This window comes from Stegodyphus dumicola, chromosome 3, assembly GCF_044657685.1.
Source record: "Stegodyphus dumicola isolate Sdum_Otavi_A_Nest chromosome 3, ASM4465768v1".
NCBI classification, from domain to species: domain Eukaryota; kingdom Metazoa; phylum Arthropoda; class Arachnida; order Araneae; family Eresidae; genus Stegodyphus; species Stegodyphus dumicola.
This window is the reverse complement of record NC_140770.1, coordinates 124,320,844-124,609,201: the sequence shown is the minus strand read 5'-3', so window position 1 is coordinate 124,609,201 and position 288,358 is coordinate 124,320,844. Positions and strand designations below refer to the sequence as shown.

Below are 288,358 nucleotides of genomic sequence, written 5' to 3'. Positions count from 1 at the left end.
ATCATCTCTGACTCTTAAAATTCCTCTCTCCTTTTTAAACACAGCAATGGCATCATTCATGCAAATATTCCGAGATCGGAGATATTTTTCGCCTCTTTCTTTTAAAAATTCTTTTCTTCATCTAAATTTTTTTGTTTTCCTCACATTTCGGTAGGTGTCTCTTAACTACTCCCCGTAGAAGGGAAGTATAATGAATATTTTTGACTTCGCCGAAAAACGAATGATTTTGACAAATGTGCAAACAGAAATCGGGGAAAGAGGAAGACACGTTATAAGGTATTTCTCCCGTCTTTTTGGCGTGCCTTCGTGGCGTGGTGGTCTGCACGCTGGGCGCGTATTCCAGAGGTCCGTGGTTCGATTCCCGGAGAAGGCATTGCTCATTTTTCACTTCTTTCTGCTTTCAAAAAATACCTAATGTCTCTGCACCTTTTCGAATCCCTAAGTCATGGGTGTTTGCAAGTTTACTGTGTCACTGAGGTTAAAAATACTGTCGAGCTAGAAGTCCTGCCGAGAGGTTTGAGTGTAATCGTGAGTTTCTCACTCAGCTCATGCTGTATTTCGTCGGTTCCTAGGTGCGCCCTGGGCTGCGTTCTCGTCGATAATACGGCTGATAAATGACCGATGGATTTAGGCCATTCCCTACGAATGCATAAATTTGTAAGCGTCTGGTCACTTGAAATGACAGCAATAGTATTCCCCCAAATATGTTACAGTTTAATGATACAGAAAGAAATAATTCATTTGCTTACATTTAAGTTTTCCCTCATTTTAAAATAGCTGCGGATTCGTCTTTGATTACGAGTACAGATTTCAGAAGTCATTAGATTGTAGATGTAGAGTCATTAGATGTCATTAGATGTAGAGTCATTAGATTTTTTTTTAATGCTGGAGAAGTGAAAAATGTGCAGTTTCTTCGCCAGGACTCGAACCCTGGACTTCTCGAATACTCTTCGAGTATGGTTCTAATAACACGAAGAAGGCATGCGAAAAGGAGGGAAAAAATCCTTATATGCTTCCCCTTTTAAAGGGCGTCTGAGGATTAGTGAGCCTAATAGCCAAATTCTGGTGGTGACGAATTTTCGTCCCCCACTTTTAAGTTTGGTTGCCACTGTAGAGTCATTAAGTTTTTTTATGAAGTGAAAACGTATGCCCTTCCCGGGGATTGAATCCTGGACATCTCAAATACGTGTTCAGTACGTTTCTAGTTACACCACGAAAGCATGCGAAAAGGACGGAGAAAATATCTTAAAACGTTTCTAAATTTGGAACATTCGTAATTTTTGTAGTTTAAATTATAGACGCTTTGGAGTTGTCTGGAAAAATTCTCTCTCCTCCTTTTTTTTCTTTAGATTTCAATCAAAAAAGTAATGAATAAAGAGATTGTTGACGAATATTTTGTTCATCATCGATTTTTAAACTATTTCATAGAAAGGTATCATAGAAATGCTGCACACGCACTGCTTGTTGATGACAACAATGCGGCTAATCAATTTTTTTCAAAATTCGATTTAGACTTTTTTTTTATTTAATGTTGAAATAATTTTTTACGCATATCTTCGTTCAACTAACAAACTAAAAATATCAGAAATTTACCGTTTGCCCGAGCGGATAGAGCAGGAAAAAAAAAAAAAAAAAAAAACACTTTCATGTGAAATCTGCATAAAGTCTTCAATATAATTTCTAATTTTTGCCAAATTTTCGAAATTCGCTCGATATTTGACGTCCATGATTTTAATATTTCAACATCTAAATTTGTGTTGGTTAAAAAGTTATGAAATATTCTGAGATTGTAAAATAAACTTTTCAGTCCACCAGCGGCCGACCCTGTAGTAGTTGAACACTGGTAATTCGGTTCAGGTTCCGAATCCCGGCGAACCGCCTGGCTATAGGCGTTTTCGTCGTTTTCGCCACGTGTATACAAACCAGTTTCTATTAGAAATTCCTCCACGATCCACTGCAGAATCCAAGATGCCTGTGAAAATGAAAATTTTGTATGTTGTCATTCGACTAAAATTCATGTGACCAAATACTATAAAGCCGTCGAAAAGCCTATTTCATTTTAATTTATTTTTGGAACTGGATCCATGCAAGATATACTTAAACGTTCAATCTTCTTTAAATACGCAGCATAATGCTACTTAATTTGAGCATGAAAGGAGAATGACATAATCAGTCAGTAAAGGTCTGAGAAATAATCTCTGAAAGTTTAATAAAAGTGAGAAATTAGTTTTTTGAGGACAAGCTTAAACTTTTCGCTTACACTACATTCTTTTTAGATTTCAAGAACGATGAAATGGAACTGACTGAAATTTAGATTTTTTTCTTTTTTTTTTTTTTTTAATCTGACGAACTGGAAATGGGCTAGCTTTAAATTTGAGGAAAATGATGTCTGCAGAAGCTAAGAAAATTTGAGGAGAAACAGCGAGAATTTAAATATACGAGTAGAATGCTGGACGAAGGAATTTCTGAAAGGTTCTTTGGCCGGACCGCTTCAGAAGGTAACAAAGAAAATTTTTCTTCTTTTTAAATAGACAAGGTTAGATTAGGTTATTTGGAAAAAAAAATTACTAATGCCCCATGGTACTATTAGGTTCAGTGTTTCTCCTTACTTGCTTTGGGAACATTAAATGACCTGACTCGGAACAGGGAGCTTACTAAAGCTAGTTCAATAAATGTGGGAAGTAGACAAGATACACAGGAAGGGTATACCAAACCCTTTATTTTTCTCTCTTTACAATGATTTCCGGACTTCGGAATACAGAGATCAACCACTTGTGGTCTGAACGTAAGAATATAAAAATATTAACTAAATTCTAACTAAACTAACTTTGGATTAATAAACAAGTGTCTACTTGAAGATTGGCCGTATATTAACAGAAAGGCCGTATGTAGTACAGAGAACTATTAACACTACAATACGTTTAAAATTATCAAGAGGATCAAACCTCTGGCCTTGAAGGCAACCAGCAACCGAGTAAAACTGCTATGGCAAGCGGCCTGCTCCTAACCACTCCTTCCTCTCTCTTGCTTGGCAAAAAGCCACAACTTAAGTACTTGGCGTTCGCAAGACAAATTTGCATAAATAAGTTAAAGCTTTTAATTCTGGCCGGAAGTAGAAAATAAGAAGTGATAGTAAAGATTTAAAATAAAATAAACGTTAGTAAAACTTAAGATCCTTACAGTACGTTAGGAACCATTACATACTGAACTGAGAATTGATCCAATTAGAACTTTTTACTGTCGCCTTGCTAAGAAATTCTACAATGACCAGAAATCTGTCAATAATCCTGCTATTAAAATATATGACTATGATATGTATGATCAATGGCTTATGGCCATTGATCACTACCAAAAGGCTTATGGCCATCCTCAGTAGCCCTGTTGATTAATTTTTTATTGAGTACCATGGTTTTCTATCTGTATAGTTTTTTCTGTATTGTTTGTATTTTATTTTTGTGTTTTTTACCTCATTTATCATAATTTTTGTGTACATATTCTTACAAATTTTGCACTTTTTTTTTTTTTTTTTTTTTTTTTTTGGTCACTAGTTTTCACACTGGCTCGACGGACTTCTTCAACTTTTCCAGATGGCATTTTCGCTTTGCTTATCGAATTTTGTACGTTTCTATTTGTTATAAGTAATTACCTTAATCTGACTAATCTCATTAATTATAAGATAAAAAAATCATGTATATATGTACATATTTATATATTACTACTAGTTATTGTTTTTGTAATTTGAAACAGCTTATTTTCGATTAGGGGTAGGGTCTATGACTCAGGCACCGCCACTCCGTTCCACACCGTCTTTATTTGAAAATGGCAAAGCCTCGAAAGTTATTTTCCCAAGAGAACGCTGAGGACGGTTTGAGGGAAACTGGCTCATATTCAGGTTACACATGGAAAACCACGAAAAACAATTATATGCAAACAGCCATGCTTTGGGTTCGATTGGGTTCGCGCCCAAAGCAGGTCGAACTATCAGCAATCGCCGGTCTTATCCGCTGGTGAAGCTGGTCGAGAGAAGACTAGATAGGGCTAAGGGAAAAAAGTTACACATTTACAAAAACATACTGTGTCCCATGCTCAGTTACTTCTGCCCTGTTTGGGCATCTTCTTGCAAAACCAATCAGAAGCAACTTCAGATTGTGCAGAATCGCATCTTAAGACAAACCGCCTGCTGCGCATAGCTTGTCAGAAATACTATAATCCATGAAAAATTGGGCATAGCAGAGTTTCGTACCTACTTCCATCACCTGGCTCACAATTTCCATTAGAATCTTAGGATCTCAAATAACAACATGATTCCTAACTACAATTATGATTACAGTTCTCGTAACTATGTGAAGCGGCCAGTGGCCATCTTAAATAATAACTTGTGAATAATTCATTACGTTTCTGTATTTTGTTTCTTTTTCTGCACCGTATAAATTTTATAACTTCTTTTATTTATCTATTTTATTGCTTCTGTATCAATAGATTGTCAATGTTGCTTAAAATTGTTCTACTTATTTGTGTAACTATGTGCTTTGATGTGTACACTGAAAAAAAAAAAAAAAAAAAAAAAAAAAAAAAAAAAACAGTTCTATATTTCCCGTTCTACTAGGTCGATTGGCGAAATTCAAATTGAGTTTTTTTATGTCTCGAAAGCGCGACTTGGTATATACATATTAGATTTCTATATAGCACCATTCTAACATAGATATTTTGACACAAAACCGGACTTTTACTGAAATGACATGCCAATTTTTTTCCATATTTCGATTCTACGACTCAAATGATGTCTAAATATTAAATTTTGTAAAATTTGGGGCGAAATTTACGGAAAAATTCAAAAATTTAGTTTGGCATATTTTTTTCAGTTTTCGCCGAGAAAACTTTACTTGGCGAACTTCTTAATTTATAGAAACCCATTTTCCTTTTCTTTCTTTTTTTTTTTTTTAAGCATAAAAAATGGGTGAATTATATTTCGATTAAGCCTGAATTTCGAATTCTGGAAGGAATCAATTACTTTTAATAAAAAGGACATATTAATAAGTATGTATCAAAATCAATTAACATTAAAGAGCTAAAGTTTTGAGAGCTAACTTTTTAAAAACTACTCGTGCGATTTTTACAAAACTTGGCAATTTGGCATAATTTGAGTCGAAGAATCAAAATAAGGAAAAAAGTTGGCATGCCATTTCAGAAAAAGTCGGAATTTGTGTGACGCATCCTTTATTAGAACAATGCTGTATATATATATATGTGTGTATCTAATACATATCGTAAGTCGCGCTTTCGAGACATAAAAAACGCAATTTGAATTTCGTCAATCGGCTCAGTAGAACGAGAAATATAGAACTGTCCCCCTCTTTTTTTTTTTTTTTTTCTGGGCAGTTTACTTTAACAATTTTTAGCAGTAAATTCATGTCATCAACTTATCGATACCTGTTAAATTTTATGCGCAAGACAATGTCCTTATATTTCATTAAATTCTCAAGTAAACTCATTATCATCAAAAATTATTCGAATGATATAATATTTTGTAATAATCAATCAGTTTCGATGGAGGTTGGATCTCCGGTATTCAAGTTCTCCGATGCTAACATCCACTGCTACACCTTGCTATATGACTAAGTATTTGGCTGTGACCACCTCAGTCACCTACACCAATCATTGTTTCCCTAAAATGACATTCTAAGGAACTAAATGAAACTCTTTCACCTGTTGCTTTCTTTGTATTTCAGTTTACATTGACATTTGTTGCAGTATAAAGATATCATCTCGGAAAATTCTCCCTCCTACTCCCCAACATACTTCTCTTTGTAAATTTCATCAGTATGGCTTTTTGGTCTTGCAGAAGGTGAAAATGCTCAAGGTGAAATTCTGCCAATGAATGACATTCTAGACTTAGTTCACAATTTTAGAATTTTTAGACTAATGCTCAGTGTACACAAAGGCATTTGCCTATTGTATTTGCTCCTGGCCAATGAATAACTTCCTCTTAGGTGCATACTCTTTCAGCCGAATTTTCAAATCGAAGTTAGAGTCAAGTGAAGAAGCAAGTACTTGGTAAGTTTTATCTTTTATTATTAAGTTTGCCTACTTCTTGATTTAATAATTTGGTTTCGTTTGCTTTCTCAACTCGTTAATAATTTGTTTATTATACACATTGTATGCATAAATGTATACAAAGGTAGAAATTAAATAGTAAATATTGTCTGATTATTTTCAGAGAATTTTAAGTTAAGGATTTTTACTTCCTTGTACGAAGTGAAGGAAGTATTGTAATCATGAAAAATTCCGGGTATTTTATTTCAATGAAAATATCCATTTTGACCGCTATCGAAAGCAATTTAACCATGTTTTTACGTGACATCCGTACATAAGGACAGAATAAAGACTCTTTTCCTCAAAACGAATTATAAACTGATTTAAAATAGATTTAGAAGATATTTTTTCGTGACGTTTGTGCGTACGTACGTATGTATGTATCTCGCATAACTCAAAAAGTAGTAGCCTCAGAACTTTGAAATTTTGCATATAGGCCTGCTATAATATGTAGTTGTGCATCTCTCTTTTTAGTTGCGATCAGCCGCATCAAAAAAGCACGGCATATATATATGTAAACTTAAAGCATCTAAAGTTAAAATTAAATTGGAATAAAAACAAGGCAATTCTTCAACAATATTTCTAATTGCAAATATGGAGAAGAGGTTTAACTCTGTATCTAAACAAATCAAAATTAAAATAAGAATTCATCAGTAGAATAAACCCGAAAAATAGAAATGCGACAAGGAAAAAAATGCCTTGTTTTGATACCAATTTAATTTACTTTTGTCCTGCTGCTATAGCGCAAGACTGGTTAAAATTTTTTAAAAAAATTTTTGACCTATTACTAAGTTTCTTTATATATGTCCCCAGTCTTTTACTCAGCCCAGTGAGCGCAGTTTTTTTTATTCTTATATGTTGGTAAATTGCGCATTTTTTACTCTAAAAGTGATTGAATTATGTTGTTCTTATTTTCCGGTTAAGGTTTTTATGCCTTTATTTAATCTGCAGGCAATATTTGTACAATTATCAACAATTTAAAAGTTGTTTAAGTGCAGCTAAGCATAATTTTTGTTTACCATAGCAGCCATATTTGTTTACATTTGACACTTAGCAGAATAGTGAATTCACTTTTTACAGCTTCAGTGTCTTTTTGCCGAGTAGGACCAAAGTTAAACTTTCATTTTTACACACCAAAAAATCTGCCTCGTTGCTTGCTGGCCGAATTGCTTGTTTTTGCGTAGAAACTTTAATTTTAATTGTAAACATTGTTTTTTTTAACTGTATTTAGCGTTTTATTTATTTTCTTCTTTATTTTTCAATTTTTAATGAAGATATTTTGAGGTTTGATGCATTTTTACCTTGTCGCGAACTGAGAACAGATTAATTGAATGAGAAATATATCTCTAACGAAATTTATGGCAATAAGTTTAAATAAAATGCAGCAAAAAAGAGTATAAGTTAATATTCCATACAAGGAAGTCATTTGGTGTACGCATCAAATTTTGTCTCTTCATAACCTTATCGTTAGATGGTACGTTCTCCCCAAATGTCAGTATGCATTTCATCCTTTTGGGATTTTGCGGCTTTTAAGGAAAATTAGCTTCCGAAGATTTCTACTTCTCCTGGAATTAGGAATTAATGAGGCTTTTAAAGTTGAATTGCCATGTGCCAAGTTTTGATATGTAACACTCAAAATGTTATGGATTTATAATACATAACTAACATTTAAGTATTGCTGTATATCTCATATATATACCACGTGTTATTCTAAAAAAATTTCGAAACTGATGAATTGAGAGTATGTAATCCTTAATAAAAACTTAAATAACTTCCTAGTACTAATTTATTTATTTCTAACACTTTAATTTAGTAATTTATAATTTAATAGGTTTATAGTAAATTTTACACGAAATAAAATTAACCATTTATGGATAATTACGCGTCTATCATGGCACTCACTATAATGTGACAGAACACTAATAATTAATTTAATTTCAAATAAAAGATTTATAAGCATTTAGAAGAACAGTTTACAGTTGCTGTTGGGAAAGGCTAGTAACACAGTCGGCATCTGCAAAATTAAAATTACTAATTGTAAATCTAGAAATTTAAAACTTTAGGTGCACTCTTTCGAAATTTTTTTGGATTATTATGTTACATTACTGTGCATTTATCGCTCAAGTGCCTTTGCTAGAGTGATCTTTGTCAGAAATAACTCTTTACTTTATTTTCTTCACGGAGGCACAAATGCACTTCTTTATAACATAAAACTTTTATTTCTTTACTAATATGTCTCGTTGATGTTATTTCGAATATCTTTAGTTCATCTACTTAATAATTTTGAACGTTTTTAGCATAATTTTAATCAGAAAAAGATGCTTGTATACTTCAGCATAGAATGAAATTTCCCTCTTTAAATACTTAGTTTTCATGTTTCCCTTCTTTATTACTTTTTAAATCTATTTGTGCTTTCGATTGCTAACAACATTTTATTAATAACGCAAAAAAAAAATATGAGTGTAAAATCATGTTATAAGCTCCATATTTAATGCTGAGAATGAAAATTTATATCGTAACTCACTACGGACCAAAAGTAACAAAAACCGTGGCGCCATCTATGTGGTATTATTGAAATTGTTTTCTGCCCCAAATTTTCTGTTTAATTAATTTATTTTTTCGCATTAAAACTTAATTTTAATCAGCTAGTAAGTTCAGGAAGGAAAATTTGAGTTGATAATGGATGGTAAAAAAGAGAGAAATACAATATGAAGAACGAATTTATGGGAAAAAGATATACAATATTTAAAAGTGGAATTGCAGAGAGACATAAGAATATGCCAAATTAATAACGCCAAATTTGTCATATTTTTTGTGCAGCTTTGCGTTCTTTAATCAGGGCCATTATCATTTTCATTATGAATGATGATTTATTTCATGTTCTTATATAAAATTAGTTTCTAAAAATACAAAAAATGCATTCGTTAATGTAATAAACAAATAAATAAATAAAAACTAAAATTTAAAAAAAAAAAAAAAATTAAAAAGGGTTAAATGATTTGTTTGAAAACAATTCACCCATGTTTTTTTCTACTTTATTTTCATTTATTTATTAATTGTTAATTTTTGTATTCTCAAGTTATCTCTTATTTAAATTGCAAATGGAAATTCTACAAAAAGTCCACAAATCAGAAATTAAAAAGAATTCTACAGTTTCCTAAAATATTTTATCTCATTCTTTAAGCTGAACTGAGAATTTAATAATTAAACTTTTCTTTAATTTGATGAATTATTTAAATACTTTAAATGAAAGTTATTTACATGAATCATGGGAGAAAATTAATTACTTCATTTTAAGGAACGTAATTAGGACTACATTAAATTTAGAAGTTTGAATTTTCTGCTTTTGGAGACTTATCAGTTTACAAGAGAGCAATTAACGTTTCTTCAGTACAGAATTAAAATATAAATGAAATAACAATTGCTTGGGCGTAACTCCTTAAGGGGAGTTTTAAGAAATTTAAAATTAAGCTTTTAGTTACTGAGTATTTTTAAGGTTCACAAAATTTTCGTTGTTGAGAGGTAGGAAAAATTAACATTACTGTAATATTAATAATATTTTTTCTATTTCTTTTTAAAAATTACATAATATTAAAATTGTTTTAAAGTAAAATTATTTAACATTTTTCTTCATAAAACATGAAAAAAATTATTAATGTTTATTATGTTAAATGTTTAAGAAAAAGGGATATTCCGATTTAACTACATATAATATTGGTGGTGGGACGAATTTAAATTTTCTCGAAGCATTCATATAAGAAAAAAAATGGAAAAGTGATTTAATATTAAATATTTTTATTTATTTATTTATTTATTTATTTATTTTTACTTTAAGCAAAATTTAAAACTCGCCATTAATAAAAAAATAATTTTAAGAATATAGTTTCAAAAAACAACAAAGTATAGGGTGTTTAAACATTTTTTCGGGTCGATTTCGGGTCGTTTAATTAATATTTACAATGCAAAATGTTCAATCTGATAGCTTTTTTTCTGGACAGTAAGTTTATATCGTGGTTTCATGATACAAAGTCTTTTTGAAAATTTCCAGTGGTATTTAATTCTGCTCAATCTTCCACTCCTTTTCAGAGTCCATTAATCGTGGTGGGTTAGCGCTGAGAAAAAGCGCTCTTCAAGACTTCTTACTGAAATTCCTTAGTTACTCATAAACTTCTTACTGAAACGCTCTTTGCATTGACAGAACCAAGGTTCTATAATTTTTTCTCTTCGTTTTCGATTATTAAAATGGAACTTTTTTTATTGCAGTCTTTCAGGTAAACCCATGCTTCATCAAGGGCTACCATGCATTTTCGTTTATCTCCTAAATAATTTTCATGCGGAGTTCTATAATTTTTTCTGATTTCAGCCATATGCCTCGGCAAAAGCATGCGAACATTACTTTTTTAAGTTGTAAATATTGCTTTATTATTTTTATTCATTATTGCTACAGACATGTTTAAAATTTTTTCAATTGATTTATGCTTCCGCGGAATTTCTTTTATTACCAATGATTTAATTTTAGAAGCATTGGAAACAGTATACATCTTTTTCACATATGCGTTTGAAATATTCTTTCTATGTAGAAGCAATGATTGACGGTTTTTCCCTTTCCAATTAATCATGTTGTTCATTTTGCAATTCGAAATTTTATGGCTTTCACATGCTCTTTTAAATTATGGAATTGCAAAATTTCTCTCCTGAAAAAAAAAAAAAAAAAAAAAAAAAAAAAAAAAAAACATGTTTTTTAGTCTACAACTTGTTGACATGAAATATTTTAAAGAAGAATAAATTTAAAAGCACAAGATGATATTTTTTATTTTAATAATGAGCTGTTGCAGACATCTTTATTCCAAAAAATTTCTTATTTTTAATTCTTTATTGAAATCGTTCTAAAAATGTGTAAACACCCTCTGTACTTATTGAAAAGATACGAATGAAATTTAAGAAGAAGTATATTATTAAGTTATTCGGCTTGATATTTATTTTCTCAATGCAATTTGACAACATATTTGAATAAAATATCTAATATTTAAAACTTTCTCCATCTCTTTAAATCAAAGCAAAAGGAAAGGATTATTTCAAGAATTACGATACATAATCGCAAAAGATGGGACGTCAAAATATCTCAAGAAAATTATAAGTGTGAGACGAGTCTACGAAATATTTAGTATTGGTTATCCAAGTTAAATGAACCACGTTGTTTTTGAATGAATACTTTACTGACGTCCTAGAAATGTTCATGATAAAACAACGTGATTATTGCAATTTAACTGACTTATACTATTAACAATGTCACTTCGAGGCAGCTCTGTGTCATACTTCATAAGGCACACGAGAGCTATCTGCCTAAAGGGAAGGTTGTCTTCGTGGAGGACTTTCTGTGGGAAACTGGTTCGTACACACGCGTTACGGACCAGCAGCCAGCCCATTCGTTTAATTAACTATTCTATATTTATTGTTTATCTATGTTAGCTCTTGAGTCAATGTCCGTCTCCTCTGCACTAGTTCGAAACATATAGAATAAAAATAGAATTGTTACTAAACAATAAGAATAGAATTGTTATTCAAATATTTATTATTATATTGAAAAAATAATCTCAGGTTTCAAGAGCTGTACTGAAATATTCAATTAATTGATTTTCGTTTGCACCTAATTAAAAAAAATGTTTTTAAAATTGTTTTCCGTTCAACGCAGATTTAGAATTTTGCTTTATTTAAAAATTATTAACATTAAATAATTTTCGTCCGCTTTTCTTTTATTTATAATTTTTTATCAAAGATTCGAGATTTTTTGTAGAATTTAGATTCGGATTTATAATTTTAGAAGTCCGAAAATTTAGGATTCGTTTTCACACCTAGAAAATCCCCACAAAATAAGTCATTTCTCTAAGAGAAAACTCTCTAATGGTCTATTTTCTAATTAAAATTCTGCATTTCTTCTGGTGCATAAATTAATATTTTATTCCTCAGAAATTTAAATGTAGTTGAAAATTTTGTTCCGTACCTTGTCGCGAATTAGTGTATTTTATTAATACTAAGCAAACAAAGGCTATATGCCTCTTATAGAAATACAGAGAAATCTTGCACCTTTATTTTTTAACCTTCAGCATCTAAGTAGAACTTTTATGTAGACCACTAGACCTCGAACTGGGTTCCGCGGAACCTTGAGGTTCCAACTAACTCGTATAAGGGTTCCAGAACTCAAAAGCAACATCTGAGGGAATTTTTTTATAATCCGCAAAAATAGACATTAAAAGTATAATTAAACAAATATATTTTATTTCCATAGTTGTTTTTTTTTTTTTTTGTAAAATAATATGAAGCAATTATGCTTTTAAGAATAAAATTGTGATTCTTTTGTACTTATTCTTCTGAGGATAGTAAGGTTAGCTGCCTGCCGGATCAGAAATTCCTTAATGTAGGACTTTCTAAAAGAAATTGCCTCATTTATCTGCTTTTAAAAATTTAATTTTAGAATTATTTCATTAAGAATTGTTAAATTTTTTATCATCTTAATTTTACGTTGCCCAAAATAGGGAAAGGTATGCTTCCAATGCCATGTTTTCAAAATACCCCTAAAATTGTTCTAAAGATTAACATCTTTAGCATTCTGATATAATAGACGGAGTTCGATTAGTCCCAGAATCTTCGAACTGTGCTGGCGTGCGACATAATTCTTCGCGGTCTAAAACATTACAGCTGGGGTAACTCAACAAGTTTGATTGCGTTCTTCACTTCACTTCATTACTCTGACGCTGGGGCAAGAGTTAGAAGCGAGGATTAAAACGCCAGGCCTCCTTTCCCCTTCCTAACTTTATCGTTTGCGGCTTCGCTTGGCTAAAGTAACAAAGCCTTCGATCTCCTAAGGACGTTACGGCCTTCTCAGTTTTCCCGCCATTGGAAAATTTATTCTCGAGTGCTGCGGCTTTCAAGCGATTAAATATTTATTGCCCGCTTAGCCGGGATTTATATTTTCTCCCGCTTTTCCAGTTAATTCTGGAAAGTTTCTCACCCTTCTCGCTTTCCAATGAGTGGGATAAAGGATTATGAATATTAAAACTTCTGCGCGGTGCTTAAAACGTAAATTGGTTGGTCCTTTCACAATGATCAAGGTGGTCAGCGAAGCAGTTTAGCTATTTGGCGACGGAGAAGAATCAGCTAGCAAATGCAAGATGAAAGAATTCGCCAATGGAATTACAATTTAGCACGATAAATAAATAAATTTGATGTGGACCGCACAGAACTGACTTCCTTGTACATACATACAAGGAAGTAAAAACAGCAGCCAGGTTTAACACAAAATTTGAAAAGGTTCTGGTTTACCTTTTCAAATAAGTTTAGTCTGTTTAATTCAGTTATTGATAGTCTAGGATTGTTTTGATTTTTTACTAAACAATTTTAGATGAGGAAGAAATGCACAATTTTATCATCGGAAAGAAATTTGAAATCATTTAATGATGGCACACGGAAAGGAATTAGCCCAAGTTGAAATTCAAAACTAAGTAAAATATAGTGTTTAACTTCTGTTGATTTTGTAGGAAAAATTTTGCATTTTTACGGGGCTGGTGACATCCTCTCTTTGTAAGGAACCAAATAAATTACGATTTCTTTTTTTTTTTCCGAAATTATTTCCATTACGAACGTGAAAGATTCTTTTTTTTTGGGGGGGGGGAATCCTCATTGTTTAAGCACTTGTTAATTCTTATACGCACTGTTTCGAGGTTAATTTCTTTAAAACGTTTTCTCTGATTTATATTTACTAGGCTGCTAATATCTTCGTCCTTTTCAGTTGTCGACCTGGAGAGTGAGCTAGTATCTTATTTATATAAATTATATTGATCTTTTAGATAGATTATTTCTTCTCCTTAAAGAAACAAAACCGTCCTAAACCCTCTCAAAATTTCGCAGAAGTTCCGCTTCCCTTGAATTATCTAATTCTCTGTGGAGGAATTTTTAAGTTACTGTTACCTGTTTATAGTAACTTCAATAAAGAAAGTTCACGAGTTGAATCCATTTGATAAGAGAGAAATGAATACGAAATGAGTTATTAGTGTTTAACCCTCGCTCATAAAATTTTACTGAAACACATTTACCTGTTTATAGTCTGTTCACAGTTCATAGTAACTTTAATAAAGGAGGTTCACCAGTTCAAGCCATTTAATAAGAGGGAAATGAATGCGAAATGAGCTATTAGTATTTTCCCTTGCTCATAAAATTTTACTGAAATATACTTTTTTAATTAATAGTTGGCTTTTTCAAGAAAGATTATAAAAATTTTAGTAATATATGCATTCTGATGTAGGTCAATGTACCTAGGCACTCTGGTGATACTCCATTTTACCTTGAGAACATGTGACAATAGCTCAAACAGTACGCATACCTTAAAAAAGCCGTTGGCACATATATTTGGAGGTCACTTATTCAACCCTTCTACAATCTTTCCCTCCCACTGGGCTAAGGGACGTGGAAAACGGATCTAACACTTAAATGAAAGAAGCAGTGTACAAAGGCAGCCCTTCTTGCACTTCAATCCTTAGTAGCGTGAACAAAGGCCTTATTTCACCCTATTTCTGTCTGCTAGTTGCCAAAGATTAAAGGTGACTTTACTGTCTTTCTCCCCTAGTCCACCTGTAGCCACCAAAATAGTTTCATAGAATACTGTGTATATTGAAGATATTTTCTCAATTTAATTATTTAATTGCAATAGGATTTTATCGGTAGTAAGGATCTCAAGGTTAAACTTATGTAGCTTAACAGGAAAGTTTTTCTTTCACGAGAGTTCCAAGCGACAAGTAGCAACTACAACTTGAAATAAATTTGAAATAATAGCCCTTCCCCCCCCCAAAAAAAAAAAACTTTAATATGAGAACTTCAGATTGCAATCTAGTATTTTGAAAGCTTACCAATAAAATTTTAAAAAGTTAAAACAAATATTTAAAGTGTTTAAAAGTTAGAAAATTGTAAGATAAAAAAGTTGCAATTTGATCTTGATATTCAGTTTTCAGTTTAACATTTGAAACAATTTTAAATTAAATAACCTATTATTTTATTAAATAATTAACCTATTAATTTAAGAATTAATCCACTAAGCATTTATCATCTGGAACACATAATTTTGTACTTTAAACGAGTTGTTTTCAACAACAGTGCCAAATCCTAGGGAAAAAGGACTCACTATGATATTATTCCGTCAAAAATTATCATCTCACTTATTTTTGGCGAAGATTTAATTATTTAAGATGTAGCTATGTATTTATTCACTGGATCATTTGCCCACAATACCTGCAACAAATATTTCTCATAGTTCTATTTTGCTAGGACACAAAGTCTGTGATCTGTAAGCATTAACATCTTAGAAAAATTTCTTTTCGGGCTCACAAGCTAGATTGTATTTATATAGCTAAATTCTATAATTAATAAGAAATTTTGTTTTTGCACGTGGTTCAGGTACACTGCGCAAAAAAAAATTAAAAAAAGAGACAGCTCTATATCTCTCGTTCTACTGAGACGATTGACGAAATTCAAATTGCATTTTTGATGTCTCGAAAGCGCGACTTAGGATTGTATTAGATATATATATATATATATATATATATAAAGCGTTGTTCTAATATATAAGTATTTTGACACAACATCGGACTTTTTCTGAAAGGACATGCCAGTTTTTTTTCCATATTTCGATTCGACGACTCAAATTATGCCAAACTGCCAGGTTTTGTAAAAATCGCACGAGTAATTTTTAGAAAATTAGCTCTCAAAATTTTAGCTCTTTAATGTTAATTTATTTTGGTATATACTTATTCATATGTCTTTTTTATTAAACGTAATTGATTCCTTCCAGAATTCTAAATTCAGTCTTAATCCAAATATAATTCACCCATTTTTTATGATTTATCTTTAAAATTTGTATTTTAAAATATTTTTTATAAATTTTTGGAAAAAAATATTTTAAAATATTTTTTATAAATTTTTCGAAAAAAATTTTGTATTATAACGTATAAAATGTTTTACATTTCTTAAAGTAGATAAATTTCTAAGACCTGCACAAAATTATATTTTTTTATTTAAAATTTTCTAAGATAGACATTAATTTACATATTGGCGCGTTTTGAAACTTAGCATATTTGTTATAAGCGATAATAACGCCAAATGTTGTTTACGCACTTTGTAAAAAATTATTCTAAAAGTATGAACAACAACTTCTTTTCCCGCTCGTCTGCAATGCAAAAAAGGAAAAGATAATTAGGTTTGCTATAAAAAAATAAGAAGTTTGCCCAATAAATTATTGTAGCCGCAAACTGAAAAAGAAGGGAAATGTTTGAACTTCTCTTTAAATTTTACAAAATTTAATATTTATTCATAATTTGAATCATAGAATCGAAATCTGAAAAAAAAATTGGCATGTCATTTCAGAAAAAGTCTGATTTTGTGTCAAAATACCTATGTTAGAGCAATGCTATATGTAAATCTAATATATATCCTAAGTCGCGGTATCGAGACATTAAAAACGCAATTTGAATTTCGTCAATAATCGGCCCAGTAGAACGAGAGATATAGAACTGTCCCACCTTTCTTTTCTTTTCTTTTTTTTTTTTTTTTTTTTTTTTTGCGCAGTATACCTATGATAACGTATGTCGAAATGAGCTTAATAATAATAAACAATAGTAACATTATATTGTTGTTATTAATCTCACTTGTCTGATAAAGGTCGGCACAAGCCCACAACATTAATCGTGGCAAGGAGTCATATGCGCCTGTCTTTGGCAAAATCTCGAGAGGTTTCCGAAGACCCCGGGTTCTAATTCCAGAAAAGGCATGGATGTAAATTGTAAAATAAAAAAAAAGGGCCACTACTTCTGGCGTTATTAATGTCAAAATCCTTCTAGTGCCCGCCATTAAAAATATATTATTCAGTTAATTAATTACAGTTTTTGTATTAAAACTTTATCCATGTTATTTTTCCTTGCATTTATTATTTGAAACGCATTTTGCGCAGACTTTTCTTTAAGCTACCATGTCGTGACAGGTGTTCTAACACTTCCCAACATGTGATTAACTCTATTATTTACGTTCCAGCTCTGCTCGAAGTGTCCGGCTCGATTACCATCAGATATCGACTCATTATCCATTAAATATTGTAAGATTAATATCACTATGTCTTTTTATTGGAATACAGGTTTCTTTTAAAGAAATAATATTTTGATAGTTGTAGTAGTTTATCCATGACTAGTTTTCATTTGTTATGTTCTTGCTGTAACAGTGTTCTTTGGAAATTGAATCATTCGTCTAGTTAGCCTAAATTAGTTAAAAAAGGGGGAGAATACGCGAAAAAATACGGTATTAAATTTGGTTAAGACACAAAGCTTCGTTAGCACTGCAGAAACTTATTTACATGCGGTAAGAAAATGCATTGCTATAGTTTTAATCTAATTATAAAGATCAAAATATATGACTCGAACATGTATTATAATTATTATTATTATGCATTGTTCTCAGAAAGAGATCATAAAAACCTTTGGCTAGTTTTAATGGTTTTATGAATTTAAAAGCATTATCCCATGCAAATTTGTTGTACACCTAACATGAACAATAAGGATCAATTTACATTTTCCATTGCCGGACTTTAAATATTCATCTATTATGCGTATAATTTTGAGAATGATTTTTCTCACATCAAGGTGCTTCGAATGGCGAAGATCATTTGAATCACTGTTATTTCTAAGCAGCCTTTAAAGAATTTCCATTTTCATATACGGTACTTTCCGAATATTCCGAATATTCGGAAAGTATTAAAATTTTAGAAATCATTTAAACCCAAAATAAAGGACCTTGCAAATGCAAGCTACTTTGACCATTCGGAAAATGGTAATGGTCAGAGCTCAAAGGACTTTAGATATTCTCTGCTTGATTTAATTTTGAATTATATGCAGAGCATGATTAATTTAAATGAAAATTTTAGAGTGCTCCATACCAATAAGTTTCAAAAGATAATGTAGAATTTCAGATGCAGAGTAAGGGACAACTGTAGAATATTTTAGCAGCTCCATTGATTAGCAATATTTCATGAGAGAAATAATTTACGGTTTACTGCGAAGGGTGAATTCATTTGGACGCATTTTGTTGCAGAACTGCTAACATATTATGTACAAAAATCGAGGGAATAATTTCTTTTAAGAAATTAAGAGAATTTTATTAACGAATAAAATAAATTCTCAAGTGATAAAAATGTACCAAAAGAAAAGACATAAAAAAATAAAATACTGAATGCATTTAGGAATATCGGCTGTTTTGTTAAACAAAATCCAAAAATCGCAATGTGGAGCAACACTCATCTTAAAATGTATTAAGTTTCTTGATAAACTAAGACCTTCCGTGTGCGAATTTTGAAAAATATATATGGATTTTATTATTTTTTCTCAAACATAACTCTTAACCCTTTAACTAAGAATTAAAAAAAATTAACCCATTTTCTAGCTAAGTGAACAAAATATGTCAAATAAATAAAGTGAATTTCGCATATGGGATTTTTTTTGGCAAAGGGCTTCAAGACAAAGGCTGGGACAGATTATGTCCCAGGCGTAGTCAATTGTGGGATACATATGTCCCACACGTAGCGATCGACTTATCATAAGCACATCTATTATTCTGGAAAACTTTATTATATGAAATAGATTTTACATCGTATAGTACAGAGTGAAGAATTCTTTGCATAACCCAACATTACACATTGGGCAACTTCCAACTATTAGAAGACGTTCAAGAGATTAAAAGTACTTAGCAGTAATTTTTAAACTTTTAGTGGGACGTATGTGTCCTGTTAGTAGACAAAGGGTTAAAATAGTTTTCGAAATATGTGAAACTCACACACTTTAGCGACGAGAAAAACGCAAAGATTATACAGTGTTACACGAGACTCGATCTCGTTTTGCGCTAACTCATATACAGAAGAGTAAAAACAAAGTGTTGATACTGATTGGAGAATTGGAAGATGCCAGAACCGCCCAAGCTGCATACTAACCCAAGCTGCATAAAAATAGTGACGTTTCAGGAACAACAGAATTTTGGGAGAAACATGTTGCAAATCGGATTGGCTGGAGTACGACAGAAAATCAAGATAATTGGCACCTGTGTTATTGAAACATATGTATTGAGTTCTCGATTTTGTGAGCTTGGCTTGCAAAATTTTGAGTTCTTAAATTGAAGTGGCGTTTAGAAAAGAAAAGCTAGAATATGCGTTCATTTTCATTTGTCTGAGATTGCAAAATAATCAATAAATTTAATTTCTTTTCTAGTTTAAACAACGACAAGCATTTGGTTCCGTAGAATTAATGCAGGTAAATTTCTCGCTACTGTTATCTGCTTCAAAACATTGACATACTCTTCACTGGAAAGTACGTTCTAAATGAAATTTTATCGTTTGGTGAAAAATGGCAATTTTTTATCCTCCAAGGAGACCCCCCCCCAAAAAAAAAGTGGGCAGGCCTGCCACCATAGAATAATATTGTTTTTGAAATTACGGTTTCATATTATCAATCTTTTATGTGATATAAGTAAAAAATGAATTTAAAATCTAAATTATGAAGTAATAATTCTAGGATTTTAATTTCAGCTATGTCTGGCCTAGAAAATTATGGCACCTGAATGATGTATCTCTTTCTTCCAAAATTTCTATTTTATATTTTAATTTATATATATTTTATTGATTTCAATCTTTAGATTGCAGTGATTACCACAAGAAAGATGAACTATTATTAATTTTTATGAGAAGAGGATTATTCGAATCCATGAAATAATAATCTATGGATTATCTAAAATTGCTTCATTCACAATTAACTCAAATAAGCGGATTCTGCTATAATGTAATTATATATACACATAAAAAAATCTCATTTGATCATAATTTATAACATTCATATCTTCAATTCTATCGACCTTAAAATTATTGAGTTTATTATCATGAGTTCTTCGAACTTTAGCATAATATACAGGATCTCCGAGAAAGAATTATGGGATTTCTTAAGGTCTGCGGAAAATAAGTGTTATTTAAACTCGATTGAAAGTATTTTTATTAAATTCGGCCTCTCAAAGAGATGACAAGTAAACTTATTGTTTCAATATATGCACTATTGCGGTACCGAATTTTCCATAGCCTGAATTTCAAGGATACTTTTTATAATTTTTTAACACGTTTGTACACATAAATACCTTTTAACATTTTCTTAGTTCCTTGATAGACCTTTAAAAAATTAAACATCTCCCCAAGATCTGGCATGTCAGTCTGATTTGAATTATTGCCACGGGTATCCTTATGAACACATGCAATATTTTTAACATCAGCATACGAAACACCAGTTTCATTCACACTATGAACATAGTTGTTATTTGCATTAATATTTACATGTGTACGTGATATATGGGGAATTTAGCACAGCCTCGAAAATTTGCCGCGTGGGCAGTTAATCAACAATTACAACACACTTCATCCCATCTAATTTTTTGAAGACCCTATTAATATATTCCCTGGAAATAGAAGATTCAACTGGTCTCTCTCATAATTCTCAGATCTCCAATATGTTTATGTTTATATGCTATATGCGGATTATCAGATCTTCGACTTCAGTAATTGTAGTGATTTACACAACCGTTTGAACAGAGCGAAGCGTCATCCACAATGATGCTACTTCCATATGCACGTATTATACATGTATAATTTTTTGACTGATGGATTAAATAAAAAACATTTTCAAACTATTTCACATGTATACATATACCTCATCCAAAATCACTCCATTTATTCTTGGAAGTCCTACCTAAGAGTTTCTTCATAATTTTTGTAAGTTGATTACTATTTTAGATAGTAACATAACTTAACGGAATCATTTCGATGCTCCTGATACCTCCAGTTTCTAGTTTCTGTTCCTCGAAATTAAATAATTTGATTTTCCACTGATCGAAAGACGAGTTTTCAGTTCTGCTTCTAATATCCCCCCTTTTTAATTCCTCGCTAAAAAGGCAACCCGATTACCATCTCCTTTTCGGTGGGTGGCTGGAGGGGGGGTTGCTAATTAACATTAATTACTGTTATTTCACTCTCCCGTATCAGATGTGAGAACTTGTGGAAAATAACACGACTTCACGCTGCAATTATCCGGGAAGAAGACCGCTTCATTTTTTACTCTGATTTCTTGCGGCGACCGAAGAATTGTTTGGTTCATTTTTGTTTAATTTTTTTTTTTTTTTTTTTTAACATCCTCCTCCAAAAGCGAGAGTAAGCGAGCATAGCGGACAAGTCGAACTCGAGCAGGCATTCTCTGAATTCTTGGGGTGAACCACAAATTGTGAAGCATCTTGCTGAAAAATTGAGAGAAAGTACAAAATTCGATTTAGAACTTATATATTATATACTAAGTACCATACTAGACAGAGCACAACAAAGCTTTTCATACAAAAGGATTTTACAAGCTTTAAGTGTTTCATAAAGCGAAGAAAAATACAAAAACTACGGAATTTAAGCGTGTAATATAGCCTGATATTATACAGGTATTATGCTGAAGGGAATGTAAGAAAATTAATTAATTGTACACATGAGGCTCAAACAAATTAATAAACTTTCGTTTGACATAAAAGCCAGACTTCTCATATTTCACACCGAGAAGCCATGGTGCATCGCTGTTATTTGGTGGAAGGTCTTGCCATATTATGCTTATTATTAAGGATGAAACTTTCAGAATCTTCGGATCCTGCTAATTGTGGAGAAAATTAGAGATTGGAAAGCTTGGATCTTCTCCTTTCTTTCGTCATTCAGATATTTCAAGATATTTTGGATATGTACGCCGTCTATACGGCTAAGGGAAGGGATGTCTTTGTGAAGGAAAGTAGTTTGGATTTCTGTTACACATGGGGAGAACCACGAAAATCAATAATGCAGCCAGTCCACGTTTCACATGAAGAGAACCACGAAAACCAATAATGTAGCCAGTCGTTCGTTCAGGTTGGAAACCGGGTCGTACGACAATCATTCAACGGTCTTAACCACTCGCCTGTTGGTGAGGGCCTCAAACCTTTGGAGTCCTAACTAAGCAACAAAAAAGTTAGTTAAAAACTATGGAGGATAAGTTTTATTGACGGCCAGGGGACATGTTCAAGAAAGAAAGAACGATGTGAATTTCTGAAAATTTCTTATTCGCACCATTATCTACCGCTGCCCTTGAAAGATTATTCATTACATCATGCAGAGTAAAAGTAAACGAAGTAAACTGAACCCAGAAAGAATTCGAACGGTAGTTTTTAAAATTGAAATCAGCAGAGTATTTTATGTTCATTAAGCAGTTATTATGATTTTGGTATTTACTCTAACTTCTCCTTTCCATATTCTTCACCAGAAAGCAAATTACTCTTAGCTTTGAGTGTATTTAAGCCGATGGTTTTGAATCGTTACGTACAGAGAGAGTTTCTGGCAATCGCCTTTTCTGCTAGTATATCTTAATAATTGATATTTCGGCTTTAGCATCTTTACTAGAAATGCTTTAAATGGCGCGTCGATAAAGTACTTTGTGCCAGTGCTTATTTTGTATTCTATTTTATGTGTGGTACGTCTGAATTTAATTGTTTGGTATTGTTAAGTATAGTGATTTATGACACTAACTGCTATACCGATGAGCCTTGCTTCGAATCCCAGAGAAGGCATGGATGTTTGTACACGTATAGTGTCCGTGCAGTATGGGGAGCACTCAAAATATCCGGCGAGCCTAAAGTCCTCTAGAGAGGTTGGTGGAAATGAAAAAGGGTGGAAGACCCTTGGTGCCCCTTCCCTGTGTATTCTCTCTCAAAATTGAGGCGGAAGCTTAACAGTTAGCTAGGTTCAGCAATATCTCAATAACCTATGGTGCTACAGAGGTACTGGTCTAGCTTCTACCTGTACCTGTTATTAGGTACAGTTAAATAGACACAAGTGGTGGTTCCATCTATAGCACGAACTGGGCTTTCACGTTCAATTTAAGATGAAAATATAAAAGGTTATTTTAAATCTTCTTAAGTATTTTGTAAGGGTTTAAAGACATAGCGATAATTTACTATCTTGTCTAGTAGGGACTGCAGAGCGTGTCTAGCAGGGTTTACAAATATTTACCAAAAGTTTCTGTTCTCTTAAATTATCTCCAAAAGTACTCTATCGCTTAGTATATTTCTAAAATTTAAAAATAAAAAAAGAGTTAAGATTATTCGCAGTATTTTGGAGAGACTGAAGCGTTTTTTTGTTTAGCGTTTATCTAAGTTAAACCTTGAAATTATCTCTTGTCTTTGTACTTATTTTGATTTAAGAACATTTGTAGAAAAATTCTGAAATCTTACTTTAGTAATTGTTGTTGAATTATGTTGAGAAAAAAACTTTAGTTATAGCGTATTTTCTCCCCTTCCACCTTCTGCATGCCTTCGGGGTGTAGAGCACATTCAGCGAGTATTCGAGATGACCAGGTTCGAGTACCGGCGAGGGCATTGCTCAATTTTCACGTCTCCAACATCAAGATAACCTAATGACTCTACGCAGGAACCATAAAATTTTATTATGTACTTCATTTATTAAATTTCAGTTATACTTTCTGAATAAATGTTGGAGTAATTTTAAATACTGAGTTCTTAAATTTATTTTTAATTAAACACAGATTTATAATTTTGCTTTCATTAAAATTTTTAATATTAAGTAGTTTTTTCCCCTTGTTCTTAATTTTATTATTTTTATATGAAATTTTTGAGAGAGTTGAAAACATTTTGAAGTTTGCATTTGAGAAATTTAAGATTCATCCTTTATGTAGTTATCTCTTCTGTTTATTAGGCATATATTACTGTGTATCCTTAAATGCATTGTTGTGCATTTTTATTAGTCTTTTATGTTCTACGAAATAATGCATTAATGCATTTTATTTCGAAATATAGTCAAACTTTAAATTGTCCGCTGGATAACAGTCCCTTTTTGATTTATGTAACTTATTCCGTTTACCTTTCAAGGAATAGAAACGCTTTTTCTTTTTGAGCATCCCACTTGTATGACATAACATTGACTGTAATGACAGCACAGTCAAAGCTGTTTAAACGGCCACCTAGATAGCATGTCACCTCACTTAATACGTCGATTTGTAAGTCTCAGAATATAAAACGGGAACTCTCTTATGACGTCGCTTTCGTTTTACTTTCATTATATTTTTATTTTTCTTGCAGCAAAACCTGTTTACATGATAGGTTTAAAAAAGATTATGACAAAAAGAAAAACCTGAATTCTTTTATTAACTCCTTTTCCAGTGTATTCTATGTAACTCAGGAGAATTTAAGTTTTAAAGGGGAAATCTCTTTCTCAAAAGAGACATCTTGGAGTTTCTGGCATCCAGACCGTTATAGTTTTCTCTGCTTGAAATGATATGTTTCAAACCATGACATTTTAGACACAGGTTTGGCTTTTTGGTGTGCTTTTTCTCAATATAGTAAGAAACAATTGATTTAGTTAATGTTTTTTAAACTTTGACATGTATTAAGATATGATAGAACTCGTTATTCAGTCTTTAACGATACCTGATAAGCAGGAGATATTTGAAGAGATTTTTCACATTTATTTTAAATTATTTCGATAAACACTCGTAAACATAACACTAAGGAAACCAGATACTTACGTAAGAGATACAAAAAGCCTCTTCATGCTTACTTGTTTCAGCAAAATATTTGTGCTCATAGAATTTAGAGATTTAGTGCAAGTTATTGTAAATAATGCGGGTGTTCATCAAAAGCAAAAAGGTAGATAATATGAAATGATCTTCGTACTTTGAGCAGGTACTGAAAACATCAACTAATCAATTGGTTTCTTTGCGAAAATTTCACTGCCTTCATGTCGGGTTGCGGACATTCACACTTGTATACGTTTCTGAACATGGATGCCATTCTCCATTGCAAGCTCTCAATTCAGATGCTTTTCTCCGTAGCGTTAGTTTCTAAAACTGAAAGTTTCTTTCTTCTTTTGATATGTGAATTGCTTTCTACGCTATCAAAATGAATCAGAAAGCCAGAGGTCAATAATGACAGCAACAAAAGCGAACTTTTTCACATTTAATTTTTTTTTTTTTTTTTTAAATAAAGCCACGAATTACAAGCTGCAAATGGAACTTCAGTTAAGCACATATGATTACATTAAAAAAATTACAATATGATTAGATGTTAGAAAAGTAATTTTGTTCGTTAAAGATGACGGACTGGGTTATATTCTTGTGAAATCCATAAAGACTTTGGTACTTGTGAAATAGCCGGACAATTAGAATAAGCACTGGTCTTAGCTATACCCCTCTATGATTCCCGCAAGCATTTGCGACCGTAGAAGCTATTCTTGTAGAAAATTATTATTACTTAGGATTCATGAGATTTTCAAGTTCTTTACGTTTTTTTATCCTGTTTGCTTTTGGGGGTAAGGGAGAGGAGCTATGGGAAGATGGGAATGGCTTCTTTTTTACTCCATCGTCAACTCAGACCAAAACGAAGCGTATATTGCATTGTACCATTTTTTCTTGCAAAACTTTTTCTACGCATCTTCGAGACAACGCTTGTTCGTCTTGAGTTAATTTTGACTACAGATTATCATGAATTGCTAGATTTTCCGAGAAAGGAAACAGAGGTAAACCAGTATTTCTAGACATATTATAATTGAGCTAAAAATGGTAGGTATATCATTTCTTGTCCAATAAAAGTGCAAATAAAGTGCCAGAATATTTATCTGGGAATATAATAAAAACAATAACGGAAAAAGTGTGAGAAATACGACCTGGAAATAATTTCGATAGAAGTTACATGCCTTCTTATTTAATACCGTTCACGTGGAATCAAGAAACAAGCTGCGAAGATTATATGGATTGAAGACAAGCTAATGTGATTCTGAAATACGATTGTCAAGAAATACTCATCGGAAAATAAAATTATTAATAATAATAATAATAAAAACCCGCACCAATTTGCTGCAACAAGATTTCATCCATTTGCTGACGTCAAACATAAATTTCATAGCGAAAATCCCCCCCCCCCAAAATCCCTTCATGCGTTCAGCGTTATCTTCCCTGCCTATGTCTAGAATACATTTTGCATTTAATTTGTACACGGTCCCTTGGAAAGTTTAAGCGAAATTGGCCGCGATGATGGCAATGGAAAAAAATAAAGCAGAATCGCGAAGTAAAATCGCCCGTTAAAAGTTAACATTTGCGTAAGAAGAAAACTCAAAGAACTCAAACTGTTGGTTCTTACTTTCATCATGGCGTTGAGACGCGGTATAATTAATGTTGATTAAGATAATTAACTTTTCAATGTCAGTCGCGGAACGTAATAATTAGTTCACCAGCTCTGTAATTATTTGGGCTAATTGCAGCACAGAAGGGTTCTTCCATCGAGTTGATTAGCAAGACACGAAATACTTAATTGTACACATCATTCTTTCAAATATTTTTTCTGAATCTACATTACCCGCCTTTTTTCTTTCTTTTTTACAACGGTGTATTTTACAGCATTTTTTTGCGTATTTAATCTTGTAAAATCACGCCCTTCTTGGCAGTGCTTGACCTGATGTTTAAATTTATAACTGTGTGGTGTAATTTTTGCCGTAAAATGAACTAAACTACTGTTTTAAGTCGCTAATTTTTAGTAATTTTTTTCCACGTAGGACAGGAAGTCAATAATTATGTTCCAGTTTTAAAAGAAAGTTAAGTTTTCGAAACTGTTTTTACGCTCGTGTAAACATCTAATGTTGGGATATTTTTTTTTTACCACTTTGCGTGTCACTTCGAATTTGCTTAAAAATAAATGTTCGCAGGATGAGTTAATAACAGACTAGTATTTAATAAAAAGTGTGTTTATAAGTAATTATTAAGAGGAGGAAAAAATGCAATTTGAAACGGAGTAAGGAGAAAAAGCGGCTGAAGTTTGCGGTAAATTCTTATGGCGAATTTTATTTATAAGCCTTCTATAAAATGAACGATTTGTTGTATAAAAAATGAAAAAAAAAATGTTTTCTTGTCTAGTAATTAATCTGTGTTTTAGATCTTTTGGTCAAAATATAATTTAAAATATTTTTAAAAATGTAGCTTTGCTTAAAAGTTTTAAATGTTCTCTTTAGGTTTAAACTTTTTCTCAGTATACACACTTCTCAATAATTTTGATAAAATATTTGGCATAAAAAGTCTTTAAAAAGTAATCTGCTTTGTCGTCAACTTACTAAACTTAGGATAAATCACAAAATTCGGTTAAACTCGCTTTCTCTCTCAAAAAGTCTTGAATAACTTTTTTATACATATCTCTTTTTTAAGGGTTATACAAGCGACAATAATTTTAGAAAAAAAATATAGCCCCGTAAAAGCTAAATTAAATGAAAATAAAGCATATAATGAATTCTCGCTTAGCTATAATCGATAGTAATCAAATAATAACTATTATTTTATTATAGCAATTTTAAGGATACCACAATTAAAGTAATCCATGAAGAATTAGCACAATTTGTTTCTACTAGGAAATAGACAAATGCAATATTTTTTAATGAATGTACTATTGTCGTAAAATATAGAAAAGAGCCTTAAGTTTAGAATAGATTTAGATAGAACTGAACTTTAGAACAGATTGATCTGCGTGGAGGTGTAGTAAATAACAGTACAATATACTTTTCATTTATCTAACGATCTGCATTCTTTAGAGTTCGGGTGCTTTAAAAAATAACGTAGATAAAAATAGATGCTTGAGGAATCTGTTATTTATAACCATTCTTATGATTGTTTTGCAACAACTGCCAGTGTAGTATTTCTCGAAACTGTTATTTAAACTTGTTACTTCTTACTTTAACTGTTCTTATTATATTAGAAAAGCTAATAAAAATAAAAGGCGACTTGAAGAAAATTGTTACAATCGTACTTCATTTATTTCTAAAAAAATTGAGCAAGTTGTGTAAAAATTTTAAATGGCCTCTTTTAATGACACATAAAATTTTTTTCTGTTTATTCTGAAAATTTTATCCGTTTCTGTGGTGATCAGACGCAAGCCCCTCTTTTTTCAGGAGCAAATGTCTCTTCATTCGCAAAATCGAGAGCAGCGGCAACAATTTTTTATGTAAAATTGTATGGCCAAGCAAAGCGAAAATGAGCATAGGAAGGAACTATGCATTGGTGTGGTGTATTTAATTATGGCAAAGCACACGAGGGCTATCTGTCTAAAGGAAGGAATGCCTTAGTGGAGGACTTTCTAAAGGAAACTGGCTCGTATACACGTTACACACGGGGAAAACCACGAAAACGCTCATGCCGCCAGCCCGTTCTCGGGATTCGAACCTCGGACCGAACTACCAGTGTTCAGCGAATTCACCGCTCGGCCGCTGGTGGACCAGAACGAAGTTTGAAGTAAAGGAGTTAAACATGCCAATTTTTAAGACATTAAAAAAGACAATTTCCGCAATATTGCTGATTGTAATGGCATAAAAATTCGTTAAAAAAGTTTTCATAGAGTATACTACGAATTACTACGAATCTTTCGTAGAGTAAGACTAATATTTGGCAAAATGTAATTTTTTTTAAACTAAAGACCCTTTTAAAATATATATTAAAATTAAATTAAGAATTTAGAAGCATTTTCGGTTCGTTATCTCCCAATTATCTACAATTAAAAATGGGAAAATATGTTTTGATGTAATTTTTAGTTGGAATTAGATAGATGTGTGCATTTAGAAAACTGGATTGAGCTTATTAGACGTTATTAGACGTATTATTAGACGTCTGCATGTAAGTATTAGACGTTTACATAGAAGTCATGGAAATATCTATCTACAGCCAGATCATTAGCCAGGATTTGAACTCGGATCTAACTATTACTATTCAATGGTCGTTGGTGGTCTTTTCTTGAAAGATATTGCTGTCAATAGTTCATAAACCTTCAAGGCTGGAAGGAAGATTTTGTTCTTCTTTAGAATATTCAAGCTTCATATCCAAAAGTAATGGAATATATTTTCGTTCAAAATAAGGTATAAGGTCTTTAAAATTTTTCTGTACTAATTTTGAATTGAATTAGTACTGAGTGAAACTCGAAGACCGAGTAGCTCGATTTATAAGGTATTTCTCCCACCTTCATAGTGTAGTGCACGCTGGGCGCGTATTCAAAAGGTCCGTGGTTCGATTCCCGGAGAGGGCATTGCTCATTTTTATCTTTCCTGCTTCCAAAATACCTAATGTCTCTACAGTGGCTTCCGAAATAAAAGGGTGGTGGATGATGATTCTCCACACCCAGGATTTGGCGATTGGGTCCCCTAAAACACCAGTCGCCCTTTAAAAGGGGAAGTATATAAGGTATGTGTCCCGCTTTCTTAGCATGCCTTCGTAGTGTAGAGGTTAGCACGCTGGGCGCGTATTCCAGAGGTCCGTGGCTCGATTTCCAGCGAGGGCTTTGCTCATTTTTCATCTTTCCTGCTTCCAAAATACCTAAAGTCTCTACAGAGTAAGCCTGATTGATGCATTGAACTTGAATTCTTTGACAGCAGTACATAATTTAGCTTTACGAACTAATTCATTCCAAATAATAATTCGTAAAATGGCAAAGTGTAATTGTTATTTCAGATTTTGCTTCCGTGATATATTGACATATCACCAATACCTTTTTAGAGTATCGCTTTGTGTTAAATGAAAGAATAAACTAACTTCAGTTCTTTTTTTGTTACATGTAATTTTTATTTTCAAAATATGAATTCATAATTTCCACCATTTAAAAAGTGGGAACTCGTATAAAAGTGTATGTTTATATTTGAGATATGCTTTATTTTGCACTGAAACATTTTGAGAAAATCGCTCATTTGGAAAGTTGCCAGATCCTTAAATGTTATCTTGCCCTATTTAAACTTTACCAGCCAGCTGGTATAGTGATTAATGACGCTACCTGCCAAACCGGTGGATTTTGAATTCAAAAGTTATGGAAGTTGTAAGCGTACTGTCTCTGTGCGGCAAGGTGGCACTCAAAATACACAGTGAGCCGAAAGTTCTCTCAAGAGGTTGATGTAGGGGAAAAGGGGGGAGACACTCGGATTGTCCTCCAGGATATTTTCTTTCAAAATTGGGGCAAAATTGCACAGTTAGTTCGTTGAGACTGCACCTGTAAGACCAATGGTAAATCTCTGGTCTCTTTACCATTTTTATCTACTTAAAACGGAACAACAACTACAATATGAAGAAAATTTGATATGGATACCCCTTTCTTGCACGGCTTATTAAATTATAGACAATTTTTGTTGCACTTCATTTAAACGCTTTACCTCGAATTATTCTAACTCGATTAACCAATTCCTCAAAGTAAGCTGAAAAGTATATCAAAAATTGCAAATTTAATTTGAAGTTGCCATAACATGAATATTTTCGTCATTTAAAACACTCCTGTAAGTGGAAGTATATGACTAGTACCAACGACTGCGGAAATAAAAGCTGGGTAAGAACTTTTAAGCTGAGTAAGGGCAGTGCCACTGGCGACTTTCCTATGCACCTAATGTTATTTTTTTCTTATAGCGAACCTCCATGCATACGAAAATCGGGTATGAAGAAATGTAGGAACATCTTCAATTAAAACACCTTTTACACTTTTTCCAGAGTTTCTTGAAATTTTAACGAAAAAATTACTAATCTTTAAAAACATCCACATTTAGGATAATTAGGATCCGCATTCCATTTACATTCTTCATTCTATCGATAAATAAAACACCTTTTTGCTATTTTTTCTTTTAACAGTTATTTGCAATTTTCGACGTGTTATAAACAAAGACTACGCTTGACATCTAAGCGAGGCAGGTGTGACATCCAACACAGGGACACGATGATAAGATCCTTAGAATACCATATAATGTAGAGGATCAAGTAATTCAAACGCTGGGAGAAATAGTAACGAGGCTGGTTAGCGATAGCTGCAAAAAAGCTCAAGGGGTGTTGGAAGACAAAAATCTTCAAACAAATTATGATTTGGAATTTTTGCATTTCCAAATTCTCTACACTTTTAGTTTTCTAAAAATATCATTTTTTAATCTCTATGAAAATTAGAACTGTAAAAAAAAAATCAAGTTTTAATTTACCACCGAATGCTTCAAAGAGCCATTCAACCATTGAACCAAACAGCCATTGAACCAAAAAGGCTGAATGGCTTCTTTGTTTCCGTTCAGATTCTTTATCTGAGTTGCCAGACAGAGTTCTATTCAATATTTAAGCAATGATAGAAATTTTGAAATTTTCGCTGTTTGTGTACGTAGGAAGCAGTGAATGTTATGCCCTTGAAACTTTTCAGTCAATTCTTTTAGAGAATGAACAATGTTGATCTTTATCGGTTTGCTTTATTTGTTTGAGAAATAATACTCTCAAATTTCTATCCTTCGTATAGGATTTGGTTTCCTTAGATCTTTTGCAAGACATAAGATATTCTTCATAAAGCTTATTAAATCTTTATGTCCAACCATACATATCTTGAGGTAAATGATTGCGTTATGACTGGACAGTGGGTAAGAAATTTTGCATGTGGCGAAATTTTCTTTCTTTTCATGCTTTCCAGAAGAGCAGATAACTCACATAATCTTCGACGAAACACTGTGCAGTCCATTTTCCGTATGCCAAAAATTCGTCCGCATGGCAAACTGTAAATATAAAGCTTCTGCACTAAAGAAGGGAAATTATTGGAAAAGTACAAAGTGGGTGCATCCAAATCGACACCTGGTAGAATTGCATTTTATCCAAATCTACAGTTAGTACCATATGAAACAAAAAATCAATCATTATAATTTTTGCTCGTGGAAAAAATTTTGATATGGGGAAGAAGTTGAGAAAAGTTGAGCAAAAACATATTAAAAAGCATTTCTGAAAGGGTCTGCCATTCACAAGCTAGGAAAATGCTTCAAATAATAGGCAAGGAATCTATCACATACTTTGGAGAGATAATCATTTCAGTTAAATCTTAATAAGGTTTTTAAATTAGATTTATTATTCACTTCTTTTCGTAGATGTGATAGTGTTAAGCAGTTTTAGTTTATTTTTTTCATCATTCAAGTTTTATTTTACACGTTTTGGAGAGATAATCCATTTTTTATCGGATCGAATATAGCGAACCAAACTTCTGGCTTCTATAGCGCGGCATATAAAGTCCCAAGTATTTCTATATAAGTTTAAGAATAAACATATTTCCTTTTAGTTGGAAATTTTATAATTGATACAATTCTGCTTATTGACTAAATTAGGACGGTAGTTATTAAGGAAAGAACTTATATATAATTTAATTATAGTGATTAAAAAGACAACCTTTTTAAATATGCTAATTTATGAATATAAAATAAATGTTACCTTATGAAACTACTAGCAGTTCACTGTATCCAGAATGTATTACAAGTTGAGGTAGAAAATTCGCCTGTATAGTTAATTCCTTAGCAAATTTATGATGGTAGCAAAAAAATAGGTTTTACAGGGATGACTGTAGATTCGAAAACGAGATCTGAAATCGAATTCATTGCAAAGTTTTTAAGCGAATCCAGAAAATGCTTTTAATTTATACGTGAAGTATTTTAAGACGAACCAAATTTTATATTCTTGAAAGAAGTAATTTTTATCTCGTTTATCATTTGTTTGCATGTAAAGTTTTATGTTTATTAACCAATTATCTCATTATTTTTTGTCTTTACTCTCACTTCTACTTTCGTCGGCTCCCAACAGGACGCATACTATATTTAAAGAGAGAATTCTTAAGGGTAGTCGGAACCCTCTATACCGAATATTTTAAATTGTCAGTTTTCGATATACCTTTTCTGAAAATCTGGTTGAGATACACGTTTGAAAAGTCTTGTGTAGTTAAAGTGCACCTATCTGATTATACTGAAACGAGCTTACATTTTTTTTTATATAAATAACTTTTTTTTAGCTTTTATGTTCGTTTTGTGCGATTGTATGATCTGAACTCATTACCAAATGTTTATTAAGGTTGTTATTTTCCGTTAACTTTTTTTTTTGGGTTATGTTTTGGGGCTTGGCCTGTCCCCTCATAGCCATATGGCAGGTTCCGCCTGCTACGTGGGCTGGGGCCAGTGATTAGAACTAACTAAATAACTGAAATGAGCTTTTGTATTGAATTAGGCATTGTAATATTTAGCTTTTTTGTCACTCTTAGATTATCACTAAAAGCTCATTTCAGTAAATATTAGGAAACATACTAAATAAGCCATTAAAAATTTACATACCTGTGAGCTGTAGTTCTGAGAAAAGGTACATCGAGTATAAAAAAATCCCATTTGGAGAAAAATGATTTTTTTTGTAAAAATCCTCATTAATCAAAGCATTCGATGGTAAATTAAAACTAGATTTTTTTAACAGTTCTAATTTTCATAGAGATTAAAAAATGGTATTTTGAGAAAACTAAAAGTGTAGAGAATTTGAAAATGCAAAAATTCCAAATCGTAATTTTTTTGAAAATTTTTGGCTTCCAACACACGCCGAGTCTTTTTGCAGCTATCGCTAACCAGTCACATTACTATTTCTCCCAGCGTCTGAATGACTTGAACTGGGTTAAACCTAGCTAACCCTAATTGCTCGCGTAATTTGAATGCCTTAACAAAAATTTGTAAGCGTTGTTTATGATATTCACGCAAGCTACGGAGCTTAGCTTCTACTGTTACACATAATGTGCAGTCTTAGGCATAATAAAAAGGCTTATTTAAAAAGTTTCTTTTGTTTTGGAGGTTTTAGTGTTTTCTGAGAATGCAAAGATGGAACGATAAGTGGCTTAAATATCTCTACGAATTCAGAGATAAAACATTTAAAGTAAAAAGACGCATGCACAAACATAATGTGGTTGAGGAGATTAATAGGAAAAACAAATTTTTTCCATACTCAGCTCTCTTCCTCAACACAGAATTGTTTATAGCGTTCAAGGTGGCCGTATGTTATACTCTTGGCTATCCGTATACCGATTGGTCAAAGACACTTCGTATAGAATTCTCTACCCATAGAATTGCTAGAACTTCCGCTTGGAGTTGATGGATGCATTAGTGTATTATAAAACTCTCGTTAAGTATGAATCCACATCGTCCTTAGGTTACTATTTTCAAATTCCTATTATTTAGCTCACACTCTCCCTATATGTTGTTCGAATCTTCAATCGCTAATAAAATACTTTTCAATCATCCACTCAAGTTCAAATACATTTTTTTAAACTTGTAGTGGATGACATTTGCTGTTAATACAGTTTTTTTCACATATTTAAAATTTTTAATTAATTTTTTTTGTATTTAAAATTTTTTTGTTGATTTAAGTCGGAATTGACTTTAAAACATTTTTTTATTTAATTAATTATTAATTAATTAATTTTCAGTCGTTAATAAAATACTTTTCATTCATCCACTCAAGTTCAAATATATTTTTTTAAACTTGTAGTGGATGACATTTGATATTAATACATTTTTTTCACATATTAAAATATTTTAAAATTAAAAATTGTAATTTTAATTTGTTTTAATTAAAAAATTTAAACTTTTTTGCATTTTAAAAATTTTTCTTTGTTGCCTTAAGTAGGAATTGACTTAAAAATGTTTTTTATATTACTTGTTTAAATGTGTATTCGTATTGACTTTTGTCAAAAACACGCAAAACATTTAGCACAACATCCATATAAAACTGCGTATAGTGCAAAAATATCAGTGCCAAAACACTTATTATTTTCGATGCCCTAGAGAGGAAGAAAATGCTTCATTTGACACCTCAGTCTCTATATTTGCCTGCGATAGGATATAAAACATGCGATGTAATGCGATTGACGAACTAATTAAAATATCTTCGAATAAAATATAACTCAGAAAACGATTACAACTAACGCAAACAAGAAGCATAATCGTTATTGATCTAATTTTTTATTTTCCAGTTTCAACAGTTCCATCATTTCTAACGCTGCAACCGGCAGCTACGGAGACACCCGCGCAGATGAGTGAGCCTCCATTAGAAGCCAAAATCCTATAGCTCTGAATCAATCCATTCTGCTGTTCTACAGAACGTAAAAGTTTAATGTTACCTAAATTAATTACCCTCGGGCTCCAGGTCTTTCTATTTCAGTCTTAATGGCTTTCTTAACTATATTTCTTCCTAAGCTTTTAATCTTGATCCCAGAAATTATTTCTCCGAACCCTTTAATTTATGCTCCCCTACCCTACGGGTGTTTTTTCCTTCTCTTCTTCCTTAAGAACTGTTATTTCAGTTTTTCTTTTCTTTTCCCTCCTTTTTTTAATAGGAGGCATGTGAATATGCTAAATAGAATAGGAATAAAGTGTTCAAATGAGGGAAAAAATAACTCCTTTCTCACTCGCTCGTAGGGATAGGAATTGTTCCCAAGGGGGTCTTATGGAAAACCGGAAGAAACAGGCATGTAAATTGCAGTGCTTGAGTATATAGCATAAAATTCTTAGATAATTTTTTCCTTCGGATTAGATGGGGAGAATAGTATTTATGAAGTTACCATTGACTTAACATTATTCATAAAAATTCGAGTTAAACGGGAAATTATTGTTTATGATGGATGCATCATTGCAGAATCATTGACCTGTTAAAAATTGCTCTATTGTAAAAAGTAGTGGCTTTAATTTTGAAACATAATAACAATTTGAAACGTTATAACAATTTGAAATATTTATCATTCTGCGACGTCATAGTTTAACACAGCATAATTTAATTTCATAAAGTTCATTATGCGTATTACAATTTTAAATTGAGCACCTTTACCTAATGGTCAAATTAATGCAATAAAGGCAAATAATTCCGTTTTTGTGATGATAGTATTTTTAGAACTAGTAGCCACTATAGAAAAGCGGAAAATAAAGTACATCTGCAGTAAACTACATCAAATGTACACCATGGTGGCTTTATATCAGTTAATTAAAGAAAATATTAGGAACTGTCGTGTTTCCCCGTGAGATCTCAAGCTGCAAACGATCAGCAGGTCTAGCTAGTGAGTAGAAGATTCATGGTTCGATTTCCGGGGAACGCACAAATTTTTTTCTGTGTTACTTACTTCCAAAAAATGTAATAATAAACCCACAGCTACATATTCGGCAAAAACTTCTGCGCGTATCTACATGTCATACTTATTAATTTAAAAGCGTCCTAAAATCTTGTATTATACTATCATTTTATGTTGTTTAAATCAACTAAAATACTAGAATTACTTAAATAAACAGCAAACTTTATTTTACTTTATTAATAACAAGATCTGACCTTGTGTTTAGCTCACAGCTAAATGCTTAATTTAATTACGCAAACGCATATTTATGGCCTTTTTCATTCCGTTTCAACAGGGTTTTCTTTAATTTACTTTATAGAATTTTAATGTAAAATATATAAAAAAAGGAAATTTTGGGCAGCTTAAGAAATGTTTTTGTTCTGCAATTATTAATAAATTTTACATAATTAATGAATTTTATCGCAATTATATAAATAGTGTACGTTTAATATATTCACATTAGAATTACACAAATCAATAAATTTCAGCGATAGATTTTACAATTTAATGAAAACTAAAATTTTTATCGTGATTTCCTGCAGATGTTGAGATTTCTAAAATATTCTTTTCACCAATCTTCGGAAATATTTTTTGCTGTATCTCTTCACATTTAAATTTGAAATTTATCCCTTTCGTATCATACTATTTAATCTTATTAGCCATTATTCTTTGCTAATGGATGTGAATGGACTTAATTCACAATTCTTCCAAATCTCGTAGCTGTTAATGCGAATAAGATTTTGGAGCTAAAGGCTTATTAATGGCCCAACCGTGACCCAGACTGTAACCGTGACACATAATCAGCGGGTCTTCCTCATTTGCTTTTCCATTGAATTCGAGAACACTTACACACGCCACCTACGGAAACGTAACTTTTGGGAATAATTACGGGCCCTTAATGACGCGGGCCACAGGCCGAATGACCGGGCCATTAGTGCATTGCCACCCCCAAAGTGTCAGCATAATTTCATTTGGCTTTTCCTCGGAATATGAGTCTGGTTAAAAGTCTGAACGAATGACGATTTCTGATGTTTTAAAGCATTGCTGCTATAGAAGGTAGAGAAAGGATTAGCGTTTTGTCTTTTGTAGCGTTTAAAGGGCACTTAGCATTTACCATTGTTTAATATATCATATTTAATCGCGTAATTCACACACTTCAATACCTAATATCAAAAGAAAATGCTTGTCCACAAATATTTCATGGATTAATGTACTGTATATTTACAAACGATGGGAATATTTTGGATATGTTATTAAACAAAGACAAGTATCAGGCTCATATATGTGATGTCTGAGGAAAACCTTCATGAGTATAATTTAATCACACCCCCTCGCAAACATACAATATATTTAAAAATGCGTAAAACGATAAATATTTGCAGGTTAATCTACATACTTTACATGGTTCTATTTTACGGTTTTTTGATGTTACATGGAAAAGATAGAAAAGTATATACCAAAGAACTTAATGTGGAATATCATATTGGCGTCGAAAATGTGTATGAAAAATTTTAAGAAGATCGGATAGATAGAAGTGAATCAAAGATTAATTTCAGAATGGGGAAATCAATCAACCAAACAGAAATACTAGGTAATAAAATCGTGTAAAAGGTAAATAAAACTGTAAAAAAGTAATTAACAATAATAGTACAAAATAATGATAACTATGTAGTAAATAAGTTCAGCAATGCTGAAAGGCCTGATTTAATGTTAGATAAGAACTGCTAAGTGGTGGTAAGTAAATTTGAATACTTTCAGTAAATATTTCCATTGAAGTGCAAGAAACCTACACATATTCAAAATTAAGTGAACTTTCACATTTGGTCAATTAATGTATAGATCATAATGAAATTTGATATGAACATAGGTTTATAGAATCTGAAACAAATATAGAGTACAACTGTCATTAGTACACATGATCAAGAGTGATACTCATTGCGGCAACAAAGTCAGTGAGTACATGTAGTAGATGGTCTCACTCCAGCAGCAACTCTATGTTTTGGACCTGGTAGGTTTCTGGAAAGAGAAAGGCCAACTGCAATTGCATTTCCAACATCATCCCAGATTTGCTGCAACGTGTTTTTACCTGGAGTTTTGCTAGCCAATCCATCTGGTTAATGTTAATAATCAGTCTGGTCATCTTCACTTTTCAGAAAATCATCCATTTCATAAGCTCTAGGTGCACAAGTATTGCCGTTGGTAAAATCTAGGCCAAGTGCACATGTGCTTTAGTCCTTCCTGTGCCAATGAGCGTTACGCACGATGATGCCTGTGTACCATGACTGCTGAATGATAAATTTGTTTGTATTATATCATCCTATATCGGTATTAAATTTCATTAAAATCTCTTCAATTAGTTTGCAAGGTTATTATTTTATGTCCACCAGTTATTATGATTTTAATTGTTTTAACTTCAACTTTCCGTGTTCTTCACCAGAATGCAAATTAGTTGTGTGTATTTAAGCTGATATATATATATATATATATTTTTTTTTTTTTGATTTGAAAAAGAGAGAGAGAATGTTTCTACCATTTCGGCGCTACGTGGCTAGTTGCTGCCAGCTCTTAATAGTCGGTTTTGCGATACTTGAATTTTGAAGCGCCAGTAAAATTACTGAGCCAGCTTCTAGCTTAATATTTAATAGTCTATTGTTTGGCTAGTGTTCAACGTTCAATAGAAACTGACTACTCTCTTTATTTGAATCATTATGAGTTGCGGTTACTGCAGCCCAAGAGCGTGCCCCTTATGTTTCAAGTTCTGTTGAAATAAAAAGGTTGTTTATAATCTTATTAAAACTTTTATCTTTGACATAGCGAACTCACTTACGTCTGTTAAGATGATATGAAGGTGCAACAAGCCCCATTTCACAGAGGATTATATGACTGAAGTAGCATTACCACGTCAAGTGGAAGTTCTTGAGATAATCGACCAAGTGTGAAACGTTTTATAATTTTTAGTGCTAGAATAAGTTAAAATGGTTACGATAGCTAATAAGTTATACAGTAAGGATAATGAGTGTTATTGCTGCGATACTGATACTGAATTAAGTGTTGAAGGTAATAATAATAATAATAATGTAATAATATAAAAATAATGGAAAATAATTTTAACAGAATAATGCCGAATAATAATAATAATGTAAAATTATAAAAATAATGAAAAATAATTTTAACAGAATAATGCCGAATAATAATAATCGTACATAATATTTATATCTGCTATGTTTATTATATATGTTATATTTTATGCTATGTTATATTTATATCTGCTATGTTTATCAGCAGTAGTAATAATATAGAAGAAAATAACTTTTGTAATAAATACATTTGAATCTTTTTATAACTCTCTTAAATTTAAAATACCGAAATTTCATAACACGAATTTTAATATTTAAGTATATGGCATCGCAATTAGCTTTAGATATGCATGCTTTAAACTACTTGATTCGTCATTAAAAATTTTAAAAACTAAAAAAAAAAAAAAAAAAAAAAAAAAAAAAAAAAAAAAAAAATGAAAAGAAAAAAGTCTCAATTTAATCTCGCTTTTTGATGGCGTGGATATATTTCATGCATAAAAATTGATTAAAACTAGAAGATTACTTTGGCGTTACTAAGACGTCATTTCGCAATTACTTTTAAACAGCAATTAAAAATATCTGTGAGATTTCGTTACTTCAGTAACATCTAATTTCACATCGGTGTTAGAACCATCGACTAAAAGATACAAGGAGAGAGGAACAAAAATAAAAATAAAAGTCACCGATGATTTGCAACTCGTTAAAGAAACAAGAAAGGAAAAGGCCAATCAATTAACATGGATCACTCAAACTTCCCCCGTTAATTGTGGTTCATTAATTGTTTATTAAAAACTTGCAAAGTGCTTTTAATCACGCCATCCCTATCCAATGTTTCGACTCTAAGCTTGTAGGGAGAAAAATGAATAAAAAACCTTTCTCAGAGTAATATTCCCTAACGAAGTTAAAAGTCTTTATCCGCAATGCTACATTGGTTCTGGCATGTTTTTTACCACTCGCATATGTATTGCCACAATTTATTTTGTAATTCTTTTTCCTTTCTCCTTTTTTTTCGCGTCTTGGAGCGGTTTTTCGCTAATTACTTAACACCGTAAGGAGTTACATGGCAGGGAAAAGAACACAAAGGTCTTTTGGTTTTTTCCATTTCGAGGTAAACTGCTCCAAGTCATAAGTTATTCTGAGTTGTAGAAATAAGTATGATTCATTTAAATGTGAATAATATATTTGAGGTTTAACATTAAAAACAGAGACTAAATTTAACAGTGCCTGTGAATTAACTGGCTAGCAACTAAAAGTAACCTTTTGCTTTGCTTAATAATTCAAGATTTTGTTTAAATGTTTTAGATACTAAAATATGGTTGCTGATTTACGAAGATCATCAATATTTGAGTGACCAAAATAGCGAAAAACTATCCTTTTAGTACAGGACAAAGGGACTAAACAATGCTGACTACGGAGATATACATTGATTATAACCTAAATATGATATATTAGCAATTAGAAATTCTGTCACGTGTTTAAAATACGTCTTTTTCCAGATAGACAGATACAAAATTTTTATCATACCAGACAAGGAAAAAACAAGCAAAATACACACGCTAGTTTTAAATAATTGAATTAATTAATAATTCATTAATTAATTTTTAATATTTTTAATTGAACTAAGCAAGTAATATTTAATGCAGAGAGCAATTGTTTAAATAAAAATCCTAAACTTTATATTCATGTTTAAATAAAAATTCTAAATTTCATTATTCATTTCAAATTCTTACATCCATGATAAATATACTACATGGGCTAACTATTTATATTTAAAAATGGGTTAATTAAACTGTATCGTCATTAAGGCTTTTGAAGCAGGAGACATGAAAAATGAGCAATGCCTTCGCTGGGACTCGCACCCTGGACCTCTCGCATGCGCGCTGAGTGTGCTAGTGTTACACCACGAAAGCATGCTGGAAGGAGGGAGAATATACCTTAAAAACAAATGCTAAGTTTAAAACTCAATTATTTTGTAAAAGATAAGCTTATTTTTTTGTTTTGTAATTTTTAAATCTCAAGTGTTATTCTGCAACTACATGTTTGGATGTATGCATACTATACATCTAAATGTGTATTCGGATGCATAGTACACATTTATGTAAAATCAATCTGATTGCAAAATTTTTGATAGTGATTATGAAGTATACAAGTCAGAAATCAAAATTTTACACTTTAAAATTTAAACAATATGGAAAATGTTGATACTAGCGTGTTACTAGATTTTATGAAGTATCAAAAGTTAGTAACAGAAAAAAATCCTTAAGCATTACATTCTAGCAACATTTTGGATACGTGAAACGGATAATACGCAGCTGATATACAATGCTATGTTAATGTACTATACATAAATAATATAAAATTTCATTGTTAAATTTTACGTAACAAAAGCATTACTTTTTCTAAATAATAAGGTATTCCGTACACCGGACTGTAAAGTTACAGTCTATGTTTACCATCCTTTCTCTTGTACCTGTACTAGTGGCGTCGCAATCAATCATTTTCTGAATTATTGAGAATTTTAAGTAATCAACAAAAAATGACCGCTATGTATGTACTACATATTCCTTGCTCGCATATTCACCTTATATGACACAATCCATGTTTACAGATGCGAGAAATTCTGTGTAAGACGACCAGGTATGATGACGTATGATTTTGGTTTTCAGTGAAGAAGATTGCCTTCCAGAAGTGATGTTCAATACAGATGCTTGTTTATGTTTTAAGAAATGTTGCTTTCTTCTGAGGTTTCTGTTTTATGGACTTGATCACTACCAGAACTTTCATTTCAAACTTTTGCCTATACTTTTCCCTAAACGTATGTACTTCTTGACTGCGTACGAATATACATGCGCGTATGAATGAATCTGTGCGTGTTCTCGGAGTGTAAGTGATCAGCACGTTCATCTAGCAGCTGGAAGATCCATGTGGATCGAATTAGAGGTACAAATTAGATTTTTCCCCTCTCTTGCTCCGAAAATCCCGACATTCTAAAACCTGAACGATGTCACTTAAAATCTTAGTGTAAACTATCAAAATGTGCTCCGTAGATACACCGTGCGTGCTAATGTTGCAGAGAAAGAACTGTTGTTCAGTTCAGTCTATGTATGTTTGTAATATATCACATAGATCCAAAAGAATACATATTTTTCTTTTCTGTTTGAATTCTATGGTATACTGAAGCGCAAGGTTTTAATATAAATGTTCATTATCTTCAGAAAAAAAAAGGCGCTAGTTTTATCAAAATTTTCAAAGATTATTCATTGTTATGGCCTTATCTATCGACACAAAACGAAATAAGAGAATTTTACCAGATACTCTTCTCTCCCAACATTACTGTCTCCTATTTCAAGGTCTTTTCACCTTCCTTTACTTACGCCATTACCGAAAACAGCTCTTATTTTCTCTACTTAATTTCCGACTGTAGTTCCAAGTCCGTCTTCATACATGAAGCAAAAGATATTAACCGGAAATAAAGTGGAAGAAAAAACAATTAGAGGATTCAGCCACATCTGCCTCCCGGTTACCGTTACCTTGGTTAAGAGGCAAATCGGGTTTAAGAAGAAAATGACCCTGAAGGACGTATTCTGAAGTAACAGTAAATTAAATTTTAAAGTATTTTGAAGTATCAGTACATTACATGCGAAAGTTCTAGCCGCTTTTTTGAGCATTCTAAACTTTGAGCACTCTGAATCGCTGAACGCTGATATAAGTGTCTTTACACTCTAATTTTTAGTATCAAGTGCCTATAATGTACTTGAAATTTTTTATAATTGTCCTTCAGTTTTTATTCGAATTTTTAATTAGCGACCATAAATAATAGAACGTCTGTTATACATACTTACTTTTTTTAGTCTTCTAGTTGATGAGTAACAGCTGTGCATATTAATGTACATGAAGGTTAGGTTAAGCGATTAAGGCAAAACGCATACGGCCTTCATGCCGAAGGAAGAGATGCTTTTATGGAGGAATTTTAAGGAAAACTAGCTCTTATTTGCGCTTCACTTGGGCAAAATGGACAAGAATAAGAATATTGTGATGCGACTGATCCAGTGAAGCACTGCACAGAATTTCCGTGTTAACTTCACAAAACATTTTCATGCCGTTATTACTTGGAAGGTTATGTGTACTAGAATATGACTTTTTCATAGCGACTAATTTTTATTAATTTATATCCGAAAATGTTCTGACTAAAAATATGTCATTCTGTGCCTTTTAGCTACATAGCACGCCCTTTATTGATTATTTTCAATATAACTTTGCAATTACGCCGCCAGAAATATATATTGGTGATTTAGAATCTAAACTCGTTTGAACTTAAAAATGGTTCAGCAAGTATCAGATTGAAAATGTACCAGTTTTGTAATAATTATATTTTCTGAAATTCATTTCGTTCTCTAATTTGGATTACTCTTCCAATATAAATAGGCTAATGCTTTTAAGAAGTAAATTTGAAGAAATGAAAATTTCTTCTTTTTTATTTTATTTATTTCTTTTTATTATCTTAACACTGATAATGTTCTTTGCGGTCTTCCAAACGTCATTTCCAAAATTTTTTGTGTGTTACGTTTAATTTTTTGTGTGTTACGTTACATTATATAACACAACAATGCATTTATTATCTACACGCCTTGGCAAATGTTACCAATTCACAAAATATGATATTGCACTATACTTGTATCTGTTATAAGTCATAAGGAACAATTGCCTTAATAGTCGGCGATATCTGTTGGTTTATTTTCATTACAATAATCTGCCTAAAAACAAAGAATATGAAGGGAATTCGCAATTCTTTGCCTAAAATTGACTGCTTGTTATTGAGGCTTTATCTGTAGACCGCCAATCCACTCACATGTCACCATAATGATCATCGGAGCTTTTAAATTTAATTTCGGCATTCGAAATGTCGTTAGATGAGGAGTTAGAAAATTTACGAACTTTTGTTTGGGTTACGTTATGTTACCAAGAATTTATAAATCACGTGACTTATCAACTGCTGTGTAAGTGAGGAATATTCCACGCGGTCTCGCAAGTAATCCAAATGTTGTCATTTAGCAAAGAAAATGCCTTTCATTTATTTTTGAAATTCAAATACATGCTTATATTTTACAAACTGAACAATTTAAAAGCAATAAATACATTTTTCAATAATTTAAGTTTGTAGTTTTTTAAACATTGTAAAAAGTAAACATAATTTAAAGTATATTTAATTTATAATATGTGTAATAATTTTTATAATAATTTTATTAGAAATATATTTTATTAATTAAAATACTTGCAGCAGTATTTTAATTAATAAAATATATTTCTAACATTCTATATTTTCTAACACCTTATATAATTAGTCTGTAGAAAAACATCGTTCCATTTGTCAATTAAATGTATTGCAAATCATTTTCTTCTTTCGATATGTTAATTAGGTTCTAATTTTGATTAAAATGTTGCTCGAGACGACTTACTCCTATTTACCTCTAAAAAATCTTACTATGAACGTGGCGTTAATTTCCACTGGGAAGAACTTATGGTTATAATCACTTTTCACCCATCTGGTGCCAGCGCATTTCTTGCACTGTTTTGTTCTTCCTACAGAGCCCCTTTACCTACAGCCGTAAGGGTGAAAAAAAAAAAAAAAGAAAAAAAAAAAAAAAACCTGCACAAGGAAACAAAACAATATTTCGTCTGAGTACAAAAAAAGTGGAGAAAAACCCATCTTTAGCTTTTATTACCGTCTTATTTGCTTTTGGCCTGTTAACCACCATTAATAGCTTTCCTTTAACTTCGGAGATATTTTTTTGCTGTTTTTTTGCCTCATTCTCGTTGTTGTTTCTTCCGAAGCGAGATTCGGTTTGGGGATGGGGGGTTCGTAGAAGAACGACAGGTGCAGCGAATTTGCGACTGCAATTAACTTTAACCGCTATTGCTGTATAGAATAATCTTATTGTTTTTACTTTTTTTCTTCTTTCCGCTTCTGCAGAAATTTTATTATTTTAGGTTGAGGTAGCTCTTATTTCTTATATATATATATATATATATATATATATATTTGTCTTGTTTACTATGAAAAACAATATCGGCAATGTAGAGAGGGTAATTTTTTTTCCTTTTTCACTGAGTTGCGTTTACACGTGGTGTTTAATTAGATATTAGTGCTTTCGAATTGTTTTATGAGTTTTAAAACAACGGCTTTCCCGTACGGTAAGGCAAAATGTTAGAAAACGATTTTCATTAAAGTTGAAAAAAAAATTTTTTTTTCAAACGAACAGAGAAAAAAAAGATCACTGATAATTTTAAGTTTTTCTACAGTGTAATGATGATGACTTGTGTAGTAACAGTTTTGAGATATTATTTATTTTAGTGAAAAAAAAAATTCACTAAGCGTTGATGCAAAATTTTCATAAACAACTTTTTTCCCTTTTAACTTTCACCTAAGCATTGTCATAAGAAATATGTGTGTAGGGAAGGAGGGAGGAGGAACTAAAGTGGAGAGTATGCATTTTTTCCATTTGACTTCATATTACTTAAAAAAACTAATGATTACCAATACAAGGCTTAACTGCTATATTTCTAAAAGTTTAGCCGTAAAGAAATTGCGTAGGAAATTAATTTTCCCTCCCTTTCCTCTCCCTGCTATCTTACAGTTGACAAGCCATTAGTCAGATGAGCTAGAGGTCCCAAGTTCAAATCCAAACAAGGGAATAATGTATATTTTTTACGATGCAGTACTCCAAGCTAAAACATCTTGTCTAAATTAAAAACAATAGACCTGCTTTGTCACCCCGATAGTAAATTACAGATCATTGGAACAGAAGTACGTAAAGACAGTTTCCGATTATCCGGAGAATTTATTGGATTGGGGAATAACCGGCTTTGTTAAAAAGATATTTTTTATTTTATTGCGGAACGATGGAAAAATTGCTATCCCGGAATATAGGTATAAAGCAAAATTCTAACAACAGTGGGATTTTATAGTTCTTCGGGGGGGGTGGGTTGATTTTATCTAGAATGTTACCTAGTTTAAGTAATCGGGAATAGTAAAATTCATAGTCATATGCTAAAAATAAATTGCTCAATTTTTAAAACTTAATCAAGTGCCCAGCCATTAATCTATTTCACATTAACTCATATTGAAATACGAAATATCAAGTTACGAGTCGAATGTACATATCGTATAAAGAAGAATGTTGTAATCAGAAGCAGAAACCCTGTGAAAAGTTCACCCATGTACCCTTAAGGAAAAAAGAATTGTTCACCCTTGAGGAAGAAGATGTACAGTAATAGAAAACAAAGAAAACGAGAAAGAAAGTGCGCATGCGATTCAGCAAGGAAAAGAAATTTGAATGCTGATTGATTTAATTTACGAAACCAAATGAACTTATTCTCCAGATTAAGCTGTGTGAAATTACAGTTAAATTGTGAATAACATTTTTCTGTTAATTCTAATGTATTTTGTCTCCTGCACTTTTTTAATGACTTTTGAATTAACTATGATTATGAGGATGTCATCTTTAGTATCATCCCCGTTAATTGGGAATCAACTGTAGGCATGTAGTCAAGTGGCCTGGGTTGGCTTGTTTTATTTCATTATTAACCTGTATTATCACTTGATTATGATCAGCTATTTTAATTGTGATATCTTAGCTAAATTAGTCTTCCTTGAAAACTAGAATACTAAAGAACTGTGTAGCGACTATTCGCTGATTTTCTGATGAAGTACGAAGTCAAAAGAAGGGTTAAATTTACTATTTATTCCAACTTAAACTATAGGAACAGATGGTGCCTTCTCGGGCTTACAGTAAGCCTCTACTTTGGCTTTAAATCAAGATAGAAAATATGAAACTAATTTAATGCTAATTAAAATAAACCAGCCGAAGCTGCACTGAATAACTAACAGAAATGCCCTTATTTATGATCACCGGCGTAGCAAGCGTGTAACAATGCGGCCAAATAATAGTAAGGTTAGGCTAGCAGCAACAACGTGGCCGCAAGGCAGAATACGTTTTATTACGCTCTTGTAGTGAAGTGACCCAGACTACAGTTTAAATACTCATTTTTACCTCATTTACATATAACGTAATTCTAAAAATTCAATCTGGCAGGGAAACGTAGGGAAGAAATGAGAAGATAAAGGAAAGGATTGTTCCAAAATAAAAGTGATTATTAGAAAATTAAAATGAATCCTACATAATTATGGGAAAGAGCACGATGGTTATTTGCCTAAGAAGGATGCCTTCGAGGAAGATTTTCTAAAAGAAACATGCTCATATTCAGGTTACACAAAGGAAAAACACCTCAGCCAATTCGTCCGCCAGGATCTGAAGCCAGATCGATGTTCAGTGGTTTAGTCCAAGGTCATTAAACAAAGAAGGTTAGGCTCTTCCCAGGGCTGACGTCACTTACTTACAGATGTGGGAGAAACAAGACACGAAGGTAGTAGTTGCTTTTCAGCAGACTCAAAGTGACAGGTGTCAAGAAAGAGCAAACCTTGTAGCATAGTAATGTTGGTTTTATCTACTGTGCTATTAGTAGGTCGAAATGAACTAGCGAAAGCAGATTGACAAGTATATGAAATATGTTTAAATAGAAATTGGTGGTCGAAAAGATAAGTTGGTTTTTTTTTTTTTTCTGGCCTCTATTCCAATTGCTTTTAAGTGTGTAAGAAGGTATCTTTTTTAAGTAATCACCTTCTAAATAACTAATCCCCAAACCTATATCCGTAATGTTCTATAATACTTTACGTAAGTCGAATTTGTAAATTACTTAAGTATAATTTTGCAAGAAACTGCAATGTTTATTACACGCATGTATGAATATATGCATGTAAATTACTTACACCATATTATTTTACAGCTGGAACATCATGAAACACTATTTTCCCGAATACCGAAGATAGGAAAAATATCCAAAAGTATATGAAAGCAAACTAGAATATCACTTCTCAAATAAAAATATTGCGACAGCAAATTTGGCTGTTTAGTGGGTGAATCTTTAGATGTGGACGATTGTAAAGAGAAATTCTGTTCTCTAGCTACTTCTGTCCCTCTTGATCTTAAAGCAGTCTTAAAGTTTAAGTCTTAAAGCAGTTGGAATCGTTCGAATATTATCTTAATATTGGTGTAAGAGGAATTTCGCAAACATGTCTGGAACAAATCGTGCCGTCACGCACTTTGTTTTGGTAGATATCCTTGTAGCTAAACATACTGGAATGCATACGACTACTAACATTCTTGAATCACTCGATATTCGAATGCTGACCTTCTTGTTCTTATGCAAAGATCTAGCCTTCCCCTGAAAAATCAGAAAATTAAATGGAATCCGCTTCTGTATCAAATTCTCGATCCTTTGACACACCAATTTCTCCATCTCTGAAATCAGGCCCAGATTTTCCTCGGAAATGATTGTGCCTTTTAGCGTTATCGCACCTCTCTTGCTTTTAGCAATGCAAATTTTGTCCTTCATTATAGTGATCAGAGTCGAAATAGATCGATTTGTAACTGCAGCTGTTGCTGATATAATTTTGCTATTATCATAACATATGAAGTTTCAGCTTTTCTTGTAAAGTGATTGCAGTTTTTTAGATTTACTCGTATTACAAGTGCATTCTGTTTGCTTTCTGAATCAGTAATCAGTTTCAATCTTAAATAAACAATGAACACTAACATGCGGTAAACAAGTGACTAAACTAATCGCTCGAATGTTGTCAGAATGCAAAATGTACAGTTTAGGGGGAACGAAGGAATTGCTTACAGAGTCCTTATTTCTTACAACCAGATTTTAGATTGAACGTTACGACCTTTGCGTAACGTTGAATTTACGTAAGTTGTAGAGCTACGGAAGTTCAAAATCACTTAGATGTCCAGTCGTTCTGTCTAGGATTTGTTAGCAATTTGCTGTCTCCGAAGGGAGAAAATATTAACTTTGAATACAAAAAACTAATGCACTTAATATTTACTAACTAAACGTTTAATAAAATATACAATCTACAGATGACAGCAAAATTGAATTACAACTTAACAGCTTTATTATTAGCAAGGAATAGAATACATTGATAGAAGATCAATCTCTCAGTTTAAAAACTTGCAGATTCTTTGAAAGAGACGTGTAATGTTTAATTAAAAAGCTTTTACTGATAATTAACTTTTTAGTTAATAAATTAAAGTAATTTAGTACTCAATTGGGGTTAAAATTACAAAATCTATTAACTTGCTGCATCCTAAAGCCTGTTGTGCTTAGTTACTAAGTTAAGACCGGCTGATCTGAATTATGGCAAAGTGCGCAAGGGTTATCTGCGTATTGCGTTATTTCTAAGGGAAATTGACTCACATTCAAGCTACACATAAAAAATATAGGAAAACGTTTTTGCATCCAGCCAATTCACCAGGTTTCGAGCTTGGTCGAACTATCACTTTTCAGATGTCTTACCCACTCCGCCTGTGCAGGCTGCAAAAAAATTTTATGCATTTAGGCAGAAGACAGAAGACCATCAATAGAGCAGCCGCACCGCCATTACAACTTTCAGCAATCGATGCTCCATAGATGGATACCATCTACTATCTGCTGCACCAAGCCAAGGAGGTGGCTCGGTGGTCAGCGGACATTTATTGAGAAATGTTTTCACAAATTTGTAGTGTTCCTCACGTTGTAATTCTAAGTTAATGTTGGAAGTGAAGAATCTTAAAAACTGATAAGCGAATAATCGCTCAAGTTCGGGTGACAAGAAACAACAAGATAGAAGGGTAACTAACCCTTTATTATTCTAATAAGATTTAACAAGAGAGAGAGAGAGTGGTCAAAAAGGCGGACGCGTGTAAATCAGAAACTCTGGTTCTCTCTCACTCTGTAAGTAACTTCGTGGTTTAAATACCACTCCTCCTTATTAAATATTCAGCAAGATTCCAAAACTACGTTCTGGGTGGAAGTAGTAAGTTGAAGTTAAGAATCTGACAGGAAAGGAACTTTGACTTAAAATTTAACTGTTAATAAAATTAACATAATCCTTACAACCCTACTAAAAATGCCCCATAGAAACCAGTAAAACTTTTTATGGGTACCCATAAGATTTTATGGGTTTTTATTGACTTTTACTGGTTTTTGTTGGTCTTTGTGGGTTTTTTTTACTGGTTTCAAAATGACCCATAGAAACCAGTAAAACTTTCTACTGGTACCTATAGAATTTTTGATGGTCTCTATTGACTTTTACTGGTTTCTATTGATCTCTGTGGGTTTTTCTTACTGGTATCAATTGACACCCATACAACCAACATTCAATGGCAGAACTTTGTACTGGTTTGTATAGGTTTATATTGATATTTACTGGTTTTCTTACTGGTATCAATATAATAATAAATCTTCTGTTGGTTTATATGGGTTTATGCTATTTTTTTATCTGACGTTAATATACTTGTAAACAATAAAATTAACAGAATGAAAATATGATCTCTTTAAGACCACCAGAGTAACCTGGAAACGCAGGTGGTCGTTTTAGAGAGGGTTTTTACTAAATATGCTTATTTACTAAATATGCTTATTTATTTGATTAAAATTTTTTTTTCGGAAACAATAACAGTAATCATATACACCACACACAACCAGGTCTCTCCAAGGCGACCAGCCGCAAATAAAAATTCATCTTTGCAAGTGGTCGCCTTAGAGAGGTGATGCTCAATACCAATAGATACTCACGTTCTCAGAGATACGTTTATCTTTTAGAGGTGGTCGTCTTAGGAAGATTGCATCTACGGAATGAATCTCTCTAAGGCGACCAGACACTCTTGCAGAATTTTCTTTGTGGATGGTCGCCTTACAGAGGGAATATTCAATACCAAAGTATACTTATGTTTTCAGAAATACTGGTCTCTTTCAGAGGCGGTCGTCTTAGGGAGGTGTTTTTTGCTACGAGTTGGTTCTCTGAATACACACACATAAGCACTTACATTTCTGATATTACAAATAAACACCGGTATCAACCAACATCTCTTTAACGCGAACAAGTTCATTCAGAATCGCAAAACTTTTCTCCCTGTTAACGCTGACGTGAAAAAAAAAATTCGCCCTCCCTCCCCCACTCTCAGAAGTTTCCCAAACAAGCAATATGGCGCCGCTCTATTTATTGTTGTGCGATGGTGGTGTTATTTTCTTCGTGGTTGTAGTAATGCAATATATTATTTACTAGGATTTACTGTATTACAAATTTTACTATGTTTTACTGTTTAGAAATTAGTAATAAATAATAAAATACCAGCACTGACTATGAATATACAACTAAAGCCATGCACGTGTAATCGTGTTTAATGTTTGAGAGAACGTTGCTGATAACTGACTAGTTGTGAAATGGAGATTCTGTGCGTGAAATTGATTTTCCATCTTTACTTTTAACCTGAAAAACAATGTGCTTGAAGACTGAAAAGTGATAATTTCAGGCTTGATAATTTTTTTCAGTGTGCAGATGCAGAAATGTAGTTTTTGCATTCTACTGAAACTGTATTTTGGAAAATTTATTTTTTTGATTACAGTTTAGAAATACTTTTTTAAAGCTTGTTCATGTAGATGCTTTATCATTTGAATATTATGTACTAATAAATTTGAGCATACCGTACTTAAAAATGATCTTGCATGATTCAATTTTTCAACTAATGTGATGTGGCCGAGCAAAAAGAATGTTTTTTTATGTTTTAAAAAATGTACTAATTATATTTCGCGAGCAAAAAAAGTAAGTTTTATTAATGAAATAAACATTGAAATATTTAATGTGTTTATTACTTACTGAATGGGGTAGACAAGACATACAAGCTTAAGGAATCTTTTTTCCACTACTAAAATTATGTGAAAATTTAGATGATCATAGTAGCTTACATTGTTTTTTCTTTTTGGTCTATTTTTCTTTACAAGTATGAGACTAAAACCACATTTTTACATTAAATATTTTGTGCTATTTTGTTAAAACACATATAATCATTTTTATGCATACTTTAATTTTCATTATTATTAGTTTGATGAAGAAAATTTCAAATGTGTTTTTCATAAATTGCTTTTGAAATAGAAATAGATTTGTGAATAAGATTTATGTAATATTAAATGTACTAGTCTTGGGAGTATAAAAAGTGAATTATTTATTTGAAAAAATTACATTAAGTTGAAACCTCATATAGTGGTTATTTTCTTAAATGACCACCTCTGATAATGGCACATTTGTCAGGACAATAATTAAATAATAGAACTTAAAAAATCATTCATAGTTTTGTCAGGCTACAGGAAACTGGCATTATCTCGAATTGTGGAGTTGATTGTTTTAGGAACGTTTTGCTGTATAATCAATTGACTTCGGTGTAGTAATTTTTACGTGGGTATGAATTTTGCAGAAGTAATTGAACGTTTTTACGAGACATTTAAAACCAAAGCTTTTCGGATCATGAGTCTTATAAGGGCGCTGTTATAGCATTGCTTTCAAATATAGTTAGAGTAATATTTAAACATTTTTTTCGGAAGCACTTCCACAGGGAATCCGGTTGTTCTCTGCGGATGAAAAACCCATATAAATAAATCTTCTGTACAGCCTTATACAAATGCAGTTAAAATTACTGTCATTACAATTAAGCGAATATAGCTACATTTGTTTACAAAAAGTTATTGCTAAATACTGCACTATATCAATTTCATTTGGCATTGTAATTTCAGAAAATGCTCAGCATGAGGTATTTTTATATTATATAATCTACTGTCAAAAACAATAGCTACCTTTTCAGTACTTTAAATTTTACTATTGAGAATTTTTATGGTTCAAAATAATATTTCTATAGATTATTTCAAGTATTCTTTCTACAATAGAAATCTAAATAACTTGCACCTAAAACACTGACTCAAATTTATTCCAATAATGCATCGCTTTAATTAAATTTATGTTCCTTTGAGATGATATATGAAAAACCTTGTGTAATAATAAATTATTAATATATATAGGTAAATGGTATTTTTATATATTTTTTCGGGTAAAGTGCAGAATCGCCCACTTATTTATTTGGCACTTTGTACAAAAGTAAAAGGAATTGGATTTTTGTCAATTTTCTTTTGACTTTTTAAGTGAAAATAGGTCGATGTGTACATGAATAAAGTCAAAGGAGTGCACAATGGCATTTTTGTGCAATTCTGGGATGTTTTTTTAAGTGAAAATATGTCGATGTGTACATGGATACCGAGTATGTGCAATTCTTAAAAACACTCCAAGCAGTGGGCGATTCTACACTTTCCCCATTTTTCTATAGGAATTTAGTTTCATTAAATTAGTTATTTAGTATAATTATGTGTATATGAGTATATTCACACTTATTCGCATAGATGGAATTTTTACAGTACGAAAGTTGATCTTTTTTACATCAAGAACTATATATACTATAAATATACATTATGTTATAGATTTTATTTATATAAAATCTGTGGAAGATTATATAGCACTAAAAGTGAGATACGGAATAAAACATTATACGCTATGAGATATTTTCTTAATTCCCGAACTGTGCGTTAAGAATTGGTATTTGTTGAAACTTGTAAATTTTTTAAAATTCATTTTGTTACAATATAATTTATTGTATTTTGAGTTCTATTAAGTTTATTATATGTTATCTTCATGTTTCATTTATTTTTTGAGAGATACAGGTAACATTCAAAGTATTGTAATAAGGGGTCGACACAGTGTTTGTATATTATTATTTCTTCACTACATTATATTCTTGGATTCATCCTTTCTTCCACGCAAAACATCTATGTGTATGCATGTCATAATAAGCTGCAGGGTGTTACTATCATTGGTAAGCGAGCTTTAAGGGGATAGCAAGTATGCTAAATTTGAACTCTATGTTAAGTTTCTAATTTGCAAGTCCCGTATTCTTTTTGCTTGCTTGTTAATAATGTTTCTCTTCCTGAAAATTTGGGTTTCTTCTAGTTTTGTTTTTTAATTTGGTTTAGTTCATTGTAGGTAACTTAAAATTTAAGCAGATGCTAGAAAGTACCATCCTTTGGCAATACATTTCTCATTAGGTATCAAATTGTTAAACAAGCTGATGTGATTAAATACAATTGTTTAATTTCCCAATTAAAGAACTGAAATACAAATATATGCAGTGAGGTACAGTACTATATGTATATATTTATAATGAAATGAATAATATATATACAGTCAAAGTAATGATTCGCAACCATCAAATGAAATGATATTATATATATATGTAATGGATTCTGTAGTCGTATACAAGCAGCTGAATCCGTAATGAACAGCAAGAATTTTGATGGCTTAGAGATGTTGAAACTCTAATCCACAATGAATAAGAAATTGGGCAGTTGAGGTAGATTTAATTCAACTTTTCTTTCAGCAAATATGTTGCAGCCACAAACAAGTTGGCACATTATTTATGCCTATTCCAAAAATTAACTTTTTTGATAAATGTGTAGTAAGAAACAAGGAGCAGACAGACTGCAATCCAGCTAATACAAAGCGTAAAAAGCAAATGCGTTATGTTAAGGATGAAATCTTAATTAAGACCGAGTTAATTTTGGTTTTCGATGCATTTTTACTCGTATTTGATAGTTAATACTGCTATAAAATTACAATTGGCTGTTTGAGTTTTAGTTTCTTTTACAACATCAAATTATGTAAGAGTCATATGACATGAATTAATCTCGAAATGATGCAGTGCAGAAAGAAACTGTTTTTAGAATAGAGAAGGAAAATTAATTTTACGCTGCTAATTTAATCTTTTGCATATTCCTTATTTTTCTTACATATATACATGTACATATATCATTCGATGGTTGTGAATCATGACTTTTTATTCATTTTATCTTTCTATTCATTTTATTTTCAGAATTATATAAAGGTAGTTTAAAATTTTGTAATATGTTTATAGATATTGACGTGCATTAAGGACAGGCTCGTAGGCTTCTAGATATTTTAAAATTTTTATTTATTCGCATTGAGTTTTATTTAAAATTACTTTACATGCTTTCTCCGCAATTTAGTTCTGTTCAGTGCTAATTATGTACTTCTGCTGGTTTATGTTTTTATGGAAATTTGATTTACAGTTCTATTTTTGTGTATTGTTTTTTATAGGGATTCTGTATATGGATACCCGTTCTATGCACGATTCTATGTATGGATACTCCACTATAGTATAATGCTATTGGTTCTGTTTATGGGTTTTGTGCAGCGATTTTTCCAAGAGGTACCTTTATTGGTCTGTGGATTTTTGTGTAGTGGTTTTTACAGGATTTGGCATATGGGTGCCTGTACATGCTTTTGTTTACTGGTTTTTACAAGGCATAGACCTATGGAATATCCATTTTTTTATGGAAATTTGGCCAATGGATATGCATATAAAGTTTTGATTTTTGGCTATGGGTTTTTACTGGGATTTTGTTTATAGTGCCTACAGTTCTACAGGTTTCTATAGAGATTTGGCCTACTCGTATCCGTACAGTCGTACAGGTTTCTGTTTACAGGTATTTTTACGGGTATTTGGCCTACAGGTACCTATACAGCTGTGCAGGTTTCTTTCTATGGGTTTTTACGGGTATTCGGCCTATGGGTACCCGTATAATCGTACGGGTTTCTTTTTATGGATTTTTACGGGAATTTGGCCTACGGGTACCCGTACAAACGTACGGGTTTCTTTATATGGGTTTTTACGGGGATTTGGCCTACGGGTACCCGTACAACCGTACGGGTTTCTTTCTATGGGTTTTTACGGGGATTTGGCCTACGGGTACCCGTACAGTTGTACGGGTTTCTGTCTATGGGTTTTTACGGGGATTTGGCCTACGGGTACCCGCAGAGCTGTACGGGTACCCGTAGGCCAATTCCCCGTAAAAAAATTTTATGGGTTTCTACGGGGCATTTTTAGCAGGGAAGTTTTTACATGAATAACCATTTACAGTTTTACATTAGAGAATATGTACAAAGAAACATGTATATAACTACAACAGTAATACAAGTTTGAGATGTGTACATATAGAGTTAAAAATTATACAGCTAAATGTAGTTAAAAATGTAAGAATGTAGACATCAAAAAAATTTAAATATATAAAAATGAACCAATGAAATCAGGATGAAACTTAGAATTTTGAAAAATAATGCCTAGAATTAATTATAAATAGAGAATTAGAAAAAGTTTAAATAGATATAATAATGAAACAAAGTGTCTTTGGTTCTTTAAAAAGAAGTCTAAGAGTTCGTATAAAGTTCATACGAACGAAAGTACACGTATAAATGGGAATTTGAAGGTAAGTCTATAGAAGTAATATGAATAGTTCATATGTCCTTAAGAACAGGATTAAAAGTTTGAAAATCCCAGTGGCCAAAACATGTAGAAATCATAAAAATTAAAAATTTAAAGTATCAGAAATGTTCAAGATCCTTTACCTCTTTGCGGCACAGTGTGTCCCGTCTGGACACACCTAAAAATTTCCTTCTGTACGCACAGAAAAATTGAATGAGAAAGGATTTATAGGATACTCTGAACCTTCTTTATTTATAGTAGATGGCAGCTCAACACAAACCAGTCCGTATACTTTAGCCATGTTTAGTTTTTTAAGACCCTCATTTCTCAAAGAAATCTTCCAGATTTTTTTAGGGTATGAAAGGAATTGTTTGGAAAGAAATTTCTATGTTATTATTTTAGCTGTATGCTAATCTCCTTATTCCATATAAGTTAAAATTTTTACCTTGAAATCTTGCCTAAAATCAAACGGCGAACCGTAGGTGTGCCTAGACCGGGCTCACCGATAATCTACGACATCTGAGAGTCTGTATTCTTTGTTTCTCCGCATCTCATCGGTCAGTTCATTGACAACAATGCTCATTTCAGCACTCTTTTCGAAGCTCTATTCAATCAGTGTGCCACTTTGGGCGCACCCACAGAATTAAAACGATAAGCGCTATCTTCACACAACATTTTATTTGTGTACTCCTCTAGGCCTAATTAGACTGCCTACTTTTTTTAAAATCAAAACTCCGTCTTTAAAAGGTAGCGTGCCGGAAAGGGTTAAGGATTTTTTTTTATAGTCCTTGATGAATGTTGTTCCATGCAAATGATGATCATGTAGGAGATATTCTATCGTAGAGAAAGGTACATCCATAAAAAGTCGTAGGAAATAGAAGATGTTAGTATAGGAAGGCATTCCATAAGGATTGATTGAGAATAACGAAGATGTGTACAAATAACAGTAAGATTTTCATACTTATTAGAATTTACCTGGTAGCTTGCACTATGTCCTTTTTGTGGAGGTTGACCATTCTTTAGAATAAACTTTCCTTGGGAAGGCCTTCCTTTAGAATTTGAGAAAGAGAAATTATGAAGACATATTTAAGAGGAAATAAGATTTTCACAATTGATTGAAAATGTATTTAGGCAGTAAGTTGAGTTAGAAATCAAGCGAGAAAAATCAGATTATTTAGATTAACCCACAAAACACTTCAGGATTTTTTCTTTAAGTGCAGCTGCTTTTGTAGAGGTCTTTATAAGAGAACCTAGTTATTTATCGCAATAATAATAAGATTCAATAAAGACGCAGTTATGGATTTAATTAACTGGATCGCTTGAATATGAGACTTGCAACAAATATTTCTTACAAATCATAGCACTTTCCGTACAAATCATAACACGAAATCCGGTTAGGGAAAACAACAAACACCTTTAAGAAGTATTTAAAAATTGTTTCATCATCGCGTCTCCTGTAAAACCGGTCTCTCGTCACGCAGAAGTCGATCAACATACACTTTTTCCCTCACACAACTCGTATATTCCCGGTATTTTGTATTCCTGCCCAAAATCGATTCCGCTGAATGTTTCGACTGAAATGAAGAGGCACTCTCATAAATCGCCTCTGTTTATATTCCTTTAACCTCCCGCGTGTCCGCGTGGAATTTGGGAGATCAATTAAGCGCTCGAAAAGTGGCAACATTCATCATCTTCGTACAATTAAGCGCCGTCGGCCGGATAGTGTTGCCGATAATAATTAGGCTCTTTTGGGCAATTGACAGAATTAAATGACTCGTAAATGACTTCGAATGCGCTTCCATTATTACCGGGCGTCTGGTTTCGACTTCGGCGCGCTGGGCACAAAGCCTTGAATGGAGAGACGTCTCTCCATTCGGGGCTTTTCGTATATACTTATACATAAATTGACCTGCTCCGAAGATGAAGAGAGAAACGCGTTTATAAATTATAAAACTATTACAGCGCTTAGTTATATTGCCAAGAGGTGAGACAAAATTAATATGTGGTAATAATCTCCATACGGTCTGTCGCATTATACTGAGACTGAAAGCTGTTCTTATAAGAAAAATATCAGTGTTTATATTATATTAGCGGAAGTACCCAATGCCAGTTAAGTTAGATTGAGGGTAATGTATCTATGAACAGAGAGAACGATACCGCTGTAATCCTTCTCGAATAACGATGCAAAAAGTACGATTCATAGTAATACATTTTTCAGTCTGATACGATATAGAACCCACATAAAAAATTTCGATAAAAATAAGCTAATTCTCTCTCATTATATCAGCCACAATGGCACGCAGCTTTTAATAATTTCTAATCAAATGGTCGTAGAAGCTCAAGTTCCATCCAATATTTCACCTGTATTCAATTTTAGTCGAGTAAATGTGGCAAAAAATTTATCATAATGGATCAGAGATCAATAACGCGAACAAACAAACAAACACACAAATAGATATTCTTCCTTATATGTTTAGGTTTTGTAAAACTTAGAAATTATTGATTAACAAACTCTACGATTTGAAGGCGAGCAGCAGCAACACTTTTCGAAATAAAGCATTTTTATCTCCAACATGCGAGACTGTTGCCATTTGGAAAAATGAGAGCGAAAATTAACGTTTTCGGAGTTTTTAATTAATATCTCGACTAAATAAAGTCTTACGCAGTCGAAATGACTACCCACGAGTTTTCGGAATCGGGAATAATGTATTTAATGTCTGGCGATGCTATTTTTATATCATCGTAGTACTTAGAAATTTTTATTACCAAACTCTACGATTTGAAAGCGAGCAGAGGCAACAGCTATCGAAATAAAGCAGATTTTCATCTCCAGCTTGCGATACTGTTGCCACTCGGGAAAATAAGGGAGAAGGTTTTAATTAATGTTTCTGATTTTAGCTAGTTTGTTTTGAAGAGAAAAGTGGACATCGACCGTTTCTAGGACCCAGAAAAAAATCGTACAAAGTTTGGCGACGATAGCTATAGTAGTGACTGCGTTATTAGAAGACAAACATACAGACTTGCTTCTTTATATATATAGATTGTTGCGGGCGTATGAGTTCGTAAATGGATTGAATGCACACAGAACTGTTGATTGATAAAATTTATTTTCCCCAAGAAACACTTTAACATTTCTGGCATTTTCCGGAAAAGGGCTCGTACAATTCTTCTCAGTAGGATAGAGCACAATCAGTAGGTACCACTTCAAATTAAGAACGATAAATTCAACGCAATGAAAAGTGCATCTAAAGTGCACTAAAGCTCGCAAGGAGATCTCTTTCGATACTCAGAAGTCGACTCTGAAATAAAGCTGAAAACTGATGCTATTCCCGGTTTTAGATAGTTTTCCCAAAAATTTCCAGTACCAGTTATAAATTATAAATTTCTATTAATTCTTTAAATCTATTTATTATAAATTTCCAGTTATAGTCATAAGGGGACCGGACCAAAACATCGCCAAATAATCGCCAAGTTTGGCGATATCTGGCAATTTGAACCGATAACCATTTATCCCAGTTCTAAATGGACCTTGTATAACTCATTTTGTTTCTAAAACTGAAATTAGCAAAAAACTAGCTAACTCTCTAATTATTTACCTCATTCTGCCAAACCTATGGATATGTTAAATTTCTTCTTATGGAACGGGCTTTGTAGGGAAATGGCAGTACTCAGGAACAAATTCCACTCAGTGTCCGATTAAAATTAGATGCAAATTCATCAATTCGTAAAATTTGCAAAAACCTCTGGTTCCATCGAGTGTCATGATTAAGGTTAGAACCAGTCACAACTTTATAATGCTATGTTTAAACTATTCTTCTAAGCATTTTCAAGCTCCAAAGCTTCTTAAGCTTCAAAGCTTAACCTATAAGGTATTGATCCCACTTCCCTAGCGTGCCTTCGTGGTGTAACGGTAGCACGCTGGGCCGGTATCCAGAGGTCCGTGGTTCGATTCCCGGCGAAGGCGGTTGCATATTTTTCATCTTTTCTGCTTCCAATTATCCTAATGACTCTACAAACCTAACAGTGCTTTAGCAAGAATTACTTCCTAAATGCCGGCGAATGATCGCTTTTTCCTTACAGTCAACTTATATATAAGCATGGAATTAAAGCTCGTCATACTTCATTTATCCACTCCTATTGCGTTACAACCAAAGGGAGATTTTGCATCATTACTTATGGACAGTGGCTTGTAATACTTTAGGGCAGTTGTCTGAAAATTTACGGTTATCAAAATAAATTCTCTGAAACAAGACATCTGGTTTGGCAACAGAAACTGATGTGGCCCTTGAGCAATACTAAATTCAACGAACTGAACTGGCGTTAGCACTTAAGAATAGCAAGGTGGTTTTTTTGTTCAATAAAGCACAAAATTCTTCCCCAAAATTATAATGTTCAAATAAAGAGATAGTGCAGTTAGACAATACCCACATTACCAATGGTTAAATAATGGGTGTCCGCTGCACTACAACCTGAACCTGAACCTGTTCAATAAAGCATGAATTACAGTTAACTATCGCTAGATTTTAAGTTCTCTTGCGCGTGCTTTAACTCGCTCAACCTTCATCTGTGCGAGCAAATGAGGTATGAATCAGAAAAAAGTTGGGACATTGCCTTAAATTAAGCTTAACTGTTAGTAAAACTTAAAATGATTATCAAAAATAAAAGCCAAAAACTAAAGCTGTGTAGCATGAGATCCACGGAACATAAAATGGCAAATACTAGGGATAAAAGTTTGAACCTCACGAATTTTGAAGCAAGACTAGATAATTCAAATTTTCTTGCTTTTTTTCATTATTCGAATCTTTAGAACCCTTAACAGTTTTTAAGTTAAAACAATCAAAGCTTTCAATTCAAAATATTAGCCAGATTTTGTACTGTTGTCATAGAATAACTAAATCTCTTTGTCTTTAAAGTATAATTAAAGAAAAGCTTACAAATTAAATATAAACGAATCTCCATCAAACAGATTCTGCACTTTCACACTCAGATTCTATCAAGCAGATATTTGCCATTAATGGGCAGGTTCCGAATAACGGAAGTGCATTGGCCCGCTAACGAAGCGTTTGACTGTACATCAGTTTTCAGTTAATTTGCCTGAACTCTACGTAACTTACAGCTTAATATTTTTCATAGGTCTACTATAGCAATTAATATCTTAAAAGTCATACATTTTCTTAAGGAAATCATAATGATTTTTTGAGGAACTCTACAGAAGCGATAATTTACCGCAGTTATTTTCTGCACTGCCATTCTTCCTATTATTTACTTTTCGAATGGTATAGATATTAAAAAAGTTTTTCAGGCTTCGAATCTCGGGGAAAGCATGTATGTTTGTATAGTGTCCATGCGGCATGGGGCACTTTAAATATGCGGCGAGTCGAAAGTCCTTTCGAGAGGTTGCTGGTAAGAGAAGAGGAGGGTACTGGGAGCCCTTAGAACCGTCGCCCTCGGAGTGTTGTTCATCTAATTGGGAGACGGAACTGAGTAAAGTCATGATGTCATCTGTATGGTGCTCAAGATTGTTGCCATTGGCAGGCGCAATCTTGCACTCCTTGCCACGATAAGTTTCGTGGGCTTGTTCTGATGTTATTGCCAGACGTCAGACAAATGCGATAAGTCACACACACACGCGCGCAAATACACATTACAAGAGCACACATGGGAGAATACCATAATTTTTTACATTCTTTCTCACTTATTGAGCTCCTAGGCAGAAGCAAAGTATCCAGTTGACCAAATCTAGGTAGTAACGAATTACGATCCACCACAATTTAGTCTGATTCCACTCTACAGACAATTAGACATACTGGCCACGCACCATGAAAATTCAATGGCGCCCTCGCCGGGATTTTAATCGCAGATCTTGCAGATATGCTAATTGTTTACACCATGAAAGCATCCACGGGCGAAAATGATGATTCCTTCTAAGAGTACGCTCCATGTCTTAAATAAACACATCAGTAGTTTATCAAGTTGATCATACTTCTCAAGTAGTCTGAATGTTCTTATTATTATTACTGTTTGAAGGAATCTGAATTATTTATTACTGTTATTTTTTGAGTAGTCATTCTTGCTCTGTTTAGATTTGTGTGCTTGTTATTTGAATGAGGTTGTTGGAAGTATGGACCTAATGCGGATATCTTGAATAAGTGCTAACAAATAAGATTAAAGTGCATCTTGTCCGCGGAAATTACTTCGAGATGCAATCCACCAAACAAAGCTTAATGTAATATACTTTGTAATTCATTACGCAGTGTTGGTAAAAAGATAATGTACTTGTAATCGATGAATTTTATAAGAAAAAAAAAGCAAGACCATTATCTATGGTTTTAGGAAATCTGATCCTTTCTTTCTTTTTTTCTTTCTTTCTTGTCTTTGATTCGCACCAGCTGCCTGCGTTCGCAGCGCTTATTGATAAATTTACTTTCATTTCAAACATTAAGTACAAATCTATCTCTAATTTTCGAAAATAACGCTTCCACATTTTCTGAATGGAGCATTAATTCGAACTCCTTAACGATAGGAAAGGTAGTAAGTACTTGGTGAGGCAACAAGAGTAAAAGAGATTCGAACCCCGCCCACAAAGCATTCCGCCTAATTGGAAAAGCATCTCGTGATTACAGCACTACACTTCCATCGAATGGTTCTCCTCTATCTCTTACTTATAACGAGAGATATTTAGTATATTTACCTTTTCCTGATAGAAGTATTGGCGTAAATTTCCGCCGCTATTCAAATCTCGGTGGGTTAATTCGTTCCACTTTTATCGAAGCTTCTATTTTTGCTTGACCAGAAGAATGGTTCGTGGTAATTCGATTCGAAAAGGAGTTTTTTTTCATGTTGTTGTCATTTGTGGCATTAATTTGCTCAAGCGCTGAGGAGTTTTGCAATGGCCACTGGCTATTGTAATTTCCCCGATTTCATTAATTCGGGAGAGAATGGATCTGCCGAGCGTGTGCATTTGTTGGTTTATTATGTCGTTAATAATCTTCTCCGGTTTCCAGAAAACATTCATTTTCCCCCACCTCAACAACCCCCTCGTCGCATTTAGCTCCTTTGTTAAGAGGTGGGAAAAGGTGCCTTCACGGTATTCTAATTTTGATGGTTTGCTCTTTTAGTATGAGAACTGCTGCTACTTTTGGCGAATTATCTCCTCTGTTGAAATCTTTGGAAATGGTTCACATATTCAAATTTGAAATATAAATATAATAGTTGTAATCACAGCTGACTAAGATACTTCAAGGATTTAGGTACTCGAGTCCTGCGGTATTTCTTGGAGTAAAATTTAGTTGCCAGCTAGCCTCTGAGATAAAGCATCAACACTGCATTTTTAAGGAATAAAACATAAATCTTCCAGTTTTATTCTTATTAGCTAGCTACTTTGTAGAGACATTAGGTATTTCTTTTGGAAGCAGGAGTCGGGAAAAATGAGCAACGCCTTCGCCGGGAATCGAACCACGGACCTTTGGAATACGCGCCCAGCATGCAGACCACTACACCACGAAGGCACACTAAGAAGGCGGGAGAAATACCTTATAATAAGGAAAAATTTTATATTACGATACTGTGAATTTATCATCCAGCAGTTCTCAACCTTTTGACTAACGCGTACCATCTAAACAAAAGTTGAAAACCTTTAGTACCATCACTACAAAGTACTACTACCACCACCACCACTCTTGAGCAAAGCGATCGCGAAAATTTACGAGTGTTAAAGAAAAACTCAAACAGGATGTTGGGTTTTAATTTTTGAATGTAATACTTAAAAATATCTTGCTTTTTTTGCGTACCACCTCTTGCGTACACCGGTTGAGAACCCTTGATCTACGCGATCTGCAAGAACTGCAGTTGAGAGTTCTTTACTTTATCCTCTACGCGGTCTGACAAGCTTTCCAAAGTGCTGTTATTAGAGTTACTTAATATCTTTAGTTTAGCTTAATAAGGTATTTTCTCCCTCTACTGTATGACTTCGGGGTGTAACGGTAGCACACTAGGCGTGTATTCGAGAGGTTTTCGGTAAGAGTCCCAGCGAAGGTATTGCATAATTTTCACGTCTTTTGCTTCAGAAAAAAACGTCATGACTGCATCCTTAATATTCTAATAAACTGTTTGCATCCTTAACATTCTTAAGCGCTTAGAGAAAATTTAATACTTTGAGAGACGAATTTTTAGAATTTCTAAGACAAGAGAGCAAGACAAGAGGTACAAGACTAAAAAGCACTTATACATCTTCTGAGGCACTACAACCTACTGCTGGCGAAGGCCGTTTGAATCAGTCCATGCCATATGGACCTATTCATGGCAATATTCCTCCAGTCTAATACAAATGTTTATAATACAAATGTTTTAATACATTTATAGCCTATTTAATTAAGTCTAATATATTAATTAAATCTAATACAAATGCTTAATTAAATTTAATACATTAATTAAGTCTTAAATGTTTATTTTATTTTGAGTAATTATCTAGCAGATATGATTTAAAATAAATACATAATTATATACAACTGAATTTATATATAAACAAAAAATTACAAATGATGTTCTTAAAGCATATGATTACTTGAAAAGCAAATTTATTTTTAAATATTCATGGTCCTTTTTAAAAAATATTAGTTTTTCTGCTCCTTTATACTGCTATTTATGGAAGAAATGGTTCCTGTATTAGATTATTAAAATCGCATTTAAAAGATACAACCTCTGAATCTCGATCAATTGGATTTGCAATAGGAATTTATTCATCGAGACATTCATGGAAATGTTAAAGTTGTGAAAAATTTGCTAATGCACCTAAGAAAAAAATATTCCTTCCCTTTCCCGAAGAAAACAATTTGCTCAGAAATGCCAATAATTATATCAATAATTCATTTCAAAATTAAACAGCACTTAATTTACTGATCTATAATTTAAAAATTCCTGTGTTGATTTAAAAAAAATCATTTCGTAATTTAGAAATGCACTGAATTCAGTAAACTATATTTATTTTAATGTCTTTTTAATAAGCTCAATGTTATAATTACTTCCGGATTGTTTGTAAGCATTGAAAAAATATTTTCTTATTGTAGTATATAAATAAAAAGTGACGTTCCAGGTCTAGTTTTAACAATATATATATATATATTTAGTTTATAAGGTATTTCTCACGCCTTCTTAGCAAACCTTTGTGGTGTAGTGGTCAGCATGCTCGACGTGAATTCGAGAGGTCCGTCGTTCGAGTCCCGGAGAGCGCATTTTACATGTCTACTGCTTTACAAAAAAACCTAATATCTCTAAAGGTTTAACGTTTACGTTTGTTTCGCGGGAAAGGTACGAAAATAGTGTCAAATTATTGCCAATTTTGGAAGTGGCTGTTTTTATTTAATAATAATATTTTATAAAAATAATTTCTAACTATAAATTCGTGATATTTTCTTTCAAGAAGCATTTGTTAGTTCTTTGTTTTCGAAACAAACAATTTCAAGAAAAGGCTAAATAGCGATTTATATCGATAAATATTTAAATTTATTATTTAAACAGCGATTTATATCATAGAGAAAATAACTTGCCATTCACAGAGCGAAATCTGTTAATTTGAAAAAATGGACTGAATTTATGTTGAAGAAGGAGTGGTTATAGAATGAGATTCTGAAGGATACAAAGAAATATATGAAAGCAATATAACATTTCTAAAGTAAACAGAATCTTGAAACTTGCCATGAAAAAAATAATTCTCGGAAAGTTCAACAAATGTGTTTTTTAACTCCTTCGCTATTATTTATAAAGTAACATCCGTACTGGTTCGTAGAAATCAGTGGTGCAAAACGAAACAGAATTACAATAAAGACTTATTTTTACAGTAATATGTTTTAATATTTGCTTAAAATATAAAAGAGGTAAACATAATCAAAGCATTTAACATTTTGCAATATTATATCGAATTTAAAACTGAGTTAAAGAAGCTTAAGATTTATTGAAAATACTACGAAGATTTTGACGAATCCTTTGACAATCGCTAAGTCAGTACTACATTGCGAATTGATACGTTTTTATACAATTTGACACCTAATTGCATGTGTTCACTTATAGTGACTTCCTTCCCTACAATATCCTATATACAAACTTGAGTCTAAAGATTATTTATTTAAGATGTATATAAAGGAGACAATACATAATATAGCAAATCAGAATCAATAAAATTTTTACCTTTGATCCAGAATCAATAAAAGCCTTTAAATTGAGTTCATCCAACATGAGAATAATTTTACTGCGAGATAAAGTATGAATTAATTACGGCATAATTTGACTATGAGTTTATGTTCATTTCCATTACTTAATATTTTCGTATCATCTTTATGTTCGTTTCTTATGCATGAAAATAGTTTGTAATCAATCGTTTTTTTACAAAAAACTTATACCTCGAACAACATAGGGTGACTATATGTGCCAATGAAAATATCCATTTTGATCGCTATCGAATGCAATTTAACGACGCTTTTGTGTGACATCTCTACGTAAGGATAGAATAAAAGACGCTTTTTCTCCAAATGAGTTATAAAATAGATTTATAATGGATTAAGACGATATTTTCTCGTGGCTTCTGTGTGTACTTACGTACTACTTACGTATGTATGTACCTCGCATAACTCAAAAACCAGTAACTTCAGAAAGTTGAAATTTTGTATAAAGGACTGCTATAACATACAGTTGTGCTCTTCCCTTTGTGGTTGCAGTCGGCCGCACCAAAACTATGTAAATATATATATATTTATAGTATATATATATATATATATATACATATATATCCAAATGAATATATATATATACATATATATCCAAATGAATATATATATATATATATATACATATATATCCAAATGAATATATATATATATATATATATATATATATATATATATATATATATATCCAATCTCTTCCTCTCTTTCTCTATATATACCCACTCTGTTACTGGGTCAGTAAGTTTTGTGGAAACTCTAATTTTAATTGTAAAAGTTTTAAAATTGTTTTTAACTGTATTTGGTGTTTTATGTTTTTCTATATCGTTCAAGTTTTAATGAAAATGTTTTGAGTTTTTATATGTTTTTTCCTTGCCGCGAAGTGAAAACTGAATTAATTGAATGAGACATATATCTCTAATGAAACTCGAGGAAATAAGTTTAAATGAAATGCAGGAAAAGATGTATGTAATTTAATATTCCGTACAAGGAAGTCATGTAGTCAGCTTTTTTTCCATAATCCTTTTAAATTTGTTAGTGACCTTCAAACTGATCATATACTACCTATATTATATTATAAATCTAAGCTAATTATTTAGTTATGTAAATATGTGTTATTTCTTTAAAAGTCAAAAAACCATTTTTTCTTTTTCTTTTTTTTTTTTTTAGAACTGCTTGGGAAATCCACGAAAAGAAACCAGTCTTAGTTTGCAATCAAAGCAATAAAGCATTTCAAGGTATTTATAAGTGTTTATAAATTCCACCTTATGTACGATTTGGTTGAAGTATATATTTGTGCTTTAAAAATTTCCAGAAAAAATAATCAGATTTTGGAAAGCAAATAGTCTTCCTTCATTATTATTCTAATAAACTGTTTTGGTCCCGCTTTTTTTCTGTCAAACAATCTTTTTTCGTGTAATATATGTTTAAAATAGTTACTTACATATGTTTAAAATAGTTACTTACAGGCAGAAGTTAAAAATTTTTTAGAATATAAAATAATGCTTTTCTTTTACTCATCTGAATACATAAATTACTATATACAGTTTAATGAAACGTCAATGTTTTGTTTTCTTGGTTCAGGAGATTTAGGCAATACCTGTAGATTTTTTCTTCTAATCGTTTAAAATGTTTCATTTCACGTTTGTATTAAATATATAGAAAATTTAAATTTATCAACATACTTTAATTCTTCATTGATATTTTACTTAAAAACTCCTCCACGAAGGCAACTCTCCCCTTAGGCAGATAGCCCACGAGGCTTTGCCCTAACCACATAAACCAAAAAAAACCCCAAAACATTGACATTTCATTAAAATGTATGTAGTAATTTATGTATTCAGATGAGCAAAAGAAAAGCATTATTTTATTATAAAATTAATTATAAACATTTTAAGGTTAACGTCTCTTGATCATATTATATATGGATGAAGCCAATGACAACTTCATGCGATCAGCCTAATCATGTGCTGCCAAAGTGAATCCCGAATTAAAATACCGAATAAAGCGAATATGATAGGTGTTAGAATGCTTTCCCCTTCTGGGTAAGCAAAGCTAATTAGGGCTATCTGCCTAACGAGGATGATGTCTGCCTAGAAAATGTCTGAGAGAAACTGGCTCATTCATACTGCGCATAAGTCACGAAAACACTTATGCAGCTAACCCATCCGCTGGGATTTTAACCCAGGTCAAACCAGTATTCAATCTTCAGATCTACTTGGTCGTTAGGCGGTCCTAACAAAAGCAGCTAGCAACATTTCACAGCTAAATAACTAGAAATATTCTGCAGGCTCATCGACTTAGTCTTTTGTTTATTAGTCTGACGCTTAAAGATGTTTTGACGAAGACCTTTTATGCTTTTTATTTTTATCTTTTTATCAACATTTTGTGATTTAGAATCCTTTCCTGAAAGACTTTCTAAAGCATACTCCTTCTTATTTATATCAAAACCCCCAAGAATTACTAAAGCACTCATGCAACATGCAAAAATTTAAACTTTTAATTTTATTAATAAATTTTTAATTTACTTTAATTACTAAAAATTTTAACAACAAACAATTTTTAGAGCTTTCAACCGTCTGGGTGATGATTTTCCGTTAAGATTTAGCATTACGATTTGAAGAACATTTTTGCCTTCTCAAATATGAGGAATTATTAAATAAAACTGTATATGCTGATAATATATATTTTAAAATTTAAATTTGATTTTTCTTGCTTTCAGTTATTTTATGAAATTATATTTTCATATAATCTAGGAGCTGAGATATAATAATTAATTTCTGTTATTTTGTTGATATATATTCTGGGCATTAATTGGCTCTAGTGATTTAGGGCGAGGCAACCCTTTTCAGTTCTCAATTTCGCCAACTGGCTCCATAACACCAGCACTTGGCACCAACGCCACAGTGATCTGGACTCTTAATGAAGGGAGGGTCGTGTTGGGAGGGTATAAGATCCGTCTGCTTTTTCCCAGGCGTCCAATAAAACGCCTTGATTAATGCATCCGGAGACAAAACCCTCATTGTTCCGCCATTTGTCCTGAGCGGATAAATTTATCCGCCATGATTCCATCCGCTTTTCGTAATTTAAAGTGCACCTCCCCCCTCTCTCCTATTCTCATTCGGAATTTCATCGCGAGTTTTAATCGAGTTATGCCGAAGATTTGTTTTGATTCGCCTCATCAATTAGGCGTTATGACTAATCAGACAACTTGCGATGAATTAGAAGAATTGGAAAAGGGAACGAAGGTTGTATAAACTGAGTTTTTTGGTAACTAGATGTATTTTGCCATCCATGTTTCAAAGGAACTGAGTCTCTTCCAGTTTCCGGATTTCTTGCAGCTTCGCTTCTAAGAAAATTTACTGGATACAGACAGAAAGCAAAAACAAGTACTGCTTTTCATGAGTAAGAAATGATGCAACTAAAACATCATAGCCATCAAAACTTTTTCTTATAGCATGAGAAGTGATGGGATTCAAACATCTATACAGTTTGTACTGGTTTACAGGTTTCATTTCTGACTTGAGATCTGTTTCCAAAGTATATCAAACCAGAAAATTTGAAAAAAATAATAAAAGGATTGATAGCCTAAATATTTTGAAAATTTTCAGTAATTATATATTCTGTCATAGTCGTAAAATATGCACATTTACCATTCCTACTATTTCATTGCTTACCGTGATGTTTGCAGAGATAGTATATTAATAAAACTTTGCCTTCTTAATGTTAGTTAATATGTACAATACAGAGATGATCGAATTTCATGTCAGCCGGAATTACATGTCCTCGCAGTAGAGTTGAGCTGCAAATAGTTATTCCAAGTGCCACTAATAAGTGTTTCTATCATTTTAAAAGCAGTAAAACAGTGTTTTTAAATGTTTCAAGCAAGTTGTCAATTATACTGTATTTTATAATTAATGTGATTATTTAGAAAAAAATATAAACTAATAGTTCTTGCTGTTCTTGAGCAGTATTCGTAGTATTTACTTTAACTACGTGTTATATAGTTTTGTGAAGGGAAAATTCTGAATACATATTTGTATTCAACGATAAAATTGCTCTCTGCTTTGTATGATAGTTTGAATTACGTCGCAAACAAAATATAAAAATTTGTCCCTCATTAAATTAGATTACATTCTTCTCTTTAGAGCTGGTTCTAAACCACCACTAATCTCACATTTTAAGTAGATTCAACTCCAACAAAACATTTCGATTATGATGTCTTTGAAATGAATTTTTTACCCTAAATATAGAATTAGCTTAAAGTGTCTTATACTGCCCTTCTTGTGAATTCCAATTTTATTTATGTTCCGGAAAATGTTTTATCTCACTTTTAGTACTGAAAAAAAGAATGCAGTGAATTTTCACGCAGATTTCAAGTTGTTAGGGACTTATTTAAAAAATACCTTTTACCAGTATAAATCGTCTTCTAGATTAAAACACTTTACACACTTAGAGTTATTTAAATTTTACTGTTCAAAGTTCAGTTGCAATTAGAGTTTTCTTAACTTTTCTATTTTCTGTTCCATTATGCGCTACCTTGATAAAAGAGATAATTATTTTAAGGAGGCACAAAAGCTGCAGGCATAAAAAAGAAAACATAAATTGTATAATAAGCTTTTTTTAAATACATAATTAATCAAAATTAAAAAAATCTTTACAGATAAAAGTTCATAAAATACGTTCATTAAATAAACATGTCCAGTAGCAAAATGGACACTATTTTGTCAGCTGTATTTGATCTTTTATTGTCTTTGTCTCCGGTTGTTACAGTTCCCTCAGAGTATTCTCACAGCATTTCAAATTTTTACTTCATTATTACCTATAGAAATGAAACGAGATAATAAATAAACAAATTATAGCTTTTAAAGATTCAACAACTTTTATTGTTGCTGCATAAGTCTTTAAAATGTTTTTCGTTTTGCCTATTGTTTTAAACTATCCTTTTCAATATAATTATCACTTATTAAAAATTATCCGTTTCAGTTTCTCTTACCCCCAGAATATTTCAATATATTTATCAGTTTCGTACATTTAACTGATAACTGAGAAATCTTACATTATTTCGAAATTTTTAAAATTATATTAAAACTAGTACCATACGAAATCATCAACTTCGTAGTGATATTAGAATAATAAGTGGCTCTGAATATTGTATCGAATTAGGATTATTATTAACTGTAAATACACCACATTGTAATTGGGATTATGATTTACATATAATCTGGGTTATTATTGCTGATCATATACAACTGCAGGTCTTAAACTGGAAATAAGATTAATGCATTTCTCAGTTTAAATCAAAAGCTGAAATGATTTATCTTAACGAAAAATCCACATCGAACTCCAAAATAGAACAAAAGCTAAGTTACATACGTCTCTAACAATTGCCCGAGTTTGTTGAATGAAATAGTTGAATAGCTGTTAATTTATTACTGCAATATGCAAGAGCGGAAGTTATCTGCTAAGGGGGAGAAGTCCTCCCTGAAGGCCTCACTTTCCACCTCCCTTAAGCAAAACTGGGTCACATGCAGACTATACATGGGGCAAAACCACGAAAATTTCTATATATCTAGGCCGTTCGATAGGATTTAAGCCCAGATAGAACTATCAGTATTCAGAGGTCTTACTGGTTGGCCTTTATCTAGTAAGCTAGAACTCCTTGAAGGGAACTCGTTGCGCTAACTAAAACTCCTTAAAGGAAGTTAGATACTCTAAGAAACACTGAAAGCGAAATACCCGCATTATTTGGTAAATGATTGGGGTGAAACGCTTCAGGTACTTGCAGTCGGACTGATGCCTTTAAGGAAGATTTTTCTGAGGAAAATTAGCTTGTGCTGTATATGGCAAAAATCAAGAAAACTATAAGCAAGCAGTCCATTTTCAGAAATCTAATTCCTATTAAACGAATATTATTCCGCTTTTCATTCTCTTAGCCACCTATACAGCCTTATTTTTTCCAGAATATAGTGTGCACAATGTAAATACAGTCGACGCTTGCTATAACGACCGTTCATTATAGCACTCCGTTATAAGGACGTTTGAAAAACGTTCCTAAAAGATGAGAGTATATTAAATCTACTTTCTTTATAGAAACAACCCGTTATAACGTCTTTTATTCTTCAGAGTGGGAGAAATTGTTATAAAGAGTGTCAACAGCATATCTAATACACAGGAAAATAAAATATCATTTTATTAGGTTGGACACAGATAACACCAATCAAAGTTTTATTAAAATTGACAGAAACCAAATTTAAAATCATTCGAAGTAGGCTGTTTTAAATCATAACACAAGTTTTAACGAATATAATATTTTTGTTGTTACACCAGTAAGAAAATCTAGCTTAAAGTCTAATTTTGGACGGTACAATAGAAACTAATGGCAATCCGTATTTGGTAAAGAATTAACACCAAAGTTTACATCAAGAAACAGAAGCCAAGAAAGCATCCATCTGAACTAAGACTCGTTAACACTTCGTAAGATGTAAGAAAACTTTCCCCAACTCTTTAACAACGGCAATTAAAAACTAGCCTTCGCGCGAGCAAATAACTCATTATTCCAAAAAGAGAGCAAAATGTATCCCCCTTGCTAGAATCTAATTATTCAACTTATGAATGTAAACTTCGGACTAAAAACCTTCATTAAAAGCAAAGGCCTTTAATCAAATAGAGGAGGAAAGTTTGCCCGTTGAAGAAGTGTTTTGTTAAATCCATCTAAAAGGACTGCCATCTTAAGGGCTGTGTTACGCTAAGTAATGTTTGAAGATAAAGTGATATAAGGAAGATTCCCACATTTGAGATTTGTGCCTAAAATTTGTAGTCTATTATAATTTAATATTTAATAAATAGTCATAAATTTTGCTAGAATTTTAAAGTACTCTAAAATAAAGTTTCTACTTTTATGATTTATTAATTTAATCTTTTCTTATCAGGAATTAAAAGAAATTAAAATAACTTATTTCTAATTTTTTTTCGCATTTTATGTAATATCAATTCGTAAAGTTTTCTTAAATTTTATAAAAATTCATGAAACGAATGAAACATTTTAAATTAACATCAGTATTTTCTAACAATAAAATACTCAAAACGTGCATTATAATCGATATTTTATATATGATGCTAATTCCAGCTGAAAAGATTCCAACTGATTTCAACTTTAATCCATTTCAACAAACAAAAATTCAATTGAAATGAAAAAGTAAGATTAAGATAAGTAACATCGAAGTCAAGAAATGAAATGAAAGACAGAAATAAAATAAATAGTATTTGAAAAACAATAAACTAATTGGAACTAAGAGCTAAAGTAAACGATTTAAATGAATAAGTAAAATAAATAACGAATAATAAAGAAATAAACTAAGTATACCTAAAATAAATAAAAGGGGAAATAATTTAAATCAAGAACTAAAATAAGTATCTTAAATAAATAAAAAGGAAAATAACTGAAATCAAGAAATAATATAAACAGTTATTGGGATCAAGAAATAAAATCAAATAAAAGTTGAAAGTACATATTAGTCTGAAAAATCGAAGCATCGTCTTGTCTCATATTTCATCTCTATAATTTTATGTATTTAATAATTTTATAATTCTAATATCTTATTTTCTGTATGTGTAATATATTTCTGTGTGTGTAATATAAATATAACCAGCTTCTTTGGCCGCTAGCCTACATATGCATCATTATGATTAACGAAACGAACGAATAGGTATAATTTTACGCAGGATATTTAAGTATAAGCATGCAATTTCTAAATACATGAATTTTTTCTAAGGTGACCACTTTCAGACGATTTTAATCTATTCAGAAGGCGGTCGGCTTAAAGAATGTTTATATGCTTAGAAACACTGGCCACTTTCAGAAGTGGTTAACTTAGGGAGGTGCTAGTGGATTCAATACATTTCATCAAGGTGAATTTCGATATGTGAAATGATGTAGTAACTTGTTACACATTGTTTATTTTACCGCTGATTTCATGTCAGGATTGCTGTTAAAGCAAGCATTTATTTTATTTTTATAAAATTTGTAATATGTACTTTATTCTCTAGAATCATAATAAACATATTATTAATAATTAATTTAATTCAAGTAGTTAAATAAAGGCTTAAAACATTTTCATTTACAGCGTTTAGTATTTAGTTAAAAACGTTTTCTCTAACGTATGACTTGTTCCACTTTTCCTACGTATGTTCTAAATGCATATAAAGAACTATCGTTCAAATGCTAAAATGAATTTCTTCCACCACGGTGTTGGTCAGGTACACATTACATTTCACGCTACGATAGGCTCCAACTTTCGTAATTTTTATGTCAATGAAGTCGATGTGTACCCCCTTAATTTAATTTTTTTAGAGCTCATTCTCAACCGCTAATGAATCACAGAAATTATGAATTGTGTGGTTTTCTCTGGATGAGCATTTCAGTAAAGTTTGTTTGTGTAACACCTAAAGCTAATATCCGACTTTCAGTCCAGTAACTTTTTAAGACGCGCACTTCTGCTTTTTAATGCATGTTAGTTAGATGACGAAGATTCAGCAAATTATCATTAGCGATACTAGAGCTGTAATACCTAGAATATGGTGACGTTTACTGTGTTAGATCTATAGGCACTTTTATATGTGAGTCTTTCCTGCGCATTTAAATTTTTTTTTTAGGTTTTACGTGTTATTTAGACTCTAATTTTGATTTTCCATAAAGAAGTTGTGAAATATTTCAATATAAAAGTTTAGTAGAGACAACATCCCTTGTGACTTTACAGGGTTCAATGTGATTAATTTTTTTAAACACACTTATTAAAACTCCCTTGATCCGAAAAATTATTGTCTTCAACTTCTAACTAAACTTTACTAATACTGCACGTAAAACTTAACTAAAAACTATTAAAATTACGCTTTGCAGTGCAACCAAAACAAACACTCCACAATCCACACTCCTACTTGCAAGATTCAATAATGCAAATATTTAAATAGGTGTGACTTACAACTAACTGGGTGGCCTTTTTATCTTGTAAGATTCTAGCTAAAATTAACTCTACTTTGCTCGCTATATCTTTACTTGAACTGTGAAACGACTTGATGTCTTCTCTCTAAGTTGAAACTGTATCAGTGATAAGACGTAAGAAGGGTGAAAAGACCCTTTTATTCTACTCAAGAAGTTGAAACTGTATCAATGATAAGACATCTAAATTGAAACTGCTGTATCAATGATAAGACGTAAGAAGGGTGAAAAGACCCTTTTATTTTACTCTAGAAGGAATTTACAGACGACACTCCTGGTGCTTAAAGACGGAGCCAAGACTTTTGGCTGCAACTCAAAATAAAAATATAAAATTAATAATTAAGATAAACAGCCGAAGCTACACAAAGGTAATTAACGCGAGTTAACTCTTAGTCCGACCATTGACGTAGACAAATCGACATATTCCCGGCGGTGAAAAATCAAGCTTAAGTCGTATGTAACGTATATATGAGCCAGTTTCCTTAGAAAGTCCTTCACGAAGGCATCCCTGCTCTTAGGCAGATAGCTGTAGTATGCTTTGGCATAATATATTAAACCAAACCAAGCTTAAATAAAACTTGGCCGAACGGTAAAACACGCTCTGTCTGAAGTAACACAGTCACCAGCTTAAATAGTATCTTTCTACCCTACTTTATATATCACGCGAAACTGAAATATCATTCTGGTTGGAAATGGAAATGAGGGAAGATAAAAAAGGTAAGTAACTGAACAAAACTGGATAGTTTAAAAGTAAAATAACATTCCTTACAATCTCATACTAAATGTCTATGCCAGAGTGCTCCAGGGAGGGTATTCCTTCTGAATCCAACCTCTCCATTTTAAATTCAAATGAATTTGAATTTTGGGGAATCGTAACTAAAAAATAGAAGAAGAGGAAAGAATCAATATAAAAAATTCTAGCTAAAACAAATTCTTGAGATTATTATTAATAAAAATTGTGACAACTAAGACAGAGGATGTAAACTTTGAAACAGCATTTTCTAAATTTTAATTTTGTATTAAGTGCACACAGTTTATTTATAAAATTGCTCTTTGCGTCCCGATTTTTAGATATTAAGTGAGTTTGGCGAGCAATATTATTTAAAAAAAGTTGTTCTAGAATAAAGCGGGTAACAAGAAAATAATTATTATTGAACAAGAAAATAAATATTTTTGCATAACATTTTCAGTGGAATATGACAGTTTGAAAATGTATCTATATCTGTACGAAATTTTTACTTATCTGTCATCAAAAGATATGGTTTGCATACGAATACCGTGATATGCGAAGTTTATAATAATGCGTTTTGCTTCAACGTTATTGAAATAAATAATATTTGGAGTAAAAAATAAAGTAAATAATAATTGAAATCAAGAAATAAAATAAACGTTAACAGATGTAAAACACAAGATGAATAATAAGTGAAATCAAGAATTAAATAGCATTTGAGTTTCAGAAATAGTTTATAACTGAAAGCATTAAATGAAATAAAGAATAATTGAAATTAAAATATTAAAAAAATCTACTAAATTAAAAAAAGCTTTCAGATTTTACATTACGGCCAAAGGGGCGTCTTTTAATGTTTTGTGCGTTAGTTTTATTTATAATATATTATGTCTTTCGCACGTAAACCATAAAATTTAGTTCAACAACAATACCGCAAAATATTTTAAAATGAGCATATCTTCAGAATTTCTGATACACAGTCTCGCGCTGGAGATAAAAATGTTTCCCCCCCGTATAGTGCCTCCATAAAAAGGTTTCCCCTCTTCATAGAGTGTTGCCAATGCTCGCTCTTAAATTGTTTAGTTTATAAACCAAAAATTCTTTAAAGTTTTACGAAATATGAAATAGATAATAAAACAAATTCCAAATTTGGGCTTCCAGATGCCTATATTCGGGTGCAAACGTACGTTATTAAAAACTGGATGACTCTCGGTCTCGTTGATTTGACACAAAGCGAGAAACATACATACATTTATGCAGGTTCTTCATTATTTAATTCCTTTAAATAGAAAAATACATGACTCTAATATTTGGTGGCAACAATTTGAAAAGTGATACATCCTTTTAAAGTTTTCAACGCAAAATGTCAAAACGAAAATAATAGTCCTTCAGGGCAATTATTATATTAGCTCCTTTGGACTAATAAGTTTAGATATAACTTACTTCTCTATTTTGGTTACATATAGATTTAAGGTTAATTTCGCTAATCTTGCCCAGAATTAACAAGCATATCCATCGCAATGACAATCTATTCCGCTAATTTAATAAAAGTCTTATAGAAATGCATCTTATAAAATCTATTAGATATATGTTATCTAAAAAATAATAAATGCTAAGATAAATAATCTAAAAAATCTCAGATTTTTTTTATCGTGTTATCATTATTAAGTAACAGAAGGAGTTAATAAGAAGATGAAAGAAATTTTAGAAGGCGTAGACAATCAAAAACGTTCGGGAACCTCTCTCATCAGATTTTCAGGAATTTCCGTTTATTAATCAAAACTTTTCTCAAATCTAATTTGGTAGCGATTAATTTCTATCTTAATCTCGAGAAACAGTAATAGCTTCGGGGCAAAGTACGTCAAACAACAATCCCTTACAGTATAGCAGACTCTTAAGTTATAATAATTCCTAACCTTTTCTTTACGTTCCCTACCTTATACCTTATAAGTGACTTTTTGTGTACGAAGTCAGAAATGATAAGATACAACAAAAACTAAAAAATTGCTTATCACGGAATTTTATTAAAAGTTTTAGATTATGTGCTCAACCTCAAGATATAAATCAGGCATTCAGGTTCCTGTTTACTGTTGAGTTAATTATACAATTGTTTTAGGTTACCAAAACATGGAATTATAATTACTATCGTAAATATTACTTTCATTTGTTCATATTGTATCATCATTTTCATTGGTCTATGAAAGTTTTCTTCTAGTTGATTTCTTTTATATCATTTTAGATGATCGAACCGTATGAAAAAAAGGTAGTAGGTGACTTCGTTTTAGTATAAAAAAGGAACATCTTTTTAGAACCTCTAACACCTCCAATGTCAAGTGAGTCGGAAATATCTGAGTAAGTACAATTTTGCATAATTTTTTATATCGCCATTTACTCTAGATTTCTAAAGATCTCATTAAATAACCACGCCAGGAAGATTTAAATTATTATTCAGATAAATAAAAACACATTTATGACAAACAAACAACCAAAAGCAGCCTAAGGAGAGCTAGAGAGATGCAAAGATGAAGCGAAATTTCCCCCCGAACATGCAAGAACCACCAAAATCACTCACAAAACAAAGTCTAATCCAAAAATAAAATAGGAGACTACTTACTGGCTTTTATGTACAGTGTTGCTCAAGGAGGAGGGTAATCATTTCTGGAAGCTTCGAGAAAAATCACTCCGAGTTTTTTGAAACTGCATTTTCCAGAAACTTTCAGAACATCGTAAAGTTAGCAATAAAAATTTTCATCAAAGTCGGATAGCACGATTTTTCTTATATCTCACACGCTGATTCTAATTGAGCTACCTATACATTTCTGTTGCACTGGATAACAGCTCCCTCAAGACTTCTTGAAACTTTTTGAATATTGATTGCCTGTAATGAGATCTCGTGATCCTTTCCTTTAGTTGGTCGGTTAACATACGTGAAACAAGCTCCAAATGGATTTCGCTATCGTCATTTGCAGCTAAAAGCCTGCTGTTTGAATTAGTTATGGGTTGATGTGTTTTAGGTAAAATTCACTATATAACGTCTGTAAGGTACCAGCTTTACAATTCAAATATCAGTTGACTATTAATTAAAAGGTCCACAAAATAATCCATGAAATACGCAATGAAACATAAAACGTGGGTATAAATTCAAAATTAAATAAAATAAACAACAAACAAACATAAAATTACTTTATACATTTTAATAACTAAATAAATAACTAAAAGTAAAGAATAATGAAACAGAAAGGCAAGAAAAACTTAAAGAAATGAAAGTATTTACAAGCAGTAATAATATAGAAATTAATCTCGAAGCCTTTTCGTATGATACCAAAAACTTTAAAATTACCTGTTTACAATTACGTGACATATCCTTTTACGTTTTTTAATTAATTTTAGTCTTCTGAATTAAAAGAAATTTAGATAGATTGCCAAAATACTTCTTTTCCTAGTTTACCTAGTATTACTTGGTATAATTTGACTTTATTTTGATAAACTTGTTTTATTTAATTCGAATGCATTTTATTTGATACATTTAATGTAAAAAATCCTATTTAAAGAGATACGTTAATTAGTGACTTATTTTTTTGCATTAAATAATTTTAAATATTCAACATTTTGATAATTTCGTGATAACGTCTAAACTTCTAATGCTTATCTGCTTTTAAAGCATTAAATTAAAAGTAAACCAAACACGAAAGGTATAGATAAATTAAAAAACTAATTATCTTATAAGGTATTTTCTCCCTCTTTTCCGCATGCTCGGCGCGTATTCGAGAGGTCCAGGTTCGAGTCCCGGCGAGGGTATTGCTCATTTTTCACGTCTCCTGCTTCATAAAAAGACTCTACAATGGCGCCCGAACTAAAAAAAAAAAAGGTGGTGGATGATGATTCTTCACCAAGAATTGGCGATTAGGTTCCACTAATCCCTAAGGCCCCATATCACACGTGCATTTGTTTCAAACGAACAATTGTTTCGGACAATTTTTCTGCCTGGTTTACGACTGAAAGAAAGACGCGCGATTTTTTCCTTTGTTTTGAAAAAAATTGCAAGTTGTTCCTTTTCAACCAATCAGCTATCAGCTTGTATGTAATGAAGAACCAATTTCCCCTTTACATGCTAACCCCAAGGTGATCAGTGGTGATTGGCTGTTGTGGCAAAGCAGAAAAATTGTTCCAAACAGTTGTTCTTCAGAAACAAACGGATATGTGATAGCAGCCTAAGTTGCCCTTTAAAAGGTGATGCCTTCGTGGTGCAACGGTAGTACACTCGGCGCTTATTCAAGAGTTCCGAGTTCGAGTCCCGGCGAAGGCATTGCTCATTTTTCACCTCTCTAGCGTCTAAAAAAGCTAACGTCTCTACAACCTCAAGCTTCCGGTTTAAATAGCTTATAAATAAAATTGCATTAAAATATTTTGCAATGCGGTTATTAAATGATTATTAAAAATTACGCTTAAAGAAACCAAGAATAGTTTTTCAATTATGAACTTAAAACAATAATTTCAATAATACTTCGGAATGTGAATAAATGACACAAATTTCTTATTGTAAACACTTGTATAACTGTAATGCGTTTTTTCAACGTAGAAAATAAGATCTGAATCTAATCTGAAAGATATGTCTCTCATCTCTAGGGATGAATCCGCTCAAGCTGAGGAGGTTCTAGATGGCGCTAAATGCTCTAAAAATTTAGAGCCTGGATCATCCAAGGAAGGAATACCGAGGTAGTTAGATTTTAGTTAATTTCTCTTTCTTTTCTTTCTTTTTTTATCGAATTAGGTAACTAGATTTTAAGTAATTTCTTTTTGCTTTCTTTTAGAAATAAAATAACTAGATTTTAACTGATATTTTTCTTTTTGAGCTAGGATGATGAGATTTTAACTAACTTCTTTTTTTCTCCACCCTCCCAACAAATGCAACCTAATTTCTTTTTTCCCCTTTGTTTTTCTATTTTGAAAATACCGTATAAGGTATTTCTCCCGCCTTCTTGGCATGCCATCGGGGTGTGGTGGTCTGCCCGAGAGGTTCGCGGTTTTATTCCCGGCGAAGGGGTTACTCATTTTTCAATCTCTCTTGCTTCCAATTAACCTAATGTCTCTACAACTGTAACTAGATTTTTAACTCCCTTTTTTTCCGAGTTCGGGCAATTAGACTAACTAATTATTTTCTCGAAACTTAGTGCAACTGTATTTTAAGTATTTTCTTCATTTTTTCTTTGCTTTTGAGCAAATTAGCTAGATTTTAAACTAATTTCTTTATATTTCTTAAAATGTTTGTAGTCAATCTAGGGCAATTATTTTTTTAACTAATATCACTTTCATTTCTTTTTCGTTTTTTTATATTAGGACAATTAAATTTTAACTAACTTCTTTTATTCTTTCCTTTTGGAGCTGTGAACTGGGTAATCAGGCTTTAAAAAATTTTCCTTTTCTTTTCTTAACCCTTTCGCTCTAGGGTAACTAGGTTTTAAATAACTTTTCTTCCTTCTATTCTTTTCTTTTCGAACTAGAATACTAGATTTTACCTATTCCCTATTTTTTCCCCGGAATATGGTAACAGTATTCCAGGAAAGTTCTTTCTTCTTAATTTTTCTCGGAATTAAGTAACTAGATTTCAACTAATTTCTTTTTTTCTAAATATGGAAATTAAATATTCCTAACTTTTTCTAAAATGAAGTAACTAGATTTTGTCTAATTTCTTTTCTCTTACTTACCCCACCAATTTTTAACATGCCCTTGGATTATTTTACGTCGCCTTTTTAAAATGATGTCTTAAAAATTTAATTAAAGACTAATTTAATTTTTCTAATTAAATATTAACATTCCGATTTTTGCAACACTGGAAATTCTATTTTATGAATTATCACTGATGGATTTTTTTTTTTTTTTTTTTTTTTTTTTTTTTTTTTTTTACTACAGGGATGATAATAAAGGCAATAAGAAAGATCAGGCGGAGGGCCAGACATCCTCTGAGGAGTCCAGCTCTTTATGGTAATTTTTATTGCATTTGTTAAATATTGAATTTTAATACTTAAAATGATATTAATCAAAATATGTTATATTAGTTTAATTTATATGTACAATGCGAAAAAAATGGGACAGTTCTATATCTCCCGTTCTACTGGGCCAATTGACAAAATTCAACTAGCGTTTTTCATGTCTCGAAAGCGCGACTTAGGATATGTATTAGCTTTATATAAAGCCATTGTTATAATATAGGTATTTGACACAAAATCAGACAAAATCTAAAACGACATGCCAGTTTTTTTTCCATATTTCGGTTCTACGACTCAAATTATGCCAAACTGCCAAGTTTTGTAAAAATCGCAGGTTTTAAAAAATTAGCTCTCAAAATTTTAGCTCCTCAATGTTAATTGAATTTCGTACATATTTATTAATAACTCTTTTTTATTAAACTTATTTGATTCTTCCTTACACATTTCGAAATTTAGGTTCATTCTAAATAAAATTCTCCCCTTTTTTATAATTTATTTTTAAAGTTTGTATTTTAAAATAATTTTTATAAATTTTTCGAAAACAAACTGAATTATAACATACACAATTTTTAACATAATCTTAAAGTAGATGTATTTCCAGTCACATCTGCAAAAAATTAGATTTTTTTCCAGAATGTTTCTAAGATATACACGAATTTACACATTGGAGCGTTTTGAAACTTGGAATTACCCTAAAATCGTTGTTTTGCTAAAAATGTTCGAATTTTTTAATTTTTTAAATTTATTCATTTTATATGCCACACATTTAGGCTTCCAAAAATGTTTTATCGTTTTTACGTTAACTAGAAGTAAAGTGATAGTATAAAAAATTAACCGGAAGTGAAGTTTCGGATGCCGGAAGTTGGCATTTAAAGGGACATAAAAATGTAAAAAATAAGTTTAAACAGCTATTTCCTAATTATTAAGCAATATAAAAGCTACAAAAGCAACATGAATGAATGTTTTAATAATCTTTTGTGAACTAAAGAAACTTTTGCTCAACTGAAAACATTGCTTTTAGGTGCGCATATTGCTGTATTAGTAATTAATCGAGGAGATTTAGGACTTAACCTGTTTTCAGGTATCTATAAATAGAAATTAATCCCATTATGTTTGAAAGATACATAGGAATAGACAAACAGCGAATTCAGAAATCGAAACGCCAATCTCTACAAGTAACAAAGTTATCCAGAAAAAAGCTAACCGAAAGTCAGAATTAGTTAAAGATGAAGCAAAAGAGGGCCTAACGTACAAATATGGCGAGTTTTAAAGGTCTAAAATGGCTACAAAAGTTTTTGTGCTGTATTAAAATTTTTAAATGCATTTTCTGAGAAACTGTGTTTTTCGTTACTTTTGATTGCGATTACATTCATTTCTCAAAATGTATTTAGAAAATTGAAATGAAATTTTGCCAAAATATTTCATTCATTTTACCTGGGTTATGTAGCAAAATCTGACCTCTTTGTATTTATTTATTGATTTTATTGACAGTATTTTGAAGATTTGAAGAGGATTTTTTTTTTTGTTTTTATTTTGAGTTTTGTAGCAAGTTCGGAATATTTCAAAACCTTTTATCAGTATAGCAAATCTTTTGCTATAGAACACAGGTAAGTATGGTATTTATATACTGTGTAAAGATTATTGAAGTATATTTATTAGATTTTATTATAGGAAATGTGGCTTAAATGAAAATTTTCACTAAAACTTTTCTAAATATTGCCTATATTTAAAAAGAGTTAATGAAAATTTCTGAAAAATCCCTTTTAAATTCATATTTTCATATCCCATCTTACTCAAAAAACGCGTGTGTTTAATTAAAATTTTATGTATTTCAAAAAAAGTGCTTCGTATGTAGACACGTACGAAGTAACTTTGTAAGTATGAACGATGACTTTTTTCCCGCTCGTCTGCATTTTAAAAAAGGAAAGAAAAATAGGTTGCGATAAATTAAGAAGTTTGCCAAGTGAATTATTTTTGGGGCAAACTGAAAAAAAAATGCGCCAAGGTAAATTTTGGAATTTCTCCGTAAATGTCTCACAAAATTTTACAAAATTTAATATTTAGGCATAATTTGAGTCGTAGAATCAAAATATGGAAAAAATTGGCATGTCATTTCAGAAAAAGTCCGATTTTGTGTCAAAATACCTATATCAGAACAATGCTATATATAAATCTAATATATATTTTAAGTCGCATTTCAAATCAGCGCTTCATTCCTTTTGATTTTGTAAGAGAAATACACAGAGTACTTATCGAGTTATTGAACTGATAAAATCGAAATCTGAAAGCAAACAACATTCTTCCTAGTTTTCGTTATTAAATATATACTACGCTTGGAACTTTCATTCAGGTGTTTCATTCCTTCGTAGAACTCATCTTTCAGACTATTGTTGGTAAAGGTATTTTGAATCTTACTGAATAAGGGAGATTTTGTGGAGATGTAATACTTTTCTTTGCTTGATGAGAATGGAATTTTGTAACGGTACTTTGTCGCGATGAAAAAACTATTTATTCGATTGACAGTTTTCAGGTCTAACGAGTTGATTACCTACAGAAAGTCTGTCCATTTTGTATTTGGAAAAATATGGAATTCATTTTTTGTCACTCAGGAACAAAGTCCTTGTAAATTATTACTTTCCGATCCAAATTGCCCACTAATGTTCTTTGCTTGACGTTTCTGAAATCAAAGTTTCTGTAGTCGCCGTGAACATTCTCAAACCAAAGCAATTAGTGATTGTTTTGTTTCAATATTATAGCAGATCACCAAGTTTCAACCCTAGTGTTGAAAAAAAATTTCTTAAAAAAATATGGATTAATTCACGTTTTAGAGCAAAACTTTTATTATTATTTCTTGTTCTATCTATGACAGCAGATGCTTACTGTATTCAAGCAAACGATTAACAGCTTAGAAAATTCTTTCCGTAAGATTTTATGAAAAGAAAATTATACGTCTATCGTTAGGAAAATTTGCTCTAATTTATTTAATATCTAGCTGGGGTACCCGGCTTCGTTCAGGGAGTTGATATGAGATTGTGTGGTAGATGGAATAAGAAGATAAACTTTAAAATATAAGAGGTAAAATTTTTTTATTGATAACATATTCTAACTATTTAGAATACTTGTTTATCAACAACATTTTTCATTTAGCTATCCTATATATGCAGAAAGTTTTCGAATTTCCTACTCAAGAGAGTACTACGTATAAGCTGACCGTGAGTAAAGCAGAAGTCTTTGAGGTTGATGCCGCAATGTTTTAAAGTTTGTCCTTGCGCTTTGTTAAGTGTAAAACTATGTGCTAATTTGATTGGAAATTGCAGTCTTTTAAATTGAAAATGGCTGTAGTTATCAGTGGTATTCTGGGGATAAATACTATGCGTTCTTTGTCCTTTCCAGTCACAAGATCGGCTTCGATGATGTTATTCGATAGCTGTTTAATGAGCATCCTTATTCCATTACATAGTTTTGGTGAGTTGAAATTTCTGAGTATATCATCGGAGATCCAATATTGAGTCGAAGGCTGTATGATGTCACTTCGGATTGGTATAGTTGTGAAGAATGTTCGTTTCAGTAGTGGCTATGTTGCAGAAATCACTGTTGAGTTCAATGAGGCTGTCGTGGGGCCAGTAGAAGATGTGCCTTCGCCAATTGTAAAAGTTTTAGAGAAATATGTGCTGTTATTTCGTCTTACGATAGTTCCTTTCTCATATTTTTTGGTTAATCCTAGTATTTGTATGTGTGACGTCAAGTCTTGTAATGTTCTGTCCATGGCTTCGAGTGACGTTTTATGTGCCATTTTGCATTCGTACCAGAAGATAATTTTAGATTGTTTTAAAAGTTCACCCCCTCCACATGCTCTTGAAATTTTACATACCAGGAATTGTTCTTCGGTTATGTTCAAGGGTGGTTGTAAGGCGGAATGGGTAGTTCGTCCTCCTTCCATAAATATGGTGACAATGCCGGTTGATGCCAGTGCAAGTGCGATGTGTTGTTTATCACGTATTTCTACCAGCACTAGATTTATTAGAAACGTTTTTTCTGGTGCCGCCTGGTGCGTCCAAGTAAATAATTCAGCCAGTATTGCTATTGTCTGGTCCTTGATAACGTTGTAAATTCTTTTTGGATTGTCATTGAGGAGTGATTTGTTGGGAGCAATGTACTGAAGTGGTTCGTTGATGTTGTAGCTTTTTTTATTTGTAATTTTGATGTTTAGCACACTGAAAGCATTCTGTAATGGTGCTGGGATCCCAAGTTATACTAAGGTAATTTTTTTTTTATTGTTAAGCATTTATCATTTTGGCGAATGAGTGTTTCATTGAAGATGTCGTCGTTGAATTTGATGGCCAGTTTTGGATGAACTTGTCGGATTTGGTATAGTATGTCATCGCTTGTCGGATTTGGTATAGCATGTCATCGCTTGTGGAATTAGGGATCCGCTTGTATGTCATCGCTCATACTCTCTTTGAAGGAGTCCATAGCTATTTTGGATTCAATGGGTTACATGTTGTTAGAATTATGGCGAATGAGTATTTGATTTTTTTCAGCTGAGGCTGTGATTGAGGCTTCGTGTAGTGTTTATTCCCAGTGGTTGCCGTTTTCTAGTAGTCCTAAGCGTTGGCATGCTACTGTGTACGTCTGGCATAGGTAATCGTCACAAATGTTGAGATCTGTGAAACTTGTTGGTCCCCGTATTTTGTGTAGCAGCATCCTGAGATGAAAACATTCGCGATTTCACGGATACTGTGTACTCATACTTCACTGTTTGGTTTTATTCACTCACTGCACTTCACTGATAAGAAACTGATGTTCGAACCCACGACGGATCTTGATTTATGCACCTCTACCAATTGATTGCCACACCCATACAAAAAAGGCTTTGAATGGTCCACAATATTCCAGAACATTCCACAACATTCGAGAGATTTTTGGAATGTTCCACAATGATCAGAGATGTTCCCGAACGTTCCAGACTATTCCCTAACATTCTAGAATGTTCCGGGATGTTTTGGATTGTTGTGGAATGCTCTTAAATGTTCTGGACGGTTCTAGAAATTTTTAGAGGGCGAAATTTCCAGCCCTTAATTTTCATAAGCACGCCTTTCAGGTAGAAACGGGAATCTTCTTCATGGATGGGGCATAGAGAGCTATCACACCATATTATTGCCTTGATCGTACCGGGACTCCTTTCTAAGGTTTAGCGGCACGCACATTGTACACTTACTTTTATAATACATATTGATTAGTTCTAAAACTTCGACGCGTTGCATATGAAAAGAATATAAAATGTTATATATTTTTGCCAAATTAACGATGCTTTCGGTAACTTCTGTTTTCTTCTTAGCAGGCCTTATTTGAACGACTTGGTTACATATTTTAATCCAATGAACTTATTATCGTTGGAAGAGGAAACTCCGACAGTAGAGAAAGAAGAGGACAGCTGGACTTCCTATTTTAATCCGTTGAATTTGTTACATTCATCGGAGAATCCACCAACTATTGAAGAAAAGAAAGAGGAGAAGTTGAATCCACCGACAGTTGAAAAAAAAGACGACAGCTGGGCTTCCTATTTTAATCCTATGAATATTTTATATTCATCGGAGAATCCACCAACAGTCAAAGAAAAGAAAGATGAGCAGAAGTGATGTAAGAAGCTTTAGTAGGTATGATATTACTTTAATTATTCTTACTTATATTAAATAAGTTTTTGAAATGAAAAAAGTTTCCATTTAATTATGCATTTTCTATCTTTAATTAGAGATCTATCGTTTCTTGTTTCTTGCTCAGCGGGTTGCTGACACTGAACAGGTATTTGATTTCATATGTCCATGTAACTTAAGGTGAATCTGTATCTTAGGTGATTAGATGGTAAATACATTAGATGTAGTTTTGTTAATGCAATGATCGTTGCTTTTATAAAAAGAATTTTACTATATGCTCAATAACGTTTTGCCCTGAAATGCAGTTCATTTCAGTAATCACACAGATTCTGAATAAAAAACAGGAAAATAACATTGATTCTTAGCCACAACTTTTCTGTTCTGTGCCTCCCCTTCAGAAAAAAAAAGAAATATAACCCTTTTCTGTTTGAATATCAGCAGATACTATTGTTATGCAAAGTACCGACAAAAAGAAACTTTTTTGCTAACTTGATTCTAAAGTGCTCAGCTTAATTCCACGTTAAGTTTAGGCAAAAAAGCACTTTTAAACTCAAGGTTACTGTACCTCAAGGTTTTCTCTTGTATGACGTCACTGACGTTTACTCTGCTACAAAGAACTTCTTCCTTACTCCTTCTGCGTTTTCGTTATGTAAGTAAGTAACGTAAGTGCTGGAAAGAGCCTAAACGTGTTTCACTTCTGACCTTGTTTAGATAGATTTTTGAATATAACTCTTATCTCTTTCAAGGGCGGTCTGACATAGGTCCCTCATCTTCTGAAGCAAAAATGTTTTGCAAAGGTGGGAGGAGCAAACAGCCATATTTATTTTGCTATTAGAGAAGAGAGACCTATATCTGGTTGTCCTTGAATTTGATAAGTTTTATTAAAAATATAAGTCAAACTAAATTTGCGTTTTTGTCTAATTTTAACTTTTACTTCGACACATTTTTCTTCCAATTATAGCATTAGATATTTCATAATATTCATGGCTTTTTATATAGTTAAGCACAAACAACATCAATGCTTTCTTCTAACTTCGAGAACATTTCTGCTCAAAAGATGCATAGACGCAATTAAATTCGTGCAATATTATCATGAAAATTCCATGCTTATAGTAGCTGCGTGCATAAGAGATAAAGCTAGTTGCGCAACTTCACAAAATTAATGCACGATGACGGAAGCCATAACGCTCTTACCTCTTTTTGTTTTACCAATATAGAAACAAGAGATGGGAGCCTCGTACCGAACTACCAGTGTTCAATGACCTTACCGCTCGGCCGCTGGTGAGCGCGTTAGTTGACACATGAATGGAACATTGTTATCGCAATGAAAACTTTCTATTATATCTTCATTTACTACCATTTCTCCCCATTTCTTAGATTCCATTAATTGGAAAACTTCGCTTTTTATTTGTAGTATCTGAAAAACCTTCAAATTCGTGGTTATCGTCATAAAGCTTAGCTAGCTTCTGCTTATGCACTATTGGCGATATGTCATGAGATTAGAGCCTAAAGACACATCGTTTAGCTAAATTTTATCTTGCTTGTATCGCGCGCTGACGAAGTTATGGCTGAATTATATTTTTAGTTATTTATTATACTTGTAATTATTTCCCGCACATAATTAAGGATTATCTGAGTCTCGAATAAATAAATTCGGACAAGGCTTATCCAGGGCATTTCGCAGCCCGGTGCAGTCTCTGCGAGTCCGAAATTCTGTTGCCTCATTAAATTCTAAAAATCTGCGTCCCAGGATTTTGATATCTCTTAATTTTGTTGCTCAGCGTTTCTCTAAGTCTAAAAAATTTGCCTTCCTAAATTTTGCCGCCAAGTGCGGCCGCACCAGCTTTGGCACCGGCCCCTTGGCTTAATTGAATAGCTAATTAGCTATTCTCAATTGTAACAGCCCTAAATATATGTCGACTTTTGGCTTATGAGTATCATTTACAGAATCTATTTGGAATCGTCCAGATTTCGAACCGGTACTCTTTTATTAGGTTAGATGTCTTTCTTTGGGCATATTAATGTATAAACAATCAATTACCTTCAATAACTAGTTAATATATAATATATGTACTTAAGGGTATTTCATGCAAAGCTATTTCATGGGTTCTAAAGCGTTATCGCCTTTGATGATTTATATAGTATTTCCACATATATTTCAAACATTAACTCGAATTTCCAGCAACAGGTGATATTTCGAGTGAGTAATTCGATTCAGAATAATAATTTATGAGCCATGTAGTAATATTTTTTATTGTAATTTACATTATAAAATCGAAGAGAGCATCATTAAAATATTTTAACTAGTTTTTTAAATGCGCTATTTCATACTTTGATAAAAACAGTAAAGCTGGATTTGATGTGAAATTAAATAAAATAAAGATAATTATATTTTCGAAACTAACGGAATGTTGGAGAAAAGTATCAGTAATCTGTTTAAAAATACTTCTTTTCTTAATTTAATATACGTGACTGTTATAACTTAATTTAAAATCAAACAATTGTCTAAGAAATCTCTAGATTTATAAAATCAGATTACCTCCTTTCTTTAACGCTCCAAATGAACTAATAAAAGATTAAAAAATGTTTATAAAATAATCTGCTAAGTTATTATCACTGAAAACAACATCTCAAATTTACATACAAATCTGTTAGAAAAAATGCAATTTTAAAGCCTTAATACGAGTTTTACCACTTATAAAAGTGAAATATTCAAATCCCTATAGTTTTTAGTCTCTTCATTTGTGCAAAGGAACTGCTATTTTTGGAAACATACATGCATGTTTCAGAATTTAGTCATAATTTGCCGCACAAAATCAACTAATCTGTAGCATTATTTAATTAAACTGTGGCACACTTTGCTTAAAAAGCAGGAAATGTCAAAAGAGATCTAAAAGATTCGAGGAAAAATATGCTCAACAGGTAAATAAGACGACCAATTAGTCAAAACTCGACCGACCAATTAGTTTAAAGATGAGTCGACTAATTACCGTTCCGAAACTTAGCTGCTGGAATCCGCTGAGGCTCCATCTCATGGAAGAAAAGTTTCCGCTCAAGTACTGACACTGATAACGCAAACAATCAATTTAGATACATTTTTTTTAAGTCGCACTAAAGAGCATTTAATTAGAGAACATTTCCTTGAATCTCGAGTTGGAAAGAGACACAAGAATTAAAACGAAACGTTAGGCTTTTCAGGCCAACATTAGGCCTATATCTTGAAACTTAACACAATTATACGCGTATATTTTTGCTTATTTAATTATTTATAGTTAGATGCTGAAGTTTCAGAATTAAAAAGGCACCTATTATGCGTTGCTAATTCAATAACGCATGAGTGTTTAAAAGTCTTATATATCATAAAAGGCTTCTAATATATTTCTTTGACTTGACATAAATTTGTTCTTTGGAAAACGAACATTCATCTCGAAAGCTTTATATCCCCAGGTGAATCAATTGTAGCTACATTTCTGTTGCACAAATTTTATTATTGATAACTGAGTTTTCATATTAATAATTCTAAGTAAGCTAATAGAAATAAATAAAAATCAGAGGGTCTTGTTCTAAGCGGTAGAAATATTTATTAAAAATTCACAGGTTAAGACAGTTTGATTAAATATTGTGTATTTCCAGAGTTATCTATCTTAATCTTTATTTCACTTTTGTTATTATTAAAAGTAATAAATTTATAATTTTTTAAATTTAATGAATTGTTCATTAATCTATGAATGATGTTTTTTTTATAGGTTGGCCGTACAGTAAAATATCAACAGTCAATTTTAATTTTAATTTTTGGAAGCTATTGTTTCATGTTTTAATTCCGTGCTACTTTTGTACCACATATGAGGTAAATATTTTTTGTATGCTTTGAAGCATTTTAAAATGTATTTTTAAAGAAATATTTGGATTTTTTATAGGCTAGCCTACATGAGTATAACATTTTGAAAATAAAGTTTTTTTTAATTATTTGTCTTTCATTTGAGTATGTTTGTTTTTCCATGATGCAACATAATTTTTAATATATTGCATAATAATAACATATTTTTTACCACATATTCGGATATTAGATAAAAATTATGCTGTTAATGCTAATAAAACTTTTTTAGGTAGCTTGCGCATTGAGAAGAAAACAGTAAATCTGTATAGTTTTACATTTTCTTCCCTTTTATCAACTAAATCAATTTAACTAAAATTTGTCAAATGTTCAAAAGTATTTTATGTTCACCTGAAAATTTGCATTAAGTTATAATTAAGGAGATTAAAGAAACATAGCACTCTTTTGAAAGTAATGATTGTACAATTTGTCTGATCCTTAATTATAATTTATTGTGTCTAACTGATAGTTATTATATATTTATTTCAAATATTATAATAACTTATGATAGAAAGCACATTGCATATTTTTCACTTTAAAAAATAACCTAATGATTCTTTAAGTGGCTCCCGAACTAAAAGGTGGTGGACGATAATTCCCCACCAAAAGGTTGGCATTTGGGTTTCCTAATCCCCAGTTGCCCTTTAAAAGAGGGAGTATATCAAGGATTTTTCTCCTTCCTTTCCGTATGGCTTCATGGTGCAATGGGGGCACATTCGAGAGATCTAGGCTCGAGTCCGGACACTACTTATTGTTCATATCTCTTGCTTAAAAAAAAAAAAAAAAAAACCTAATGACTTTACAACCTAAAATGACATATCATTATGTCTTTTAAAGATTGAGAAAGGGTGTAAAACAACCGACGGATTTTAAATTAGGAATAAATTAAATTAAGTTACCCGAAAGACTGCACAGAGACAAAACGCTCAAGTTGGCTCTGACCAAAGCCAGCGTGGCAAGCCTAATCGCGAGAATAACGCAACGCCGCAAAGTACTGTTCAATCATTTAAAATCCTGGCCTTCAGCAGGTGCAACACGCTCTGAGTCTAGCATCTGGAACCTTCCTTTAAATACTATATCCTTTCTACCTCATTTGAATACACGTGAACTAGAAATTTACTTTCTTGCAGAAAATGGAAGCAAGAAAGACAGTAAAGCAATTTAACACAAGTGGTTAGTAAAGCTAAACGAAAACTTAATAAATCGTACGTTAAAAGTAAATTGCTCAGTCTTTAAAATAAATCACGTGCGCGGTACACCTTCACCATAAATTACATAAATCATGAATTACACCTTGTATCTCCCACTGATTCTTATTGAAATGAGGAAGTAATGTAAACAAAAACTAGCAGCATGTTTACCATCAACTAAGAGATGTAGATAGGCAGAGAAGGAAATAGAATGAAAGAAAAAATATGCATACGTACTCTTGGGAGAACTTTGATTACTAATTTATTCATTTACGTAGCCAAACAAACTTATTCTCCAGACTGAACTGCTTCACGATATAAGTAGCTTATTAACAGCATTTCTTCTGTTAATTACATTATGGGTTATATAGGTTATTCATCTCCCACCTTTTTAACTTCCTTCAGGTAAAATGTGATTTTGAATCAAAACCGCCGCCATCGTACTCGGTATTACCGCCGATAGGCAGGATTCGACAGAACTTGTGCTAGCAACTTTTTTCTATTAATGGAAGTAAAGTACAGTACAACTCCAATTATCAGAGCTTCGACTATCCGAATCGCTTTCAGAATTTTTCAGAATCAATTGAAGAAGAGAAGAAAAAGGAAAAAGGAGCTCAAGAAAATTTTAAATGATGAACTTATTGAAAGTGTGAGAGAAGTCGAGAAAAAAGATGACATTGGTGTCGAAGTTCAAGCAGACACGAGACCATAAGCTTCTGAAGCGTTTGCCGGCCTTGAAATTGCGCTGAAGTGGATGGAGCGTCAGCCCGAGTGTGACTACATGCAATTTCTCATTGTCGAGCGGACGCGCGACTTGGCTATTCGGATAAGTGGAATTCTACTGTATTCAGTTATAATCTAAGTACTTTCTAAAGAAAAGACTTTTGATTTTTTAGATTCGAAATACAATTAATTCTTAACCGCCCACTGAACTAGTTGATTTCAATTTTCTGTGACAGTTGCCATTTTGGAAATGTGAAGTTCAGTGCCAAAGTTTACTTATGCTACCAGAAATACTAGTTGCTCTCAGATGTAGTAATTTAAGAGGTGATTATCCTGAAAGGATTCAACTGTAATTATTACTGACAAGTACGAGTATTTATTCAGTAATAAGTATTGTAAGTATCATTTAGTTACTGAGAAAATTGTATATTTATGTTTCCTTTCCATAAGTTCTAGTACTCATTCGCAACATTTGCATGATTGATTTTGAGTATCGATTTAAGACTACCATAACTAGAACGAATTTAAAATTTGTTGATTTTGTCGATTACTTCATAAATGCAAGCAGGTTTTAATTAGCTAGTATTCATGCCTTGAAAAGGAAGGGACTTCATTACATTTAATCGCCTGTAAAACAGAAATAATATATTCAATGGGTTGTAAAGTGGTACTGTATACTAATTTGAACATTTAATTTAAGCAATTTTAATCACATTACAATGTGAAAATTTAAAATGAAACTCAACTCAAATACATTATAATAATCTAAAACTTTACAGTGATTTTTGCTGTGACCAGTATCCGTTGCATCCCTATTTTAATTCCGAGGCTCTTTTCATTAAAGATAATATTTGTTTTTATTATAATAAGAATTTTATAGTTATGGTAAGCTTTTCCATTTCAAATAAAATGAAAGATATTGCGTAATTTAAATGCAAGTAAAGCAGGTAGAAGTGACATAGCTATTAAAAGAAAGCTTTATCCAATAAAAGTTAATTAAAAAAATTACAGTCAGTTCCTTAAAATTAGAAAAATTTGATTCAAATACATGGTAATATTTACAGGATGAGACGCGATATTTAGAGAAAACAATATTAGTCAATTTTAAGTGTCACATAAAGCCTCAAATTTTCACTCTTCTATAAAACATGAAAATTTTTACATGGTATTGATTTGAGGAAACGGAAAATTTTGATGCCTTCAAATTTTTAATAAACTTCTAAACTTCTTCCGCTCTTATTTTTCTGAGTTACCATTTCTCAAGAATGGATAATTTATTGTTAAATAGTTACACAATAATGCTCTCGTATTCGAGAAAATTACATTCTAAGATTTACCACGAATAATATGGGGACACTGAGTGAAATAGAATACTCATGTAACATACATAAATACGAATCAGTTTATTTCATAAATTGCACAAGTAAGACATTATACACATCAAATAAAGGAAAACATTAAGCAAAGTAAAAATACGATATCCTGTATGATGTAAAAAAACGACAAGAAAATATATTTGGTTGGAATTTTATCAAATAAATATTAATAAACAAATATATTTGGCTAGAATTTTATCAAATAAAATTAATTAACTAATATCTATTTTTTGAATTTTATTTTAAAATTGCAGGGTCTTACATAGTTTTCTAACAGTGAATTTTTAGTTGGAACTCAGATTTTTTCAGTTTCAGAGTTTATGCAAAATAGTAATAAAGTATTATTTAAGCTAAGGTTTGAGCTAATTCAGTCACGGCGTGTTCTGCCTGTCGGCCATGTTGTTAGTTGCTACATGATAGCCTCGCGTTTTACGTGCCTGTTAGTCTACGCCAGAGATTTTAGTTAGGAACCAATTAGACGTTAGCAGCTCTTCAGCTTAGGCTGATTATTATACTTAGTTTTAGTTACTTTTATGTTTTCTATTTTTAAGCCGTAAGTATTGGCTTCCTGTACGCCCAAGTCTGCGAACATATTTGAGTTAAAATAAAAGGTATTTAAACATTTTTTCGGAGCTGCTACTTACACAACAGAAATTAGAGAATAGTCGATTCCCAGTTCTACTAGGTTCTAGCAGTCAGATAACTTTAACTTAGCTAGAACACTACAAACATATTAATAAAAGGGATTATTTCAGAAATAAAACAAACCTTTTAACTTTCTTTATAAACACAACAAAACAATCGTTTTTCAATGGATACCTTCACATGGAGGTATCGACGGTAACGACAAGGCAGACTTGCTAGCCAAGAGAGGAACACTATAAGATAGCAAACCACATCAGAGTCATCCAGAGTCACTTAAAAAGCATATTTTTGAGAAATTAATGGATAATCTTAAATCTGGCCAGGCAGCAAAAGCAACAGCGAAATCCTGGGCTAACATTCAAGACACATGGAAAAAGTTTTGTCAAAAACCCCGTAAAGAGGCTGTGCCAAACTTCAGACGGCAAACAGGTCACTATTGCATGGCACACCATCTTAATAAAATTGGCATCCTTCCATCTGGTATATGCCAAATTTGAAATTCGGGCATCATGAATGAATGACATCTTCTTATATGTCCCGAACTAGATAAAGAATTGTCTGAATTTCCAATAAAGCTATATGTAACAACATATTAGTAATAAAAGGTGGTATCATTATTAATCTTTTATCACTAAATATTAGAAAGTCGAAATGAATTCAAAGTAATTATTTACATAATTTAAAAAATTATTATTGACAACTTGTACTCCTAATTTAGAATTTCATGTGTTTATACTTAAATATGTCTATTTCGAAATATAAGTTTAACCAATTTGCCAGTTTTGAAAACGGTTGGTATACTTGTTGTCTGTACCGGTTTAAATTCTAGGCTTGATTGCTCTCTTATGCAAAGCATCTATAAATGCATCTATAAATGATTATGAATAAAAGGAAACCTTAATCTTATAGCTTACTTTTGTTTTCTGTTTAAATCTTCAAACACGCGAAACTTCACAGAAACTTTCCTTTTCCAAACTTGAATTAGTTGCAATAAACAGCTAATCTTCTTCTAAATGAAGCTAAGGACTTTTTCTTCTCCCCGTAATAAAACCTCATTTTGTCACGCACAATAGGTAAGATAATAATAATACTACATCGAAAAGAAAGAAACTAGATTATTTTTTTAGGGACATACTAAAGAAATAAACTTAGCACAAAGCTGCTATTAACGGTGCTAATTTGCTTTCTTGCACAAGTTTGTACATCGTCTAAGAGAAAAAAAATAACTGTGCGTTTGCAGATTGTGTTTAATTTCAGAGTGCAAGGTATTTGGTAAGTATGGTCGCGTGCTACACGCTATGACACTTTTTTTGTATTCACTGAAAAAAATGCCCGAGAAAACTTTTCAAACTACTTTGTTAATGTAGAGAGAAAACTTAATGAGTGTGTCGCGTTTTTGCAGCGTGATTGCAAGAACTTTTTGTGTATAAAATTACATTCATTATATTTCTTTTATTTGCTTTGTCTAGATACAGATTTCATTGACTCTAGCTGTTTTGCTAAGCAACGTTTTAAACATTCGTTTAGTAATATATTACAATTTTCCACAGTGGCTCAAATTAAAATTTAAACAAGGGACAGTCAACCTGGTCCCTGCCGTTCATTAGTGGGTTATTTAATCTTTTACGGCGGGCGGTGGACGGTTTTGTCCGATAATGATCAAGGAAGATGGAAGCATGCATGGGTGTATAGATGTATACTCACCCCTCAAAGTTTAGTTCTCTACTTGACCATTCCCTTCGTACAGTGCTCTCCTCTTTCCATATATTTATACTGCTTTGTTATTTGTTAATGAATTTACTGTCTAAAGGTTAAATATTGTAAACTATAGTATAAATAAATGCATAAATTTAACTATATATTTTTTACTGAGCCTCCACCGTTGCTATCACCCATCCGTTTGTTTCGGAACAACTATTTAGGACAATTTTTCTGCTTTGCCACAACAGCCAGTCACCTCACATCACTTTGGGGGTTAACACAGGGGAAACTAGTTCTCCATTACGAATAAGCTGATAGCTGATTGGTTGAAAACGAACAACTTGTAATTTTTTTCGAAAGGAAAGAAAAATCTGTCTTTCAATAGCAAACCAGGAAGAAAAATTGTCCGAAACAGTTGTTCGTGTGAAACAAATGCGTGTATGATATGGACCTAAGAAACGCCTTTGCAATTGCGCTATATATGCCGTAAACGGGTGGGCGGTGTAGAAAGTTTACTGCCTACAAAGTAGGTGGTAGGTATAAAAAAGTTTAATACCTCTAATTTAAACTACCAGAATAATAACTGCAGTGCAAACCTCATTATCCGAGGTAATGTGGACCAATTTGATTGTAACCAACCATCTTACAATATACATACTTCTGGCAAACTTGAAAGTAATACTGACTAATTTATTGTGATGTTTCATAGAAGATTAAATTAAGAATACTTCAATGATCAAGCTCAATAATACTTAATTTGTCAGATTTGGTTTCCTAAACCTGGCAACACTACTGCAGTGATGAGAGTTGAAAAGTACAATTGTGTTGTTCGGAGAAAGTTTTGGTTTTGTGAAATATGTATAATGCGAATAACCACTTTATTTGTAAAAACCTTTCTACGTACGAGTTTGGGAAGGGGAGTAGTGTGTCAGCGTTAATGTTTTCAAGAGTTAGTTAAAATGTTATGTCAAACGTTTGAGGAATGGAACTGAGATTCATAAAATGTTGACAGAAAATGTATGTAAAATTTACGATGCAGCGATGAGAAGCATTTAAATGGGTTAAACATTTCCAAGAGGGAAGAGAGGCACAGCTGATGATATGAGAGTTGAAATGCTTTCAGTTGCGCTTGTCGACGGAGACACAGCTAGTATCTTTTATTGTATACATCAGGATTAATGACTGTCTGTTAGAATGATTCGCGAAGAGTCGAATTCACGACTATTCACGCGATTTTAGTCGAGAAATTGCGAACGAATATTTGAGTTATGAGCAAAAACTGAAATGGAAGAAGTATTGTCTTGAATAGCCAAGCTAAGGTTTATTTAGTAATTTTCTCTTTCCTCGCTGCGTATCTTTGAAGTATAATCGGAAGCACGTAAGACTGGTAATCTAAGTTATGAACTTCAAATCCCAGCAAGTGCATAGCTATTTTCCCTTCTTTCCTGCTTTGATAATCTCAATAGATTCTATAAATGATGCCCGATTAAAACTGTGGGGAACTGTAAATCGTCACCACGTGAATTTGGTTAGCTCATTTCCCCCAACAGCCGCTCCTTCAAGTGCGGAAAAATTGTAAGACAGTGTGCGTTTATGGTGTATCTGAAATCATCACGTCCAATCGGTGTATTACTATAAATTAAAATTTTACCCGATCCGGAAAAAACCAATCTGAGTTCGACTAGCAATCGGGAAGTCCGAATCCAAGCAAGGGCATTGCTGATTTTTCATGTTTCCTACTCCCAAATAAATGACTCCATATCTTGAAGAATGATTATGGGTGATGACTCTTTAATTTGAAAACGCGATTTCACATTGAAGTTGGAAAGAAAAGTGTGGAAGATGACATGACCGAGAACATAAAGTTTTAAAAGAAGCAGACCTCAAAGAAAGAAATTATAACCACTATTGAGATGACTGAGGCATTCAATTTATGCGAGCAACTAGGAGGGGAATCACCAAGAGATCAGAGTTTTCTTTTACTTAACTTACGAAAACATATCGATCCAGTTCATACAGTGTCCGCGACTTTTCTCTAAAACTGTAAGGAACTCTGAAGTTCATTCTCTGCAGTTCTTTTGATCGTTGCTATTTCTTTCTGCGGAACCATCCTTTCTTCCCATCACATACAATTCTTTTCTGTTCAAAACTGTCGCATAACCTTACGATTTTTACAAGAGAAAAGTATCAAATTCTATCCTTAATCGGTTTTTCACTTCACGCATATTCTCATTTCTTCAGTAATACCTTAAAATTCGTCTACGTTACCGGGAAAAAATGTTGGGAATTTTACCATTACATGTGCACTAATATCTATTACCTATGGAACTAAGAGAATGGCTACACGCTTTCACGTACTTCAACATAGGCACTGAAATATCAGAGTTAAAACGTCCATTCAAGTTCTCTACAAGAACTTCTTTGTTATCTAAAAAGCGTAGAACTTATTTTAGGACGCTCTACATTTACCTTGTACCCTCACTGTTGAAATTGTTTTAGCAGAATTCTCTCTATTACATTTCCAAATTTTATAACTAAATATATTTATCTTAGATAAATATGGAAAGAAATGTAATCTATAGCTATCTTTATAGAACACTGTACATAACCAGGATGATAAAACATTAAAACAAAGAAAAATATTATTTCAAATTTTTTTCTGCTGTGAACAATTTCAGTATAAAATATTACGTTATAGAGATTTTAAGTAATTGAAAACAGCTTTTAAGAATTATTTTATATCCAGTTTGTTAAGCATAAGTAAGCTTAATGCTGTGGAAAAAAACCTTCTTAAGATTAAGGAGCCAGAACTAAGTCTCATACACGAAATGGGCGCGAACAAACCTGTTAAAACCGTGACAGGGTTTTCACCTCTCATGATTTCAATATAGGGAACGTCGGTCGGCGGGAATAATTTTGTAGCCATACACTGTTTCCGTTTATAGCCTGACATAACTTCGTGAAGGGTGGGAATTCGACCAAGATGTTACGGTTTTTAATCACAGCTGTCGCGAGCTACCGGCGCGAATCCTCTTTAAAACGCAGGACAGAGTTTTCTTGCCCGCTATCCGCAGTCATCAAGTCTGCCAGGGCGCTCCTAAACTGTTAATTGCGGCGCATAAACTTGTTTAATTATCTTCGTCTGCAGTCCGCTTCATTGACGTCAGGAAACACAGATTGGAAGTTTTCGTGAAGAGATTCCCTACGCGAAGGAAACTTTACCGATAGATTTTTCCCTACGCTGCCGCTGCTAGTTAATGGATTGTTTGGCTTGCGCCGCAATTAATTGTCATTTACAATACGTTTTGGTAATCAAGTGATCAGTTTTTATTAAATTCGAGATTATAGAAGGGGTAAATTAATCTCGTGCTCACTCAGCTGTACCGAACTTTTAATTGGTAAGGTAATCCCACTTTCTGAGGAGAGTAATACTGTTTTAAAAGTTTAGAATTCTTGAAGAGCAGCTGCATCGTTGTTGCATTTCTTCATTAGTTGCCAAAATAAGTTTTCTCACATTAAAGCTGCAGATTAAAACGACGACTTTTTAACCGTAAAATACTATTTAAAATAAAACTGGTTTAGCTTTGCTATTATAGGCACACCTCAAAATTCAGTTGTGATTCTAATTCAGTCTATCATAGCAAAGTGAACATTATTATAAAACGAATCTCAGGATATTTTTACAGATGACTCAGATTTTGAAGTTAAAAACTGTTCTTTCACGCTGTTGATTTGTTATTAGATGTCACGTTGTAGCCTCCTTGGCATTCTATTAATTAGGAAGAGTAGTTAGGTGAAGGTCTACCACTTTTGGTGGAAATTTCATACTTTAATTTCGATAAAATAAGAATGATGTACTATTTTCGGTTAATTATATCGTCTACAATGAATAAACAAACTATCCGATTAACTGCTAGTATTGCGTTAGCCAATCTGAGGGATATTAAAAGGTACAAAATTTTTCTTAAAAGGTATTTAATAAGATCTGAATTGAAGCCGTAATTTGTGGGCATATTTTACATGTACGTATCTATATGAACACATAATCAGAGCAAACTGCTAATATAATATTTGGTTTATCACAATTAATGTTCGTAATTTATATTTTTACTACATACTGCTTACCGGGTTGTCAGACGTATATATTTTGCCAGTTACAGATTAAAAGGAAAAGTTAATTTCCAAAAACACATGACAATAGAATATATAATATTATATGGTATATGAAACATGGAATGATATATTTAATTATAGTAATGGTATAGGGTATATGAAAATATAGAATGGAATATAACTTGAAATAATAGAATGAAAATATAGAATGGAATATTTAAGTTCATACGAAATATGAAATTATTCACAAACATTGTTTCGTGTAATATTTAATCAAGCACTTTAGTATTCTTAATTAAAGAAGTGTGAATACAAAGTGAAGTATGAATATTTCAAATAAATTGTTACTTAGGAATTCAAGAAATATGGTTTAAAATAGCTCGCCTTTTTGGCGTATATTATAGTAAAAGGTATAAATTCAATATTTTAAAAAAATGCAATGATTTAAATCTAATGGTAGTATGCCTATCTGACAATACAGCTTTCTGATTGTATCATATACCATTATTCAGTGACAGTGGATACTTTATATCTAGAAGCGTCTGCATATTTTTGGCTTTCCAGTGAACGTAAAATTTACGCAACGTATATTATAGTCTGTAATACAATAAAATAATATAAATTAAGGATACAGCATTGCGAATCTTCAAACCTTAAGAATCTTGTAAACGATTTGGTTCGGAATCATATTTCTTCATGCCTTTTTTCATCAGTTGAATCTTCTTATTCTCTTAAGATTATTGAATTGATCTCTTATTATTGAATCTTCTTAAGCTAAGAACCCGTTAAACATCTTAACTCAAACCTTTGAAATGATAAATTTCATTGGCGTCCAATCGAAGTATGCAGTAAGGTAAAAAAAGACTATTATTGTCGGTTTTGTGCAAACCACATGAGCTTAACTTTCTAGAACAATTCTGCATTCATGTCTAGGATTATAGCTTATCTATATTAACTCTTGAAATAAATCTTTTCTCTCTGTGCTTCCTTTGATAAAAAAAGTTCGGTAAAAATGCAAAAAAGAATTTTTTGTCAAATCATACAGAAAAAAAAATGAAACTGAAGGTTTAAGAGCTTTAATCATATTCATTTAATCAGTTCATTTGTCTTTTTTTAAATGTAGGGATATTTTTATAAATTATAGTCTTAAATTGATTTTTCTGCAAACATATTAATCAAGACAAATTATGGTCTTAAATTTGTTTTTCCAGCTTTTTAAAAATTTTTTTAAATAGAAATTTCTTCCTTTCTTCTTAATTTTGCATGAAAAGTTTAAAATTTTCTGTAACCTATCAGGATTCTGTTCCGAGAAAATTTAGGATTCGTCTCATCTTTACAACAAAGTTTATTTCCCTTTCTTTTCATTATGTATTCACTAGAAAAGCCCTTTTAATTTCCTTCAAAAACATATTTCTTGCATTCATTGTCCCGCTGACTGTTTGATGCCAATGGCATTGTTTTTGTCTTCCTGTGTTTAGACAAAGTATTTCATTTAAAGAATAAACGTTCCTAACTTTTCATTTAAAATGAGAAGTGTGCGTTACTTCATTTTTTCAGAGGGCAATTGTCAATTAATTCTCCGTTTGAAATTCTCCATTGAAGAAAAGTCATTATTATATAGACGAAACTTGCAATACTTTCATCAGGCTATTAGCGGAGATGAATATACTCTCTACAGAAGATATGTATATAAAGAGGCGTCATCCGAGACAGCGTAATTCGTGATGTAATGCAAATGGAGTTAAAGCCTCCTTTCTGTTTGATCTTCCTCGAAAAGAGATTTCAGTCATGCAGTAATACCTCATTTGCTAGATTTCGCACTGTCTGACCCCTTTGTTCTGTCTTTCCAAGATGCTTATACGGGTTAAACATTTTCAAACACTTGAACTCATCCAAAACAAAGTGATACCCAGGGAATAATAGATATTAAAAGCCGAATTCCCGAAGCTTCCAGGAAGAAAATCCAGGAAAATATCCAGAAAAATATCCAGGAAATATAATCCAGGAAAAATATTCAGGAATTATGAATCCAGGAAAAATATCCAGGAATTATGACAATAACTTTGACATATAAAATTGCACAACTAATTAAATTTAATATTTCTTTCAGTATGTCATATAATGTGAATGATATTTAAAGAATTTTGCAAAGGTAAAAGTATTGAAGAAGAAGAAGATCTAATCGAGAATAGCAGCTTTAATGACACTCATTATCAGGCCTCGACTACCGGCTTCTGGTAGATGGTAGATGCCAGGTACCTTACCTCTGGTAGACACCAGGTACCTTCGTCACCTGTAATTTGGCATTCACTTTATTGCAAACGCAAAAATAGGTGATGCGTTTGGTGTCTGCTTTTTGTGCGGCTATTTTCGAATACAGCTAAATGATTTATCAATCCTTAAAGACCTCACAGTACGTTAGGTAGAAATTTGGATCTGTAGCTGAAGAATTTTCTTGCCTAGTGTTTCAATAGAGAGATTTCTTGCCTAGTGTTCAATTCAAGAGATTTTGGAATATATTTCAAAGTGCGAAGAATGAAAGACTGAACTTCTTCGGTCAGTTGCAGGTGCATACATATTCATCTTTTACGTTGAAATGATAAATTTTCTTCCCGTTGAAAACGTTGGAAACATCCTTAGAGTCACGTTGGAACATCCACGTTGGAAACATTCTTAGAGTATTATAAGACGCAAATTCTATCGTTGGTAAAAAAAATTCGTGAATTTACTGAAACAAGGAAATGACGTTTTTCAAAAAAGAAAAAAGGAAACGAAAAATATAGTCTAATAGGATAGACAAAATACATTGATCAGTAAATGCACACAAAGTGTTTTTCATCTAACACTAGCATTAGTTAATGTTTAATCATTATATCTCTACTTTCTGTCCACAGTATGAAGTATCCATAGATTTAGGGATATAGTAATTTTATTGAGGAATTACTTGCGATCTAAAACGCGTTTCAATAATTTTTCCCTCAGGCGAAAATTTAGAGAAATATGGCTTTCATTACATAAAATGAGGTCCATCAGGGGCAAAGTGATTAAAGGAACGTTCTTGAGACCCCTATCCACCTTGGTTAAACCACAATGGATAGAAATTTTTAAGACTGAACTGAAGTGATTATTAATTTTTAATCATTCATATTTTAAACGGGAAAAAATTAAACTTGAGTTAAAAAAGAAATTTTTATCATCTTGATTATTGCCTTGATTTTTATGCAATATTAAATGCTATTAATCTTAGTAATTTTCATATAAAAATTGAATTTAGAAGTAATCAGAACTGAGACTACCCATTATTTTTATGACCAATCTATTGCTGCCTTGACATTTTTTTCATTGTGTTTTTAAATAGCCGGACACATATAACTTAAAATTTCCTTGAAAATGGCCTGAACGAATCGGTCATTCAGTAGTTTCATCACCGCCGTTCAGGGTGCAACACAAGGGAGGATGGAATCACAGAATAAAAAGCTGTGCTTCAGTACTGATGATGAGCACTCAGGGAGATGCATCCGGGGGTCTCCCACCCCTCTTTTCCTATCAGCAACATTTTGAGTGGACTTTCGGCTTGTCAGTATTTTAAGTGCTCCCATGCCGCACAGAAGTTCTACACTTAGAAACATCCATGCCTTCTCCAGGAGCCGAAACCGTAACCAAGGTTATGGCAGCCGGTTTCTCTATTATCAGGATAACAGGGCGGCCGGTTTATTGCAATGGAATGAAAATTGAAAGAAATTTAATATATTTTAAACACAGATTCGAAGAAATCATCAGTAACTTTGAAAAGTCTATATAATTTTGTTAGGTGGTATGCTTAACTAAAACTTTAACTGTCAATCAAAAGTAAAATAAGCGTTTTACATGTACTGTAATATTATTGGTTGTTGTGACTACTCTTCCTGATCTCTATATAATATAGATCAAATCCACGAATTACAGTGAAAAGGTAGAGGGTTTTGTGTCAGTCGTTATCGAGGATCTCCAGCTGTGTGTAAGGGACAGTAAGAGTTTCTTCAGAACACTTCAGAGTATGGATCCAAGGATATCCTATCCTTCTTTCCCTGTCACCGAACTCTTAAAGGGAATTTTGGCTTGATAGTATTTTAAGTGGCCCCTTTCACACACAAAGAAGTTATAAATTTACAAGCATCAGTGCTTTCTCTGAGATTCGAATCCGAACGCAACTGATTTAGCGCCCGGTATTGCTAATGGCGACAACACTGGACTATCTCTCATAATATAAAAGGCATTCAATATTTGGCATTAAATTATACACATATTACGCCAACTTATTTCATTAGAAAACTACAAAAATAGATATAAATATACAAATATTCACAAAAGTAGTAAAACCATGAGATGGCTATCAGTCTGTGGCAATATTCCATTTACGAGGATGAATCAAGATTTTACATAGTTCCTTATAAAGGAGTCGTGAACCTAGAATTTATTCTCAATTGTTCCCAAATTTTGGAAACTTTCCTTCGAATCCAAAATGATAAGTTATAAGCCAGTTTAAAAAGAAAACGCCCGATCTGTTAATTACCGAACAGTGTAACGACATCGAAGTTGAAAGTTTCTCAAAACACTTTACAACTTCCGAGTTCTGAGTCCAGATGTGCGAATTATTTACGGAAGACTCTTCACAATTCATCCCCGAGTTTCTGTCCCACTTCAAATCTCAGTAGATTATGGTTAAAAGCTCCTCTACTCTGATTCTAATTGGAAGACCATCTCATTCTTTAAAGAGGACTTAACAATAGCTGTCGTAAATTTCGTCGTTGCGCCGGAGTCTGAAAATATTATCACATCGGGAGCCTCCAAGTGCCAGCAGATGATGGTGATGATTCTGTTTGGGAACCCTCACCCCCTTCTTCCTTTTAACATCCCTCCCCCCTTCAATTGTTGAAACAACAGTCTTTTTATGCTTCGCCTCTCCACCCCCTTATTAGTTGCTTTACTGCAGGTCACAGTTGGGCCTGATAGCCTCGTTAGCAGCTTTATGGCGTCTATAGGAAAAATAAATGCTTCACCATCCTCGGGGAGGCAAGGCAGAGACATTTCCTCCATTTTTGTCTCTTCGTCAATTTCCAATGGGAAAAGTCCAAAACGCTCATAACTTTTTAACTATAATAGAAGCCACACGACAAAGAATATTTTTTTTTCATTTGATACTAAAATCAAGGACGGCTGTACATGTAAAGGGAATTTTGCAATGTAATGAAATATAAATAGTTAAATATTACTAAAATATTTTAAAAATGGGATGCTGTTAAAATAAAGAGAGTTAAGAGTAGATGATTTTATTGCTAACCGGAAAATAATAACACGTCTTCGAGGTATTTAAAAAAAATCCCATTTTTATATAATTAAAAGTATTTAGAAGGTAAGCGTTTATTTGCCTTCATTTTGATTTTATGCAACCAATTGAAGAGAAATCTATACACAAACAGAAATTTTGACTAATTCTTAAATGAATTACCACATTTTTTCAGTACTTCAGTGTTTTCCCAAACTGTTTGACATCATTGCAGATAGATGTAATTTTTGGTGGTACGCATGCTCGCATTTCCTGTGGGTAAGGAAGAGCCGAATTAAGAATTTTAGGAGCCCTCAGCACTTAAAAGGTTCTGAGATTTTGATACGTTTATTAATTATTCCTTTTCTCCACACCTTCTTTCCAGATCTTGGTTTTGCCGCACCATACGTTTCGTGGTAAAACTGGCAATGGAAAATTTTTTCTGCTCTCCTCTTTCCCTAAACCCTAATCACCTTTTTATTGTGCCCTCTTCTTTGAAGCCCTAAGAATTATTTTGCTTACTGATAAATACGGATGTGGGGCGAGTGAGGAAAAGAAAGTAATATAAATGAAAAATAATATTGATGAAATATGAACATGATAATTAACGGTTAGTTAATAATTATTAATAAATGATTAAAATAATTAGTAATTATAGGAAAGACTGAAAATGGCTTTTCCTTTTTCACAATTTTAGCTTTTCTTCGCTGATGAGAAACATTTAAAAAGACAAAACTGAATAATTATTATGTGTCTTCCGTGTAGAATATGATATTGTTAATCAACTATATATAAATATATAAGGTATAGGACCTTTTTTGCTTCTCACCGCGTGCTTTTGTTGTGTAACGGTCTGGCTAGCAATCGGGATGTCAGGGGTTTGAATTCCGGAGAAGGTGTTGTTGATTCTTCAGTAGTGTACAAACTAGAACTCAATGAATGAAAATTCGTCACTTCCAGTATTTCGCGACTAGGTTCCTTCCTTCTTAGTGGCCCTTTAGGTGGCGAAGAATTGAAGGTTTTATTTTCCCTTCTTGTCTTCTTCCTTCGTGGTGTATTGGGGAAGTACGTCAGGTAACGGGTGGTCCTAAGTTTGAGTTTTCGGGACGGCATCGTTGATTTTTCCTATTTCTGGGCTTTTGAAAAATATAATAAACTCTAGAGAGGTTAAAGTTAATTACCTATTATCAATAACCTAAGTTTACCCCGCTTCGAACGAATTCTCGGCTTCTCTGTTATCTAGAATAAAAACGAACAAAGACTCTAAGTTAAGTGGAAAAGCCGGAGAGATGAAAAATGAGCAAACGCCTTCGCCGGGAATCGAACCGAGGACCTCTGGAATACGCGCCCAGCGTGCAGACCACCACACCACGAAGGCATGGAGAAATACCTTATAAACGTAACTCTAAGATCTGTAGGTGCTACGCTGCTACTTGCTGCTTGTGTACACTACTTGAGTGGTCAGAAAAACAAATACTTAAATCATAATAAATAGCTTAAATAATCGGTTCCATCTATCAGCGGATTCTAGTTCTAAGCGCTACCAAATACAAGAAGTCACTCACCAAAATCAAATTGGCGAACAGAGGGGTGACTCACGAAAACAAATGTTTTCTAGTACGTTGCCCAAACTCTTTCCTTAAATTTTAATTTCTTCCGCTATTTAAACTTGATTTAATTTGCATTCTGTTGAAAGTTGACGAAAGACAAAAATCTAATTTACAAAAAAGAATTAATATACACACACAAAGAAAAGGGGGAAAAGAGAAAAAGAAAAAGAGGAAACAAAAAAGAATGAAAATATGTAACCTTGGTAAAAAAAAGTTACAAATATATTTCAATGATGTAAAAACTTCAATCTTATGGAAAAAAAAAAAAGATTATATATCAACAGATCAAGAGCTATTTTATCCTTTCATCAAAGATACTTTCTCGCAGACAAAAATTGGAACCCCCCCCCTCGATTTACGTATTTCAGTACATATCTGTTTTGATTTAATAAACAGTATTTAAAATTAAATTCGAAATATTGGGCAAAAGGAAGGCAGTAATATTTAGCAGAATACTCGCACTGCTATTTCATTAATAGGATCTCTGGTATAATATATCATCATCTGGATTATGTCGATTGCCCGTTATGTGGTTGAGACTGTAAGGAATTACAGCATTCTCGCATGAATACGTTCGTAATTTAAGAGTTAGCGCATCCAGCTGGCAAGAGGAAGATCCCTGATTCGAATACCTGCAAAGGGGTGGTTGATTTAGTCCAAGTTCAGAAAAGCTTAACAGTTTTTACGAAGCAAATGCTATTTTTACCAAACGGTACGAAAATATTTTAAAATTTTTAACACAATTTTAAGTAAAAGTTTGAATTTAATCTATATAATAACATATTTCTGTATTATATATATTCTTTATTACATCTTAATGTATATTATACATATCTGTATTATATAGTCTTTATTACATCTTAATCTATATTATGTATATTAGTGATGGCAACAGATAAACATGGTTTAAAATTTTATCTATTTGTTTACTATAAAATCTTCAAAATAAAATCTGAATGAATCTTTACAATGAAATCTTCAGAAATTAGATACTTTCTAAAGTATCTGTGGTTTCTCAAGTGTGATCAGCCTCAATGAAAGATAATTAAGCAATAATAATCTCACACCGATTGCATGTTTTTTATATTATTTTAGTTGTATTTAGAGGTATTATTTTTTTAATATTTTAATCGTCTTTATCGCATTGTCGAAAATTTATCCTTTTAAAAACTTATTAAATATGGAAAACTTACCATACTGGCAATATAAAGGAAACGTTTGGACTGGCACATTCAGCTAGCAGTTATATATTTCGGAGTCTGAATCCTAGCAAGTGGCACCGCTGATTTTTCAAACTATTTTTACTATGTGGAGATCAACATTTTCTATAGTGGCGCTCGAATTAAAAACAAATAAGTGATAACTCTTTGGATTTGATTGACTGGCTTTAATGCCATATGGTTTCGCCCTTTAAATGGGGAAGAGTATAAGTATTTACTGCATTCTTTTGTGTGCACTCTCGTAGTGGTGTAAGTGGTTAGCATGTCCAACCAGAAAATAGAACATCTATGGCCCGAATCCTGGCGAAGGCATAACTGATTTTTACTTTTCCATCTCTAAAAACAAAAACTAATGATTCTATATAGGTTAAGAAAAAGTCTTCTTTTAACATAGAGATATTAGTTTAAATATCCAAAACATTTGTTAAAAGGAATATATTATTATAATCCCCCAAAAAATATAATTGAAAACTTAAGCTGGTAGAAATAAATCACACTGAGTTACAATTCAAAACTATTTTGGTAAGTGCAGGATGCTTAGATTAGGCTATTTGATTGTGGCAAAGAGCCAGCTGCTTAAGAGGAAGGACTCCTTCGGGGAGAACGTTCTAAGAGAAATCGGCTCGCACTTAACGTTATACATGTGGAAAACCACGAAAGGCAATCTCTAATCAATATCTATGTTTACAAATAACGTGACTATGAAATAACATGAAAGCATACATAACTTACCACTTTCAGATACAAAATATATTACAAAGTCTTACCTAACACTAGATGTTGGGTGTTAAGATATACTGTAAGTCTTAGGATATGCTGAAGTCTAAAGTAAGTTTCACAACAGCTACCAGAGGGAAGAAACAAAAGATATTACAAAACATGAATTAAAACTTAGTTCAGTTTGTAGAGAGATTAGGAATTTTTTAGAAGCAGGAAAGATGAAAATTGAGTAATGCCTTCGCCAGGAATTGAACCACGGACGTGTGGAATAGGCGCCCAGCGGGCAGACCACCACATCACAAAGGCGCGCTAAGAAGGTGGAAGCTTCTTAGAGTGCTTAGCTGCTTATATACCCCCTTTTAAAGAGCGACTGGGGTTTTTATGGGACATAATCGCCAAATCCTGGTGGCGAAGAATCGTCATCCATCACCTTTTTTAGTTCCGTCCGGGCGCCACTGTAAAGACATTAGGCATTTTTTGGAAGCAGGAAAGATGAAAATTCAGCAACGCGTTCACCAGGAATCGAACCATGGACCTCTGGAATACGTGCCCAGGGTGCAGACCACCACACCACGAAGGCGAAAGAAATACCTTATAAGTTTGCAAATTTTAGAACACTTTTTTTTTCAACAACGAAAAAGTTACAAAAATTTATCATCGTCGTTTTGAGATACTCTGTGACCTTAATTTCGCAACCTTTCTAATCATTTCTTTCCAGTTAGTTTTATAGATCACGTCTAACTTGGTGTTTATTATTTTTTGCTTATTTATTTTATTTCGTCAGCGTGAATGACGTATTCCCCACAAATGGTACAGAACATCTTTGCATCTTGAATAAGGCGTACTTTTATTTTTGTCTTATCAGTGCTGTAGTAGATAAAGTTATCTCAGGTTCAATATTGTAAACTTTCTCATAATTTAAGTATATACTCAAACATGATTCTGTTTTTAAGAATGTTATGTCCAAAATGATGTCCAGATTTAAAATAACAAATAAAAGTCCTTTGATATTCTAATTTTTTTTTGATAAATATTATAGCTGCTTTGTTTAAAAAAAATCTAAAAGCATCATGGAGAAATAACCTTCAAAATTCAATGAAATGTTTTTTTCTCAATCAGAAAGAGCAAAAAAACTTCAAGAACTAAACATTGAAAAATAAAATTTTTAAAGGAAATTTATTATGTAAAAGCCTTATTTTTCTCAAGTTAAAATAGCAGGTAATTTTTAATGTATGAGCTCTAAAATTTGCAATAATAATAATAATTCTGAAAATAAAAAGAAAACTGGAATTTGATGAAACGAATTTCCTGTGTTTAAAAAACTAATTATTAAAAGCTGTTTATTGAACATATTCGGAGGTAGAACATTTGTTTTCTTCGATAGAAAGGTCCTAATCTTATCAGTGTTATGTTACGTCTATAAGGTATTTCTCCCACTTTCTTGGCATGCCTTCGTGGTGTGGTGGTCTGCACGCTGGGTGCGTATTCCAGAGGTCCGCGGTTCGATTCCCGGGAAAGGCGTTGCAAAATTTTCATTTTTCCTGCTTCCAAAAAATACCTAATGTCTATGGTAAGGTTTTACAGTCGCAAGTCATATATATTACGGGCTTTACATCACTAAACCAGGAGCAAAACAAAGGACATTGAAACCCTTTAGAATAAAAACTTCGAGGCCATTCATCCTCAAGATATGCTTCAGAACCATGGTAAGGACTGCTGCCTCTAATTTGCTAAAATGTCCTAATTCCATTTGTAATGAAAACACATGTTACATTCGTAAATGAAAAGGGGGTGTTACGAACTTGAATTGCTCATTTTAAATTTACAGACTATAAATCAGGATTGACAACAATAATCCTCAAGAATACTGTTATGAAGTCATATTTCGTAAAGGAAACATACAGAGTATTTCAAAATTAAATAAACTTATTGAATAGTAACTGACTAGTTAAAATAAACTAAGTGATGGGAAACACAGAAATAAACAGTTTTTTTTTAAATAAAATGTACGGTAGCACATTGGCCATTGGCGGTTTAATTCTGAAACGAGAGCACAGCGCTACGGCGGGAGAATCAAAGCTGTTCATGCTGATGATAGAATCTGCCAGGTAGAAACTGCACATTGGCTGTCTAAGTGGATATCAGCAGCGTGGAAATGACGGAAATAAGAACCTTCATATACACAGCAATTTCTTCTCGGAAATCTGTTGATTTCTCTTAATGCTTGTAGTACGTGTCTTCCGTTTAGTTCTAGATGAAGCAGATGCTAGTATTCAACCAATGAAACCGCTTCTGACAAAATAAAACTGAAAGCCAAATCACGTTGTCACCTGTATTCAGTCAAATAATACTGTTCAATAAAAGAAAAATAATTCAAAAAAGTACAAGAAATTAAAACAAAGACTTGATCTTAAAGCATGTTCTTAGCAAGAATGATAATTAGTTAAATTGATTAGTATTTATTCATATAAAATTATTGCAAAAACAAAAGCTAATGATAAACAGCTGATTCCTTGTAACCGGTTGATGATTTATTTAATAAAATGTCCATTCTCAGCTTGGTTATTGTGAACGATTCATCATTGTTCTACAATTTTAAATAACATGATCTTGTAGTTAGATATATGACAGAAAACATAGTTGGAAAAGTCCGAGTCTTAGCATGGAAATGCCAAACAAATGTCATTAGTTTCCTGAAGGTTATTTAAGATAAATTCCAAATTAGCTTAATTTAAAATTATGCGTAATTTTATTTAGATATTTTTCGGAACGCTTGCAGATATATTTATTAAAAATTTTCTTTATTTAAAATAAAAAGGATGGAAGATGATAATATTTTCGTTTAAAGAAACAATTCACTTTTCAGATAAATATTTTTGTCGGAAAGGTTTTGCCTTTTTTATGCCCGAAAACTTAGCAAATAAAGTGAATGTCTGGATAAAAGAAAAACAAATATTCTAAAGTTTTATATTTAAAAATGAAATCATAAGAAAAACAACTAAACAAAAACATGGCGACTAACAAGCACAATGAAATATAACAAACTAACTACTAACAAACACAGTGACCTATAACAAACTAAACTACTAACAAACACAGCGTAATGTTCAATATAGGCAGATTCTGTGTTACTACAAACTGAATTTAACTCTCACAGGAAAAAAAAAATCATTTCATTCATTTCTGTAATTATTTTTCTTATTTTTTATATTATTCTATATAGTATTTTTCCATACTTTTCGCATGCCTTCGAGGTGTAACTGGAAGCACACTTGACGCGTATTTGGGAAGTTCAAATTCTCACGACGTTATTGAGAATTTCTTCAGTTTCCTCCCATCGAAAAAAATCTAATGATTCTACATATTTATCAACTTAATTATTTCAAAAACTGCCAAATAAGTTATGAAACTTTATAGAGTATAAAATGCATATTTTATTCTCTTTTAATGCCTCAATTCATTGCAAATTCTCTTTATTTTTTATTTCTCTCTCAATTAAGCCTCTTTCCAGTTCATTACTCGGATTTAACTTTATAAATTAACTTTATAAATGTGTAATAAACTGAAAGTTTTATTACACATTCCTATCCCTTCCATAAATCTGGTATCTTTATTCTTTATTTAAAGTTAAATTTAGAATAACAATAATAGTTCATCAGTTAAAGCAAACGCCGCTTCATGCGCTCCCTGGTAATCTCATCATTCGAATATTGTTATCGAATTGCCGAAGATCCGAAGTATTCGAAAGTATAAAAATACATCACTTATTGTAATCAATAATTCGGTTAACCTTATCAAAGTATTATTGAATATTTTTTAAACGAAAGTCAAGTTAACAAAATAAGGGATAAAGTCTCCAAATAAAGTTAAAATAAATTACAGAAATTATTGCCAATAGTTAGAAAAATATCGCTAGGTAAGTGTAAGGAATTACGTCACCAAACAGCTTGTTTACAATTTCAGTAAACCATTTAAAATCAAGTAAAAATAGCAACCTTAAATTGGCTTGGATTTTGAATCGTTCTATCGATTTTGAGGACGATTAGTCACAGGTCCCTCTTCTTCAAGATAAAAAAAATTCTTCAGAACATTAACTGCTAATTCTTAGAAAGAAAACAAAATCCTTTGAAAACATCTACTAAGTCACCGCTAAAGCTGCCTTTTTGCCTATTTTTAAATTTTCATTTATATGTTTTCTTCCAATGAGTGAAGAATGCCCTCTAAGTATTAAGATTAAAAGCATCGGTCAAATAATTTACAAAAATATTATGAACAGTAATAAATGAACTATTGCATTAAAGAGAGTATGAATAGTTCTTAAACACATTTTTGCGTTTTTTTAACACAACTTCGTAATAAAAGTACTTATCTTTGTTGCTGCATTTATATAAATTAGTTGACATTCATTGCTCTTTTGAAGGATATCTTTCTCACCGTTAAATGTTATCAAAATAGCCGTAAAGAAACATAATCACATTTAGCAGCGCCTACTGTAACTAATGCATCCAAAACTGGCTTATGTCTCCATATTTTTCTAAGACTTACATAAATATTCCCTAATGAAAACGATTATAAGTGTCTTAATTTCAGCCTTTAATACTGTTTCGCATGAATTCTAATAGAACTTAATAAAATTAATGGATTAGAATTGCAAAATTAAAAGTAAATAAAAACATAGTAAGGAAACTAAAATTAAATCAATTGCAATGAAAAAGAAACCAACAAAAATAAGAGTGTAATTTTATTATGCATAATAAAAATTATTCCACCTATGGTTTTTAATTTTAAAAGATCAAGAAAAATTTTGTTTTAATATGGTAACTAGGTTTAACTTTTTACAGTGGTTTTAACAGTTTGTTCTTCTAAACTTTAACAGAATAATTCAATTTATTTCAGAAATTTCATTGACAATTTACTAAGCAACTATTAGAGATTTATGAAAAGCGTTCAATTACATACATTTGCCTTCATAATCATAATCAGTAACGATTTGAAGTTTTTTATGCCAATATGCTGTATATTCTAATTCCTCTAAAATAGATCAGAACTTTATGCTATATAAAATAACGTTTAAGATTACGCCTTCTCATTTTAAGGAAAGATTCATAATGCTATAAAAAACTGCATTTAATAAAAGTGGAGATTCAAATTAAAATTAATAACTGCAAATAGAAACATTGCATTATAATTTCAATAACATCCACGGAGTTTTTTTAGTTTTCTGCTATTTTATGCTTATTATTATTAGGATTAATAGGGCTAAGTTCAAAAATAATTCCTTGACAAATGTTTAGCAATAAGCAATATGTTTAAAGGAATAAGTTAAAGCAATATAATTTTAAAACAGTACTGAAGACTTCGTAAAAATATAACTAAACTACCGTGACAATTATTACTAGATAAAACGCTGACTGTAATCTCTTTAGTAAACTAGTAATATTCCAGCGTAGGTTAAAAATGGCGCCCAGAGGAGCCCTGCACATTCTTTGGCTTTAAATAAATGCCTGCTTCGAGAGTAGAGTGTGACGTCACCCAACATGGCGGCTCTCGCAATAACGTTAATTAATGGGCTTCCTCGCGCGCCTTGTCTTTACGTACCTTTGGAAGTCTTAAAATCCGGTAATTATCCGGACGCTTTTAATGGGTTCTGCCGTATATGGGGTGTCCGGGTGATGTTTATGAGAATATCGGGAATACCCGGATGTCTATTTATTTTGGTTATTGTTATTTCGTGAATGTGGTTGAAGGGTTCGGAACATGTCAAACTGTGAAAGCACATGATGTTGTCTGACTTTCAAACGGAAATCTATGCTGCCGTCCACAATAATAAAACGCACGGTTTTTTAAAAATTACAAAACAGTGAACTCGTTTACAATGGCATTTTGTTTATGATGACAACAATGTGCAGGAAAACCGTGATAAAAAAGTTCTTTCTTTCTTGCTTTTTATTAAAATATGATTGCCTTGATTTAAATAAAGTTTTTTTTAAACTTTAGCTGACTTTTTAAATAAATTTTTTGACAGGTAGTTTAAATCCGTACTAATTATTAATTCATTTCACTAACGGTCTTGCTAGAAGTAAATATTATTATCAAAAATTACATTAAATGTATCGTTTTACTCATATCGAAAGATTTTGTTTTGTTCCTTCTAAAGTTAAAATCATTTTCAGAATTAAATAAATTTTTTTTCAGTGCTTTTGCAGAAGTAGTATCAACAAGTTCAAGTCACTTTATCACTTGCCCATTTTCAGAAAGTTTTACAGCAATAAAGGTAACGAAATCAAAATGCAAAACGAATATCATATAACTTCCGTGTACGTCCTATTAAATTATACATATTTTTTGCTGCTCTTCATTTAAATTTTTTTCTTAGAATTATTCTAACTTAATTAACCGATTTCTCAAGGCAGGTTGAAAATGATATCAAAAATTGCAAAATTTGAAATTAAATATCCCGATCAGTTTTTGTTGTACTGGAGTAAAAGTTATAATTTCGTTTTTTTACCACAATGAGTATAAAATATTCCCAAACATAAGTACAGGAACCGGGAGACCATATTAAAAAGTTAGAGTTAGTTATTTGTCGAAACTTAATTTTTGTTTTAAATTTGGCATCGTCAAAATAAGAATACTTTCATTACTTAAAACACATCTGTAACTGGAAGTGTGTGAGTATGATCAACGATTGTGAAAATAAAGGCCGGGTAAGATAAGATAACATTTTGGGCATTCCACATCCCCTTACCCTTAACAACACTGCTTGTCCAACCCAACCGCCAAGCTAGGCCCTGGATTCATTCCCTGTCCTCGTATCTTGGAAAGGGCTTTCGGTGGCACTGATAGGGCACAACTAGATGTTATAGCAGCCCCATATATAAAATTTTAATGTTCTACTGCTAATCGTTTCTGAATTTTGCAAGACGCATATATACCTACATACGTACGTACAGACTGCAGGGAAAAAACCATTTTGAATCCACTTTAAATTCATTTAACAATCCTTTTTGGAAAAAACGGTCCTTTATTCTGTCGGTAGGTACATACTTTGCAAAAAAAACAAAAGAAAAACAAAACAAAAATAAATAAGAGAAATGTCAAAGTGGATATTTGGTTTGAATTGTGACACCCGAAATGTCCCAAAAATGATTATACTTCCTTTACGTCGTAAAACGGAAAGAAATTCTGAAAACATCTACGTTGAATTTTCTCGTCAGTGAATAAGCAGTGCCGAGTAATCAAATAATTTCCAGAAATGTTTTGATGAAGAGTTCATTAAGTATTGCTTTAAAAATTTTATAAGCAGTTCATAAACAAATTTTTGCGTTTTCCTAGTTACAATTCTGAAAGTACTTGGGTATATGTTTCTTGTTTTCTTTTTAATTTCTTCTTTCTTTCTCTCTCTCTCTCTCTTTCTCTTTTTTAGTCCAAAGGGAGAATTTGCCCAGAAGGACTATTAATTGCGTTTTGGCATTTTGCATTGATTTATTTTCTGCGTTGTTTCACTTTTCAAATTGTTTCCACCAAATATTATTATCGCCGTGTATTATATTTAAAGAAATTAAATAATGAAGAGTGTACCCAAATGATGTATATTTCTCGCATTGTTATAAAACGAGGGTATCTGGAGCCATGCAATTTGGAATGACGTAACCCTACTGCGAATATGGGCATCTGAAAGCCCAAATTTGAAATTTGGAATTTGCTTTATTATTGATTTCCTATTTTGTAAAACATTAACGAATTTGTGATTAACAAACTCAATGATTTCAAAGAGGTCAAGGGCAACTATGTACGAAAAAAGAGCTCCAACACGCGGGACTGTGTATCGGAAATTCTAAAAATATGCTAATTTTAAAATTATTTTGCAATATTGCTCTTGAACTGAATTTTATGGTTTAAGTGTGAAGAACGTGATGTTTAATAAATAAAGGTAACGCACAAAATGTTAAAAAACGCCCCTTTGAACGTAATTTAAAATCTGAAACCTTTCAGATTTATTTATTTTGTAGAAGAAGAAACCAAGATGGATTATGTATTTAAACTAAAAGTATGAGAGCAGCAGTACGTGGAGCTTTAAATATAGGCTTTGCGGCATATGTTATATTGTAACACAAAAACAAACTTTACAGTGAATGTTTCCATATTTGAGTGATAAAGATTCAAACGAACGTAAAAATTGCAGTTTTTCTCAGTAATATCTTCAATGTATTTCTGCATACGTAGGATATTTCACATGAAGTTTTCCTTTGAAATTATTTTTGATGCAGTGCGTAATAAAATTTTAAACAGCTAGGGTATTTTTATGCTGTTTCACATTTCTTACCGCTACACTATTGAATATTAGTTTTGCTCAGCAAAGGAAAGTATTTGGAATGAAGAGTATTTTTTTTTTTTTTTTTCATTAGAAATAAATAATTAAAAATTCAAAGTTTCTGCTATCTTTCAATTAACGCTCCATCATGTATATCAATTAAAGCACTTACTATACAATTAAAAAAAGCATGGCTTTAACTACAGTAGTTAACTACAGTTATTTTAATATGAAATGTCCAGCAGTAGTTGAATGAATAAAGATCGCTTAGTCCAAGTACTTCGCGGAATTCATATCAAGACGAAGGAGTTGGCTATATCGATGATTTCGTAGTTTTAGACACATCACTCTCGTATATTTTGCTTTAATCAATTAACTAACCTAACTCCATATATGCAGTATATTCTGTATAAATTAAATAAGGTCCCTGGTCTATTAATGTAGCTGATATTTCAATATATAATATTGAAAGATATAAAAATTGTAAAAGTGTTCATATTGATATCTAATTCAATCAAAAGTTAACACATAATTATAGGTACAGTTTGTTTTTATTTACATTTTATAGCCATCTAGTAATTTTATAAAGGAAAGGTTAGGGGAATGTAATACTGATCCACTGATCGAGTAGGTCGCTGCCGTTTTGGGAACGGAGTTTGCTAGCGTAGAGCTTTCGTGTGTCACATCCTCTAAATGCTTACAATAGTCCAAATTTCCCTGCTACATTAAAAAGAGACAAATTTAAATACGGTACCTAAATGTTCTGTGGCTGTTAATGTATATGTTATTCATTAACATGTTATTATTAAATTCTGAAAAGACTATTATTTAATTTCTTTGCAGAAATTGCTATTAAATTTCCTGTTCTTAATTGCCAGCTGGTGGATTTCTTTTTCCAGAATATTGCACTATAAATTTCATATATTTAATTTACAGATGCTCAATTTTACTAATATTTAAAGCTATTTTATTATTGCATTATTATTTTATTATGCAATTGTTGCATCTCTTCTCTCATGAAGGCTTCCTCAAAGTAAGCGGTTAGCATGTTCAGCTGACAGATTCAAGATCCATGACTCCGATTCCTCCTTTCTAGATGTATACATGTTTTTCACTCCGAAAAGTACTAATAGTCAATGCGGTGGCGGCCGACCTGTAAAAATGTGAAAGGAATGATACCTCATCACCACTTGGATTTGGTCGACTAGGTCTTTTGCCTCTCCCTTATCACCCTTGAAGTGAAGGTGAGTGTAAGGAATTCTTATATTCTTTCTCGTGTACTCTCGCGACTTAAATGGTTACCAGATGCAGATAGCAAAGGGAAGATCCACAGTCCAAAAGCACATAGAAAATTTCTAATTTTTCAAGCTTTTACAACATATATAATAATCCCTACGCTATTCATTAGGATCACCAATGCAGTTAATATTAAGAATTGAAGTAATAGTTAGAGCTAATAATGAGGTCAATATTAGTGCAGTAATAATTAGGACTATTAATACAATAATAATTATACAGTAATTATTGCTATTGAACTGTAATAATTAGGATTATTAACACAGTTAATATTAGAACTACTAATACAGTAATAATTATACACTAATTAATATAGTATTAATGACTGTCAAAAAATAATAATTTGGACTATTACTAGAATAAATAATTCTCAGTAATGAATGGAGTAATGATTACTATTACTGCAGTGATTATTACTCAGTAATGGAGTAATGATTACTATTACTACAGAAGTAATTATTAATAAATAGTAATTACTAAGATTTTTAGCACAGTTAATTTTAATATAATAATACTAATACAGATAGTTAGGACCATTACACTATAATAAGTAGACTATTAATTATCTCAAATGAAAAGGAGATTCAGCACATCTCTCGTTTTAAATTAATAATAGAGAGAAAACTAGGTTTATAATACATCATGCGTCAGCTAAATAATACGTCAAGCGTTTAACCAAGTTATGAAACAAAGAAAAATTTATTGAAAGAAATTGAATTGCCAGCGAACTAAAAATGTCTATGACCCTTTCCCCCCTTTCTTTCTTTTCTCTTTTTCTTTCTTTTTTTTAGCCAAAAAGGACGTTAGCCCGAATGGGCTATTAGTCTCGAAACGGGATTTAGTAGTGTATCACTTTAATGTTTGAAACACTTTTCAGATTGTTGCCACGAAATATTATCGTCTTGCATTACTTTTAAAGAAATTAAACAACGAAAAATCTCCATGAATGCATGTAAGTTCCTCGCAATTTGAAAAAAATGACGGTAATTAGGGACATCAAATTTTGAATAAAGTAGTCCTTCACCCGATCATGTGATGTGGAAACCCTAATTTTGAATTTCGAATTTTACATTTCCTATTTTTAAAACTTTAATGAATTTTTAACAAATTTAACGATTTGAAAGCGAGCCATACTAAGAAAACTGTTTATTAATATGAATGATAAACTGAGAAAAGACTGAAAAATAGAAAAATGTATGCCAACAACTAACCACTGCATCAGAAATTAAAAAACATTCTGCTTTTTTTTTTTTAAAAAAAAAGATATTTTGTAATTTTGCTTTTAATTTGTATATGGCGAAGTATGCATACTACAAAGAAAATGATACCTAAATAATAAAGCTAAAAAGACAAAAAGAAATGGGTTAGCAGGAGTGAGTGCAACAGCAGACTGGTGGACTGCGAGCTCAGCGACTGTGTAGAAAACCTTAACCTTCTGGGCGACCGTTAAAATTTGAGCCTATTCAGATTCATTATTATTAATATTATTTTACATAGTATAAATACGTACCTAATTTCCATACGCACATAGAAATTAAAATTTAACTTGTTCGTTGTATTGCTTGCCTCAGTTCATTGGGGTGGAATGGAATTAAATTTGGGTTAGCTCAAAATCTGCCTGTTTAATGGAATTTTCCTTATTTAAACTCTGAATAGTTTGAAAGATACTTTCAAAAATCAGCATCGTATAATTGTTTATAATATTTGGATTTCGTCATGAAGGTGGTTGATAAGTTAGTTGATACTGAATAACTGATGAACTGTGCGTGTTTCCTAACTTGTCTCCTGCAACCGAGTATAACCAGGCTAAAGTTCCTCTGGCGAAACTCGCCGCATCGTATGAATTACGTACCTTACAACAGATGGCGCTCTTTGACAACGAGTATTGCCACTCTGGGCATAAATTCTCGGGTCTCTGTACAGCGTTATATTAGCATGATAGGGTCGCCATTCTTAGAGGGTGTTTCCACGCCGAGGCACCAAGCTACAATAAAACGGGGGGGGGGAAGGAAGCACCACCTAGCGGAGGTGGAGGTATGGAGGAGGACGAAGTAATGGGCCGTTAGAAAGGAACAGCTTGACTACATTGCGGCGGTTACGGTTCTGTAGAGAGTAGCTGCAAGGGCTTCGTTGACTAAGAGCGATGATAAGTCACTGCATGCTATTCCATACCGTAAGAAATATTTTCTGAAAGTGATACATGTATGTGTATCATAACGGATGCATGATAGTACTTGTTGTGAAAGGTATTATTAAAAATAACTATCACATCTTTTAATCAAAATGTTTAAAAGCATTTGATAACAGTGAAGAATAGTCGATGTATTTGCAAATTATTATTCAGAAGTTTTCTTCTGAATTTTATTTTCTGTTTTTTGTTTTTTCCAACAGAATTCTTTGCTTTGCTTAAAAATATATTGTGAGCCCACCTGAAAGTCCAACTTGGTTGTATAATCATAAAATTCTATTTAAACAGAATTCTAAAAAAATGGAGAGAAAAGCTGTTGTAATTCTGATGGGATATTTTTCCATAGAGTTAGATATCACAATCGAATTATTATTAGTAAAAATAATACAGGATTATTAGTAAATATTCTCGAATACTTTTGATGATCTTGATGCTGCATACAAAGAAGCATATTAATTTTCTTGGAGTAAATAATATTTATCCCGAGAAAAGAAAAAGTCGAAAATATTTAGCTAAATACCACCAAAGGCTTTATAAAAAGACATATTCTGCTAATTAAAGATGCAAATGAATTCAGAGACCAATCACGAGCTAATAAAATTAAGAATTTCACTTTTTAATAAATAAAGAAGACATGTAATATTTCACGTTAAAATTTTTTTCTGTTAATTCTTCTAATGAACATATTCACAATCCCTGGTGTAAAGCTACTGCAATTTATCGAAACGATTTATTGAGAAGATTATTTTCAATTCTTTATCTGATTTTCCACTATACTTTCTTTTAACTTGCTCCTCTCTATTTCTTGTTATAGCTGTTGATATTTTTCATGAAAATTTGAGCAAAACTTCCGCAGTTTAATTTTCAGTAAGCGGAATTTATATTTATCTTTCAGCTCTCACATATATGTGCTTGTGTTTCGGCAAACATAATAACTTTTTAGTCCAAAGGGGCTATTTGCTCTGAAAGGCTATTAATTTCGTTTTGGCATTTTGCGTTGAAATCTATAAACGGCGAATCATTTTTTAAATTGTTGCCACCAAATATTAGAACCCTGTATTATATTAAAGAAATTAAATAGTGAAGAATATGCATGAATGTATGTATGTTTCTCGCATTGTGATAAAACAACGGTACCCAGAGCCATCAAAATTTGAATAACGTAATCTTCCATAGAATATGGACATGTGGAAGCCCTAATTTGAATTTGAAATTTGTTTTATTATCGATTTGATATTTTGTAACACTTCAACGAATTTTTGATTAACAAACTCGACGATTTCAAAGCAAGCAGTGGCAACACTCTAAGGAAAAAAACAAATTTTTATCTCCAACGCGCGATACTCTGTATCGTAAATTCTAAAGATATGCTCATTTTAAAATTATTTTGCGATATTGCTGTTGAACTGAAATTTATGTTTTGAGCACATAGAACACGATATTTAATAAATAAAAGTAACACACAAAACGTTAAAACAACGCACCTTTTGACGTAATTTAAAATCTGAAACCTTTCAGATTTTTTCCTTTAAATTTAAGATAGCTACGAAAGTCGTAAAAGAATTCCACAAAATATAAATCTCAGGAAAAGAAAAAAAGAGGAGGTATCCCCAAAAGTGAAGCCGGTGAAAACGAAAGAACACCGCATCACACTTATAAGTATTTTTTTCAGAAGTCATTTTATAAAATCATTTGTGATAGCTGAAATTTATTGCATATTCCTTTTTTTCTAGATTTATGAAGTTTGTTATTTCCCGGCATTTTATACTTCCCTGTTCCGGTCGTATATCGATCTCTTTCTATAAATCAATCAGGAAAGTAGTAGATGGCCTTCAGATTGTGTGACGTAGGAAGATAATTAGCGTATATTCGCCAGTATGAAGAGAGAGAGAGAGAGATCGTCAGCTTAGACGATGGGAACATTTCCAAAAACCTTGGACGTCGGCAGATAGTAAAGACAATCAGGATATATCTGAAGAGGTTTTGGAGCAGGAGAGATGTCTTTTTTTGTACCTAAAATGTTTGTAAAATCTTTTAGCATTTTTGTTTTATTCCTTTTCATTTATGTCGTCATTTTTTTTTTCTGAGATGGGGTAGGAATGTAAATAAAGGGCAGCTCACATATGTGCGTACGGTGCCAGAAAGCTCTCCAAAATATAAAGCCAAGTTTTCTTTCAATCTATCAATTTGATTTTTCGTACCTTTGAACTAAATGTATTAGAAGTACGATCTGCGTTTCTGTTTTGGGTAACTCGTTCCTATTATATTTTTAGGTTAAAGATATATTTCTTCCCACGTCTGAGGTGCCTGAGATTCACTGGGAGTTTATCAAGGAATTTGTATAATAGGATGACCTATAAATATGTGTGTAGCTTTCTTCCCGAAAGCTTGGGCTCTCCTCAAACTGCAAAATGAAGCGGAAAAATTGGGTAGAGATGTCATGTATCACGATGCAGACGTCATTACCTACTCATCGATTGACAGAAATGATCCTCCTTTGAGAAATTTTCTTAGAGAATATACAGATAAATTAGAGGAGAGATAATTAAAACCTTAAGATAATATAATAGGACAGATAATTAAACAGATAATTAAAAACCTGGTAAGAATCCTATTGCCTTCAACCTGAAGAATTCCTTATTCGATTTTAATGTGTATCACTCTTTACTTTCCAAAAGGAGAAAAAAGCTTGCTGATGTAACCCTTTACGTTAATAGTATGTTTTTTCACACGATTTCTTCCGCCTTTTCTCAGGAGGTTCTAAGCGTACCAGACTGCGACTAGGTAAACCTCATGAAAAGTGAGAGTATTTTCTCTGAATTTCAGAAACTCTCATTCACCGAATTTTGAAGTCATTAAAAGTTTGGTATGCAGTCAGGACTAAACACAATTCATCGAAAGCGGATAAAAAAACCTCTACACAGTCCATCCAGGAAGCGAAGCGGCGAAAAAATGTCAACAGACCAGAGACAAAAATTTATAAATTCTTGTTGGACAAAAGAATTACTCGGGAAGATTTTACAACATTGCCGTACGGTTTCTGAAAACCCTTTTCTAAGAAAAGGAATATATTTTAGAATATGAAGGACTTAAAAATATTTTTCTGAATAAGACAGTGAAATTCTAACATTTTGTATGAAAACGACTGTGAAATTGTAACATATTGTACGAAAAAAACGGTGAATTTGTATGTACAGAATAATGCTTTTTTACGCATTAAAAAGTGCCTACAAATTTTCTTTCATTCAGCAAATATAAATAGTTTAATAAATAAAAGTTTGAATGCAAAAGTAGCAGACTTGTATGTTCTAAGAAAAATAGATATATAATATTTTTTTAAACATTATTTCATCTGTTAGCTTAAAAGAATGAAATGATCAGCCATTATTTTTATTTATATCCCGTCCTTACCAATTTTATTACTATTTCAGCCACAGATTCTAAGATGATTTTCTTTTAGGTTTAGCATATATAGTTTTTACATTTATGTATAGTGGTGGCCAAAATTGTGGACACATTTGGAAATTTTTATTTTTTTTTAACTTTGTATGCTTATAGAAAACGTTACGTTTCACAAAATGCAAACTTGTATAGATCATTTTAAAGAGAATTTAATACCGAATTCAATACAAAACACAAAATTTAATTATTTGCAATACAAAAAAGTTAAACGATAATAGTTATCGATATACATTAGATAGAGATGATTGCAGTGAGTTATCAGTATTTAGTAGGGTACCCTTTATTTTTGATTACAGCTTCACATCGACGTTTCATTGAGCTGACAAGAGTTTTAAGCTCTTCTTTCGTTATTACATAATGCCAGGAAACAATAATAGGCTCAATTAGTTCTCTTTTATTTGATGGGCGCCTCATTCGAACAAGAGTTTTCAAACGGTGCCACAAATTTTCGATAGGATTGAGGTCAGGACTGTTTCCTGGCCATGACAACAATTCAATGCTCTTTGTACGAAACCACTCTTTCGATATTTGGGCCGTGTGGCAAGGAACTGAATACTGCTGAAAAATAAACGAAGCATCGCTGGAAAAGGGACCTCTGATGGAAGGTAGAAGTTTTGGTTCTAGAATAGTGTCAATGTATTTTCTGGCATTCAGTGTCCCATCGATGACATGGAGGCGACCAATACCATCTGCTCACATGCATGACCAAATCATAACACTAACTAGGTTCTTCACAGTTGCTTGAATGCAGTCAGGATGTAGCTCTTCTCCTATTCTACGTCTTACATATTTTCGCCCATCACTACCGAATGACGATATCTTAGTTTCATCACTCCATATAACTTGTGACCACTGATCATCAGTCCAATTAATGTGTTCCTTTGCCCATTGTACTCTTTTTTTTCATTGCTGAAAATTAAGATAAGGCTTTTTTCGTGGAATTCTACCTCTCAGACCAACATCTGTTAATCTTCTCCTGGTTGTTCTTGAACTGACAGAAACACCAGCATCATTAAGATCACTTCTGATGGCCGCTGATGACATTTTTCTATCTTTGAGACATAGTCTTTTTATTCTTCTGTCATCAATAGATGTGGTGCACCTTTTTCGGCCTTTTCCTTCTTTGTTTTTTATTGAATTTGTCTCCTGATATCGTAAACAAAACTTTCGGACTCCAGTTGTAGTCACTGAACCACCCACCTGTCTTGCAATTTCAGCATAGGAAAGACCATGTTCTCGTAATACAATAATATTACATCTCTTTCTAAGTGTCCAATTTACTCTTTTATTGGATGTCATTGCTTCTTGACTAAATATTAAAAATTTTTACAAAAATCCTTACATGTAATTGCAGTGTATAAGAAACAGGTCCTCCTTCTACAGAACAAAGAAAAATAATGAATTGTTTCAAGTGTAAACATGATGTCAGCTTCTAGTGGCATTTACTAACATTTGATTGGTTCTCAGAACAAGAACAGTGATTGGCCAGGAAAGTTAGACATTACAAACCACTTCATAACTGTGTTTTTTTTATTTATATTAAATTACATATAACTTTTTTGTATTGCAAATAATTGAATTTTGTGTTTTGTATTGAATTCAGTAATAAATTCTCTTTAAAGTGATATGTACAAGTTTGCATTTTGCGAAGCGTAATATTTTCTATAAGCATACAAAGTTCAAAAACATAAAAATTTCCAAAAGTGTCCACAATTTTGGCCACCACTGTATATTTATTAAATATTTTTTTTCATAAAGTCTAGAGGAAAGTTGTTAATATTCAGTATATTTATAAACTGTTCAAAGACAAACTGTCTTTGAATTCTATTTCTCAATAGAAAGTTTATCAGTTGAAAAATGTCATCGGAGCCAGAAAACACATTACTGTCCAAAAGCTGTTCTTTATTCTGTGTCCAGCAGATCTGATACTCTTTAAACAATTTTTGTGTACCGTTCTTCTCTGTTTCATGGGAACTTTTTGCATAATTTCCTTTTTTGCATTTTTCTCAGAAAGCTGTTCAGGAGCTTATTCTTCAGAAGTAGCAACACGATGAAAAGTTACATACTTTTCCTGAGACTATAAGGTATTTCTCTCGCCTTCTTAACGAGCTCTCGTGGTGTAGTGGTCTGCACGCTCAGCGTGTAGAGAGGTCAACAGTTCGGGTCCCGGCGAAGGCGTTCTTGCCTGCTTCCAAAAAATCCTAATGTCTCTACAAACTTGGATGTACAGTTTGGAGTTTTCTTTATCGTCCAGTTTCGTTTTAAAAATAGGTTGAACTTGAGTATCGGAATCACTAAAATGTTTCTCCTCAAAATGCTACTCATGATCCAGGGTACCACGGCAAATTTTTTACTCTGTCCGTGGACAAGGGATGATAAGACTCTTACTGTTGCATTATAAGATATTTTCTCCTCCATTTCCACATGTCTTCGTGGTGTAACGGTAGCACCCTCGACGCGTATTCGAGAGGTTTTGGTTGTGAGTCCCGGCGAGGGTACTGGAAATTTCTTAAATTTCCTGACATCAAAAGAAAAAAAATTAAATGACTCCGCTCCGAAGTAAAAGGCGGTGGACGATAATTTGTCACCCCCAGGATTTTGCGACTAAGTCCCCTAATCCCAAGTCGCTCTTCAAAAGGGGAGTATATATGATATTTTTTCCCTCTTTTCCGCATGCCTTAGTGGTGTAACATCAGCGCACTCGGCGTATATTCGAGAGGTCCAAGTTCGAGTCCCGGCGAAGGCAGTGAACATTTTTCCGTCTCTAGCTTCAAAATAACCTAATGACTCTATAGTAAGAATCACGAAAGATTTAAATCACTCAAATATTCCTCTTCAAAATGCTACACATGATTCAGGGGTACCAAAAACATTTCTTACTGTGTTTCATGGACAAAGGATGACAAGAAACGTACTGCTGTAGAAACCAGGAAGGGTAAGGAACTATCACCTCTTTGAAGCAAAACGCATTTTTTCTTAAAAACAGATGCATTTTTATCAGTTAAGGTTTCCTTACAGTTCCTTTAGAAGGGGCAAGATGATTTTTGACACTCCTTATGATGAGTATGTTTCTTTTTAGAAGATTTGGAACACGTTCACAAACTGATCTGATGAGATAATTCCCGCATTTTTTTTCAGTACAGTTGCTTTTATCCGATTTTTTTCTAATAGTTTTAGATTATTCACATCCTTCTGATGGGACATTCTAAATACAAATGAGTTCTTCATTCTGCTGCACACTTTCTTTTACATAGGTGGCAAATCAAACCGCTTTGTTTAAAGCACAGAACTTAAATCCATTACAGTGAATGGAATATTTCTTTTCACATCATCCTTTCACAAGAAACATTTCATTTTTAAATTTAATATCTGAGGTCTGTCCAAATTTATAACGTCTCTAAATAATAGATATTCTAAAAATAGTTTTTTTCAAACCCTTTCACGTATATGACAGAGTAAATGGATGAAAAGCACCGCAAAATAAACTGAAAATGAGTGTAAGGTAAATACATTCTCATTCCATCTCATACTGAGGATTTCTTCATACCAAGGCAAAACGCTTTTATTGAGGGAGTGATAATTTTTTTCCAAGCTGAGGAGGTAAAAATAACCAGAAACTTTGATATCCTTCTTACACAGAGAAAAGACTAATTTTTTAACAACATAACAATGAGGCATCAAATGAAAGTCATCGAAATCGATAAGCAGATGGGAGAAGGCATGTTAACGACTCGACTCTTCAAACGTAAAGGTAAAATAGTGTTTATCCCCAGAAAAGATGCCAGAGCAAAGGAGAAACGTTTCGCTTGATTCAGGTAAATCAACTAGTAACTGAAAGGAGTTAAAGTAGCATCCTGAAAATTTTCCTGAAATGCGTTTACTTTTCCAGGGAACATTTATATAGCTAAATGTATAATTTGACTTTTATCTCTAGGAATTTTGTATAAGAAAATGTAATAAGAATTTAAATGAATATTTCTCACCTTCTTTGCCTTGGTGAAAAACATTTTGTATTATAACAAGTAATATAAAAAAATTAATATAAAAAAACAAGTAATATAAAAAAGTCAATTCCTACTTAGGTCAACAAAGAAAACTTTTATTTTAGTTACTTTTTATTAACATTATAAAAACATTTTCGTTTCCAATTTATAAAACTGATGGGGTCTATAATTTCTCATTGCATCCATCTCTAGTAATGCTTCATTATCGCACGGGACCTTTCGAGTGAGTTTCGAGCAATAATAATTAATTTTTCCATTTAATGATTTCACACTACTCAAGGCGACATATGCTTACCTGCTGCGAACAGTTTTCGTACTAGATATATTTCTGCATAATCTAAAGTGCTACTTTGCATCTTATGTACAAAGCAAGGGACATTTTAAAGGGTTATATTTTAAACATATATTATTATCACGTTAACATAGAAATATGGGGAGAATTTTCGCTACATTAATGGGATATTACATCTGCTTCATCCAACTCTATAAAAGTACAATTCTTTAATTCCATACACTTTAAAAATATTTAGAACTCTGTCTTACTGTTGCCACTTATTTTTGTTAAATATTACAATACCATTTATTAAAGTCATGTACTATTATTTATAAGTTGACATAACATTAATTTTTACAGCACCTGAGAATTCCTAATAAACTGTCATTATAGGCAAGTCTTATATTTAAAAACACATATCTTTAGTTCCGATAAACAGGAATAAATAAGTAGGAATTGATTTTAATATGTACAAAACCTGTATTAACATCAAGTGTCATCCATTACAAGTTTAAAAAATGTATTTGAACTTGAGTGGAATAATAAAAAGTATTTTATTAACGATTGAAAATTTGTACAAGATATAGGTAGAATGTGAGCTAATAGTAGGAATTCAAAAATGACTGAAAGTTTGCAGTGACGAATTCCTTTGTTAATCTTTGCTTAAAATAAGTATCGCTTGCTAGCATTGCTCATTTTTCATCTCTCCTGCTTTAAAAAATAACCTAATGTCTTTATACATTATAAAAAAACAGTCTCCTATTTAAAACAATCATAATTATTTCTTTATCATCCCACTTCTTTCTGTTACTCAAAAACATCTACAAGTTTCCATTACAAGCTATTTTATTTCCTGTTAAAATAAGTTTTATTTAGTTTAAAATAGATATGGTTCCAAATTTTAATTATTGAAGTTTTTATAATATTCACTTTATCAAAGTTTAAGCACATTATATGAACAATGAGTAAAATTTCGCATTAAAAAGCATAATATTTTTCATTTATAGCGTAAAACAAAATTTATCTATTTATCTTAACTCTTCTTGTAAAAATATTTAAGACTTCCTCATTTGGTAGATTATATGCATTTATAGCATTCCGCATCCAATCTATCAACACTAATTAATGAGTTTAATTAATAAGCTCATTTTTCTATAAAGGATAATTTTTAAAATTTTTAATCTTTCGATTTTTATTTCATTCGACGGATACCACTAAAACTAAAGCTTTTTTACCATTGATTTATAATTTGTTATTATTATGTTCCACCTGTTAAACGGCATTTATTATGTTTCGTCTATTAAAGTTGTTATGTTTTGTATTATTTATTATGCTTTCGTCTATCAAATGACTTGTTTCTCTAAAACGAGGGACCAATTTCAATCTTCTTCGGATGGTGTAGAGTTTTTCTGCAAAATCAATGTTAACATGTTGTTGAATTTCGGTTAATTTTAAATGTTAAATTAATCTGATTCGTCTCATAGCTCAGAGTCAAACATGAAAAGAAAATTAAATTACCTTCACGAAACGCTGTAAGGTACAAAGCTTGCAGATGCATTATTTCTTCCTCTAACTTGAACGAAAGGACACAGAATTCGAATTGTTTAAGAATATCTTTGGATGCATTATTGATTCCTTCTCGATTTCACATCAACATGTGTGAAATTTGCCTTATTCTTTGTACTGAATAACTCATTCTTTGCTAATTTATCAGCATATTATCCTTTGCATAACACAATCTGTTTCCTCTTTCAAAACATTACAAAAGCAAAAGTAGTCATCATCTCTCCTTAATAACTTTACACCCACTGCCGAAGTTTTGTACGGCTTCAATTCGACTCCTCAGATAAGCACTTATTAAAGGATGAAAATTCATATTTTTGTTTTGCGCCTCTCCAATTATTAGCCAACACCTACAAACTCATATGGAGGCGCTGAATATGGTTCTCTAATTTAATAAGCAAGCTAAAGCCTCAAAAATGCAATTCCCTGAATGAGCGGCTTGGGAATTCTCAGAATTATGCGCAGGAATATATTTTTCCTAGGAGAAGCATTTGTTTATCATTTTCCAATCAACAGGTAAGTGAGACTTTAATCCAACTTCCTTTTTAACTAATCCCATTTAACTTGGCATAAATGAAAGAACTTTTTTTAAAATTTAGCTTTCTGTTTGTGTTATTCCTCCCTTCATTAGGACCGACAATGATATGTTATCAACAGCAGAAGATGCGGAGCTCGCATTGTTTGTGACGTTCTTTTGCAAGGAGAGTTGTCTTTCTTTAATTACGTTCACTTATGCCGGCAAGTAAATTACCACGTTCTACTTTGTAATTATTAAAATTAACGAAAAAGTAAAAATGTTAGGAAGCGAGAGGTAATTAAGCATTATCAAAAGCACAGCAACACCTTTTACGGTTTTCGGAAAATTCTCTTTTATATTTATTCCCTTTTCACTCACGAACGGCGGAAGAACGAATTTCTGTTCTCTTCTTTGCCGAAGCAGGGAAAAAACAACTCCACTCCCTTCTCAGTTGATATCAGACGATAATCGAATTGTTTCTGAATTTTGGGGGATTACTCAGATCAGCTGCCAGGCTATAATCTGATTAACGCCCTGGTTCCCGTAAGACAACGAAAACAAAGCATGCACGCGGCGGAAACCGGATTTTGCTCTTCTTCCCCCCTTATTGCGTTTAAAAATTCTCCCCCCCCCCCTCCGTGCCACTTTTCATGTTTTCTTACACTTACACCGAGGTTTTGCTCCAATGGGAATAAATTAGTTTGTCAACGCGCAAGCAAAGCGTTAATTCATAGACGCTTCTGTTAATTGCTTGCTGTCTGCTTTAGGAAGTTGGCTGCTGACTGCCTTTACAGAGGATAGCTAGGAGTTTAACTCTGTTAAGAACTTCAAAAAGTTTACGCTTTCTCCTCGGAAAGGATACAGAAAAGAAAAGAGTTACGAGCGCGCGAGAGAAATTTCTCTTCGAAAATTCGACGCACAATCAAGTTTTAACGAAACTGAAAAATTGCCTTTGGTTCGACCCAACTCGAAGCTACTTGCCTCCAAGACTGTGAAGGGAAGAGACTTCAGCAAGAGCTAATTTTAATTTCAAGCTTTAATTTCTCTCTTTGATGTTGCGAAACAGTAAAAGCAGCAAAAAACAATTGAATTTTGAATTTCACCAGTTAAAAGAGTTGAGATGTAGAATCCTGAACACTAGTATGCAGGCAAATTAAAATTTTATGCTACTCTTGTAATGAGACAGCAATTTTGAAACAAATGAAAGGCAGCCATTTTTGTTTCAGAACTCCATCTACATATACCAAATACCGGCGCAATGACGAATAGCAATCTGATGCTATAGTAAAAAGTGGAAACTTGTTTTTGTAAATTTTCAGATTATACTTGTCTTTAATGAATAATATAGAACAAATTCTTATTTTAAAGAATTTATATTACAGCTGAGTTTCCGTGTAATTTCCCTAAAAGTTGTCAGAGTGTGCAAATTTCATATATTATTATCCAAAATGGAATTACAAGGAAGAATTTTGGAAAACATCAACTTTTTATAAATCCATTCAACATCCAAAAAAAATTTTTTTTTCCCAATGGCGAGCACTTGCCTCTGTCATCCACTCCTAAGGCCACTCCTAAGGCCATTTACATCCATGCCTTCTCTGGGATTCGAACATGTGCCCTTCGGTATCGCAGTTAGGCTTCCCTAATCATTATACCTTCTGGACGGCACATCCAAAAAAATTGATGCTTGATAGCTTTGCCTTTTTTGCACTGATGTAAAAAAGTATTTGCATATTTGGAACTTTCAATATTAGTTAGAAAGTACCAAACGGAGCTTTCTGTGAATTTTTCATGAATTTTAACTGGCGTGTTACACTACTTGTTATATCATAGATTTACGCTATGAATGTTTACAAAGCCATAAAAGGACAAATCATTGTATATGAACTGTCACTGACAAAACAACTGGCGTGATATGTGATCATCATGGATTGACTTGCTAGTAAAACAACAAATTTTCTTTAAATTAATTAGCTTGGGCATTAAATTCTGTATAATTAACACCCATTCTTTTAGGATCGTGAAAGAATCATGAGTCTGTTAGCTCCAGTAGACTTACTCATGCGCTGCACATCATATCTAAAGACATTTTATACATATACAATGCAAATGAGATTCAGTTGAGCAATTCATTTAAAGATACTTACGTTTTTTACGTCAACCATTTTCAGTAAAAAAAAAAAAAAAAATATCGCCAAGCAGTGCGACGGAGCGCCAATAAGAATTACGCGTTATGTCGCAACACCCATAAAATCTTCGCTTTTGTTTTATGTAACCATGACCTTCATTAAGCTAATTTACCTTTTGTAAAAAAGGTTGCAATTTTGATCTTATGTCTCTTTTGCTTTCTTTATTTTTTATTAGGGATTAAAATTTGAGGCCTCACTTCTACATGAGAACAAACGCAGAAGTGTTTTCAGAATTACGGGACTGGTTTTACTGGTAAGCATACTCAGAACAATAAGAAACACCGTACAACCGCGCAGTATCACTCGGATTTCTATTTAAGCGAATTTATGTGATGCCAAGTTCATAAAAAAGATGATTATTTTTTTGTTACTTTAAATGCCGTTAAGGAATCCTGGCCGTTGGAATTATGGACTGAAATTTTAATGATTATTTGTTTGTCTAATAGTCTTAAAGCTTGATAACTCATGCTTATTATTTAAGATTCTTTATGTGCTGTATCCATCTGAAAGCGCTATTTTTTTTAAATATGTTATTATTTTTTGGAATAATAAATTTAATCTTTTTGAATAATATATTTTTTCATGGTTTTGGATACGTCCACTTAATTTACATATGCTTTATGAATTTAAATGATATCGTAAATTAGTTCGCAACAATAATAATTATATAAATTTTTTTTACGTTTCAAATTTCTTAATTAAATTTTAATTGAATATGAGCTTTTCCTTGCAGCAACGACGCAAAAGAATTATTTAAATTTAATTTAACTTAACTATATTCTTGTGAAACAATTTTGTTGAAACTTTGCGCGGATTCTGTAAATTTAAACATTTTTTTTCGTTTTGGGTTTTAAATTGAACATGTGATCCTTGGAGACGGTATATGGGAACTTTTCTTATTATAAATAATTATGAATTATTAATCGCATTAATATATATATATATATTGATACAATTTTGTGTGTGATTATGTTGAAGTTTATAAAAAATAAAGGAATTTTAATAACGAATCTATTGTTTGAATAACAAACCCGAAAATTTTCGCGAATTCTCTTTCTACAACGGCCTATTAGCGGCACCGTAAAGTCACTGAACACTGGTAGTTCGGTCCAACTTTCGAATCCCGGCGAACGGGCTGTCTGCACGTGTGCTTTCGGGATTTTCCGCATGTATATTCAGTATCTTCTGGATGCATACATGAATAATGAGGGCGCAGCCCGCTCAAAACCGCTGAACACTGGTAGTTCGGTCTAACTTTCGAATCCTGGCGAGCAGGCAGGTTACACGGGTGTTTTTGTGATTTTCCACATCTGTATCATGTATGCAGTGTCTTCTAGATGCATAAATGAATAAAGCGGGCGCGGCCTGCGCAAGAAAGCTGAACACTGGTAGTTCGCTCCAACATACGAGTCCCGGCGAGCAGGCTGTTGCATGGGTGTTTTCATGATTTTCCGCATGTGTATCTTGTATACAGTGTCTTCTGGATACATATGTGCATAAAGCGGGCGAAGACCGCGCAAAACCGATGAACACTGGTAGTTCGGTCCAACTTTCGAATCCCGGCGAGCAGGCAGGCTACACGGGTGTTTTTGTGATTTTACGCATGTGTATCGTATATGCAATGTCTTCTGCATGCATAAGTGAATAAAGCGGGCGCAGCCCGCGCAAGAAAGCTGAAAACAGGTAGTTCGGTTCAACTTACAAGTCCCGGCGAGCAGGCTAGCTGCATGTGTGTTTTCGTGATTTTCCGCGTGTGTATGGTGTATGTAGTATTTTGTGCATGCATACGTGTATAAAGCGGGCGCGGCCCGCACAAGACCGCTGAACACTGGTAGTTCGGTCCAACTTTCGAATACCCGCGAAAGGGCTGGCTGCATGGGTGTTTTCGTGATTCTCCGCAAGAGTATCGTAGAGTATCTTCTGGATGCATATGTCAATCAAGCAGGGGGAGCCCGCGCAAAACCGCTGAACACTGGTAGTTCTGTCCTACTTTTCAATACCGGCGAAATTTAACACGGGAACTCTAATACACACACACCAATAAGGAAAGCCGGCTTCAGCCCGCTCAGCTGGCGGGCCTTACACTTCGTACAAGGCCCCCATTAGCGGCTGAGCTGTAAAATCTCTGAAGACTGGTAGTTCGGTCCAACTTTCGAATCTCGGCGAAAAGGCTCGCTGCATGGGTGTTTTCGTGATTTTCCGCACGTGTAACGTGTATGCAAGATCTTATGGACGCATTTGGGAAGTAAGCGGGCGCAGCCCGGGTAAAATCGGTGAACACTGGTATTTCGGTCCAACTTTCGAATACCGGCGAAATTTAACACGAGAACTCTTTGACACACGAGCGATATATAGCGGGCTTCAGCCCGCTCAGCTGGCGGGCTTGCCCGCTAGTAATTTATATCTGTTGACTATCTAACTAATCAAAGAGCGTAATCTGATTATTTTGATAAATGAAAAGTATTTCACCGGAACAATTAAATTTTCAGAAGACTTCACCAACTCTCATGTTCGACAGGAAAATACGTAAGTACCTATTTAAATAGTGTCTTCACTTTAAATACATTTGTCTGGCAGATGTCATTGAGCTAGATCAAGCACTGCCATTTTGAGGGATGCAATATGCCGTCTCTATTGTAAATAGCGATTAACATACTACACTGGATTATCTGGAAACAAGTTTAAAGGCAGCTGATTCAAATCTATCTCTTGCTCACCAAAATCCTTACCCGGCCTGTAATGTAACTATCTGTCGTAGACATAGAGTTAAAAAAATAGTTTAAAAGACTTAAAGATTCATCTTTTCGTTTTATTAAATTTGATAAAACTTGATTGAGAAGTTTAATTTCATATATGTATATTTCATATAATATTTGACTAATTTTGAATTGAGATGTTGGCTAATAAATGAATTAGATTAATTCAAGGTTGATTTTTTCCTCCTTAAATGTCCTTCGATGGTGTTTTTGTGTGCTTTACCAGTGTCTTTATTTATAAGTTTGTTGCATTTGGTATGCCAAAAATTTTCACGCAAGCCAATTATAAATTTTTTAAATCTAAATGAATTCTATTCTCCATTTTGAAAAAAAAATAAATATATTGATCAATATTTTTAGAATAATCCGCTCAAAGGCTCACCGCATAATCTTTTAACATCCAAAATATTTTTGTGAACGATATTTGGTTTTTAGTTACGACAAATACAAACATTTTACTGTTCAATTTGTGTACGGTCCCTTAATACGAATCCCGAATTTAACATCAAGTATCTCGGTCATTTTCTGTCGTATGGGAATCCCACTTTTTGTGCATGTGTTTTATATATATGTATAAGAAAAAGGTAAGCAGACATACAAGGTCAAACCTTTCTCTTTCCAAAGCTTGAGACAGACAGACGTATTTACTTAGTGGTGTGACTTTACTCAAGGCTATCTTGATGGGCCCTCAGGATGGTTTTTCTTTACTCATAGAAACGGGAGAAACTAGAACTCTTGCTTTGGAGCCGGACATTGACGTCATTGGGTCTAGAAATGCTAACGTGTAGTAGAGTAATCTTGATAACGAGTAAAAGATGTTCTTAAACAGACCGAGGGAATAAAGGAAGGTAAATATTTTTGGGGACACGATGTATATTCCAAAGCATACCTTTAAGATAAGAGTGTTCTTAGTATGGACTAAAAATTTTTTTTGAGAATTTTATTTTTATAAAATTTAACTTTTTGATGAAGATAATGTTATTAAGTACCCGTCTTATGATATTTTTAGTTGATTTTATTATGGGTTTTCTTTTATTCTCTTCTTTGTTACATTTTCTATTATACGGAAGTTTAGTGACAGACAGGAGAAAATATGTATTATCTCTGAGTTCAAAATGAGAATTTATAATAGAAGCATGCTGTTATATATTTATCCGAATCCAATGCCTCCTTGTTATAACTTAGCAAGGGATAAATGAAGAATTTTCTTCTGTCAAGAAGTAAAGAGATACTATATATATTTCTGCGTATTTACTTTTCTTAAATTTTCGATGCATTCAGAACATGCATATTTTAAATAACAAAGCAGTAGTTATTTATAAGTCGAGATGCTTTTTCGCCTGCTTATGGTGAATAAGTTTATCTCAGTATTATTTGTCTTTCGAATTGAGGACAAATGTGTAATTCAGACTATCATAATTCTTAAATTTTGTGCTGAAAATTCCATTTTTATTCATCTGGAAGAAAATACTAATCCCAAAACAACAATTTCCTACTTTTGGTCAATCAGTGCAATAAACGCATACTTTTTGCCATCCATTTGGAGTTAAAATTATATAATTAATTCAAACTAAATCCAAGAAGCTCTCTGATTATGGAGAATTTGACTTATAGTTTTCGCCCTTAGGTTTTTGAGTTTTTCGGCCTTACGAAAAGGTTTTTGAGATTCCCAAGTAAAGATAATTTATAATTGATTAGTTAATATTGGGAGAACTGGTGTCTTCTGTGTAGGTAAGCAAACTCTCACAGCGTTAAGCCGTTCTTTCACACAGTATCGTTGTTGCTGTTGTCAGCTTCTTTGTTTAAATAATCAGTTAAAACCAGTCTTTTAACTGATTATTTAATGTGTGTGTGTGTGTGATTATGGCAAAGCCTCGAGGGCTATCTGCCTAAGAGGAGGGATGCCTTCGTGGAGGACTTTCTAAGGGAAACTGGCTCGTATACACGTTACACATGGGGAAAACCACGAAAACGCCCATGCAGCCAGCCCGTTCGCGGGATTCGAACCTCGGACCGAACTACCAGTGTTCAGCGACTTTACCGCTCGGCCGCTGGTGGGCCCTGATTATTTAAACAAATAAGTTTACTTATTAATACTGTCTGTTGTTGTTGCTTATGCTCACTTGTCTGACGTAGTCAGCCAAATCCACAAAATTCCTCATGGCAAGAAGTGCTAGATTACACCTGCCGTTGGCTACAGCCTTGAGCATCATTCAGGTGACAGTGCGATTTAGCTTATTTTCGCCCCAAATTTGTTGGAGAGCTCCCGGGGGGACGGATCCAAGGATCTCCTACCCCTCTACCCTTACACCAAATTGCACGAGAGGACTTTCGGCTCGCCGCATGTTTGGAGTGCCGCCATGCCGCACCGAAACTATACATTTACAATCAATCATCCCTGCCTTCTTCGGGATTCGAACCCGTGCCCTTTGTCACGGCAGTCAGCAACGCTATCCACTATACCGGTTGGGCGCCATAAATACTTTCCTGTTTTACTTTATGAATGGCAACTGTAGCATTGATTTAAATAATGTATATCGTCAAGGTCGAATCCTACGGGTATCATTTTAAAGTAGAAATGTGATAAAACAGCTGTATTAGCATTATAAGTTCATGCGCTCGGAACTCAGTCTTGGCAGTTGTTAGGCAAAACATCTGTTTTGACAACAACAACTGACAAGACTGAGATGTTAAAGGAATATAACTTTCTCTATACCGGAATTTCTCTTGAATGGGACAAGTCTCATCCCGAATAAAGGAAAGAAATGTCAATTACAAACCAAATTATGCATCTAGAAGGAAACTAGGGCATTAAATGCATCTGCGTAGAGCAAGCAAAATCTTTATGGTTGAATCATTTGAATCGTAATATTAAGTAGAAATTAGTCGAAACTGATTACTGGCTTCAGTCATTATTTCACTAAACTTTCAATAAGGACATTGTTCCTTAAACAAACAATGATGTAGAGTCATTATGTTATTTTGATGCCTGAGACACGAAAAATGAACAAATGCCCTCGTCGGGACTCGAACCTGGACCTCTCGAATATACGCGTCGAGTGTGCTACCGTTACACCACAAAGGTATGAAGAAATACCTTATAGTGTTATCTGTAATAATCTCTAATGATGCGAAAATTCTAGTGGGTTTTAAGTCATTTTATGAAATTTGTATCTCCATATGGTATGTTAAATGTTTTTGACAGAAAATAACCAGTGGCCAACGATGTCGACGACAGCTATGTTACTTCATTTAGAATTTAAGTAGATTTAAAATCAGCATTATCTCACAGAAATTTTAACTACCAATCACAACTATTTGGATATATAGGCATGATAAATTTTGTTGCTCTTCCAGATATTGTGCTTTCTTACATGATTCTATGTCGAATTATGAAAATCTGTATGCAATAATGACTGCACCATATAACCTCAAGTAAAGTGATAATTCCCTGATGGTACATTGGTAAAGTAAAAACTCATGGGATTCTTTTTATAACAGTATTCACTTTATTGTGGTGGAATGTAAGTAAACCTGACAGTTATAGTTAATGACGATAAAATACATTAAGAAACCTTTTTTACCTTATAAGGTATTTCTCCCACTTTCCTAGCGTCCTTCGTGGTGTAGTGGTTCTGCGCGCTGGGCCGGTGTTCCAGAGGTCCGTGGTTCGGTTCCGGCGAAGGCGGTTGCTGTTTTTCATCTTTCCTACTTCCAAAAATATGCTCAATGTCTCTACAACCTACTCGAGTGAATAATTGCGAATTTAAATAAAATTTGAGTGAGACAGAAATAATGTGAGAAATGAGTGAAATTTAAATGATATGAATGTGTACGTATCCAAATGATCAGAAGGTTGTTGATGCGTGTTCCTTGATCTATTGCACCAAGATATTTTACTGTACATTTATTTACAATTTATTCACAAGTCGTATGCCACCTGGCATGTTTACAAGCGTTATGCCTCCTGGCATGTACATGATAGACATATTCTGCCACTTGGCATGTGAATTGATACATCATACTAGTTTTCTGCCACCTGACAGATACGATGCAATTACCTCAATTAGCGGTAATACGCCCGACATTTTGGCGTGTCCGCTTCCCTTACGTTCTGTAACGCAACTAACTCTTTGTGCGGTGCGCCCTCTGGGCACAAATCACCGCAATCAGCGAGAAGGTCAAAACAGAATGTATGCATTCTTACATATTTTATTTCTAAAATTTCCCTTTCATTATTCTGTACAATGTTTTTAGTTCCTAACATAATTCGACTGCGTGTGATCCAAGATTTTATTTTCAATGACAAATTGCTTAGAATGTTATGATGTATTTTTAACTTGTTAGATTATATAACTAAAACCGTGTATTTTAAAAAGTTTTTTAATGCATTTTATTTTACACGTTTTTAGTCTCTAGAATGCGGAAAGGTAAAGAATAAAAAATAACTCTTTCTGAATTTCGAAAATTGTTCGTTCCAATTAGCTTAGCAATGACGTACGCGAGTTTGATTTTTATTCAAAGTCTTCTGATCTATTTAATAATTTTAAAATTCTGTTTGATTTAAAAATCCAATCTCTATCACTTTATTATAAAAATTATATACGTACAAGCAATCGAAAACTAAATGAAAATTAGAATAATACGTGAAAATGCCAAAAATTCAGCAATATACTTTAAGAACTCTGAAAAAATTTCACTCAGAAGATTATTTTTCGACATATATGATGTGACAAAGAACAAAATTATTCTTTGTTTATTAGTTTGATCATGAACAAGGATAAAAATAAAACTAAACTCTAAATAAAAAGAAAATCCCTCAATTTTTTAAAAAATATTCTTAATTAACACTGAAGTATCATCGCTGCAAATAAGAACGGTGTGAAAAATTTCAAGAAAAATGAATCAGTAGAAGAACGTCAAACTTAATTTTCAGATTTAAAATAAAAAATAAAAGAAAAAAGAAAATCTTAAAGGTTTCAGATTTTAAATTACGTCTAAAGGGACTTATTCTTAACATTTTGGGTGTTACTTTTATTTATTAAATACCAAGTTCTTCGCACTTAAACCATAAAATTCAGTTCAAGAGCAATATCGCAAAATAATTTTAAATTGAGCATATCTTTAGAATTTCCGATACACAGTCTTCTGCGCTGGAGATAAAAATGTTTTTTTGTACAACGTTGCCATTGCTCGCTTTGAAATCCTTGAGTTTGTTAATCAAACATTCGTTAAGTTTTACAAAATATGAAATCGATAATAAAAAAAATCTCAAATTTCAAATTTGGGCTTCCGCATGCCCATATTCTATGGAAGATTACGTTATTCAAAGTTTGATGGCTCTAGGTACCGTTGTTTTATCCCAATTCTTCACTATTTAATTTCTTTAATTATAATACAAGGCGATAATATTTGGTGGCAACAGTTTGAAAAGGGAAATGGACATTCAGAATAATTCGACGCAAAATAGCAAAACGAAAACAACAGTCCCTCAGGGACAAAGCCGCTTTCGACTGATAAACAAAGAAACGAAGTTAAATAAAACCATTTAAATCTTAATGATTACAGAGAAAATCTCATGCGGTGCTTGTAATCGTCAATTTCACCAGTCATTAGAAATCGTTGTCTCTTTGCCTTTATTTTTGGTTCGAAATCTGCACCAAAAATGACAATAATACTCTCTCACGGGTAATCCGATGGCTGCTCTTCATTGATATCCACGTTTCCCTTTTTCCCTTTGAAGAGGGCGAGGGAGGGGGAGTATGGCTTAATTTTTTTCCCTCTCGCTTCCGTCGCCAAATGTGTTAATGTCCTTGTCACGGCTCTAATCCCTCTCCATTGACTCAACTGAAGACAAATGGTGAGTCTTTCTTTTATGAAAGGACAAGATAACCCCTCAGTCGATTCTAAAAAAAAGTGGAGTCCGTGAAATAATAAAGAACTAACCTGGGTATTCATTCTTTACAAAACGTTAATCTGATAGAGAGGGGCAATCGTTAATCTTGGGGGTTTTTCCTAATGGGCATGATGCTTTTCACTATACTTCCGGTTATGCAAAGTATTTCCGCTCAGTTCCGAGTGCTTTCGATTAATAAAAAAATAGTGTTGAATTATTTATAGGAAAGATATAATGATCTAATGCCAAGATATGATAGAAAAACATATTTAAACGTTTTTAAGGATTTTTCCTGTATGCTTAAGTAAATACTTGTTATGGAAAGAAAAATATCCATCTCGAAGCAAAAAAAAATATGACACTTATTTTTAGTTTGGTAAAACGTCATTTTAAAGCTTCATAAAATCATTTGTAAAGATAATATTTTCATCAAAACCAGTGTATATGTCATTAGGATTTTTTCTTGTTTTTTCATGTACATTACTTAATAGGGTTTGATGGCTAAAGTGTGCCGCAAGAATATATTTTCCGACATTCTTTTCTGATTTTTACACGGAAAAGAACATCAAGAATCGAATAGTCTAAAGCTTCATATTTTTGTCATAAAATCCGACTATAAATCATGATTATTAAATGAATAATACAACTAAACAAGAGACATTTGACGAGCAAGCGAAACTAGCATAAAAAATATGCGGATTAATTATTGCCACTTCTATTACGTTTAATATATATTCCTACGAGTAAAATAACCATAGCCAATGCTTATTGCCATTTTTTGAAAATTTTGAATTCATTTTTCCCAATTTTTTAAAGAGCATCTCTAAAATCTTCATAACTGATATTTATGCCTCAAGAAGCCTATCTGCTGCCTTCTAGATGTAAAGTAAATAAAAAAAAAGGAATTTCTGGTCTATAAATCTAATTAAGTATCAAATTCTAACACACTTTCATGTATAATGATAGAAACGTAGGGATTTGCATTATCTGGATGATGTTTTGTTTTATTTTTCTACAAAATATGAAAATACGTGTTAGCAATTAATTAGTTCTCTTATTAAAAACACATTCCGTCAACATTAATTGTTAAATACTTGCTTTATTCAGAAACATTACCGTCAACATTACTGCCCAAAAAACATTACAGTTCAAATTATTATCGTTCTGAAAAAAAAAAAAAAACTGTTGTTGCCAATCGGGAAAATACATTTTAAATAAAATTAATACGTTGCGTTTACATTCGGGCATCCTGACTTAGTTACGACCTCGGAACATTAAGAACTTATATTTAAAAAAATTAAATCTGTAATATTAATGTATATAGTTCGAAAGTCTTTAGCTGTCATATAGATTCACCGTCGTTTTCTATTCTTTTTCCGTGTCCTAGTTTTAGTAATATGCGGCGTGTTGTTATCGTTATCCCCAGTAACACTAATGTCATCACCATCATCATCGTCTTCTTCTGATTCAGCTTGACACTGCCATGACTTTAATTGGCTCACATGAGCTGTCGTACTAAAGAAATGTCCTTTCACCTTCTCTTCTAATTGAGTCACTCTATAGGTATCACTTGGTAAAACTTCTGTAACTACTAAAGGTCCTCGATACTTTTGTTGTGTTTTGGTTGATTCTCCAGTTGATTTAGGTACTCTTCTCATAACTACTATTTCTCCTCGTTCGAATGTTAAAGAATTTCTTTTCTTCTTGTCATAATTTGCTTTCATTTTCATCTGCATATCTTCAATTCTCTTTCTAGCTTCATTCTGTAAGATTACTGGATTCTCCCATTCATTTGCGTCTTCCTCTGTAATCATCGTCATCAATCCGTCGTTAAATTTTGGTGAATAACCGTGAAGCATTTCGAAAGGAGTTTTATTTGTAGTCTTATTTATCATATTGTTTAGATATCTTTCGCATTCCTTAATCTTTTTGTCCCAGTCTCTCTGATTCGGATTTTCCATAATCGTTTTAATCGTAGCCAAAATTGTTCGATTTGCTCTTTCCACCATTCCATTACCACTTGGATGTTGAGTTGAATTGAGTTTATGACTGATTCCATTATTTTGACAGTACTTTCGAAATTCCTTCGCTGTGAAACATGTTCCTCTATCACTGATAATTTTTTCTGGTAACCCAAAATCATCTACAAAACTCTTCAATGCAACTAACACATACTTGGTTGCAGTACTTTTCATAAGATATAAGCGTGTAAATCTCGTAAAATTATCAATTATTACAAATAATTCTGTATTTCCTCTTGAACTTTTTACGAATGGTCCTAAATGATCTATATGTATAATTGCAAAAGGTCTTCTACCAGGTTTAATTGGATGCAGTACTCCTTGTTTCCTGATCAACTGGCGATCGGCTCAATGCATCTACGTGACTCATTTTTTTACCTTGTCTGTGATTTATTTCAAGATTGTATTCCTGGATCAGATTACTCCACCTTACTATCTGAGGATTTGAAGTTTTCTTCGCGTTTAAATAAACTAAAGTCTGTAATTACCGTAAATCGGATCCCAATTAAAAATTGTCGAAGTCGTGTCAAAGTCCAAACTATAGCCATTAATTCTAATTTGCTTGAATGATAATTCTTTTCTGTTTCTGTTGTTCTTTTACTTACACAATAAACTAAATGCCACTTTCTATCTTCACCTTTGTGCAACAGCATTCCTGCCAGCCCTTTGTTGCTCGCGTCTGTGTGCACTTCAGTCTCTGTTTCCGGATTATATAATGCTAGTATTGGTTCATTAGTTAAATGATCCTTTAAAGTACTGAATGCTTCTTGCTGATCTTCGTTCCAACGAAATGTTTCATCCTTCCTCGTCAGTCTCGTTAGCGGCTCAGCTTTCTCTGCGTATTTCGGTACAAACCTTCTAAAGAAACTTGTAAGACCTAAAAATTGTTTAAATTCATGTTCATTGGTTGGTTTAGGAAAGTTTAATATGGCTCGTACTTTTCTTGGTCCAGGTAGCATACCATTTGATTTTATTAGAAATCCCAAATACTCAACTTCATCTTTTCCAAATTCGCATTTTGTCAGTTTCAATGTCAGCATTGCTTCTCTCAATCTATCAAACACTTTCCTAAGTTTTTCCATCATTTCTTCCCAAGATTTAGCCAGAATTAATATGTCGTCCAAATAGCACAAAACTTCTTTATTAAGCAATGGACCTAAAACTTGATTCATAAGTCTCTGAAATTCTGCCGGTGCATTAGCTAACCCAAAGATCATACGTTCAAATTGACCAGTATCATCTGGAGTGATGAAAGCTGTTTTCAGTTTCGCTTCTTCAGTTAAAGGAATCTGCAAATATCCATGAGCTAAGTCCAATGTAGTGAAAACTTTACACTCACTAAGACATTCAAGAAGATCATCTATCCTAGGGAGTGGAAATTTATCTTTAACAGTTTGCGAATTCAACTTTCTATAATCTATCACTAATCGTAATTCACCTGTTTTTTTCTTTACGAGTAAAACTGGACTAGCATACGGAGATCTTGTTTCAGTAACAATTCCATGTTTCTTCCATTCATTTATTATCTTCTTTATGGAAGCACGCTCTTCGGCATTGGTTTTATACGACTTCATGCAAATAGGCTTACTCCCTTCAATTTCTTTAATATCAATTTTTGTTAAGTTTGTACACCCTAATTCCTCCATATTTAATGCAAAACAATCTCGATACTCATTTATCAAATGTAAAACTTCCTCTTTTCTCTCTGGCGTAATATTGTTATTAACCTTAATTTCTTCTAAAGTAATCGGTCTCTTAAACTTCTTAATTTCATTTATTATCAGTATTTCCTTTTGACTTGAATTTTCAGTTTTCTGATCTGAACTTGGTTCAACTAATTCTGCTACTTCCGCTAGACCCATACATTGATTCTCTTTCAAAATTAATTTTCGATCGCTGTAGTTAGTGACTGGTATCACTGTTTCTCCCTCTATTACTTCCAATAATGAGCCTAACTCATCTTCCGATCCACTTATTAAAACATAACCGTTATTTATTTCATCAGTTTTAACTTTCACGAAATTAACCGTATTACTTTCGATTTGAGTTTCTTAGGAAGCCTTCAGTTTAATTCGCGGAGTGTTGCTATCATTTTGCAACTGTGAAAATGGGCAGTCATTAGCGTAGCGTATGTGCAAGGTATTACCTATCTTGGCGTATGCAATATGTGGTAAATCAATCCATGTTCGACCAACTAATAAGTCGCATGGTTGCGTTTCATCTCCTACAATGAGAACTGTAATGTCCTTTCCTTCCACATTATCAATCTCTAAGTTAACAGTTACTTTTCCCAATGTTCTAGTGGCTGGTTTATTCTGGTTCCCAAAGCCAAACAATTCCTCCACATCAGGTTTTATAAAAAGATTCCGTCTCTTAGCCGCAGACTGTTTCAATAAACACGAACTAGAACCCGTATCTATGATTGCAGTAATTTCTTCTCCATTATTGATGCGAGTATACTTTAAATATACAGCTGGTGAAACACCTGAATTCTGGTCCACGGATAAATTATTTTTAACATTTGTCAAGTCTGGATTCTTAGACGTACACTTTTTTAAAGTATGACCCTTTTCATTACATTTCCTGCAAATAATTTCTTTTTTAGGTTGAGGACAATCCGTCGCTATATGTCCATAATCATTACAATTGAAGCATTTCGGCTCACCCTTTTCATTGCGGATGCCAGAATTATATTCCCTTTTCCTTTCGTTTGTTTTATAAAACTTATCTCTCAGATTGTATTTATTATCAAAACTGTTTTTAAAACCCACTTTGAAATTACCCTCTGTCTGCATGGAATCGTTAACATTTCTTTGACTTGAATACTGATTATAGGATCCTTCATTAAATTTAGAACCAGATTTGGGCTTAGAATTATGCCTAAAAGTTTTATTTTCTACTTGAAGTACTTTTATCCCTGCCCGAATATTTTCATATTCATCTAGTTTTTCAGCCAACTCTTTAGGATTAATGAATTTAGACCAATCATCAATGAAATGGTCTCGGATAGCAGCGGGACCCTCTTCTTTAATTGATCAGTAATAATAAGTTGTTTTAAAGTCAAAATCTGTTACATTTAATCCAGCAAGCCACTCTTCAAAGTAATTTTTTAATTCAAACGTGAAGTCCTTCCACGTATTACGCAACGTTTTAATATGATCAACGAACTTTTGCCGAAACTGTTCAGGGCTTAACTTAAATTTTCTCAGTAGCAGTTGTTTAACGTGCTTATAGTCGTTAGCTTTTTCTTCTGATTCACGAGCAATTAATTGAGTTATTTCATAAGGCAATAGACCCAACAGCTGAGAAACCCAGTTTTGTTCTTCTAACGCAATACGTCATGCCTGTCTCTCAAATAAAACTAAATAAAAACTTATATCACCTTCATTCAAATCATACTTATGCATTAATTTACTCATATCACAAATATTACTTCTACTAACATTAGAAGGAACAGAATCATTTACATAAGTACTTCTGATTTCCGCTTCTATTTTCAATTTTTCAAGTTCAAAAGTTCTTTGCTTATCTCTTTCTATAATTTCCATTTCAAATGCTCTTTGCTTATCTTTTTCTTCCATTTCAAATGCTCTTTGCTTATCTTTTTCTTCCATTTCAAATGCTCTTTGCTTATCTTTTTCTAAAATTTCTAATTTTTCCCTGTCTAAACGATCATTTATAATTCTATCTAGCATTTGTTTAGTAAAGTCTTCATTATAATTCTTACTATTCAAAATCATATCTCTTAAGCCTACAATTTTAATATCAGAAGGGACATCTACATCAAGTTCCAAAGCAAGTTCTTTTAAGTAACATTTCTTGCCCCTTGCCAAATAAACCCTCTTAGACTTCAATTTTCAAATAATAATACAATAATTATACTTAAGTTCTTTCCGTTTAATACTTAGACATAACACATAAAGTTTATAAATTCACGTACCTTTCTACATTCAGTTTTGGCGAGCTTCCACATTCAGCTTAGGCTTAGCGTACGTTAAGGCAATACGTTGTTAAATCTAGATAATAATTCTAGTTTATCCCACTTCTGAAATGTTAGCAATTAATTAGTTCGGTAAAAGCGCAGAATAGGCTGCATCAAGTTCAGTATGAGGAGCTGCGTGACGTCATTAAATGGGTGGGACTAAGCTTATGACGTCACAATGTAGTCTCGCACTTACACTACGTGTACTTTCTATTTTCTCTTAAAAATAACAATAATAAATTGTTTATTATTGTAAATTAATATCAAATTCTTTACTTTTAATTTACATTTATAACATTTAAGTTTAGGCGTTACTGATAATAAGTATAATAAATCGTTTATAAAATTACCATGATACAGTGAGCGAATTCTACCAATTATTAAAACGATAAACAACGTCGCAGTGTCTAATAGTTGTAGAGCTTCAATATTAAATTATTATTTTTTTTATTAATTTTTTTTATTTATACAAATAAACTATTTTTTTAATTTAAATTCATATTGTGGAACATTTCAATTTTATCATTTTTACAAATTACCTTCTTGCTACGTAACGACATAATTCCTTACATACCAATAATTAGACAATTTTCATTATTTCTAAAAATTTTAAACTTTACGTTAATAAAAAAAGAATATGTTTTATTGCATATGAACATCATTACACAGCTTTCATATCAGTTTCTAAAATTCCTAAATCACGCTATATTCTGTGCAGGCATGCTAGAATTCTACGCATTAATAAATAAAAAAATCTAATTTCTCAGAATGAAAGAAAATAATATAATAAAATAAATACTACAAACTTGGAACACTAAGCAATGCTTCACATACGCACACACACACATATTATTTGCAATTACGATACCAAACACTACGTATTAAAATATGAGGTAAACGTTACTTCAAGCGTTAAAGTTTACAGTTTTGCTACTGTTGAGTCGATCGTCGGACTATCCATATATATCGTAAATCGGAAAGCGTTATAAACATATCAAAATAAAAAAAAAAATTAAAAATACAATTTAAATGAAAAATTATGTCTTAAATATAATTCACAATTAAAACAACAATACAAATTTAAAATACACAAACGATATGTTAAACATTGCACATAAATAAAGTCACATTACTCCTCGACATCACGCACAACCTCGTTTTCCCTTTTACACAACGATCAGTATTCGCTCGAAAAACATTAAAGAATTCCACAAACTCGGTGTCCTTGTGCTCATTTATCTATTTTCACTTAAAGAAAAATCAGACAATTGCTCAAACTCGGCATTGCGCACCACATTGGCTTTGCCCATGTGCACATCGATCTATTTTCACTTAAAAAAACATTCCAGAGTTGCACAAACTCGGCATTGCGCACCACATTGGATTTGCCCATGTGCACATCGACCTATTTGCACTTAAAAAAACATCCCAGAATTGCACAAACACGGCATCGCGCACCACATTGGCTTTGCCCATGTGCACATCGATCTATTTTCACTTAAAAAAACATCCCAGAATTGCACAAACTCGGCATTGCGCACCACATTGGCTTTTCCCATGTGCACATCGATCTATTTTCACTTAAAAAAACATCCCAGAGTTGCACAAACTCGGCATTGCGCATCACATTTGATTTGCCCATGTGCACATCGACCTATTTGCACTTAAAAAAAATCCCAGAATTGCACAAACTCGGCATCGCGCACAAACTCGGCATTGCGCACCACATTGGCTTTTCCCATATGCACATCGATCTATTTTCACTTAAAAAACATCCCAGAGTTGCACAAACTCGGCATTGCGCACCACATTGGCTTTTCCCATGTGCACATCGATCTATTTTCACTTAAAAAAACATCACAGAGTTGCACAAACTCGGCATTGCGCACCACATTGGCTTTTCCCATATGCACATCGATCTATTTTCACTTAAAAAACATCCCAGAGTTGCACAAACTCGGCATTGCGCACCACATTGGCTTTTCCCATGTGCACATCGATCTATTTTCACTTAAAAAAACATCACAGAGTTGCACAAACTCGGCATTGCGCACCACATTGGATTTGCCCATGTGCACATCGACCTCTTTTCACTTAAAAAAACATCCCAGAATTGCACAAACTCGGCATCGCGCACCACATTGGCTTTACCCATGTGCACATCCATCTATTTTCACTTAAAAAAACATCCCAGAATTGCACAAACTCGGCATCGCGCACAAACTCGGCATTGCGCACCACATTGGCTTTTCCCATGTGCACATCGATCTATTTTCACTTAAAAAAACATCCCAGAGTTGCACAAACTCGGCATTGCGCACCACATTGGATTTGCCCATGTGCACATCGACCTATTTTCACTTTAAAAAAATCCCAGAATTGCACAAACTCGGCATCGCGCACCACATTGGCTTTGCCCATGTGCACATCGATCTATTTTCACTTAAAAAACATCCCAGAATTGCACAAACTCGGCATTGCGCACCACATTGGCTTTTCCCATGTGCACATCGATCTATTTTCACTTAAAAAAACATCACAGAGTTGCACAAACTCGGCATTGCGCACCACATTGGATTTGCCCATGTGCACATCGACCTATTTTCACTTAAGAAACATCCCAGAATTGCACAAACTCGGCATTGCGCATCACATTGGCTTTGCCCATGTGCACATCGATCTATTTTCACTTAAAAAAACATCCCAGAGTTGCACAAACTCTGCATTGCGCACCACATGGCTTTGCCCATGTGCACATCGATCTATTTTCACTTAAAAAAACATCCCAGAATTGCACAAACTCGGCATAGCGCACCACATTGGCTTTGCCCATGTGCACATCAACCTATTTTCACTTAAAAAAACATCCCAGAATTGCACAAACTCGGCATTGCGCACCACATTTCTGGATCTTTAAAACTCAAGCTATGATTGACTTTCAGGTGTGCATACCCTTCGAACTCGAGACAGTCGTACGCTTTCCAACAATCGGATATAATAATCGATCCTGGTAGAACATTCTCTTTAATGATTTCCAGCAATGTTTCGGCACCTCTGTTTTCAACAACTCTAAAGACGCATTTATCTGTTCCTCTCTCAACCAAACCAAAAACCCATTTTCCTTCGACTCTTTTCCCTCTATGATACTTTTGCTTGCCAAACTTGCTTTCGTCGATTTCGACAATGACACCTTCTCCACCCAACTTAACATTCTCCTTCAAACATAACTCCATGCATACTTCTCTACAAAAACTTTTCCAATCTGTCACCGTATTTTTAGCAATACGTAATTCCGTTCGTATAAAATCATTCCCGCACTTACCCAACCACATATAGGTAACTCGCAAAACATCACACATGCTCAATTTACTCTTCGCAAACCAGGAGTTCTTTCGAATTGATCTTGAAATTCGATGCCTACATTCGCCTCCAGTAACTCTGCACATCCACTCAAAACCGTCTATACGGTTTTTTCGCTCTACTAGTTTCATATTTGTTCCACAAATCGGGCACTTATACGATATTGCAATCAAACTTTCTCCATACACCACTCAATAACACATTTTTTATCTCTTCGCTCCAACTGATAAAAGAAATCCAGATTCAAATACTCATCCATTCTGCAGTAAGCACCGAATTAAACACACTCATGAATAATCAAAACATTCTTTAAGCAAAAGAATTCTTTTCTGTATTTTCAGAAGTTACGGTTATAATTTTTAATTCATGCATTCAATATTTTCAATCGTTTGCTAATGATCGTTTTCAATCGTTTGGTATCTTAATAATACATTTGTGAGAGATAATTCGTTGCGCTAAATGCTAACAATACCACACAACACACAAAAGTAGATTTACAATTTAAAAAATCTCGCACAGAACATTATAAACCTACTATTTCAACTCAGTTAAAATATAATATAAGTTTTCTTTAAATACGAAGCTATAGCATACTTATAACTTGTTTTGAAGAAGAGGCGTAACCAATATTACGTCATAAAAAGGCGTGTCCAAGCATAAGAGAAGTAAACACAGCATCGACTGATGCAGCCTATTCTGCGATTTAGCCAATTAGTTCTTTTATTAAAAACACATTCCGTCAGCTTTATTGTTAAATACTTGCTTTATTCAGAAACATTACCGTCAACATTACTGCTCAAAAAACATTATAGTTCAAATTATTATCGTTCTGAAAAAAACTGTTGTTGCCAATCGGGAAAATACATTTTAAATAAAATTAATACGTTGCGTTTACATACGTTAGCAATATAATCCTTTATTGTCAATTATGGTATTGGTACTTAAGATCTGCTCAGTTAAAGAAGCAACAACTAACTTTGGATTTGTCTTATAACTAGTGTTGCCATTAGTCCAAAGCAATGAAATGGGATGTTTAGGTGCTCAATAAAAAAATATGAAAAATTTTGGCAGGTGAAGGTTTATTTTACCCTAATAAAAATCAATAAAATGTAAGCAATCTAATAAAATGAACAAACACGTAGAATAATTAAAAAAGATGCAAAGCGAAGCATTTTTAATGCAGTCATATTTTGAGTTGTCCAGTCATAAATTAAATTGATTTTGCTTCCTTAATTATATCCTTTACTTCTTTCATATAATTATAAAATTGGGCGAAAGTCATTTTAAAATTATAGTGACAAATCAAAATTTGCTTCATTTGTCTTCATTGACAACTTATTTCTCTTTTCCGACCATTGAATTGACACCAGGCAAAATATTCCCTCCACATCTGTATTGCTGGCTAGAAAGGCAGTACGTATTCGTATAGCTTTATTAAACACGGCTTCTCATCAATATATACTGTTGTATTCTAAGGGTTCGTGGATTTCGAGTAACTAATGTAATACTTGATGAAGAATCAAACTCCAATTTATTCGCCAGTAAACATTATTACACAGTACAATTCCAACGACACGTTTACACTTGTCAAAAACTGCAATAAAGACGCTGAAACAATCAGCAGCACAGCCTTCAGGCTAGAGAGGTGAAGACAGCTTCACGGTAAAGCATTAAAGTAGAGCTTTCAACTCGGTCGATCGTTTTCAAGCTAATCCCTGAACTGAAGACACTGCTACTCTCTGAGCTCAAGATGCTGTTACAGTGCAACTTTCTCCGCGGACAGGCAGAGTATAAAAAAGATTATATATATATATATATATATATATATATATCTTTAACCTACCTTCGAGAATGTTCCCGAGAGAACCGCTAAGAATGCATTCTAGAATGTTCTTGCTCCGTCTATGTCATATCGCCAATTATTTTCTCCAAATATCGCCAAATGTTTCAACCCTGCCACTTCCTGGCAACCTTAACCCCGCTTTGCGGGGAAGCTATCTTACCGCAGCTGGGCATTTCGCAAACATACTTTGCATCTACAAAACACCTTAGTCATTTCTCTTTCATAATCAGGGCCTACCAGCGGCCGAACGGTTAAGTCACTGAACACTAGTAGTTCGATCCGAGGTTCGAATCCCGCGAGCGGGCTGGCTGTATGGTCGTTTTCGTGGTTTCCAACATGTGTAATGTTCATACGAGCTAGTTTTCCTTAGAAAGTCCTCCACGAAGACATCCCTCAGGTAGATAGCCCTCGAATGCTTTTCCATAATCAAATAAACCAAATCAAACCAAAATCTTCCGTGCTATGCAGATTTGGTTTATTATTGCTCTACGTGTAATCTTTTGGATATATAGACTAATTGAACACATTCTCAATGTTGCTATTGTAGAGTTTTAATATAGGATTCAATCAATAGGATCTGAATAGTCGTGCTGTCGCCGTTCGCTGCCTGTCTCACGCAGAGATTAGGGAGACAACGACACAGAAATAGGAAAAATAGTAATACGTTAGGTTAGGTACAAAAGCAGAATCCACTTATTATTGAGGCAAAGGCCCCTTACACTATTTAAAAAAATTAACATCTGCTTTCTGAGGCTGTGATACTTCTTTGGCGAAATGAAGCAACTCCAATGATGGAACACAGCAATAACTTTTATTTAACACTAAAAAAAATGGCGACATACAAACAAGAAAAGAAAACATATTCTATCATTTAAAAAAAAATTACATTCTTCGTGCGAGAGTCGCACGAGGCACTCGAGTCTAGTTTCAAATATTGCCATTCACAAATACCTTAATGTTCATCTATTTAAATTATTTAAACTACAAGATTTTAATATTATTTAAAGCTGTTACAAGACCCACGGTACCGTTCTGTTGCCGAGGTGCCGTTCTGTTGTCTGTCACTGTTATTTGCTGCAGCCGACATCGCAAGCTCTGTATCAGTTGTAACGTTTTATCTTAGGAATTGAGCAGGTGGGGGATTGAAATAGTTGGCCTATATTATACATTAAACATTTTATAAACGCAGCAGTTATAGCTGGGGTACATTGCATTGTTGCTTAAGGAATATATTAGCCTGCTTGGACTGGTGGGGCATTGCATTCAACTGAAATGATTGCATTTTCATGCACTACTTGTGACTGCTTTATGTCCTGCTACATGTTGTTAGCGGCGCTTACTGCTTTCTTGTGTAATTGAACCAGAAAATATTGCATCTTTGCTTAATTGTATTGTTTCGGTGTTACTGAAGCAGTTTGTTTTGGCGCCTAATTTGCGCTGCATACTCTTGCTTTCTGGCAGCTAGAAAATCAATAACCTTGTCACCTTTCTCCACATGCACAGAGGGATGGGGCGATCTTGAGGTATCCTAGCCCTTCAGGAGATCATCATCTTGATGACACGGGTGTCACGATCCTGGAGCCCCAGTGATCTATCCTCTTTTCCGTCTCCTCTTCTCTCAGCCGAAACTTTTTCTTTGCCTTCTCCCTTGTGTTTTTCCTCTTTTGAAGTTGGGGCTCGTCACAAGGAACTGGAACAACCCTTGTCTCTAGTTTTCGACTGGTGAGAAAACTACCCACGTGTTTGCTGTGCGTGGAGACCCGTGTCGCTGGAAAGGAGGGTCCTGGTAGTTGAGGGGCAAGGTACTGTCCCCAACACACTGCTTTGGCCTCTGCTTCAGCTAAAGGGAGGCACTTTGTCATCCTTAGGGGTGTCAATCGACTGGTCACTAGTCCTTGTCTTAGTGGCTTGGGGATAAGCTCTCGGGAGTACCTGCTTTCGGAAAAGCTGGTACTGTGAGGCTTCAGTTTGCGTATAGGTCTGGCTAGCCTTAACACAGGAATCTCTGTTCCCTTGTTGGGCTCGGTGGTGCGTGGGGCAGTCGGACCCGAATTTTTATTTCTTTCAAATATGGCAAATTCTAATATATACTTAATAAAAGACTTTGAGGTCGGGCAAGTAGTTCCAAGCACTAATTCTTTTGATAAGTTGACTGTTAAAAAAGTATGTAGCGATGCAGATGTGAGCAATCTTAACTATAGTCCACGTTTCCTTGTAGTCTCAAGCTCTTCTGACGAAATGCAAAAGATATCTCCATTCGTAATTAACAAGTATATTCATTCTTCCAAAGGTGAACCAAGAAACATAAATCGTCTTCGGTCTAGAGATTTGCTTATCGAGACAACTGCGGCCATACAGTCTGCCTCCCTTTTTCGAGTACCCAAGCTCGGGCAAAGTGATGTAACCGTATCAGCACATAAAACACTTAACTTTTGTAGAGGCGTAATCTCGGAAGTCGACCTTCTGTTTGTTTTCGAGCTAGCCGATCAAAAGGTGCGTGTGCTGCCAGGCGGATCAAGATGCGTAAAGTAGGTCAGTTGATAAATACAAAACATGTGATCTTGATTTTCAAGTTGCCTGACCTGCCTAAGATTATTAAGGCTGGATACCCCAGTTTCCCTGTACGCCCATATATTCCAAACCCGATGTGAAGTTTCCGGTGCCAGCGTTTTCGTCACACTAAGATTTCCTCCAGTGGAAAACTCCCCCCCCTCCACATGTGCACGTAGCTCACTAGTTGGCCACGATAGTGACATATGTACTGCTGCCCCACTATGCATAAATTGCAAGAGTGAACATGCAGCTTTCTCACGCTCATGCCCCAAATGGAAAAGTTCAGAGTGGAGTGTAGGTTCTCAGCTTTCTTGTTAGATATTTGTATTATTGCTTCGTTGATTGCCTGCACTATGCTTCTGTTGGGTGTGAATCCAAACTGCATATTGCTAATACAATTTAATTTTTTTCATGTGTTAATATAATTTGATTTTTTCATGTGACGCGAGGGCTATTTCAAAAACTTTCCCGAAATGCAGGGAGAAAGCTTATTGGCCTATAAGAGCTCGGATTAGACAGATCCTAACATTTCCTGTTGAATCGAACTATATTATCCTTAAGCTGGAGGAGAAAATAGCATTTTATAGGTATTTGTTTATTAGTACCGGGATAAGTGAAGGAAAGTGCTAGTTTATTATTTTTATTATTACATTATGTATCCCGTCTGGGTCTGGAGCTTTTTTGCTTGGGAGATTATTAATAATATTTATCATTTTGAATTTTTAAAGGGACAATAACCTTGTGCTTAAGGTGACCTAGTATTTTTCTTCTGAGTTTTTGCTTTGTTGTATTACTTTCTTTATCGTCCTGCATTGTTGTATTACTTTCTTCATCGTACTTTAAGAATACCGCTTCCGTAAATTTTCCTTTTGCAGTTGATGTGGCGTCCGTTAATCCTGAAGTATGTGAAATTGACTAGGGAATTATTATTTGAGATGTTTTGAAAACTTTGTTCATGCAGATTTTGTAGATTGGGTCATAGGGGTCTTTTCTATTTGGAAAATGTTTTACAGCAGTTTATTTTTGTTCACCTAATTTCTTTTTAATACTATTCATTTGACGTAAGTAATATATGCTGCTGTTTTTGCTTGCTTCATTTTTCCGTTGAGTGCTCTGATTTTATTGCGTTCACATTGCAGTATAATTGTTCCCCAGTTTGCTTTCTTGATATCACTTGCTCTTTTAATTTGAAAGAAATCTTCACACTGGGTTTGAATTGTTTTGGTGAGTTTCGTTATTAAGCTTTGTTGGTAGAATCTTTGAATTCACTTATTATCAAAGATGTTTGAGTGGAGATTATGGTGGTGGTGGTGTATTTAATTATGGCAAAGCACACCGCTGGTGGGCCTGAGAGGAGATTATGTTTAAAAATCTTTTGATCCTGTTATTTACAATTTTAAAACACTTTGTTATTATTGCTAAGATCTGGGAGTCAAATTGATATGAAATTTATTTATGATCTAAAATCATTACATCCTGTATGACCGTCCAGTTAATTATCGGGTGGGCCAGAGCGTTATTTGCAAGCGTCAGGTAGGACCATTCTTTTCCAGAAACTGTTTCGAATGTCGGAAGAGGAACAATCTTCGTTTATTAATGCTAGGTTGTAACTGCTGATGAAATTTTACATTGATGACTGTTGATGAAATCTATTCCCCCTTGATTAATACGGGAGTATCCTCATATTTGGTTATGAGCGTTGAAATCGCCTCCAAAGGTATGGAGGGAATTGGGGAGTCTCTTGATGACGTTACCTAGTTGGTTAAGGTTTGAAGACATTTTTTTTTTCTGCTGGAGAACTATTGAAGGAAATGATAAGCAGTCTTCCTTTGGGGTGTTCAAGTCCATTGTCACTATATCGTTTGAGGTAAATATAGTTGACGGTGACCAGTTCTTGTTATAGCACATGATAGCTGCACCTATTTGGTTTTCGTTTTCGCCATGGCATTGAATTAGATTCCAGCTTAACGGCATGGCGCTGACCTTACGTCTTACGCAATATGGCTCCTGTACGATATAGTGAGGTTCTGCCAAGAAGAGTTCGAGTTTTGTCAATGACTCTTGGGAATTCTGCAAATTAATTTGGAGACTCAGGATTTTAGGGGCATTGCTTCATTTTAATAGTGGGTTTGAAAGGAGAGGGTTCATTATTATTTGCTGACTCGTTACTTTTGCTTCCTTAGTTGGATGCATCATAATCCGTTCCATCTTTGATTTTCTACATTTCGTGATACTGTATCAGCAGTTAAATGAAAATGCAGCTTGATCTGTGCTGAAATCACTGTCATTCACATTATTGAAATGTTTGCAATTGATGGAGGATAGACACTCTACAATGCAATCTTTAATATCATGCTGTCCCCCACAGAAAGCAATGTACTGTCTAGGTGGGCAGTCTGGTACAGAATGGTTGACAGAAGTCTTAACACGTAAAGCACCTTTTAGCCCCGTATGGGACTGAGCAATGAAATATGCTAGTCCCCTATATATGGGAGGTACGGAAATTCTATATATACAGAGAGACAGAAAAATCGGGCTTATCCAATTAATTAAAATGATTAAAATTTGAATGGCAATATCATGTCAAATTGCAATAGTCTGGAAACTGGTTACGCAAGATACTGATCAGAATATCTTATGTTTCACTTAATACTAGCCAAGTCACGTGGATGTTTAATGCATTGTAAAGTAACAGTTCGCAAAATTATTGCAAAAATTATTCCTCAGTCAGATGGAAATTTAGAAGGAATTTTTTAAATATCACACATCCTTATTTGATTTATTATATTTAAATTATTCGTTTTTATAGCTGAAAATTTTACAACAAATTTACTTTGAAAACAGGCTTGTAGAAAGAGATTGCCTACACGATTGAAAATCGTTCCACTTTATGGAAATGATTTCCTACTCAGTGTCGTAGCTGGGGAGGGAGACATCTGCCACCGGGTGCAGCATCCAGGGGCTGGCAAATTGAAACGAAATTTCAATACGAAACTGCTTTCTTTTCTTAGCAAACAGGAGGGTCTCCGGGAGATGACCTTAACTACAAGTCTGTTTCTGCTTGAATTTTATCGTTTCCATTCTGAGATAAAGATCTCGTATTTTCAGTGTAATAATCTGCGATAATTTTGGACTGGTTGTAATGCAGAATAAGAGATTTACTTTGGAAATGGCTACTAAAATTGATAGATGGATCGAAGGTTGCGTAAATACACTTTCCAAGGTAAAATATGCATATCAACAAATTATAAAGCTATATAAAAATGAAGTTAGAGGTTATTGCATTTCAAAGAAAGATATTTTTAATATAATAAATTTAAGAAAGAAAAATGCCCGTACGAAATATCTTCTTCAATGTAAAAAAACGCTCTCAACGGGATTCGTGATAACTGCAAGATTCTGTTACAACGGTAAATTAAATTTCAAAGCAGCCTCAAGTAAAGCTAAAATTAATTAACGGTAACATTCACAGCTTTATAATTTGTAATATAGTTTAGAACCATTTCTTGAAGATGAAATTCCGAGTTTATATGGAAGAGACATCAATAAAATTGAGCTTCCTACGCGCAAAGTCCCAGTCACACGTCCAAGTCAACTGCCATGTACATATTTATCAAAGAAAGAATTAGAAGCAGGAATAAATGTATTCCCTTTTAATAAAATCATCTAATGTTGCAAAATAATCTAATGCTTCTCGTATGTGTTTTTTCACTTTTTGTTTGCTAAACCAGCATCCAAGATCATTGATCGGACCTGGAAAAAGACCCAAAAATAGTGGGATAAAAAAGTTGACATGACGGTGCTAAGAAAATGTTTATCTTAATGGAAAATTCGAGCTCAATCTATAACTAAGAACCAAAGTTATCAGACAGAAATAAATTGCCGCAAGAAATACGTCCTTTATTCATAAAAATCAGTTATCGTTCTCATAAATTGAAAACTCCCTTCTGTACAGAAATCACGAAAATAAGGCCCATCTTTATTCTTTTAAATTTGTGCGGCTTCATTACGTTCCTCTTTTTAAATCGATACAAAACTCAGAATATCTTAAACTTTGCATACAGCCTACTCAGAAAAGATAGCTGCAGCTTTTTGAGAGAATGTTTACACAATTTTAGAGCGATTTCGGAGTTGTTTAATTTATGTTTAAAATGCAATGAGTAGTTTTTTAATGTTCAATCTGAGAGCTTTTTTTTCTGGACTATAAGTCTGCATTGTGATTTCCATGATAGAAGAGCTTTCCGCAACATTCGCAAAAGTATTTATTTCCATTCCATTACTTTCCATCAATCGTGATGGTTTTGCGCTTAGAAAGGACTCTTTTAAAGAAGAAACAGCGCTTTTTCAGTGATAGGTAAAAGCATTCTGTTGACGTAAATTTTAATTCTCCGAGTGAATTTCAAGTGTTATGCATTGCTACATAAGCTCCGAGTCCATGGGCATTCATCGATACATGTAAAGAAGAAAGGTCTACGTGTTTGGTTGCCCTCTAACAACTCAGTCACTACTATAGCTGTCATCACCAAGTCGAGGTCCACATTTTTCCAAAAAATGTAGCTAAAGTCAGAGATATTAATTGAAAATTCGAAAGAATGATAATTTTCGCCCTCATTTTTCCGAGTGGCAACAGATGAAAATCTGCTTTATTTGTTGTTTCCACTGCTTTCTTTCAAATCCTAGAGTTTGTTAATAAAAAATTTCTGAGCTTCCCAAAGAAATAAAAATAGCATTGCCAAACATTACACACATTATACCCGATTCCAAAAATTCGTGGGAAGCCGTTTCGATACATCGAACGACTTTAATCAGCCAAGATATTAGCTGAAAACTCTGAAAGCGCTAATTTTCGCACTCATTTTTCCGAGTGGCAACAGTCTCGCGCGTTGGAGATAAAAATGCTTTATTTCGAAAAGTGTTCCTACTACTCGCTTTCAAATCGTAGAGTTTGTTAATGAAAAATTTGTGAGTTTTACAAAATCTAAACATATAAGGAAGAATATCTATTTGTGTGTTTGTTTGTTCGCGTTATTGATTTCTGATCCATTATGATGAATTTTTTGCCACATTTAATGGACTAAAATTGAATATAGGTGAAATATTGGATGGAAATTGAGCTTTTACGGCCATTTGATTAGAAATTATTAAAAGCTGCGTGTCATTGTGGCTGATATAATAGAGAGAATTAGCTTATTTTTCCATCGAAATTTTTTATGTGGGTTCGATATTGCATCAGACTGAAAAATGTATGACTGTGAATCGTACTTTTTGCATCGTTATTAGAGACGGATTACAGCGGTATTGTTTTTTCTTTTGTTAGCTGCATTCAACTCTCAAACTAACTTAACTGGCATCGGGTTACTTCCGCTAGTTTTATGTATTTGCCTGTAAAAGGAAATGAAGCAGTGCTTTACTTTAACAGAACTCTTTTACATTACGGTCTTTAGTAGAGCTCTGCGCCACCTCAATGCTCCATTTCCGCACAGATATTCTAGCGCAAAATCAAAATCTACTTATTTCAGTTTTCTCTATATTTTTGACAGATGCTTTTGAGTCATCCTGTACATGTATGCGTAAACATATGCAAAATAGTAATAAGTACAGATAAAATAAATAATATCAAAGGTTAAATAAAAATGCAGCAAACTGAGGACTTTGAAATATACGATACAGACAGAGAGGAATTTTAAAGTTAATTTATTGTGGAAAGATGCTTCACATAACAATTATATCATCACAATATAAATAACATTCATTTTGTGAGACTTTTCATATAGTGATTGCTGATTAAATTTGTAGAATAGAAAAGTGCAGAGATAAGAATTTGTATTAAATCTTGAAGAAGAGTTTTCAATGAAAAATCATAAGAATCAAATTATGTCGAACAACACAGCCTAGTGATCCCTGTATCAGCAATTCACTTTAATTAATAACATTCTCCATGCATCCATAAAATTGACCACATTTTTCTCTTCAAATGTAATTCAACATTTCAGACTGAAACACTTTGTATGTCTAAACTATTTTTTCGTCACTTAAAAATTAATAATTACTAGAAATGTGTCTGATATTATAAGAAAATGTATAAGGTAAAAACTAGCTCTAAATAGTTTTTTTAGAATCAAAAGAAATTAAGTATTCAAAATTTCAGTATCAAATATGAAGTAAAATTGTGGGGAACTGTATTCTAATAGTGACTCTAACTTAACACCATATTATTATTCTGCTAGCCAAGGTAGTGTTACCCGTTAAGTTACATAAACTTCAATCAGATATGGTTATTGCCTGGTTGAAAACGAAACTCGGATCTGGACCTTGATGACGAGATTCGTAGATTCGTTTGGTTGGGTTTAGTTGACTACAGCAAAGCGCACTGTGGCTATCTGCCTAAGGGGGGAGGGATAACTTCACAGGATTTCCTAAGCGGAACTGACTCGTATACACTTTACCCATGGGGAAAACCACGAAAATAACACTGAAGCCAGACGAAGTCTGAGCTACCAGTGTTTAGCGATTTTATCACTCGGCCGCTGGTGGACCTAACGATTCGTAGAAGAAAGCGCTTTAAATCTCGACATACGACTGGGTACGCTTTCCGCTGCTGAAGCAACCCCCTATTCCTCTTTTTTTATTTTTTCCTTGGTACCATTACAATTTCTTGGCCACAATGCAAAATTCGAGGCCACCTTGAGGTTTAATTTTAATTTCCCTAGGAAGTTTCCATTCATAAGAAAATTTTGAAATTTTTCGAAGGAAATTATTTTTTTCAGCACACAATATATTTGAAATCCCACGATCCCTAATCGTAAATTTAAAGTACATGTCATGCTGAAAATAAATCATAAGAGTGTCTTCTAAAAACTTGAAGCGTCATTAAAGTAGTTTTGTGTTTGCGAGTAATGATGTACTCGATCCAACCTAAATATGCCACGAAGTTTGGAAATGATTCATTTCACTTAAATCCAGTGTTAACAAAAACTTTGAAAAAGTCTCGAATAACTTATATTTCCGACTCTCTTTTCGTAAAATGATCCAAAAATAAAAACATTACCCAGAATCATTGTCTTCAATATTTCAACCCTTATCTAAAGCTCCAAATAAAAACAGGGCTTACGCACATGGCTTTCTGAAGTACCGCATCAATTTCCAATGAAAACGTCACCAAACTTTCATCCACCTATGAGATATGCTAATAGCAATAAAGCCTTTTGTTACAAAACAATGCCTGGGGATGACTAGAAGACTGGACCCACATGCTTCCCCAGCTCCTCACTTCCGACACCCCCCGTGGAACACAGTGATTCAATATAATTTCACTTTAAATGCCTGAAGTCTTTTTCATTAGAAGAACCATTTGTTTTGGCGCCATAATCCGTTCGCTTTATTTATGCCTAAATCCGAAGTGTCACATTTAGGCTTCGATGAGTTCTCGGTCATAATCTTCTGTAAATAAATGGTAGTTATTTTTCAGTTTTAAGAGCAAAAACCAGCGAATTAAAAATGCTGTATGCTTTACGTTATATTTCTCTTATAAAATACGGTCGATGAAAGGTTTATCGCGGAAAAGGGTTGTGGTATTTGTTTGTTGGCACGTTCAGAAAAACTGCAAAGGTAATCTTCGTTTCTAGGTGATAACTTATTTCTAAGTATTCCATTTCAATTCTGTAACTTATATTTTTTTTGTATGTTCATAACTCGATGATCTCATTTTGTCATTAGTGTCATAACAACAATAAGAAATGTTTGCTTTTATCAAATGCGTGCTATCCGAAAGTATTAATATTTCGCTCTTTTTCCGTAATAATGTTTTTTCAGCGAAAAGAAATTTCTTTTGTTAAGTGATTTAAACCATAAATCAGGCTTTTTCGAATGCTATTTAAACGTTTTTTACCTCGAAGTTGTGCTTTTAGATTTGCATTTGAAAAGGAAATGTTTTATGTGTTGTGCGGGATTTGGAATGTTAAGAAAAGAATAAATGGTATTAGCTAATCGCGTGACGATTTTTTCTTCACTTTATCCTTTGGTTTGGTTTCATGGAAAAATCAATATTTAGAAACATTATATGTGTTTGTTTAAGTACGTGTTAAGATTTTTCGTTTTGTTTTAAAATTTCAGGTAAACATTTTGAAATTTTCGTATAAGTATTTATGATTATTATTCATTGCTTTAAAAATAATTGTCTAATAATATAAAATAACATAAATGCTGAAAGTAATAGAAATGTTCTTTATTATTCCAAAAAAGCGTTAGCCTGAAGTGGCCATTAGTTTTGAAATGGGATTTTGCGTCGTCCACTATAAACGGCGATTACTTTTCAAATTGTTGCCAGCAAATATTATCGCACTGCATTATTTTTAAATCAATTATATGAAGTATGCTGTATTATATATGCATATTATATGAAGTATATGTATGTTCTTTGTATTGCAAAAAAATGACAGTACCTAAGGAAAACAAATTTTGAGTGACGTAGTTCTCCATCCGAACATGTGCACCTGAAAGCCCAAATTTTGAATTTCAAATTTTATTTTTCATATTTCGTAAAACTTTAATTAATTTTTGATTAACAAACTCAAAGATTTGAAAGCGACCATCGGCAACGCTGTACAGAATGAAACATTCTTATCTCCAGCGCGCGAGACTGTCTATCGGGATTTCTAAAGACATGCTGCTTTTAAATATTTTATGATTTTGCTGTTAAATTGAATTGTATATGGGTTAAGGGCGAAGAACGTGATATTTATCGTATTTGCCGGCGTATAAGACGCACTTTGTAAAACGGGGTGCCTCTTATACGTCGATACGTATTGCAGTCGATACGTCGTTTGTGAATGGGTCAAAGCTTCATGGGATGCTGTGAAAACAGAGCCAGTGGTTAAATGAGTTAAGAAGTGTGGCATTAGTAATGCACCGGATGGGTACAGTGGACAATTTGTTGTATGAGGACTCAGAAGAGGTATAGAGATAGGGGATATAGAGATAGGGGGTTAGAGAGTTAGGGAGTTAGACACGGGTTTACTTTTAGGGGAGGTTTGAGGATCCCTTAAAAAAACGCAGTTGCCTCTTTAAAAGGAGGGTATATAAGGTATTTCTTCCTCTTTCTTAGCATGCCTTCGTGGTGTAGTGGTCAGCACGCTCATCGCGATTTCGAGAGGTCCGGGTTCCAGTCCCGGCGAAGGCGTTGCTTATTTTTCATCTCTCTTGCTTCCAAAAACTCCTAATGTCTCTACAAAGTAAAGTAATTAAAATCTATGACATCTTTCAGAGAACCACGAACTTATTTAACTAAGTTGGTCCCTGTCAAGACCATCAAGCGAGCTATCGCCTATTAAAAAGCAACTACAAACTGAGAAGAAAGCTTAAATAAATCTCTTTATTTAAAGCGTTGAAATTTACAAATGCACGAATCGGGCTTACAGAGCAATCTCCGCAGCTTTCGGGATTCATTAATAATTCAATCAATAAAATTTGAGTCAAAACTGAAAATACTTTAATTCTAGAGATTTATATACAAAATCCTATCAGACGTTGGATCAACCTAATCTAAATGAGAGAACAACTCAGATAGCAAAATGTTAGGCAAAGATCAGAAAGCAAAGATAGATTGGAATTAGGGTCGTTAACTAGAACAGAAAGATTTTTTTAATGTGAAATAGCTCTAGAAATCTAATTCACCAATGGAAGATGTTTCTTGAATAATTTTGGCTGCGGAAAAATTGAAAGTGTGATTTTCGGACCAACAATGCTGGGCAGCAGAAGACTTCTGTGTTTCCTTTTTTCTAACAAATGCCTGATGTTCCTTAACGCGAAATTTTAAGGCTCTCTTAGTTTGGCCAATGTAAATTAAACCACACTGGCAGGAATTCTGTAAATATCCCAGGAATTCATATCCGGAATAGGGTCCTTGAGTATAGCCCTCGGAATTTTATTGATAGGAGAATAAACGACCCGAAAGTTAAATTTCTGTAATATACGTGCAATTTCATAGCTAATTGATGGAAAGAAATGAATGACAACAGAATTCTTATAATCTCCTAAAACAAGAGCGTGTTTTGGTGCGTTGACCTAAGAACGTTTTGACTGCTTTATTAATAATGTTGTGTAAAAAGCCCCTGTCAATAGCTACTGCTTTTAAATAATTTAGTTCTTCATAAAGAGACAATTTGGAGAAGCAAACTTGAAGTGCACGGAAAACATAGAAATAAAATGAAGCTAACTTTTGTTTAGTCGGATGACACGATTTGAAGTGTGGTGGAAGGCAAACCGATGAAGGTTCAGTTCAAGTTGAATGTGTTAGTTAGTTACAACTAACTAACACATTCAACTAGAACTGGACGATACATTTTTTGAGCTCCGGTGAGGGATCAATTGATTCCACATCTTTCCAGGCTTCCAGGCTCTAAAATAACATAAATATAAATATAATAGCATCCGAACCAAAACTGTGTTAGATGATAATTCTTCACAGCTGAAAGCAATTACGTATTTCATTGCTCCATTCATGTTCTTATGATATAAGTGGGTAGCATGTTCAGCCAGCAAGTAAAATATTCGTGTTAATCCCAGAGAGGATGCAGAGTATTCTTCTTCATTTTTATGAAAATTAACAGTCTGTATGACAAATAAAAATTTGGTAAAATATCAATTATGTCATTTTTCAGCACATTTAAAAAACCTAACAGTAGCATCTCTGTGTTAAAATTAAGGTAAATTATAGGTTACAAAATCCCTAATTCCTTTAAATGATGTGTTCGAAAGCAAAAAACAGAGGTATAGCTCCCCAGTTTTCAACTATTACTCTTGCCAACAAGATTTACTATATATTTGCAATATCCTAAAATTTTCTCGCAATTTTTATGTATTTTTTTAATGCTTTGCACCGAGAAAACTTGACGTCTCAAATCGCTTGATGTTTCTTGTTGAAAACTCAGATAGTTTTATTAGTGGAAGATTTAAAGCATGCTGCCACTTACGGGTGAGTGGAGATACGTCTGAAAACATTTTGCTCCAGTTCTGCAATGAGCATCAAGTGTCTTGGCGACTCATCTGGCATGTATTACCAACAAATAAGACTGAGGCCTTTTGTCGTCACTAAAAGGTATCAGATTCTTCTGATATCTTAAAAAATCTCTCAAATTTTGCTTTTGGTTGTTTGGCACCTTTGGAAATCCTTTTGTCTTTTAACCACTGTATTTATTTCCTTCTAATGGCAGGTGGTCTGCAGCTCATATTGATAAACATGTTAGTAACAGATTTAAAAGCTCAGATTATGTTTTGGCTTAGCTGGTTAATCAGCTGAGGTCGAGCAATATTCATTTGCCTTGAGAAGTCATTAAATAGTATGGAAAAAGAAAACGGAAGAATTGTGGTAGGAAGAGTAACTTAGGAGTATTTTGTCGTCTTAAGACAAGCAGCCAATAGCGGGCATCCAAATCAAAGGAATTCTATACCTAACTGCATACTGCATTTATGTAATATATACTGCCCTAGTTAAGTAACAGCATGTTTTTTATGTCTAATTTGAGAATGAAGCAACATAGAAACAAGAAATTTAGAGGACATATTCAGTAAACTGTTCTTTAATGAATGAAACATAGAATGCTTCTAAAATTCAACAAAAACATGAATTACAATAAAATATTGCTCTCTTGGCAGAGAAATCCAGTCTTGGAGAAACAGTATATCACAGGTTTTTAGGAAAAATGGGTGGCAACATTGAAAAAATGGGGTTTTGATAAAGAATGTGTTCAATCTTAGCTGCAATACATTCGTGGCAGCGACGTTCCAGGCTGTCAATTAAGTTTTTGGTCATGAAATGGGAAGAAACGACCCCACAACCAAGTAAACATTGTTCAAGCTCATCTAACGACCTTGGAGGAAGACTTAAGGCAGTAACTTGCCTTCCAATGTAGTCCTAAAGATGTTCTATCGTATTCAGATCTGGGAATTGAGCTGACCGCTCCATACCGTGACCTCAGCAACCCGAGCTCGGTGCGGTTGCGCATTGTCGTCCATCAGAAGAAATCCAGGACCAATAGCAGCAGCATATGAGCGGACATATTGAGCAAGGATCCCGTTTCGATGTCTCACACCGGTCAAAGTTTCTCCATGAAACACATGCAGGTCAGTGTGACCACTGAGAGAGATCCCAGCCCAAACTATTACTCCACCACGTCTGTAACTGTGTCTTTCCACAATGTGGGATTCATTGTATTCGGTGCGTTGTTTCCTCCAGATCAGCTGACTACCTAAATCACTCTCCAATGTGAACCTGAACTCGTCTGTGAAGAGAACAGACGCCCTTTGTTGAATGGTGCAGGAAACATGTTCTCTTGCCCAAGATAAACGGGCACCTCTATGTCCTCGGGTCAAGGGGACACAAACAACTGGTTGTCTTGCATACAGACCTGATTGTGCAGGCGTCTGCGCTCTGTAGTAGCTAAGATTCTTGTTTCTGTTGCCATTAAATGATCTCTATGAGCTGAGGCAAAGTAAAGTTATTCCTCCTTCAAGCCAAAAGAGCTAAATAACGGTCTCCCGCAGGTGTTGTAACTCTAGGTTTGCCTGAAACATGTATTGGAGATAAAAAATCCTCGGATTCAAACTACTTCCATGGTCGGCTTACCACCCTATGAGAGACATTGAGACGTCTAGCAGCATCAGCTTGTGACATCCCCATTTTCATCCATCCGATCAGCCGCCACGTCAGCGAATAGGATACTGGATATTGTCGACGAAATTATATATTGTGGATACTGGATATTGTCGACGAAATTATATATTGTGGATACTGGATATTGTCGACGAAATTATATATTGTGGATACTGGATATTGTCGATATTGTCGACGAAATAAGTACCACAGAGACACGGAAGAATGTAAAAGACCCTTTATTTAAATAAAGTTTAACAGTCGGCACCAACTCGTGCTTACAAAAGCCAATAGCTTTGGCTTAAATCAAATGATAATGGATGAACTAAAATTAATGACATAAAGTATAGCCTAAAACCTTCCCAATTTAACTAGAGCGCAAGCTGGCTCTGACCGAAGTCGGCATAAACAGGTCTAATGGCAAGAATAACTCAGCGTCGCAGAACACTAATCGAGAGAAATCAGTGTTAGCAACGTGCCCTCAAACAGGCAGAACACGCTCTGGTTTTACACAGCTAAACCTTCCTTTAAGTGCTCTCTAATTTCTACCTCTTTCGAATATTGTGCGAGCTGTGAATTTACATGCTGGCAGGAAAATGGAAACAAGATTGACAGAAAAAGATATTAACATAAAATAATAGGCTCTCTGGTTTTAGGTTAGAAGGACCAAGTTTTAGGTTAGAAAACAAAACGCATCTGTATTTATCTAATTAAATCTGTTTTACTACAATCTGTTACAGTTTGGCTAGCTTTTACAAAAACATTAGAATCAATAGCAGATTCTAAAAAAAAAAGGGCACTGTGGATTCTAAGTAATGAACTATGGTTATTCAGGATTTCAGATCTCAATATCTTAGTGACATACCAATTATAGTGCTGAGATTTTTCAGTAACTGTGGACTGTTATGAATCCGAATTTTTAATGGTGTGGTCTGTTATAATTCTATGATTCTACAGACCCATAAGCTTAGAAGATTGTACTACAGACCTGGAAGCTACCAAGAGAATGATCTCCTGCTTAAAAAATAAAGAGTCTTACAAACAAATTTCATCTCAAGGGCTAAATTTAATGAAAACCTAGCTTTTCGTTAAACTCATCCAACCAAAAATAAGCAATATTTAACCTCACACTAGCGTAACTGAAATCTGAGTAAACTTATGAATTAGACGAATTGTTTTTAAGGAAGCCAAGAAGAAGAAAGAAGACAGTATGAGATCTTGAAACTTAACTATGAGAAATAAAACGTAATTGTCACTTGTAAAAGAGCTACTAGTAGGAATCATGATCATTAAGTAAATATACGTTTTAATGTTACATAAATAGACAGATAACGTTTTTTAATAATCTTATTTTTGCATAAAAGCTTGGGGGTCTTTTCAACATTATTTCCTCTGCCCAACCGGGATAATGATTAGTCACTCTGAAGGCTCGGGTTCGAATCCAGGAGAAAGCATGGATGTTTGTAAATGTATAGCATCTGTGAAGTATGAGGGCACTCAAAATATGCGGCCAGTCGAAAGTCCTCTCGAGAGGATAGTGGTAGAGAAAGAAGGATGGGAGACCCTCGGGAGGTTCTCCTCCAATACTGTAACAGAGCTTAAGAGGGACTGCCCCCTGTATAGTGCTCAAGACTCTAACCAACAGCAGATGCAATCTTGCCTCTTTTGTAAGATTAATTTCGTGGGCTTGCTCTGTTATTGTCTGACATCAGACAAGCGGAATTAGTCACAACAAGGACAATGTAATTTCCACCTATATTAAGGCACTAATCATATCTTACAACCAGTTTTGGGATTGCATCTTCATAAAAATCGGTCACCTGATTTGAAAATCATTTTTGGTACCCAACGTAGCACAATTTCTGATAGTTTAAACCTTCTACAAGATGTGTCAGGGAAACTAGCTTGTTCTTGCCGAAGATAGCTCGAACTTGTTTAATGATACTTAACTTCAGTAAGTGGACTGTAATATTAACAATAACAATTTTATTTTAACAAAAACAACATTATTGAATACTAGCACACGCATGTGCTTATAGTTACCTATGTAACTTAGCTAAAGAGCGAGCAACCATATGCTCTTACATCAAGTCAGAAATCATTCATACTAATAAAGCAAAAACGAAATAACTTTAGGGTTACACTAAATCCAAACTCTGCTTGGCGTAAAACAATGCTGCCAAGCAATACTCTTTCAGACACCGAACATAGCTTATTTTAAAAATGAAGAACACAAATAGTATAAGCGATATAAGTTTAAGTTTTTCCAAGTTATAGACAGACACTTAAAGTTTTTTTTTTCCTACGGTTTAAAATTAATTTCAATATATATTTTGTAAAGTCTTCGATATAGTTGTAATGACATTTTTAGTTGCTTCTTTACGGAATTACAATGGCAGCAACAAAAAAAGATAAATTTCCGCATGTTACTCGTTTTATACTTTTCGAATTGCGCACTTGTTCGCAATTCCTGTTCATTTACCTTGAAACTTTGATCATTTGCATGTTCGATCAAGATGTTTTTACATACCAAATGTTTTCACAATCGCAAAAGTTCTTCTTGGTACTTCGATGTTTTTGCAAAAGAATTGTACATATAAATATATTTATATACGTTTGGTGCGGCCGATTGCAACCAAACTACTAGGTGCACATCTACATGTTATAGCAGTCCTATATACAAAATTTCACCGTTCTGAGGCTACTCGTTTTTGAGTTATGCGAGAAACATACGTACGTACGTACATAGGTATACGTACAAACAACTCGAGAAATTCTCTTCAGAATTCATTTTAAAACAGTTTTAAAATTTTTTTTTTGGAGGAAAAGAGTCTTTTATTCTGTCTTTACGTATAGATGTAACGCAAAAACATCGTTAAATTGCGTTCGATAGCGGTCAAAACGAATATTTTCGTTGAAATATGCTGCCTGAAAATTTTCGCGATTACAACACTTCCTTTTTACTTCGTGCAAGGAAGTAAAAAATCTGATGTGTACACCACATGACTTCCTTGTTACGTAATATTAAATTATACGCATTTTTCCTTGCATTTCATTTAAACTTATTGGATTGAATTAAATCTACTTCGCCGACAGCTCATAAACCACAATAGAATAAATGCATTCTTTAAAATTCCCTCTATTTGTTTACCATAGCGACACTCTGGCGCTAGGTTCACTTAACAGCATTATATTTCGTTCATATTATAACTCAGAATGCACAAAATTGATATCATTTAAAGAATTATCTAATCGTTGCCACATGTTCTATTCAAATACTATAATAAAGCTAGAACGATGTATAAAAGAAATTAAGATACCAAAACAAAAAAGAAACAGTTTTTCACAGACGATTGAGTATTTCTTATTAAATTAATTCAGTTCTCTCTTCACAACATACATAAAAATACATAAAAACTCAAAATGTCTGTATTAAAAATTATGAAGTAAATCTTAAACACTTATTTCCTCGAAACAGTTCCAGACAGGATTAAGCATGATTTAATTCGCAATAATAAATGAAGGCGTTTATCTTTGTTGTTGCGAAGCTAAGTTTCTCTAGATTGGCAACAAATCCACTATCCTGCTGTTTCAAATGTAAACAAGCAATGGCCGCCATCAAAAAAATTATTAGGCTTAGCGGCACTTAAACGACTTTAAAATTGTTGATAATTCTAAAACTATTGCCTACAGATTTACTAAAGGCATAAAAACCTTAACCGGAAGATAAGAACAACATAATTCAATCATTTTTAGAGGAAAAAATGTACAATTTACAAACATATAAGAGTAAAGAAACTGAGATCACTGAGCCGGGTAATAGAGTGGATATATATATAAATATATTTATATACGTTTGGTGCGACCGATTGCAACCAAAATACGAGGTGCACATCTACATGTTATAGCAGTTCTATATACAAAATTTCAACGTTCTGAGGCTACTCGTTTTTGGGTTATGCGAGATACGTACGTACATACGTTTGTACAAACGCCACGAAAAATTCTCTTCAGAATTCATTTTAAAGCAGGTTTATAATTTTTTGGAGGAAAAGAGTATTTTATTCTTTCCTTACGTACAGATATCACGCAAAAACATCGTTAAATTGCATTCGATAGTGGTCAAAATGGATATTTTCGTTGAAATATGCTGCTTGAAACTTTTCGCGATTACAATACTTCCTTTTTACTTCGTACAAGGAAGTAGAGAGCATTTTTGGTCTCCAGAGCGCATGATTCTCTATCGAAAATTCTAAAGATATGCTGTTTTTAAATGTTTTGTGATATTGATGTTGAATTGATTTTTATGTGGCGTAAGCCTCAAGAAATGGTATTTAATAAATGAAATAAATACACAAGATATTAATAATAAAAAGGCGAAAAAGTGTTTTGTAAAACTATTTTAGCGAGAAAACTGAACATTGATATGATAAACCGAGAAAAGTCTGAAAGGGAAAAAACAAAAGAAAAAAAAAAAAAAACCCTAGAAAAATATACGCCCACTGCACCGGGTATTCTGAACATATGATACTATGTTGCTTTTAAAATTTTAATTTTGCTGTTGAATTGTATATGGCGTAGGTGCGAAGAAAATGGTCTTTAATAATAAAGCTAAAAAGACAAAAAAAAAAAAAAAAAAGAAAGAAAGAAAGAAAAAAGGAAAAAAAAAAAGAAAAGAAAAAAGAGTTAGGAATGAGTGTAATAGCAGACTGTAAGATTAGCGAGAGCGTAAAAAAACGAAACAAACCTCTTTGAGCAAAAAACGTTTGAAAGACCTTTTTTTTCTATTTTTTATTTTCTGTGTGCTAATAATTTTGAAGGAAAGAAGCCTACTATTAATGTTTAGCTTAAAAATTTCTGCAGGTACTACACAAAAATTTCCATTCCAAGATCAGATTGTTATATCCAAAAAAAATTATGTTTCTATTTTAAATACCTTATTCCATTATAACTTAAACTTAACTGACTCACTGTGGTGCCAGATAAATTAACAAAAAAAATCAAAATCAGATAATTCACATTCAAAAACTATTTCATAATATTCATATATCATTTCGACATTCTTATAAATATTCGTATATCGTATCTATCAATCAATCGTATAGTGGTATAGTACAATTTAACTTTTAGGTTTGCGTTGTGAGTAACCTATGTAAAGGGAAAATCAATAACTCCATATTCAAGTAAACTCCATGTTTCTTAAAAGCCCCCCGGCTCAAACAAATGGAGGGACATGACAGACCACAGAAACTACTCTAAATTAAACAAATGAAACATAAAATACATATCAAACACATTTATTAATTTCTAGAATATTCAAACATATGATAACTAGGTAAACTAATCAGTCCCCTACAAATTAACCTTAAGATGTAAATTAACATATATATTATTTTAAATCTTATACTCATGTTAGGTGTACTAATTTTTTTTAACATTACATAACTCACAATTTAGGCGGTTGTACCGTATATTAATATAGTATCATTACTCGGTTGCAATTTAAATACAAAAGACAGAAAAAAAATTCACTCACAGGGTGAAGTTCATACATTCAACTCCTATGCCATCATCGACTGATTAATATGGAGTGCTGATAGTTCAACAGATCGTCCTACTCATTGCGTTGACCATTCGAAGAGATCGAGAATGCCATCATCGACGGATTAATACGGAGTTTTAGAGAGTTCAACAGATCGTCCAGCGTCCAAAGTTTACTCGAGCACCACATTATTCCTGCTGTCCTTTATTCACAAAATCATCGTTAATGGAGGCAGACAGTTCTTGCGAATTTTAAAGATGACTTGGTTGCAACACCATTGAAGCTGTCCTTACAATAAATAAATTCCAGAGCATGGAATGATGAAAACAAAATCGACGCAGCTGGAACAGGCAGAATAAACAGCAATGCACACCTTAGAAGGGTCCTACACGAGTCTCTTTCATTCTGGAAGCCCCGAAACTCACCATAAGCGTAGAGCACCTTTGGAACAAAATCTAATTAGGAAGTCAAAGCCGGTAAAAACAGGAATACCGCATCAGGATGTCAGAATCACCAAGAGAATCTGCCGAACAATTCTTGGGATAAGAGAAATCGAAATTCTTCTGCTGAGCTCTATGCCTTATACCAACGCAAATTCTCGCCAGCTAAAAGCCGAGAGAAAAATCATACCCTCTGCCGGCTGTTCACGCGGCTCGCGAGAAGCAAAACCCGAAGGGTCAAGCTCCCACTTTTTCTCCTCTTACTCTTCTTGTAAATCAGAATCCGAATGAACTCTAGCCTGGTGCAAGCACCCAGGAAAACTCGATTTCTCCGCCTCTGTGAGTTCATAGGCTTTCAAAAAAATCATAAAATTATATCTTACCAATCTCGGAATTTTATTTTATCTAAATTGAGAAAATGACACACCCATGACGAATCAAACACCAGAAAATCTGACAATGCAATCCGAAAAACATCTGCACTTATAACGTGAGAAAAAAAATAGACCCCCCAACTAACAAGTGAAACTAAGCTTTTACGAAAATCCAATTACCAGCCACCCCCACTGTCTTGAAGTAATAAAACTGCAAACTTACAAAGCGACAAGAAAACAACTTCCGTTTCACACGCATGAGCTAAAAGGGCGACATTGTTAGTGAAAAGGCCATAAACCAGATGTGTGTCCTCGCAACCGTCTCTCGCCTTTGTTACAATTCCCACTTAAGAACAACGAGTTAAATAAAACCTTAAGAGCTTAAGAATACTTTTTTTTCCAGATTAAAATACACATGAATACAAATAAAAATATTAGAATAATAATGACTTAAAACACATATTAATAATTTAAATTCGCTACATAACAAGATTGAGCATTCTTAGAGATCTTAGGATTATAATTGAAGCTTCGAAATGTTAGACTGTATAACGTTTTCAGATTACAACGTAATTTTTCAAAATTTGTTTTATGATTATGCAGTTAAGTCATGAAAAAAAAAAGTTTTAAGCAAATTCATCAGATCACAATCCTAACCCAGTAAAATATCTTATAAAGCATCGTTATTACAGTGTCTTTAATTTTTAGTTTCATATTATTTGCTATAAATCTGAGAATAATTAAAATGAAAAAAAAAATCTGAAAGCTTTCAAATTTTACATGAGACTTTTTTTAACATTTTCTACGTTACCTTTATTTATTAAATATCATGTTGTTTGCACTAAACCATAAACTTCAGTTCAACAGCAATATCGCAAAGTAATTTTAAAGTGAGCATAGCTTTAGAATTTCCGCGCATTTTCACAGTCTCCCGCGTTGGAGATAAACATGTTTTTTAGGACAGTGTTGCCATTCCTCGCTTTGAAATCGTTGAGTTTCTTAATCAAAAATTCTTTAAGGTCTGATAAAATATGAAATAGATAATAAAATAAATTTAAATTCCGAATTAGGGCTTCCAGATGCCCATATTCCCTGGAGGATTACGTTATTCAAAATTTGATGGCTCTAGGTACCGTTGTTTTATCACAATGCCGGAAACATACATACATTTATGTGTATTCTTCATTATTTTATTTCTTTAAATAAAATACAGAACTGTAATAGTTGGTGGCAACAGTTTAAAAAGTGATTCAACGCAGAGAAGCAAAATGCCAAAACGAAATTAATAGCCCTTCTGGGCTAACGCCCTTTGGGATAAAAAAAAGGTGTAAGTACATTTGTTCTAACATTTTTGAGTTTAAAATTTCTTTTTAATTGTGCTCGAATAATATTCGGTTGAAAATATTTTCAATGTGGAACTAATTTTGTAACAGAATTAAATAATCTTTAAGCAATCTTTTTCTTAATTTTTGTCAGTAGAATAAAAATATGAAGTAGTTTTTACTAAATCATCCTTTTTTCCCCTCCCCCTCCTCTTTCCTAAATTGCTGGTTCGGTAAGTTATCTAAAATCGACCTTTTCTCAGAAAAGGAAGCCACATTTTTTTTAGTACATTCGTACACATACATCTTACATCTAAACAATTTAGCACACTCCACTGACGGTCATATCAAACAGATTATTCCTGTTGCTTTACATTTGATCGAAATTTATCGCAAATGGAAAAAAAAAAGAAAAAAAAAAAAACTTATTTCAATTTAGTAAGCCCAACAGGTAACCAGATATACATTTTTTACAACTTCTTTAAGAAAGAATACATGAAAACGAAAAGTTGAAATATTATCCAAACTGTTGCCACACTTTTAATGGAAAAGGCAAATAAAGTTATGAAATAGGGCAAACGATTACGTTTTACCCTTCCACTGTATAAATATATGGAGTCTGCCCTTGTATGTCCGTCTTTTATGTCTGAGATTGAAAATATATAACACAGGTGTTGCGAAATTGCTCCATATGTAAATTACTATAATAAATAAGCAAATAAATTAAATTTCTTGATTATAATGTAATATTCGAAGTTTTCTCATTTTTCACTTCGTAGTGGCAACAGCTTCGGGCAAAATTATTGATTTGTATCCATGCTGGAGAAAACTTACCCTACGAACATTTATTTAATGAAAACGCAAAACCTGTGTCATTACATTCGTTGATAGAAAAAAATAAATAAATAAATAATAGTGGGGAGTAAAAAGTCTATCTACAGCCAGGGAAAAAAGTGATGGTCTATCTTGATCACGTGATTAGTTTAATCTCGGAAGAAATGTTAAGAGTTGATCTCGAACTTTGATTGAGCAAATCTCCCACTTTAATTGCAATATTTCTGCTTCAGTGAATTCGCTCATTTCCAGAGCTGAAGATTTCCAGAGCTTGTTTGCATAACTGCAACCACCCAAAAAAAAAAAAAAAAAAAAAAGTACAGAGTATGAAAAAAAATCCTCTCCCTGGGGTTTCTATTCGACTCATCCTTCCCTACCGTTCGGGGAAAGGAGCCTTAGGGTATATTATTCTTGATCACCACATTTAGGAATTAAGTTGTTTAAAAATGAAGTATTCTGCGTGCTGAGCGAAATTCAATTTCTGAAATATTAAGCCTGGTTCTGCCATCTAGTGATCAAAGTGTAAACTACCACCTAATATTATTATAATTTTCTTCATACACACCAGTTCCATACATACACTAGTTAAGCTGTGTCAAAAAAAAAAGGGAGGGGGGTAGGAAAAAGAAAGAAATAGTTTAAAAATGCGTAAATGAAATTAGGAAATGCTTCTCAAATATTTAAACTTGATGTTTCGTATTTTTATAATACCTGAGATTTTATTTTCGGGCTAAAAATAAATTAATAAATGGTCACATGTTGTTAATAATGTTTATTTCTTCATTTGATGTAAATAAAATGCTCTATTGATTTTTATTTGGCATTTATAAATTTAATACATTAAAATTTTTAGCTCAAAGTAGCTTAGAAGAGCTATTAATCTTGTTTTGGCTTTTTGCGTTGGTTCACTATAAAACTCTGAATCACTTTTCAAATTGTTACCACCAAATATTAGAGCCCTGCATTATATTTAAAGAATTAAATAATGAAGAATCTGCATGAATGTATATATGTTTCTTGCACTGTCAAAAAACAACGGTACCTAGAGTCACCAAATTTTGAATAACGTAGGCCTCCACTCTAGCACAGGCATCTGGAAGCCTAAATTTGGAATTTGGAATTTGTTTTATTATTTGCATCTTCAAGCCCAGATGTTTTATGCAGGAGGTTTCGTTTTTTGCGATATTGCTATTGTATTGAATTTTATGGTTTAAGCGCGAAAAATGTGATGTTTGCTAAATACACGTAACACACAAAACGTTAAAAATATCCCTTTGGGCAACATATAAAACCTGAAAGCTTTGAGATTTTACTTTTTTATTACTCTTTGTTTTTATTTGTTTCTTTTTCCACTGACTGCATTTTAGATGATAGTTATAAACTAAATATATAAAGGAAATAGTTTTCAAATGTCTTTTGTGAGAATTTTATTAGCCCAAAGGGCGTTAGCCCAGAAGGGCTATTAATTTCGTTTTGGCATTTTGCGTTGATTCTCTTTTCAAAGTGTTGCCACTAAACAAGACAGTCCTGTATTATATTTAAAGAAATTAAATAATGAAGAATCTGCATAAATGTATGTATGTTTCTCGTGTTGTGATAAAACGACGGTACTTAGAGCCATCAAATTTTGAATAACGTAATCCTCCACCGAGTATAGGCATCTTTAAGCCCTAATTTGCAATTTGAAATTTATTTTATTATCTATTTCATATTTCCTCAGTCATTTAAGAATTTTTGATCGACAAGCTCCGATTTCAAAGCGAGCAATGGCAACACTGTACGAAAAAAAATTTTTTTTTAAATCTTTTTATCTCTAGCGCCCGAGACTGTGTATCGGAAATTCTGAAGTTATGCTCATTTTAAAATTATTTTGCGGTATTAGGGTTGAACCGAATTTTATGTTTTAAGTGCGAAGAACATATTTAATAAATAAAGGTAACATATAAAACGTTAAAAAAACGACCCATTGGGCGTAATGTAAAATCTGAATGCTTTCAAATTTATTTATTTTTTTCTTTTATTTTTTTTTTTTTTTTTTTTTGTATGAAATTTATTTTCTAATTTTTACTAACGTTATTTTAAATTTTGGAGAATATCTGTTTAGAATTAAAAAAATTAAAGGGAAATGAGACGTAGGTGCAAGTTATTTTTTAATAAAATAAACAGGTATAGCCTATCGTATGTAATTACTCTTTCGAGCAGTGGTCTCAAACTAGCGGTCCCCGAAGCAATTTTATGCGACCCGCTAATCCACTAATACAATTTAAATGCGCATTTGCTATAAATAAAATGACAGAAGTTTACAGATGAATAAGTTTATAGAAACGATAACTTAGATAGTAAACTTTATGCGCGACAAGGCTAAATCATCGAGTTTGTTGTATTCCTTTGAGAAAAAGAAATTAAGAAATTATTCAGCATAATGAAGCGAGATAGTTACGGCTAGGATATGTAGATATACATATAGCGTGCATTCCAAAGAGCACAAGGCTTACAAAATGTAGCATATCAACTTTAAATAATACAAAGAAATAAAAATATACGATTTTAAAATGAAATATAAATTTAAATACGAAGAAATTAAAGTTAGGCCGAAGGCAGGAAAATAAAGTCATGAAATTTCGGGGCGAGTTAATTGTAGTTAATTTCAGTTTACATTTCAACGAATTTCTTGCAGTTAAACAAATTGCAACCAAAAGGTAAATAGAAAACTCTTTTCTGAACGTCAAAATCACATAGCACAAACTGGAAGACGCCAGCTTAAATATTTCAAGGTAAGTATTAAGCTTTCCATACCCAAAAACAAAAATTACGCAACTTTAAAACTGAGCAAAAATGTCCTTATTTTTCAGTCTTTCAAAGATAGTTTGACACCTTTTTTGCAATACCTCTCTTACCAGAAATGATACAATCAAAATTTTATTGTTCAATCCTTTTAGCCTTGAATATTTTTTTTAAAGTACAGTTTTGGAATATTTACATCAACATTAATGTCTTTTCTAGCTCCATTATTGGCAAACCAATCAGCTCTCTCCTTTCCATGTGTACTTGCGTGCCCATGAACAAATGCAAAAAGCTCTGTATCCTTCTTCGATCGATATCTGAGCGACTGTTATATATTAACAATAATATCATGATATAATAAGGTAATTTTATATCATGATATCTCTAGGGAAGAGATAATCAGCGCAGAATAAGAAGCTGGAAACTTGCCTATCCTGGTTAAGTATCCACTTAAGTATAAAACTAATACAGAGAAATTCAGAAATGTAAACTAGTACATTTATTTCTAGTACGAAAAGAGTAGTGCTCAGTGGAAGAGCTATATTAACACAATTTTTGATTTAATAAATAAAATCAAAATTTTTGTAACACAAATAAATAGAACCACCTATTAAGTTATGTAATGATACATAGATAACGCATTTAGCACTTCTTGTTGACTTAACCGGACATTAAAATATTCTGAAGAAAGAGCTGCAAGGAAATAATAAACTTCCAATTAACATGTACTAAAATTTTTTAATTGCAGCTATGGGTAACGCAAGCTATGCGCAGTCAAAATATTTAGCCCATTTCTTGCATTTTAAGTTCTATATTATTATTTCAAATGTAAACTCTATGCGATGAAAATAGCATTATTATGACAAGTAGCTGAAGAAAGATATATTGATTTTATTTATTTGTAGTTTAATTCTTCTCAATCGCCAAATCCTGGACTTTAAACAAAATGCATCAAAATGTAAATTTGCGGTCAAGGAACTTCGTTATTACTTAGGCTATAAAATATCTCACAAAGGAATTCAGACACAGGATTCGAAAAAAATTGCAAAAAAAAACTTACCCCCCCCCCAACCAAATACAGCAAAAGCGTTGTTCTCATTTTGGGGCTTCTGTTCCAATTATAGGACTTTTATCAAATACTCTACACAGGTAGTTGAACCGCTCCTAAAATTAAAAAGAAAGGAAGCCGGGGATTTATTTGTTCGGACGAAGCTAACAGTGTTCGAAAACTTAATACAGCGTTAATTCAAGCTCCAATTAAAAAATTTCTTGAATGCGATGGGAACTTAAAAATTTTCACAGATTCTTCAGATTATGCGATTGGCGTCGTGCTGATACAAAACAGATCGCCTGTAGCTTATTCCAATAAGAATCTGAATTCTCAGAGAAAAATGAAAACTAAACTCAGAGAAATTACACAGCAACGGAAAGAGAAACATTAGCAGTTTTTTTTTTTTTTTTAAATAATGCAGAAATTTCTCGTGTATTTTGGGAAAGTACCTATTAAAAGGCACTCAGATCATGCCACCATGGGTCTTTTGGATTCCGAAAGAATGCATAGCCAAAACTTATCAGATGGGCCTTTAAACCACAAGAATACAACTTAATATCTAAGCATACTCCAGAGAAATAGAACGTCGGGGGCGATGCTCTGTTGAGAATAAAATTAGATGAAGAGGGGAAACGAACTTAAATGTGCAATTTTAACTTCAAAGATTTTCAATACTCGCGAGAATATCATTTCTGAATTACAAACAAACCCGTAATTTAAAAACATTTATGCTTGTTTAAAGGATCTTGATGTACACCAAGATTTAGAGGCTGTCAGAAATAGAGGCGTAAATTATGAGATTATTGGCAAGCTTTTGTTTTACGCTAAAGCTACAAACAAATATAACGAATAAAGACCGGTTGTCCCAACTAGTTTAAGGTTGAGCATTTTGCTGGAATTGCATGATTTCCCAATTTCAGGTCATCTCGGCATAAGAAAAAAGGCACAGCCAGTTCAAGAGGTTGTTTATTTCCCACAGCTACAAAAACTTGTTACGCAGTGTGTGAGGTCTTGCCATGTTTGCTAATTAGTTAGCAATTTTAATTATAGGGTCGGGTATCTAAGCATAAAAGTAACTCTTTTGAATGAATTAATGGGAATTCACTTATTAGGCCCATACCCACGTCGTGAGATTCATAAAAATATATACTTATTCATTATCGTGGATCATTTTTTAAAGTGGACAGATATAGTTTCCCTCGAAACAGACTCCTCTAAAACTGGCTCAGATTCTTTTTTTAATAAATTTATTTTGAAGCAGGGAGTCCAAAGTAATTTCGGACATTGGCAAACAGTTTATTAGTCAAATTATTGAGGATTTATGGGCATGGTTTGGCGTACGATATTTAAGGATTTTCCTTATAAGCCGCAGTCGAATATAGCAGAATGGGTAAATGAAAACATAGTTGAGATTATTCGTAGTTATGTAACGAATTATCGTCAGCTCTGGGAAAGCTGTATCAATGAACTTGCATTTGCTTTGAGGGCAGCTAAATATTTTACTACTGGGAAAACTCCCCCTAAGAGAATTTGTCATTTATATAAGGATAAAAAATGGAGAAAATAGGGTTGCTAATGTAGATCAAATAAAGCGATATTATACACACGATGATATGGCAGTCTTTAAGAACATTTTGCGAGAATCACCTTTAGAAAGAAATGTGTGGGCCAGTTGAAAAAAATTGTAGAAGTTCGGCCGAATCTGAGAATGGAAGTCTAGAAAGGAAACAAGGGGGCCGCAGATCGTGGTGGAGGGGGGGGAACCAGGTTCGATACATCAAAAGAAAGCGAGTTGATGCAGAAAAGAAAGAGTAGATCGAGGAGTAGCAAATATTCAAGAAAGAAAAGGAAAGTACACTAACCCACCAAATTAACGATGGAGAAACAGCATCAGCCGAGGAGTCAATGAACGAGATTGCCAAGAAAGGATAGCAGCGGCATACCTTTAAAGCAACTTTCTAGCCAGAAAGCGGTCAATGGAAGAGGAACCATCGCAGAGGCGAAAATTTTACAAGTATCAGAGGACAGTTCCAATTAACAAACCGAAAAGTTTGTATGAAAAACAAAGAATTTCGACGACGAATTCAGAGAAGAAGCCGGGTACTCCTGAGCACACGGACGAAGTTCACAAGATTCTGGGAAATTGAAAATTTCTAAAAGCGTGCGGAAGGCGAACAGAGGTCTCGTAGGCTAGTGAGAATCCACCAAGCTGTTTCATACCCCTCCTGCATCGACTTCATGGTCAAATGGATGAGCGCCTACTATCAAAGCAAAAGATAATTGAAATTTTATGTCTCCAAGTATTCACTTTTTAGTTCATGTCTAAAGCGCCACATGCTGTTTATCTTAAGTTTTTGCCTCAGGCGAGGAATGTCAGGTTTGTTATACATCACAAAGCGTTTAATTTAATTTTACATATATCGCAATGATTTAAATTTAGTATAAAAATAAGGTTTCTGATTTTAGTCTAAGCGACTGTTTTGAGGAAGTTTGGCGTATTTGTAGAATAATTTTCAGCTACTTCTATACATGCTGATGTAAAATGCAAAGTGAGTAATGTTTTTCAATATAAATGAATTGTAAATGTTTCATGAAGTATATATAATAAATTAGTTTTGTAATTGTAAAGGTTTCTGATGAATTATGCGTCAAACGCAGAGCAATTTCTTGCGTACTTGTAAAATTTGAATTCTTGATGTATACATGAAAGGTTTAAGTGCAAGCCTAGCAAGTTAAGATAAAATAAGTTAAAGCTATCGGTACGAATGCTAAAATGAAAAGGTAGTCTCTCCTGTCAGAAGTAAAGTGAAATAAACTATTTAGTTAGCACATTAGTAATAGTTTGGAAATTTAAAGTGTGTGTGTGGGGGGGGGGGAGTCGGTCACTGGTTGTGGGAGTGACTGTCAGGTCTGTGTTGAGTGGCTTCAGGTAGCGTATCTGACTACTTATAATGATTGGGTAAGGTTGCATAGTTGCGTACTCCATCTGCATTTTAAACTCAAACATATTTATTATTATTACTAGAACTCTTTATATACACAAACACACACACACACATATATATATAATTTATAGATAGCATAGATAGATATTACATGAATTATAGTCCTCGTAATGTGAGGAGACTCTTAACGAATTTCTCTCTAGTAAGAGCTCAAGAGCATCGTAGGTCTCTTGTAGGTATTTTTCGGAAGCAGGCAAGATGAAAAATTAGCAATGCCTTCGCCGGAAATCGAACCACGGACCCCTCAATTACGCGCTGAGCTTGTAGATCACCACACCACGAAGGCATGCGAAGAAGGCTGGAGAAATACCTTATATACTCCCCCTTTTAAAGGGCGACTGGGGTTTTTAGGGGACCCAGTCGCCAAATCCTGGGCGAGGACAATCATCATCCAACACCCTTTTAGTTCGGGCGCCACTGTAGAGACATTAGGTATTTTTGGAAGCATGTAAGATGAAAAATTAGCAACTCCTTCACCGAGAGTCGAACTGCGGACCTCTCAATTAAGCACTGAGCGTGCAAACCACCACACCATTAAGGCTCGCTAAGAAGGCGGGAGAAATACTTTATACTCTCTAGTCGAGCGTTCTCTTCATGTTACTCCGATGGCGAAAATCTTCAGACTGAATTAGCCACGCCTTCTTAATTTTACAGTAGCATTTTACATCCTCTGATTCGTTATATCTAAAACGATGTCAAAAGAAAAATCAGATCACCCCTCCTGAAATCGAGAGGCTTTTACGACAGACACGGTGCAGAATGTTAAAATCTCCTGACACTAGGCATGAAGTTATGACTCTGCCATGTTAAAAACACACATCGTGTGACACATCGAAAAGTCAGGGAGCCCTGAATTGCAGGGACCGCACACACGATCCACTTATCTTTGTGTGATCCGCCGAAAGTGTTCTTTGAGGTTTAGTGTGTCTAAATTATTTAATATGTAGAATTTAGGTCAGGTGGTGTCGTTGAAATATTTTTACAATACCACACACTCTTACTTTCCAGTACAAGGAAAAGAATTAAATGCTAGAAAGAATGCACAGAGTGAAAGTTTTCCATGTAATGTAAATGCGAAAGAACCTTTTGAAAGTGAAATATAGTGTCAATTGTGGGAATTGTGTAAGCTTTATCGCTAAATTATTTTTCCTTCCATATACCTGGAAGAACAGCAGTTTTATTTTAGAATATGTGGAGCTGTTTATGAAATTATATCCTGTGGATTTCAATAATTTAAATTTTACTTAGTTCGTAAAATATTGATTGTAATAACTTGGCTCATTTTTAGGTAACATTATTCTTAAAGTTTAGAATAAGTCTTTAAAGACCTTCTTTGTGATTACTTAAATTCTGGTGTGAAAAACTGTACGGTTATTACTATTATTTATAACTTTTGAATTTTGGGCAATGGTTTCTTTTACACTATAATGCGAGGCTCCATACAGTGTTGTCTGTACGATAGTATCTTGCTAAGCATTCAATTGCAGTAATAAATCCCCCCCCCGCCAATATTCTCCCGACTGATTGCCAACTGATTTTTTCCTTTTCCCGAAGCTTAAAGAGGCCACGAAAGGACAGAGATTTGAAAATGTCTTGGATATTAAATTAAATATGATGCGTTTTTTAGGAACGTTTAGTTCCAACACCTATAAAAAGCGTTCCGATAACTGGAAAACGTTGGAAACGTTGGAAAAATTGTACAGGCTCCTCTGGTGATTATTACGAAGGAGATAAATTCATTTGAATGTTAATAACCTTTTCAATATTAATACGAAATTGTCTGGTTACTTTATGGGCGCATTTCGTATAATTAAGGGACTGGTGGAGCATATTGTTACGAGATGTCCAGGTGCGATAAGATCCCGGAAAGTAGGTTTAGGGTGCCAGAAAGTGGAAAGGGTAGGCAAAGTTGAGATATTTGGCGAGAAATCGCCTATTTGGCGACAAAATTGGCTATATGCCATTGACGGATGATGAACTTTCTGGAACGAATTCTTACTGGTTTAGCCCAGAATGTTCTCGAACGCAAGCCAAAAGTTATATAAACCCTGCTGGTACGCAAAGAGTTAGTGTCTCGTCGAGTGAGTTGATAGTCAATGAGTGCCTAGTCGAGTCAGCTAAGAATGAGTGAGCGAGTGTCTCGTAGTCTAGTGTCGAGTTGGTCATCGAGTGCATCGAGAGAGTCTCTTAAGGTATAGCGAATTAGTACATCGTCGAGTTTTCATCTTAGGATGTGTTGAGCTCCGAAAACGACCGAACTATAAACACGTCGGGAGCTGTACTCTGGTGTATCGTCTAGTGCATCACGAGTTGCAGCGTGGAGAGTCTCTATAATACGTAGAGTTCCGAGAATGACCGAGCAAAATCGGGAACTGTACTCTGTTACTTTGCCGTGAAGCTGTCTTCACCGTTATAGCGTGAAGGCTGTGTCACTTATGCGTGTTTATAATAGTTCTTCGACAACCCTAAATGTGTCATTGGAGCTGTCTTGAATAATACTGGCTAATGAATTGTGTTTCGATACTTCATTAAGTGTCGTTGTTGTTTTTCACTGCAAATCCACGAACCCGTACGTAAGAAGAGAAAACGCAACAATATAAAAATTGTAATTTTTACAAAACCAATTTTCAATTTAAAAATGCTCAAACATGACTATTTACGTCATTAAAAACATTTTTCGATTGCTAATATATATTTTCGATCAACGATTGCGGTAACAAAGACTGGGTAAAGACCCTTATTTGAGGCGGCATATATTATACCTTGCAGCTACTGAACGATAATCATGTATTGTATTTCGCATTTTTAAGCCAAGGGAAAATACTTCTATTTTGATTTTAGTAACATTCTTAGTAAAAATTTGGAATACGAAAGCAGAATATAATCAATAAGTAAAATAATTAAATGAACTTCAAAGTGAAGAGTTCCTAAAAATATAGTTTGATATTGTCCATAATTTATCACATTTTCTTTTCATATCGTATCTTATTTAGTTATTTTCCTGTAGTCAGTAAAATAAGTAAGTTAAATAAAATGAAACCCGCGGCGTACTGTAGGTATTTCTGCACTTCTTGTACAAAATAGTGATAATTTTTGCGCTCCTCTAAGCATTAAAAGTTGTTATCGAAACGAAAAAAAAAAAAAAAAAAAAGAAAAGAAAAGAAAAGAGAAAAAAAAAAAAATATAAACTGCAAAAGAATGTATTACGTCTTTTCTTCATAAACACTTTCTTAATTTTTTTTTAAGTACTTTGGGCTTTTTATTTTTCTTATTCACGAGATTTCTTTATGATATCTTGTTGACAGTTCATTCTGCATACTTTTCTTGCATTTTTCGCTCTTGCCGCTTCAACAATATTGTGCTATTTTGGCACATTATTGTTTGCCAGTATTATTTCAGAAACTTATCGTGGAAATATTACCTGTTAACTGTACACAGAACTAATTAAGCTTAGATTTATGTCGAAACAAGAAACATGACAAGTCAGCAATGCCCTAGTTGCTAGCCTGACGTGCTTCCAGTTATTTTACGATGGCACGCCATAAAGAAGGAGGAAATTTCTTATAAGTTTACTCAATAATTGAGAGCTCGAGTAATTTCTAGTTAAGGATTAATTTCTAGTTAAGGATGAGACGTGTATGATTCGATATGACCTGATTAATATCGGTGCGCCCACTAGCGGCCGAGCGGTAAAATCGCTGAACCCTGGTAGTTCGGTCCGAGGTTCGAAACCCGCGAACGGGCTGGCTGCATGGGCGTTTTCGTGGTTTTCCCCATGTGTAACGTGTATAAGAGCCAGTTTCCCTTAGAAAGTCCTCCACGAAGGCATCTCTTCCCTTAGGCATATACTCCTAGTGTGCTTTGCCATATTCTCAATACACACACACACACACACCATAATATTGGTGCTTTCTTTACTTAAGAGAGACCGACCAGAGGCCAATGGAAAAGTCGCTGAACACTGGTAGTTCCAACCTGGATTCGATTCTGCATGAGCGTTTTCGTGTTTTTCCCCATGTGTAACGTGTATTCGAGCCAGTTTTTCTTTAGAAAGTCCTCCACGAAGGCATTCGTTCCATTCGGCGGATAGCCCCAGTGTACTTTGCCGTAATCTCAATGAACCAATTCTACTTAACATAGCAGAGAACTCATTATACAAATAGGAAATATTTCAATCTATAATTTTTTATGCTTGAAATTAACTATTAATGTTTTATATTTTTCAATGGTTTAAATGATTTAAAGATATTTATCTGTTTGATATCTGATTTCAGATTTCTTTATTGGTCCCGCTCTTTTTCTAAAGAAATATAAAAGAGAATTTCCATCTGAAAAAGAAAGGTTAAAAAAAATAGAAATTAATCAGAAAGCGACGCCTAATAAGTGAAGAAAAACAAATTTCATTTTGCAAATGACATGATTTCAGATCTTAAAATAAAAACTAGATTGAAATCGTGGCAGTAATTTCACTTAAAATATATCTCCAAACTCCTAATTTTCTTAAAGTGATTCTAAGACAAAGTGGCATAATTAGAAACAATATGTCTTGCCTAAAAGAAAATATAGCAGTTGATAATTAAATTTGTTTAGTATTTTGTTTTCTGAATGACACCATTTTAATCAAGCTAAACGTCAAATTCTACACAAACAACTGGGGACAAAAAGCAAATAAAAAAAGAGTGATGCAGTTTCGATTTTGCGACCCCGCTTATTCTAAGTGAAAAAACGTGCCAAAGTGTAAAAGGGAATACAATTTATTACCAAATTTATTCCTTGCTCATTTTTCTTGTTTTTTGCAGCACACATGCTTCTTTTTTTTTAATAGCAAGTTCAGATTAGTGGGAAAAAAAGTCCCACCCTTGTCTTTTCTGCTTTTTAGTGTCTTCGTGTTGTCATAAATAACACTTAACTCCTTCACTTGTCAAGTAAATGTCACAAATTATGCTAGACGCCATCTTTTATTCCGAAACAGACGATTTTCCTAATTGTTGACTCGGCAACTCTTGTTGTTCTTCGAAAGAAAAATTATGGTACTTTTGCCCTTTTCTTATACAGCTTACGTATTAAATTTTTTTTTTACAAATTTTATTTTCACAAAATGTGCGTTTGGGCTCTTACGACATAAAATGGTGGAAATTATGCAACGCTTCCTGTTGCTTCTAGAAATTTATGAGACTTGTCAAACTGAAGTGAAGAATTTTCTGTTATTGTATTGATTCTGTAAAAGGAAAAGAATTACACAGAACTAGAAAACATAATATGTTTTAATTTCTTTTGTTCCAGGCAGTAGCAGATAATCTCTAGAAATTCTTAAACGGTCGCTACTTTAAATAAATTATAAAGCTATATAACTGATTTCTCGAGTTTTGCATCCAACAAACGAATTGAATTGGGTTGAGATAGTATCTGATATCAGCTTTAGTTACTCATAGTTTTTGTATTTCAATCTCTAATTAAATGTGGTTAAAGAAGAAATCTGTCTAAATACACATGCATAATAAGAGAAAAACAAAAAACAGAATTAGGAAAATCTGAGGTTATTAAGAATATTGTAATAATTTAATTTTTATTAAATATATAATAAATATCTTAGTTGTTACATTACAAAACTGCTGCAAAATAAAATGGAAAAAGCTCGTTCTAAACATACATCTTTTGTCAGATAAGTTCTAGGACAAAGGTCGTTAAAAAAAAAAAAGAAAATTGCATTTACCAGGTGATGATCCTAGCTGCTATCAAAGTAATCTCCTTGACTATCTATACAGAACTGCCAAAGTTTCTGGAGGTCTTGTAAGCAAGCAGAGAAATTTTCAACTGCGATGCTTGCAAGCTCATTAGCCACAGCCCGTTGGATGTCTGCAATAATCTTAATAAAGCTTTTCTTTCAGTCACATTTTCACTCACGTAAACAAGAAAAAATCACAATAATCTTTGACACAAATAATCTTTGACTCAAGAATCTTTGACTGGCTCTATCCAATAGTTTAGCAGAAATTCTTCATCTTACCTCTTCCTGTTCATCTGTTAGTGAGTGAGGGATTATTCTTGCATTAAATACCCATAAATCTTCACGTAAAATTTTATGACAAACATAAAGATTCAAATTCCGTTCCTCAGATATCATATCCACAGTTACACGACGGTCTTCTTGCAATAACTGCCTTACACGCTCTACGTTTGCATTGGTATGTGCTATAGACGGGCGACTAGCTCTGGAATCGTCTGGCACTGAATCTCTGCCTTCAAGAAACCTTTTGTACCACTCAAAAGCACGACTTCTTGAAAAGGCCTCACCTGCATATGCTTGCTTAATCATGTTCCACATTTCACTAGGTGTTTTCCCAAGCTTAAAGCAGAACTTAATGTTCACTCTTTGCTTACAATCAGCTCCATTGTGTCAACGAATGCGACAACAATCCGAACAGTGTATTGCTAAGCACAGCCTTACCAACTAGAAAGTTTGCGTGGAAACATAGGCAAGGTCATGTCAAGTAAGAATGATACCGGGTAACATAAGAACAACATTTGTTGTTTTTAAATACTGCAAACTCATAAATAAAAAAAACTTGTCCTGGCAAAGGATGTATTAAGGTATCACAGAGTTGTTAGGTGTAAAATGCATGCAGTTAAGAATATATTTTATTACATACACTGATGGTACAGTTATTAGTCCAAAGGGACAATTTGCCCTGAATGACTATTAATTTTGTTTTGGCATTTTGCGTTGATTCACTGTAAATGTCGGTTCACTTTTCAAATTGTTGCCACTAAATATTATCGTCCCGTGTTATATTTAAAAAAAAAATTAAATAATGAAGAATCTCCATAAATGTATGTGTGTTTCTCACATTGGGATAAAAGAACGGTACCTAGACCCATAAAATTTTAAAATAGCGTAATCTTCTACCGAATATGGTCATCAGGAAACCCAAATTTGGAATTTGAAATTTGTTTTATTATCGCTTTCATATTTTGTAACACTTTAACGAATTTTTCATTACCAAACTCAACGATTTCAAAGAGAGCAATGACAACAATGTATATATGTATATATATATACGTAAAATTTAGACTGCGTATCGGAAATTCTAAAGCTTTGCTCCTTTTAAAATTTTTTTTCGATATTGCTGTTGAATTAAATTAAGAAATGTCCCTTTGTGCATAAAGTAAAATCTGAAAGCTTTCAGACTTTTTTTTATAAATTTTATTAGTAATTGCAGCCAGTAAGTGTATCATTAAAATGTATTGACTGCATAATTGATTATGAATTATGTGCATTGTTTTAGAACCCTAAATTATTTATTTATATAAAATGAATGTATTTATAAGAATATATATTATTCTGAAGTTCCGGCAAGTGCCGCCTCTACATCGTTGCAGGTAATGAGAATCAGGTGCGATAATAAGTAATGATATGTAAGTCAAAAATATTTAATTAAATTTTTTTTTGGCGCGCGACGAATTTTGATAACACAACATAAGCTTTTAAACAGAGATTACCATCCTTTTTTGAAACAGGCGTGAGATAGAAGGAAAAAAGATATTGCTTGCAAAAATAACTCCATTCTTGAAGCGAAGAAAAAACGAATTCCTACGGTGATCGCATTGTGACTTCAAAGTGTTCTACTTCAAAGTGTGACTTTTATGAAAGCATAAAATACCGACATTGATTGATGCAAGCATATTTATTTAAAACTGCAGTGCTTAACATATTCCGAAATTTAATAAGATACATGAGTTTGGTGATCTTTGCACATTTCAGCAATATTAGGTCAAATAAATGATAATGCCTCTCGCTTCTCCACTTCTAAATTTCTCTCGCGTTTCTTTGTTTCATTAATCGTTGTTAAAAATCTTGCCTCGTAAAGGTATGATGTGAAAAATAATAATTTGTTTATTGCTTTTTTGCTGGATCCGTTTATTCAGAATTTTTAAGGAATATTTTCAGTTAACTTCAGTTTTAATCTGCGATTTGAAAACAGAAATATGAGTTCTTCATTCAGAATGAAACTGGAGAAACAAACGGATTTCTTATCCAATAAAATTATGCAATATTTAGCAATGGAAAATTTTTCAAAATTTCTTTCAATTATTGTTAAATGTTCGACTATAAAAGAAATTTGTAGGGTTATACCGATGCAGGAATGTGAAATATGTGCAATGCTTACGAGATTCAAAATCCAGATTTTCGTTTGCATTTGCACAGAAGGCAGCATTTCTGTGTTTCTTTCTTTTATGTAGCCATTCCATAGTAATTTTTTTTCATTGCACATAATTCCCAATGTAAGAAAGAATATTTTCATTGTTTTTTTTGCACACTTAAATTTTCAGTATTGAAGTTCTAGAGACATTAGGTATTTTTTTGAAGCAAGAGAGATTGAAAAATGAGCAACTCCTTCGCCAGGAATCAAACCGCGGACCTCTGGAATACGCGCCCTATGTGCAGACCACCCCTACACGAAGGCATGCCAAGAAGGCAAGAGAAATACCTTATAAAGTAAGAAAAAAAATAAGAACAGGTCAAAGTATTGCAACAATTATCATTTTTCAGATATTTTCCAAAAGTTTCGTGTTTTTGTTTCAGAAACAAATCCACAGTCATCTTTTACTTAAAATACATAGTTTAAAAAACCTGTCCACGTGAAAGCAATCTCACTTCTACATGAACAAGCAAACGTTCGTGGTCTGCTTCTGTAGATGAAAAAAGTTTGTTTGTGTTGCTTTTCTTGGATTGCATTTTAATAAAATCAGTCGTGGAAACTATACTTGAAACTATAGTTTCTAAGACATTATTTCTTTGACAAGTACAGTACTTCTCGGGGCAAAAACCAGTGATGAAATATTATGTTTAGATTCACTGTTTTCGCTTAAGACAACCAATCTTTTGACTGATCCGTCCCAGATGCTGCTCCGTCGATACAAATATCAAAACATCGACTCTCTATGGATTTGGATACGAGAATTTTTCTAGCTTAAACACCAAACTTTTAGCTCTGCTGCTTTAATACCCGTTAAATGATTGCGTACACAAGCTCAGTGGTATGTTCGAATGACGAAATAGATAGAGATACTGAGGAGCTTGTCTCGGTTACATAAATTCCATGATACTTTTAACATATTAAAATACGAAGCTATCACTTCAAATGATTATGACCAGTTGTACACTCCAAAAGTTCTTTTAAGCATAAAAATTGAATTATTATCATTTATTCATAAATAAACTGCACAGAATCTAACAGAAACCACTCAGTCTAGTATATGAGGTTATATTTTATAGCATTTAGATGTGTATTAAGTGTAAGAAATATCACATATATAACCAGACGCATTTTCGAATTAAAATCACAAGCAAATATGATTTTACATTGCATTGATTTCTTCTTTGCAATGATTTTTAGTTGCATGCTTGATTTGTTTTGCGAAGTGGCTTCACGGAACATCAATGCTCTGTAGACCACGAATTGAGAACCACTGTGGTTGAGCAGTGTTTTCGTTGCCTGTTTGGAAAGTGATAACCGTTCTTTCAAAGGAACGTGTACGTAATAGTGAGGAATAGTGAGTTATTAATGCAAAAAGGAAGAATGTTTTTATGTATATAACTAATGGTGTCACCATGTCTACCGACGTGTCTGTCTATCCCATAAAACTGATAACTGAGAGAAAAGTGTTTATTCAGGCCACAACATTCCATCCTCATTGAACAGCTATCCGGTATTATTTAGGAATTGTTATAGATCCTTTAATTTGGAATTGATCAATATTCAAATTATAAGGATAGCTCCAATTGGTTACAGCCGGATGAAACATCGCGGACGAAAACGTCGCGGAGAAAACAACGCAAGGCAAGAACGTCGTGCTACAAAACATCGTGGGAGAAAACATCGCAACGAGAAAACATCGCAGCTCTAAAACATCGTGGTACAAAACATCGTCGTCGAAAATAAAGCGGTTCAAAAACTTCGCAGTTTAAAAACATCGTCGTCGAAAATATCGTGGTAAAAAATAAAGTATCTACAAATCATCGCATGACGATAACATCGCAGACATGCTTCTTTCAGGCTTTAATAACTGTAAATGGATATTCCCATATTGATTTGTGATCGCAAGATGGAAAGAAGGATAATTTTTACTTTCATACTTTTTATTAACTAATAAATGTTTGCTGAGAAAATAAGAATGAAACTTGAGCATAGAAAATTAATGCAACTTATAGCACTTAACAGAATTTTAAACCGACATAGTTAACTAACAAAGGCCATTAATAAATCATTTTTATAAAGTTTTTACTGGTAATTTTTCATGAAAAGTATAATCTATAATTTGCATTTAATTTTTTATGCTTAAGTTTCCTTCTTACTTTTTCAGCAAACATTTATTAGTTAATAAAATATGTGAAAATAAAAATTATCCTTCTTTACATACTGCGCTCACAAATCATTATGGGAATATCCATTTACAATAATTAAAACCTGAAAAAAGCATGTCTGCGAAGTTATCGTCATGCGATGATTTGTAGATACTTTATTTTTTACCACGATATTTTCGATGACGATGTTTTTAAACTGCGAAGTTTTTGAACCGCTTTATTTTCGACGACGATGTTTTGTAGCACGATGTTTTAGAACTGCGATGTTTTCTCTTTGCGATGTTTTCTCCCACGATGTTTTGTAGCACGACGTTTTCGCCTTGCGTTGTTTTCTCCGCGACGTTTTCGTCCGCGATGTTTTTTCCGCGATGTTATCGGCGGACACCCTCCAATTAACCGGAAGCATGGCTAAAAATCCTCGTAATTTGCTTTGACAATTGAGCAATAATTCGACAAAATTCTATGATAAATCTAATGAGATTGGCCGCATCTTATTCTACATGTAATGATTCAGGGGTAAATAAGTTTACTAAATCAATACTCAATCCAGTTCCAAATAAATTTACTAAATCGAACTATCACAAACAAAATCTGATCACACTTCATTAAATACAAATCAAAGAAAAATCCTTTTCATACTGCTGCCACGTATCGCCCATTTAATTAAATGCCCTTCTTTCTCGATTTTTGCGAAGCTATTCAGCGATAGAGAAAAGTGTTTATTCAGGCCACAACATTCCATCCTCATTGAACAGCTATCCGGTATTATTTGGGACTGAAGCCGGCTTACACTAGTGACGGCTCGGATCCGCCCTTCCATCTGATGCTTAGTCCATGCGTATCAGAAAAGTTCTCTGAAAGCTATTTCTGTTTCTCCTAGATAATATAGTTATATGATCATACTCTATAGTGTATTGTAAATTAAATAGACACTCAGTAGTAAGGTAAACACATATTCATTTCTTAGATCTCTCGCCTCTCTGAATCATTACTCTTGTCAATAAATTTACCAGTAAAAATTTGATGACCGGGCGCGCGCTCGTAGGCATGAACAATCTCCTTAAAGCTGATTAAGGTCCACTTCTCTAGAGTGTTGTTTTCATCCTTCAGTTAAAACTAATTGTTCTAATTTGAAGTTAGATTCTATTTTGAGCGGGTCTGCAAATGCTTGAAGCATTCCACACTTGGGTTCCAGAAGTTAGCTCTAAGCTTCTGAATTAAGGTCCATCTAGAAAAACAAGGACAAAGAATCTACAGTATCGTTGGATGCAGGTATCGACAAAAGTGGAGCTCTTATTAGGAAATGTCCAGCAGTTGAAGGCTGAAGATTTGCTAGATCACCAAAAAGTGGTGATAATGAACTAGGCTTCAAGCAAGCTCCTATTTGTGTAATCTCTCCATATTGTTACGGATTTGATATTTAAATAGCTAATGTTAGTTGAATTATAAATTAAATTGTTTTATTCCCCGCGCAGTGCAGCGCGTGAGGAATATTAAAGGAAAGCTAAGCCGGAAAATTAAAAATACAAGAGCACGTCCATTTAACATTTAATAAATAAATATCTCTTTTTGATTTCGAGAAAGTGCTAGAAAATTCCCGCGCATTTCAGAAGCTTATACAAGCGGCATGACAACCTCTCAGTTCGATTTTTAGTTAGTTTGTTGTTGTTTTAAGAGCTTGTTAAGAAAACTTCTCTTGTTGATTGTAGCGAATTCGAGGATTAGTTTTCCTTAGCTGTTTTGAATTAACTTCTGTTGGACGTTTGAGTAGTTAAAAGATATTTACTGTGAGATATTGTAATACTGCAAGAATATTTGAGGATTTTTGTTGTGATAATAGAAAATTTTTGTTCATTTTTCATCGGACTTGTGCATTCAGTTCATAACGAACCCGTACGCATGTAACAATTTTTGGTGTCAGGAGTGGGGTTTGAATGCCAATTACTAGAGCGATTGAAGAACAGTTAAGGCAATTCATGGCAGCCTTTGCTGCATTTAAAGAAGAGATGAAAGACTATGTTAAAGAAGAAATGAATCCGTTAAAGCGGAGACGAAAGCAGTTAACGAAAAGATGGAAGCCGGTCAGGAAAAGATGGAAGAAACCGTTAAAAAGGTGATGGAAGCCATTGAAGAAAAGATTGAAGCAGTTCAAGAGGAAACGAAAAGAGAAATAACCTGCGTAATAGAAAATAAATTCGAGGCTATGGAAGACAGAATAGGAGCTGTCAAAAATAAAGTCGGACAAATTGAAGAAAAGGTTTCTTCGGTCAAAGATCAAATAGAAGAGAGAGTATCGGCTGTGGAGCAACGAGTCGAAGGAAGAGTTTTGGCCGTCCAGCAACAAATCGAACAACAAATTGAGGAAAGGGTTTCTGCTGCTGTAGCCAAAGAAGTTGATGATTTAAAAAAATTAGTAGCGACGGCAGGGAGCAATCCGGAGGGTTTTAAATTTCTACCCATGCCTGCTCGTCCCTCTCTGAAGCTATCGACATATGATGGAAAGACCTCCTGTCAAGTGTATAAGACACAATTTTCTATAGTTGCAGATGCGAACGGATGGGATTTCCAAGCTAAGGCCTGCCATCTTGCCGCTTCTCTGAGAGCACACGCAGCAGATATCCTGCAGACTCTTCCCGAAAACCAGAGATTAGACTTTGAAGCTCTTTCCGGCGCGTTGGAACTGCGCTTCGGGGAGAAGTGTTTAAAAACTACAGCAGGCTTCAATTAAAATCCCGTCAACAGAAGCACATCGAAACACTCCAGGAACTCGCCACCAATGTTGAAAGGCTGTCCCATCTCGCTTTTTCGGAGTGCCCGATGGAAACAAGGGAAATCCTGTCCCTGCAATATTTCATCGACGGTATCCGGGATCCCGAAATACAGAAAGCTCTGCGAATGGCGGATGTGAAGGACATAAAAGGCGCTCTGTTGTACTCCGTGAAGTTCGAGGCAGCGCAGCAAGCAACTTGTAGAGATCGCTACTAGTCAGAGATGCGCGAGTTCACGAGCCAGTGGATCAATTGATGGCTCGCCTGGATGATTTAGCCAGAGAAGTCAATGCTTTGATACGGAGTAGGAGTGAGAACAAAGTGGCTCTAAGGTGTTGGAAATCTGGGTTTGAAGGGCATATACAACGGCATTACAGAACACCCCAGAGCACGGATATTAAAACGGATGATATAATAAGTCCAGTGAATGCCTTGAGACGGAATATTGGTGAGAAGAAACCAAACCTAAAGTGCTAGAACTGCGGCGTTGAAGGCCACACACGAAGGAACTGCAGAACACCCCCAGAGCACGGAAAATAAGAGAGGCGGGTTAAACAGGCAATTAAATGCCATGGGACGGAAAAGGATTGACAAGAAACCAAAGTACTGGAACTGTGGAGCTGAAGGCCATGTGCCAAGGAACTGCAGAACACCCCAAAGCACGGAAATAGAGACCATTTCTCAGCAACGACTCAGGAAACAAATCAATGACCATATCGAGGAGTGGATGTTGCCGGATAATGAAAAACCCTGTTTTAAAGCGCTCAAGATTTCTAGAGTGAGTGGCAGCAGTAACGGTCTGTCCATCAATGGGCATATCGATGGAGTTCCTTGCAATATGATCATTGACACAGGAGCTAATGTCACCATCATTCGAAAAGATTTAGCTCAACAATTTAAGGACCAACTCATCTGGACGCCATCCTGTGTTACCCTCCAGACTGCGGCATGTGATAAAATCGACATAGCTGGGAAATTAAACGTGAGCATCACATTTGGAAGTGCCGCTTACCTTCACACGGCTTATGTGGCGGATATTACAGATCCATGCATGCTCGGATTGGACTTTTTAAGGAAATACAATTTTTCTTTAGACTTCAAAAACAACAAACTGCTTTCAACATCTGAGGATATGACTATCCATCCTCAGAGGGATCCTCACCTGGAAATGGCGACGCCTTGGGCGAAAGACCAAGCTCAGGAAGCTGCCGAAATTATAGTAGGATAGAAAAGAAACGCATGACTACCAGCTATTCTCCATCACAGATGCTCTTTGGTCGTGACTTTCGTCTGCCTTGTAATCTCTTGTTTGGTCGTCCTCCGTCTGAGGAATATATTCAAGTTCTCCAGGCCCGGTTTGAAGTTATGCACAATTTTGCACGAGAGCGAGTCAACTTGGCGACGAAGAAGATGAAGACCCGATACGACACAAGAGCTACTGAACACCAATTCCACGAAGGAAACAAGGTGTGGTTGTGGAATCCGACTCGACGGAAGAGGCTCTGTCCGAAATGCAGTCGCCTTGGGATGGTCCGTATACAGTCCTAAACAGGCTGAATGACTTCGTGGTTCGGATCCGTAAGTCTTCGAACTCTAAATCCTAAGTCGTTCATTACGACAGGTTAGCTCATTACTAAGGCCATAGTACGTAATGGAAATAATTGTAAATAGTGTATGAACATGGTCCTTTTTGTTTCTAAATGTGTATTTGATTTAATTTGCATTTAGTATTTGATTTGTTTAAGTTAGTTATTGCATTTATTGTTCATTTTGTTTGTTATTGTAATGTAATATTTATTAGTGCATTTATCCCTTACATGTAAGTTTGGCTTCCTGTCCAGGGATTGTACTCCCCGGGACGTGCAGTCCTTGGGAAGGGGGCAGTGTTACGAATTTGGTATTTAAATAGCTAATGTTAGTTGAATTATAAATTAAATTGTTTTATTCCCCGCGCAGAGCAGCGCGTGATGAATATTAAAGGAAAACTAAGCCGGAAAATTAAAAATACAAGAGCATGTGCATTTAACATTTAACAAATAAATATCCCTTTTTGATTTCGAGAAAGTGCTAGAAAATTCTCGCGCATTTAAAAAGCTTATATAAGCGGCGTGAAAACCTCTCAGTTCGATTATTAGTTAGTTTGTTGTTGTTTTAAGAGTTTTTTAGAAAACTGCTCTTGTCGATTGTATCGAATACGCGGGTTAGTTTTCTTTAGCTGTTTTGAATTAACTTCTGTTGAACGTTTGAATAGTTAAAAGATATTTACTGTGAGACATTGTAATACTGAAAGAATATCTGAGGATTTTTGTTTTGATAATAATAAAGTTTTGTTCATTTTTCATCGGACTTGTGCATTCAATTCATAATGAACCCATACGTACGCAACAATATAATAAAGGAAGAGTCTGCTTGTCTGCGCGTGTGTGTGTCTTTCGTTCGTGCTGCGCGTAAGCTTATAGACCCAGGACTACGAAATTTGGTGCATAGATGCATCTAGACAAGAGCCAGTACACCTCGAAGGGAGTTTTCCAAAATTTTAATGAGTTTTCTTTTTAATTTTATGTTTTTTTTTTTTGATGAAATCGCACCAAATCGATAATTCAACAGCAACAATGCCTCGCAGCCATTGTTACCTGATATATCACTGTTGCCATTGTTGCTGATATCAGCACTGTTGCCACTTGGATGAATGAGGGTGATAATTCTGTGCAATTTTTAAACTTAATGTTTCTCTTGGGTCTTGTCTTCTCTCGACGCTTGTAGAGAGAAGGCCATTGGAAGTTGGTTAATTTATTTATTAAGATAATTCATATTTTGTATTAAGGGATATTGCTTATTTCATTGTAATTTTTTTATATGTAATATATTTTTATTGAATTCTTTTTTCATAAAGTTGTTCTGCACGGTAAAATTCTGTTGCAGATTTTAAATTTAATGTTTGGTGTTCCATTTAGGCATCTTCCCGGTACATTTAAAAGCTAGACGAAGGCACTTAATTACTAGGCCCTGATATTCCTCCTTAAGATTATCAATTGTTACACATGCACAGTACCTTAATAATATAGATAAATAGTCGATAGTGTTCGGCGACAATGGCATTGAAAAGTTTTGGGGATTGAGAAGTGATATGCTTTCATACAACATCCTATGTCCTTTAAACTTACTTTCCATCTATGAAATGGTGTTATCCATTATAAAATTAAGAACAGTAACTTCAAATTGTTTGGTAGGAAAACTAAAAGTATAGTCGGACTAATCTTCGTCATCCATTTGTTTCCCTTTTCGTTATCTTCTAGTAGGTAGTTCCGGTCGCGTAACTAGAACTCTAGGGCACCTATGAAAAAAAAATTCTTGTCCCCCCCAGTAAATTTACAATACTAATCCCCCCCGAAAAAATCGAGGTTTCCAGAAGCCAATATTTTGATAAAAGTTTTTATTAGATCAGGTTGAACAGTTAAAAATTTGATATGGAGACACATGACATTTTTGCATGTACACTTTTTTAGTTGCATTTCATTTAAAGTTATTGCCTCGAATAATTTTAACTTAATTACCCGATCCTCAAGGTAAGTTGAAAATGAAATCAAAAATTTCAAATTATGAATTACATATCCCGGCCAGTTTTTGTCGTACGGGAGGCAAACTTCTTCTAACTTATTTTTCATAACAAGTACAAAATTTTCCCATGTATAAGTATAGGAACCGGTAGACTAAATGAAAAATTAAATTTCATTATTTGTCGAAAATTATGTTTCTTTAAATTTGACATAGCCAAAACATTTTCACCTTTAAAACACTTCTATAATGGGAAGATATGACGATTGTGAAACTAATAGTCGTATATGGGAAAATAATGGTTTACCAACGATTGTGAAAATAAAAGCCGGGTAAGGGAGTCGATATATACGTATACGTACACTGGCAATTGCAATAGAAAAGGGAAGTTCATAAATGGATATTATAGCAGCCCCATGTGCAAAATTTCAAAGCTCTACGGCTAATCGTTTTTGGTAATACGATGCATGTATATACATATATTTGCATACATACGTACGTACATGCGAACATACGAATGCCTAGAAAAAATCCCTTTCACAATCCCTTTTGGAAAAACGAGTCCTTTATTCTGTCTGCACGTACAGATGTCCCCGTCTCTCCCCCCCCGCCAAAAAAAGAAAAAAAAAATGGATTCGGTTTGGTTTATGCAATTATGGCAAAGTCTCGATGGCTATTTTCCTAGGGAGCCTTCGAGGAGTTCTTTCTAAGGGAAACTGGCTCGTATGCACGTTACACATGGAGAAAATCTACGAAGGCCCATGCAGCCGTGCCGTTCGGGGGATTCGAGTCTCGACCGAACTACCAGCGTTCAGCGACTTTACCGCTCGGCCGCTGGTGGACCCTAGATGGTTTCGGGAATGGTCAAAATGGATATTTCCATTAAAATATGATAACCGAAGTTTTTCGAAATTACGATTACTTTGTGCGCAATATTCGTACAAAGAAATAAAAAAGAGAATTTTTGATTTCATCCAAAAGCTTTGTTTTCAAGCAAATACTACTTAAACAATCAATTAACTCATTTTATGTTGCAGAATTCAAATACTTAACAGCGCTTGAGAGCATTTTTATAACGTCTTTTACAGATTTTTCCCATATTTGACCAATACAGTTATTTGCTTACAACTTGCGATATGATGAAAACTTCTCTCGCGCTTTTTTTTTTTTTTTTTTTTCTTCCATTATGGGTAATGTTTGCCAGTCCTGTATTCTTGTCGACTACATCTCTGCTTATTTGAAATTAACCAACATGGTTCGCAATAATCTTTGTTGAGTTCAAGTGAATAACAAAGCAAAATCTGTTTCTAAAACGGACTTATTAATCATTGTATAATGAGCAGAAGAAAAAGATCTGTTGTCTTTGTTTTAGTGAGAATCGGCATCTTTTGGTTTACAAATGCGGAAATTTAAAATAAAACCTTTCTTTGTAAAAATTTCTGAATAATGACCAAAATCGGATGGATACTTTTCATATTTTACATCTCTAAAAGAGGTTGGAATATTGTCTGACATTTCATCACTGTTTATGACTGTAGCTGAAATATTTTTTGATAGTTCACTTTCTACAGTGATTTCAGTCGAAATATTTTTGGTACTTTTTTAATTCTTAAAACTATATTCGAACAGTCTGATGCCCCATTTAAATGTTCGCAATTTTCTGCTGGCTGTTCCTGTGAGCTCAAAGTTGATGCCTGATATTCTTCTTGACTAGAATTTTCAATTCGTAAATACTGATCAACACTTTTGATTTTCTTCATTGCCCATTCACGATCATCGCATAATTCTTTTTTCTTCTTTCTTTTTTGCGCCCTATTTAAAGCTTCCTACTCCATTTTATAAGATTTTTTGATGTTCTAGTTTATAGTAAATAAAAAGGCATATGAATAAAGTAAATCATTTAATAAATTAAGAAGAAAAGTTTGCAGAGCATTAGGATTTTTTTGGAAGCAGAAGAGATGAATAATTAGCAAACGCCTTCGTCGGGAATCGAACCACGGACCTCTGAAATACCGGCTCAGTGTGCAGAACCACTACACCATGAAGGCACACTAGGAAGGCGGGAGAAATACTTTATATACTCCCGCTTTTAAAGGGTGACTGGAGTTTTTAGGTGACCCAATCGCGAAATCCTGGGAGAGAAGAAATCCTCATCGAACACCCTTTTAGTTCGGGGCCACTGTAGAGACATTAGGTTTTTTTGGAAGCAGGAAAGATGATAAATTAGCAAACGTCTTCGCCGGGAATCGAACCACGGTCCTCTGGAATACCGGCCCAGTGTGCACAAGCACTACACCACGAAGACACGCTAGGATGGCCGGAGAAAATACCTTATAGTTTAATAATATCATTCAGCATTTTATGCCCACCTTAAAAGAGTGTATTCTGTATCGTTTCTTAAAATTATAAGCAATTTATTTCACATTTTTCTTTACTTTCATTTCTAATCTAAACATTAGTATAAATAATTTGTTTACCCTTAATATTCCATTACCTATCATCTGTGAGAGCTAAAATTAAGGCAGTCTTATCAATACAGTAAATTCCCACCAAGTGCCCAAATGATTGGCCACTGAACAGTAGTAGTTCATGCTAGGTACGAAACCGAGATAATGGTCTAATTACAAAAGCATTTTTGTTGTTTTTTCTATGTAAATAAATACGAATTACTTTCTTTCAGAGACCATTCTTTCCACTAGGCAGACAGCACTCTCTCCCTTTGACATAATCGACTTATGAACAAACAGTATGTCAACTTCCCAAGACTATAAAGAAAACACTATCTAGACTAGAAATCCCTCTTTTCATCTTTCACAACTTGTAAAAAATGTAAATGAAAAATTTAACGGAAATTTAGCAAGCCATAAATTAGAAGTGAATTAAAGTACACTTCATGTTTTTGTTTAAATCAATGCACAAATAATTTTGCTTCGTAAAACAAAATATTGTTGCGTGCGTACGGGTTCGTTATGAAGTGAATGCACAAGTCCGATGAAAAATGAACAAAACTTTTTATTATCACAACAAAAATGCTTAAATTTTTTCAAATTATCATGCAGTATTACAATATCTCACAGTAGATATCTTTTAACTACTCAAATGTACAATAGAACGTAATTCAAAACAGCTAAAGAACGCTAATCCGCGAATTCGCTATAATCAACAACAGCAGTTTTCTAAACAACAACAAACTAAGCAACTACTACGAACTGAGATGTTTTCCTCCTTTTATAGGATTTTAAAAATCACGCGCTAGAATTTTCCAGTACTTTCTCGAAATCAAAAAGAGATATTTATTTATTTAATGCACGCGCTCTTGTATTTTCAATTTTCCGGCTTAGCTTTCTTTTAATACTCGTCACGCGCTGCACTGCGCGAGAAATAAAACCATTTAATTTATAATTCAACTAACATTAGCTTTTTAAATACCAAATTCGTAACACTGCCCCCTTCCCAAGGACTGCACGTCCCGGGCAGTACAATCCCTGGACAGGAAGCTAAACTTACAACTGTGGCATAAACATTACATTACAATATCAAACAACATGAACAATAAATGCAATAACTAACTTAAACAAATCAAATGCTATCAAATACTAAATACAAAACAAATACTAAATACAAATCAAATACTAAGTGCAAATGAAATACTAAATACAAATCAAATCAAATACACATTTAAAAACAAAAAGGACCATGGTCTGATACTATTTACAATTATTTACATTATGTACTATGGCCATAGTAATAAGCTAACCTGTCGTAAGAGTTCGAAGACTCACGGATCCGAACCACGACGTCATTCGTGTTCAGCACTGTATATGGACCATCCGAAGGTGACTGTAATTTAGGACTCAGTCCTTTTCGTTGAATTGGGTTCCACAACCACACCTTGTCTCCTTTGTTGGATCTCTGTCTAGTAGCTCTTGTGTCGCATCTGGTCTTCATTTTCTCCGTCGCCAAGTTGACTCGCTTTCGTGCAGAACGGTGCATCCCCTCAAACCGGGCCTGGCCATCTTGGATGTGTTCCTCAGGCGATGAAGGCGCATCCGTAGGGCGACTAAACAGGCGGTCACGAGGCAGACGAAGGTCTCGACCGAAGAGCTTCTGGGATGGAGAATAGCTGGTAGTCTTGAGTTTCTTTTCGACCCTGGTATGATTTCGGCAGCTTCCCGAGCTCGATCTTTCGGACAAGGCGTCGACATTTCCAGGCGAGGATCCCTTTTGAGGATGGATAGTCATGCCATCAGATGCTGAAAGCAGCTTATTGTTTTTGAAATCTAAGGAAAAATTGTATTTCCTTAAAAAGTCCAATCCGAATATGCATGGATCTGTAATATCCGCCACATATGCCGTGTGATGGTAGGCGGCACTTCCAAACGTGATGTTTACGTTTAACTTCCCAGTTATGTCGATCTTGTCACCAGACGCAGTCTGAAGGGTAACACAGGATGGCGTCCAAATAAGTTTATCTTTAAACTGTTCAGCTAAATCTTTCCTAATGATGGTAACATTAGTTCCTGTGTCAATGATCATATTGCAGGGAACTCCATCGATATTCCCATTAATGGACAGTCCGTTACTGTTGCCACTCACTGTATAAATTTTAAGCGCTTTAAAACAAGGTTTTTCATTATCTGGCAACCTCCGTTCCTCGATATGGTCACTAATTTGTTTACTGCTTCGTTGCTGGGAAATGGTCTTATTTTCCGTACTTCGGGGTGTTCTGCAGTTTCTTCGTATGTGGCCTTCAACTCCGCAGTTCCAGCACTTTAGAACTACTTTCTTTTCACATCTGTTCCGTCTCAAGCCACTGACTTGTCTGGTAAAATCATCTGCTTTATATTTCGTACCCTGGGGTGTTGTGCAATTCCGTCTTAGGTGACCTTCACTACCACATCTCCAACACCTTAGAGCCACTTTCTTCTCGCTCCTACTCCGTATCAAAGCGTCCACTTGTGTGGCTAAATCATCTAAACGAGCCATCAGTTGATCCACTGGCTCATGGACTCGCACAGCTCTAACTGGGTAGCGATCTCTATTAGTTGCTTCCTGGGCTGCCTCGAACTTCATGGCGTACACTAAAGCGCTTTTCAAATCTTTAACATCCGCCATTCGCAGTGCTTTCTGTATTTCAGTATCTCGGATGCCGTCGATAAAGTATTGCAAGAACAGGATTTCCCTTGTTTCTGTCGGGCATTCCGAAAAGGCGAGATGGGACAGCCTTTCAACATCCGCGGCGAGCTCCTGAAGTGTTTCGGTAGGCTTCTGTTGACGAGATTTTAATTGGAGCCTGCTGTAGTCTTTTAAACACTTCTCCCCAAAGCGCAACTCCAAGGCGCCGGACAGAGCTTCGAAATCTAACCTTTTGTTTTCGGTAAGCGTCTGCAGGATAATCGCTGCGTCTGCTCTCAGAGAAGCGGTGAGATGACAGGCCTTAGCTTGGGAATCCCATCCATTCGCATCCGCCACGATAGAAAACTGGGTCTTATACACTTGCCAGGATGTCTTCCCATCGTATGTGGATAGCTTCAGAGATGGACGAGCAGGCATCGGTAAGAATTTAAAATCATCACTCTTACTCCCAGCCGTCGCTACGAATTTCTTTAAAGTTTCCAGTTCTTTGGCAACCGCAGAAACCTGGTCATCAATTTGTTGTTCGATTTGTTTCTGAACGGAACAAACTCTATCTTCTATTTCTTCTTTAACAGAAGAAACATTTTCCTCAATTTGTCCCACTTTATTCTCAACCACATCTATTCTGCCTTCCATAGCATCGAATTTGGTTTCTATTATGCAGGCAATTTCTCTTTTCATTTCGCATTGACTTTCTTCAATCTTGACTTGAACAGCTTTTATTTCTTCTTTAACAGATTCCTTAACAACTTTTATTTCGTCTTTAAAAGTTAATTGACCAGGTTGAATGGCCTTCATTTCTTCCTTAACGGATTCTTGGCTCAATTTCATTTGTTCCTGTGCCGTTTTCATTTCTTCCTTAAGGGATTCCTGGCCCAATTTCATTTCTTCCTGTCCCGCTTCAATCTTTTCCTGTACGGAGTTTTGACCAGCATCCATTTTCTCCTTAATTTCTTCTTTAAAAGATGATTGGCCAGCTTCCATCTTTTCTTGGAATGCAGCAAAAGCAGTAATGAGCTGTCTCAATTGTTCTTCCATCCCTCTTGTTATTGGCATTCAAATCCCACTTCTGACACCAAAAATTGTTGCGTACGTACGGCTTCGTTATGAAGTGAATGCACAAGTCCGATGAAAAATGAACAAAACTTTTTATTATCACAACAAAATTGCTTAAATGTTTTCAAATTATCATGCAGTATTACAATATCTCACAGTAGTTATCTTTTAACTACTCAAATGTACAATAGAACGTAATTCAAAACAGCTAAAGAACGCTAATCCGCGAATTCGCTATAATCAACAACAGCAGTTTTCTAAACAACAACAAACTAAGCAACTACTACGAATTGAGATGTTTTCCTCCTTTTATAGGATTTTAAAAATCACGCGCTAGAATTTTCCAGTACTTTCTCGAAATCAAAAAGAGATATTTATTTATTTAATGCACGCGCTCTTGTATTTTCAATTTTCCGGCTTAGCTTTCTTTTAATACTCGTCACGCGCTGCACTGCGCGAGAAATAAAACCATTTAATTTATAATTCAACTAACATTAGCTTTTTAAATACCAAATTCGTAACACTGCCCCCTTCCCAAGGACTGCACGTCCCGGGCAGTACAATCCCTGGACAGGAAGCTAAACTTACAACTGTGGCATAAACATTACATTACAATATCAAACAACATGAACAATAAATGCAATAACTAACTTAAACAAATCAAATGCTATCAAATACTAAATACAAAACAAATACTAAATACAAATCAAATACTAAGTGCAAATGAAATACTAAATACAAATCAAATCAAATACACATTTAAAAACAAAAAGGACCATGGTCTGATACTATTTACAATTATTTACATTATGTACTATGGCCATAGTAATAAGCTAACCTGTCGTAAGAGTTCGAAGACTCACGGATCCGAACCACGACGTCATTCGTGTTCAGCACTGTATATGGACCATCCGAAGGTGACTGTAATTTAGGACTCAGTCCTTTTCGTTGAATTGGATTCCACAACCACACCTTGTCTCCTTTGTTGGATCTCTGTCTAGTAGCTCTTGTGTCGCATCTGGTCTTCATTTTCTCCGTCGCCAAGTTGACTCGCTTTCGTGCAGAACGGTGCATCCCCTCAAACCGGGCCTGGCCATCTTGGATGTGTTCCTCAGGCGATGAAGGCGCATCCGTAGGGCGACTAAACAGGCGGTCACAAGGCAGACGAAGGTCTCGACCGAAGAGCTTCTGGGATGGAGAATAGCTGGTAGTCTTGAGTTTCTTTTCGACCCTGGTATGATTTCGGCAGCTTCCCGAGCTCGATCTTTCGGACAAGGCGTCGACATTTCCAGGCGAGGATCCCTTTTGAGGATGGATAGTCATGCCATCAGATGCTGAAAGCAGCTTATTGTTTTTGAAATCTAAGGAAAAATTGTATTTCCTTAAAAAGTCCAATCCGAATATGCATGGATCTGTAATATCCGCCACATATGCCGTGTGATGGTAGGCGGCACTTCCAAACGTGATGTTTACGTTTAACTTCCCAGTTATGTCGATCTTGTCACCAGACGCAGTCTGAAGGGTAACACAGGATGGCGTCCGAATAAGTTTATCTTTAAACTGTTCAGCTAAATCTTTCCTAATGATGGTAACATTAGCTCCTGTGTCAATGATCATATTGCAAGGAACTCCATCGATATTCCCATTAATGGACAGTCCGTTACTGTTGCCACTCACTGTATAAATTTTAAGCGCTTTAAAACAAGGTTTTTCATTATCTGGCAACCTCCGTTCCTCGATATGGTCACTAATTTGTTTACTGCTTCGTTGCTGGGAAATGGTCTTATTTTCCGTACCTCGGGATGTTGTGCAATTCCGTCTTAGGTGACCTTCACTACCACATCTCCAACACCTTAGAGCCACTTTCTTCTCGCTCCTACTCCGTATCAAAGAGTCCACTTGTCTGGCTAAATCATCTAAACGAGCCATCAGTTGATCCACTGGCTCATGGACTCGCACAGCTCTAACTGGGTAGCGGTCTCTATTAGTTGCTTCCTGGGCTGCCTCGAACTTCATGGCGTACACTAAAGCGGTTTTCAAATCTTTAACATCCGCCATTCGCAGTGCTTTCTGTATTTCAGTATCTCGGATGCCGTCGATAAAGTATTGCAAGGACAGGATTTCCCTTGTTTCTGTCGGGCATTCCGAAAAGGCGAGATGGGACAGCCTTTCAACATCCGCGGCGAGCTCCTGAAGTGTTTCGGTAGGCTTCTGTTGACGAGATTTTAATTGGAGCCTGCTGTAGTCTTTTAAACACTTCTCCCCAAAGCGCAACTCCAAGGCACCGGACAGAGCTTCGAAATCTAACCTTTTGCTTTCGGTAAGCGTCTGCAGGATAATCGCTCTCAGAGAAGCGGTGAGATGACAGGCCTTAGCTTGGGAATCCCATCCATTCGCATCCGCCACGATAGAAAACTGGGTCTTATACACTTGCCAGGATGTCTTCCCATCATATGTGGATAGCTTCAGAGATGGACGAGCAGGCATCGGTAAGAATTTAAAATCATCACTCTTACTCCCAGCCGTCGCTACGAATTTCTTTAAAGTTTCCAGTTCTTTGGCAACCGCAGAAACCTGGTCATCAATTTGTTGTTCGATTTGTTTCTGAACGGAACAAACTCTATCTTCTATTTCTTCTTTAACAGAAGAAACATTTTCCTCAATTTGTCCCACTTTATTCTCAACCACATCTATTCTGCCTTCCATAGCATCGAATTTGGTTTCTATTATGCAGGCAATTTCTCTTTTCATTTCGCATTGACTTTCTTCAATCTTGACTTGAACAGCTTTTATTTCTTCTTTAACAGATTCCTTAACAACTTTTATTTCGTCTTTAAAAGTTAATTGACCAGTTTGAATGGCCTTCATTTCTTCCTTAACGGATTCTTGGCTGAATTTCATTTGTTCCTGTGCCGTTTTCATTTCTTCCTTAAGGGATTCCTGGCCCAATTTCATTTCTTCCTGTCCCGCTTCAATCTTTTCCTGTACGGATTTTTGACCAGCATCCATTTTCTCCTTAATTTCTTCTTTAAAAGATGATTGGCCAGCTTCCATCTTTTCTTGGAACGCAGCAAAAGCAGTAATGAGCTGTCTCAATTGTTCTTCCATCCCTCTTGTTATTGGCATTCAAATCGCACTTCTGACACCAAAAATTGTTGCGTGCGTACGGCTTCGTTATGAAGTGAATGCACAAGTCCGATGAAAAATGAACAAAACTTTTTATTATCACAACAAAAATGCTTAAATGTTTTCAAATTATCATGCAGTATTACAATATCTCACAGTAGTTATCTTTTAACTACTCAAATGTACAATAGAACGTAATTCAAAACAGCTAAAGAACGCTAATCCGCGAATTCGCTATAATCAACAACAGCAGTTTTCTAAACAACAACAAACTAAGCAACTACTACGAACTGAGATGTATTCCTCCTTTTATAGGATTTTAAAAATCACGCGCTAGAATTTTCCAGTACTTTCTCGAAATCAAAAAGAGATATTTATTTATTTAAAGCACGCGCTCTTGTATTTTCAATTTTCCGGCTTAGCTTTCTTTTAATATTCGTCACGCGCTGCACTGCGCGAGAAATAAAACCATTTAATTTATAATTGAACTAACATTAGCTTTTTAAATACCAAATTCGTAACACTATGATGTTACAAACAAACTGATGAAATGTTCTCCAGAAATGCCTAACTATACTGCAATAAATTTTGTACTGCTGTTCTTAACTTTTGCTAGAAACATTTTAATCTATCAGTTATTGGTTTAGAGAAGAAATAATAATATAAATTTAATACATAATTTATATTATTTTTTCGATTTAGGTAAGTCCTAGAGTTCTTTTATATTAATTAACTAGTTATTTTTTTATTTAAACCTTAGATCTTTGCTGTCATTTTTTTTCTTTCCGTTTCCATGCCAGAATGCAAATTAGCTCGCATGTGTTTAAGATGAGGTCTTTAGATTATAAGACAGAGGCGTAGCTAAGGTTTTAAGCGCCCGGAAACACCTACGGATTTTGCGCCCCTTTCTGTGTTCCAAGAATGGAAAACATTTCATTCTGAAATGTGTATCATTAATTTGGCGCCCCTTGGATGCTGCGCCCGGGGACGGATGTCCCCCCTTACGCCACCCTAGCTACGCCACTGGACAGAGTGTACTCTGGCTCTCGAAGTCACATTACTAGGTTGTTAGATTACATAAGATTTGGTGTCTTCGGCCTTTCATGGTAATCGTCGATACTGAATCTCCACACCATTTCATTTTTTAATTTTCTTACACTTTGATGCTGAGGAAAGCTTTAATGCATGAAAGTGCTTTCAGAATAATAAAAAAAAAATAATAATTTATATACATAACATTTGTGCGGATAAACTTTATAATGTACAATACATTGAAGTAAAATAAAAAAAAAATTAAATATTTTTTTGTTTCATTAAGATTTCATTAGCATAAAATTATGCACACGAACACTAGTAATGAAATTAATGCCCGTCAGAGTTATAAACTATTTCACTCTGCCAAACGAGAAAAAGTGAAAAACTGTGAAAGAAATAGGAAACGTGAATAGAAAGCAAGGAAGAGGAGAGATGATTTTAACTTTTTTTAACTTTTATTCGAGTAAACCATTATCATAAGATTTATGTAAATAAATTAATTGCATAACCAAGCTTTAAAGCAATAATTGGTGTAGTGCGCAAGAAAAGTAGTAATTCTTACCCTCAACCAACTCACACTTTTTGTATTTACGAGAAAATTTGACATGTGGCTACAATATAAAAGCGTTTCCTAAAAGTGGGAATTCTAGTGGACTTCAAAAGTCATTCATTTTTGCCGTCTTTGTCACATGCTGGCTTCAAAAACTTAAGGACTTCTGCTCACAATAAACCGGAGAAACTGCCTGTTCCCACGTATCACTTGAAACCTCTTCCGCTATTGCTGTTACTTATGCTCAGTTGCCGTAACATCAGACCAAGGCCACGATGTACCTCGTGGCAAATAGTGCTAGTTTTCGTCTCTTGAGCACCTTACAGGTGACAGTGCGATTTTGCTCAGTTCCGCTACCCCAATTTTGGTGGAGAGCACCCCGGGGGGGAAGACGGATCCCAGGGTCTCCCACCCCTCTTCCCTTTCCCCAAACCACACGAGAGGACTTTCGGCTCACCACATATTTAGAGTGCCGCCATGCGCACCGACACTATATATTTACAAACATCTAGCCTTTCCATGTCGGAGATTCTTGCCATCTCCGGCACGGCAGTCAGCGACGCTAACCACTATACCGGTTGGGCGACGAAAGCTCTCATATAAAAGAAGTTCAAAAGAAAAGCATAATTCTCTATTCTAAAAATAGTAACATCTATTTGCACTGCGTCATTTCGAGAAAAATCTATATCATATGACTCTTACGTAATTCTGGTGATGTAAATTTAACTAAAACTTAAGCAGCCAATAATAATTTTACAGCAATATTAACTATCCAATCAAAATGCTTGGAGAACCAAAACTAATACAGTTTGACTTAAGATTTCATCCTGAACATTACGCACTTGCTTTCCACTCTTTGGCTTAGCTAGACTGCTGTCTGGCTGCTGCTGCTTTCTTGCTGCAAAGTTATAAAAAATTTAAGCCTTTTGGAACAAGCACATTTAATGTGCTGACTTGTGTGTAGCCGCAACATATATTGCTGAAAATAAAACTGAAGATTTAACCTGCCGCGTCTCCAATGTACTTGTCATTATGGATCAACACTTCTACGCCAACAGGTGCTCCGAGGCCCTAAGCACGTGTTTATTTTGCTTAATGACTAATATACTTGACATAGAAGCAAAGTTTAAATTGATAATGCTGAAAACCGCATTCTTGGTTCTAAATGACTGAAAATATTAGAAATTGCAGTATGTAGATTGAAATGGCTCTGCGTGCACGTACGTGCAACTTTTAAAAATATCGCGTAGTTTGAAGGGAAGTGAAATAATCAGAACCTGAATTATTTACCTTTCGATTTCGAAGGTATTGTTTAGTTTGTCATTTTCGAATAGATCTGTAGAATATGAATTTTGGGCATGTGATATCCACATCTCCTCCTATCGCCGAAAATGTGTTGAAATATATGAATGCACGCGATTTATGTAGTTGTGCTAAAGTATGTTCCTTATGGAACAAAATAGCCCAAACAGAAAAAAAGCGGCGTATGAATATTGGCTGGTTTTTCCAGGTAATGCCTGAAGAAAATTGAATGCATTCCATAACCTTATAAGTCATAATAACAAAATTCCTTTCAAGTATATATAATTTCGATTATAGCTTAAGTTTCAATATGAGAGTAATGCATAGGACATAATTAAATAATAGTACATAATTATGTTTACAGATTATATAATACATACATGATCCGCATTTTGTACATAATTTTGATAAGAGAAGTGTGTTCGTAAACTTATGGCAGGAAACGTTTTAATAATAGTTAGTTTTTAATATTTTTTTTATTTCATATTTGAATTGAGTGTACTAAACATATATACCTGTACTTGGCTAAAATGAAGTACTAGGTGGATGCACATCACTTGGCATTGGTTTTATTTCAGGCTCTTATGACACTTCTAAATGAAATCATCATTCAGTTTTTTTTTTTACTGCAATACGCATCTCATCTTGCACACAGAACGTTCAACTCATACCCAGTTAAAGGCCGTTTATATATGGCACTGTGACTCAGACATTTTCCCCATCATTCCTAATTGTATAAGAAAACAAATTCTACTTTTGGCCAAGATCACGACTGCCTAAGACTTTAATTTTAAACATGTATTCCCACATAAAAAAAATGAAAGAGGAATTCTTTTTTGACATTTTAAAAATAATAAATAGTGTAAAGTGACCACATTTTCATTGAGACAAAGCGAGACAAATGGAATGAAATGAGAATTATAATTTAGTTATGAAAGCAAACCAATAATTCAAAAAATGTATTTTATTGTATACATTCATATATTTGTGTATACAAAAATATATTTATTATTAACTATTGGTAACTATAAAAATATTTGTAAAAACTATAATTTGAGTATTATGTTTTTAATTAATTTAAAATTTTGTTAAAAAAATTATGATTTTCTTTCACAGGTATATTTTTTATCCAAGTGAATCCTTTGAAATAGATTCGGATGATTTATTAAAATGTCGTGGAATTTCACTTATAAAGTGGTCGAATTATATTTTACGCTTAATACAGAGTTTAAAGTTTTAATGATTAACTGCATTTTTTCAATAGTCCATATTTTATTGATACTAGAAAAAACATGGGTACTTTTCCGTTTCGCCGGCGCAAATCTCGCCAAGCAGACTTTATTGGCGACAACAAACAGTATACACATAAAAAATATTAAAAAAATTTTAGTTCTAAGAATTCTCTTTTTGAAGGCATAAACATTTTAATAGCGTTTAAAACTTTATAAAAAGACAATAAATTTGTAAAAAGACATTAATTTAAGAATTTACTATGCTTTCATGGTTCAACATACTAATTCGCCGGTTCATATCACGTGACACCAAGCAATCTCATCACACTTAAACTACTCTACAAAAATCTAATGCTCTCAGTAATTATCTACATTAATTTTAAGTTAAATCTTAATTTGGAACACAAGTTTAAATGCAAGAAATATTTCAATGCGTAAGAATAGCTTACTCAGAAATTATGTAAAACTGCAGTGCTTAACTTCACTAATGCATTCTCATTAGAATTGATGAACCCTTGACTTTCCTTTTCTATATTTTCGGCTTCGGGTAAGCGTTGTGATTGCATCCCAATTGACTTAATTACCAAAAATGGCCTTAGACATAAAACTGAACTATCTGATCAAATTAAGACACAATAACACGCTGAATAAATACTAATTCAGAAGTCAAACAACAAAAATCAGCGTTATATTCACAAAATTTTAGTTTTTTTTTTCACAGGACTAGTTTCAATGGTTTTACCGAACCATCATCTTCAGTAGTAAGAAAGTGGCGCCATCTGTTGGCGAAACCAGAACTAAAACATAATTTCTCTAAAAGCCGAAGGCAAATTTGGATTGGAATTAGGATCATTAACTAGAACAGAAAGATTTTTATGAATGTGAAATGCCTCTATAAAATCCAGTTCTCCAATGGAAGATGTTTTTTGAATAATTTTGGCAGCAGAAAAATTGAAAGTGTGATTTTCGGACCAACAATGTTGAGCAACAGAAGACTTCTGTGTTTCCTTTTTTCTAACATATGCCTCATGTTCTTTGATGCGAAATTTTAAGGCTCTCTTAGTTTGACCAATGTAAATTAAACCACACTGGCAAGGAATCCTATAAATACCCCAGGAATTCATATCCGGAATGGGGTCCTTGAGTATGGAATTTTATTGATGGGAGAATAAACAACCCGAAAGTTAAATTTCTGCAAAATATGTGCAACTTTATAGCTAATTGATGGAAAGAAGGGAATGACAGCAGAATTTTTATAATCTCCTAAAATAAGAGTGTGGCTTTTAGTGTGTTGAGATGACAATTTTTTAACTGCTTGATTAATAATGTTGGGTGAAAAGCCCCTGTCAATAGCTATTGCTTTTAAATAATTTAGTTCTTCATCAAGGGCTAGTTTGGAGGAGCAAACTTGAAGAGCACGGAAAACATAGGAATAAAATGAAGCTAACTTTTGTTTAGTCTGATGAAATGATTTAAAGTGTGGTGGAAGGCAAACCGATGAAGGTTTACGGTAAACTGTAGTACTGAAGTTGGATGTGTTACGTGTGACCAGAATATCGAGAAACGGAAGAGAATTGCAAGTCTCAGGTTCAAAAGTGAACTGAATAGCAGGATCAATAGAATTCATTGTTGAAAGAACTTTATTTAAATCATCTTTATTACCTTCAAACAGGGTAAAAGTATCGTCTACGTAGCGGAACCATGCCGGGAAGTTTAAAGTTTCAAACAATTTTGATTCATAATAATGCATGTAGATATCAGCCAGGATGGGACTAAGGGGCTTCCCATGGCTAATCCCTCAGTTTGCTTGTAATATTTATTTTGGAAAACAAAATGTGTTTGTTTCAAACAGAGTTGAGTGAGAGAAATTAGCTCATCAATTTCGATGCAAGAGAAATGAAATTTGCGAAGTCTGGTTTCTAGACATCTTAATGCACCCTCCACTGGGACATTGGTGAATAATGATTTTACATCAAAAGAAACCATGAGTAAATTACTAGGAGAAATGTTTTTAACCTTTTTTACAAACTCTATTGATTTTTTTATGGTGTAAATGTTATTGTCTAATAGAGTGGAAAATCTAGAAACTAAATATTTAGCTAATGGATACGAGGCAGTACCTAAATTTGATACAATAGGGTGGAAAGGAATACCACTTTTATGAATTTTGGGAAGAGCATATAATCTGGCCCAATTCGCAACAGATGGGATAAGTGAATGTTTTAAGTTGCTTGAAATGATTTGTGAAGATTTGATTGCAGTTTTTATTTTGGATAAGTCCGAAGGTGAAGGATCTTTAGGGATCGGATTATATGGTCCTTCGTTTAAGAGTTTAGTGACACCATCGATGTAAGTGTTCTTATCCATGAGGACTATCTGGCCACCTTTGTCGGCCTTTGAAATGATAATATCCGGGTTAGAATGTTTGTAAAAAAGGTTAAAAACATTTCTCCTAGTAATTTACTCATGGTTTCTTTTGATGTAAAATCATTGTTCAGCAATGTCCCAGTGAAGGGTGCATCAAGATGTCTAGAAACCAGACTTCGCGAATTTCATTTCTCTTGCATCGAAATTGATGAGCTAATTTCTCTCACTCAACTCTGTTTGAAACAAACACATTTTGTTTTCCAAAATAAATATTACAAGCAAACTGAGGGATTAGCCATGGGAAGCCCCCTCAGTCCCATCCTGGCTGATATCTACATGCATTATTATGAATCAAAATTGTTTGAAACTTTAAACTTCCCGGCATGGTTCCGCTACGTAGACGATACTTTTAGCCTGTTTGAAGGTAATAAAGATGATTTAAATAAAGTTCTTTCAACAATGAATTCTATTGATCCTGCTATTCAGTTCACTTTTGAACCTGAGACTTGCAATTCTCTTCCATTTCTCGATATTCTGGTCACACGTAACACATCCAACTTCAGTACTACAGTTTACCGTAAACCTTCATCGGTTTGCCTTCCACCACACTTTAAATCATGTCATCCGACTAAACAAAAGTTAGCTTCATTTTATTCCTATGTTTTCCGTGCTCTTCAAGTTTGCTCCTCCAAACTAGCCCTTGATGAAGAACTAAATTATTTAAAAGCAATAGCTATTGACAGGGGCTTTTCACCCAACATTATTAATCAAGCAGTTAAAAAATTGTCATCTCAACACACTAAAAGCCACACTCTTATTTTAGGAGATTATAAAAATTCTGTTGTCATTCCCTTCTTTCCATCAATTAGCTATAAAGTTGCACATATTTTGCAGAAATTTAACTTTCGGGTTGTTTATTCTCCCATCAATAAAATTCCAACTTCTATACTCAAGGACCCCATTCCGGATATGAATTCCTGGGGTATTTATAGGATTCCTTGCCAGTGTGGTTTAATTTACATTGGTCAAACTAAGAGAGCCTTAAAATTTCGCGTCAAAGAACATGAGGCATATGTTAGAAAAAAGGAAACACAGAAGTCTTCTGTTGCTCAACATTGTTGGTCCGAAAATCACACTTTCAATTTTTCTGCTGCCAAAATTATTCAAAAAACATCTTCCATTGGAGAACTGGATTTTCTAGAGGCATTTCACATTCATAAAAATCTTTCTGTTCTAGTTAACGATCCTAATTCCAATCCAAATTTGCCTTCGGCTTTTAGAGAAATTATGTTTTAGTTCTGGTTTCGCCAACAGATGGCGCCACTTGCTTATTCTTGCCCAGGCTTTCTTATCTTATCTAATCATTATTTCCTATCTTGTTCATTTGCGGTTTTGCAGCTGAAGATGATGGTTCGGTAAAACCATCGAAACTAGTCCTGTGAAAATTTTGTGAATATAACGCTGATTTTTGTTGTTTGACTTCTGAATTAGTATCTGATCAAAATTCTATGTAATAATATGCCAGCATTGAAAGAAACAACCCTTGACTTTCCTTTTCTATATTTTCGGCTTCGGGTAAGCGTTGTGATTGCATCCCAATTGACTTAATTACCAAAAATGGCCTGAACTATTTGATAAAAATTCTATGTAATGATATGCCAGCATTGAAAGAAACAATCAATCTGATAAGAAAACGCTGCGACTTGTTTTGAAAATGAGGCGTAAAAGGTTACCAGTGAGAATATTCAGTTTGGCATCGGTTGTACCATTATTGGCGACTTTATCGCTTGCGGCGGCAAAACGGAAAAGTACCCAAAAAATTAATCCATTACTTTTAACGATATTTAATTTTTTGGGTACTTTTCCGTTTCGCCGGCGCAAATCTCACCAAGCAGACTTTATTGGCGACAACATACGGTATACACATAAAAAATTTTAGTTCTAAGAATTCTTTTTTTTTTTTTTTTTTTTTTTTTGAAGGCATAAACATTTTAATTATCGCTTAAAACTTTATAAAAAGCCAATAAATAAAGACGATAAATTTGTAAAAAGACATTAATTTAAGAATTTACTATGCTTTCATGGTTCAACATCCTAATTCGCCAGTTCATATCACGTGTCTCCAAGCGATCTCATCTCCGTAATTATCTACATTAATTTCAAGTTAAATCTTAATTTGGAACACAAGTTTAAATGCAAGAAATATTTCAATGCATACGAATAGCTTACTCAGAAATTATGTAAAACAGTGCTTTACTTCACTAATGCATTCTCGTTAGAATTGATGAATTTAACCCTTGACTTTTCTTTTCTATATTTTCGGCTTCGGGTAAGCGCTGTGATTGCATCCTAATTGACCTAATTACCGAAAATGGCTTTAGACATAAAACTGAACTATCTGATAAAAATTCTATGTGATTATATGCCAGTATTGAAAGAAACAATCAATCTGATAAGAAAAAGCTGCGACTTGTTTTGAAAATGAGGCGTAAAAGGTTACCAGCGAGAATATTCCGTTTGGCATCGGTTGTACCATTATTGGCGACTTTATCACTTGCGCCGGCAAAACGGAAAAGTACCAAAACATGTTCTGTTACTGCATTTGTTCCTGGAAGGGAGAGTGCGTGTTCTACAATTTTCAAAATATTTTCATAATTAATATTATTCTGTTTAAAATGAAGGAATAACTCCATCCATTTTTTGTGTGTTTCAACATTTGCAGACAACCAACATTTAATTTTTTCTTCAGTAACATATCTTTTTACCAATGACACCTCATCAAAAAGATCATTTTCGCAAATATTATTTTTTGGAAAGTGGTTACTAATATATTAAAAAGATTTTTCCACATATTCCCATAAAATCTCCTTTTTTAATGTCACCCAATGAAAATTTTTAATATCCTCGAATTGAACTGTCCATTTTTCAAAATATTCCAAGCAGTTATTATAAAAAATTTTGACTTCTTTCAGAAAATCAAGTCGTTTAATGGCACCTTGTTTTCCCAACCTAGTGATGTAATTCGAATAACTAAAGGAACGTAATTGTTATCAATTCTTTCTTGCAGTTTTGTTTTTAAATTATTCATTTCATTTGACACTTCCGTAATTGAAATTTTGTCCCCTTCAGTAATTTTCACAGCATTGTGAACTAATGTAGCTTGGTTGTGGATGAACTGCAGCCAAATTTGTGATGTGTCATTTTCAAAAAACAGCTGCAATATTCTTGGACATTTATCTTGTAATAAAAAGTATGATTTTAATGGTTCGTAGATTTTAAAAATATTTTCTACAGTTGGTAAAAGAGCTAGCCAATCGTGTTTTGCTGTAACCAATAATTCTTTTGTATTCAATTTCTGCGCTTTCACAAAAATCCTTCAAACTTTCAACATGCACAGTATATATATATATAAAAATAGGAATAAATTTTTGCAATAATATTTTCAATATCCACTGGAAGTAAGTCAGATGCTGTTTGAATAGTACTGTGTAGAATATGCGCTGTATAGTGATGAGTCGGTACTACCGAACCGGGTATTTTGTAATGGGTACTTAGTTGTAACAGGTACTGAAAATCGGTACATCCAAGTACCCATTACTTCAGTATCGAAATCGGTACTTTTCGGTATTCGTTACTTCTGTATTGAAACGGGTACTTTTCGGTATTCATTACTTCTGTACCGAAACGGGCACTTTTTGGTATTCGTTACTTCTGTACCGAAACGGGTACTTTTCGGTATTCGTTACTTCTGTACCGAAACGGATACTTTTCGGTATTCGTTACTTCTGTACCGAAATGGGTACTTTTCGGTATTCGTTACTTCTGTACCGAAACAGGTGCTTTTCGGTATTCGTTACAATTGTAATGAAAATATGCATCTCTTCTCGGTATTTCGGTATTTGTTACTGGAGGATCGATGAGGGTTCAGCTCACTTTGGTTTTGGTACGAGGACAATAGTATCTGGTTGTATTTGCGAAATGGTGGTTTGCGCTCCTTGTGTCCATGAATGGTCTGCTCCTCAGACACCTTAGTTGACATGTTTTCTGATATTAAAAATCTTACTCTACAGATAAAATCAAACACGTGGTGGCGTGGCAGAGTTCCTTCAGTGTGCAAAATTGTTAGCTACGTATTTCGGTACTCCAAATCATTACTAGGGCACTTCGGTACTCCAAATCGTTACTAGGGTACTTTGGTACTCCAAATCATTACTAGGGTACTTCGGTACTCCAAATTGTTACTAGGGTACTCCGGTACAGTAAACCGTTACTAAGGTACTCCGGTACAGTAAACCGTTACTAAGGTACTCTGGTACAGCAAACCATTACTCCGGTATTTCGTTACTTCGGTACTCCAAATCGTTACTTGGGTACTCGGTACTTGAAATCGGTTTTCGGTACTTTTCAAAGTAACAGTTACTTGAGTAACGTTTATTTTGTACCGGGTACTTGTCTGTACCCGTTACTCTTGTACTGGGTACAATGTACCGAAGTTGCCCATCACTAGCGCTGTACAACCTATGCCAATAATATTTTTCTTCAAATTGTTAAGCTTCTTAAAAACGTTATTGATGCTTCTTCTAGCTTTTCCACCAAAATCTGCATTAGTGTTATCCTCATAATAGTCGATAATTTTATTGTTCAAATTACTCTTTTATAAAATAGAACTTATTGAATGAATTATTTATGAAGTTTCACCCAGCAATGAAACAAAATCTAATATTCCAATTTTAATTCCTGTTTCTGGATCAAAAAGTCTAACAGTTGTGGGAAAAATTTTAAATCTTTGTGCTTGAAACCATCATAATATATGGATATAAATGTGCATTTAACTAATTCTTTTTGCAATTGTGAAAACGAATATAGTGAAAAAAGGAACTACTCTGATATGCGCCCTCAAGTCGGGAAATTTCTCGCCAAACATTTTTGGCGAGAAACTCCACGCTGCCATATTGCTATCTAAATTTTTTGTTTATATTTCGAACTTTAAGCTTAAAATGTCTTCAAAAACACGTTTTTTGCGAATGCAAAAACGACGTTTTGAACACACAATTTAAGCTAAAAATACGAAACAGAAACAAAAAATTTAGATAGCAAAACCGTAAAGTTTCTAACGAAAATTATTTGACGAGAGTCCATGTACACAGCGATATGTTTAAACTTAAAAAAACATCTACGAATTGCACAATTTGGACGGTATGCACTAATCAACAAAATAACTAAAACAAATTTCAAACAATTCAGAAAAGCAGCAATAACGGCAGAAATTCATACAAAAAAAAAAAAAAAAAAAAAAACAATGAACATAACATTCTACAAAATAAGAACAAGAATAAAATAAAATGCACTTACCATGAATTAATACTTTTTCGAACAGCAGAAATACCAATTTCATACCACCTTTAACATGCTGCCATGTAATCACTATCTTATTTATATGACAGCCAGACACACTATCCAGAAAATTCACACTATGGTTCACAAATAAATAAAATAGCAATCACAAATCCCTACTTCTATCATGCACAGCCACTAAAAATAATTTCCCAGACCCTCTTTCTACATCTCCAAATACCCACTGCCCCTCAACAGGATGGCCACGACGATATTTCCTTTTGCCGAACTTCAGTTCAACAACTTCCACTATTTTATCTTTCTCCCGTAGCATCTCAGACACAGAGCATGACGCGAACTGATGAACTCCGAAAGATTTTTCAACGTCAACAGGATTGCCATACAACACGCAATCGTGCCAAAAACCACCGCAGAACACATATTGCCACATTTGGTGAAATTAGTTCGTATATCAGAGTTGTACCTGAAAAAAACATTACAAATAATTGCTTTGTCTTTGCACATGCAAATTTTTTGTCGTATAATGTTTTGATCATTTGTCACATACAATCAATTGATCTGAAACTTTGATTGTGGTTTATGGTATGGAAAGCAAGTAGCCCTTCAGCTAATGCTAGCTGTTCCTCCGTTAACAGTACATATTCCTTCATTAACAATACATATTCCTTGATGAGACGTAACAAAAATGATAGGACGCCACCGAGTAAATCTAACTCGTTACATTGCCTAATTTGGTTTACTTTGCATCCATTTTATGTGTTTTTTTATTATGTATTTTTAATTTCTTTATATTTGCTATAATAATTAATAAATAATAGATAATATATATTTTACAGTACATTTAAAATAAGAAATGCAGAAGTTTTCTAAAAAGCGTGAAATTTTTAAAAATCGGTGATACTTGGGACAGTCTTCCAAAAAGCAGGATTGTCCCACCAAAATCGGGATGTGTGGTCACTTTAGAATAGTGGTAAAAAAACGAAGAATGTGACTGAGACAGAAATGTCCAAAAGTTCCACTTATTTGAGTTATTAAAAAAATCAATCCATTAGCTGTCACCAAACAGTGCAGTTAATTCCAGTTACTGAGAAGCGTGTTGTAGCAATACACTCTTAACATCTGTGCTTTCCTTTAATGTAAACCTGCTTTTCATTTTTAATGACAAAGATATAAATTAACTATTATTGTTTTTTTTAATTATTATTTTTTTTTTTCCATTTTGGAAAAAAAAATAAAATTTGGACTTATCTTCTACTGAACAGCAATTGGTTGATTATTAGCTGTATTAGACTGGAACAAACAAATTGTATTAGACTGGATCGATTGCCTGTTGGAAGTTTATATTCGTAGCTTTCTAAACAGGACTTAGAAATCACTGACAGTATTTTTACAAAGCAGGTCAGATGGCGATTGCTTTTTAAATAAAGAGATGTCATTTCCTTCAGAAATTTGCGGAAACTTATTCACCTTGTCGATCAGAATGACTGTTTAATTATCATTTGTATTTGTTCCCCGCAATAGCTTAGCTTTTATGTACACCCAACTATGTAAGGTAGTTAAACAGGTTATCAAACAGTACTGATGCAAATTTAGTGGAATTTTTATCACTTTTCGTGTATTCAAAATGTAGATTTCTCTTTCCATCAAGTTTCAAAAGATAACAGACAATTAGTGGGATTGTTGAACTTCCTGATTATCCACATTTCTGCCGAAAATTCACTGAAAAGAATTTTTGAGCCAAAGCAGTATGTTGTCAAAGTAGTTTCAACCCGTGATCTTGACAAAAAAATTGTATGTGGCTACCCAGATATGCATTTAGCATATATTTGTTTTGGCCATTGTGCAATTTTGTAGTTTGCAGATACTAATTTTGTGCAATTTGTATGGTGGTAAAAATATATTTATGAATGCCTCTTGGTGATTTTTGGTGGTTGACCACTATCGAATGCAACTTAACGATGTTTTTGGGTGACATCTGTATGTAAGCACAGAATAAAGGACTCCCCCCCAGAAAAATTATAAAACTGATTTAAAATGAGTTCTGAAGAGAATTTTTCATGTCATCTGTGCGTGCTTACATGCGTATGTATGTATCTCGCATAACTCAAAAACGAGTATCCTCAGAACATTGAAATTTTCAACTTTGAAAACATGTAGAACTGCTATAACATGTAGATGTGCACCTCCTATTTTGGTTGCAATTGGCCACACTAAAATGTGTATAAATATATGTGTATATATATCCACTCTGTTACTTGGCTCAGTGAACTCCGTTTTTTTTTTTTTTTATTCTGATATGTTGTTAAAATGTGCATTTTTTTAAAAAAAATGATTGAATTATGTTGTTCTTATGTTCAGATTAAAGTTTTTATGCCTTTAGTTAATTTGCATGCAGTAGTGGTAGAATTGTCAACAATTTAGAAGTTGTTTAAGTGCGATTAAACCTTGTGGAACAGCCACATTTGTTTACATTTGAAGCATATACTTAGCAGAATAGTGAATTAAGTCAGTTCTGCACCTTCAGTGTCTTTTTGACGAGCTTGACCAAAAGTAACTCAGTTTTGTGCCCTGAAAAATCTGCCTTCTTGCCCACTGGCCGAATTGCTTGTTTTTGCATAGAAACTCTTAACCATAAAAATTATTTTTTAAAATTGTTTTAACTGTTTATGGTGTTTTATGTTTTTCCATATTTTTCAATTTTTAATGAAGATATTTTGTGTTTTTATGTATTTTTGCTTTACTGTGAAGTGAGAACTGAATTAATTGAATGAGAAATATATCTCCAGTTAAATACTAGGAAATAAGTTTAAGCAAAATGTAGCAAAAAAATGTGTATAATTGTGCCACTTGAGTTAGTAGCTAGCTAGATCCAGAGCTGCATATTTAATATTGTAAAATAGATAAAGACAAAGTAGTGTGCTTATAAAAACTTTTTATTTATGCTTGTTTTTAGATCTACATTATATCAATACTACCATTTAGAATATCGATTTTAACTAAGAGAATAAACTGAAAACCTGTCTTTAACAAAGGTAAAGGTTGAAGAAAATTGGAAAGAGAAGGGTATATTTTTTAAGATAAATGGGATGTACTTTTCTGGTGCTACAATAAAATTGTACATTTTGTTTGTAATAAGGGAATATCAGTTCGAAACAAATATGTCACCATAACTAAACAAATCATAAAAGAAAAATCTGAAATGCTGGAAAGGAATGAGGGAAGAAAAGGTTTCTGAAATCAGGTTTACAATGATAAACTGTTATAGTGAAGGAAATAAATCCAGTCAAGTAGTTCATGCAAATTTTATTCTCGCACAGTTTGTTGCAAAACAATAAAACTCATTTACTGATGCCCTTAAAAAAATCTTTGAAACTTCTTTGTCCTGACAAACAATAATTATTTAAATATAACAGTTATAAAAATAAAAATAAAAAAAAACCAACATTGTAGTGGAATGTGTTAATAAAATTGTTAGTGATTTATTAACATGTTCTACTATCATGCATATAGCAACAGGTCTACTGATGCTCATGGGCAGTCATAGCATTGTCTCGAAAGAGGTAAATGAGTGTAGTGTGTTCGTTTATGATTCATCGAACTCAAGTCATATTTCAAAGAAATATTATATGGCAAACAAAAATATCTTTGCACCCAAATGGGATGCATATCAAATTGAATGTTTACCAAGGTACTATTGTATTAAAAAAGCTCAGAAATCTGGCAGTTGATGACAGACTGACGAATTCCAAAATTTAATGACTAGTAAAAATTTCAAATTGAGGTATTCAAAAGATCTAGGAAACAGGCTGAGAACTACTAAAAGTAAATTGTTAGTGGTGAATTGAAAAATAAGACAGTAACTGAAATTTCAAAAGATTAATTATGGTAGGCTAATAAAAATTTTTTGGGGAAAAATGAACAAAATTGAAAAGTCTGAACCAAATGCCAAAATTTGCATAAAATTCAAGAATCAATATATCACTAAAGCTAATAAAAAAGGAACATTAGTTATGACTTTAAAATGCTGTTATTGTTCTGTATTACCTATATCAAACTAGAATTTAATTTTTGCTTAAATTTAACTTTCATATTAGTATTATTCCTTTTCATATTTGTTGTTGACTGTTTGTGTGATTTTCTGCTCCCTTTTTACAGGCTCACTATCAGCAACACATGTGGGTCTTCAAGGATTATGGTATAGCATTGATGAGTCGTCCAGTAAGTTTAGCTGTTCCATTCTGAATGCTTAATCAGTAATTCCTTGGTTATTGAAAAAATTGCAATCAGGTTTCCAAATAGTATTTTTTTTTTTTTTTTTTTTTTTTTTTTTTTTTTTTAATGATGACAGGATAACTTTTGAAACAGTAATCTCTTTATTGATGATACATGTAGCAATGTATATATATATATATTAATTCTGATATATTCATAATCTAGTTGCAGCGAAAAATAGTATCTAATTATCACCATTATTACAAAAATCTCCAATGATATTCACAACTTGAAATCAATATGCAGATCGTAATATCCAAAGTAGTAATTATACTGTCCCTTGAAATTTAGATTTTGCATTTTTCTGATATCATATAAATCCTCAAATTTCATTATTTTTTCTCATTGCCATTATTCATATTTTCATTTTTTTTTTCAAACCTTTTTTAATTTAGATTTCAGTTCTTGATCAATATCATTTTTTCAAACTGCAAAGGAATTGATCTTTTCTTCACTTAAAACTCACCTCCTGTCTGGCTTTTACAGTTAAAACACATCTTTCCATTGCAGCTACTGAACTGTAAACAAAAACAAGGAAAAAAAGTATTGTAATGCAACCCACTTATTAGGATTTGTATCTTTCAAAGAATTCTTGCGAATATATGAAGCAGCTTCTTTTGCTATTTTGACCACTTTAGAAAAAAGATCCTGTAAGTTTCACAAATGTATGGTCATCTGTTAAGGTGTAGTATGAGATTCAAATGTTACATATTTGGGATCCAAGTTAATTTATCTGTATTTTTAACTTCCCATTGTTGTGACAGAAAGTGGTTTTGAAATTAGACCTTCAGAAAGAAACAGGAATAAAGAAAATCATCTTATTTAGATAAATGTTCATAAATATGTTGAAGGATTAAAAAAAAAAAAAATACTGTGTTAATGGCCAACTAAGCAACATCACTGAATACTAATTTTAAGGAGTAACATCCAAAATATAATATATTTTGTTCTACTGCTTAAATGCAGAAATTACAAACATGCATCTTTCATGTTCGAATTGTTTTCATATATCTCTACATTGATCAAACTAAAGACTTTTTTTTGTTCAAAAAAGTCTGTCATTGACATAATTACCACGTATCAATCAAAAACAAACATTAAAAATCAGCTTAAATTGTTAAAAATGTTTTGCAGTACTAGTTTCAATAGTTTTTTTAAACTTTGAGGCTTATTTTTTGCTTCCGTTTTTCCATGTGGTGTGGTCGCCATTTTGTGATTGATTGATTTCGGTAAGGTCTTTCCGATTTTTAAAGTTTGATTTGTGGTTTATATTCTTTTAAATTTTCTTATTTGATTTTTTGCTTTGCTTAGCTGAGGTCTTGATTAGTGTTTTCCAATTTTTTAAATTTGATTTATAGATTTTCCTTCTGATTTTTTTTAAATTTGATTTTGTTCTTTTACTTCTCTGATTTGTTGCCTCTAGTTGCAAATATTTTGTTTTGTATACATTTTGCATTGTTCCAAAATTTTGTGCTTTTTTTTTGTAGTTAGTTAAATTAGTGTAATTGTTTTTTTTTTTTTTTTTCATTATTTATCATGCCTTCATCTATTAATTGGATTTAATTACATATTAAATGTAATAAAAAATCTTCCAATCGTGTTTAAAAAATTCTCTTAAACTGCAAACTTGCCTTGCTTTGGTCCATTATAAGAATTACACATCAACAGCTATCCAAAATTGAACTTGAGCTATATAAGCTTCATTTGGAACTTGCTAATTCATATCCAAAATTCATTGCCATCGAACATAACTCCTGGTTTTGAACTGAGAATGCAATTAACTGTCATAAGAACACACTTGCTTTCAAATTCCAAAATCTTCTTTCCCAGTCTTCCAATTTAAGTAGTTCAAAAAATTTTCCCATGGTAAACATTAAACCAATAGTTAATATTTTTAGTGTTAGTTTAACAGAAAAACAAGAGAAAATTCTGAAATATAATTTTAACTTCTCGCAAATTTCAAGACCTTCGATTCCAAAGATTGTGGCTCCTATTGAAAAAGCTTTCAAATTCAGAAAAGATTCAGACACACAGAAAGAAATGATTAGACATCTTATCACCCATAATGTGAAACTCAACAATAAACCTTTGAAGCCAAACCTAAATACAATTTAAAGAACTACATTGCGTGAACTTCATTCGAACCCAGATACAGTACAAAGTCCAAAATTCGGACTCGTCGGGACTTCGGTGATTCCAGATAATAGATCATCAGTTTAAATCTAGTAAGATGACATGTAGAAATTATAAAATTAAAAATATGAAATCGTGATTTATGAAATAATGAAGTATTTATGATCTAAAAGGTATTAAAATTTAAAAAAAAAAGCTTAATATTTATTTGTTTACCTTATTAAACATTTCTTTCAATGTAAGTTGTTTTAAGTTACTTCGTTTTTTGTGCTAATACTTTCTCTTTAATTCTGTAGACAGAGATAATCTCTTGTTCAGTTACATTGTTGAAGTCCTGCAACTGCTGTTTCAAGAATTCCGACTAACTTTTCAATCGAAATTTTCTCGTTTTCAGTAACTTCTCTGTCACTCTCGTCACTATTGGTAGCAATATTTTCTGGATCTAGAATCCATACTATAGATTTCTCCATTCATTTAATTGATTGATCATTCATAAGCATTGTCATCACAATGAAAAACTTGTATCATCTTCATTTATTACCGCTTCTCCACATTTCTTTACAAAATCTGTTAACTGGAAAATTTCACCTTTGTTTGCGATATTAGAAAACCTTTAAAATTAGCGACTGTCATCATCAAATTTAGCTATCCTTCACTATACATATTTGGCTATGCATCATGAGCTTGGCAACTAACGACAAGTTGTTTTGTTAAATTTTATCTTGCTTCTATCATACAGTGAGAATATTAAGACTGAATTGTATTAGTTTAGTTATTTATTATATTTATGTCTATTTCTTGCACATGCTTAAGGCTTATCAGAGTTCTGAATAAATAAATTCCCACATATACTTAAGCTTTATTGAGGGCTGTCGCTAGATATCTTAGTCTTTGTGGGTCCTAAATTCTGCGACTCGGCACGGCTATACGAGCCCTGGCATTGGTTCTGGGTTTATGCGAATAACAAATCAGTTATTCTTAATTCAAATAGCCCTAAATGTAATCTTTCTATGAGTATCATTAACAGTATCTATTTTTAGCATATGGAAAAAAAGTTTTGGTAAATTTTTCCTCGTTGACATTTTTTAATGCTTTTAACTGAAATCTGTAAGGATCGCCAAGCGTACTGTCAACATAAAAGGTTACCGCACTCCTTTATTATTCAAATACTAACATAAAAAATTGTTTAGGCATCGCTACATGAATCATTACTCAATTTGTCATGTTTGATAAACATGCAGTAATGAAAGGAAAAGTATAATCAATAATGATTCACCAAGATGGCGTCAGATCAATGATGTATCTATGTGGAATGTTTTGGTCTGAGATGTGTGCCAAGCAAATACATGGCAACAGAGTGAAATTACTGATTGTACAAATTTATGCTAAAATGATTGTTTCTTCAGGAAGAAGGTATTTTATTTAGTGTCGAAGTGAAATTAAGAATCGGGACTCTCCAGATATTTTATTATGTGCGGAGGGGGAAATTAAATGCACATGCATAAAGCCTATGAGAAAAATTTTGTTGGTGGTTTTGAGCTCCGGATTTTAGATCATTCCGAATAATGGACGTCCGGATTTCGGACTTTGTACTGTATTATCATTTCAAAGGCTGACACAAGATAGTCGTCATGAACAAGAACACTTACATTCATGGTGTCACTAAACACTTAAACGAAATACCATATATTCTGATCCCGAAAGACCCTTCACCTTCGGACCTCTCAAAAATAAAAACTGTGATCAAATTTTCACAAATCCTTCCGACCCACTTAAAACTATCACTTATCTCATTTGTTGTGAATTGTGCCAGATTATATGCTCTTCCCAAAATTCATAAAAGTGGTATTCCTTTCTGCCCTATTATATCAAATTTAAGTACTGCTTCGTATCTGTTAGCTAAATATTTAGTTTCTAGTTTTTCAGCTTATTTTGATTATAACATTCACACCATAAAAAATTCAACAAAGTTTGTAAAAAAAGTTAAAAGTATTTCTCCCCCAAATTTCCTCATGGTTTCTTTTGATGTTAAATCATTATTTACCAATGTTCCAGTGGAGGATGCATTAAAATGTCTAAAAACTAGACTTCATTAATTTCATTTCTCCTGCATCGAAATTGATGAACTAATTTCACTTACTCTGTTTGAAACAAATGCATTTTGTTTTCCAAAATAAGTATTATAAGCAAACTGAGGGAATAGCCATGGGAAGTCCTCTTAGTCCAATCCTTGCTGATATCTACATGCATTATTTTGAATCAAAATTATTTGAAACTTTAAACTTCCCAGTTTGGCTCTACTACATTGACGATACATTTACCCTGTTTGATGGCAATGAAAATGATTTAAATAATATCCTTTTAATAATGAATTCCATTGGTTCCTGCTATTCAGTTCAGATTTGAACTTGAGACATCCAGTTCACTTCCGTTCCTCAACATTTTGGTCACACGTAACATATCTGACTTCAGTACTACTGTTTACTGAAAACCTTCATCGATTTGCCTTCCACCACACTTCAAATCGTGTCATCTGACGAAAAAGAAGTTAGCTTCATTTTATTTCTTTGTTTTCTGAGCTGTTCAAGTTTGCTCCTCCATATTAGTTCTTGATTAAGAACTAAATTATTTAAAAGCAGTTTGTGGCTAGATTGGAGATTATGGTCCAGTCATCAAGTGAAACAAAATCATGCCAAATGTGGCTTAAATACGAATTAATGCTTTCCGATCATTTATTGCTTATTGCAATTTCTTAAATTTCATGATAAAATGCTTTACTACAATTTGCTACTATTTTAAAAATGGTATATGATATTATGAAAACTTTTAATATTGTGTATCCTATAAAATACATAGTTATTAATTTTCAAATACTTGGGTAAAGAGCAGAATCGTCCACTTATTTGTTTGGCACTTTTTACAAAAGTAAGAAGAATTGGATTTTTTTCAATTTTCTTTGTCTTTTTAAGTGAAAATAGGTCGATGTGTACATGGATAAAGTCAAAGAAGTGCGCAATTCCATTTTTGTGCAATTCTGGGAGGTTTTTTAAGTCGATGTGTACATGGATACCGAGTATGTGCAATTCTTAAAAACACGCCAAGCAGTGGGTGGTTCTGCACTTTCCCCACTTTTTCGTTAGTTTTTTTCAAGTCCTGTTTTAGATATTTTTGCATGTTTACAGGTTGTTTAGATATTTTTGCATGTTTAGAGGTTGTTTAGATATTTTTGCATGTTTGCATGATCTGTTTTTTGCATGTTTACAGAATTAATTCAAATTCGCAAACATCTAATATGGTGATATGATTAGTTAGCGATTTTCTAAAACGCGTAAAAACAACCGATTTGGCAATTTTTTTAAAATGCGCCAAACTGGACCGTAATATCCAGTTTTACCGCAATATCTTTTGACAGGGGCTTTTCACCCAACATTATTAACTCTGCAGTTACAAAATTCTCATCAGAATACATCAAAAGATACAAACCTGTTTTAGGCGATTATAAGAACTGTGTTGTCATTCCTTTCTTTTTCCATCAATTAGCTATAAAATTGCACATATTTTGCAGAAATTTAAATTTCGGGTTGTTTCCTCTTCTATCAATAAAATCCCTAGTTCCATGCTTAAGGACTCCATTCTGTATATGAATTCCTGGGATATTTACAGGATTCCTTGCCAATATGGTTTAATTTACATTGGTTTAACAAAAAGAGGCTTAAAATTCCGTGTTAAAGAGAACAGAGGCATATGTTAGGGAAAAGTAAACACAGAAATCCACTGTTGCTCAGCATTGTTGGAATGAAAATCACACTTTCCATTTTTCTGCTGCCAAAATTATTCAAAAAACCATTTTCCTCCATGGGTGAATTAGATTTTTTAGAAGTGTTTCACATCCAAAAAAACATTTCTGTTGTAGTTAACAACCCCAATTGCAATCCATCTTTACCTTCAGCCTTTAAAGGTATTTGTTTTAGTTTTTCTTATTTCATCAATAGATGGTAGCAGTAGCTTAACCTTCTGTCCAACTTTTCTTTTCTTATCTCTAGCCTTATCTTACCTTTCTTCACCCTTCATTTCGTTCATTTGCACTCAAGCAGCTGAAGAAGGTAGTTCAAAAAATTTTAGAAACTAGTACTGCAAAATTTTTTTAACAATTTAGGCTGATTTTTAATGTTGGACTTTGTTTTTGACTGTTATTCAGCATTATTTTTGATTGTTTATTCAGTGTGATATTTAAACTAAATTATCACTTACCACCGACTTAGTTCTGGTAAGGTATTGAAGAACTGCCATTAGTCTATGGCTGTTGTTAATGGATGCCATTATTTATTGCACGTTGAATGTTAACAAAATCTGACTCGGTAATATTAACATTTATATTTAATTCTAGGATGATATATATTTTAACATATATTCACTTATACACAATCACATTGCATGTAGTTACAAGATGAGCATTTTTCAGTTCGCAAGTCAGCATGAGTAAAAATCAAGAAAGTCATATTACAGCTACGATAACATCACGGAGGGAAAGAGAGGTGAGTGCGTGCTTCACCGACGGCAGCCAGGAACCGAGTAACCAGTTCGAATTTTCCTCCAGAGAGGAAGAGGGAGAAAGCTGGTAGCGCCCTCTCACGGGGCAGCAGACAAATAATAATAATAAAGAGTTCTCCACAATATTCCCCCCAAGTACCAAAGGTACGATGAAAAAAATCAGTTCACAAATATCTGGTGTTGAAGCGCACATGTCTTCCCGATCGTGTGATGACTGGTGGAGCACTGCGAGGAAGCGTAAGGTCGGTCGAAGGAGGAGTATCCGGAGTAGCAGTTGGATCCGGGGCGTCAGGAGGATCGCTGGTCACAGGAACCTGAGTGTTTGAAGCTTCGAAGAAAGCAGGCTTCAGACGATCTATGCTCAGGACGGTTTCCTTGTCGCGCACGAGAATGGTGAAATGCTTATTGTTACGTGCACAGACCTTGAAGGGTCCATTGTATGGAGGAGTGAGTGGTGGTTTGACCGCGTCGTTTCGCACAAACACGTGAGTGCAAGTGCTCAGTGCGTGGTGCACGAAAGGGGCAGATTTGTTGTGGCATGAAGTAGGAGTCGGAGACAGCTCCTTCATCGCCTCTTGGAAAGTCTGGACAAAGGATGCTGGATCGACTGGAGCAGAGGATGGCTGAAAGAACTCAGATGGTAATCAAAGGGGTGTGCCATAGACAAGTTCAGCGGATGTACCTGCGAGGTCTTGCTTGAAAGAAGAACGCAAACCAAGAAGCACAAGAGGAAGTGAAGTAGTCCAACGGGTGTCATTACGGCACTTCAGGGCTGCTTTCAGGTCGCGATGTAAGCGTTCCACTAAGCCGTTGGCGGAAGGATGGTATGGTGAAGTGCGAATTCGGCGTATTCCAAGCATAGATGTCAGAAAAGCGAAAAGGTGTGACTGGAATTGTCGAACTTGATCAGTAGTCACAACTGATGGTACACCAAATCGTGCAATCCAACCGGTGATGAACTGTCGAGCCACAGAGTCAGCAGAGATGTAATGAATGGGAAAAGCTTCAGGCCAACGAGTAAATATGTCAATGCAGGTGAGTGGATATCGATAACCGTCAGATGGTGGCAGAGGACCGACAATGTCTATATGGACATGGTCGAATCGTTCGGATGGCATCGCAATTTTTTCCAAAGGGCTATGTGTGTGCCGGGTAACTTTTGAACGTTGGCACATGATGCAGGAACGAGTTCAGTTGGCAATGTCCTTTAGCATGGATGGCCAAACGAATCTTTCTTGTATGAGCTTTTTGGAAGCCCGCATACCTGGCTTCGATAGGTTGTGAAAACAGTCAAAAACTTTTTTCCTGAACTCAAGTGGTACATAAGGTCGCAGTTTGTTGTTGGAGGTATCGCACAATAGTTGGAGGTCCCGAGTAAGTTGTAATGACTGGAATTTCAGCGAGCAGTTTGGGTCTTCATTCAGACGTTTTAACTCCTCATCAGTGGCTTGCGAGTGAGCGATAAGCGTGAAATCCAGTGGTGCATTGGCATCGATGCCCTGAATACGTGAGAGAGTATCTGCGACGACATTGCTGGAACCTGATATATGCTGAATATCAGTGCTGAATTTAGCTATATAATTTAAATGCCGAATTTGTCTCGGGGAAGCAGAATTTGATTTTGATGTGAATGCATAAGTTAGAGGTTGGTGATGAGTAAATATAGTGAAGTGTTGACCTTCAAGATTATGCCTGAAATACTTAATAGCTGCGTAAATAGCTAATAATTCTCTGTCATACGTGCTGTATTTTTGTTCTGTAGGGGACAGCTTACGTGAGAAAAATCCTAGCGGCTGGTAGTCATTAGAATGTCGAACGTTTAAGACAGCTCCGATGGAAATGTCAGAAGCGTCGACCATAACACTCAGCTTTTGGTTAGAAGAGTGATAGGAGAGAGTTGCAACATTACTAAGGTCGTGTTTACATTTTTCAAATGCCTGATTAAGTTCGTCGTTCCAAGGAACAGGGCATTTATCATTTTTATGTGAGTCTTTTAAGAGTTCATTCAGTGAAGCTTGGGTCTCGGCTGCCTTTGGTAAGAAGCAGCAATAAAAGTTTATTATGGCTAAAAGATGTCTGAGCTCGACAATAGTGGCAGGTTTTGGGAAGTCGGCAATTGCTTTTGTTTTCTCAGGCAGGGGTTTTACACCTGAGGCAGTAATGAGGCAACCTAAAAATGAAACAGATGGTTTTCCGAGTACACATTTGTTAGGGTTTAATGTCAAACCATGTTTATTCAAACGATCAAACACTTGACGAAGATGACAGATGTGCTCTTCTTCGCTAGTCGATGCAATAAGGATGTCGTCAAAATAAGGGGTGCAAAAATCCAATCCAAATAAAACTTCATGTATAAAATGTTGGAAAGTTAGGCCTGAATTTCGTAAACCAAACGGCATAGCCAAAAATTCAAGAAGACCAAAAATGTTGTGACGGCAGTTTTCGGAATGTCTGCAGGGTTAACAGGAATTTGATGATAGGCACGTGCTAAATCAAGTGTTGAGAATATGTTCTTTCCTGAAAACATTTGAGTGCAATCCTGAATATGGGGTACGGGATAGCGATCCAGAATTGTAACGGCATTTAAGCAACGATAATCCCCGCACGGTTGCCAGTCGCCATTAGCCTTACGAACCATGTGTAGGGGGCTTGCCCAAGGACTTTTTGAAGGCTGAATGATGCCTCTTGATAGGAGAAAATCAAACTCTTGACGTGCAGCTTGAAGTAATTCTGGAGATAATCTTCTAGGTTTGGAGAAAATAGGAGGTCCTTTAGTTTCAATGTGATGGAAAATTGTTGACATGGCCTCTTAAAAGTTTGCGAAGGATTCGTCAAGCTAGGGTAATCGGCAAGAATTTTGTCAAATTTTGAGTTACCCATCAAAATATGAATGCTAGTACTGCACGGGTTCACATTAGGAAGTCTACCGCAAGAATATAGTTTTGTTTGTCCATCAATTAAACGGTTGTTTTTAACGTCTATGAGTAAGTTGAACTTTGTGAGAAAGTCAACACCTATGATGGGTTGATTGACGTCTGCCAGGATAAAAGGCCAAGTAAATGAGCGACGTAAGTTTAAATTGATGGTCAAAAGTTTGGTGCCATACGTTGCAATTTTAGTGCCGTTAGCGGCAAAGAGTTCCAATGCAGCTGGTATTTTGGCATGCTGACTGTAACTCTTGGGAATGACAGATAAATCGGCTCCGGTGTCAATTAAAAAAGTCAGCTTTGAGGATGAATCAGCCAAAAGAATTCGATTGATGTGGCGGTCGCAACATTGGCCGGCAAGCGATCGCCGATCTAGTTTTCCGACTGCTGGAAATTGCACGGAGAAACACATTTTCGTGCCTTGGAACCAAAATTAGTATGGTAGAAACAGATGTTGTTGCCCGGTTCTTTATACTGTCAATAGCGTCCACTAGATCTATTATGCCTACTGTTGCGTTTGGAATAGTCTCTTCGTTCACAGGAACGCTCACGGCTGTTTTTGAGGGCTAGCAAAAGTTCATTTACCTGCTTTGTCAGCTCTGCAACTTGCTGTTCAGTGGGAGAGGTAGATGCCGTAGCAGCACTATTTATGTGCGGGAGAGTTGTGAGATCTGTAATTTTATCAGCTACAACTGCTAGTTTTGGAAGATCATCACTTAAGGCAGCAAGAATACTTTGTGTATTTTGCGGGAGACGAGATATCCATAGGGATTTCAAGAAAGGTTCTCAAACGGTCTCTCCAGTGAGGTTTCGCATACGGCAAAGTAATTGTGATGGGCGTTGATCGCCAAGTTCTAGCCCTTGAAGAAGTGTACGTATCTTTGACTCCTCACTTTCAGAATGCAATTCAATTAAGCGTGTTTTTAGTGTATCATGTTTTCCAGTCACAGGTGGGTGTAAAACGATATCACAAACGCTATTGAGAATATCAGATTCAATTGCAGATATCACATGATTGAATTTTGTGGAGTCAACAGTGATTCTGGCGATATCAAACTGGGCCTCTAGTTGTGCAAACCACAAAGTAGGGTTGACCTTCCAAAATGGGGGAGGTTTGACGGAAACACGTGAAATATTAAGATCGTCTGCGATGGGTTGTGGTGGAGCCATGATTCACAAAAACAAATATATATTGCCAATATGACACAAATAAATACACGATAATCAGTCACTAATAAGTTCACATACGACACTAGTGCAAAATAAAAAGTTAATGTAAACATTAACGTCAGAGAAACACTTTTGCAGGTAAGCTATCCGAATATAAGCATAAGTAATGCTAAGAATTTGCGTGGCTTACCTCCGAATTATACGAGAAATATTTGCTCAGTCAGCAGCAGATTCAGCACAACAAAATTCACTTATAGAAAAAATATTCCGAAAAAACTTATTTTATGATATGTAACCACGTTGTATGATTTATATGGAGATCACTTCAAAGCACTTTGATGATTTGCATGAGACAGATGATAATTCACAAGCACGTTGTTAAGCAGGCACAACTGTTTTTCACACTATATTGCTGATGACACGAAAATAATGATGGATTACGCTAATAGTTTGCATGAACAGAAATAATTTTCACTTCATAGCACATTATAATCACAGAACTTGAGGATGCAAGCAGGTTACAGGAGGCACGTGTTCACTAACTTGACGAGTCACCATTTATGGCTGTTGTTAATGGATGCCATTTTTATTGCACGTTGAATGTTAACAAAATCTGACTCGGTAATATTAACATTTATATTTAATTCTAGGATGATATATATTTTAACATATATTCACTTATACAGAATCACATTGCATGTAGTTACAAGATGAGCATTTTTCAGTTCGCAAGTCAGCATGAGTAAAAATCAAGAAAGTCATATTACAGCTACGATAACATCACGGAGGGAAAGAGAGGTGAGTGCGTGCTTCACCGACGGCAGCCAGGAACCGAGTAACCAGTTCGAATTTTCCTCCAGAGAGGAAGAGGGAGAAAGCTGGTAGCGCCCTCTCACGGGGCAGCGGACAAATAATAATAATAAAGAGTTCTCCACAAGTCTTATTAAAACATCTGCACACACACACACACACCCCAAAAAAGTCTACTAAATATTTTCTTGATATTCTTGAGGCTTTCTGTAAATATATCAATGGCTTCCCGTGCTTTTTTATCTGTGTACAGTCAAAAGTCGTTAATCCGGACTCGTCGGGACTTCGGTGATTCCGGATTATCGATTTTTCCGGATTATAGATCATCAGTTTAAATCGTGTAAGATGGCATGCAGAAATTCTGAAATTAAAAATAGGAAACCGTAATTTATGAAATAAAGAACAATTATGATCTAAAGGGTATCAAAATTTACAAAAAAAAAAAGCTTAATATTTATTTGTTTACTTTATCAAACATTTCTTTCAATGTAAGTTGTTTCGTTTTATGTGATAATACTTTCTCTTTAATTCTATAAACAGACATAATTTTTTGTCCACTTACAAAGTTCCGCTGTTCAAGTCCCGTTAATTGCTGTGCCGAGAGTACCGACTAACTTGTCAATCGAAATTTTTTCGTTTTCACTAACCTCTCTATCACATTCTTCATGTCTTTATCCATTTTTTGCAGCAATTCCACTTTTTGTTTGATGGACATCGAAACATACTTTCATTTTGTACGATCCTTTGGGAGCTCCAGAATCAAAAATTCTATTTGACATAATCGAAAGTTCAAGTTTACTTTTTTAGTATTGCTCTTACAGTCTGCAAAAAATAATAAGCTGGATCCAATTCGAAAATTAAGGAACAACGCAATCATCAACATTAACTGAAATAGATAATTAGATAATTTTAGCTTACACCATCCGTTATACATAAAACGCGCATGTGAAAACGTTTTCTGCGCTTGCGCACGAGCAAATGCGCAGTCGTAAGAGGTCTTATGCGCACGCGTAAACGCCTATGCGCATGTGTCAACGTGGAGCATGCGCAGAAAGTTTTTAGCTTTGAGGTCAGGATTATAGATCATTCCGAATTATGGGTGTCCGAATTAACGACTTTTGACTGTATTTATTTGCTTTGTACAATAATGGCTTACCACTGTTTTATGAATGGCTTGTCTAATTCCTTATACCTAGAAGTATCGTATTTTTTTTTTTCATTAATATTTATGCAGTATAAAATAGTAAGATAGAGTACTTCTCTTGAGTTAATTATATTATTCTGTGTTAAAAGGTTACAGTTCTTACTGGCAAAAGGTGAAAATAAAAAAAACTTAAAATTACTTTCAACGTATATTCATCCTTGTATCTGAATAAGTTTATTTAGTTAATCTTCAAGAGACTTAGTTAACGTATCTTAGGGTTCTGTTATTATAACATGACACAATTTAAATTTATGTAATCATCCAAGGAAGAAAAAAAAACTACAACGATTCTCTTAATTCAGTTACAGTGCTGTTTCTTTTGCTTTTTCATTAATATAACTCAGTCCACTGGAATATTTATATATGGGCATTGTGTGAAAATTTCAGAAGAATATGTTCTAATTGTTGGAGCATTGCCTTCCTTAAAGAGGATTTACTTTATGGTGCTTCTTTTTCTTCTATTTTTCTTCAGTGCTTGCATATTTTTCCATTCATTATTTTCCACAAACAAAACCTGCCACCAGGCAGAGTGATTTAACACTAGTAATAGATAAGCATGTTGTCATAACACATTCATAAGATCCTCACTTTTGTTTTACAGTCAAGAGTCGTTAATTCGGACACCCATAATTGAATGATCTATAATCCGGACCTCAAAACTAAAAACTTTCTGCGCATGCGCCGCGTTGACACATGCGCATAGGCGTTTACGCGTGCGCGTAAGACCTTTTACGACTGCGCATATGAGTGTGCGCAAGTGCAGAATACGTTTTCGCGTGCGCGTTTTATGTATAATGGACGTATAAGCTAAAATTATCTAATTATCTATTTCAGTTAATGTTGATGATTGCGTGGTTCCTTAATTTTCGAATTGGATCCGGCTTATTATTTTTTGCAGACTGTAAGAGCAATTTTATAAAAGTAAGCTTAAACTTTCGATTATATCAAATAGAATTTCCGATATATATTTGTTAATATGTAAAGGATCTAAAGCGAAAGTATGTTTTGAAATCCGAAATCTGTTTATCAATTTCACGCTGCTCGGCGGGCGCATAATGAATTGGAAGTTGATCTGTCAACACTATCCTTATCTTCAGCGCAGATGTTTTTATTTTATTTGGCTTATAATTCCTTACCAAATGTAGTATTTCATCTCGATATGCTCCGTCTTTGATATGATTTAAAACAAGTTCCTCATCATTATAATTCGCTTTCGATAGCGAAGAAAGTGACAGAGGTTATTGAAAACGAAAAAAATTCGATTGACAAATTAATCGGTGTTCTAGACACAGCAATTATAGGACTTGAACAGCGGAACTTTGTAACTGAACAAGAAATTATGTCTGTTTAATAGAATTAAAGAGAAAGTATTATCACATGAAACGAAGCAAAACTTAAACAACTTACATTGAAAGAAATGTTTAATAAAGTAAACAAATAAATATTAAGATTTTTCTTTTTGCAAATTTTGATACCCTTTAGATCATAATTGTTCTTTATTTCATAAATTACGGTTTCATATTTTTAATTTTAGAATTTCTGCATGCCATCTTACGAGATTTAAACTGATGATCTATAATCCGGAAAAATCGATAATCCGGAATCGCCGAAGTCTCGACGAGTCCGGATTAACGACTTTTGACTGTATATAACTTTGATTAATTTGTAATAAGCCAGTTTAGATTTTGAAAATAGAGATATGAGTTAATGGTTGTTTCTGCATTTTTCCTTTGCATAATGAGAAAATGATTAAAATCTGGCAATCTACATGCTTACAGTAATTTTAAAAATTTGAGATTCTGGCTTAAAAAAAAGTACATACTAAAAACTGAATACAATGTACATACTAAAAGTGAATACAATGTAGGGCTTTATTTGAAAGCAGATAAACTATAGTGATGTAGCATGAAAAATTGTGTCCAGAGAACCCCAACGGTTCCAAGAGTTTTATGAGTTACCTCGAGAGTTATATGCTACAGTTGAACTTCTGATCACAGATACCTCACATCACAAGTAAATTATCTGAACGAAAAAGTGCCTTGGATGAAGAAAGGTGTCTCGAATTATGGACATTCAGATTAGTAACACATGATTTCAGAGATGTTTTAAGGTGATTTAAGCTACAGTATTAACACTCGAGGACTTCATTAAATCATTTATATTTTTTCCATTGCTTAGCTATCTTTAACAAACAGTGGTAGTAAGTTTTATAGAGAACCATGAATTCAGCCTGTAGGAAATTATGGCAAAATTGTATTATAGGCAGAGACTTAGAGGACTGTGACACTTAAGTAGTTTTATATTTTCTAGTATCTTGTCATTTTAAGCTTTTGCCTAAAGTTACATTGAAAACTGGAAGGAGTTAGGACCCTAATAGTGAGCTGAAAAGGATGAAATGCAAGAACTTCAGAAGCAGCAACAAAAGCCATTTGTGAAGGCAATGTTTTTAAAGGAAGGCAAAGGTCCAAAGTATGGTCCTAGTTCTTAAATCTGAAAAATTTTTGAAAAAGAGAAGAAATGCAAAGTTTCAAATTAACAATATCATTAGAAAGCTACAGCATATGCATTTTCAATCGCAATGCCAATGTCTTATTTTAAAACATAGACAAGAACTAGTTACATGGGGCAAATTTTTAGTGAAACAAAGACACAATGAGTCTCAAGTAAAGTTGTGTGGCACTAAGAGATAAAGACAAAGAAAGAAGTTGGCTGAGGAAGATATTTACCTTATCCAAAAAGAACTCCTCATCCAAACAATTACATTTGCCTTTTTCATCCTCATCACTTTTGACATAAAAGCCATTCACTCTTCTTCATACAGATACAGTACAAAGTCCGTAATCCGGACTCATCAGGACTTCGGCAATTCCGGATTAGGGTTTTTTCCGGATTATAGATCATTAATTTAAATCTGGTAAGATGGCATGCAGAAATTATACAATTAAAAATATGAAACCGTAATTTTTGAAATAAAGAGCACGATTTATGATTTAAAGGGTATCGAAATGTACCAAAAAAAAAAAAAAAAAAGCTTAATATTTATTTGTTTACTTTAGTAAAAATTTTTTTCAATGTAAGTTGTTTAAGTTGCTTCGTTTTTTGTGTTAATACTTTCTTTTTAATTCTATAACCAGATATAATTTCTTGTTCAGTTACAAAGTTCCACTGTTCAAGTCCTGTAATTGCTGTGTCGAGAATACTGACTAACTTGTCAATCGAAATTTTTCAATAACAGTCTTTGTTACTTTCTTCACTATCGGAAGCGCACATGGGTAAACGCTTTACACGCATGCATAGTGGGCGCTCGCATCAAACGCGTATGTTTGTGGCTTTGAGGTCCGGATTGTAGATCATTCCGGACAATGGACGTCCGTATTACGGACTCTGTACTGTATAGTAAAATTAAATAGTCTCTTTATCTATTTAATCTTGTATTTATCTTTTTTGGTCTTAAATTTGATCAATTTCCTTTGGTTTCTTTGTATAAACTTGTACACAAAGTACTATTGTAATGTTCAATCACTAATTATCTGTGGTTCAAATACAAGTTAAACCATTTTATGTGAATTCCTGTAGAGAAACCTGTGTTAGTTTATGAGCATTTTGGTTGACAAATGGCCTTCAAGAATGAATTAAATTCATTCATTCCATTTCACTCTTTGTTCATAATCTGCACTTGTCGATTTTTGAACTAAATGTCTGTGATCTGTTCTATCAGATTTTCACTGGAATGATTGCCATGTAAACTTGCATGGGCAGTGAGAAAATGAGTAAGTATCTTTTTCTTCTTTCAGAAATTTTTGTTTTTAGAGTTGAACAGCCGAAACTTTATTCCCTTTTGACAATTCAGTTTTGATCAGTTCTGTATTCTTCTCACATGCTTTTAAACTTTCAATTTTATCTTTATATAAGTGTGCTTTATATTTTTCTAGGCATTTCAGCAGCAAGTTTGGTGTAAAGAAAATTGCAAAGGACAAGCAACAGTTAGGTTAGAACATGTTTATGAAATGATACAAGAATACAGTTCTCATTAACAAATTTGTCTGGTTTGTAGAATCTATTATGTTTTCTATATCATCAGGGACCTCACTTCCTATTCAACACATAAATTTTAAACCTTGTACCAGCTTGAGAATATCCTACATCTTCATCCAACCTGTTTGTCTCCAAATGCAAAACCTTGATGTCACCAAAGAAGAAAAAAATTAAAATCCAAAGAAACTATTTGAGCTGGGAAATGAAAGACTCGAATAAATAAGTGGTAAAGTGACGTATAACTGAAATTATGCATAAAGTAAATGAAGTATTTTACTGCTAATGTAAGGAATGAACAGGATAAAGGAGAAATGTTTTTATTTTTTTAACTGTGAGAAATGTATAAACAATAAATTTTTGCCCTCGTTGACAAACAATCCTGACTCTCTACCCACGTTAAATATAAATTTGAGAAATGTATAAACATTGCTTCAGTGTATATGTATTATTGTGAATTTTTTAAATCCAGTTAGTGAATATCTTTTATTTTATTTTTAAGGGTGATTGTAATATACCTTGTGGAAGCAATTCGAATTGTATAGAGTGTAATCTGAGTGCAACTAAAAATCATGAAGAGGAAATGCGACAAGTATTTGAAGCTGTAAGAATTCAGCCATATTTTTGTATTGCATTTGCAACAAGTGGTTACCTCTCTTCATTTGAGAAACTGTTTCCTACCTTTAGATATTCCTCTGAGCCTGCAAAGAAAAAAGCAAGAAATAATTATTATTTAAGAGATTATCTAAGAGCAGGTATAGTTAAATGTGTATATTAAATAAATATTTGAATTAAAGAGCTTATGCATTTTGTGACTTTTTTTGTTTGTTATTTTTTCATCTTGTCAATGATTTGTGCATGTGGCAAGGATGGGCATAAGTCCAAAATAGTTGATATATTTCAGTGCTGCCCTGAGATCTATACTCATGTTAAGTGGATCCACACTGCTCCTATGCAGGATCAGTAAAGTTCATCTGATGTGCAAAAAATAGCGGTCAGTTTCACCTAGTTATCCCCAGGGTTCGTACGGTCTTTAAAAGTCCTTAGATTTTTTGGAATCGATTTTTGGTCCTTTAAAGTCCTTAATTTTGGCCAAACTCAGCAGAAAGCCCTTAACTTTAATCATCTGAAATTTCTGTCTGTTTTTAAGACTGCCATTTTGAGTGTGAATTATCATTTTATAGGAATATTTTTGGCAATTCACTGACATATATGGTTATTTTTTGAATGGGTTCATAAGTTATAATTTGTTTCTATTTCTAATATAAATGATGGGATACTCGAGTTTCTATGCAAGAAGTGAAACATAAGCATTTTGAAATTCATTTTTTCTAATAAGGAGCTTTTAAACAACTTTTCGCTTTTGGGGATGTGAATTCTTTTATTAAACGTTCTAAACTTAACAATATATCAATATTTTGTTGATTTTAAGATCTATAGAAAATTTTTAATTCTGAGGCATTGCCTCATTTTGGTATGTCCATGCTGCAATCTGTTGTTGTTTAAATACAACATGGCATGCAGGCAACCAAAAACCACACACATTAAAAAAAATCGTGGAATGTCTTGGGTAAATATTCAAGAGAGAATGTAAGTGTTTACATGAGAAAAGACATCTTAGAAATATTTCATTCTGCCATAAACTCAGAATCAAACTTTCCTTGCACGCTTCCTACAGTAGGTCAAAGATTGATGGATAGGTTATTAATACCATATTATCAGAGCTACATTAACTTTTAAGCAAAATAAACGCATGCTTAGGAATGAAGGAAAAAGGGCACCACGGAAATTTTCCGTTGCCTATTTTATTGTGGGAAAGCAGGAGAGAAGGAATGGAGAAAAAAAGAGGTTTAAATGGGTGAGGAAGCACCAAAATATTTAAATTGAAATAATGCCACTTGCAATCATTCTGTGCAGTAGTAACATAAACCTCACACTGAATTTTTGCTGCATTATAAATTTGAAAAAAATTTCTTTTAAGAACATAAAGCTGTACTTGAAACTAGAGAAATCATAATAATCTTTTTGTACTTTAGTCACAATAAACTTTTGTATAATTAAGCTAGGCTTTAATTTTATTGTAAATAGTGTCATATGTTAATGCAGTGTACATGTTTTTAAATCAGTAAAGGCTACAATATAAACATATGAAATAGAGAGCTTAAATATAAATTTTTAAATGGAATGTGCATATTTATTAAACCATCTGCGTACATGACTGCTGCTTTTATTTAGTCTTCAAATTAATTTTCAGTTGGGACATATTACTTCACCATTTAAATAATTACGATGCCTTATTTTCTTTGATTTAGATACTTTAATCAGTAGACGATGATGAAAGCAAAGAATGAAATAATATAGTTTATAAATGCTGTTAGATGGCATGTCCAAAAAGCTTAACAGCTAAAAGAATTAAAGTTTTTATTTAAAGATTCTGTTAAGTACTTATATGCATATCCTTTGATTTTGTAAAACCTTTGTGTTTTATTTAGTAACACTATTTGCAATTAGAATATTCTTCTATACTAATTTTAAATATTATAGTCCATGAAAATTTTATGAATAACTTATTATATATTTTATTGCTAGTTATAAAATTTTCAAATTCACTCTTGCTTTAAAATAATATATGCTATTATAAAATATTTTTTGATTAACTCATTTTATTCATTCTAGTTAAAGAAAAGGCATTAAAGGAACACTTACCTGACCAATGCCCAGTCAGCATTATAATTTCTCCTGGTATAGTCGGTTGTCGGAAGAATGCTGTACCACTTGAGGTAGAAGAGGGAACAGCCTTGTCTGGCTTATTATTTCCTCAAGTTCCAGGAATGGAAATTCATCATTTTGCTGTTGATGGACGACGTTATAATATAGATAAATTAATGCCTACAGATGCTTCTGTGAAATGCTTATTGGTTTTTTTAACACAAAGAGGAAGTTCAATAGCCGTGAAGTTGGTTCAGAGTTGCCTTGAACGAGAGGATGGGAAAGTAGCTGTTGGTGGCGCTATTGTAGATCGAACTGAATCCCTCACTGGCACTGTCATAGCTTTTTGTGGACCAAGTGTTAAAGCTGCCTCAGTTATATTAACCAAAGAGGATAAAAAAGAACAATTTGAACATAAGTTGAAAAAGTTTCAAGAAACTGATTTGTTAAACAGTGAAAACAAGTGTTTTGCTTTTATGTTTGTCTGTGTTGCACGTGGTTTTCATCTTCATAAAGAGCATAATTTAGAAAGCTCAGTATTTCATAAATTGTATCCAAATGTTCCTCTGATTGGATTGTTTGGAAATGGTGAAATTGGTATAAATTACATTCCATCCATGTGTGAAAATAATTTAGATCAACAGAAGTCGGCACGTTATTTGCATAGTTATTCGACTGTGTTTGTGTTAGTTTCAGTAAAAGTGTAAATTTTTATGTAATTCACCATACATTTTTCGTTTCTATTGTATTACTTTTAAGTATATGTTACTTAAATCAGTGGATTATATCGGTTGTGAAAGAACATTGGCTTGTGATACGTGCAAAGTTATAAAGTGCTTAAAGCATGTAAAAAGGAGAATTTAAATATGTATGATCATATCTGAGATACCTGAAGCATGCAGGTACTAAAAAAACTTTTTTTGTAAATATTTCATAAAGAATATGGTGATTTCGTAAGTGCATATTTTTTAAAAATACTAGTCCTTTTGCCTGTTATCTTGTTTATTACTTTTTAGTATTCTAAGCCTGTTTGTTATTTGTACTTAATGGGGAGGGGGAAGTAATGCTGTTCATAGAATATTCAATAAACTAATAATTATATTGATATTGCTATCTAATTAAAGCATTTCTACAAATTCAGTATATGTGGACTGATTTTCAAGACTGGAGGCACAGGAAAAAAAAATTCCTATGGAGATCTTGTCTGATTACTTTTGCCATAATAGACATTTGAAGCAAATCATGTAAATTATTTTATGATATAGTTTTATTATTTAGTATACTTTTTATATAAAAGTATATTTTACTTTTTTCCATTTTGTTTTCATTTTAGTTTATTATATGTTGTATTCATACATTTCTTATGTGTCCTTTATTATTGCAACCATTGGTTATAGACGTGTATTTACAGATTTTTTTTAAGTTGATGAAAATATTCATGTTTTGCCATTTTTAAATTAAGAAAAGAAAAAAAAAAAAAAAAAAGCAGTTTTGTAAAAGTTACAAAATGTACCTTTATATATATTTTTTTCTGTTGTATTCATGAAAACTTTATTCGTAGTATAAAATATAGAACACCAAAAGTTGACTCCCATAGAATAAAAATTGACAGAGATATTTAATTTTTATTTTGAGATAATATTCAGAGTCTGTATACAAATATAATTACAAAATATTTGCATTTGTAGATAATTAAAATTAAAATGCAAAGTCTAAAATCCATAATTGTTGGAACTTAGGCAGTTCAATATTCTGGAAATTTCCAGACTTTAGATCATCAATTTAAATCTAGTAAGATTACATGTAGAAATGATAAAATTTAAAATATGAAGGGTTATTTGTGAAATAGTGAAATATATATGATTTTAAAGAAACCAATGTACATATAAATATATATTAAAAAAGAAAAAAGGCTCAATGTTAGCATCTATTATGTTTCATTAAAAGTTTTTTTATGTAAATTCTTTAAGCAATTTCACTTTATTTGTTTATATTATGTCTTTATTGTAATATTTCTTTGCCTGTGTCACCTACACCTGAAGTATTTTAAAAAATACCTGCAGACTTGATCTGTAATTACCCTGAAATGAATCATAGAGCAGATTTCATATAAAAATATATCAAGAATTCTGGATACTCCTACTGCTGGAGAATTTAAAAAAGATACATTTCAAGAAACTGATGTGTGCGCAAAATTTCATCCACTCTTTGTCTGAGAAGTATGAAGTTCCAAGCAAGTGTTCTATCTTCTCAAAATCAAGGGTAGATGTTTTCACCATAGAATAATCACAGTTGACAAAATCCAGTTCTTGCCAATCGCTGTGTTCCACTGCCAAACGTATTTTTCGATTTTTTTTTAACTGCGTTGTCTGTTTATCTGTGGTGGTTTGAGATTGAGTGAATACTTTCTTGAAATAGAGAACAAATGATTTCACTATAGATTCAACACAGGTGACAAAATTCAAAACCTGATATATTGCAAATCTTTTTGCTATGCCATCATAATTCTTTTAGCATCCTTTTTTTTTTTTTTTTTTTTACTTCTTCATTCTCTCTTTATCTAGGTTGGTAAGAAATTCTACCAAATTTTATACCCTCTTCAAATCAGGGATCATCTAATTAACACAGCTAACAATTTATAAAATCTGCTGCCATCTTGCCAACTCCTTTGTTACACTGCCAAAATTCTTTTCGTAATATTTTTACTTTATTGTTTTCTATTTATCTTGTATGGTTTGAAATTCTGAGGGATTATTCTACACTCTTCAAATGAGGACAAACATCTTCAATGTAGAATACCAAAAGAGATGAAATTCGAAAACCAATGTCTTGCCAGTTCTGTTGTTGCACCACTAAAAATCATTTGTCAGTTTTCTACTTCGTGATCAGCAGTTGCAAATTCAAAGCCCTCACCAAATTGGGAACAAATATGTTCAACATGAGATTAATGCAAGAGATGTAATTCAAAATTATACTATGTTGCCAACCTTTTTATTGTGCAGCTGGACACCATCCTAGAAGGTTGTGTTTTGCAGGAGCTCTGTATGTGATCACTTGTATCTTTGACTGTGTGTGCAGCATTTGTGCTTGTGTTCTGCATCATGGCTAGTTAACGAGATTCATGAGATTATATTGGATATGATGTGTTTGGCAGTAATCTAGAAATGTGTTTGAGTAATAAGGATGAAATTCCAAGCGATTTAGTAGCAAAAGGTAAACTTGACAAGGAGAACTTTATCAATGCTGATTTCTTAAAGAATTCTTTGGATTATGGTGAAAACTTTCACATCGAATGTGATAGAATACTTAGTGAAAACTTTCACACACAACACAAGTCTACTTGTACAACACAACTATTTCTACTTGTACAACACAAGTAGAAATTTTTATTGTATGGTATTGGAAGCTCTTTGTGTTGCAATTGAAGCAAGAATCAACAATTAGAAAGATGAATGCAAATTATATAGGGGCATAACAGATCTGCTGTTGATGAACTAAATGTTGATAATTCTCATATAAATGGGCTCCAGTATTGACAATCTATTATTTGCTGATATGGTTAAGAATGGCATACACTCATATAAATTGGTTAATCACCCTCTAGATAATCAGATGTTCAAAGTCAGAACTATAAGTTGAAAAACATGGTAATTTCTTCACATAAAATACCTGCCCTCATAAAATTTTTAAAAATTTAAGTAATATAAATAATAGTAAGTTTGAAGTGCTTAAGACTCAAACTGATAATACAGATAATGTTATTAATTGTTGCTTAATAAGTAACTTATAGGTTCAAAAATCTGAGCCGACACTTTTTAAAAAATCAACATTTATTTTTCACGTCCTTTCTTATTCTACGTATTTGTCAAACAGAAAAGAATATGTAGATGTATTGCATCTGCGCACGTGATCCTTGTGACAGACGAATTCATTAGGGTTGCCACAATTCTCCCACCTTTTGAGTGGATGGCTACACACTCAAGACATAAAACATACACCAATATAAATGAGGGTTATATAACAAAGAAAATTACTTAATACTTAAATTATATTACTTGAAAACAAAATTAATACTGAGGAATAATGCAACAATAATAGCACAACAAAATAAATCATAATAACTCAGACATGAATTACATTATTCGTGATTTTACAACTCTACCACTACTGGTGGTGAAAGGAACATGATCATTTTGAGTATTATCTATTATATTGTCCAGTTCCAATCCTAAACAATCTCTGTATTAATCTCAAGAACTCTAAATTATTACTTTTCACAAGAGTAACTCTTATGTTGCCATCTCGACCAGGGATCACCTGAATAACATGCTAAATTCCAATATGTACAGTTTTTATTTTGATCCTCCTGCAAGACAATTTCTCCTACAGAGGGAGGTTTATTTTTGTAATTTCTGGTAGACTGCTGTCTTAACTGCCCTAGATACTCAGAGCGAAATCTCACTCTTAACAATTCTCTCATTTTGTGGAGATACTTTGCTCTTCTACTCAATTTTTCTTTGTCCACATTGTCAGTGTCAGGTACACCCGACTGCAGAGTTTCATGCAGAAATTTTTCCGAAGTTAAAGGCAAGGGATCTTCAATATCGTCAGACACATATGTAAGTGGTCTTGAGTTGACAATTCTTTCACAACCTGATATATTGCAATAATCGCACAAGACGGAGAATAACTCTTCATAACCAAGAGAAGCAGGACCTAAAATTTTTTTTCAATATTTGTTTTACAATTTGTATTAAACGCTTCCACCATACACTCCACCAAGCGGCGGATGGAGGATTAAATTTCCATTGTATTCTCTTTTCAGCAGCCTTATAGCAGAGGCAGTCCCAGTCAATGGTTTGCAGAATTCTCTCTGCACCCACAAAATTTGTTCCATTATCGGAATATATGGTGGTAGGATGTCCACTACGTGTGATGAAACGCTTTAAAACCTGAAAAAATTATTCAGTTGTTAATGAGGTAACCAGTTCCATATGGATAGCACGATAAATCGCACAGGTGAAGAGCACAATGTATGATTTTCGTCCATCCTTACATCCATACAAGGGTCTTGCAAGATCACATTCTACGATTTCAAAAATGGCTGAATCACGAACCCTATCATTTGGTAAAATGCCTGGGACTGTCTCACCTCTTTTATCCTTAAATCTCTGACATGTTACACATTTTCTTATACAGTTCCTTATAGTTTTACGTGATTTTAAGATCCAGTAGCTTTCTCTTAAATGCGACATCAGGAATGTACTACATGCATGCAACAAATCTTTGTGTGCACTTAATATCAATAATTCAACTACTGGATGTTCAGAAGGTAATATGATGGAGAACTTAAAGCTGCTAGAGTCGTCACGATAAGCAACATTAGACTTAGCTCTTATTAGACCTTGACTATCGACAAATGGTCTGAGTCGTCTTAGCTTATCATCTGTTTCACCATTAAACGACTCTTTTTGTATTAATAACATTAAAGCTATTTCTCCCCTTTCTATTTCAGATACAGTCAAATCCTTAGAATGGTTGTTATTATTACAAAATCTGAATATCCATGATAACATTCTTACAATTTTCTTAAATGATGAGAAATACTTATAGTACCATTCAATACAATTACCATTCTTTACCAACGTAACAATAACTGTCTTACGTATATCTGAATTAACTAAATCCTCATCTGGTTCATCATTAGATTTAGGCCAATTTGCCTCATCTTCCAGTAACCAATCAGGTCCCTTCCACCATTTTCGTTCTATTAATTAATTGATCTGCATAACAACCTCTAGAAAGTAGGTCAGCAAGATTGAGACTACCAGGCACATGTCGCCATACAGTGGGAGAGGTCGTAGACCTGATTTCCTGTACACGATTAAAAGCGAATGCTCCCCAACGTTGATTTCACCGTATCCAACTTAAAGCCGTCGAGGAGTCAGTCCAACAGTGAATACGAACTTCATGTAGGCCAATATCATTAATAACTGAAGACAATAATCTAGAACCAATATTACAAGCAAGAAGTTCTAATCGACGAATCGTAATAGGTTTAAAGGCGCTACTTGATCTTGCGTGTACCAAACTAACCTTTACCTTTTTGTCACTCTGTACTCTCAGAAAGACGCATGCAGCATACGCACTTTTACTACTGTCACAAAAGAGATGCAGACTCACAGCCTCATTATTAGATTTGAGACTTACCCATCTAGGTATTTGGATACTGAATAGCAAGTACAACTTTTTACGACAAAACCTAAATTTTTTGGTTAATTCATCGGGAAGAACATCGTCCTATTTAAGCCTTAAATTCCAAGTTTCCTGTAAAATTAGTTTTGGAATCAACATTACAGGAGCCGTATGCCCTATAACGTCAAACACCCGATGAGCTACTGCTAAAACTAGTCTTTTAGTAACTAGGGCCATCCAATTTTATATCTTATTTTGCAAGATAAAGCCCAAAACAGACACATCTCCTTCCGTGGAGGAATCTTCCTCTGGCACAACACTTCTTATATTGGATTTCCAGAATCTTAAATTAAAATGACCCGAAGCCATAATTATTTGTGATTCATTTACAAACTTTCTCATTTCTATTTCTGAATTCATACTAGCCACACAGTTATCTACGTAAAAGGATGTTTCCAAAATCTCCGCTGTATGACTTAAGCTTTCGGGAACTACACTCAAATGATATTGTATTGTAGCGGCTAATAAATACGGACTACACGTAATACCAGAAACTACCCTTCTATACCGATACAGTTCAACTTGTTCTTGATTATCCATACTGAACCACATAAATCTCAAAGTCTCGATCTTTTTCCCTTATAGATATTTGCAAGAACGCTTTTTTCTATATCTGAAGTGATACCAACGTAATTCTTGCGAAACCGATTAAGAATCGAAGGTATAATTTCAATTAAATTTGGTCCAGTGGATAAACAATCGTTCAATGATGGGTAACCAGGCGAATGAGAACTTGCATTAAACACTGGTCTTATACTCGTGCTACTATTTTCTTTAACAAACGCTCTATGAGGCAAATAATGTACACCCTTATATTTATTCTTATCCGGTACTTTTTCAATTATCCCGAGTGCTAACCAGTTCTGGAAAACGTCTCCGTAAGCATCAAAATTTCCAGTAGTCATTAATTTTCTTTTAGTACTTACAAGACATTTTTCTGCTATCACTGTTTTTCGGTAAAAGCGAGCTATCCGACACCCAAGGTAATGCTACTTCGTACCTTTCGTCTGAATTTACGGTAAAAGTCTTCAAAATATTTTTTCGTATCTTCCTGTAACTGAGTTTTAGTTTTACTTACGGAAAGTTCACTAATACCCAAAACATCTAACTTCCAGAGATCACTAATACATTGACCCTTCACTAACAGAGAAGAAATTAGGAGGGATGCAGTATTTATTTATCGTAGTTGGCTCAGTGCCAGTAAATTTACCCATAACAATCCAGCCTTTTTAACTGCGTATGCATCGCGCTGACGCCGCACGTAAGGGGGACAATTTTTCCAGTTAGCAACTTACCAGCAAAATCAACATCAATTAGTAATAAGGATATAAGTAAGTTTCCATTGAAACGTCCTCTGCAAAAGCATTTCTTCCTTTAAAACAGATGGCCTACTTGTGTGTGACCCTAGTAATCCAGTTCAATCTAGTCTTACATGGCTATCAGTTGCTATGTTACTAATCGGTTAGTGGTTTGTAAAATGAATGGATTAAGAAATGTGTAAAAGCTTATGTCATTTGAGGATAGCCAAAGCACACGAGGGCTATCTGCCAAAGGGTAGAGAGGCCCTCAGGGAGAATTTTCTTTGAGAAAAATGTCTTATATTCAATTTACACATGAGGAAAAACAATCAGACAGCCAGCTCATTCTTCTGGAGGTTCTTAGTTCGAAATGCGTAAAGGAATTTAATTTTAATCAGCAAAATATTTAATTTCACTTAGGTTGGTATTGAATTTCAGATGGCTGAGAAAATGAAGGATACGTAAGGAATTAATAAACGATTTTTCCGAAATGAAAATAACAAGATGCAGACTTTAAGAAATCAGGGTGTTTTTATTTATAAATGGTGATTTTCATTATCAGTAATATTATTCAGCCACAGTACTACCTTATTTTCCAAAAAATGAAAGGTGATGGAAAGAAGAGAATTAGGAACCTAGACGTATTAAGCAGAGAGGAAGGGGGGAGTGTAGTATAGGTTTATACGTTTTATTAAAAGTTATACAGTCAGACAATTTTGTTTACGAAACTTCCGATATAAATGTATGTTTTAATGTTAAATTATACATTTTTCCTTCCTTGTAAGAAGTAAAAAGGAAGTATTGTAATCACGAAAAATGTCGGGTATCCATATTTCAACGTAAATATCTATTTTTACGGCTATCGAATGCAATTTGACGATGTTTTTGCGTGACATCTTCACGTAACGACAGAATAAAGGACTCGTTTCTCCCCCAAAAATTATAAAACCTGTTTTAATTGAACTCTGAAGAGAATTTTTTGTGGCGTCTGTACGTACGTATCTCGCATAACTCAACGAGTAGACTCATAACATTGAAATTTTGTATGTAGAACTGCTATAACATGCAGATGTTCACCTTGTATTTTGGTTGCAATCGGCCGCACCAAAAGTATATAAATATATGTATATATATATCCACTCTATTACTCGGCTCAGTTTCTTTATTCTTATATGTTTGTAAATTGTGCATTTTTTGCTTTAAAAATGATTGAATTATGTTGTTCTTATCTTCCGGTTAAGGTTTTTATGCCTTTCGTAAATCTTCATGGAATATTTGTAGAATTATCAACAATTTAAAGTTGTATAAGTGCAGCTAAGTCTTTTTACCATGGCGGCCAGGTTTGTCTACATTTGAAATTTAGCAGAATAGTGGATTTGTTGCCAATCTAGAGAAACTAAGTTTCACAAGCAACAACAAAGCTAATGCCTTCATTTGTTATTACGAATTAAACCATGCTTAATCTATTCTGGAATTTATTTGAGGAGATAAGTTTTGACTCTTCTTAAACTTTGTTGACCTAAAAATAGAGAAAAAAAGAGAGAGGGACATTTCGCAGTTTTTCCTGCAAGAAGATTCTGTTAGCGTTTTCCACCTCAGTATCCTATAAACACTTGTTTATATTGCTTAATATCAGTTATACCCAGCCGACAAAAATCATTGTCAAATTAAAACTTGATTTTTTTTTCCCCATTTTTTAGAATGTGGGAAATAGAGGGGGGCTTTTTTTTTTTTTTTTTTTTTTTTTTTTTTTTTTCATTGGGTTCCGCTTATAGCAATCAGAGTTTATAACTTTAAGATGAATTATTATGAGAAAATTTGAGATAAAATTCTGCTTTATTTCACAATAATGCGATTATTAACTGTTTTAATTTTAAAATATGTCAAATGTTTCTTACTTTTACAATTAAAATTTTTGGTTTGAAAAGTAAATATTACTTGTAGGTCTCCGAAGTTTTTTTAGTTTGTTTCAAAGTAAAGATATATATTAAATGCACCGAAATAATGCATTGAAAAATAATTCGATGTTTATCAGTTATACCTTTTTATCAATAAAGGCTGAAATAATTAAATTTCAATGCGAAACGGTAATTGCAACTTTACCGTCTAAAAACATTTTCCAAAAAATGTAATTTTTAAATACCGGTGATACTATCAATTAATATAAAGTAAAATGAAAAGTGTAGATACAAAATTCTCATTTTATACAAGAATTTTGTGTAAGATAAATAAACTATCGTTATTATTGAAATCCAATATATTAGAGATTGTCTTATAGATGGCAGCACCAGGTATATATTTCATTGAGAGGGACTGATGGAACATAGAATTGTAACTTGTGCTGTCATCTGGTGTTTAAACGTGTGTTAAAAATATTATGGACTATTTAAAAACAATTTTCAAGGTAATAAAACAACTTTCAGGTGGCTATGTTTTTCACTAGGTGATGCAAAAGTATTCACTTGGTAAGAGAAAGAACCCTGTTCAGTATCATGTCTGTGTAAGGCGTATAGCCCGGGGATAGGAGCTCTCTAGTCCCCAAACGTTGGGAAATTATGTCAAAAAATATAGCAATTTTTTTTTGTTTTGTTTTTGTCAGAAACAATTTTTAAATGATAGCATAAATTAGAGAAAATATTTCAGTTTTGACGAAGGGCATCTGTAATTTTTTTAACATTAAATATTCTTTTGTTTTCAATTATACTTCTTACGCACAATTAATTCCCAACTGTACCGTTACACTCGCACTTAAATGTGAAAATGGTTACATGTAGTACATAAGTGGCAATTCTTCACAGTTTAGAGAATAAACAAATAATAAACTGATCCATTGCGTCATATATGCTTTATAGTTAAAAAAAAAAAAAATGTAGAACAGTTGGCAAAGGTAGCCTTTCTCTCATTTAATTTACAACACAAATGTAAAGCTTGAATTTTCGCTGCAGAAGAAAAAACGTATAACCTTTCACACACACGCTGTTACTGACTCCTGTTTCAACTGACTGACTGACTGATAACTTATAGCCAGAATACCACTGAGATCAGTAGTTTATCTGGCTCAATCAAATTTATGCCGGATGGGCACAATAACATAGAACTAGCTTCACATAATGTCCGCAGTAAGGAGGAGAAAGACGGATAAAGAATAGGAAGACCAGCAACGCAAGAGCTCACAAGCAAGTAACCGGCCCGGTAAAGGCGTGACTAAGTGGGAGTCATAAAATGAGTGTAGAATGTGAATAAAACTAGAGAATTTAAGAAATACACAGTACAATAAATGAGTAAAATACAAAATTAAGAATGCTAATAAACACATTGGGTACATCATTTACAGGTGGGCACTAGGTGGGAAAGTTCGGGTCCCTGATAAGGTGGGCCGCAAGTGGGCGCAGTTTGGCGTCCTCATTCAATATTTCGTAGGTAAAGATATCAAAATTTCTCATATGGTCACAGTTCAGAGCTTTCGTGAAGAATTTCCTGTTGATCTTATTCAGGTGCTCTTCTAACAACCGTTAATTATTCTCATTGTGGATACCTACCGCGATTTCTTGGGAAAAGTTTAACATTTAAATGAAAACTATAATGATATCACAACTAACGTATAAAGCAGTAATTTCCGAATAAGTAAACAATGTAAGCTAAAATTATTTTTGTATTCTGAATTTTATTTTATAGTCAATTTTTTAAATATTTATTTTCCTCTCATTTACCTTTTTTTGATTAAATATTTTAAATAAGTGTTATTTCTTGAAACCTGGAAAATTAATTCAAGCATCTATCTTCACGTAACAAATTTTAAAAATATCCACTAACTTCAGACTTTTTAATCCAAAGGGGCTTTGTCCCTGAAGGACTATTGTTTTCGTTTTGCGATTTTGCGTCGGACTCATAAACGTCGGTTCACTTTTCAAACTGTTGCCACAAAATGTTAGAGTCCTGCATTATATTTGAAGAAATTAAATAATGAAAAATTTGCATAAATGATTGTCTATTTCTCGCATTTTGATAAAACAATGGTACATAGAGCCATCGAATTTTGAATGACGAAATCCTACTGCGAATATGGGCATCTGAAATCCCAAATTTGGAATTTGTTTTATTATAGATTTTATATTTTGTAAAACTTTAACGAATTTTTGATTTACAAACTCAATGCTTTAAAAGCGAGAAATGGCAACGTTATATAGAAAAAAAAAAAAAAAAAAAAAATACTTTTATCTCCAGCTCGCGAGACTGTGTATATCGGAAATTCTAAAGATATGCTTAATTTAACATTATTTTGCGATATTGCTCTTGAACTGAATTTTATGGTTTAAGTGCAAAGAACATGATATTTAATAAATAAAGGTAACACTCAAAACGTTAAACAAAACGCCCCTTTGGACTTAATTTAAAATCTGAAACATTTCAGATTTTTTTTTTTTTATTTTATTTATTTATTTATTTATTTATTTTTTAGTCCAAAGGGATTTGAATCACGAAGGACTATTAGTTTCGTTTTGGCATTTTGCGTCGGACTCATAAATGTCGGTTCACTTTTCAAACTGTTGCCACAAAATGTTAGAGTCCTGCATTATATTTGAAGAAATTAAATAATGAAAAATCTGCATAAATGTATGTATATTTCTCGTATTGTGATAAAACAACGGTACATAGAGTCATCGAATTTTGAATAACGTAATCCTCCAACGAATATGAGCATGTGGAAGACCAAATTTGAAATTTGAAATTTGTTTTATGATCGATTTCCTATTTTTTAAAACTTTGACGAATTTTTGATTAACAAACTCAAGGATTTCAAAGCGAGCAATGGCAACGTTGTGCAGAAAAAACATTTTTATCTCCAGCGCGTGAGTCTCTGTATCGGAAATTCTAAAGATATGCTCGTTTTAAAACTATTTTGCGATATTGCTGTTGCACTGGATCTTATGGTTTAAGTGCGAGGAACATGATATTTAATAAAGAAAGGTAACACACAAAATGTTAAAAAACGCCCCTTTGGACGTAATTTAAAATCTGAAACCATTTCAGATTTTTTTTTTTTTAATGTTTACGTTGAAGCGGTCTCACAGGAAAGGGTCATAAAGTTAAAATTTTTCTCAGGTATATGTATGTTTCGTTTTGGACTTTTTATACTGAAAACTAATTAGCAATAAAGACATATTTCTGTTCATAGTTTAATTGCACTAAATGCGACAAAATGTTTGTTTGTTTATTCCGATGCGTAACATTTACGTGCATAGTACTTAAGAGATGAATTATTGTTTCTGTTATGCATGGTTGCCCCTCTGAGCAGCCAGGGGTTTCGCTAAGAAAGCACAAATTTCCCAAAACTATTATGAGAACAAATTATTTTTTAATTTTAATGTAAAAACTCTCCTGGTATTTCATACTTGGATTTGTGTACTTTTGATATATTGCCTTAATTTCTTTGACATATTTTAATATGCACATATATGTACGTTCTTACAGATATCACAAAAACTATTCAAGACCATATATATACGGCCTTGCCGCTTAGAGGGTTAAATAATGCTATGTAGGCCTCCTTTCTAATTCTGCAGAATTCTACGTTTCACCAGGATTACCTCTTCACATGATTTCTAGGTTCCATCATCACTGTGAATGAAAAGAGAGATACATGAATAGAGATATAATATGACAGATAACCACAGAGCTTTCCTCATTTTCCTATTATTAAACATCCAAAATGGATCTGTGCAACAGAAAGACCATCCTTTAATGTATGAGTTTTTCCAGAGTACAGTTTTTCAGCGAAGTCAACCCCTATCAACAGTTCAAGTGATTTAAACAGCACTGAGATAAATACCTTCAGCTTTTAATTCATTCTTGCAAGATGCTTTTGAAATAGATCCACATAAAGTTGATCAAGAACTTGGATTTGGCATAAAAATGGACTCTGCACACTTTTGACATCTAAATTTTAACAATTATTTTTTTTTTCTTTTGACATACCTCCTCCAAATACTATATATATTGTTTCAAATTTAAGGAACGCTGAGATCCAATATCGATTATCGTCCTAATGGTCCTTTATCGCTTTCTCCCTTTATCGCCAACATTGACAATTAAAGTTTGAAGGAAAACCGCATCACTTGCTTCTGCACTGCTACAATTAGCTATAGAAACACTTTTATTTTCGTCTCCAGCGCTAATTTTATTTTCTGTTTCATGATTCAGAAATCAGTTTAGAGGAATGAAATCTAGGCAAAGCATTTGTCTAGGTAACATATTTATTTGATTAATGTCTGAAGGTCACAAAGTATGCATGGGAAGGGTCATTTGAAATGTTAAATGGTGGTACTAACTGCTGGCGAATACATCGTGGTGCTGTAGTCGCCAGGATGTAAAATGCAAGCATGAAGCCGCGCATGCATTGTGTTATAAAGACGCCGTTTATCAGTCATTTTATCAGAAAGGTCCATGGCTGTTGCACTTAGTTAGCCAAATCAGCAACGGTCCTTGCTGATTGTGAATGCCATTGGTGGTTTTTTTTTTTTTTTTTTTTTTTTGTCCAGTCATTTTTCATATGTACTCGATGGAAGAAAGATCGGGGGATTTCGCAAGCAAGGCAACATATGGATACTCAGTAGAGCACGTTGGATGATAGCAGTGGTATGAGGACGAGCGTTAACCTACTGGAATGTTACTCCAGAGAGGCAGTACAAATGGTGCATTCATCAGTCTGACAAACAGAATTGCGCTTCTGCTCTCATAGAAATTGTTCCCCAGACCATAACTCCTGGTGTAGGTCCGATGTGCCTGACCACAGACAACTTGGTTCCAAGCGCTCACCTGGCCTCCATCTAACTAACATAACTAGAAAACCTTAACTAGCACCAAGACAAAAACGGCTACAGCAGATCTCCACTCCGCTCTGCAGTGAGCTCAAATTAATAGATCATTTTATTATTTGATACCACCGAAGTCGCAGATGGCGATGATTTGTAGTTAGTGGTATGGCCACCACAGAGCGTCTGACTCAGAGCTTTCCCTCAAGTAACCGATTTGTTAAAGTTCGTTTTATCACTCTGGTGCCAATGAAATCTTGAATGTCTGCTGCGGATGGAATGTGATGAGACGCAGATATATGGCGGTAGTGGCACATGTACGGCCGAATTTCGTATAATTTTCAGATGTGTTTGAAGTAACGTATGCCGCAAAATTAACACTCAGGTTTTTCTGGAAACACCATTTTAATACTTTCAGTGCTCATCTCTCACTGCCCAGCAAGTGATTTAGAAAGCCTCACAGTAAGGGATTTACAAGACCATAAAATTGTACTAACGGCAGTTATGGCCTGATTGAGGTGCAGGCAGAGGGAGCAACATCTGTCATATGGAAAACGACTGGACAATAAAAACCAATGGCATTCATAATCAGCAAGGACCGTTGCTGATTTGGCTAACCAAGTGCAACAGCCATGGACCTTTCTGATAAAATGACAACGGCGTCTTTATAACACAATGCATGCGCGGGTTCATGCTTGCATTTTACATCCTGGCGACTACAGCACCACGATGTAGTCGCCAGCAGTTAATACCACATTTAACATTTGGTTTTGTCTCTTTAGGCAAAACCAAGGTCTAAGAAGTCAGCAAATGAAGGTGTGGTAAAGTTTACTAAAGCGTCAAAAAATGAACTGAACAAGAAAGAACTGCAGCTTCGAAAGCAGCAACTAAAGGCGATTTTAGAAGAATTGTCTTCAGAAGAAGTAGAAGAAAGATAAATTATTATGGTTTTTTGTTTCATAACATTTGAAAATGATGGTATAAGATGCAAGGCTTACACCTAACTATATCACCCTGATAAAGCATGAGCAGTTTTAAGGACTATATCATGTCTCTCTTTAGGAAAAAATTAAAATGCAGATAACAACAAATTATATTTTGAGCGATATCTAGACTTAGTGAGTCTCAAGCAGAATCGACTGACGCTTACAGACAAGAAAAGAGTAAAAGGAGATGCCTCCTAAAAGCAGATGTTTTTATGGAAGAGAATTTCAAATACAAGCGATAATATAAAATAGATATAACTAAATTTTAGACTGAATTTTGATTGATTTCAAACAATAACACAATACCCTTATCATTTTCCTGTTATGCTGCTCACTCTCCTTTGCTCAGATACAGGAAAATTCAGTTAATGTTTCGTCTAATTTATGTGTTTACTACAGTGTTTATCTTTTAATTTTTTTTATGTTTGAGGATTTTCATTGGTGCTGAGATATGGATTTGTGCAGTGTACAGGTCTAAAGTTTAAATAAAAAATTATCTGTTAGGAGTCTAATTTATATTAATTCCTATGAAAACAAATTTTTTCGGCTTACGAATATTTCCGGTAGGGACTCAACTTCAGGAAATAATTAAATTCGTGAACCCCGGTTTCATTGTATGTGTAAAATTCCACTTTTTTAAACCGCTTAAAAGGCAGCCTGCTTAAGACAATTTTGTTGTTTTGCAGTAAAACTTCCTTCGTTTCATTTCGTTCATTCCTTTCAAAGAAGGCTAGAACGGATCTTTCTTCTTGTGGGAAAAGTTCTAACCTAGATCATTTAAGCAAGGAACATAAAATAAAAAGTAAATAAGTAATATATAAATATTGAAGTAATTAATTATCATCTATCGAGCAAAATAATTCAATTGAACCCAAAATTATGATATAGCGCTTTGAAAGCTGTACTGGAGTTAAATTAATTAATTTAATTGGTATATTTTAGTGCATATAGAAAGCCTTAAAGGAAATCCAATTCCAGACTGAAGATTTTGTGGATAATTTAGTACAACTAAATTTTAAAGAATGAATAAGAGACTATTTGATTACCCATGGATAGTTTATTTATTTTTCCTTTTCTGAACATTAATGTTCTTTAATGCGAAATTTTAATGTTCTTTTTATTTCAGCGGTGTATATAAATGGTGAGTGTATTTAGTATTTCAGTGGGGAAGTGAAAGAAACTGAATGGAGAATATTATAAATTCTCAAAGAAGAATGAGCCCACCAGCGGCCGAGCGGTAAAGTCGCTGAACACTGGTAGTTCGATCCGAGGTTCGAATCCCGCGAACGGGCTGGCTGCATGGCACGTTTCCCCATGTGAAACATGTATACGAGGCAGTTTTCCTTAGAAAGTCCTCCACAAAGGCATCCCTCCCCTTAGGCAGATAGCCCTAGTGTTCTTTGCCATAATTAAATACGCCAACACCCAGAGAAAAGTCTTTAATGATTATACAGACCATTAAAGAATGTTAAAATGTCACAAATGATTTCTTTAAGAATATACTTGGACACATGTTAACAACAAGGTAAAGAGATTTTTTTAAATTGCATCATAGTATTGACGATTTTAATGCATTTAGATAATAATTTCAATTTAAGAAAAATGTACTAAATGTTGGAAAATAAAGCTTTCTGGCAACAGCGAATAATTTGAAGGGTAAAATATCGTCTGCTACCTTGGATTTTTTTTTTTTTTTTTTTGTTGTTGTTGTTTTTTTGTTTCAAGATTTCGCCGTATAAACAGGCTGCTCGTCGGAACATATATTTTTTTAAATCGATAATAGTTCCTTCGATGTTGCGCCGATGATACGACACTTAAGGCGCCCTAGTTGGAAAATATTCTAGTATAGACCTCAGGTATATATCTAGATCTTGTTTTCATCTTTTTAATCAGACCTGTTTTAGTTAACGCTTCCCCTGCATGGACCTCTGCTACAAAAAATGTTCTCTTTAAATTACAAAAAATTCAAAATCGCTTGTTGTTGTTGTCATGTCCATATTATACGGAAGAATGGTTGCCAAAGCCTACTCCAAACATAGGTTGGACTTCTGTTTTCCACCCAATTTTGAGGAAGAGTACACCGGGGGGTCTCCCACCCCTGTTCCGTTCCATCAAGCCACACGAGAAATTCTCTCGTATGGTTTGTTGGAAGGGGTGGGAGACCTTCCGGGTTGCTCTTCCTCAAAATTCGGCACGCTGCATATTTATCCTCACGGACACTATACATTTACAAACACCCATGTCTTTTCTGGGATTCGAACCCGGTCCTTCAGTAGCGCAGTAGGCTTCCCTAACCACTATATCGTCTGGGCGACTTCAAAATCGCTTTCTTCGCATTATTAAAAATGCTCATTATTATGTTAGAAATCAAGCACCCCATGAAGACCTCAAACTTGACACTATCGAAACCCATCTCAATAAGACAAACAGCAAGTTTTACGACAAAGCACTCAGTTTTGGACCTTTCAAACTTTTCAAATATAAGAGACTATGATCTCAGACCATTTGCTGCACACTACAAAAATAATGAAAATTCTTTTTATGCATGCATTTTTTGCAATTTCTCTGATTGCAATTGTTTTGTATTTTCAATGTATTTGTATTATATTTGATTCTATTTTGATGTTCCTTCCATCCTACTGATAATGAACGGTAACCTTCTATTTTCGAATCATTGCACGTGTATTGAATTGCACTCATTGACTTGCTTTACTTCACAAATACTCCAGCGCTTCCTTTTTTTTTTTTTTTTTTTTTTTTGTGTGTGATGTCGGATCACTTCATGATCCTCTATCCTCCCCTTTGTCTCCACATACTGATCTCCTTTCTGGGTACTATGACCATGATAGATATATATCTGTGCGCCTTTATAGTTTTATTTGTCACTGATCCGGACAAGTCTCGGGTTGCGTGATATTCGCGGAATATTCAAGTTCAATTCGATAAGGATATATTTTTACTTTTTCCGAAGAGAAATATTCTATTTTTTCCGCAGTTAAAAAATTTTGTGAAATGCTTGGTATTAAAATTTCTAACTGCAATACAGGCAACATTATTGATCAGAAAAAGAAAAATCGTTATTTTTGCATAGAAAGAAGGCTTCATATAGATGCCCGAAAAATGTGCATACTGTTTCTAATACTTATATTTCTTTAGCGAGGCATAACTCAACATAGAAAAAGAAAAACAACATCTGTGTGAACACTGTTTAAGAAGAAAACATAGAAAATACATTGCGACCCTTAATGAAAATTGCGTTTATCTAAATAATTGAAGCAAAAAAGGGCTATTATTACAGTGAATGAAGAGAAAAAAAATAAGATGTGCAAGGCTGGCTAAGATTTTGGTAAGGGTTTACGATTGCTCCAAGTTTCTCTACATAAGATATAAAAATCAGAAAGTTGGAAAAAATTGCCCAAATCATTTCATTATACTGTAAAGACGACGAATTCTCATGCTTTAGATGCATGTGGGCGGTTAGGCTTACAGCTTCCACATGTTCGAGGGAAAAAAAAAAAAAAAAAAGGACACGGTGTACATTCAGGAATTTTCCTTCCAGCAAAGCCTTAATGTCAGAAGGTCGGTTCAGGCAAACTGTGTTCGCTAGTAGGTACCCGCGCTTTGGGAGCTACCCTGGAATATCATTGTGCCGATTTTCTGACTTTAAGAGTTCTGAATTTTTGAATAAATGGCAGACATCAATGTTGTATTGTGCGCGAGTGCACCAAACAAGAGATTTATCGTTTCCGGAGATAACTTAGTCGCATGGAAACGAGTCCCTTAGGAACTGCGTGAGAAAACAGACGTGATAGTCTGTGATGTTATAATACTATCAGGAAAATGTTTTAGGTCCTGCGAAATAAGCGAAATTTCATTTCTTTGTTCTGAATTAAGAAGAGGATGGGTTTGGTCTAACAAGGCGCAATCAAATTGAAAAAAGGTGCGGACACTTTTTCTAAGTTATTTATCGTTCGCCAAAGCGCAAGAATGTCCTGGCGTAATGAGATAAGACACATTAAATTTACAGTCTGTCGCCAAGACTGTCGCCTGACATGAAGGTAAAAACGTTCTTATGAAATTCTGTATAATGAAAAAAAGCAACCCTCATCAAGATCGCCGGTTAACCATGTGAAAGTCTTAATCTTGTCGCATGTTTGCCTACTTGCATAAATTTGCCGGCATCTTTAACATTTTATAATTATCTTGGTAACAGGAATAAAAATTCCTTGCTTTTATGCGATGGTGTGAAGCAATAGTGTCAAGCTGCATGCGAGCTGACTGCACGATCCAAAAACAGTTAAAAAGATTAAAAAAATAACAAAATAAAAAGTTTTATTAATAAAACAAGAAATATTTTAAAAAAGTCTGAAAGGTTTCATGTTTTAAATCACGTCCAACGGGGCGTTTTTTTTTTTTAACATTTTGTGTGTTACCTTTATTTATTAAATATCATGTTCTTCGCACTTAAGCCATAAAATTCAGTTCAACAGCAATGTCGCAAAATGATTTTAAATTGAGCATATCTTTAGAATTTCCGATACACAGTCTCACGCGCTGGAGATAAAAAGGTTTTTGTGTACAACGTTGGCATTGCTCGCTTTGAAATCCTTGAGTTTGTTAATCAGAAATTCGTTAAAGATTTACAAAATATGAAATCGATCATAAAACAAATTCCAAATTTCAAATTTGGGCTTCCAGATGCCCATATTCGCAATATGATTACGTCATTCAAAATTGGACGGCTCTAGGCGCCGCTGTTTTATCACAATGGGAGAAGCATACATACATTTATGCAGATTCTTTATTACTTAATTTCTTCAAATATAATACAGGGCGATAATATTGCGTGGCAACAGTTTGAAAAGTGAAACGGATATTCAGAGTGATTCGACGCAAAATCGCAACACAAAAACAATAGTCGCTCAGGGACAAAGCCCCTTCGGACTAATAAATCATTCTTCTTTGCAGAGCTTTTTTTAGAATCGGATTAACGTCATCTCCGATGTGATTCTAATTTGTTTCCGTTTTCAGCATTAATTAAGAGCCACCGAACTCGTTATAAAATACGCTAACACCTTCTTTAAAATATTCCTTATAATAATAACAAGGAATACTTTTTCAACCAACACCTATGTTATATTAAATTTTATTTAATTTTGTATTTCATTCTAGCATGCGGGTATTCCGTATATTAGCACAAAATGTTGCTATATGAATGAGTCATCGAACGGAACATGAGCTGAAATGAACTTAATACTCCAACAAAATTCGAAGATTACCGTAATCTAAATATCAAAGGGTACACATTATGGGTATTTCTAAGTTCATTTCCAAGCCTTCTAGAGGAATGTGATCTTCATTCTGTTCTAAGGCGATAGGATAGAGATGCGAAGCGTAATAAACAGAAATCATCGAGGGCAATTAAATGTTATTAAAGGATGTGGGTGTCCCTTCTCATAGTATACGAGAGAGAGGTGAACGTCTGTTGTCTGTTATTTAGAGCGTCCCGCTGCAAGAATCGAGGTTAAGGAAAGTGGATGCGAGGAAAGTTTTTGCTGTGGTGCCGTTGAACTTTTCATCTTCTTATTCTTTTTGATGAGGATTGATTCACTTTCACATCGTATCCCAGCTATGGCCCCAGACGAAAGTACTGCATCTCTCGTTGAACGGGGCGGAATTCGAGGTCGCGTTTCGAAAGAATATCTTCTTCTTCTTTTTTTAAAAAAATTTTTTTTTGTTATTATTCTATTGAATATTTTGTTGCTTTTCATAACCTCAGACCTTCAGTCGCTAATTATTTCGTTGCAAAATTCACATTGCGAAATAAAACACTATCTTCTTTTTCTTCTCTTTTAAGCTGGATAAAAATGAAATTTTAAACATTGGAATTTATTTTAAATTAGTGTCAAAGGGAAAGTACTATGATTCATTAAATGAAATTAGATTAAGTATTTAAATGCAAATTCTAATTAAAAATGAATATTATAATTAATTAAATAAATGCAATGACAATATATATATATATATATATATATTTTATTTATTAATCCATAGAGGCTTTGTCCCTGAAGGTAAAGGTAAAGTATGGGGGACACCAGCGATGTACCATAGGTCAACTGGTAATGCCTTCCCATACTAACTCTTTGAAAAAAAAAAGGAGGGTAATTGCAAGTTTTATAAGAATTTGCATAGACTGAAGCTTTTCAAAAGGTCTAAAGTTTGCCTATTATGGTACATCGTGCAATTCCACAGTACGCCCCGCATCCAGTATTTATTAAAAATAATGCTGTAGGGCATAAGTAGATTACAAAATAGTCGGAATACAATTTGCCTGAAGGACTATCGTTTTCGTTTTGCGATTTTGCGTTGAAAACTTTAAAAGGCTGTATCACTTTTCAAATCGTTGCCACCAAATATTATCGCCCTGTATTATATTTGAAGAAATTAAATAATGAAGAATCTGCATAAATGTATGCATGTTTCTCGCATCTGAAAGTCCAAATTTGGAATTTGTTTCATTTTCGATTTCATATTTTATAAAACTTTAACGAATTTTTGATTAACAAAATGATTTAAAAGCGAGCAATGGCAACACTCTACGGGGAAGAAAACCTTTTTATCTCCAGCGCGCGGAAGTATGTACCGGAAATTCTAAAGATATGCTCATTTTAAAATTATTTTGCGACATTGCTGTTGAACTGAATTTTATGGTTTAAGTGCGAAGAACATGATATTTAATAAATATACATTTTTAACACACAAAACGTTAAATAAACGCCCTTTGGACGTAATTTAAAATCTGAAACCTATCAGATTTTTTATTTATTTATTAAAACGAAAACAAGGATTTCCCCATGTACAATATAGTATCACATGGGACTTACAGAAGTAAGTATGAAACACAATACAAAATAAACAATAAGAGAAAATTGAAAAAACAAATAAGATGGATTACAAAATTTTACAATGAATTGACAAAAATTGTTAAGGGCACTTCTCTCCGAAATAAGATGGTAAAATTCTGGAGGCCAGTTGATATTAAAATGTTTCAGTACCAGTTTCAAGATTTTCCTTTCGCTTTTAAATTTAGGACATAGAAGAAGCACATGTTGAACATTTTCCACGCCACCGACGCTACAATCACAGACAGATTCTGAGTTCAACTTAAATCTGCTCAGGTAACTTTTGAAATTTTCGTGGCCAGTAAGAAATTGGGTTAATTTACAGTTTGTGAAGAAATGATGACATGACAATCTCATTTTGATGGAGGGGGGAAAATATCTTAGTTGAGCTCCCTTTATTTGAGCCAATGAATTCTTGGTTTCACGAGTCCACAATACTTTCCTACATGAACTTTTTATAAATATGTTGGAATATTTTTGAATTCTGCAAAATGTAGTTGAATAATTAAAATTGAAGAATTATCATTTCGATGTTGAAAAAATTATTATTGTTATTCAATATTATTTCTAAAATAAAAATTATTATTTAAATAATTAACATAACGTAAATTGATAACTGAACTGAAAGAAATTATTATTTGAATAATTATACTAATAAGAAATCATCCTTCGAACCGAAATGAAAAATTATTATTTGAATAAAAGAAAAATTATTGTTAGAATAATTTAAATAATAACAAAAATGTATATGAATGGAATAATGAAAACGTTATTACAGTTTTTCATAATATTGCAAATTACAAGCAAACTTTCTCTAAGACGACCAGATGATTTTGCTTTTCCGTTAAAATGTAATGTTCAGTACAGTTATTTGTTTACTCTTCCAGATGTAATTGTCATTTTTAGAGGAGATCGTCTGAGGGAGATTGTCGTCTGGAGAGGGCTCACTGTAGTAAGGCAGCACTTCGATGAACACCCAAGATGCATGCCTAGAAGAACAAAACATAAAGAGAAATTTCGTTACAGGCGTAGAGTCATTAGTTTTTTTTCTTTGAGGGGGGGGGGGAGGATAGCAGGAGACGGGAAAAATCCGCAGTGCCCTGTCCAGGACTGGGAACCTGGACTTCTCGAATAGGCGTTGTGTATGCTTCCAAGTACACCGCGAAGGCGTGCAGAACGGAGGGAGAAAATACCTTATAAACATATCATTTTAAATTAGCTTTATCTTTCTTTCTTAGATAGTTTTATACACATGAACAGAAAAGCTCAGTTTGGAGGTCATCATTTTCTACTGAAGGTCACTGTTGACCGCTTTTGTCATCAAACACCTCTAAAAGCACTCCTCAATATTCTGCGTATTGGTACCTTCTAGAGCAGTGTTTCTCAACATATTTACTCCAATTTATTCCTTTCACTATTTCTAGAAGATCATTCCCTCTCTCTCTTTCAAAAATTTGAGAAATACATGTGCAATTATTTAGATTTAGATAATATTTTAACAAAACAGCAGGAAACAGGTGGAGGAAGGCTGACCGCATCTCCCCCCTGAAAGTATGAAATTCTGTACTAGTTGACAACCCCTGCTCTAAACATATTGTATTGGCTAGGCTGACAGTTTGATAAAAAATGGATATAGTTTTAGCACATAATTCATATTCGAAATAGTAACAGAACTAAACCTCTGCGAACGAGAAAGAGATTTTTTTAATGTAATAATGGGGTTAGATTAAGTTAGGCTAGGTTTTTTTTAGATTTGTAAAATACACAAGGGTTATCTGCTTAAAGGAAGGGAGGCCTTCGCGGGGGACTTTCTAAGACAAATTGGCTCGTATTCACGCTACGTATGAAAACCAAGAAATACCTATGCAGACAACCGTTCTCTTGCTTTGGAATCCAGGTCGAGCTACTAGTATTCAATGATTTTAACCATTCTAGTGATGTGGTTCAACTATGAGAAAATGCACTGCCACAACCGAATTCATTCTAAAGGGCGGCAGAATTGTGTCGCTAAGTCTATTTTGTAGAAAATCTTAAAACATCACTGTTTAGAAATATTAAATAGCAGTTTCAAAACTTAATTATTATATTTATTAACGGAAGCATAAATTTTCCTTTGTTTCTTTTGCTAAAGTTGTTTCAAGAAATTAATACTTCTTATAAAAGCAGGAATATGCGCCCAAAATGGTACAGTGGATAGGGAAGCCTATTGTGATACCGAAGGGCCCGGATTCGGATCTCGGAGAATGCATGGATGTTTGTAAATGTATGGTGTCAATGCGGCATGGAGGCACTCTAAATATGCGGCGAGCCGAAAGTCCTCTCGGGATGGAAGACCACCGGACCTGTCCCCCGGGGTGCTCTTCATCAAAATATGGGGTAAGGGGAAGAGCAAAGTAGCCCTATCACCTGTATGGTGCTCAATGCTATTGTCAATGACAGGTGTAATCTTGCATTTCTTGCCATGATGAATTTCGTGGGATTGTTCTGATGTTACTATCAGACAAGTGAGATAAATCACAAAAACAACAATAACAACAAAACAAACAAACAAACAAACACACACACACACACAAAAAAAAAAAAAAAAAAAAAAAAAAACAGAGCAGAAATATATTTAATTCATTTTACAATATATTGCTTTACTGTATAACATGTAAAGTTAGCTCATATGATATAATGCAAGAACTTATTACTGGAACTTCAAGAAAAAGAGAAAGAAAGAGATCCTTTATAATAAATGATCAACTGTTAAAGTTCCCATCTATTGGAGCTGTCTCTAAACCAGAAAAGTCTTTTTCATTTACCTTGTCATTTGATAAAGAGATAAAGTCCATGAATCTTCAGTATCCTTTGTACTTTCGTTGTAATCTGAATGTTATACTAAAAAGAATTTATTTATTTATTTATTTTTGCAACATATGGCGTAGTTCATCCCTAGAGTATCTATTCTGATATTTAATATTGTAAGATAAGCGAAAAACATTCCCTCGAAAATAACAGGAAAAAGTGAAGTAAATAAGCAATACAACAGTCAAGTAGAAAGGAAAAGAAAGCTGCCCTAAATGCGAAGTCTATGTCCAGTTTTTTTGAAGGAAGCGGTGAACTTTTAGGTGCATTTTATTCACATATTAGTAAGTCTCCGATTCTCTAACGGATCGAATAAGCGAAACTCGCTGCGGTATGAATTACACGGAAATGAGAATGGGAGAATTAAAATATAGAGAATAAATCCAATTTTGAAGTTGTATATGCATTTTGAGTCTTGGCGATAAGATTAAATGAAATAAATAATATTAAATAAAGATTAAACGAAAGTGTCAATTATTTTATTGATTTATTGTAAAACATAACTAAAACAATGCGCAATAATGACATGAAAGTAAATCAACTCATAAAATTGCCAAATTGTTTTGAGTAAAAACATTGTTAAACATAATGTAAATATAATATATATTAAACTTATAGCTCTTTAAACTAAATATAAACTTCGGAGCAAAAAAAACTTGTTTTAAAGAAACGCAATAGTAAATTACGACACAATATCATTGCTTAACAAGGAACACCCACTTTTTCCTGAAGACAGATAATAAGACATCGATGCTTTCATGTTGCAGAGGAAAGGAGGGAAAAGAAAAACCTCTTTGATCTTGATCAGCCGACTGCGTCCACGGCATACACATACGTCTTTTCTAATATAAGTTGCTCTTGTATTTTATTAAAAACAATAAGAAAACGGATATAAAATCATAAAATAATAAATAAAACAAAATGAGTAGGGCATATTTCAAAAATCAAGAAACGAAAGCGTACATTTTTAAAAGGGCAGTGGGGAAGGGATGCCAACTATGGCACAAAAACGTTTTACATAGAAATGCGCATGCGCAGAAAACTAGATTTTTTTCTCCACATATACGTTTTATCCATATTTATAGGTATGTTTCTGTCCGCCACATGCATGTGGCGAGATGACCGCAAAAAGTTAAGCAGATATTATTTAGTAACAGGAAACACCTCATATTATGATTCAAATTTGTATCGAACATTAAAAAGTTTCCTCTCTTCCGTTAAGTTGTGACCAACTAGTCTCCTAATCCATTTGTTAGATTATAAAAATGTTCATCAGAGTATTCTGTTTAGACTTTCATAAAACTCTGTTTTGAAATTGGGTGAATATAAATTTTAAATGTTAATTTATTAATTGCTTATTAATTACTTTCTTGAAAATTTCTAATAAATGAAGCTCTTCTATTAAAATATTCTCAGGGAAATATTAATTGATGAATGTTGTACTGCTGTGCTGTTTCACTCATGATAATTTACTGGGAATATAGTAATGTGAATATGAAATAAAAATATATAGATACTTTTCGGTTTTCCTAAGGCAAAAAACATAAAAAATCCGTTTTATCCTTCCCGGAAAACCACGGATTTTCCAGTTGTCAGCAAGACGGGATAAATACTTACAGCATATGAGCAATGACGAGGAAATGTATACATTTTTCCGCTTAAAGGGCGAATGGGGAGAGGCATGAGACCGAGTCGACCAGTCCCCACATTTTTTAATTCGGAACCACATAGAAGGTTTTAGTTTTCCATTTCTTCTCTAGAAAAATCAACTAGTTGTCAGTTAAATGCGCTAGCCGCTTACACTACAACAGTACGCATGGGAGAAATGGGATAACTTTCTACTTCCAATGGGATTCTAATGGGGTAACAAACTAGAATTCAGTTCGATAGTTAGAAAAGAGTCTATCCATTCGACCAAATGAAATTATTACATAGTTCAAACTATTCAGTTATATTTATTGATATTTAAAATTGTCGGTGTTGTCGTTAAAAATAAATTAGCATAAATGTAATACCTTATCAAGGGTGGTTTGTAAAGCGATTGGGTATTTATCGGACCATGAAACTGATAAATATGGAATGCCCTTGCTGGAATTCGAACTCTGATCCTCCCAATTTTTAGCCGGAGGAGGTTCCAGTTATACCACGAAGGCGCGCAGTAAAGAGGGAGAAAATACCTTACATTCTCTCCCACTTAAAGAGCGACTGAGGAGACGGGGATCATATCGTTAAATCCTGGTGATGATGTTTTATCGTTCACCTTATTTTAGTTCAGGCGCCAATGTAGAGCTAATTATAATTTTTCCGATTCGAGAACTCAGCAGAAATTCAGCAGTACCTTCATCAATATTAAAACTTTGAAGATTCTCGTTGCTAGCTGGAAGAGCATCCAATTGCGTAACGAAGGCACGAGAGAGGAAATATCTTACAAGAAATATATTATTTCTTTACAAGTAATGTAAAGCGATATCATTTGGTGACAACATTCTTTTATTTGTGTTGTTGTGATTTTTTCCCTTATTTGCTATATTATTTCTTTAAAAAAGTAATGTATGGCCATAACTTTTGGGAACAACATCCTTTTATTTGAAAAGTGACACAGACACAAAAATGAGGCTCGAGACCAATAGGTGATTAAAAATCCTGATATTTAAAAAAGTGCTATATTTCTCTTCTAAAAATTCGGTTATTTTTATACTCTCAAATTTTTAATTGGTTATTATAAGTTCGCAGCAAAGTTCATTTTCTGTTAGTATATGTTTTAAAACGAATTTTCAAATTTTGATGTGCTTCTGAAAATTAGGCTCAAACAAATGTTGATTTTTGCTAGCTCTTTAAATTTCAAGAAGGGTTTAATGCAGTAAAATCTCGTTTAAACAAATGGTTACCGAATGATTGGGAAAATAAACATTTTATCATAATGGCTGAAATCTGTCATTTCGAGTTTCTTAAGCCGTTGTTTTCATTGCTTTATTCTTTAGAAGCAAACATAGTTTTCTACTGAAAACAAGCGATTTCAGCTCATTGCACATAAACATACGTAGCTTCTTTCTAAAATTTTGCCTCAGAGAACGCTTGTAGCTCGCTATTTGTGTTAATCAGGAATAATGCAAATTAAAACTGGCATTTTAATGGAGAAATATGCTGAGACTATCTAAATTATCGAAAGCGGAAGCTTCAAAGATTTCGAAGGAAAAAATATAATAACATTTCTAGGTAAATCTTTTGCCTCTGCATGAAGAAATTTCTCTAACGCCTATTACTGATTTTGAAATTATTATAGTAAAGATTTTATAAAACTGGGAACAAATTGTTATTTAATGAATATTATAAATATTTTTCCCCTTTTCTATACTTTTGTGATTTTTGTAAACTATATCTTTCGCTAATATTCATGCCTCTAAAACTACTGTGCTTGTGAATTATACAGAAATTCTTCTACTGCCTCTTTGACTAAATTATTTTCCCCTTCTATTACTCACAAATTGAATAATAAACTTTTTTTTTTTTTTTTGTAGTTTTGAAATCGCTAATTTTCTTACTCGGTATCGTAATTTCAGCTTGTAGGGTTTATAGTTATTTTAACTAACATTTATTTTAAGTTTAAACTATCTTTCCTGTCAATCCTTACTTTCCCCTGGAACTGCCAATGCCAGAATATGTAAATTTGAGTAGAACGCGCAAGCATTCAAATTATCAGCGGAAGTAGTATGATTTAAATAGAAGGAAACAAGTTCGGTGAGAGAGAGTTATTCTTACTTAGCGAGCGCGGAGGTAGTTATAGAGATTTGAAAAACCCCGCGTTGCGGCCTATGTGCTTGGCGGGAAGTAGTTGCAATTGTTCCAGTGAGCTTCAAGTCTGCTGAATTAGCAGCCGTATTGTAAAACGCGGTGAGTTAGTTATTTGAGAGAGCCTCGTAGTTAGAATATTGTCTTTAATTTCTTTTCAGGTTTTTATTTTTATTTTGACTGCCGAGTTGGCACCGTTTGTAAGCGTCAAGAGAACGCAATTGTAAATTAGTACGTTGAATAAAAAGGGACTTAAACCCTTTATAAGACTCTGTGGTTTATACAAGCTTTCACAGTCACCTCTTGGTTGCGTGCTAGTTAGAGGCGCGCAACGTTATATTGGCGCCCGAACACTTATCGAACTGAAATGGCCGAAAACTGGATGGAAGCCGCTGGACAACACCAAGAAATGACAACGCAGTTAGAAGGATTTGGATACCTGGTCCAGACTTTGAGAGCATCAATCAAGCCAAACGTCTATTTCGACGGAAAAAATTCGGTGTCCGTATTTTTAGAAGGTATAGAAAACCACTTTCAGCTCTATCCTGTGCCCGAAAGACAAAAAGTTGCTATCGCCACATCAGCACTAAGAGGACAGGCCGCGCTATGGTGGAAAAATATAGGCAAATTTCTTCTAGGTGAATTTGGAAGCCCGACGTATACTTTTGAAAATTTCAAAAAATCGTTAGTAAAGGCCTTCCCCATAGTGAAAGATCGCGCACGGCTGGAAGCCGAGCTATATAGTTTCTATCAATGGGATACAGCACAATTGACGGACTTTATTTTACGAAAAATCAAGCTAACGGATATGTTGTATGGGAAAAAACCCGATGCGGAGATTATTGAAATAATATTACCAAGATTGTTACCCGCTGTCCAAGACTACTTTGAAATTAGAAACCCAACCACATTGCAGGAACTTTTCGAATTGGCGGTGAAGTTTCAAAATCGCAGAATCGCGGAAAGAGCGAGAGGGGAAACATATTCTCAAAGTACCAGAAGGAAGGAGGAAACAAGAAATGGAAATCGCTCATATGGGGGAAAGAACTATCAAGCTAACGCATCGAAACTTGAAGGGCAAGGCCCAAAAAGAAAATTTGAAAATAAGCATCCGCGTACCCAGAAGACACAGATTGAAAGGAAAGCTTTAAACGACTAGAGGGGCCTGTGAAAGGGAGGGTCCAGACCCCGGAAGTTTTAGAAAAACCCTCAAATAGACATCTAAATACAGTCATCGTAAAAAACTCACAGCTACCAATTATACAAGTCCTGGTTGGCGATGTACCAGTAGAAGCCCTCATCGATACAGGGGCAGAAGGCAATTTCATGAGTGAAAAGTTCTTCAAAAAGAATTTTTATAGGATACGACTCTTTAAAACCAGAAATACGGAAATTATAGCGGCGCAAGGAAAAACATGTCACTGCATCGAGAAAGTAGCATTAAACGTACAGGTAAAAGAGGAAAATCTCAAAGTATTAATTTTTGTGGTGAAACACCTCCAACACTCTCTTATTTTAGGTATGGACTTTTTAAGGGCCGCGAGGGCCAAATTAAATTTTCAAGATAGTTCCGTGGTGCTGGAGATGGACCAGAGGGTGGTGGAACCGGTGGAGACACCTGAATTGGACCTTAGCCATTTGAATGACCAGGAAAGTAAAGCAATGCAGCAAGTGGTGAGTAATTTTTCTCATTTGTTTTCAGAAAAGCCGGGAAACTGTCAGATTGTAACTCACAAGATTCAATTAAATGCCGAAAAACCTTGTAGGACTAAACCTTACCGTTATGACAAACAAAAAGACGTAATCATCAAAGAACATATTCAGGAGATGTTAAAGAATAAAATAATAACGCCCATAAATAGTGAATACGCGAGTCCAGTCGTACTATGTAGGAAAAAGAACGAGTTTCCTCCTTCGGATAAAAGGGCTTGGAGGTTTGCTATCGATTATAGAAAACTAAATAGCATAACTAAATTCCCAGTTTACCCTTTGCCGGTTATAGACGAGATCATTAGACAGATCAAATCGACGAGATATATGTCTACTTTGGACTTAACGTCTGGCTACTATCAAATAGCTATGAGACCCGAAGATATACATAAAACCGCGTTTATAACAAAATCGGGCACTTATGCATTTTTACGCATGCCTTTTGGGTTGTGTGGGGCCCCGTCAACATTCCAGAGAGCTATGGACATTGTTCTAAAGCCTGTCCTAGGAAAATCAACTTTAATTTATCTAGATGATATAATTATAACGAGTAGTACGTTGGAACAACACATTAGTGATCTCGAACAAGTTTTTAAATTATTAAAAGAGGCCGGTCTTACAATTAACGCCTCAAAATGCAAGTTCGCAACTAAAGAACTTAAATATCTCGGTTATAAAATTTCGCAAAAGGGTATAGAAACGCAAGATTCAAAAATAAAAGCTATTAAGAATTTCCCACCGCCCAACACCGCCAAGAAACTTTCGTCTTTCCTTGGACTATGTTCTTACTATCGATCTTTCATAAAAGATTTCGCTAATATTGTTGAACCACTCTTAGTAATCAAAAGAAAAAAGAGTAAATTTACGTGGACAGCGGAAGCTAACACGGCTTTTGAAAGATTAAAAGAAGCGCTTATTAATGCCCCTGTTTTAAAATTCCCTGAGGGGGACGAAAACCTGGAAATTGCGGCAGATGCATCAGACTATGCGGTGGGTGCGGTTCTTATGCAAAATAACCATCCGCTGGCATTTTTTAGTAAAACATTGAATCAAACACAAAGGAATTATACAGCTACATAAAGAGAAACATTAGCCGTATTAATGGCTGTACACAAATTTCGAGTTTATTTCGGCAAATCGCCAGTAACTGTCTTTTCGGATCATGCGGCTGTTGGTAGACTTTACTCGGGAAAAAACCTAACGCCCAGGTTAATAAGATGGGCTTTAAAACTCCAAGAATATAATATCACAATAAAATATAAACCGGGTAAGGAAAACAATGTAGCTGACGCACTTTCTCGTATAAAACTGGACGAGGAAGGTAATGAACTTAAATGCGCTGTGTTGACTTCAAAAATTTTAGATTCTAGAGATACGGTTATTACTGAACTGAAAGCTGATCCTGAATTTGGAAATATCTATGCTTATTTGAAAGACCCCGAAGGCTTTGAGCATACAGATATCGATGCGATAAGAAATAGAGCAAAAAACTATGAAATAATAGATAATTTATTATTCTATACGAAAACAACGAACGAAAATCTTGAGTATAAGCCAGTCATCCCAGCCTCGCTTCGATTAAGCATTTTGAGGGAGTTGCACGAAAAAAAAAACAGCGGGCCACCTCGGGGTCAGAAAGACTTTAAAAAGGGTACGCGAGGCGGTATATTTCCCGCAATTATACAAAATAGTAACGGCGTATGCCAGGTCCTGCAATCAATGTCAGTTAATAAATGATATTAATTACAGCCCGGCCGGGTACTTAAATAGCATTCGCGCTACATTTCCGAATGAAATTTTAGGCATAGATCTCCTTGGTCCCTTCCCCCAGAGCGAGTTAAATAAAAATCGTTTTCTTTTAGTAATAGTAGATCATTTTTCAAAATGGATAGAAATTGTTCCACTTAAACGCGCGTCAGCCAAAACAGTCGCAGATGCATTCTTACACAGATACATTTTAAAATACGGTGCACCGATAAAAGTCATTAGCGATAACGGAAAACAATTCATTAGTCAAATATTTGAAAACATATGCAATGGATTTGATATACGCCATATCAAAATGGTTCCGTATAGACCACAGGCTAACATAGCAGAAAGAGTTAATAAAAACATTGCAAAAATAATTCGCAGTTACGTTAGCACACATCACAAGCGGTGATGATGGCTACATAAATGATGTAGCCTGGGATGGCTACATAAATGAATTAGCTTATGCTTTAAGAACGGTACATCATGATACTACGGGAAAAACTCCAGCAGAATTATTTTTAGGCAGAAAGTTAATTACGCCTTTAGATAAATTATTCTTTGTGCAACAAAGAGAGCAGGAATTCAAACAAAAGGACGTGCAAAAACTAATTGATCAGGCGCTTAAAACCTCGGATACGGCAAGAAATAGGCAGAAAATTTATTACGATAAAAAACGCCGTGAAGCAGATTTTAAAGTTGGTGATAAAGTATTGAAACGGAAATTTTCTTTATCAAGTGCCCCAGACAATTTTATGGCAAAGCTAGCTCCAAAGTTTGAAGGCCCCTATGTAATTCAGGAAATCAAAGGAGTAGTTTTATATCTTAAAAACGAGAGAGGGGAGATCTGTAAAGCAAGTCCCGACCAGGTGAAAAAATACTATAATCCCAATGATTTTGAAATCCTTAAAAGTTTCTTGCAGGACTCAAGTCTAAACGAAATAGAAGGGCCAGAGACTGCAACAACTATTCCACCACCCAAGAAACGGAGAACTGAAGAGAGACCTAGCACTTCTACAACCCGGACGTCGGTATCAAAAAGAAAAAATGATTATCAAACTCCGGCGTTTAAGAAAAACAAAAGTACAGATGAACCGGGTAAAGAAACCGTGGTAAAAAGAAAAACACCACCTACAAAGGATGGCAGGAGGAATTACACATCAAGAAGAACGCGCACACGGCCACAGAGTCAGGTGCCAGCAAGGCCGCCGTTCCGGAAACTGAAACGCCAACAGGAAGCACAGAAGTACGAGGAACAGAAGAAATTCAAGGACTCCAGACCGGAGGACGTCAAGACCAGCCGTCCCAGGCAGAAACGCAAAAGCCAACAACCAGACGATTACTCCGTCAAGAGGCCAGCATGTAGAGGACGCAAAAGAAAGAACAACGGGGACGACAATTGGAGATCAACAAGGAGAAGATTGACATCCATGACACCTCTAACTTGGGATCAATTTTGTCAAAAACGGATGACGGAGTTTCAAGCATCGAAAACTCAAAGATAAGTTAAAACCTTCTATAAATATTTTTCTCTTTTGTTCCGAAATGTTATGCATAAGTACGAAGTTCTATGTTTTGACGAAAGTCAATATGTCTCGGTTGAGACTTAGTTTTGTTTTACTTTATTTAGCTAAGGCAAAAGTATTATTTTCTTTAAGTGTAAAAGCTAAAAACAAGCATTTTCTGTTGGTCGAAAGACTAATTCTGTTATGTTAAAGCCAAAATTTGGCCGGAGATAAAAATAACTTCGTATTCTTGTATGTACTAATAAGAATTTTAGTTTCAGTGCCGCCAGCTTGGCGAAGGATGAGTAAAGTAAAAATTTATTTTCTCTTATTCATTTTATGGTAAATTGTAAAAAGCATATGTATTAAACTTTTGTAAATGTATGTAAATACTTGCATGTTATGTAAAAGTAGAATTTAGTCTAGAAGCATAAAATTGTAGATGCTAAAAGTGAATGCTTAAAAGCAAGGAAGTCAAAATTTAAGTATTAAACTGTAAAGTCATGCTTTAGAGCGAAAGCCTGCATGTTTAAAAGATGAATGAGGGGGAAGTTAGAATGAATGTGTTTTGTAGGGTTCTCCACCTACATTTGAATTTTTAAGAATATTAAAGTAGCTCATTGAGTTGTAGAATGTCGAGTAAGGTGTGTCTATTTGGTTGTTGAATTCTAACAAATCATGGTGGTTAGGGGAAGGTGTTGTAAGACTAAAACACGAATATTCCCGTTTGACACCACACACGGTGGAGAGCCAGGGTAAAGTTAAATTAATGCTTGAAAAATTGAATGAATGTGAAGTAAGCAATAACTAAGAAAAACGAAACGTTAAAAACAAAAATTTATTGTGTCAAGAAAGTGTAAATTATAATGTATGTAGAAAGATACTGATACTTATTCCTTCCAGATGCTGGAAGGAAAGACCAAGATTGATTGATGAAGTCCAGGAAAAGTTGCTGTAAGAAGAAACCTTTGTAAAGAGTAACAGAATTTTAATTGTTACATAAGATTATTTTTGTGTAAACGAGGCTTTCGCCAGTTAGTTCAGAATTAGATAAACTTACAACAGGTCGTTTGTAGGAGGACCTGCTTCCAAGTTTTCCAAATTCTGGCAGCGGCAAATGTAGGGTTTATAGTTATTTTAACTAACATTTATTTTAAGTTTAAACTATCTTTCCTGTCAATCCTTACTTTCCCCTGGAACTGCCAATGCCAGAATATGTAAATTTGAGTAGAACGCGCAAGCATTCAAATTATCAGCGGAAGTAGTATGATTTAAATAGAAGGAAACAAGTTCGGTGAGAGAGAGTTATTCTTACTTAGCGAGCGCGGAGGTAGTTATAGAGATTTGAAAAACCCCGCGTTGCGGCCTATGTGCTTGGCGGGAAGTAGTTGCAATTGTTCCAGTGAGCTTCAAGTCTGCTGAATTAGCAGCCGTATTGTAAAACGCGGTGAGTTAGTTATTTGAGAGAGCCTCGTAGTTAGAATATTGTCTTTAATTTCTTTTCAGGTTTTTATTTTTATTTTGACTGCCGAGTTGGCACCGTTTGTAAGCGTCAAGAGAACGCAATTGTAAATTAGTACGTTGAATAAAAAGGGACTTAAACCCTTTATAAGACTCTGTGGTTTATACAAGCTTTCACAGTCACCTCTTGGTTGCGTGCTAGTTAGAGGCGCGCAACGTTATAAGCTCATATCTGAAGAGATTTGGGTTCTCTAATACAAAATTCTGTTCCTGTAGCGTCGGGTAGGTGCAAAATGTCAAAAATTTGCTTACGGAAGGAAGAAAAGAACTAATTTCTCAGTTACACTCTTTAAACATTAAATATACTTCCTCTCTCCATGTGCTTGTTCAACATGAAAGACATTTTATTCTTTCTGTATATTTATTTCTTTCGTTTCACCTGTGAATTCATAGCTTATTTCACATTTATGTTGTGTTGTTGTATTTGTTCTTTTATTTACCTCTGTAAGCCTTGTGTGATACATTGAGGTGCACAAGAAGTTAAACTATTCTTAAATAAATAAATAAATAAAATAAACTACTGCAATATTAATTTATTTAGATTGTTAGATTTTTCGGAGCAGGGGATACGTAAAACACATAGCGACCTTTCCAGCCACGAATCTTCCAGCTGCTAACTGGATATATCAACCACTTGCACTACGAAAGCAAGCACGGGGAAATGCGGCTATTCCTTAGGAATTTTCCATTGAGCTTTTCAAATTTCCTTTGTGGAACGTTACTTGGATAAGTTGAATGTAAAATTATTCACAAAAATTAAAAGTAAATTTTTCTTTGCACTTGCATGTGCTTAATTTAAATACAAAAATTAAAAACAAAATTTTGGAGCTTATTTTATGGAAAATGTTTTAAAATTACAAACTAATATTCTGATCGGAATATTAGAAGTCGAAAAATCGTCGTCTTCTTTTTCTTTCTTCAGTCCAAAGGGGCTTTGTTCCTGAAGGACTATTGTTTTCGTGAGATTTTGCGTTGAATCACTATAAATGTCCGTTTTACTTTTCAAACTATTGCCACCAAATGTTAGAGTCCTGTATCATATTTGAAGAAATTAAATAATGAAAAATCTGCATAAATGTATGTATATTTCTCGCATTGTGATAAAACAACGGTACATAGAACCATCGAATTTTGAATGACGTAATCCTTCTACGAATATGGGCATATGGAAGACCAACTTTGGAATTTATTTTATCTCTATTTCATATTTTGTAAAATTTTAACGAATTTTTAATTAACAAACTCAAGGATTTCAAAGCGAGCAATGGCAACGTTGTATAGAAAAAACATTTTTATCTGCAACACGCGGGTCTCTGTATCGGAAATTCTAAAGATATGCTCATTTTGAAACTATTTTGGGATATTGCTGTTGAACTTAATTTTATGGTTTAAGTGCGAAGAACCTGACATTTAATAAATAAATGTAACACGCGAAATGTTAAAAAAACGCCACATTGGACGTAATTTAAAATCTGAAAACATTCAGATTTTTTATTTATTTATTTATTTACATTTGAGGAGCGTGCAATACATTATAAACCTAAGTATGATGCAATATTTGTAGGATGAATGAAACTTAGTGAATGTTTGGAAATATAAAAGGGAAAACACGCACATCAGGTATTATTATTAGATTTTTGACGTGTTCTAAAATGTTCTCAATCAGTGATTTAAGTAATGTTGTCAGCAATTTATTAAAAATGGAGAAACATATTATTGGGTGAGTACGGGTTCATAATAGATTGAATGCACAAGTCCGATAATAGGTTAATAAAAAGTTATTTTTATCAAAATAAATATTTCAGAACTCTGGAATTTTTCACACAAATATTCGTACAAGTTTTCACAGTATCACAAAGTATACTACTAAGAATGTTAAACACAACGTAATACAAAGAGCATCTAAAGATAAATCTAACTCGGTTATCTCAGTTTACGGGTAACCGAGTTAGATAATTAATTAAACAGCTTGCAACAACAATAACTAAGTAACTGAACTCAGATCTTCTCTCTCCGAGATTGTACAGCTTTCATCCTGCCGCAGAGATGTTTCCAGTACTTTCTGCTTCTCGAAATGGCTGGAAAGCAGTAAGAGTGTGGGATTACGGTTACAGCTAACACAGTCAAGTACACTCATTCAATTTCAATACATATTATGGTGATGCAGGAACCAGACTAAATTGTCCCAAATTTGGCGACCTTTGGCTATTTCTCGCCTAATTTGGTGACAAAATAAATTGCCAAAACCGTTGTCAGCTTGGCGATATATCACCAAATTGCTGGGATAGCCATTTAGTCAATGTTAAATGCCCTTGCCCCTGTATTGTTACTTTTCATGAATAACTTTCTCTTAAAATTTGTCTCGCGCTACACTACACAGAAAGAAATACAACAATTTTATATATAATTCTACTAAAATTACCTATCTAAGTACAAAATTCGGAACAATATGCTACCTAACCTTCGACAGTGGAACGCGGTGAGTAAAAGAAAAGTGAACATTCATTTGACCCATTTCAAGATTATTACATAATGAGGCACGACGTTTTTAATAAGCACTAGAATGATTTTAATGAAAAAAAATTATATGTAAATGTGTAAGAATAAATATGTTTTATCCTAACATTTAAGAAGATTTAGTAACAGTTAGGGATGGAACATTCAAATCGTTGAACCCCTTAAATTTTAAAAAAAAAGATTCGAGATTTAGAAACTTTAATCTTCGCGATTTTTTCATCGTTTTTCATCTTTCAAGTCTTAATCAAAAATCACTTAAACGTTTTACCTCAATGTTTCGAAAAGTTTATCGACTTCCAGGTTTGGGGAGAAAATTAAAATTATAGGCAAAGTGCTCCTTGTTTTAAACTTTTGCGGTCGTATAAGTACTCTCAACAATCACAGCTTTTAACGGTTCCAGTCGCTTGTCTACTCTCAGCCACCACAGCATTTTTACGTTCCAGTCGTATGTTTACTCTCAGCCACAGATTTTTTTTTTTTTTTTTTTGCCTTTCCAGTCGTTTGTCTACTCTGAGACACCAAAGGTTTTTTTTTACCATTCCAGTCGTTTGTCTACTTTGAGACACTGAAGCTTTTTTACCAATCCAGTCGTTTGTCTACTGTCAGCCAAGAAAGTTCGAATTTAACCTTTCTAATGTAATCTGATACTTTTTACCGGTCCAGTCGTGTTTCTACTCTGAGCCATCGAAGCCTTTTTAACCGTTCCGAGTCGTATGTCTTCTCTCAACTACTGAAGCCATTTTTACCGTTCAGTCCTGTGTCTCTTCTCAGCCACCGAAGTCTTTTCTACCATTCCTGTTTCATGTTTCCTTTCAGCCACCACAGAAAAGGACCCTGCTGATCCTATATTATATTAAGACTACAAAGTCTGGTAATCTTGTATATTATGTATTACTGTTGGTTCAACAAAAATTAATTCCAACCAGCATGGTACCTACGTATAAAGTTACGTATAGTATAAAGTTCAGTGAATTCATTTATAAAAAATAGGTTTGTCTAAATCAAGAAAAACGTTTTATATCGCTTCGAAGCAATGCCCATCGTTTTGCAATACACTTTTGACAGCGATTGTACAGTTCCTGAAAACCGCAAATAAAGCCTTCCTTCTGTATCGCATGGAGAACCCTCGTCAGATGGCCTTGAATACCTAAAATATCCAAAAAACTAATTATTGTTTAGGGCGTTTTCAGATGTGGGAATAGAATGAAGTCTACTAAAGCAAGATCAAGTTAGTACAGTGGATGGTGGAGGATAACAGTTCCTCTATAGGCCATAAATTGTTTCACAATGAGTGTCGATTCTGCCCGAGCATTATAATGGAAAAGGAACCAAAAGCCCACCTCGGCGTATCTGTATGTATATAACGGATGATTTGCAGTACATTTTTCAGAATATCCTTGTACGTGTTAACATTCTTTTTCTGGTTTACACCTTCTTCACTTTTTCATTGATTATTTTGTCAGTTTTTCCTATGTTACTAAGAAATGTCATAGACCGACCATTTCAAGTTCTCCAGTGGAATCTCCGCCTATCCCTAAAACGTTTAAATCACCATAAACGTACTTTAAAGATACGGCTTATCTCCAAAAACTAATTGCAGAGTGTCAAGACATTCTTTCGCAGATTTTCGAAGCTTGAAACAGAAGTTTTAAATTCTTTAGCTACTTTGTTTTACAGCTGATGTTACACCTTTGCAAAAACAGGGCGGTTTGCATTATTTCTGTCCTACAAATAGAAATCTGCAATGCATTCCTATACAGAGCTCAGGCGTGTTCAATGACGGTATGGAGTCCTTTTCCATATTCGCGGTTTTGTGCATCATACGATATCATTAATCGAACTTTATTGTCGTATCTTATGTGTTATGTCAATTCTTAAATAATCCTTCCTCCTTGCTTTAATTATAAAAATATCGAGAAATATTGGAAATTTTACTCAAATACATTTTGTCCCATTATATACAGAAAATATATCTCAGTTTTCAAGAGTGCTTCATTCACTAAATTTCATTTATAGTTCCTTAATAAATGTATGTCTGTTTTTAAAAATTATATTCTTGAACCTTTTTTTTTTTTTTTTTTTTTAAAGCAGAGAAATAAATTTATTTTTTTTTTTTTTCTTTCTTCTTCTAATTATTGTTCTTACACAAAAGATTCAAGATTGAGAGATCTGAGAACCGAATTCGATTCGAAGAGGATTCGAATTCGGGTTTCAGAAAATTTAGGATTTGTTTAGTTTGTTTGATAGTAATAATTTTGTTCTTGAGATTTTAAACCCGGTAAAAGTGAAGTATGTTTAACCGCTGAAGTTTTCTTTCGTATTATTTTGTTAAATGTACTTCACTTTTACCGGGGTTTCAGTTCACACTTTAAAGGCTTTAAAGTAAAATTATAATCTGCTACACTAGGATAAAGCTGGAAAAAATTCGATGATCAAACCGCAGAAAAACGAATATGTAATGTCCTCAACATGATCGGGAGCGAAGAAAGTATAGCGACCTACTGAGAGTATAGTGACCCTTCTTAACTCTCACAGTGTACTATTTTTAGTAACCACCGCGCAATCGTATTATTACATAACAGTGTTCCCAGCCGTTCCTTTTATGGAATAATCTCACCTTCCACTCCTTGTTCCTCCCCCTAAGTGCTTTTCCTCGAGATCGCAGATAGGCGCGCAGCTTTTGAGTATCGCAGGTGGAACGGTGGAGATGAAAGTTTTACTTCGGAGAGCGAAGGATTCTTGACTGAATGGTCAATGATGCAGAAAGTTCCCCGTTCATCTTAAACTCTTTTTTTTGTTTTGTTTTGCTTTTTGTTGTTTGCTGTTTACTTTATTTTCTTTTGCCTGCACGTGCCATTTCTGAAGTATAACTGTGACCCTGGAACTTCGGATAATATTCGGCAATGTACTATGAAAATTTTAACAAACGTCTAACATTTTATTTTTTATAAAACAAAATAGCAAGTTATAATAAAATGCTTTATTTTATACAAAAACAGAAAATTTAAATAATTGTATATAAACAAGAAATTATTAAAAAATTTGTAAGTAAAAAATAACAAAATATTACAGAAATTGCATAAAATACCGAGTAAATTCACTTATGCGGCCCACTTTATACCAGAAGCTTATATATTATGGAAAGGCTGCGGTCATACGAAATGACCGCTGTTCCAGATATTATAAATTGTAATTAAAATGATTTGTGCAAAGGTGTCTGCTAATTTAAACTGAATTACCCAGGGCAGGCGGCGAGGACGCCCCTTTGCTTACTGCCCCACGGGGTTTTCCCCTTCTACTTGCTTAATTGCTTAAAGTAGAGTGCAATGAAGGAAGTCACTCGTGGTACATTTCTTAAGAGCCACCGCTAGCTCAATAAATAAAGGTGATTTAAATAATAAAATGTTAATTCACATGTCAAAGATCTCTTTGTACACAACACTTCTTGTGTAGGTCTTTCCATCATTTTGAAGCTCGCCCTTGCAGAGGACCATCCATTATTTTTAATTTTACGTCCGTTCTTTCACGAACTCTTGAACAGGCAACATAAAGTTGATCGTGTCCAAACGCAGGCTCAGGTAAAAAAATGCCAACACGCTTAAGCGTTTGACTGTGAGACTTATAGATGGTCATAGCAAAGGCAAGTTTTACAGGAAATCGCCTACGTCTCAATTGAAACGGCAATCATGTGCAGTGGCAACTTCACCCCATTGGCTAGTACAGTTACGCAAGCAACCAATAAAATATCGGCGACAAACAGACACTTAAGCCATATATATATATATGGGGTGAAGTAATATCATCTCCTCCGAAACGGCTGTCTCCCGGGCTTAGCGAAGCACACCGTTGGATTCCGCAGGTCCGTGGCACACCATTTTGACCATTCGCATCTTCTTGGGACTTTAATTAGCCGAGATATTAATTAAAAACTGCGGAAACGTTAATTTCCGCGCTCATTTTTCCGAGTGGCAACAATAAACTATCGGCGACGCACACTTTAGCCGCTTATATATATAAAGATTATTCGGTGAGCGTTATACATCGAAATATACGGCATATTATTTTTTT

General features: G+C 33.7%; 1 protein-coding gene, 1 long non-coding RNA gene and 1 pseudogene across 2 annotated transcripts; 1 reads left to right on the top strand and 2 right to left on the bottom strand.

Annotated features, from left to right (window-relative positions):
• Nucleotides 1-71,394: 71,394 nt before the first annotated feature.
• LOC146998080 (uncharacterized) lies at nt 71,395-214,287 on the bottom strand. Its single transcript, XR_015040257.1, has 3 exons — nt 214,153-214,287; nt 76,449-76,555; nt 71,395-71,503 (listed from the first exon to the last, which is right to left on the bottom strand). It is a non-coding gene; the product is annotated as an uncharacterized LOC146998080 (long non-coding RNA).
• On the top strand, nt 213,608-248,360 carry LOC118198971 (F-box only protein 22-like). The gene is made up of 4 exons (XM_085813277.1): nt 213,608-213,845; nt 226,747-226,809; nt 244,193-244,445; nt 246,367-248,360. Exons 1-4 carry the CDS (start codon nt 213,681-213,683, stop codon nt 247,104-247,106), a joined length of 1,221 nt encoding a protein of 406 aa, XP_085669403.1. The 5' UTR covers nt 213,608-213,680; the 3' UTR covers nt 247,107-248,360.
• LOC118198968 (uncharacterized) lies at nt 236,847-237,644 on the bottom strand (annotated as a pseudogene).
• Nucleotides 248,361-288,358: the final 39,998 nt, after the last annotated feature.

Coding starts and splice junctions, on each gene's coding strand:
- LOC118198971 (XM_085813277.1), top strand. CDS start 213,681: ATGAATTTTGGGCATGTGATATCCACATCTCCTCCTATCGCCGAAAAT. Junction 213,846..226,746: donor ATATTGGCTGGTTTTTCCAG/GTAATGCCTGAA, acceptor CCCTTTTTACAG/GCTCACTATCAGCAACACAT. Junction 226,810..244,192: donor TAGCATTGATGAGTCGTCCA/GTAAGTTTAGCT, acceptor TTTATTTTTAAG/GGTGATTGTAATATACCTTG.